Source organism: Littorina saxatilis, linkage group LG1, assembly GCF_037325665.1.
Source record: "Littorina saxatilis isolate snail1 linkage group LG1, US_GU_Lsax_2.0, whole genome shotgun sequence".
Classification (NCBI taxonomy): Eukaryota; Metazoa; Mollusca; class Gastropoda; order Littorinimorpha; family Littorinidae; genus Littorina; species Littorina saxatilis.
The window spans coordinates 40,248,356-40,468,355 of record NC_090245.1 but is presented as its reverse complement, the minus strand read 5'-3'; the positions used below and the strand labels follow the sequence as shown (position 1 = coordinate 40,468,355).

Here is a 220,000-nt window from a genome sequence, read left to right as displayed (position 1 = left end):
ATGGAATAAAACTAGATAATCAAACACACAACAATCAGCTATGGTTTTTCTCAAGGAAAGGGTATGTCAGCAAATCAATGATCCAGTTCATTGTCTTCACATAAATTCATTCAGCAAGTGCAAAAAGGGCATTTCATAAGAACAAACAGAGTTCAAATAGGATTCCTTCTTATTGCCAATTAACAGAAAACCTTCCTCTCCGTGTAACTGACATGCATGTACACAACCACAGACCTATACAAATGTTGCATGGTACCTTACATACATGTACCCCCAAGATCAACAACCTGACTGCTTCCCGCGGTGCTAGGGAAATTTCGGACTGAATTAATTCAGCCGATTGACAATTACGTGTCAATTATCAAATTTCATTCAGAAAAAAATTCCACTCTGCACAGAAAGCACTCAGGCTGTATAATTATATTGTTGGCGTGTATCTAAGTGGAGAGATGCTCATATCCCGTGTAAAAGCCTGGACACATTTCAGGTGCACTATAAGATGGTCCATGAAGAAAGGATGGTACATTTAAGACCTGGTTTGACTACAAAGCCACTCATTCATATCTAGAGGCACATGCGGATTTGTCATATCTTTTGATGTTTGGTTGACAGTACACTGGCAATAACTTTCACATTTTAATGCAGAACAACAAAGTGAAGGGAAGATACAATAAAACATAAAATGAAATAAAAAGAAATAAAACTGCGCTATTTAGAAAAACTGAGAATTGACCCATAAAAAGCAAACACGTTGCCGGTTCGGTGACATGTGCAGGACATTAGTCATGGATAGATTCTCAACTTCACACAAACGAAAACGCGCATGTGTGTTCAACGGCGTTAAAAGGCTTTATAACAAATTTGATAGCGAATCTGGATTTCCCATTTGTGAACAAGACATTTTTAAAACTTTGTTGACAGCTGAAACATCCCAGATTTTCCTCCTCCTTGGCTGGCGATAGTAAACCTGGCGTCACGTTCTATTTGGAGTTCGTGCATTCTTGCTCACGAAAAAACACCGTTGTCAAAAATCATGGAGCCATTAATATCTTCATTCAAGCGAGGACATATAATAATATCACCGTCGCATTCAAGATTACATTAAACATAAGGGAATGCACCAAGTTGACTTTTTTGTGTATAGCTGTTTATGCAGGTTATGCTAGAATGCACTGGTTGCGTCTTAGTACCTGACACCGATGTTATTGTGTGAAGGGTTGTTGACGATTTATATTGCTGTATATATAAATATATATATAAATAAGAGTGTTTTCACGGTTTGTTGAGTGACTGTATATACAAGAAGTCAATAAAAAATAAGTAGAAAATGACAAAGAAAACCTGCATGGCAAGATACGCACACTCGCAGGGAGAGACACACATGTAAAATTCACACACACACACATACATGAATTCACACACACACACACACACACACACACACACACACATACACACACACACACACACACACACACAAACACAAAAAAACACACACACACACACACACACACACACACACACAAGCGCGAGCGCGCAAAGTAGAGGCAGACAGGCATACAGACCGAAAATTGACAGTCTTAGACAGACTGCACACAAGAGAGAGAGACAAAGAGAGAGAGAGAGAGAGAGAGAGAGAGACAATGACAATGACAATGACAATGACAATGACAATTCTTTATTTGATAGAGAGAAAGAGAGAGAGAGAGAGAGAGAGAGAGAGAGAGAGAGACAGACAGACAGACAGACAGACAGACAGACAGACAGACAGACAGACAGACAGATAGACAGACGTAGAGAGACACAGAGAGAAACAGACACACAGAGACGCAATGACTAACAAACAGAGAGAGACTTGTAAACAGAGACTGAGACAGACTGAGATCAAGAGACAGAGACGGATAGAAAGAGGAGAAACGAAGAATCTGTTAATGAGGTAATCAGTCAGCAAGTAAATCATAGCATAAAGAGTAATAACCATCATAATTAAGGGATATTCTGGGAAACCCGATAAACTGTGACCTACCAGTTACAAGTGCTATGGCGAAGGTCAAAATAATACAGACTTTCGGCTCGGCTCATATTCTGAAGTTACAATTTGGCTGCATCAATTACGTATTGGAAACAGTTGGCGGTTTGCAAAAATATGTACTCTGCCTGTCTGTCTTTTTGTTTTCCCTCTCTGTGTCTGTGTGTGTGTGTGTGTGTGTGTGTGTATGTGTGTGTGTGTGTGTGTGTCTCTCTCTCTCTCTCTCTCTCTCTCTCTCTCTCTCTCTCTCTCTCTCTCTCTCTCTCACTCTTTCAAATTATATTCGTCGTCATATGCTGTGGATAATATTCATTTGCCTTCCTTTGTTGAATAATGATTTTCACAAACAGGTTCCAGTTGTCTTCTTTTTATAGTGAATGATTTTCATTTGTTCGTCAGTAAATCGCTCAAACGTTGACTGAATTCAAATCCAGAAAGATGTCAAGAGAGTTTGAAAAGTCTGCTAAGTCTTACAGCTCTTGAATTGCACAGTCAGAATGTCTCAGCACGCCGTCTACCGTCTCCTGTCTACAGTTGTAGTTGTTTGATCATCCCAGGTCGAAGAGTGTTCGTGTTATAGATTGAAACAGTTGGAGAGGGGGGAGTTTTCCAATCGCCCAAAACACCATCTCTCAAGAAGCCTCAGAGAAAAGAGATAGCTTTTTACATTCTTGACAACTCAACGCAGGCAGTAAAATTTCGCGGAGAGTCAGGCGAAAGTTAGATTAACTTTCTCTTTCTGTTTTTTTACGTAATTAGATTTTGAACCCTTCGAAGGAATTGCATATTGAACGCATTAGCAAGCTCCCTAACTTTTAAGGGGTTATTGTCAGCACTCGGAGAAGTGTTTTTGTTTTAAATGATTTTTTTTAATTATCACCCAAAGCAAACTCTTTCGCGGTTATGAGGTGTTAGACTGATTAGGCACATTTTCCGCAGCAAGATGTTCCTCTGGGAGGAGGGTGGGGGTATGGAGGGTGAGGATGGTGCTGGAGGGAGGAGGGGGGGTGGGGGTGGGAGAGGGACAGGTATGCAAGCTGGCGGGAGTATGTCTGTTTGTTTCCTTCTTTGCACGAAGGTTACGTGAAAGACAATCATTCAGCAGCAACACGCGCTGAGGATAATCCGACTCGTTGTCATCGCGGCTCACGTATAGACATTTGTAACAGGCCACACAGGAAAAAAGATAAATGAACGACTGTTCGCTTTTCCTTGTTCTCCTCTGTCCTCCCGTCCCAATTACCATTACTCCTCGCAGATCACTTCAACTAAATAGAAAGAAGTTCGGAGCTTTATCCTGTCTCTCCTGCTCCGCCACTTCCTTCATTTACCCCGCGCGTGTGCAATTTGACACGTTAGTATTCGTATACACTAAATGCCGCACTAAGAGTAATAGACGATGTTTGAAAAAAAACACCTCTGTTGGATTTGTATGGGTTGTTAAAGAGTGAATACTCTTGCTTTTGTTGAGGCAAACTTTCCACGTATCACTATAGCCGGCCAGTCATTAGCGGAGGGTGTGTCTGAAACACGTGGACAAGAAGGACGTGTGAAAAGTTTGCCTCAATAAAAGCAAGAGTATTCACTCTTTAACAACCCATTCAAACCCGACAGAGATTTATTTCCGAACATCGTCCATTGATTCTTCGTAATTTCCGTTGCCCTCACTGCCTGCAATCATATGTCCATACGTTTCTATAAGCGGAAGGTTTGGTGTTTGATATATAAGAAAATTAAAGGATAGAGGTTTAAGGCAATGCCTTTTCTTACAACCTGTCCTTAAACTGAGACTGAGAGAGAGACTGAGAGAGAGACTGAGAGAGAGAGAGAGAGAGAGAGAGAGAGAGTAAAGGAGAGAGAGAGAGAGAGAGAGAGTGAGAGAGAGAGAGGCAAAGAGAGAGAGGGAGAGAGACAGAGAGAGAGAGAGGGTGGGAGAGAGAGACAGAGAGACAGAGAGACAGAGAGAGAGACAGAGAAGGAGAGAGAGAAAGAGAGCGGAGAGAGAGAGAGAGAGAGAGAGAGAGAGAGAGAGAGAGAGAGAGAGAGAGAGAGAGAGAGAGAGAGAGAGAGAGAGACGATACGATACGATACGAAAGTTTAATTGCTTATAGGCCGTCGGCCCCTTGCAATGGGGAGGTTACAGAATTCGAGTCATGCGCGGCAAAAGTACGGTACAAAAAAGGGTGGAAAGCAATCCCTTCAATTATTTTCCACTTGGTCACATCCAAGTCGAAAGTGTCTTTAGTCTGTGACCAATGTCAATGTGTTCGATCGCGTTGCCGGATAACGACGCTGCTATTTAGTCGACACAAAGGCAGCCAGTCTCGAGGAATGTTCGTATGATACGCACATAGTCATGTAAATCCGTGGTTAGGTGCTCAGTTTCTTCTTTGAAGCGGACCCAGTTCACCTGCTTTCCTCTCCGTAGGGAGAGCATGTCCCGTCGCATGTCCTCCGAAGCTGTTTCTGCTGCATCTGGTATCACGGCATACGTTCTGGTAACACCCATTTCACAATCATACACCAGCAAACAATCGTCACTTTCAGCCAGCAGCGTTTTCTTGCCACCTTTGGACTGACACACCATTTTCTTCAACCTTATGTTCCTGAATGTAGATTTCAGCTGCGTTTTCTTATTCTCGGGCAGCTCTGAAAGTATGTCGAACAACGGAGCTTCTGTCACGGCATCTTGAGGAGACTGGTTGTCTGTTTCTATGTTTTCATTTACACAAGACATGCTTGCTTGTTTGTTGGTACACAGCGTGCTATCTGGGTCAGGTGCGTCTTCATTCATGCGTGAATCTCGCTCTGCATCCAAAGGGGTGGTGAGCATTGGCACATTAGAATGTGGTTGGGTGGACAAGCCACGATCACTGGCACGTGCTTCACGGTGACAGAGAGAGAGAGGGAGAGAGAGAGAGAGAGAGAGAGAGAGAGAGATGATGATGTTGGAACTTTATTGTACAAGGATATCAGGATATAGGTTTAAAGGCCAACATCCAAAAGAATTTTTCTCCTGGAGCGACCTAAACTTGAACCCGTCGCTCTTCTTGCATGTCTGTTTACTTCGTGTTGCACGCAAAAATTGCGCGACTTCCTTGCCGCGTGGATTGACGAAGCTGTTTTATTCTCGTGACTGAAAACACTGCAGTGCGTGCAGTTTTATTCTGTGGGTTCGACAGATCGGTCCAGTAGTTTGGTCTCAATTGCTCTACACACACGCGCACACACACACACACACACACACACACACACATACACATACTGGCACACACACACAGGCACACACTAGCACACACACACACACACACACACACAGGCACACACTAGCACACACACACGCACACACATACACACACACCCGCTCGGCTTTTTGTCCCCTCTGCCTCACTGATTTGGTTTTGTGTTTATTTCGTAATTATTTTGTTAGTAAATAGTGAACATTGCTTCAATGCCGAAGCAAAAAACATCATTATTGGTTGTAATTTGCTACCAATTTTAAAACCCGAATATCGTATTACATAGTAATTTTGACAGCAGTTCAAATGTGTACATTTACCAGTTCCATTCAGCAGACTTTCAGGTCTTTGTGACTGATTTCTGGCCAGGAATTCATCACGCTTTCTGTTGTTCATTCGTTTCCTGTGACATTGATCAGCAAACCAGCAAAGTGTGTGTGTGTGTGTGTGTGTGTGTGTGTGTGTGTGTGTGTGTGCCTTTGGTTATATCGGTTTTTGTTGTTGTTGATGAGTACGTAACAAAATGTAGTCAGTATAATTATATACGTTTGCACCATACCTCATCTCCCGTGAAATATCAACAGAGTTCGAAGTTTCAGTTTGTCAATCTGTATAGTATGATTTGTTTTCAAATACGTTTTGTCTTTCTTTCCTTGTCCTGGTTTGTTTACATTGAGATCGTCATTTTTTAATCTCGGAATATCTAACTAGTGTTCTGAGCATCGCCTAAGTAGACATCAACAAGCATGTACATACTTGAATGATCTTGCCGTTGTCTATCTTTTGCGATATCATGTCCGTTGTGAAAAAAACATGAAAAAGTATCCAAATAATTATTTGACAAACGGAATGCCATACATTTCCACATCGCAACATTATTGAATATTTGTACCAGTTTCAATTTGTCTGATAGATGTTGAATGACACAGAAATAAAACGATTTCTTCGTGAACTTCAATTTAATACATCTACACAGTTGTGTGTGTGTGTGTGTGTGTGTGTGTGTGTGTGTGTGTGTGTGTGTGTGTGTGTGTGTGTATGTGTGTGTGTGTGTGTGTATGTGTGTGTGTGTGAGTGTGTGTGTGTGTGTGTGTGTTCTTGAACATAACTACACCCATGTGTTTATGAGTTACATAATTATATATATGCGTTCAGTCAGTCTGCATGTTTCCTTTCACAAAATAAGACACAACATCAAAAATGAATACAGATTTGATCTGCAAGGAGGAAATATCAAACCAACCCACACCCCAAACCTAAAGCAGCTCATGACAAACTTTTGGTACACACTTTGCAAAATAATACTCTAATTTTTAACCAGCTGCATTACACGCTTACAACATTTAGTTAATCTGTCGAACCCACAGAATACAAGAAACTAAGTCCATCTCACGATGAACACGAGCCGAAATCATATGCACTCGACTTGTGAAATAGAAAGAAATCAAATACGACGAAGAGAAGAAAAAGTTTGAAAGTACCATTGAACTTCCATGTCGGCGTGTGGCTGAGCTTAAAATAGGAATGTTGTTGCAATCTGTTAGGCACTTTCCCTTTTGACAGGTAGTTTTTGCATGTACAGCAAAACACGGCCTTTTTTACAAATCCTAAAGACTGTCGGAAACTTCGCATGCTCTCTTGTGAACGCCATGTGAAACATTGATTCTGAAACAAAAATCTATGGCATGAATGACAATGGAAAGACGGTCTCTCTCTGATTCCAAGTTCATAATGACAGTTATAAAGTGCTGAATTTAAAAAATCTGTAGATGAAGTAAAATCATTTGAATGTTGGCTTGTTGAAACTTCATAACAAACAGCCACCTCCTTTGAAACACCAACATTTGTATGGAAAACTTCTGTTTCTGTCATCTTTGATTTCATTTGACAACTTGGACTGATGGCATCTTCCAGAGATATATCCATTACTTTCAACTTGCGCCTCTTTGTATTCCTGTAAGCCTGCCACTTATTTATAAAAAGAAACGTTTGATACTTTTACCAAACAGTTAGTATAATGCACGATTTACCTGTATTCGTCTTTAAATTCTGCAAGACTGAAGCGAAAGAGGTCTGTCTCAGTTTTGTCGTCAGTTTGTTGTGTACATTTACACACGCACAACGAACAACACATGCACAGGCCCGGGGGAAGCTCTCCTTTCTTATGTCCGACGATAGACGTATACATGTAGTTTACATGTTTATTAGTCATCTATTTGATAGATTACGTGTATGATATGACGGAGAGTCGCATCGGTTTGATGCCGTGAACCCAACCGTGGCTGTGGCTGTCGTTTGAAGTAGCCTACTTCTTTATAAAGATTCATTTACATTCTACTTCTGACCAAGGCATGTTTGGTACCTACTGAATCCTTGTTGCGTGTAGTTTTAGGTGGCACGTTGCCCAAAGTTGTATTCTTGAGGAGCATAAAATAAAACGTGTTGCAAAGTTATCTCAAAACTCTGCAGTGACTGCTCGCGCAGCAGGTCAGCTAATTATAGCACGCAGCCTCCACAGACAGCTTTCGAGCCGAGACCATATGAGTCGCCGCTCCTGCTCACTCGTCAAAAACTGCACGCACTGCAGTGTTTTCAGTCACGAGAATAAAATAGCTTCGTCAATCCACGCGGCAAGGAAGTCGCTCGATTTTTGCGTGCAGCACGAAGTAAGCAGACATGCAAGAATAGCGACGGGTTCAAGTTTAGGTCGCTCCAGGAGAAAAATTCTTTTGGATGTTGGCCTTTAAGGCTACTTCTTTTCTCACAACCTGTCCTTGCATCCAAGACAAAGATATACTAAATAAATAGCGCCCTAGAATAAGACCGTCCCTTCACTTGGTCACATTCCAAACTTCCACTGCCTGGGTGATCTTTGTGCACACTGAGACTGTATTCATCAATTAATTTCGTAAAAGCAACTATAGTGACTTTTGACAAATTAATTCATTTAAAAAAATCCACCTCACCACAGCAAGTAGTCAGAGTGTTGATTTTGGGTATGTGTCCAAATAGAGGCACGATCTTATCTCATGAAAAAGGCTGGCCAGGTCTGATATGGTGTACTGAACGGTTTACACGGGAAGGAGTGTGCCTTTAAATTATTTTGAACAGATTTGTTTTGTGCCGAAGTGTCCCGTCAGGCAACTGGCTGCAAAAAGCCCACGTACAGTTCAAAAAGCTATCGTCTACAGCTATGAGCATGAGCTATAATGCCACATGTATGTGTCATACTCTCTGAGCTGAACACTTCGTTGCCAGGCCCTCTAGACCTCTGCCAACGCTCGGTGATAAAGAACAAATACTGAAAGCAAAATGAATATTGGCAGAGGAAGAATGGCGCAGCACCAAAAGTTTTAAAGAAAATGGATGAACAGATGATGAAAGCCGGAAATGAACCGCCACGATGAGTAACAGACTGGTTTTCTTTTCACACTCACGCCCCCTCCCCCTCCCCTCCCCAGGTACGTCCTTCCTTCTTATTTTCCTTTCTTTCCTTTCTATCTTTCATATTTTTAAGAAAAGGCAACAACAACAAAAAAGTCTGTTTACGGTAACATAGGCACACAAAAAAATAGGGTCGGTAGGTCGGGATTTTTTGTTTCTCCAAAAAAACCATATTTTTAAGTTATTTTGCCAAAAGACTTTAAAAAAATAAAAAAATAAATCCCAAATGCCCAAAAAAAGTCTGGGGTCGCGCGAAAAAATAGGGTCGGTCGGGATACCGTAAACAGACTATTTTTTGTTGTTGGCCTAAGCTAAACATATAAGCATGCTGATAATCGTGACGAATGATTGATGGACTGCACGAAGAAAGAAAACGATGAGTAACCGGCTGTTTTTCATTTCACCTCACCCCCCCCCCCCCCCCCCCGCAACATACAAACAAGGGTGAAAAAGCGATGAGACACGAAAGTGAGCTGCCATGATGAGTAAAACTTTTTCTTTTCATTCTTAATTATCTCTTTCCTGTTTTTTTCTTCTTTTTTGATAGTTTTTTCGTTTGCTTTGTCTTTTTTTTCCTTATTCTTTCTTTTTCGTGGATACCTTTTCTTTTGTGATCGTTGTAATTGTTTTGGTTTGAAATATGACATGAACATATACACATGCATTCTTGACGAATGACTTGTAGACTGCATAAAGTGAGAGAGAGAGAGAGAGAGAGAGAGAGAGAGAGAGAGAGAAAGAGAGAGAGAGAGAGAGAGAGAGAGAGAAAGAGATAAAGACAGACAGACAGACAGACAGAGATAGAGACAGAGACAGAGAGACAGAGGGAGAGACAGAGAGAGAAGGGGGGATATTGAGAGAGCGAGATAGAAAGAGGTAGAAAAAGAAATTAATCAAGAGAGAGAGGGAGGGAGAGAGATAGATCAGAGAGAGAGGCGGGACTGAGGGAGGGAGAGAGATATATCAGAGAGAGAGGCGGGACTGAGGGAGGGAGAGAGATATATCAGAGAGAGAGGCGGGACTGAGGGAGGGAGAGAGATAGATCAGAGAGAGAGGCGGGACTGAGGGAGGGAGAGAGATATATCAGAGAGAGAGGCGGGACTGAGGGAGGGAGAGAGATATATCAGAGAGAGAGGCGGGACTGAGGGAGGGAGAGAGATATATCAGAGAGAGAGGCGGGACTGAGGGAGGGAGAGAGATATATCAGAGAGAGGCCGGACTGAGGGAGGGAGAGAGATTTATATCAGAGAGAGAGGCGGGACTGAGGGAGGGAGAGAAATATATCAGAGAGAGAGGCGGGACTGAGGGAGGGAGAGAGATATATCAGAGAGAGAGGCGGGACTGAGGGAGGGAGAGAGATATATCAGAGAGAGAGGCGGGACTGGGGGAGGGAGAGAGATATATCAGAGAGAGAGGCGGGACTGAGGGAGGGAGAGAGATATATCAGAGAGAGAGGCGGGACTGAGGGAGGGAGAGAGATATATCAGAGAGAGAGGCGGGACTGAGGGAGGGAGAGAGATATATCAGAGAGAGAGGCGGGACTGAGGGAGGGAGAGAGATATATCAGAGAGAGAGGCGGGACTGAGGGAGGGAGAGAGATAGATCAGAGAGAGAGGCGGGACTGAGGGAGGAAGAGAGATAGATCAGAGAGAGAGGCGGGAATGAGGGAGGGAGAGAGATAGATCAGAGAGAGAGGCGGGACTGAGGGAGGGAGAGAGAGAGAGATCAGAGAGAGAGGCGGGACTGAGGGACTGAGGTAGGGAGAGATAGATCAGAGAGAGAGGCGGGACTGAGGGAGGGAGAGAGATAGATCAGAGAGAGAGGCAGGACTGAGGGAGGGAGAGAGATAGATCAGAGAGAGAGGCGGGACTGAGGGAGGGAGAGAGCGAGAGAAAAAGATAGAGAGAAAGAGAGTGAAAGAAAGAGAGAGAAAAATAGAGCAAGTGACGAGAAAGAGTGAGAGAGATAGAGAGAGTGACGAGAAAGAATGAGAGAGAAAGAGAGATTGGGTGTGAAAGGGCTGGGAGAAAGCATCAGAAAACGACCTTACTTTTCCCATTTTCCCTTCGCTGTTTTTTTCTTTTTTACATTTCAAGTCTTTCTTTTTCAGTTTGTCTTGCTTTTTGTTTGTTTGGCGAAATGTGATAAACATATACACATGCTGATAATGATGATGACGAATAACAAGTATGCTGCCCTGCAGAAGACCCAAAATAAACTTGAACATGCAGAGAAGAAACAAAGAACAGACAGAACAGAAGGTAACGTGGAAGCTTCAGCCTGGTCTAGAAATTCCTGATATTCTTCGTTCAAAATTTTACCAAAGCAACAACATTTGCACACGTGGTTTTTTTTGGTTTTTTGTTTTACATCTATATTACTTAAAAAAAAAAAAAAGGAGAAGTTTTATCGAATACGAAGATGACAAATTGACGCGATTGACGCGATCATTGAACATTCTGGCCGTTAAATCTATACTCTTCACACACACACACACACACACACACACACACACACACACACACACACACGCACACACACACACACACACACACACACAAACACACACACACACACACACACAGAGACACACACACACACACACACACACACACACACACACACACACACACACACACACACACACACACACACACACACACACATTCTGGCCGTTAAAATCTATACTCTTCACATACACACACACACACACACACACACACACACACACACACACACACACACACACACACACACACATTCACACACACAACACATCATGCTTTTGGCTTGCTAAAATCCGTCGTTTAGGTCGTTATGAAAGAACTACTCTCATTTCAAATCTATAATTCTAACGATTGATTCTTTTAACATTTCAGTCAAACGATTTGAGAAAATTGCAGTTTGGTCACGAAGTGAACAAAACTGACATTTTCCTGCCACGACGCCCCAGAGATGCCGGTGAAGACAAGACGAACCCAGGCCAAGGTAAATCATAGCAGGACGTGACGTGTAAACGCAGCCGTTCCGAGAGTCTGGCACCGAGATGGAGATTCCAGAGCGAGGTTAGTGAGAAGCGTGGGAAAATCCTGACAGTTTTAACGAGAACAAAGGGTTTCAAAGACTTCTCTGTCAGGTATTTTGGGAGCCGCGGTGCGCGGTTTCGTGAAAGATGTCGGTTTTTTGGGATTCTGTGTCAAGGTGCTCTCGTTCCTCTTAGTTTCTACTCCTCCTCATCACTCCCCCCCCCCCCCCGCCCCTCCAAACCTTAGCACCTGTGCACTGTTGCCTAACAGTTCCTCATGCAGTTCAATTTAACAGTATAGCACCACATGGAAGATATTTTAACAGTACCTCATGCAGTTTATTTTAAGTTTGTAAAGCAGACGCTCTCCAATGTCACGTACCCCCTTCGCCCTTTTTCGTGAATTTCAGTAAGAAAAAAATACAGAGTGTCAGTTTTCGCATGAGGTACTGTTATTTTGATGTGTGTGTGTGTGTGTGTGTGTGTGTGTGTGTGTGTTGTAAATGAGGTCTGCTTGTTTTTTCTCTCACGTGTCGACACGGTAACGGATGCCCCTTAAAGGAGACCTGGCACGAACTATATTGTATTTTGTTTCACACGTATCAAGTTAAGGGGGTCCTTCGCGTCCATTTAATGACCTAAACTATGGACACAATCTTTAACAAAATCGTAGCTTATGTGCTCCAGTCAAATTTTCTGTTAAATCCTACTCGCAATATGCCGCACAGAAAGACAGATCAGAAGCCAGAAAAGAAAGACGGGCGCAGTGGCGTGGTGGTAAGACGTCGGCCTCCTAATCCGGCGGGAGGTCGTGAGTTCGAATCCCGGTCGCTGCCGCCTGGTGGATTAAGAGTGGAGATTTTTCTGATCTCCCAGGTCAACTTATGTGCAGACCTGCTAGTAACTTAAACCCCTTCGTGTGTACACGCAAGCACAAGACCAAGTGCGCACGGAAAAGATCCTGTAATCCATGTCAGAGTTCGGTGGGTTATAGTAACACGAAAATACCCAGCATGACTCCCCCGAACTAGGCGTATGCTGCCTAAATGGCGGTGTAAAAACGGTTATACACGTTTAAAATCCCCTCGTGCTAAAAACATGAGTGAACGTGAAAGTCAAGCCCATGAACGAAGAAGAAGAAGAAGAAGCCAGAAAGACGTCATGATGTTTTAGGTCACTCCCTTACTTCTGCTAGAGTTTTAATTTTGTGACTGATTTGCTCGTAACACAGCGAGACATTCCGCATGTTGTATCAAAGTTTCTAAGCTAAAACCCGTTCAAGAAGCAGACAGAATTCATGATTTTTCACTCCCATACCGTGCTCTGCTCAATACTCGAAAACACCGAGTGTTAGCAACTGAATGGCACTATATAGAGTCAATCGTGCAAGACGATGTATCAAAGTTTAAAAGTCAACGATGCTGACACCCGCCCTCTTCCCAGGGGCTCTTTTCTGATCACACCTGGAGTTCACCTGAGAATAGCTCCAGCCTCGCTCTTTCACCTGGTCTGACCTTTTGCCGACCTCAAAGCAGACACCGGAACACGTGCGGCACGTGCAGACATGCGCAGAACTCCTGCCGCCAGATGGTGCTGTTTTCTTGTCAAAACATGGCGCACGCGGCGTGTACACGTTGGGACGTGGGGAGAATCGTGTCTCCCAGGGTTTGGGGCGTCTGTCCGCGTATAGGTTCCAAAGTATCTCTGTTAGCTGGCGTTGGAATGTTGGCATGGAGTCGTTGATACCGTTGGTTGGTCGGTGATGTTAGAGTTTACGTTTTCTGCAAAAAAAGAACACTTCCTTTCCAAGGCTTTTCGATGGCCCCTACGCAGTACAGCTGGTCATGCAATTACCAGCATGTTGCCTAGACTCGAAAGTGCAAAAAAAATATAAAAAAAATAATAATAATAATGGACATTTGATATAGCGCATAATCATATATATGCTCAATGCGCTTTACATATTAATTTCTGCCGTGTGAGATGGAATTTTTTTTACACAATATATCACGCATTCACATCCGAGGCTCGTAATCACCGGAGGTTTGAACCACAAGTTCCAAGGATCGCGACTTTTCACGCGGCTTTTGTATATTTGGAATGACAAAAATTGGGAAATAACTCCGTCGGGGGTTTCAGTCAATGAACGTGGAAGAGTGACACCACAAGCTAGGCGATCACCGCATCATTCACAATGAAGAATGAGCTCAGATGTGCATGTATCCGCTTCGTTTTCTTTCGAAAAAAATGCTCGCGGTAGCTCACTTTTCTCTGCCACCATGACAATCTTAAAAAAGCGTTGTCATTTTAAAGTTATGAGGATGAAAGTCGCTTGTTCATTTCATTGCTTGTTACTGACTCTCCCAGTGCCAGGAGATTGGTTCCCAATAACTCTCACTCACTCTTGTTGAACATGTCGTATGCATTTAGAGCGATTACTTCCCTTTGTATCTCAGATCTGCCGCCATGATCGCTTTCCGATCTTTAAATCAGTTGTCACGTCAGTCACCGTGCGTTTGCCTCACCTATTGTTTCGAAGGGGTGCTATAGCCAATAAAAACATTGACAGAGTTATTTCCGGGACTCGTCTATTGCCAATGTTTGGCTTGTAACTGAGTGTAAGCACCCCTAGTCTTCTGAAGACAAGGAAGTGCAGACGGGTTGCAACTGAAAAGAACGTTGGTTGAAAAAACCATACTACCACAAGAATTCGTTTGATTGAGTAGTGTTCAGTCAAATGTAATGACCAGTTCATATAACAGACCAATTCCGGAAATAAATTTGTCGGGTTTTTATGGGTTCTCGACGGAAGAGTTCATTTCCCATGCTTTTCATTAGAAACACTGAGGCAAACTACACATGACTTTGTAGGCTTACTAAGTGTTTCTATAGCAAGAAAGGAAAGAAACAGAGTTATTTCCGAACATCTATTTTTGAAAACAGTCTGAATTCAGTATAAGGTGTTACTTGCGTGGCCACGGTAAGGGAAAGAGAGGGGGTGAGGGGTGGGGTGAGAGATGAAGAGGTGAATGTCAAGGTTGCCCGACCAGGCTGAACCAACACTTATACTACAGGAAGTATATTTCCTGGTACTTAACTGCTGTGAATATGACAATAATATCACCCTAAAAAAAAAAAAGAAGGAGAGAGCACTCTACCGACAGCTATCACTACCGGTCGCTTTGTCGGATCTCGGAACAAACTTCTCCTGGGGGAATGAAAATATGTTTCCTGGCACCTGACAGCTTTGAGCAAGGTCTAAAACTGGCATCACCTGAATATTAAAACATACCAAGAAAACAAAATACACCGCTGCCTACCACTTTCTTACAGGAAACGCGGGGGGGGGGGGGGGGGGAGGGCGGGGGGGCGAGGGTAGCAGAAGGGGGAGGGGAGGGGAGGGGAGGGGAGGGGAGAGGACAGATGACGAAGGACGTGACGGGGGAGGTGGGGTGACGAGGAACAAGGTCTCGCAAGCTGGCATAACCTGAGAGAAAGAGAGAGGGGGTGGGAGGGGGGGGGGGGGAGAGGAAGATGGGGTGTGCACGGTATAAAGGATGTGTGGGGGTACTCCCGGTAGGTTTTGCCTTGAGATCAGTAATCTAAGCCATACAAAACACTTCTGCCGAAAGAAATGGAAATATGTTTCTTGGACCTAAAGCAACATGTGCAGAGAGGGTAAAGGACCGCGAACAAGATGGGAAAGTATTGTACAGGAAGCAAGAACATGCGGGAACGTCGTGTGTAGGTAAATTCTCCATGCACCGTGTAGGTGTTCCCGCTACCCGCTCAAAGCTTACAACACAGTCCTGAGACTAAACATAGGATTGGTGGTGGTGAAAGGGACGAAGGGAGGGGGACATGTTTAGTGTACCGGGGTTAGTGTACCGTGCGTGTGCATGTCTTTTCACGGCATCCATCAGTGTTTACAATACAATACAATACAATACAATACAATACAATACAAATACAATACAATGCAATACAATACAACTCAAAGCAATACAATACAATACAATACAATAGGCTACAACACAACACAAAGCAAAACAATACAATACAATACAATACAATATATTCAATACAATATAATACAACTTTATTGGCAGGTCGTTCCCCCAGGAACCGTCAGGGCCCATGCGTCTTAATTCTAAACTGAAGATTGCATCCTCGTTCTTAAAGCAAAATGGTCATCAAAGTGCAAAGAGGAGGTATCAGTAACACAAATGATACAAACCCTACATATTCAGGACGTGTAAACGGTATTCCTTGGTTGATACCGTTCAAGACATTTCGTAGAGTCGGATCGTCAGCCGGTCTGGCAATGGTTGTGATTTTTGCTGAACATGTTATACGGGCAAACGCACAGTGAGTAAGGTCGAGTCTCTCAGTCGTCGACGGCCCATGCTCCACTGAACCCCGGAAGGCTGATGGGCCAAAGTAAGTAAGCAAGTCAGTAATTTGTGCGGGATTTTAAAGTGAGTGTGTGTACATGAACATTCCACTCCGTAACATACAAGTAACGGCATATGCCACTGACTTGGTAAATAACAAACAAAAAGCAAGGATATAACAGCCTCGCCTCTATTTCCGCTCACATAGGCGAACTGAAATGATATAACAAACACCAGATTCCAAAGATGGACGATGTTGCCGTGAAAACTGTTATGAAAACACTACATGATACACAGACACAGAACCTGGAAAAAAACAACCCCGACTGAACCAAAGGTATACTCGCATGCACCCGAACTGCCATCGGCATCGGCTGAGAAAATACCCGGAAAATTGCTTAGCCACTGAACTATGATTGGGCGATCGGGGTAACAGAGGCATATAGCCAAACTTCTCGTGGTCTTTCGCGCTCTGCAAACTACTACCATGATCTTATGTCCCTCCCCTTCCTCCAAAACAACAACAGCAACAACAACAAACAACAACGACGACGAAGATGACAACGACAGTAAGAAGAAGAACAACAATAACAACAAAAACAAAACGTATGACATCGAAGACACTTACAAGAAATAAGACTGTTCAGTCAGCCCTGCTGAAAGGGGTGTTTTTAAATCCTTGTCATTTCGACAGATACAGATCGTAGAAAAAGCCGCTGGCTGCCCTTGTCTAAGAAATTCTTCAGCGCACAAAAACAAAACATTTTTTTTTTTATAAAAAGAACATCCCTGAATGAACTATGAACACAGATTATACAGAGAGAAAGATTTGTCTTCAATCTTTGCTACGAAGCCATCGAACCGCCGCCACCAGCATTAGTCGCGGCCTGAGAAAATACCCTGAACTTGACATTGCGCAGCCATTGAACCATCGAGCGATCGGGGTAACAGAGTACTGCACAGCTGAGGGAAATAAATTTAGCGCAAAGTGCAGCTGAGCACTGCATGATAAGGCCTTGGGGGCGTGGAAGGATGGGGTATAGACCACAGCACAAGGGTATCCAGAATATTGGGGTCGCCAAGTGCCGTTATGGCGTCACTGTTTATTTTAGTAGTGCACGTGCAGACCGTGGTATTACAGCATCGTTTAGTTACTGACTTGTGCGGCTGGTGTGGTCCATAATTAGCGTAAAGGGCACCCGGGCTGTTAGAAGACTAATAAACAGGTGATTGGAGTAGGGGTAGTGGAGAGAATTAGCAAAAATTACCCGGGCTGTTAGAAGACTAATAAACAGGTGATTGGAGTAAGGGTAGTGGAGAGAATTAGCAACAATTACCCGGGCTGTTAGAAGACTAATAAACAGGTGATTGGAGTAGGGGTAGTGGAGAGAATTAGCAAAAATTATCTGCAAGTGCATGCACTATAATGACTGGGATTGTGTCTTTGATCGAGAAGAAAAAGTGAAACTAGTGCAATGAACCATACTGAGTCATGTACACAACTTCCTAGCCTACTTTCACTCCGGCTGTTACTGCTCCTCTTGTGAATAGACGATGCCGGTGTAACACGAAATTTTTACTCTCCGAAAAATTTACTCCGGAGTAAATATTTCGTACGAAATTCTTACTCCGAGTACACTTTTCGTACGAGAAAAGAACTCCCCAAGGCACGAACAAATTACTCCCTCCACGAAATGTTTACTCCCCTTTTTTATATTTAGTCAAGTTTTGACTAAATATTTTAACATCGAGGGGGAATCGAAACGAGGGTCGTGGTGTATGTGCGTGTGTGCGTGTGTGTGTGCGTGTGTGCGTGTGTGTGTGTGTGTAGAGCGATTCAGACTAAACTACTGGACCGATCTTTATGAAATTTGACATGAGAGTTCCTGGGTATGAAATCCCCGAACGTTTTTTTCATTTTTTTGATAAATGTCTTTGATGACGTCATATCCGGCTTTTCGTGAAAGTTGAGGCGGCACTGTCACGCCCTCATTTTTCAACCAAATTGGTTGAAATTTTGGTCAAGTACTCTTCGACGAAGCCTGGGGTTCGGTATTGCATTTCAGCTTGGTGGCTTAAAAATTAATTAATGACTTTGGTCATTAAAAATCTGAAAATTGTAAAAAAAAATAAAAATTTATAAAACGATCCAAATTTACGTTTATCTTATTCTCCATCATTTGCTGATTCCAAAAACATATAAATATGTTATATTCGGATTAAAAACAAGCTCTCAAAATTAAATATATAAAAATTATTATCAAAATTTTTTTTCGAAATCAATTTAAAACCACTTTCATCTTATTCCTTGTCGGTTCCTGATTCCAAAAATATATAGATATGATATGTTTGGATTAAAAACACGCTCAGAAAGTTAAAACGAAGAGAGGTACAGAAAAGCGTGCTATGCAGCATAGCGTAACCACTACCCCGCTCTTCTTGTCAATTTCACTGCCTATGCCGTGAGCGGTGGACCACGAGTATACGGTCTTGCTGCGTTGCATTGCGTTCAGTTTCATTCTGTGAGTTCGACAGCTACTTGACTAAATATTGTATTTTCGCCTTACGCGACTTGTTTTTACTTCCAGTAAAAATCTCGTACGCAAAAATGGGATGCGGGCGAAGGGATAATGCCAATAAGTGATCTCGCGCACACGATTGTCGCGCTACCCTCCTTCCACGCCTTCCACCACCAAGACTAACAGGGGACAAGGGAGTAAAAATTTCGTACACCTGGCATGGGAAGTTAAATTGCTCGTGTTGGGGTGAAGTAATTTACTCGTTATTTATTCGTCAGGGGAGTAACATTTTTGTACGAAATGTTTACTCGGAACTCACCTGTCTTGGGGAGTAATTTTCTCGTGCAATGGGGGAGTGCTTTTTTTGTAAAGGGAGTAAGTTTTTCGTACGAAATGTTTACTCCGGAGTAAAAATCTCGTGGGAGTAATTTTCTCGTGTTACAGGTGTGGTTTGTACGGATTGTGCGGCAAGAGTGACTACTCTTGCTTTTACTGAGGGAGACAAATATTCCCCACGTAGGCCTACTCCTTGTCCACGTGTTTCAGACACACCCCTCGCTAGTGATTGGTCCGCGGAATTTTTGTATCCCTAAACTGAAGCACTAATGATAGGCTATTCAGTCACTCTTTCACAACGCATACAAACCCCACAGATTTATTTTCGGTATTCGTCTATTCACCTCACACTGAGGGGGTAAACACTGCAGTATAGGCTAGACTAACAGTTACCATGCCACAATATGACATTTTGACTTCTGAATTCGCTGTACAAAGGTCAACCTACTAATAGATGTTTTCCAGAAGTAACTCGGTCAGGGTTTTCTGCAGTCTGGATGAGTAGGAACCCCAGTACCGCAGTCTGATTTCTCACAATATCCGGAACGATGGCTTGCTGATCAATGGAAGTCTTCGCTAAGCACGTTTGTTTTCCTAAACTCACGTGACCTCAAGCCACACCGGCCCACGTGACCTCGATCAAAATTGACACGTTGTGATACGTGCCAGTGATCCTTTCCGCAACAAATTCGGAACTCCGATGAACTCGTGAACGCTTCAAGTTTCAAGTTTTTTATTAGTCCATAACCCCTGGGGGCATTTTGAACAATAAATACAATCAATACAATCATGATATATGCTAATATAATAAATAAATAAAAATTAAAAAGATTATGAAAAACTGTTACAGATTCTATTAATAAAGTCCAAAATATTCTTTAGCAATTTCTTTTTGTTAGTAGCAAACAACTTTTTAAATTTAAGTGCATTAGGTTTTTTCCAATAGTAAGGTGGTAACAACTCAGCTCTTTCTTCTTTGAAAAAATCACAGACAAATAAATAATGGAATTCATCACCTATGTCTTGTGATACACATTTGGTGCAAGTTCTTTCTGACCTCGGGATGTTAAGGTAACGTTCTTTCTGTACAGGCAAATTGTTGTTTAATGTTCTGAACTTCATCATTGCAACACATTGCTGATATGGCAGGTGTGTGACATAGTCTTCACATGCAAAAATATCTTTAAACATTCGATAATTCCAAAACATATTTTTTGTTCCAATTTCTTTAAACCATTTATGGATATACTGGTCATACAAGCTTCTTTTTACTTTCTGTTTAAACCATGCGCTTGAATATTGAACATTTTCTTGAGAAGTCCAAAGGCCAGGGAGACCAATTTCATTTAAGGTTTTTTCAATAAAACATAAATAATCAGATTCAATCATCTTGTTGATATACAATTTATAAGTAAAGCAGTACACAATACTAGAAAATTTATTTTTATGAATAGGACTAATCAGTTTATACCAATAGCAAAGCATTCTACATTTCATATTAACATCTAGTGGATATCTTCCAAGTTCACCAAATATCATAGCATTTGGAGTTGATTTTTTTAGTTTGAAAACAATTTTATAAAAACGTAATTGAAGTTTAGTAGCAAGTTCGCAGGAACCAAAACCCCAAACCTCACATCCATATAGTAAGATTGGAGCAATCATTTTATCGAACAGGTCAACTTGTATGTCCACAGGCAGTGACAATTGTCTACACGTACGCAGAAGAACAAACATTGCCCTTGAGGCACGATCATATAGATTCTTCTGTGCGACTGAAAATTTATTATTATAATTAATTTTAAGGCCCAAGTACATTACATCAAACACTACTTCGATTGAATTGCCATTATACGTAAACAATGGTTTATTTCTAATTTTACCTCTGGAAAAAACTATAACTTTCGTTTTGTTTACATTAATATTTAGACGCCATTTTAAACAGTATTCGTGCATTTTGTTTAGACATTCTTGCAGGTTTTTTTCAGACTCTGAGCAGATCACAGTATCATCCGCATACAGTAATAAAAACATTTGAAACAAAGCATTTACATCAGTATCTTCCATTCCAACCACAATAGCCTCCCTTGACATAGTTTGTAAACCATTACTGTTTTCCAACAAAAAAGGCTTTAGATCATTTAGAAATAGAGCAAAAAACAGCGGTGACAAGTTTTCCCCTTGTCTAACTCCACACAAACTGGGAAAATATCCAGAGCACTCACTATTAACTTTAACGCAAGACTTGGCATTTTCGTACATATTTCTTACAGTTTTTAAAAACTTCCCATTAACATCAGAACTAACTAATTTCTCCCATAAAAATGCACGGTGAACTTTATCAAACGCTTTTTCATAGTCTACAAATGCACAAAACAGTCGCTTCTTTTTGTTGAGAAAAAAATTTAATATACAATGCAAAGTAAAAACATGGTCTAGTGTTGAAAAACCTGTGCGGAAACCTGTTTGTTCTTGACCTAATTTATTATTACTCTCCAAAAAGTTTGATAACCTAGCATTTAAAATTGCACTGAAAAGTTTTCCGAAACAACTGAGTATAGTAATTCCTCTATAATTTGTGGGGTCAGCTTGGGAGCCTTTATTTTTGTACAATGGAATAATTTCGCCTACAGCCCATTGTGTTGGAACCTTTCCTGACTGCAAAACAACATTAAACAACAATACATAAATATCAATCATTCTATCATGTGACGCTTTTAAATACTCATTAATTATTTTATCTTGACCGCATGCCTTATTGTTTTTCAGCTTGTCTATACATTTGATAACTTCCTCCTTTGTAAAAGGCGCATTAAGAAATTCATTACTTGCTTTATTTAAAGGTTCATTACTATCATCCATTTCATTTTCATCACACTCTTGTAGTTTATTGAAATGTTCGAAAAACTCCGAACAAGTTGGATAGTTAGTTTTGGAATTATTTTTTTTATTTTTATTTTTATTTAGAAGATTCCAGTATGCTTTCGGGTCATTACTTCTTAACTTTCTCAAAGTTTTAACGAACTCATTATGATACAACTTGCATTCCTTTTTTATTGTCTTTTTGTATTCATTAAAAGCACTCTTTTTTTCATGTTCATTGAACGCATTTTTAAAGCGTCTTGCTTTATTTTTCGCATGTAAAAATATTTTTCTTTTCTCTTTGCATATTGCACTAAACCATGGTTGTTGGAGTTTGAATTTCTTTGAACGTGGCTTTTTCGTAACTTTTTGTTCTTTAATTACACCGATTTTCTCAGCAGAACAATTTAGAATATCACAAATCTTATTAGTAACACTATCAACGTCATCTGTTGTCGTACTCTCACTTGTAGCTAGCATATCTTGTAATTTAGTTTCAACAGTATAAACGCAACAAATTCGGAACTCCGATGAACTCGTGAACGCTGATTTTGAGAAAGAAGAGGATTTCATATTGTGCGCGCGCTGCATGGCATAGGCCTACACATCGGAGTTGGTTGTTCGTCCCAAATGCGTCGCCGTGATACAGCCTGCCGTAGGCGTGGAGCGTGCTCCGGATGTTGTGAAAAACCGACTGCGGTACAGGGGCCGCTCCCACTCCTCCAGACCCGGCGCTGATAATCCTGACAGTTCTTTTCCAAAACCGTCTATTATGAGGTGTCACCATTCGCTTTTCTCTTATACTACGAGTCAACTGGCAAGTTTGTAAGTTTGTTTGATTTTTGCTTATGAAAGATGTGTTTATCCTAAACCTACCCCATTGTAAATACTTTAGATTTATGCACAACTGTCAGAATCCCAAATTTCAGAATTTAAAAAATCAAACCTTCCACTATGAAAAATAAAATATCTAAAATTCCCGTCAAAAAAATTCCACATTCACAAATTTCCAAATTTCAGAAATTCTAAACCCAAATTTGATTAGTATGTGTGACACACACAGTGAACCGGAGGCCGAACCACTGACAAGGACATAACTTGACTCAGTGACACAGCAAAACACACACACACAGACATACTACACACACACAAACCAAACTTGGAATTGTTTGTATACATTCCCACTTCTTCCTGTATTTATTGCGAAAAGCGGCATGTTTCCGCGCAGTCATAAATCACACACATGGGGATGATTAACTGTTGTGTTATTCCGCAATTAGCCCGTGTTTTACTTTCAGGTAAACGTACACTGAAAGAACTCAGCCACCATGTGTGAGTCATTTGTCTAAAGCTGATGGTAGATCTACGACCTCAGTGACCTGGCCGGGAACAATCTGACCACCACATTTGTTTGTGATCAACGTTATAACCATATTTAAAATATTAACGGACCATTGTTGGACTAAAAACTGAAGGGAGTAGTGTTGCTGTAGAGTCTATGGAACGGTTGTGTGTGTGTGTGTGTGTGTGTGTGTGTGTGTGTGTGTGTGTGTGTGTGTGTGTGTGTGTGTGCCAACCTTCATGATAATAACTGAATAACGGGAAAATAAGACGCTGGTCGAATCAACACAACTAAGAAACGATCGATCAGATATTTGATTGATCGATTTGAGGGGGGGGGGGGGGGGAAGGGGGGTATGTTTCGAATATAATCTGTGACGTTTCTGTTAATTTTGTATTTTGTTTGTTGTTAAAAACATTTACTACTACATTGACCTTCTGGTCTTAAAGTGATACAAACATAGAATAATGAGGTTATATCTTGGGTGTTCCTTGCTCTCACAGACTGATGTAAGTATGAAAGATCATTTGCCGCGTTCATCAGTTTAAGAGCAAGCTACGCCCATGAGTAATCTTAATTTTCTTATTCCTTGTTTTGTGGTCTCTTTTCTTCTCCTAATAAATTCGTCATCATTGTTTTGTTTTGTTTTGTTTTATTCTTGATTTTGGAACGATAGCAGTCAGTTTTGTTTCGGATTTCTTGTCGACTCAGATTGGTTGAGTAAGTGAGGTAATGAGTGAGAGATTGAGTAGTATTGTGTCCTTGACAGACTTTGCCTGTGTATGACAATGGTTTTGTGGTGTTTTTTTTAAATTTTTTATCCGTTTGTGTCTTCTCTGTGTAAGCGGCTGAACATTTTTTGAAGGGAAGATTTGTCTAATTAGTGTTTGTGTCTGCACTTAAAAGACTGCTGGGTCGATATATTTGTGAACGTAACGTTTTGTTTTGTCAATAATTAAACGTTCCAACAACATACCTTTCTTGTTTTTTTGATTATGGCTTTATGTGACATTTGTTACACTGCACTACGTTTTCCCTACACGACGTTAGGTTTTTTTTTCGCTTCCTCTCGGGGCCAATTTTTTTCACCCAAAGATGAACACCAGCCTGGGTGCTCTCTGTGTTAAAATTAATATTAAAAGTCCTACGGTTTTGAGCCATTAAGGACTTGAGTGTTTGTCCGCTTTCAAAAAGAGGAAAGAAAGAAACAAAAAATAAGGAGAGGAGGGCAGGGGGTGGGGTTGAGTTGCTCTCTGTGTGCGGTGGTAGATTTTTTTTTTAAAGAATTGATTTAGTAAAAGGCACTGGTGGCTTTTCGGAAATTGATTCATACAATAAAATTCAATTCACCACAGCAAGCATTTAGGCCACAAAAAAAAATGTCTGTTTACGGTAACCCGACCGACCCTAGTTTTTAGGCCCGACCCTAATCTTTTTTTTGGATCGTCTGAAAAAAACACCCAAAAAACACCCAAAAAAACGCATCCAAAATAGAGCTGTTTGCGCTCAAACAGCAGACGACAGAAGGGAGGTAAGCTCAAAGTACTGTTAGGAGTAAAGGGTCGTCACTCGTGTTACTTCCTTTCAAAATGGATGCACGCAGTGGTGTTCGCCACCCGCTAGCTGTAAAGCTTGATAAATGTTGTCATGAAAAGGATGGGGTGAAAATTATCAGTACCTATCCAGCGAATTTTAGTATCATTAACGTTTTTCAACAGGCAAAAACAGGGATTGATGAGAAGAAATGAACTGTGAAACTGAGAGGGGAGAAAAAAAAAAAAAAAAAAAAAATTGAAAAAAAAATTGAAAAAAAAAAAAAAAAACCGACCTACCGACCCTATTTTTTCACCCTATGTTACCGTAAACAGACCTCTTTTTTTTTGGCCTTAGGGTGTTGATTTTGGTATGTGACCAAGTGGAGGTATTATCTTATCCAATGTGAAAGCCTGGCCAAACCTGAGACAGTGAGGCCAACTGTTTTCACGAGTCGGGTCGGGCCTTTTAAACTTTGCTAGCTTCACCGTTTTACTTCCTGCTTTCACATTTAATCCTTCTCAAAGCCTGGAATAACCATTAAATGTATCTTTTTCCAGCCACGGAGACTTATCAGTCGTAGCTGCAACAGAGGGTAAACTGTGTGTTGAAATCTCCTGCCTCTCACACTAACAGAAAGCACTTTTTGTTTGGTGATACTTAAAGCGGTACATTACTGATAAATTGCAGAAGATGGATACATGTGTCTGACTCTCAGTGCGATTTCGTTTTTAGACAGTGGCTTATATATATATTTTATAGACGATCACATGATTTTTTCGCAGTTTTAACTTATTATCGTGCGAATGTTAGCATCACATCAGTGATAAGCTGCAGAAACTAGATCATTATCTTGGTGCGCTGAATTTCGGGCTTTAGGTGTGTTAAAATAAACTGTAAGCGTGTGAATGACTTCTTTGCGACTGTGGTTTGTTTGTTTGATGAGCTCGAGGGCGTGGGTAGGAGACTGAGATTCTGTGTGTGTGTGTGTGTGTGTGTGTGTGTGTGTATGTGTGTGTGTGTTCGTGTGTGTGTTAGTGTGTAAGTGTGTGTGTGTGTCAGTTTTAGCCTGTGTATGTGTCAGTGTGCGTGTGTGTGTGTCAGTGTGTGCGTGTGTGAACATAAATGTGTTTGAAACTAACTCACAATGCTCAATGGACTAGATCTACAAAGTGTGTCCATCCTGACATGTCGCCTTTGTGCACGTGCATCGCCGCAAGGCAGGAGTGTATTCCGCTGTTTAGGTTTCACAGGCACCACCCCCCCTCCCCCCCAGCCCCCTCTTAAAAAAAGAACATATACTGGCACAACTTAGCAGGTACGAGAGGGAAAGGGGAAAGGCCGGAAGGGGCGGGAGGCGGGGTTGATGAAGGGGCAGGGGCGGGGAGTTGGCGAGAAGTAACTGGCAATTGCCAAGAAAATGCATGTCCATTTCTGAGTATTTGCGGGTAAAAAAGTCCTCCTAAAAACATCCTTGAATGTTTTATTTTACGTTCTTGCAGACGCCCGTCCAAAAGAATAAACCGATGTTCGCAAGTAAAACGAGAAAATAGTACGAGTATTACGAGCTGAGCCGTGATCGGAACCAAATCAGTTCTTGAATGTTACTCACAAACACACGAAGCTCTCTCACCCTATTTTTTACAAGGTTACCCCCGAGAAAAACGAAACGCATAAAAATGTCAATAACATATTATTTTATCTGTTGACTGAAATACTTTATATGTTGTGTACATTAAAATCCTCTCATTGTGGAGTCAATCCCCGAATTCGGAACATTTTTTCGAAAGAGCACAAACGTCAGACCATTAGACCTACAACGTTTGTAGGTTGCATTTTTTGGGTTCACCTATGACGGCTTACTAGTGCCAAAACCTCATAATTGTAATTATCAAGGGAAAATTAGTAATTTTCCCTTGATAATTACCATTTTCACGTGTTTATTACTAATTTTCCGGAATAATTACTAACTTTCACCTGTTAATTACTAATTTTTAGTTTTGGCTCACTTCCTGACGGATTGCTAGTGCCAAAACTAAAACTTAGTAATTTTCCCGTGAAAATGAGTAACTAACAGGTGAAAACAGTAACTGACAGCGTTAATTAGTAATTATCAAGTGATAATGGGTAACCCCAGGTTTTGGCACTAGTAAGCCGTCATAGGGCTTACTAGTGCCAAAACCTCATAATTGTAATTATCAAGGGAAAATTATTAATTTTCCCTTGATAATTACCATTTTCACGTGTTAATTACTAATTTTCCCGGAAAAATTACTAACTTTCACCTGTTAATTACTAATTTTTAGTTTTGGCTCACTTCCTGACGGATTGCTAGTGCCAAAACTAAAAATTAGTCATTTTCCCGTGAAAATTACTAATTATCCCGTAAAAATGAGTAACTAACGAGTGAAAACAGTAACTGACAGCGTTAATTAGTAATTATCACGTGATAATGGGTAACCCCAGGTTTTGGCACTAGTAAGCCGTCATACTCACCCTGTACTTCCTTGTCCCTCCAGTATATCCCACTTGACACAGCTGCCTCGGTCTGAGCAGTGCCGCTAGTGCTGTAATTGGCATTAACAATGATTTGCATGCCACAGCTAGTGCGTGCATGTCTGTCAGACATTTGCCAGATCTCGCACTCCAGAATCCAATCCACTTTTCTCAATTGCTGAGTCGTGTTTTCAGGGGTCATTACTGAAACATCAACCAGCTTCGTATGGTTCGTTTTGCGTCCACCTCAACTCAATAATAGTGAGTGGTTTAGAAGGTAAACGGTTGCTTTTATTGTTTTGTTGTTGCTCTTGTTTAAAGGCGCAGTACGCCTCCCGTAAACCATCACAGCTTGAGAACATCCTAGGTACCCTACGTAAAGAGCGAGCTATTTTCAAAGAATGAATTTTGAGGATTGTCTGATCAGACAATCGGACGGTGCGTTTTGGCGCTAGACCTAACTTTTAAAATCTAAATAATAAATTGACAGCTTGTTACACAAACATTCTTAAATCATAAAAGAATTCTTTTTTCATCAAGACAAGATCAGTACAATTCGAAGTTTTGAAAGTTTGAAAAAAGAAAAGCCCGGAAGCAGGGTCACGCAAGGTCGTGGTTCTCGTAGCAGACGACGGTTATGCCTATCGCCAGTTCCTCTGAACAGTCAAAAGCCATCGCTAGAGTTCGTGTGAATCGCAGCCGTTTGTTGCGTTTAGATTCAGAGGTATTGCAGATAAGCTTACAACGAGTCGCATTGAAATCACAAACTGACGACTACATTGTGAAAAAAAGGAAACTGGATCACACGGGTTCACGATGGCTCAGGGGTAAGATAAACCACGCAAAAATAAATTCTTTGAAAATTGCTCGCTCTTTACGGAGGGCACCCAGGATGTTCTCAAGCGGTGAGTGTTTAAATGAAAGGGTGTTTGTACTGTGTGTAAAAGCCTGTCAGTGTCTGTGATGGTTTACGGGAGGCTGACTGTGCCTTTAAAGATACCTTTGATCCTTCCCGTGTAAAAGAATTATTGACAACCACCGCAGACTTGTCCAGCTTTTACATTGGAAGAGAGTATTTTTTCACTTGACCACATAGCAAAAATCAAAAAATCATAACCTCCTCACATAAACACTCATGTATCATCAAAACAGTCTTTACTATTCCACTATACTTTTCTCATAATGTAGAGTTACTGACAACGACCAACTGATGTAATACACCACCACTACACCGACCCAGAAAACCCAAAATTCTATAAGAACCGTTGAAAAGAAACAAAAACAAAAATCGATGAGCGCAAGAGAACAGTAAGCTGTTTACGACTGTACCCCCCCCCCCCCCTATTCCCAGGCCCATCCGAATCCTCATTGGTGTCTGTATCTGGCACCAGTGTCCCATATGCACGCCGGAACCTCGGCTGTACCCGCGGATAACCGCGGGCTCTGCAGGCTGTTCACCGCGGACAGAAATTGTCAACACGAGTGGTGAGTGTCTGCACAAAATCGTCTCTGCTTTCTCTAAAATAACATATCATTACAAAACTATTGTTTGTACTTCAACCTAAGGTATTATAGCACCCTATCATCGATTTAATTTTTTCCTTTCGTTCGTATGTGAAGGCTGAGCTTCGAGTATTTGTGCATTTCCTGTAAAAAGTGCCAAAATTCTGACTTTACACATTTATTACGGAAATCCAAACTTATTAAACAAGTTGCAGTGAATTGGAATGTTGTTACTAATCATTTGTTGACATGTGGCTCAAGTGGTGTTATCTAAAGCCACACGGTTGAGTCGTATTTCTTGAATCTCTGCCGCCACTGAACGATTTTGCGGCTGTGGCCCGCGGGCAGTGCCGGCTGTGGCCCGCGGGCAGTGCCGGCTGTGGCCCGCGGACAGTGTTTTAAAGTAAAAAGTGGTATTTTCACCACTCTTTGAGCCTTTCAGGGACGATTGATGATGGAGAGAGAAACTCCTTCGCCCAGCTGACGTTTTCTGAGGCTGTGGAAGAAGAGATGCGAAAAAACGGCGATGAAACGGAGGCAGACTTCTGCAGATTGCTTCGAAACTGGTACCGAGCTGATGATGACGGTGGTTTGGACTCTGCTCTGAGACTTCAGTGGCGACTTTCACTACGAACGTGTCTGCTCCAGAGGTACAACCCACACCACTTTCCTCCGCCCGCAGGCTACGTTGGCGGAATACCGGTTGTAACCTTTGAGTCTCTCCTGACCAACATCGAACGAAAAGCTCAAATGTACTGCTTTGCAGAGGATGGAAGCTTCAATGCCAGGGCACTCTCCACATTAGACGCAGAAAATTTCTTCAGCATCCTGGGTGACTTGACACCCGGAGGAGTTGGTCTAGCCATACGTCCTGCAGACATCCCCCGTGCGCTGAAGACTGCCTGTGAGATGACAATCCTCCAAGCAGACTCGAACAAGTATGTTATATTATATATTCAGACAAATCGAGATACAGACAGACACACACATACAGTTTATAAAATAAAAGAATTTGGTTTGCCGAAAAACCCATTTCTGATCGAGCGCCTTTGGTTTACACAGCTAATTCATCAGGTCTTTCTTCGTGCACACAACGAGGGCTCCGGTGTACCCCAAACTGCAGGCATGTCCACCAGTCGACCAACTGCCGGAGGAGAGAGAGAGAGAGGAAGTTGGTGTGTCAAACATGTCTTCCATTCAAACAAGGTGCACTTCAATCAACACAAGCGTAATTAAGAAACGTACCCATGAATCGCAAAAGATTCTGTATTAATGCAATTGTGCTTACCTCTCAGGAATCATGATTTCGATATGCCGGCCCGCAGGCAGAGACGGGGGAAAAGAAAAGCTGCAACCGTGTCAAAACCAAACGAGCCCAGTAAAGGAGCGAGGGGAGTAAGACAGCACCACAAGTATGACGAAACGAAGATTCTGCCACATGTTCGTCTGGGTGTTATCGTGGATTGAGCGAAGAGAGCGAAGAGAGCGAAGAGAGAGAGAGAGAGAGAGAGAGAGAGAGAGAGAGAGAGAGAGAGAGAGAGAGAGAGAGAGAGAGAGAGAGAGAGAGAGAGAGAGAGAGAGAGAGAGAGAGAGAGAGAGAGAGAGAGAGAGAGAGGTTAACATAACACACTTGAAAAAGAAGCTGGTGTCAGAAAATGACATTACAATTAAAGCAACCACACGCTACCTTACTCTATTCAATATGTGGATATCTTTAATTACTTGTGTCTGTTTTAATACATAATGTCTGTTGTCGACATCAATGCGTTCAGTGTAAGTTTAAGTTTTCGCAAATCAATGTATCTGGGTTGATACGTGTGTGTGAAAGTGTAGTGTTTGAGATTATTTGTCTTCCCAAATGCGGAGGACGCTCTGTACTGATTTGGGCAAGTTCTTGTGACTCCAGTGCGATTATTAATTGCATAGTGATTGTTATTCCTAGTAATATGACATGTCTTTGATGTACATTGATATGCAGAATTGTGTGATTGTTTTTTATGTCTTTGGGACGTTTCTAATTTGTTTGCTTTGTGCATTTTATTGTATTCCATAATATGTTAATTACGAGTAAACAGAAATCAATTAATATAAGATAACACAGAGAATGTATAATCTCGTGTAAGAGTGGTGTGAGTGTTTCAGATATTTTGCATATAATTTAAGATACTATGTGCAAGATAAAATTCATGTGATACCACACACTTCATGTTCCATGTGATTACTACTTTGCGATGATGTCAATTGGGCATAACCATGTTGTGTGTGTGTTCTCTTTATACATGTATGTTCTATAAACATATATAAAAGGAATGTTTGTAAACAAAGTCTTTAATCGTTCTTACTAAACATAATTTGTCAATAACAGTTTGCTTCTTGCTTCATGACATTTTCAACAAAAACATGTAAGTTTTGAAATAAAGAAATTAAATCACAGTTTGCTTCTTGCTTCAGGACATATTAAACAACAAGAAATGACCCTCCTGACGGGCGTGGACCCCCGACATGTTTATCTCCCTCTTTGCGTTTCACCTGCGGCCTCTCTCTCTCTCTCTCTCTCTCTCTCTCTCTCTCTCTCTCTCTCTCTCTCTCTCTCTCTCTCTCTCTCTCTCTCTCTCTCTCTCTCTCTCTCCCCCCCCCTCACTTGGATTGGATTAAACCAAAAAACCGAGCTTGCGAGGGGTCGAACCTCAGTGGAATCTTCTGCTCCGAAGGCAGATGCTTTATCCATGAGGCTATCGCGATCGCCTTAGCGTGCCACCAAAAGTTACGCTAGCGGTGTAACAAAAGAAGAACGGTCACGGTTGAAAAGTAAAATGGTCACGGTTCAAAGAAAACCAGAAAAACTTAGTGAGATGTAGGACTGTCGCCTCACTCCGTTAGCCGTCAGTCAAAAACATGTAAGTTGTAAAATAAAGAAATTAAATCACAGTTTGCTTCTTGCTTCAGGACATTTTAAACAAAAACATGTAAGTTGTAAAAAATAAAGAAATGTGTAAGTTGTAAAATAAAGAAATTAAATCACTGTTGCTTCGTGCAGCAATAAAACACTAATTTGTCCCACACAGTGCGCGTTTGCATTTACTCCCTTGAAGCCATTGGGCACCTTTTCTTTTGATGACGCCTCAAAGACTGTTTCTGCTTGAAGTACATCCGACAAGCGGGACATTGGAACTGCGGCTTTTCGTCGTGGCTGTGCATGTGTTGTCGGAGCATTCGTGCCGATGGAAATGTGCCGCCACAAGTGCTGCAGACAAGAACAGGTATTGGTGCATTCTTGCACACATGGCGACCAAGACTCCTTTTGTTTTGGTACGATCGGCCACATTTTGGGCATCGATGTGGCTTAAGGCCACTGTGACCATTGACATGGCTGTTGTATTCTGCCACGTGTGCGTAAGTCTTCTCGCACACAGTGCAGCGGTATTTCGGCCCTGGTGCCAGTGCATGTTTTTCTTGCAGGTGCTCTTTCAGCGCCTTTTCTTGTTTATAACGATTGCCACATTCTTGGCACAGAACCAGGTGGCTTTGAGAACGACGGCCTGCCTTGCGTGGTGTTGATGTTTTCGGAAGTCGCACAGTCGAAGGTACGTCCGCTTCTTCAACTACCACCTCCTCAGTGACGTCCAGGAAGCTGTCCAAAGTGATTGCCGAGATCTCCATCTGCCATCAAAAATAGAAATATGAGCTATCGTTGTGTTTATAAAAGGTTTGAAAAATGTCCGATTACATTTCTCTTGAATCGGTCATAGTCCGCACGACCTCAATTTCAAAATGAGTCACTGAATCGTCCCTGAAAGGCTCAAAGAGTGGTGAAAATACCACTTTTTACTTTAAAACACTGTCCGCGGGCCACAGCCGGCACTGCCCGCGGGCCACAGCCGGCACTGCCCGCGGGCCACAGCCGCAAAATCGTTCAGTGGCGGCAGAGATTCAAGAAATACGACTCAACCGTGTGGCTTTAGATAACACCACTTGAGCCACATGTCAACAAATGATTAGTAACAACATTCCAATTCACTGCAACTTGTTTATTAAGCTTGGATTTCCGTAATAATTGTGTAAAGTCAGAATTTTGGCACCTTTTACAGGAAATGCACAAATACTCGAAGCTCAGCCTTCACATACGAACGAAAGGAAAAAATTAAATCGATGATAGGGTGCTATAATACCTTAGGTTGAAGTACAAACAATAGTTTTGTAATGATATGTTATTTTAGAGAAAGCAGAGACGATTTTGTGCAGACACTCACCACTCGTGTAGACAATTTCTGTCCGCGGTGAACAGCCTGCAGAGCCCGCGGTTATACGCGGGTACAGCCGAGGTTCCGGCGTGATATGTCACACATGATTTTGCCAAGCACGCTCTCCTCAGTGCTGCATCAGAATTGTGCCAGGGAGATTCCCAAACATCAAAAGCTTCAGGCGGCTCAGGCCTGACCTTTTCTTCTAGCGCTCGAGGGGTTCGCTTTCGTAAATCTAGTGAAGGCGCTGCGTGTTTGTCTGATTTTACTCTGTTTATGTCTCTGTCGGTCTGTCTGTTTTACTTGTATCTCTTTTTATATTTAGTCAAGTTTTGACTAAATATTTTAACATCGAGGGGGAATCGAAACGAGGGTCGTGGTGTATGTGCGTGCGTGCGTGCGTGTGTGTGTGTGTGTGTAGAGCGATTCAGACTAAACTACTGGACCGATCTTTATGAAATTTGACATGAGAGTTCCTGGGTATGAAATCCCCGAACGTTTTTTTCATTTTTTTGATAAATGTCTTTGATGACGTCATATCCGTCTTTTCGTGAAAGTTGAGGCGGCACTGTCACGCCCTCATTTTTCAACCAAATTGGTTGAAATTTTGGTCAAGTAATCTTCGACGAAGCCCGGACTTCGGTATTGCATTTCAGCTTGGTGGCTTAAAAATGAATTAATGACTTTGGTCATTAAAAATCTGAAAATTTAAAAAAAAATAAAAATTTATAAAACGATCCAAATTTACGTTTATCTTATTCTCCATCATTTGCTGATTCCAAAAACATATAAATATGTTATATTCGGATTAAAAACAAGCTCTGAAAATTAAATATATAAAAATTATTATCAAAATTAAATTGTCCAAATCAATTTAAAAACACTTTCATCTTATTCCTGGTCGGTTTCTGATTCCAAAAACATATAGATATGATATGTTTGGATTAAAAACACGCTCAGAAAGTTAAAACAAAGAGAGGTACAGAAAAGCGTGCTATCCTTCTTAGCGCAACTACTACCCCGCTCTTCTTGTCAATTTCACTGCCTTTGCCATGAGCGGTGGACTGACGATGCTACGAGTATACGGTCTTGCTGAAAAATGGCATTGCGTTCAGTTTCATTCTGTGAGTTCGACAGCTACTTGACTAAATATTGTATTTTCGCCTTACGCGACTTGTTTCTCTCTGGTTTTTCTCTCGAAGATGCCGGGGAGGGAGGGTGAGTGGAGTATTAAGATGGTTAGAGGGAAAGATGTATATGTGTTAATGTCCTGGTATCTCGTTAAAGCACGTGAGCAAACAGATATTGAGACGCCCCAAATATAAATGCGTAAAATATATTTGTTTCATTATCTCGCATGCGCAGCAATACTTGCAGGCTGTCACATGCACCGTCAATACACAGACAGCCACAACCACACCCACACACGGCACACACACATACACACACACACACGGCACGAACGCACGCATGTAGGCCTACACACGCACACACATACACTGACACACACACACATACACACACCAACACACACACGCATGCACACACACAACTTCACACACACACACTACTCACACACATGCACACGCACGCGCGCGCGCAGATTGCGATAGAGATCAGACGATACACACATGCGCTAGTATGCACGCATATACACACACAAACGCATTCACACACACACACACACACACACACCGGCACACACATACACTCACAGTCACACCGGCACTGACACACACACACACACACACACACACTTGAGAGAGATTCATGCCTTCTTCTTCGTAATCTAGCTTGTACCCCTCTCCTTGCAGCATAACGTCGCCGGGGAAGAAAGGGTCATTGTGAAGAGAGTAAAAATGAAAAATAGAGCACCACAATCCAAGTGCCTTTTCCCTCTGGGGTAATATGGCTATACATGACACTGGAGGCATGCATGATCTTTTTGGGGAGAAACCCACAGAGATGTTGCGTATAATGTTTCATCGATCTCGGTGAAGTTCTTGGCTGGGCATATTTGCAGAATCAAAAGGAATACGATAAAAATCATGTTGTTCAGATGCTCACACACAAACACCCCTGCACACGCACGCACTCACACAATCGCACACACGTGCACGCACGCACGCACACGCCGATGCACGCACGCATACATAGATAGACACACACGCGCGCGCGCAAGGGCATGACGCACGCAAGCACATTCACACAGACACAGATACAGACACACAGACACTCTCACACACACATCACACTACGGTCGACATTTTTGTTGCTCAGATTCTCACAGAAAATGTGACTTATTATTACATCTTCAGCCTACCGAGAGTAGCGGAAAATGCTGTCATTTTATTCATAAACGAAAACCCAGATTCTACACTGTGACTGGTTATATACATCGTCCACCGGGCCATATCTGATAAATACAAGCTAACAAAAAATTAAAAATAAATAAATATTTGAAAGGCATATTAATTATATCAGTGTCACCTCAAGTTGCACTGACACACATCACCGGCACTTTTGGGGTTACAACAGTTCACTGGCTATCCAGCTCTTCTAGAATTAAATCTGCTCCATGGAGAGAAGATGAGGCTAACTCGGTCTGGCAGATGAGGACTAAGGGCGAGCTACCCAATCAGTCAAATTGTCGCAATTATCACAGACTGACCAGTCTTCGTTCAAGCGAACGAGAAGAAGAAGACCAATCGACGTTGACCTTTTCAACCCCAACGTGACCACATGACCTTGGCTGACACTCAGTGACCTTCTGAGTGACAGGAGATGCAGTCGACATGCAGCTAGTTCCGGCGATAAATCGAACAACGGCGGCAGATAAATTGTTTCACTTTGGGGAGCACTCACGAATCTGCAGGCAGGGGCCGCTGAGGAGAAATTTAATAGTAATACATTGAGCTGTACGCTGGCCCGACGCCCGTTTCATACAGGCAAGAAATGTTAGGAAGCGGCTAGCAGCTTGTTTACCGTGGAGGCGAGGGTGTGTCATCCTGAACTCAGGTCAAAAATAAGTTACTTCCCTTCGGGTCTCACTGATTCTATCCCTGACAGGATGCCTTGGTTTTCCTTGTCTGGCGAGGAAATCGATTTTTTTTTTTACATATTTAGATCTTTTCGTAATGTGTTATGGATGTAAGCAGATTAGCGATCGTCGATAATGATTTTTTATGGTGTTGTGTAATTTTTAAATTACAAAGGAATTGATAAGTAAGACAGTTTCAAGCGAGCTATTTTTCGCGGCTGTATTTACTGTGCAAACAACTCTAAATATGGCAAAAGTGTCACGTGATAATCAACCGTTTGGTTTCGGCGCTCGCTGGAGCAGACTATTTTTTCTGTAACCAGTTGACAGTGATGCAACCATATATTACGGTCTCCTTCCGGCAGCAGTCGCAACATTTCGACTTGTTTTGACCTTAGAACGATGTCTTTATCATTTATCATAACTGTGAAGAACAGAACGGAGATCACTGTCGAAGTCGGCCAATCTGCAATCATTTTCGTCTCGCGAACACTGCTCGCGAACAACATATGGGAGATAACTCTGTATTCTTGTTTTGATAGATTCGCGTAGGACTTTAGCGTCCGGTCAGAGAGACAACTGGCGATAGCCGAGGAGCGATGATTATCAGAATGGAGGGTGTGTATGAATCGATTTTGTGTTAAAATTCAAAATGAACGTCCTCAGTTGCGGCAGTGGCCAATCAAGGACATATTTTTGTGTAAACGATTTTGTGCTTGCCATCTGTACGTACAAGAATTAAATACAAGTGGTTAACATCGAAAGAGTGTTCGCTGAAAAGCCAACGGGACTGCCAGCAGTGCAACCGGCGTGTTGTCTCGTGGAGGAGATCCTCCAGAGAGATGAACGCCTATCCTCGCCAAATCCTACCTTTCCTAGCAATCCTCAACAAGAGTCTTACCTACCTTACACAATTTTACTCGCAAAAGAAGTGCTATATCGCCTCTAACAAAACGGGGGACTGGTGAAGCTTGTTTGGCTAATTGGGTTGAACTTGACCACTTCTACCCGTACTAGGCGACCCCACAAAGAGCGAACCCGTGATAGGAGACGCTAAACTTGACGACTCTCATACAAAACGGCAGATACCTGTTTCGATAGTGACTTATTCGCGAATGCACCATACAAATACGGGATTTAACCTGTTTCGCGGGAAATAGTTTCATATCAGTACACATGAAACCCTGCTTTTCTATTTGGCGCCATTGCCAAAATAGTACTCGCTATAACGAGCGTAGCACCTTGTGCATGAGATTCGTGAAGCGACGCACACTGTGGAGTCGTCCTTTGCAGGGATGGAAGTGCAGGTTCAATCAGAGAAAGCTTCACCTGAGAGAGGCGTTTTAGACGCTGCACGCAGGGGTCGAGGAAGTCAGCCTGACATGTACGCTTGCCTGATGAAGCTAATAGACCCTATCGGTATTCCAAGCTCTCGTGATCTCTCGCAAACTTCAGAGCATAGCAAAGCATGCGGTACAGCGATCTCGTGCGAGCTGCACAAGCCAAAGTTCGAAGTTCTCGCGATGTTCAAAGCATAACAAAAAGCGTGTCTCGCGAGAGCTGCTCAGATACCGAAAAGGTCTATTGTTAAAGGCAAGGGGTATTGTCCGCCTATACAAATGTTTCTTTAAGCCAACACACTAGTACGATATTACGGAATACGTCAAATAATAACCAAAAGTCAAATAAGCATTTTGTAATGTTGACAGTGTTGGAATTTGAGGCATGCGAACTGCATCTTTATATTATCTTTCCTTCCTCGCATTGGGAGAGTTCTGTACCGGGCAAGCGTTAATTTTGAACATTTATTTCTTCTATTTTACAGACCCGTTTCCCTAACTAAACCTAAAACGGAGGTCTGTTTTTCTCTTCTAGCTACCACTCAAGCCTCCTCCTCCCCCCACTTCCAAGCATGGCCCTTTGCTGCGCTAAGGGATGTGTGGACTATATAAGGTGGTGCTTTATTCGATTGTTCCAAGATGAATGGCAGCAGGCTATTTCTGGTCAAGGTATTGGGTAATGTTTCTTCTCTGTCAGGCGGGGGCCCCTTGTTTGGCTTTCATTCATCGGGGTGAACATCTCGATTGGCAGAACTGGTTCGTGATAGGTCATCACGTTAATTAGCACACATACCCTTGGCGCACCGCCCCCCCCCTTCTCAAACACACAATACAATATATGTACTATGAAACTACAGTAGGTTAAACCACAACCTCTGCAGGTCAACCCCCCCCCCCCCCTCCCACCCCTCTCAGTCCCCCTATCTACGTGGACCTTGTATTCCCCAAATTAACGATAGACATAATGTCAAAAAATGGCACTGATTACACACAAAATTCTACGAGCCTTCGATCTTTTATACCAAGAACCAACCAGTGAATACGTCCAGACACTCAGACAAGAAGTCATTAGCTCCGATGCCATACAATCACGGTTCTTTGATTAAAAGCAGAATGTGAGACAGCCTTTGCTAATGAGCAGACTAATCGTCACGAAGACGACGCCATAGAAATCGACAGACAGAGTTACGTTTCCTGTTATACAATCTCTCCGGTAGCGCCATCTGGGAAGCCTTCTGGTTAGAGGAAGTGTCTCTCGTATCAACAGATCCTATGATGTAGAATATCTATTTCATGCTCTTGGCGCGTATTACTTATCATATACTCCGACTTTGATGTGTGCTTGTAAAGGCAGAAAGGGCAAAACGTAGTGATTTATTCTTCTCATATGGCATCACAAAAATAGCTGTTATACCGGAAGTGCTGCTTAAAAGGGGAGTTGTTGACTACTTCAGTACTTTTTAATTTTGCTGTTTGGCGGTTGACGACAATCTTTGGCCTTCCGAACATCAGTTTGTGTATGTATCAGTCTGAAACTTGTAAAGTGTTCTGTTTCTTGGCTAGTCAACAAACATTGTCCTTCTCCTTTTTTTCTGTGACTGACACGGTAAGCTCAGTTTTGCCATACAGGGTTTAGGAAACATGCTTTAAATCACACAAAAAGGAAATAGCGGTTCAGATCAACGCTTGGAACAGTCGATCTGTTTATTCATAATTTCAAATCGTTCTAATTAGGTTTTATATGAAGTTTTGTGATTAGGTTTTATATGAAATCGCCCGGTGTGTCTCATTATTATACATGTTTTGTTTGTTATTGTTGTTGTAATTTATCACCTGTTTCATAATTGTGGCCATTTGTGCGAAAACAGTCAATGTGGTCAAAATGTATTCATTTGCATCCCTAGACTTCTATTACTTTTCGTCTATTTTGCAATGTGCTATCACTGACATTTTATTGGACATTTAGAAATTCAGCTTGAAATTGGAGTCGGTGAGCACAGTAAAGTTTGTTTATATTTTGCTCCAGCTTTTATCTCACGTTTCTGCAATCAGACGCTTCATTCAACAATGCCCAACGTCGCAGAAATGGCCACAATTATAACCCCAATGGTTTTTGGGAATGAGTTTTGCCTTGCCCTGCCCTGCCTTAATTGCTTATCTGCAACAGAATTGTCTGAAGGTGGAGTTAGGGCACTTAGCAAAGATACACAAAAAAAACACCTACAACTTAATTAACGGGAATAATCAGCATAACAGCATTATTATGGGGGCGAGGACGCCCCCATTCTATACGGATAGTTTCGAGGTTGACCATGGGCAGCGCCATTTTGTTGTGAAATACGTCATCAGTTTGTGTACACAGGAAGTTGTGACATCCGTCACCCTATGGGAGGGGTGACGTCAAAATTGTTCATCTGTAGAAAGTTGTGAAATCCGTCACCCTATGGGAGGGGTGACGTCAAAATTGGTCATCACAGAGTTTGTGTAACACAGGAAGTTGTGAAATACGTCACCCTATGGGAGGGGTGACGTCAAAATTGTTCAACAAAAACATGATATGTCGCATTGTGCAGGGTCAACTGCAACAAACTCAAACCGAGCCATTCATACCTAGCTGTATTTGAGTGACTTATATACCCGACATTTTTATTTCTTATTTTTAGCACAGGTGTAGGAAAAATCATGAACCAAAATGTTATTTATTTTCTAATTTAACATTTTTTTTACAAATATGACCATGGTCTTTTAAACATACATTGACATTAAACATTGTTATGTTAAAAAAAAGAAAAAAGAAAAAAAGCTTTTGTGCACAAATCAGAAAATACATTGTACATTTTATCTACAGGCCAAACCGTGAGTGTCTGTGGCAAAGCCCGACCCAGGAAATTGCACTGATTTTATATTTAGATCAGAGAGAAATTGTCAAGAACAGGCGCTTGCATTTGGATGTGTCCAATGATAGTAGGTTTGGTTGTGATCAATCAGAATAATGTAGGAATAAAAATGTATGACAGTTTAGTATGATGACATGTAATTCACATATGCTGAAATATGATATTATACATCATGTAATATTATTATGGCTGTTGCCATGACCATGAAACCCAACAAAGGTTTAATGTAATGTAATTCAAAATACCAAAACCGAGCACCTATTAATCTCGTCTTTGCGCGTGAAGATTGAGGCCGTCTGCCAGTAGCGGTTAGGTCATACAGTGGAACCCCTCTCTAGCGACCTTTAAAATGTTGACAAAAATCGGTCCTTGTGGAGGGGGGTCCTTACAGAGGGAGGGGGGCGGAGTCAGGGGGCCACAAAGAAAGTCAGATTTAAAAAAAAAAAGAAAACAGAGAAGTTTGAGTTGCTGACGACCGTTCTCTCTGAAAGCAAACTGCTTCGATTTCATGTTTGTCCTTGGTGTCCACCAGTTCTGGTGCATGTACTACCCTGGCCAAGTTTCCTCTCAAGACATCAAAGAGACCGCCCCAGTATACTCTACAGCCTCTGGGCGAACCACCTCTCATAGCTAAAACTGGGTCAATGACCCCTGGGAAGAAGGTCAGTGTCTATAAAAATTTTACTCCTAGGCCTGCGGCCAGGGGGGGGGGGGGGAGTATACCGGTACCATTTGAGAATCAGACCAAATGAGAATTGAACCATTTGAGAACATCCTTTTTTTTCAATCACTACATCGAAGGCCTGCGGCCCGGGGTTCACATGGGTTGGTTTGTTTGTTTGTTTCAAACCCACACCCATATACACACATTTCCCATTTAAACCATTTGTCGGCCCCCTGTCGATATTTATCGACTAAGTTCCTTGTGATGTATCTCATTTGCATTCCGCACTGTGACAACAGCATTTTGGCAATATGAAGCACTTTCTTCAAATGCACAATATCCCTGTAACAAGGAACTTAGTCGATAAATATCGACAGGGGGCCGACAAATGGTTTAAATGGGAAATGTGTGTATATGGGTGTGGGTTTGAAACAAACAAACAAACCAACCCATGTGAACCCCGGGCCGCAGGCCTTCGATGTAGTGATTGAAAAAAAAGGATGTTCTCAAATGGTTCAATTCTCATTTGGTCTGATTCTCAAATGGTACCGGTATACTCCCCCCCCCCTGGCCGCAGGCCTAGGAGTAAAATTTTATAGACACTGACCTTCTTCCCAGGGGTCATTGACCCAGTTTTAGCTATGAGAGGTGGTTCGCCCAGAGGCTGTAGAGTATACTGGGGCGGTCTCTTTGATGTCTTGAGAGGAAACTTGGCCAGGGTAGTACATGCACCAGAACTGGTGGACACCAAGGACAAACATGAAATCGAAGCAGTTTGCTTTCAGAGGGAACGGTCGTCAGCAACTCAAACTTCTCTGTTTTCTTTTTTTTTTAAATCTGACTTTCTTTGTGGCCCCCTGACTCCGCCCCCCTCCCTCTGTAAGGACCCCCCTCCACAAGGACCGATTTTTGTCAACATTTTAAAGGTCGCTAGAGAGGGGTTCCACTGTATGACCTAACCGCTACTGGCAGACGGCCTCAATCTTCACGCGCAAAGACGAGATTAATAGGTGCTCGGTTTTGGTATTTTGAATTACATTACATTAAACCTTTGTTGGGTTTCATGGTCATGGCAACAGCCATAATAATATTACATGATGTATAATATCATATTTCAGCATATGTGAATTACATGTCATCATACTAAACTGTCATACATTTTTATTCCTACATTATTCTGATTGATCACAACCAAACCTACTATCATTGGACACATCCAAATGCAAGCGCCTGTTCTTGACAATTTAGATCAGTGCAATTTCCTGGGTCGGGCTTTGCCACAGACACTCACGGTTTGGCCTGTAGGTAAAATGTACAATGTATTTTCTGATTTGTGCACAAAAGCTTTTTTTCTTTTTTCTTTTTTTTAACATAACAATGTTTAATGTCACTGTATGTTTAAAAGACCATGGTCATATTTGTAAAAAAAAATGTTAAATTAGAAAATAAATAACATTTTGGTTCATGATTTTTCCTACACCTGTGCTAAAAATAAGAAATAAAAATGTCGGGTATATAAGTCACTCAAATACAGCTAGGTATGAATGGCTCGGTTTGAGTTTGTTGCAGTTGACCCTGCACAATGCGACATATCATGTTTTTGTTGAACTTCCTGTGTTACACAAACTCTGTGATGACCAATTTTGACGTCACCCCTCCCATAGGGTGACGGATTTCACAACTTTCTACAGATGAACAATTTTGACGTCACCCCTCCCATAGGGTGACGGATGTCACAACTTCCTGTGTACACAAACTGATGACGTATTTCACAACAAAATGGCGCTGCCCATGGTCAACCTCGAAACTATCCGTATAGAATGGGGGCGTCCTCGCCCCCATAATAACGACAGTTCCCCATTGTCCTTCCTCCCCCACCCAACCTCTCTCACCACCACAGCCACCATCCCAACCCTATTTCCCCCCTCCCCCGCCCCCACCGGCACCCCTCCACTTCTATACTCCTCTCATTTTGAGGACTTGTTGGAGGGGTCAAGTGAGAATTGACCCAATCTGCAACACCGGGAAGCGTGCGCATTCTGGACGAGAGGGGGCAATTTAGCGCTCAGTGAAGACGTTAAACGATGGCAAGGTTTTACAGCCTGGTGAAGCTGAGATCAATACACATCATCCAGTGCCACTGACTGTCACTTGACACAGTGTGTGTGTGTGTGTGTGTGTGTGTGTGTGTGTGTGTGTGTGTGTGTGTGTGTGTGTTCAAGTGTGTGTGTGTATTGTTGTGGTGTGTGTGTGTGTGTATGTGTGTGTGTGTGTGTGAGACTGTCTGTCTGTGTCTGTCGATCTGTGAGTTTGTATTCATTTTGCTCTCTCTGCCTTTCCCTGAGGCATTGCCGTCTTTCTCCCTCTTGTTCGCGCTTTTTCCGCATACAAATCAATGTGTGTTTGGTTATGGCACACGTGCGTGTATCACTGAGCAAGACAAGACAAGACAAGGTCTTTATAAAGAGGGAAATAGAATGAATTATGTGAACATGAGTAATTATGGTAACTGCAACTACAATAAAATAGATCAGTGAAGTGTAATCCACATCTGAGAATGAGAGAGAGAGAGAGAGAGAGAGAGAGAGAGAGAGAGAGAGGTGTCTGCCTGCCTGTCTGTATTTTGTTGCATTGCCGGATTGCTTGTGAACATCTTACTCCGGGCCAAAATAATAGAGCAGTGTATGTAAAGTTCCCGCAAGATCAGAACACACGTAGTTTGACTGAATGGACAAATCCAAACCGCGAGGTGGTCTGAATGCATAGATGTTAATAACAGGGCCAAATGCAATGATACCACACACTCCCCCGCACTATACAGTAAGCACGTGCAGGGCCCCCTGTCATTCAGTCCCTATTCAAAGACAAAATGAGCTGCATGATGCATTAGAATAGACGATGTTCAGAAATAAATCGGGTTTGTATGAGTGACGAAAGAGTGATTACTCTTGCTTTTATTGAGGCAAACTTTCTCACGTGACATTAGAGGCTTAGTCACTAGTGAGGGGTGTGTCTAAAACACGTGGACAAGGAGCACGTGTGGAAAGCTTGCCTCAGTAAAAGCAATAGTATTCATTCTCTCACAACCCATACAAACACGACAGAGTTATTTCGATCCGAACATCGTCTACTGGGACGGAAGAATGTGAAGAGTACACGACCAGCCTCTCAGTTCACGCGACAGGCACATAAGGCTATGTCGTTTACATGGGCGTCTCATCGATTGTTGACCGTCTCAGTACTCAATCAATCAATCAATATGAGGCTTATATCGCGCGTATTCCGTGGGTACAGTTCTAAGCGCAGGGATTTTTTTAAAAATTTTTTTTAATGCAATTTATATCGCGCACATATTCAAGGCGCAGGGATTTATTTATGCCGTGTGAGATGGAATTTTTTACACAATACATCACGCATTCACATCGGCCAGCAGATCGCAGCCATTCCGGCGCATATCCTACTTTTCACGGCCTATTATTCCAAGTCACACGGGTATTTTGGTGGACATTTTTATCTATGCCTATACAATTTTGCCAGGAAAGACCCTTTTGTCAATCGTGGGATCTTTAACGTGCACACCCCAATGTAGTGTACACGAAGGGACCTCGGTTTTTCGTCTCATCCGAAAGACTAGCACTTGAACCCACCACCTAGGTTAGGAAAGGGGGGAGAAAATTGCTAACGCCCTGACCCAGGGTCGAACTCGCAACCTCTCGCTTCCGAGCGCAAGTGCGTTACCACTCGGCCACCCAGTCCCAAGTACTGAACGATTTGTGTCTGTATAAAATCTATTTTTTAAAAATCGTCGTAAATTGCGTCATAGCTGAATGATTTTTCGACCTCGTTAAAATGTAAAGCTCGAGTTTCACCATAAAAGAAGAGAAAACAAACAAACAAACAACAAAGCACCACCACCAACACCAACCGCTAACAACAAAACAAAACAAAACAAAACAAAACAACAAGAACACCTCCATCACCACCTCCACCGTAACAACAACAACAACAACAACAACAACAACAACAACAACATTAAACAAATTCAAACAAAACAGAACAAAGGTCCCAAGACTGATGCTTCAAAGTCTGTTAGAAATCGGACAGCGCTCAACTAGGGTTTCATGTCGGCGAGAAGTCGGCCAAAGGTAAGAATAAAATTGGCCGGCCTGATCACGTACATGTAGCCAACTTCCTGACGATTTTGCTTCCTAAAACGCTGGCCGTCTTATCGCCGACAAAAACTGGAGAGAGAGAGAGAGAGAGAGAGAGAGAGAGAGAGAGAGAGAGAGAGAGAGAGAGAGAGAGAGGGAGAGAGGAGACAGAGACAGAGACAGAGACAGAGAGACAGAGGGAGAGAGGAGGAGAGAGAGAGAAAGTGAGAGAGAGAGTGTGTGTGTGAGAGAGAGAGAGAGAGGGAGAGAGGAGAGAGAGAGAGTAGAGAGAGAGAGAGGGAGAGAGAGAGAGGAGAGAGAGAGAGAGAGAGAGAGAGAGAGAGAGAGAGAGAGAGAGAGAGAGAGAGAGAGAGAGAAAAAAAATTGCAAAAACGATGCCCATCTTAACTGACAGCTCGGGCTCCTTGTCCCTTGGTGAAGCCGTTATGTGACCGCCTGTCGTAGGAGAAGAGGGGATGAAAGAGGTAAAAAATAAAATTAAAAAAAGATGAGGGAATGTTAATGGAGTGTTAGATGACATTGAAGGAGCCTCAACACGGGCTAGCTCGCAGCTGAAAATCGACGAGCTAAGCGTGTCTATTTACTGTTATGATTCGGCTGCTCGAAGTCGGAGACTGACACTGAACATAAAAGAGAAAAAAACAAAAAGGTAAGGGTTCCTGGTGTGTCCTTGACACGGAAAGGGGGGGGGGGGGGGGGGGGGAGCTCTAACCGATGCTGACAATCGACGAGTTCAGCTACGTATTTGCAGGCGTAATGCGATTGTCTTGTTTGATAGAAGAACAGCGGCAATCCCTGCGTAAACCGGAAATGTCCGGTAGTCTTTTCCGGTAAAAAGCGTCTGAATATACCGGAAATGAAATGGGCAACCATTCATGCCTACTATAGCTGGTTTATAACATTTCGTTTATAACATTTCGTTTTCCTCTTCTGCTTCTTTGTCTCTGTTATCCTGAGTAGGTGAATACGCTGCGTATTCCATGGTTACCGGAGCGTACTCCATGGTTTCCACAAGAACGGTTGCAAAAGTAATAGTCCTAAAACAACATTTTCTTATCTTTTTCAGGGAGGGGTTGGAGGTGAAGGTGGTTCTTCTTATTCTGCGTTCGATATTCATGGCCGTCATGTCCACAGGTCGGTGGCTGCCATGAAGTCCGCAGTCTTCTGAAGTTCGGCAGCGGGTCCCCAGCGCTTGGTGCCCAGGCTGGTGTCTTGGCCAGCAGTCTCCAGATGTGGGCATATCTGTAGAATGTGCTCAGGGGTTTTCTCCTCTGAGCCACACTCACCTTGGGCTGTGTCGCCGAGTCCCAGTCTCTTGAGACCGGCACGGTTGGCCTAGTGGTAAGGCGTCCGCCCCGTGATCGGGAGGTCGTGGGTTCGAACCCCGGCCGGGTCATACCAAAGACTTTAAAATTGGCAATCTAGTGGCTGCTCCGCCTGGCGTCTGGCATTATGGGGTTAGTGCTAGGATTGGTTGGTCCGGTGTCAGAATAATGTGACTGGGTGAGACATGAAGCCTGTGCTGCGACTTCTGTCTTGTGTGTGGCGCACGTTATTATGTCAAAGCAGCACCGCCCTGATATGGCCCTTCGTGGTCGGCTGGGCGTTAAGCAAACAAACAACAAACAAGTCTCTTGAGGCGTTTCTTCAGCCCACAGTGAGCAGTGGGCAGACGAAGGATGGTGGTCTGGCTCCTCCTGTCCAGCGTGTTGATTTGGTCTGCCTGTGGGCTGTAAATGTTGTTTTCTAGTCTTCCAGTTAGTTTTCATCTTACGTTTGGTGAAGGTGATTGGGTGACGTGTTCCGGCTTGACGTGATAATTTGCGAACACATTATTATCCCGGCTATTATTTGAGATTGTCAAGTTCCTTGATAGGTTATCAGTTGATTTCATTCCAACAAAAGAAGATATTGTTGAAATTGCCCTGGTTCACTTTTTAAAATATTGTAAGTTTGTAATAAGGAGCAGTAGTGATAACTGATTTCCGATTTGTTTTTTTTTCTCTTCCGGTTATTCAATCTTTACTTTTTAAGTCAGTGTTGCTTGTTCGTGAGTTAGATTGTTGTGCATTCAGTCTCATTATTTGTGAAGATTTATTTTTATTTGATGAGTTGTAAATGTTTTCCTTTACTTGCCTCAAAAGGGTCCGATTTTTCACTGAACTTCTTACTAACAAGGACACAATAAGAACGTCAGTATGCTCACCTTGAGAGAGCGGAAAAACGCAATCTTCATCTGATGATAAAAAGCTCTGGAATCCGCGTTTAATGAAGATGAAAACGCGAAAGGAAAGTGAAGTTACAGCTAAATGGGTTCCTTTCACTTGCTTCGGAAACTCATCATTACTAGCTTTGTGCCTGCTTGTATTGCCGTTCTGTGTTCTGCGTTTCTGATGACTAAATCCTCATTGCACACCTAGTGATCTCATCTTCCGTCTGTAGAGGAAGCATTAAGGGCTTGTATAAAATTATGGATAAAATGATATTGAGCTGATGATGTTTCTGTTAGGTGTGTGTGTGTGTGTGTGTGTCTGTGTCTGTGTGTGTGTGTGTGTCTGTGTCTGTGTCTGTGTGTCTGTGTGTGTGTGTCCGAGTGTCTGTGCCTCTGTGTGTGTGCATCTGTGTGTATGCATCTGTCTGTATGCGCATCTGTCTGTCTGTACGCATCTAATACGTTGAAGAAAAGACTAGGTTGAGCTGCAAGAAGCGTGCCATATACATTTCGACGTAACGCGATACTAAATCCTGCTGTCACATTATCACGCCGTATATTCGGCTATACCGAGAACGCACCCCCGATCCGGCGCTGAAGCCGCAAAGCGTTCCCGCCAACATCACGGTTAGTGTCTTCCATTCAAAGCAAACTGTGTCTCTTTGAAACTACCTACAGCCTTTATTTATGGTTGTGTGGATGAATAAGGTATGTATCTGGTACATGTGTGGGTTTCAGCGAGAAATATACACGTAAACGAACATTCGAACCGATTTACTGTTGATCCGTCCATATTTTAACATGTTCGTCCTCTTTCATCTCATTCTACGCGCCTCCTTGTCGATAAAAGGACTGCTAAGCTGAACTATTATGTTCCTTGATGTGTCCCGCGTAGACATGTGAAATTTCACCATTCAAAACGGTCTGGATTTTGCTCAAATTCAAAAAGAAATAAAGTTGTCAAAACAGTGTGGTATCGCACCCCCGCAACGCCTGGATCGGACTAATTATCATAAAATTGCCTCCGTGTTGGAGACTATGCACAGCATCACGAGCTAAAGAGACCGGATGCGGAGGCGCACGCTCGATATATAGCCTTGAATATACGGGGTGAGTATTTCTCTCTCTCTCTCTCTCTCTCTCTCTCTCTCTCTCTCTCTCTCTCTCTCTCTCTCTCTCTCTCTCTCTCTCTCTCTCTCTCTCTCTCTCTCCAAAGCATCAGTGTTAATTATATCCACACAAAAACACTCTGAAAAGCTTTAATAACACATTTACTCATGCATGTGTATTCAGCATTGTTTTCACTACGTTACATAATATTTGTGTTTATTCCCCCCTCTTCTTCTTTACCTCTGTAAACTTGTAGGGGTAGTTATTTTTCGATAATGACCCAGCAACCAAACAAATAACGACCCAGCAACAGCCTGAATCCTCGATAGTGCAATGGGTTGAGAAGTTGTTCTGTTTCGGTACTACTTTTTGCGACTGAAAAGTTCCGAACGCTCTAATGTACGAAGTATACATCTCTGGAGCAAACAATACAAACATACCGCATTTAAATTAACAACTACAGGCCTGAACACATGAATCTCCATATAAAATCCATGAGTTCGGTTGTTTTCTGAATCTAGATCTGCCGTGCTCAAACCGTTCATCACAAGCAATTTCCCAAGGCAAGTAACTCATACGTTGTCTAGCGACAAGAGTAGTTCCCCTTCTTTTCACTCAGTTTCTTCGACAACAGACTGCAATCCGACGGTCAGTTTTCAACAATATTTCATTTAATAAACAGATCACACGCAACCAAATGCACACATCTCATCAATTTAAACAACATAAAGCGGTTTCATACACTATTTTCCCCAGAAAACTGAACTTCATACAGTTTTTAACGTTTGAACACGGGTGCAAAAGTTCGTCTGCTAGTCCCATTTGACGAAAGAACATTATCCTAAGCGATACCAAAACATATACAGAACACACAATATCTGCCTTTGCCGCCACAGCAGAATAACAGCATATCTGTGTACTTGATTTTAGTCCAAAATCGGAAAACTGACAAGAAGTGTTAACAGAATGGAATGATTTGCACGGAACTATACAACCGCGCATTAATCGATCGCCTGCGCAGGTTGACTGGTTGAGTGAATAGGATTCGATCAAACTTTCGCAAAAAAACTCCTCTTTTCTTTGAATAACTGAAGAAAGGAGGAATAAAGAGGTTACACACCTCGTCTCAGTGATTATAAAAAATAATGGTCTCAGTTCGCGGTCATGAAAAAGCTCGCTAAAGCTCGCATTTTTCATGATCCGCTAACTTCGACCATTATTTTTAATAATCACTGAGACTCGGCATGTAACCTCTACATAATGTGTGATATGTAAATATTCATATGTTGTTGTTTTTCTCTACCTTTTTTTCTACGTGAATATCCGTGTAAATATGTGATTAGATTAGTCCCCTCGCTGGGCGAGGGCTGGTTGAAAAAAAGCTCGTCGTATTGCTTATGCCACAACCCTCGAAAAATAAAATTTGATTTGATCTCTCTCTCTCTCTCTCTCTCTCTCTCTCTCTGTCTCTCTCTCTCTCTCTCTCTCTCTCTGTCTCTCTCTCTCTCTCTCTCTCTCTCTCTCTCTCTCTCTCTCCCTCTCTCTCTCTCTCTCCTCATGCCAACAACAAAGCCCTAAAGCGGCTCTATACGGTTGACTGAACGAAACACAACCAAATTACCAGTTAGCAATTGGTCATGTCACAATGCCCCACTATCACCACTTCGATCACTGCACAGTCCAAGTCATTCAGTGTAATCGAACACTGACCTCTGGGCCACCACTGACCCTAGGATCAATAATAGCGCTACAGTGGAACCCCCATTTTAGGCCTCTCGCTACAGTGGAACCCCCCCTTTTAGGCCTCTCGCTACGATTTAAGACCTCCCTCCCTTTTAAAACCCTGGGTTTTTTTTCTGTTTTTTTTTCTCCAGTTTTCCTGTTCGTAACCTCTGTAAATTGACAAAATCAGGTCTCAAAAAGGAGAGAGTCTTAAAAATGGGGGGGGGGGGGGTCAGATTTTATAAGGTCTTAAAAGGGGGGTCCACTGTATTGGCCTGTTAGCTGGACTGTCAGGGTGGAACCCCGCACAGTGAACTGACTTCACTGACATGACAGTGCTCACATCTGCTTGTCTTCTGAGCTGCACGTGCAGAATGTGAGATTGGTACAAATTGTGGTGATGATGGTTGATTGAAAAACAAGATAGTTTTGTACCCCAACAAAACATCCCGTGTCATTTTTTTCAACTTTCTATGCCATTTAAAGACATTTATTTCTTTGAAGACACTACACTTCGCTATCTGGAACATTTTTTTTTGTTATCAAGGATTCTTTTACTGGGGTCACGTGACTCTCAAATAAGGGTTCCCCCCAAATCGATGTGAGGTGCCTTAAATTGCATGGAAAGTGTTAATTAAATGAGACGGGAATTACTGTTCTAGTTGGGGTACGAAATTTGTGGCAATAATTTTTGTGTGTTGAGTTTCATGTATTTGTTCCTTACCCCAGAAAAACTTCCGCGTTTCGCATTTCGGCATTTTAGTTGAAATCAAAGTGTAGCATCTGCTGAATATTTGATACAATTCAGACAAAGCGACTTCGATAATTAAACTGATTTTTGAACTATGCCGAAATGGAAACAGCTTTTTCAATCTTCACAGCTGACGGAGCAACCTGTTACAGTACAAGGATAGTTTTAAGACCTAAACAAATCTGAGAGAATCGGGTCTTAAAAGGGAGTCTTAAATTGAGATAACTGTAAAAACCTTATAAAAAAAATAATGTGAACAACTAGGTCTCAAATAAAACGGGGGAGTACTTAAAACGGAGGGTATTAATAAGAGGTTACACATTATTGTAATACTAGGCCTTACCCTCCGAGTTTGGTGGGTGTTTATCCATCCATCAATCCATGCATACATCAATCAAATCAATCAGTTAATCGATCAATCAATCAATCAATCAATCATTTTTTCCAAAACAGCCTTACATTCAATGATACAAGTCTCTAACCACTGCGCCACATCTCGCGCAGTTACTATCGATTTGCTGTGGTTGGGGTTTGCGTGCGTGCGTGCGTACATGTGTGTCCGTGCGTGCATGCGTGCATTAGTGTGGGTGCGTGTGTTAGTGAATTTTCAAAAATTATATATAGTGCGTATAAAGGTGTGTTGATTTGCGTTTATGTTATCCGCTAGTCTCTGTGTTTGGGTGTGTGTACGTTTATAAAATGGACCAACGGAAATGGGCAAGCAACGGAATAATAGGGACCTAGTTCTGGAGACCGAGCACTCTTGAAACAAATTCCAAGGAGACACAATAGCCGAACATCAACGGTACACCAGACATTGGCAGTGCAAGGGGAGCAACTGTTGATAAACCCCCAACACACTTTGAAGTGTTCTTCTTCTTCTTCCATTAGACGCCCAGGGTCAACATTCTGACTATTAATGGCGCTTGAGTAGGCATGCTGGGTATTTTCGTGTTTCTATAACCCACCGAACTCTGAAATGGATTACAGGATCTTTTCCGTGCGCACTTGGTCTTGTGCTTGCGTGTACACACGAAGGGGGTTAAGTCACTAAGCAGGTCTGCACATAAGTTGACCTGGGAGATCGGAAAAATCTCCACTTTTAACCCACCAGGCGGCAGCGACAGGGATTCGAACTTACGACCTTCCAATTAGGAGGCCGACGTCTTACCACCATGCCACTGCATGCGCCCGTTTTTCGCTTGTGTACAGCTTTTCAAGGAATCAACAAGTCGCGTAAGGCGAAAATACAACATTTAGTCAAGTAGCTGTCGAACTCACAGAATGAAACTGAACGCAATGCAACGCAGCAAGACCGTATACTCGTAGCATCGTCAGTTCACCGCTCATGGCAAAGGCAGTGAAATTGACAAGAAGAGCGGGGTAGTAGTTGCGCTGAGAAGGATAGCACGTTTTTCTGTACCTCTCTTCGTTTTAACTTTCTGAGCGTGTTTTCAATCCAAACATATCATATCTATATGTTTTTGGAATCAAGAACCGACAAGGAATAAGATGAAAGTGTTTTTAAATTGATTTCGAAAATTTAATTTTGATCATAATTTTTATATTTTTAATTTTCAGAGCTTGTTTTTAATCCAAATATAACATATTTATATGTTTTTGGAATCAGAAAATGATGGAGAATAAGATGAACGTAAATTTGGATCGTTTTATAAAAAAAATATTTGTTTTACAATTTTCAGATTTTTAATGACCAAAGTCATTAATTAATTTTTAAGCCACCAAGCTGAAATGCAATACCGAAGTCCGGGCTTCGTCGGAGATTACTTGACCAAAATTTCAACCAATTTGGTTGAAAAATGAGAGCGTGACAGTGCCGCCTCAACTTTCACGAAAAGCCGGATATGACGTCATCAAAGACATTTATCAAAAAAATGAAAAAAACGTCTGAGGATATCATACCCAGGAACTCTCATGTCAAATTTCATAAAGATCGGTCCAGTAGTTTAGTCTGAATCGCTCTACACACACACACACACAGACAGACAGACATACACCACGACCCTCGTCTCGATTCCCCCCTCTTTGTTATAACATTTAGTCAAAACTTGACTAAATGTAACAAAATCCAGTTGCAAAGAGACCTGGAATGTTGATGGCGTCTCAGTTATTTACACACGCTGTCACACAAACAGACATGACGCATCCACACACACACATCATCTCAGCAGGGTGACTTTTATTTGTCAAAACACAGAAGGGTTCCATGACATGACATCAAAGTCCCACACTCATACTAGACCATCCACTCTGGACACATCTGCTCATGAATGAAGTTCATGGGGAATTTAATTTGTTATTCACGCTGGATAGATGAAAACTGTGGTTTATCTGTTTCAGCAAAACACATTCATAGGGCATGAGTATGGCTGGGGGGGGGGGGGGTGTGTGTGTGTGTGTGTGTGTGTGTATGGCCATAATATAAACAAAGCTTCTGCCAACAACAAATAATGAAGGTTTGAGAAACATGATGCAAAGTATAACAGATGTACTTCCTATCTGGGCTAAAATTACAACAGATGTGACAATAAATACAGAAACTGAAGGTTCATACAGTTATAGACTTTAAAAGAAAAAGTAGAGTCCTTCGTGAATAAAAGCTAAATTTTACAACTTCTTGAACAAAAATCATGTGCATGTTTGTTTTTTGGTATTAGTCATAATACAAGTGTATTATCAGAAAAGGAAATGTCTGCTGAGAAAATGACGTCATTTACTGGCCTAGTTAATTTGTTTTGACTACACAAAAATATAACTTTTCTTTGACACAGGAAAAATGCTTGTCAGGCAAAGTTAACAGAAAACTAACTAATATTACTTGAAATGTAGTTCTGGATACATGTATTCACTATTTTTTGTAATCACTGAAAAAAATAGACCACCAATAGACGATGTTCAAAAATTGTTCAAAAATAACTCGGTTGGGTTTGTATGAGTTCTGAAAGAGTGAATACTCTGGCTTTTATTGAGGCAAACTTTCCCACATGACATTATAGGCCAGTCAATAGCAAGAGGTGTGTCTCAAACATACGGACAAAGAGCACGTATAGAAAGCTTGCCTCACTCAAAGCAAGAGTATTCACTCTTTCACAACCCATACAAATGTGACAGTTATTTTCAGAGTTTGTCTCTCCACCTTTACTTTCTTTATTTGGTGTTTAACGTCGTTTTCAACCACGAAGGTTATATCGCGACGGGGAAAGGGGGGGAGATGGGATAGAGCCACTTGTTAATTGTTTCTTGTTCACAAAAGCACTAATCAAAAAATTGCTCCAGGGGCTTGCAACGTAGTACAATATATGACCTTACTGGGAGAATGCAAGTTTCCAGTACAAAGAACTTAACATTTCTTACATACTGCTTGACTAAAATCTTTACAAACATTGACTATATTCTATACAAGAAACACTTAACAAGGGTAAAAGGAGAAACAGAATCTGTTAGTCGCCTCTTACGACATGCTGGGGAGCATCGGGTAAATTCTTCCCCCTAACCCGCGGGGGGTGTCTCTCCACCTGCCCCGAGGAATATGTTCCACATTGTTTGTGGAGAGCATGCAGAAACTATCAACATTCATGTACAATGTTTTTAACAAGAAAGAATAGGAATGTGTGTAAACAAATGAACCTACTGAAAGTGAAGAACGATCAACCAAATATATGCTCATGATAGTAAGAAAGTAAGGGGATTAAATAGCTATACATGAACATGTACCATGGTATTTCATTCTACAATGTAAAATTTACTTTGAAAACACAGGTTCCAACATTCATGTTCATATCGATGTACAAAGACATTGAGTGCACAAGCCCAAACACACAAAAAAACATGTAGATGGTTGCACACACACACAAACAAACACACACAAGTACGCACACACACACACACACACTAATTATAAGCACAGTGGCAGCCCAACCTCTCATGCATACTGTTCGCCTCTGTCTGTTCTGTCCCAGCATCCTGCAGCTTCAAAGGCCATTTTACAAATTTAACAAATGTTTATCAAGTCATATGTACATCTTACAAATTTAAAAAGCCTGCCACACATACAAAATCAAGAAATAAAATTAAATGAAGTAGTAATAACAAAATCTGCTTTCTAACACTATTATTGATCTCAAAACAAAATAACCCCTGCCCAACAACTCACATTACTCCATAACATTAACTCCTAGAAATCGCCTTGATTTTTCATCTCAACTTGCTGTAAGAAATCTGCAATGCAACTCATAGTACATGAATGATATTTACAAAGGATGTTTTGTGGTAAATATCACAAAGAAACTTTTGCCTGAATCAAACGCTATTACATTTTATACTGGACACATAGAAACATCTGATCACATACACGCAGATGCTGGACACATTATGTGTGCATGAGGATTCAAATGCAGACGCATACACATACGATATAGTATGCACATGAGGATTTAGGCAAAGAATATTTTACAGACACACAAGCATGAGTGTACACGCAATCTCACAAAACTGTCAGTTTTCTTCTCAGTTTGATTGCATTTCTATTTAATACCATGGCTGCACCAGCAAAGTTGTTGACTATATCAGCAACTGAACACCATTATAACAACTGACAATTGGCCAGCAATCAGACAATCATGAACAAAAGAAAAGGAGGAATCTATGACACATGCACTTACAAGAGGTAATGGTTTTCAACAGTGCATGTTTTTGCCCACTCTTGTTGGTTGTAATAAATCGTAGTGAATGTTCTTGATATTCAAACACGTACCTTGGGCAACTTATCACAGCAGGTAACATACATATAGTATTGGGCACATAAAATGCTCCTCATACTGCAAACTAACAAAAGAGAAACAGGTGGAAACACTAAAATTATATTCACCCATTCATGATGAGCACCCGCAAGCACATACACACGCACACACAACCAAACACACACACATGCACACACACACATACCACAGGATATGCACACTCACATACACACTTCTTATTCTTCTCGTTCGCTCCTTGAGACGTACACTCCTGTGGATATGCACACTCACATACACACTTCTTATTCTTCTCGTTCGCTCCCTGAGATGTACACTCCTGTGGAATGCGTCTTCTTCAGGGCCACCAGGTTGCACTCACATACACACACATCCACCTAGACCCTTCAACAAGGTAAACAAAAACACTAGTCAGCAAATAAGTCAAACATACTTTCGTTTCCATGCAGACCGTTTTCTAAATCATCATAGATCAACCCAGACTTTTACAGTGGATGAGGGTATCCATCCACTTGCACAAAATTCAACAGCCTGGCTGCTTTTCGTGCGGTGTGGGCATACATTGCTGAATCGATTTTGTACCCGACACCTAAACAAATCTGCAAAATTACTTCAACCAAAAAATCCGGTTCTGCATGGAAAGCAGGCAGGCTGTATGTGTCCACGGGGAATTTGTTTGTTTGTTTATTTGTTGCTTAACGTCCAGCCGACTACGCAGAGCCATATCAGGACGAGGAAGGGGGGGATGAAGGGGGCCACTTGTCAAGCGATTCCTGTTTACAAATGCACTAACCCATTACTTGTGTCCCAGCAGGCTTTAGTAAAACTAAATTAATACCTACTGGAAGATTACCAGTTTCCAGTATGTTAAAATAGGCTTAACCTATCTACTGCTGGACTTACATCAGAACACTAACAGATTAAACTATACATGAATCGCGAGACAAGCGGCAAGAGAAGAGATTTTTGGAAAAAATACAGGTGAATGAGCAAGAAGGCAGAAAAAAGAAAAGAATTCACGAAGAAAAAGAGAGCATGACAGGAAAGAGGAACCAAAAATCTACCTAACAGCAAACTAGAAAGCTCCTGCGGTTCCAAAAACAGGAGGGGCCTTTAATTTCATAACCGCAGTGCCCCACTGCGGGAGTCCACGGGGAAGGATGCTTTTGTCCTATGTAACTATCTGGGCAGATCTGTGGTGGTGTACAGTACATGATCATATCAATGAGAAGGAGGGTATATTTCACATTCATCATTGTCGGTCATGGAGCATCAAGATTACATATGGTCTTCAAATTATTGCACATGGCTTCAAAGTAACTCTGCAAAGTATAGCCACCTTTCCCTCAAAACACTTCAGCATGCAATTAAAAAGTAACAAATAAATATGAGATACATGTAAATGCAAATACATTTCTATCCCACAAAATGAACTTGCTAAATATTGTGAGAATCAGACAAGATATGTCACAGAATTGGCAACAAAACAAACAAAACACAGGGACAAGACTCACATTTAAAAAAAAAAAAAAAAAAAAAAAAGGACTGTTCAGCTCCTGTGACAGTCTATAATTGCAAAGCCATCATGCCGACACTTTCGATGAAGATAAAACCTACCAAAGCAGCAGGCCTATTTTGTTTGTTTATTTGTTGCTTAACGTCCAGCCGACTACGCAGAGCCATATCAGGACGAGGAAGGGGGGGATGAAGGGGGCCACTTGTCAAGCGATTCCTGTTTACAAATGCACTAACCCATTACTTGTGTCCCAGCAGGCTTTAGTAAAACTAAATTAATACCTACTGGAAGATTACCAGTTTCCAGTATGTTAAAATAGGCTTAACCTATCTACTGCTGGACTTACATCAGAACACTAACAGATTAAACTATACATGAATCGCGAGACAAGCGGCAAGAGAAGAGATTTTTGGAAAAAATACAGGTGAATGAGCAAGAAGGCAGAAAAAAGAAAAGAATTCATGAAGAAAAAGAGAGCATGACAGGAAAGAGGAACCAAAAATCTACCTAACAGCAAACTAGAAAGCTCCTGCGGTTCCAAAAACAGGAGGGGCCTTTAATTTCATAACCGCAGAGCCCCACTGCGGGAAGCAGGCCTATACATCGACAACAATATCAAGGATAAAGAAAACTTCACATAATTCAACAACAAACCATAGCCTCTTCAAAGCTGAGGCTCTTCTGCTACAAACATACTTACAGCTCGCACATGCTCTCTTTGAAATGGTCCCATTATGGAACATATTTGCAAACACAAGAAAACACTTCTAAGACTAAGTTTTCATAGCCGCTCTAAACCTGGACTCGCTACACAAATCTTGCATGTTGCAAACATCATCTGAACACACAATCAGCAAAGTGTTTTAGCCCTCATATTCTTTTGCAAGAGCAGACCTCTCAGCAGAAAAAATAAACAAACAAACAAACAATACCCTTGAAAACTTTACTACACAGAAAAAAAAGCTATATGCCTGGTAACAAATGTACAATGACACCAATACAAATTCATCTTCAGGCATCTGTCAAAATTTACCATAAAAAATAAACTGAGAAAATGTTCATGTATATACACCCGAAAAGACACGTCCATATCATAAATACAAATGACGCTTTTCTTACGCATGATATATTTCATTTTGATTGGAACAGAGTTTACACACCGGAAAACATTTTATTTTTATTTATTTATTAAGGAGGTTTCTATAGCGCATAACTAAAAGCACTATATATGCGCTTAAACATTACCTTGGTTTCTATTGTTTACACAAAATGCATGTATCGCTGTACTTATATTTGGGTTCTCAACAACAGCCAAACATAACAAGAAGGGCAAAGCCCATACGACTCACATGCTTTACACATTTTTCCTACCAAAATACATGTGACCTTGACCCAAGGTCAAGGTCATCCAAGGTCATGCAACACAAAGCTGTTAATTCAAGACATAGGAAGTACAATGGTGCTTATTGGCTCTTTCTACCATGAGATATGGTCACTTTTAGTGGTTCACTACCTTATTTTGGTCACATTTCATAAGGGTCAAAGTGACCTTGACCTTGATCATATGTGACGAAATGTGTCTCATGATGAAAGCATAACATGTGCCCCACGTAAATTTTAAGTTTGAAACAGTTATCTTCCATAGTTCAGGGTCAAGGTCACTTCAAAATATGTATACAATCCAACTTTGAAGAGCTCCTGTGACCTTGACCTTGAAGCAAGGTAAACCAAACTGGTATCAAAAGATGGGGCTTACTTTGCCCTATATATCATATATAGGTGAGGTATTGAATCTCAAAAACTTCAGAGAAAATGTGAAAAATGTGAAAAATAGCTGTTTTTTAGGCAACATTTATGGCCCCTGCGACCTTGACCTTGAAGCAAGGTCAAGATGCTATGTATGTTTTTTGGGGCCTTGTCATCATACACCATCTTGCCAAATTTGGTACTGATAGACTGAATAGTGTCCAAGAAATATCCAACGTTAAAGTTTTCCGGACGTCCGGACGTCCGGACGGACGTCCGGACGGACGGACGGACGACTCGGGTGAGTACATAGACTCACTTTTGCTTCGCATGTGAGTCAAAAACTAGGAATACAAACTAATTTTAAAGGTTGTATAGTCTTTCAAGTTCATGGCAATGGACTCATTTCATAGCAAACTAAGACAAACACCTTTGGAAATTCATGGACCCAAAACAAAGCTGAACATGAAATTTATTACATTCTCAAGTGCTGCGACAGGCTGTAAGCTAGGTTTTTGTGCTTGGCATCTCGATGTTCAGCTTGCACAGACAGGAAAAGTTCTAGCAACTGGTTGAAGTCAATTTTTGCCACCAGGGGGCGATCTTCTTTCCTCTTCTTGGAGTTCCTGAAACAAGAATGCAATGTAAAAGATGATTTTCTTGTGATAAAAACAACAAAGCAAGCATACATTGACACACACACCTCTCTTTCTCTCTCTCTCACCTGTGTGTGTGTGTTTTGTGCACACGCGCGCGCCTGCACACTCACACACACACACACCTGCACGCACACACACACTAGCAAGCACACGTGCAAGCGCACACCTAGACCCACACTGAGATATGTGGTATGTAGGAACGTGGGACAAATTACTTCAATCTGCAATTAATACCTGTCCACACTCACTGCACTTTTTAAAATCTTTCATTTTTATCTAGATTTCAAAGCCATGGTCAAACCACCAGATTTATGACTTGGTAAAATACTTTACAAAGGTTTTTACTTCACTCCTAAACTGAAAAAGTTCCCTAAAACTTTTCGGATGCATGTACTCCATGACAATGAATCAAGAAGCTGGCCCACACTCCAGATGAAAGAAGAGAAGCCAAGCCTGACCATTTCATAACACACAAGTCAAAGGAAAGCATGCAACTCCCGTATTCGCTTAGCGATTTGCTGGAAAATGTCCTCACAAATATGCCATAACAGTGGTACATGTCTTGCCAAATTTCAGGCAAACTGGCTCATATAAACACTAGAGTTTTAAGCGTTGAAAAGTCTGACGGACAGACAGACAGAGCCCTTTTAATACTATAGATAACATGCAATGGAACTCAAGTTCTCAAACTTTCGTGGTATGAGGGTCACACTCACCCAACATTAAGCGCAGAGCTGAAGTGAAACTGTGGAATACACTCCAGGCGATAACGCAGGAGTTTGAAGGCTTCTGACTGTGGGAGCAGCATCAACAGGCCGTATAAACTCTTGATCAGATCTGCGTTGTTCTCTCCGTCCAGCAGCTGCAGTCGCAAATCTGGAATAGGGGAAAACACAAGAAAACTGTTAAACACACATACCTGTCAAATGCACTGTTTTCTTGACTTCAAAAGAAGTGTGCTTGGCTAACATTTTGCAAGGGATATGACTGAGCACAGATTATGACAAGCTTCAGTGATTTAAAAAATGATCTAATGAAAAACAAGCTGAAAGAAAGACAGAAGAGAAAGAAAGTGACGCAGAGTGGTAAATACATTGTAGCAATGATTTACACAAGTGTTTAGTTCGACTGATTGACTTGAAATTTAAAATCATTTCGAAAGAAAGAATCATTCATGTAATTATCTCAAACACCTACAGTCTGAATAATAATTGATTATGCACAAAAACTCACAGGCAAAGATTGGGGATTCAATAAGTTGAACCAGTTTGTCAATCTCCTTGAGAAAATCGACCGTCACTTCAAGGTCAGCACTGGCCAAAGGTTAAGGTCAACAAACAAAATAATAACTGCTTTCATATAAATCTGAATATTCTGCTAATACCCTGAACTGATAAAGATCCAATCTGGAAAGCAATCTCTCATAAAGACAATAATTTGTTCCTATTGTTTATCCACCTCTCCCAGCTGTGTTTAGTAGCTGCTTTGTTTTATGTCAGCTGCCGTAAGCTTTTACATCCCATTGCGGAACATTCAGAATTATACAACAAATATCAATAAAACAACTCTTGTTTGTTTTGAACAGACAACCCCCATAATGCTCAAACACATTGGTACAACTGTGGTAGCCCCTTTTAAGACCCCATTTTTCTCATTTTCTCTTCATGTTGTGCACAAATTTGCCTTGCTTTCAATTTGTTTGTTTGTTCGTTCATGGGCTGAAACTCCCCACGACTTTTACGTGTATGACCGTTTTTACCCCGCCATTTAGGCAGCCATACGCCGCTTTCGGAGGAAGCATGCTGGGTATTTTCGTGTTTCTATAACCCACCCGAACTCTGACATGGATTACAGGATCTTTTTCGTGCGCACTTGGTCTTGTGCTTGCGTGTACACACGGGGGTGTTCGGACACCGAGGAGAGTCTGCACACAAAGTTGACTCTGAAAAATAAATCTCTCGTCGAACGTGGGGACGAACTCACGCTGACAGCGGCCAACTGGATACAAATCCAGCGCGCTACCGACTGAGCTACATCCCCGCCCGCCTTGCTTTTAATACTCCCTCCCTTTTGAGACCACATGAATATTTTTGGTAGATAGCTAGGTCCTAACAGGGTGTTCTATTGTAATCACAAAAGTGTTAATTATATACAATATCGATATGTGCACAGCCTGGCGGAAACCTCACAAGTAATTTTCAACTGCTGGTATCACTGAGACAAACCATTTTTTTTTTAACTTTGTGATTTCCTCAGGTGACATACATCAGAAGTGAGAGAACTTTTACATGATGCCATTATTCACCTCGTGACGTCTTCTCAAACTTTCTCGCTTTTTAAGTCAGAACTTTCACTATATGGAAGAGAGGGTCAAGAAGAGATATCTTGGTTTTTTTTAGTCGTTGTCAAATCTAATTATACAATAGAACCCCCTCTTTCAATAATCTGAGAAAACGAAGTCTTAAAAAGGAGGGAGTCTTAAAATCGTGGTAAATCAAGGTTCAATGAACAGAAAATCTGAGAAAACATGGTCTAACAAGAAAAGGAGTTATTAATTGGTGGGTCTGAAAATGGGGGTTCCACTGTACAAAAGCAGCATCACACAGTTTGTTTGCAGTTTGAGTCAAGGATACAATGACTGCAGCAGCAAGCAAGCATGGGAGTAGTTTTGCGTCAGGTAACACAGAGACATGGTGGCCACTGGACTGTGACACCAGCAGCGATACAGCGTGCAGAACAGTGAACAGCTCTCCTGAAACACACAGGTGTACACAGGTAAAACACTTTGTCAGCCATAGTACTGTACAGTGATCAAAGAAGTTTTTACGTTTTACAGTGTTCTAGAGCCTTCAAATTGAGTGTCAGGGAGTGTATGCAAGCAAACACACACACAGACAAACACACACACACACACACACCCACACATAAACTCACACACAGACACACACACACACACACTCACAAAGACGAACAAAGACACACACGGACACTCACACAGACAGACACCCACACACACACAGACACACACACACACACACGGACACACACACAGACACAGACAAACACACACACACACACACACACACACACACACACACACACACACACACACCCCACCCCTACCCACAAACTACCAACCTCTGTCTTGAGGTCCTTGAGTTGTGTGCGCAGGTCGTAGAGCTCGGTGGAGGTGAGGAGGATGGTGTTGAGCGTCTGCACCATGGTGGTGGTAAAGCCAAGGTCACTCTCCTGCTTCAGTATCTGGGAAAGACTGCTGAAGATGGCCTCTGCACTCAGGTACACCGACAGCTGTCTGCAACCAGGAATGAGTACATACTGCAGTGAAGTGCCAAGCCTGCAGTGCGCACTGTTGCGTGTTGCTCAAGTACTTTTAGTTCTACATTAAGAGTTTGCCTGCCTAAAGGCTGTCCTGAATACAATTATTGGAAATAACTCCTTCGCATTTGTAGGTGTTGTGGGAGAGTGACCTTTTCTTGCTAAACATCCGACAAACAAAGGATGGACCAATCACTAGCAAGGGGTCTGTCGGAAACACATGCTCTGGAATTCGTCTATTGCCTGTGCAAAACAATTAGTCCTTTCATGTGTAACACAATCTGCAAATGAATTTTGTTGACATTAACATTAATATCTGTCTGCATGCACACAAATCCTTTGTACATATGATCAATACATACATTCAAAAGAACTTGTTAACCTTCACCGTGCTTCCTGGGTCGTGGACGACCCATAGCTGTGGTAAAGAGAGTACACAACCCACACCATCCGGACAGTGTAGTCCAAAGGTGATCCGGTGAAGGTTAAGAAGACTGCAACCGATCAAAGCAACAGATGTGACCAAAGAAAAGAAAAGAAAAAGAAACTCCAACAAAAAGTTTACCTGATAATGAAAGATCCCCTATCCTCCAAAAGCTGCCGCTCTTTTTTAAAGAGGGCCATGAGCTCCATCATGAAGTGAGTGAAATACTGGTTGAGCCCTTGGCGTGACTCCACGATTTGTTGCACCGAGCTGGGCAGCGATAACCGCATTCCCCCCTCCTCCCCCGTCTGCTCCATTTCGGCTCCCAGACCTGCTGGGTTGGACGAAATTTCTGACAGAACTTCTAGGTCTAGCAGCACCACCTGAAACAATAATAATAATAATAATAACAATAACAATACTAATATGATTTTTATGACCTTTGCAACAAAAATCTCAAGAAAACAGAGCCAAGTAAAATATGAAAACCAACAACAACATTTTTCAAAAGAATGTAGAGTCTTTTCTGCCCTGCTAAAAGCATCTTAGTTAGTCATTAGTTAGTCAGTAACGGCACAGGGGTCATAGGATTTGAAAGAAAACCTGAAATACTGTATGTTACCATGAAATGTATTTTCTAGACTTGTAATATATGTGTTTGTATACTCACATCGTCTGAAGGGTCTGACATTGTATCCATAAGCAGCTGGAAGAACACATGGATGTATCGGAATGTCTGAAAAGAAACAAATAATGTCATGATTCAAAGTGCATGCACATGTACAGCTAATCTAAGATACAAGATACAAGATACAAGATATTTATTCACCAATTTTGCAAAAGGATTTCATCTTGGCACGGCACGGTAAAAATAAAATAAAAACCAACCAGACACATATGCAGACACACATCACCATGCATGCATACATACGTACATTACACTGTCATGCACACACAGACACAACTCACACACACACACACACACACACACACACAATTATTTACATACTCACACATAACCAGCCACATATCTACATCACAAATTCACATCGTCGCCTTATGAAGGTAAAAACCATATCAGTTTAAAAGGGGTGCCAGTAATATCAATGCAACATTAGTGAATACTAGAACAATACCTAACAAAAGTTTTGAGTAACATTCATGACAAACATTGATCATGCAACACACCCACATACACACTCAAACACACCATCACACTTTGGGAATTTCATTCTCTACAGAACAGCGTTTAATATGTGTACATAATGGTCGGGCTGTACACCTAGTATCACTTTCACAAACAAACTAAGTCACAAGTTACTGACTTCTAAGCCTCTGGGATTGTCAAAACAGTCTTATACTAACGATCCCATTCTTTTCTATTTTTCTCCCTGTTGTTCCAGTTCTTATATTATCGCTTATTCGTGTAATCATGTACAGTGGAAGCCTCCTTTTAAGCCCCCCATTTTTAGACTTTTAGAAAAAGGTGATTTAGACTTCCTCCTTCTTAAAACATTACTTTTTTCAGATTTTTAGTTCATATTAGTGCTGTTAATTTACCTCCATTGTAAGACTCCCCCACCACCCCCTCCCCTTTTAAACCTGATTTTTGTAGTATGTTGAAGGTCTTAAAATCGGGTCCCACTGTTCCTCTGGAATGAGCGATCATGTACCTTGTTTGGTGTTTTGACCAGAAGCAGGTTGAACCACTTGAGGACGGCCACTCTGGTATGGATACTGTCATGACCAAGGTGCTGTTGCAGAACTCGTATCACCGACAGGATTTCAAGCTGTACTATGCTGCAATCACAAAGTGTTGCCACTATTGTCAAACAGTTTGGCGAACTACAAGAAGAAGAAACCGTTTGGTAACTCCAATCCTCATCATATAGCGAACCCCTCCTTTTAAGATCCCGTTCTTCTCTTCTTCTTCTGCGTTCGTGGGCTGAAACTCCCACGTACACTCGTGTTTTTTGCACGAGTGGAAGTTTACGTGTATGACCGTTTTTTACCCCGCCATTTAGGCAGCCATACGCCGTTTTCGGAGGAAGCATGCTGGGTATTTTCGTGTTTCTATAACCCACCGAACTCTGACATGGATTACAGGATTTTTTTGTGCGCACTTGGTCTTGTGCTTGCGTGTACACACGGGGGTGTTCGGACACCGAGGAGAGTCTGCACACAAAGTTGACTCTGAGAAATAAATCTCTCGCCGAACATGGGGACGAACTCACGCTGACAGCGGCCAACTGGATACAAATCCAGCGCGCTACCGACTGAGCTACATCCCCGCCCTGACTGAGCTACATCCCCGCCCTGACTGAGCTACATCCCCGCCCTGACTGAGCTACATCCCCGCCCTGACTGAGCTACATCCCCGCCCTGACTGAGCTACATCCCCGCCCTGACTGAGCTACATCCCCGCCCTGACTGAGCTACATCCCCGCCCTGACTGAGCTACATCCCCGCCCTGACTGAGCTACATCCCCGCCCTAAGATCCCCAATTTAGGACTCCCTCTCTTTTTAGACTCTGTTTTCTCAGATTTTCTGTTCATACCTTCTGTACATTTTCCTCCATTTTAAGGCTCCCTCCTTTTTAAGAGCTGATTTTCTCAGATGTTTTTGAGATCTTAAAAGGGGGGTTTCACTGTATAACGAAACAGTTTGGTGACTTCTGTTCTCATGACATTCAACATCTTTGTCATGGGATAAAACAAAGCAGCCTAGAGCGAAATCATTATAATAATAATAATAATAAATGAGCATTTATATAGCGCAACATCATAACTTTACAATTATGCTCTTTGCGCTTGAAACATTTAAAATTAAAACACAGTTATACAAGCATTTACATCTACATTCATAGTCAACAACGCTTAATTAAAAGCATACACCATCAAACATACATTACAAAAGATTATCAACTTTCTTTTCATGCCACTATGCAAAACTTCTTCTGAACAGAGCCAATGGTGCCTCGTTCAATGTGAAAACCCAATTGTAATAAAGCCAATGCTGCTTGACATAAAAACTGACTAACAAATCCTGGGAGGTAGCTGCTGGTAAAAGTTTTGAAAAATATATTAGGTCAGCGCATAGACAGGCCAACATTGGACACTCTGATATGCGCATTTATTGCTGAGTTCTCTGTTTTTTAACTTACTTAAGAACTTGTCTGGAGAACAAACACATGAGACTTCTTACACTACCGACAGCAAGCTGTACACACTTAGACCCAAACACACACATACACGTTACCCCCAAATCTGTCTCATTCCAAAGTGCACATAGCATTTTGGATGAATTCGATTTAGTATAGTATATGCTGTCCTTGTATTGGTGAGTACAAAATTCTTTTGTTTTTTAATTTTGCATCAGATTTTGTGACTTACGCTGAAGTGCCGTTGTGTGTGTCCCCAGAGGGTTTGTTGTGTGCAGACTCCAGCGAGTGTTCGTGGGCGTTGTCCACGGTGGGCGTAGGCTGGTCATCCTGGGCTTCCACCAGTTTACGCAAACACGTGTTGAGAGCTTCGGCTGCGTCCTTAACCCTGCACGTAAGTGTACACATTTTTATAAATCAATGAGTTTGTATTGCATACTTGAAGTTTAGAGACTTGTATTTCAAACTTGTGTTTTTTGTGTGCAAAGAACCATCTTGTGTGACCGGCACGGTTGGCCTAGTGGTAAGGCGTCCGCCCCGTGATCGGGAGGTCGTGGGTTCGAACCCCGGCCGGGTCATACCTAAGACTTTAAAATTGGCAATCTAGTGGCTGCTCCGCCTGGCGTCTGGCATTATGGGGTTAGTGCTAGGACTGGTTGGTCCGGTGTCAGAATAATGTGACTGGGTGAGTCATGAAGCCTGTGCTACGACTTCTGTCTTGTGTGTGGCACACGTTATATGTCAAAGCAGCACCGCCCTGATATGGCCCTTCGTGGTCGGCTGGGCGTTAAGCAAACAAACAAACAAACCATCTTGCTTCGTTTCTTCTATTTTTAATCCCAAACTGTGTCCAGGCTCCCTTGGTAGCAGGAAAAGAAATTGTTACTCGTGTGCAAAATATTACCCACATTCAACAGTTGTAAAGATCAAAATGTCTTACAGGAGTATTGAAATAGTCAGCTGCAAAATATCCTGTTGATGAATTTATTATTTAAGTCAACAAGTTAGGTCAAAGACTCTAAGCAGTCAACTATTAATTTTGAACCACCAGCCTAATATTAATCGGGCAAGGTCAATTTTGTGAAGTCTACTTCATAAAGCTCACTGCATGAAGCTTCAGCACTGAATTTTCAGTGAAAGACATTGCGAAGTCTTTGTGAAGTCCACTGCGAAGTCCACTTTGGGCTCAATTAAGGACATCCTTTAGCATTTCTCACAAATCATTACAAATGAGTGAACATGCAAAACATGCAGCAGCACAAAACATCATCCAGTTCAGCGCTACAACTACTTGACTCACTTTCTATGTGACTCATCACTGTAGGACAGACAGGGCAGAATGGCTGACAGAATGCCAGCCATGTGCGGCAGCATGGTGCGACCAGAAAGCGTGACGAACTCTCTCAACCACGTGATAGCTGTGTACTGCGTCAGGTCATCTGCGTTCTGGCTGTGTACGATCAGGATGTTGGCCATGGCTGTGTAGTTGACGCCTTGTTTGATTCGCTTGATGCCTTCCAGGAACTCTGCCAATACACTCTGGCACCTGACGAAGAAAAGAAAGTTACTACCTCCTCCTCCAAATAAGCCTTATGATTGAGCGTTCCAGAATTTTCTGGTTACGTGTGAGCTCGTTTGCCCATTTGGGTTCCCCAAACTATACTCTGAGAGCATAGTCAGCTTCACTCCGCTTTCATTGAGTAGGCATGCTGGGTATTTTCGTGTTTCCATAACCCACCGAACTCTGACATGGATTACAGGATCTTTTCCGTGCGCACTTGGTCTTGTGCTTGCGTGTACACACGAAGGGGGTTAAGTCACTAGCAGGTCTGCACATAAGTTGACCTGGGAGATCAGAAAAATCTCCACTCTTAACCCACCAGGCGGCAGCGACCAGGATTCGAACTCACGACCTCCCGAATATGAGGCCGACGTCTTACCACCACGCCACTGCGCCCATCAGCTCTTAATGCCAAATAGAGTACATATGTCACAATATTAAAATTGAATAAATCTCAAAACATTGAAAAGTTAACTGGCTGATTTTTCTTCACAGTATGCTAACCACAACAATTAATGCACCTCGAGGCAATATGAATTAATGGCTTTTGCAATTGTCTAGTTCTAGCAAAATTCCTAAACATGATCCGTTTCATTACGAAATTTGGTCAAAGGGCTACTCATCATGGTGAACTCTTACATTTTGCGTATCTCTCTGCTGTCTTCTCCAAGAATAAGGAACAGGCCATCCAGGATTTCTGGCAGCAAGACAATCATGTTGATGTCTGGTACCGCATCCAACACCTGTATCTGAAAGCAAGAGTAAGGCGCATATATAATCTTGTTCTTCCTGTTGATAGCAGCTGCTATTTTGTTCACAGAAGTGTGTGGTACAGTGGAAACCCCCCTCTTAAGACCTTCAAAAATCTAAGAGAATCGGGTCTTAAAAAGGAGGGAATCTTAAAATAGGGGTAAATTTACAGTGGTTATGAACAGAATATCAGAAAACAAAGTCTTAAAAGGGAGGGAGTCTTAAATTGGGGGTCATAAATGGGGGTTCCACTGTACAATGAAGCTTAAAAGAAAGAAAGGTAGATGATGTGGTGACGAACAGTCTTTCTCTCTGCTAACCATATCAACCTCTCCCTCCTCTCTCCGGCCATCTAAACCCACTCATCCAAACACCTTTCCATCTCTCTCCATCTGCTTCTCTCTCTTTTTCTCCTCACCCTCCCTCATTATGTATTCCATTTTCATCTGCCCTCTTTCTCTGTATCTTTAGTATTCACCACATCTCCAGCTTCCTGTTTGATTTTCTCCCCAGGGAAAATAATGATTGAAGCTCACCCATGACACAATAAACTGTCGAGCGAATGTGTTCTTGGTGTAGATGCGTTCCCTCAACAGCGGTATGAATGCCACAAGATCAAAGGATGAGCTCTCTGTTACAATGTCCTGAAAAGCAAAGACAGACAAATCAGATCTATGACCACACCACACTCTTAATTTTCAAATTTTCCACACAGGAATGAGGAACGTTACTAGGACTGATTTTCTCCCTTTTTTTTTTAAAACAATGCTGATCCTTAATCAAGACAGTCATGGCTGGCCCTTTCCTGCTAAAGCCTTGCTAATGCATGAAACTGAAAGCATCCTTTTCAGTGTTGAAAATGTTGGAGCTTTAATGTACAACGTCACTGTGATGTAGGTTTCACATTCTTCAGAGCACCGTTTTCAGAAAACACAGCCAGAAATTGACATCAAAGTTTTTGTTCACCTCAAGAACCCTGAATATGTCGTGTTCACTTACAATGGCATTGAACCCACCCCCTCCCCCCACCCTCCCTTATGAGACCAGCCAAAATGTGAGAACATCATGTCTTAAAAAGAAGGTTAATCTTTGGTGGTTATGAACAGAAAATCTGAAAAAGCAAGATCTCAAAAGAAGGGAAGTCTTAGATCGGAGGTCTTTAAACACTGTACTAATACTGGCATGCACTTTTGATTTTAACTTTCACATTTACCTTGATAAGACGATCCAAGAGCTCAGCCCCGTTCTTCACATTCTGATCAGGATGAGCTGCAAGCTGAGAAAGTTAATTCCTTTATTTTGAATTTGATGCAATGTACAACGGCTGGTAAGATCGATCTTGCACCATTTCAAGAGAGAATAGTGTGACCTGTATGTAAAGAGCAAAATGAACCAACGGTTTGAAGCATTTAACTGAGTTATAACTCGAAAGAGTAACAAATCCAATTAAAAACACAAACATCAAACAGTATACAATGTAAAAGTGAAAAAGATGCAAACATTTGAACTTTTCATACAATGTCCAGAGAGCAGCAAGTCAACCTCATCAGGCTGCGTACTGGCCACAACAGGCTCAATGCTCACATGAACCGAAAGTTCAAGCTGGCGCCATCACCAACCTGTGCCTGCGGTCAAGAGGACCAAACAGCGGAACACATCTTACAGCGATGTCCCTTACTAGATGAGGAACGAAAAGAAGTGTGGCCGTCACCAACTCCCTTGCAGACCAAACTATACGGCAGTCGACAGGAGTTGGAGAAAACGACAACATTTATCACCAGTGCTGGACTGATTGTGTAACCTCTGCGAACGCCAAGAAGAAGAAGAAGAACTTTTCATTTATGTGCTTTTTATTTTTTATCAATTCAATCTAGCTACATGTATCTGAAATTGAAGAAGATATAATTTTCCAAGCAAAGAATTTTCAAGACCAATGCTTAATAATCTCTGAAGAAACATAAGCATGCGTGCATGTATCTGGCCGTCTGTGTTTGTGCGGTTGGTGCAGAAGTAACAAAGTATGTGGTACCTGTGATGAAAGGACACCTTTGGGACTAGCTAAAAGTGCCCTTACATTGCAGGTGGCCTTAACATGACAGGTATGTTGGTCAAGATGAGGTATAGGGACAAAAGAAGGTGTTCTTTATTGGGAGATGTACTTAATCAAAGGGCCTCACATCATGCATGGGTACCGTTGTAATTTGTATCATATTACACTGGCAACCGATTCTATTTCACATCCCACACTGACCTTGCTAAGGCCATCAAAGACTTCATTGAAGAAGGGAAGAACAGCCCCTCTGGCGACCTTGACAATGTTGTAGAGGGCTTCACATGCATAGTACTGCACTCGACTGTCCACATCATGGAAACATGCAATCACAGGCAACACCAACTCGCTGATGTATGTGCAGGATTCCTCGAAAAAAAGAAACAGTGTCATTTACACTTTTGGGAATTGTTTTTAAAAGAAATGTGGCTGTTTGGCAACGGTTCTTTTTTGTGACTGTGAGATTCTCAAGGTACTTGTATGTAATAACCTGACATATATATATATATCTATCTATATCTATATATATATACGACTAGTGTCTGTCTGTCTGTCTGTCTGTCTGTGTGTCTGTGCGCGATGCGCGGCCAAGGTTCTCGATGGATCTGCTTCAAATTTGGTGGGCTTATTCAGAGAGACCCCGGACACAACCTCATCGATGAGATATTTCAACAAGTGCTCTCAGCGCGCAGCGCGGAACCGATTTTGGTTCCACCTCAGCTATTTTGGTTCCACCTCAGCTTACCCGGGCCCCCATACCGACACACCATAGCCGCTACACCACATCACAACGCCAAAGTTCTCGGTGGATCTTTTTCAAATTTGGACACCGTATTCAGCTACACCCCGGACACAATATCATCGATGAGATATTTCAACACGGGCTCTCAGCGCGCAGCGCTGAACTCATTTTCGTTTTTGCGTTCATTTCACCATTATAAGTAACTCTTCCTTATCTTCTCCAGTGTTTGGCGTTTATCTCCCTTCCTTCGTGTGGCTTTCCCGTTCAGTTCTAAGTTACTATTACTATTTTTAGAATGTCACTGCGCTGTCCACTGCGCTGTCCACAACGCTTCCCTTGCACCCGTAAGTTGTTCTTACTGTCAAAGTGAAAAGGTCGAATCAATTTATAGCCACGCGAAAAATACACTCTCACCTATCTCTATATATTTATAGATACAGATATGCATATATATATACGGCTTCTCTGTGTGTGTGTGTGTTTGTGTGTGTGTGTAGGCAAAAACCTATGTATTATAGAGTTCTGTTTGTGATGGGGTCTAGCGGCTTTTGTCTGTCTGTATGTTCTGGCATGTGAGAAGCCACAGCAGATAATATAGGGCTAAGAAATAAGCTCTAAAATTCTCAATCCCGTTTGACAGGACTTCGCCTTTCAAAGGTGATTGTGGTGAACCGCCACGCTGTCTGTCTCTGTCGCACCGTTCACCCCAAATTCCCGTTTCTGAGGTACTATTTTTAGAATGTCACTGCGCTGTCCAGAACGCTTCCCTTGCACCCGTAAGTTGTTCGTACTGTCAAAGTGAAAAGGTCGAATCAATTTATAGCCACGCAAAAAATACACTCACCTATCTCTATATATTTATAGATATAGATATACATATTATATATATACGGCTTCTCTGTGTGTGTGTTTGTGTGTGTGTGTGGGAAAAAACCTGTTGATTGTAGAGTTCTGTTTGTGATGGGGTCTAGCGGCTTTTGTCTGTCTGTATGTTCTGGCATTTGAGAAGCCACAACAGAAAATATAGGGCTAAGAAATAAGCTCTAAAATTCTCAATCCCGTGTGACAGGACTTCGCTTGCAGAGGTGATTGTGATGAACCGCCACGCTGTCTGTCTCTGTCTCGCGATTCACCCCGGCGAAGCCGGGTATTCCTCTAGTATATATATATACGACGTGTGTGTGTGTGTGTGTGTGTGTGTGTGTGTGTGTGTGTGTGTGTGTGTGTGTGTGTGTGTGTGTGTGTGTGTGTGTGTGTGTGTGTGTGTCTGTGTGTATGTGTTCGCGATGCACGGCCAAAGTTCTCGATGAATCTGCTTCAAATTTGGTGCGCATTTACAGGTAGACCCCGGACACAACCTGGTCGATGAGAATTTTCAACACGTGCTCTCAGCGCGCAGCGCTGAACTGATTTTGGTTTTTCTGTAGATCCACTACATCCATTCCCAGTAACTCTTCCTTATCTTCTCCAGTGTTTTGCGAGTTTATCTCCCTTCCTTCGTGTGGCGTCAATCCATATTCCCATTACTATTTTTAGAAGGTCACTGTCCACAATGCTTTCATCCCGGCAAAGCCGGATATTCCCGTTACTATTTTTAGAAGGTCACTGTCCACAATGCTTTCATCCCGGCGAAGCCGGGTATTCCTCTACTTCTTCCTGGCAAAGCCAGATACCCGGCTTCGCGGCTCTACTTCTTCTCGACTTTGTACCCGGCGAAGCTGGTATTCATTCTAGTATATATATATATATACTAGAATGAATACCCGCTTCGCCGGGTAGCCGGCTTCGCCGGGAAGAAGTACTTAGAGCCGTACGCCGGGTCCGAACAATGGACCCGCCAAGCTTAGGTCCCTCCCAGATTCGTGGAATGGGAACAGCACGAAAATGATTCAGTGGCCATAATGCCATTCCTGACCATATCGAGTAACATCCTTGTCGACGAATGTAACCGTGTTAATCACCTTTGGAGGCGAACTCCACTCAAACAGGACTGAGCAAGTTATGGCTTTTCAAAGGAAGGCCAGTACATAAAATTACACAAAAGCCGCCAGACCACATCACAAACAGAACTGAACAATGCACAGGTGTTGCTCACATAGAGACACACACACTAACACACACACACACACACAAAAACACAGAGAAGCCGTATCTATAGAGAGATAGATGACAGTGTATTTTTCGCGTGGCTATAAATTGATTCGACCTTTGCACTTTTACAGTGAGGATAATTTACGGGTCCAATTTACGTTCTGTACACTGCGTTGACCTTCTAAAAATAGTAACAGTAACAGAACGCCGGGAATATCCGAAGACGCTCAACGCAGTGGACAGCGCAGTGACATTCTAAAAATAGTAGTAACTTACAACTGAACGGGAAAGCCACACGAAGGAAGGGAGATAAACGCCAAACACTGGAGAAGATAAGGAAGAGTTACTTATAATGGTGAAATGAACACAAAAACCCAAATCAGTTCAGCGCTGCGCGCTGAGAGCACGTGTTGAAATATCTCATCGATGATATTGTGTCCGGGGTGTAGCTGAATACGGTGTCCAAATTTGAAAAAGATCCACCGAGAACTTTGGCGTTGTGATGTGGTGTAGCGGCTATGGTGTGTCGGTATGGGGGCCCGGGTAGCTGAGGTGGAACCAAAATAGCTGAGGTGGAACCAAAATCGGTTCAGCGCTGCGCGCTGAGAGCACGTGTTGAAATATCTCATCGATGAGGTTGTGTCCGGGGTCTCTCTGAATAAGCCCACCAAATTTGAAGCAGATCCATCGAGAACTTTGGCCGTGCATCGCGCACAGACAGACACACACACAGACACACAGACACTAGTCGTATATATATATAGATGTTGATAAAATAGTACCAGCTTGAGCTTTGTAAACTGTAATGACTACATTACCCAATACTCCCTTGACTTTAAGATGTTTTCAACCTGTCACAATCTCACTCATGACATAACATAAGCATTTTATAAAAAAGAAGACCAAAATTATATTATATACATCAATCAATCAATATGAGGCTTATATTGCGCGTATTCCGTGGGTACAGTTCTAAGCGCAGGGATTTATTTTTATTTTTTATTTTTATTTTATGCAATTTATATCGCGCACATATTCAAGGCGCAGGGATTTATTTATGCCGTGTGAGATGGAATTTTTTTACACAATACATCACGCATATACATGTACGGCACTCTAAATTTTATTGCAGTTCTTTACCTTCCCCAGTCCAATGGCAACTGCAGCCAAACCAATCAGTCCACCTTTCCGCGTGTTGGGGTTTTGAGAGTATGCAAAGTCTGCACCTAGCACCTTTAGTGTTCGCTTGATCTGTTCTGCCTGGTTGGTTGCCACAAAGTCTTTCACCAATCTGGAATCAGTGTGATAAGGGCAATAACAATAGTGAAAATACATCATAAGACATTATCTTCCAGAGAGTCTAGAGAGAGATCAAAAAGAGAGAGAGAGGACCTGACAGGGACACATGAAGAGAAGAGGAAAAGAGAGCGAAAAACAGGGACAGACACAGAGTGACGTAAATGTTAAAATGCACATTTCATCACGAGTAATATAGTAAATTAGTATACAATGTAGTTGGGGGAGGGGAAGAAAACTGTTGAATAGCATGCATGCAGGCAGTGTGTGAGTGTGTCCCACTGTTCAAGTTTGCTGCTTGGAACTACCTGTATGCAGCATATATCATAATTATATAAACTGTGCTCAGCAACAGGACTGATCATCATAATATAAATGAAGTAAATGAACAAGCGTGTCACAATGTAATGAACTCAGCTGGACTAAGCTTATATAGCTGTGTGCAACTGCAATGCTGCATAACCCCGTAACCATGAATTAGCAGACTTAAAATGGCTGCACTCAACTATTTTGTGTTAGCAGAACTAATTGCATGCAGCAAAGTCACATGCAAACCACTGTGAAGCCCCAAGAGAAGCGATTTAGAATTATTTGGAATTTTTAGTGTAGCAAATGGTATTTAACTTTAAGTGTAGGATTTTCTTATATTCCCACATCTGCATGCATTTATCATTTTATGCAATATCTTCATACTCTTGCACAAGATTAGAGTAGACGCTTTTAAGTAAGTTATATTAAAATGCCGGAACATAAAATGCCCATTAGGGAGTATCTGCAGTGTCACTTTTCAGTGTAGACAATGTTTTATGACCAATTTTGTGACCACTACACAGAGTGGGAAGCAGAAATGAGTATCACTATAGCAGCTATAGCTGCTATCACTATCATGCAGGACTCACAAAAAAGAGGGAACTTGTGATAGTTTTTTTAAGCATAGCGATCTTAAGCTTGGCGTAACAGCGTAGCATTTGCTATTAAAACATAGCATGCTACACTGAAAGCGTAGCAGTTGGCTGCAGCTCCGCACATGGTGCAACTTTCACGTTGTCCGCAAAGTAAGAATCTCAGTTTACATAGATCTATGTTTTCATGCATGGCTATCAGTGTATCACTTGTCCCTTCAAATGTTAGCTTCGGTTCAAGTGCAGAACACTTTTACTTTGCCTTGTTCTTACGTTTAAGATTATCTTGCAAGTGCGACTAAGACTTCCTTGGTAGGCGTACTTAATTAATGCTGCTCTTACTCCCACATTACTCAAGTTACTGTACAGTTTCTCTTTCGGCTACTACCGAAACATGCAACAACCAAGCTACAAACCTTTCAATCTCGAGAGCTGCGCCTTTTCTTTTCTCATAGAGCTTGTCATTCAGAGCCCGTACGCATGCAGCTGTCAACGGAGCAAAGTCTTTATCAGACATTGTGAAAAGTGTTTGGAAGCAATCTAAACAGTATCATACGGCGGGTGACGTCTGCTTCACCCGGCCATCTTGACTTGTCACATGATTTTAGCGGCAACAATAGAAAAAATCATTTTATGTGTAGAACAAATAAGACAACTAAAATGAAACAAAAAAAATAATTACTGTACTCAAAGAAACTACGATATTTATAGTGTTATAAATATTTAATATTTTAAAACGATTTTTAAATTGTTTATTAGATTTATAGCGTGGTAAGAGACAATATCACCAAATAAAAATTGGTTTGGTTATTGGATTTATAAAGACGCTTTGACAAATAAACTGGCACTTGTCACGAACAAATAAAGTATCATCATAAAAATATTGCAATAAAGCCGTTCTCTTTTTAACTTGGTGAAAGTGAGGTACACTGGTGTGGGAATAAAACTAACTTGTTGCGGTGATCTCTCTCTCTGCAAAACTCTATTTTTCTAGAACTTTGTTTATTGTTGCAGTATGCCCTTTTAATGGTGGTATTTTTTAAGGGGTAAATGGGGTGGGGGTATAAGATAGAGCTTCAGGGCTTAATAGAACTTGATCAAATTACTGTTAACGAATTTACCTAACCCACTTTCTATCCTAAATGCATGTTGACATTATTAGTTTTATTGTGGAATAAAGAAAATGCATTGGCCCGGAAAATCTTCTTTTTTTCTCTCCGTGGAATAACGAACTTTTGTCATCACCCGCGGCAACATTTGGTTATTCCTCAGTAAAAACGTGGCCGAATAATATGTCATCATCTGCTAATTTCTTCATTTTGTCCTGAAATGATCGGCCCAAGTTGTTGACTGGGCCCAAAAGAACTGGTGACAGAACTTGCTTCTACTGAGCTTACAGATTTGGTCAGTCATGTGAATAAGTGCCCACAAACAGCAAATAAAAGATCAATGAAAAAACAAACAATAAAATTTTTTTTTTTTAAAACATAAAACCATGTTTCATTGAAAATCGCAAGTATGTTTCGCAATTTAAAATATGTGTATTTTGCTATTCAGCTGATGTTTTACACTCCAAGGCCACGCTGTCCTCAGTCTCCTTCTTCTTCTTCTTCTGTAGAGGACTGGGTTCTTGCGAACGTCTCAGAGTCCTGCGGTTGAGTCACTGTTACCATAGACCTATATTAGGTCCCTGCTGTTACCGAGAGTGGCTAGCTCCGGCAAACAGGGAGATTAAAAAGGTGGGGAGGTTAAAACTATGTACAGGGGAGAGTGCGTTCAAGGAGCTCTCGTAAAAAACAATACTATTAATACTATTATCCAATGGCAAGTTGAGCAGACCACCCTCCTTATGCCCTGCTACTACCAGGCACAGCAGAGTGATACAATATTATAAATATTATTATAAATATAGTTGTAAAGACAGTCGAGATAATAAAGTTGTCCAATTCTAATAAGTCTATGATGAAAGGGGCGATGCTTTACCACGTGCACCGGGAATGGGCTTTTTGGACGTAACGTGCATGGGAATGGGGACATTCTCGCAGCGTGCACCGTGCACAGAGGTCCGGCGTGCACCGTGCATGGAGCTTTTTCGTAACGTGCACCGTGGATCACCGTGCATGGCACTTTTGGCCTCAACGTGCACGTGCACAGACCCCCCCATGGTGACCCTCTATGGTGTATTTTCTTTCCCTGACGCAGTCTACGAATAATTTGTATCTAAGTCCAAATGTAGATCCACGTTCTGTAAACCCCAAAGCTGTCTGCACAACTTCCGGTTCTTGATGTTTTGTGTCTGTCCCTCATCTTGAAGTGAAAACAATGACTGAAATAGACAAATCAAGCGCTCGAAATTGAAACAGGATGGATGATTCAGATGACCAGAATTCAAGCCAGAATGTAGAAGAGGAAATACAGCGTGAACTGTCTGAATCGGACTCTGCATCATGCAACAGTATCAGCAATCCTTATTATGACGGACCAAAGCGAGAAGTATCGGATTTGATGGAGGGGGAGCGTGATGGTGATCAGCTGAACAGATGCTGTCCAGGGACTTCCCGAGGAGGGTTTTATCAGTCACCTATCAAGAACAACGAAATGATAATAGTGTCGTTTTACCCTGGATATTTCAAAACGTGCATTGGCTTTCTGCGAACAGTTCAACTTGTTAGTGTGTTGTCACGCATTGTGCGTGTGCCTGTGGTGTGCGCATCTTATCCTAGGACAATGTATATATATGTTTAAGCAGCGTGTGTGTGTGTGTGTGTGTGAACGAAAGAGAGAGAGAGAGAGAGAGAGAGAGAGAGAGAGAGAGAGAGAGAGAGAGAGAGAGATCAAATCAAATTTTATTTTGCGAGGGTTCTGGCATATCATTTTTATATATATAATAATTAATATATATATATGTATACTAGATGATTACCCGCTTCGCCGGGTACCGGCTTCGCCGGGAAGAAGTAGAGCCGAATACCAGGCTGCGCCTGGGACCCGGCTTTGCCGGGTGTACGCCGGCGAAGGAAAGGAGATAAACGCGCAAAACACTGGAGACCTTCTAAAAATAGTAACGTGCAGTGACCTTCTAAAAATAGTAACGGGAAAATGGATTGACGCCACACGGAGGAAGGGAGATAATCGCGGCTGAAAACACTGGAGAAGATAAGGAAGAGTTACTGGTAGTGGATCCTGACAACAACAAAAAATTTTTTTTAAAAATCGGTTCAGCGCGCACAGCGCTGCGCGCTGAGAGCACGTGTTGAAATATCTCATCGATGAGGTTGTGTCCGGGGTGTAGCTGAATACGGTGTCCAAATTTGAAAAAGATCCACCGAGAACTTTGGCCGTGCATCGCGAACAGACAGACAGACAGAGAGACAGACAGACAGACACTAGTCGTATATATATATATAGATTTTTGTCAACCAGCCCTACCTTGAGTGCTGATTGAGAAGAGAGAGCATATAGTTATATGTGCTGTACATGTACCTGAATGAATGCTTGGGTATACCTCCAGGCCTAACCCTGTGGAAATCGAGTTTCACAGTGAAAATTTGTTTTGAGATGAATTAAGTTCATATATATATATATGTAGATGAATACGCCGGGAAGAAGTAGAGCCGAATACCCGGCTTCGCCGGGTACCTGGCTTTGCCAGGTGTACGCCGGCTTTGCCGGCGCACGAAGGAAGGGAGATAAACGCGCAAAACACTGGAGAAGATAAGGAAGAGTTACTGGGAATGGATGTACAGAAAAACCAAAATCGGTTCAGCGCTGCGCGCTGAGAGCACGTGTTGAAAATTTTCATCGACCAGATTGTGTCCAGGGTCTACCTGAATATGCCCACCAAATTTGAAGCAGATCCATCGAGAACTTTGGCCGTGCATGGGGAACACACAGAAAGACAGAAAGACAGACAGACACACACACACAAGCCGTATATAGATATAAATGTATGCTTATATCCATATTTTCCAAAACTAGTTTGCTTGGAAAAATTATAATGCAATTTCCTTAATTCAGATTGTTTTTCATTCATGTGGAACTGCATACAAATGCATTATTTGTTTTTAACTTGCCCATCTTGATTTTTCTTTTCGTTTCTTTTCAGATTCTCACCTCAATCACTCTGCTGTGCCTGGTAGTAGCAGGGCATAAGGAGGGTGGTCTGCTCAACTTGCCATTGGAGTGGCATTTTCGTATCATGCTGTTCGTCCTTGTCTTGACATTCTTGACCTCCCTCGTCATTGTCTGCGCTAACGTCACTTCTGTTATTAATGTCTTGGTGGTTGAGTGGAACTTGGTGGTAAGTATTTGATTTTACGTCCTCGAGAAACAAATTCAGGGGACCCTTTAACCCAAAATAAATAATGTTTTGTAGCAAGAGGTTTGTTTTACAATTGGGAAATGAATTTTGACTTTAAAGGAAGGGACCCCAATTTTTAATGTTTGTTTGGTTGTTCTTTTTTAAAATTGTATTTGACGGGTTGAATATTGGGTGCACCAGGGTGTTTCATAAGATATTTGTTTGTGGAACTAAAAACGTTTGTCAGGCGGTTGTAAATTTGTAAGCTATGGCAACAGATGACTTGTGTTTGTTGACAGTATTTAAGAAAGTTAACAGACAATTCAGTGTGAGCATAGTCAGTGCTGAAAAGCATAATCTTGTTTGAGATGTGTTAACATTAAATGTAATTGTTTTTGCTGCTCCTAGAGGTGCCTGAACTGTAGCTGCATCAGGTGGTGACTCCTTTTATAGAGGCATAGGATATTAATGAACAGAAAATCAAAAAAAAAAAAGCAAGGTCTGAAGAGGGGGGGGGGGGGGGAGTCTTAAATTAGTAAATCTTAAAAGAGAGATTCCACTGCACACATTTTTTGGTGACAGGGTGACACAGTGGTCTCCCTTTCACAGCAGCTTCTCTGCACTGACAGAGTTTTCTGCCGGTGTCACGAACTGAAAACTCTGCCTGAACAATCCTTCTCATTGCGGTCAATGCGCATGCACTAACATGGGGAGATTAATCAGGTCGTGAACAACCTAACCCTAACCCTACTCCTAACCCTTATCCTAATCCTAACCCTAACCCTAACACTAACCCTAACCCTAACCCATGGTTCGTTCGGTCAAAGGGTCGCATTTTGTAAGTCCCAGATTGGCGCATGTGCATTGACCGCAATGAGAAGGATTGTTCAGCAGAGGTTTCAGTTCGTGACACCGGCCTTGAGTGTGGACTATTTATAGTACGTAGCTCGAGATCTACGTTTCTTGTACGTTGCCAGTTAGACACCTGTCAATTGTAGAGAACTGTTTGTGATGGGGTCGGGGTGATGTTGTCATCTTGTTTGCTCATGCGAACCTCTGCGTTCACACAGCAGATTTTGTTGGGGCCCGATCTCACTCCTATTTTACTGGCTTTACCTCCAAAGGTGATTCTTGTGCTCCGGGCACTCAGTTACACATTGATTGACTCATTGCAGGATATGGTGCTTTACTCTGTGTTTGCTTTCCTGTACCTGGTGGGAACATCGCTTGTGGCCAGTGCTTTTGATTTCTACCAGAAAATGAAGACCAATGTCTCCAGTGACACAGTGCAACAGCTTATTACAGTGGTGGTAAGTAAATTGTTCTGTGGGTGTTTTTTTACCAGTTTCTATTTATACCCAACATGAAGCACGCACAAATAGGGTTGGGCTTCAACAGTTGTACAAGACTAAACTGTAAAGCGCTTTTTATAAACATGTTTTCATGACAGCTAGCCGGCCTTGAATACAGTGGAACCCCCTTTTCAAGACCTCCAAAAGTCTGAGAAAATCAGGTCTTAAAAAAGAGTGAGTCTAAGAATTGGGGTAAATTTACAACGTTATGAACAGAAAGTCTAAAAACATAGGGTCTTTAAAGGGAGTGAGTCTTAGATTTGGGATCCTAAAAGGGGGTTCCACTGTACGCATAAATAGGGAAGGGCACCAACAATTGTACCAGAGTAAACTGTAAAGTGCTTGTTATTAACATGTTTTCATGACGACCGGCCTTGAAAAGCTCTTCAAGGCTCTAATAGGCATCATAAGAAGCCCAAAATCAACTACCGTATTTGACGGACTACAAGCCGCGACTTTTTTTTTTTACATCGCATTGCGGCTTATAAAAAGATGCGGCTAAAATGTTACCTAAACTTGAATAGCATTCACCTAATGGAAGTCGCCGCGGATTTTCATTTCGCTCGATTAGGGATTACCGGTACTTTATTAGCTCTCTACTCAAGACTCAGCGCTTTTCTCTTTCTTTCTCGCATCTTCGTTTGTTAACAAGTCGTCGTGACAAAATAGCGTACAGAGAAACACCGGATGTATCAGGATCTCGCGCGCGCGAGATTTAGTTTTTTTGTGTCTCGCGATAGTTGGAGGAGCAAGAGCCGCCATGTTGTGTTTTCGTCTGCTCGAAATGTTCGCAAAAGTCGTAAATCATCCCAAAAAAGCTTATTCCGGGCGGGACTACTTGTGTGTGTTGGTTACAAATTGTGTGTGTGTGATATTTTTCTTCAAACTTTTTTACTTTGTTTCATTTGTTTATTCTCGGAGCCGATTTCGCCAAATACCGTACTTTCGTTTTCCTGGTTGTTTTGATTGATTGACACGATCTGATTATATTTTTTTCGACGGCGGCTAATATAGTGACGCGGCCTATACGTGGCTCGTCCCAATTTTTTTTTTAAAGTCGGGGGTGCGGCTTATAAAACGGTGCGTCTTGTAATCCATCAAATACGGTAATCCCTGGATCAATACTCCAGTAAGAGGTTCATAGCTTTCAAAATCATACAACTCAGTCACAAACTTGACTCACCCTTTTGCAAAAACATGCAGCATTGCAACAAATGTCCACCCTACACATTAGAATCCGTGCATTGTGAAATTGGAGGAGCGAGTTAAAAATTATTTGTAAGCAGAACATCCTAATTAATGAGTGGGGAATTATAAATATAAGATTGTTTAGGAATTTTACAAATGTGTTAACTATACCTGACAGGGCTGGACCTAGGGTGTGAGAGGGGTAGGTGGCTTCCAAAATGAGGGAGGGGTACCGGGGCTGGAAGGTGAGGCCCCTTTGATGGGAGAACGCTTCCACATCAAGGACACTCACTGGCCCACAGTTTGTAAATCTCACTACAGTGGAACCTGTCTATAACGACCCCTAAAGGGACTGACCAAAAATGGTCAGTATAGAAAGGTGAATTATATATATAGATGAAAAACTTGTCTGAGATTATTCATAGTGGTCGTTGTGGGCAGGCGATAGCATTCAAGAGGTGGTTGCAAGGACAGGTTCAACTGTAGAAAGTAATTATTGTCATGAGAGGACACCTGCAAAGTAGGGGCACTTTTGTCCTGTCCGAAAGGTGCCCTCACCACAGGTACTACTGTATAATCACGTTCACAATAAGGGGATTCCACCACCCACCTCCACGTCTGCAGAATACCTTAAAGTGTTTGAAACGGTGAAGCACTTTGTTTCTGGATATTTAATTGGTATTTGCACAAGGCAATTTCAGTCAGTCTTCTGTTTTCTTTCAGGTGCTTGGCTACATTTGCATGGTGGCGTACGGCCTCACAGCGCTCGTCAGCTACCGGCACTGGCGCATTCAGTATCGCTTGTACCAAAGACGCAAACTCCTGGAAGAAGATGAAATTGACCTTTGAAAAAAGAAGGACATCTTTTTTGCTCATCCAGTAAATTTACAGTGTATAAAATTACAAACCTTCCAGAAGAAACCTTGCATTTAAGCCCTTTATACTGTCATGGTAATGCTATATCGCTGATATTTTTCGTCACAATATTCTGATATTTGCTTGTGTGTTCAAGCAGCTGTGTTTGCTAAGTCTTGCCTTAATGTTTGTGTGTGTGTTTGTGCATGCACATCCATGATGGTGTGTGTATGTTCATGGGCCTGTTTATGTGTGTTCATGGGTATGTTAATGTTCATGGGTATATAATATGTTAATGTTCATAGGTATGTTAATGATCATGGGTATGTTAGTGTTCATGTTCAAGTGCAACCCTGAATCTCACCACACCAGCTGTAAATGTGCAGTCAGAGACAGAGGTCCCATTGCTGTTCTGCTGACTTCATAACTCTGACTCTGCTTCCGTGGTAATTTGTTTTTAATCCCTGTCTTGATGGTTCTTTTGGACCCAGTTTGATTCATGTAGTTGCAGTTGTTCATCTAAATATTGCAGATACTGTAGTAAAAAAAAAAGCTATGGGGGAAAAAGTAAGTGGGCCAGGTTTTGAATTTTAAAAACACAGGCAAGGAGACTGTCCAGAAAAGAATGTACACCCCTCCACTCTGTCCGCCTCCTCAGAAAAATGCACAGCATGCAGCCCCTTAAAACGGAGTATGACTGCCTAATTGGAGGGGGGAAAACAGTAGTACTGTAGATTATTTACTTCATTCATTAGTAAATTATGTAATTGGTCAAAATTAGTGAAGAATAGCAAACCAGCTTTATGTATCGCTTTGGCTTTTATTGTGCAGACTTAACTGTATATGTTTTCAGCATTGTTGATAACATGTTCTGTTTGATTAAGGGTATTCAGCTGGTATTTCCTTGTTTTTTACTACCTATTTTATTCATGTTTTTATTACTTAGTTAGTGGAAGAATCTTTTGTAATGTATGTTTGATGGTGTATGCTTTTAATTAAGCGTTGTTGACTATGAATGTAGATGTAAATGCTTGTATAACTGTGTTTTAATTTTAAATGTGTCAAGCGCAAAGAGCAAAATTGTAAAGTTATGATGTTGCGCTATATAAATGCTCATTTATTATTATTATTATTATTATTATTATATAATACAGATCTCTGTCACATATTTTGCCAAGACAGTGTTTAAGGGTGGATAATACATGTATGACAAAATGAATATTCTTTGGTCGGTCCCAGATTGAATGGTGAATCTGCTGCTTCCTATTAAATGTACTATATTCAGCTCAAGAACAAACACCTCACACATTAATCCAAAGTTGTTGTTGTTTTTTTACTTTCTAGCAGAGTTAGAGTTAATTTGTATTGGATACATTGTATGTATATGGATGCACTTGAGCTCCTGCGTGCCCACTCTTCACATGTGTTGTTAATGGATTTATCTGGTTCTCGGAGATAACATTTTCAGACATGTGAATACTGTTTGTATGCCGGTGATTATGTTTATTTTTCTGTTTATTTGTGCTAGTGTTTTATTACTAACGGGTTTTTGTTTTAAATATTTTTTTAATTTACTTTTTATATTTTTACAGTAATGAATTGAGATTTTTTTTTCCATTACTGATTTAGCATTTGATATTCTTTTACATCATCTGAAAAGGGTGTGATTTTTTATGTAAAAAAAAGAAAAAAAGAAAAAAAAACCAGCACACACTGTCTTGTGCATCAACAAAAATATATACTTTCATGAATGCATGGACCTATACACGAAGGTGCATGTACCCATTTTCTCCTGTTTTTTCTTATACACTTTTGATTTTCTGTTTGTCCCGAAATACTGTTGTGAAGGTGTATTTATCTTTCTGGTTTTACATAGTGATCGAGTACATGTATTTTGTATGGTGATATTGAAAGTATTCTGTAATTTTGTTGTGAATCTCATGTGAATTTAGTCAAGGTTGACACAGTCGTCCCCCTTGTCACAGCAGCTGCTCTGCAGAGTTGTCTACCAGCCTTGGGCACTGGGCTATGTTTAGGTCAAATGTTCAACAGCTGTCAGTGAGACACCTGTGGGTTTTAGAGAGCTGTTTGTGAGAAGGTCTGACTGCTGTCTCCTGGGATGCTAGTTTAAAAGTGAAAAATGTGATAAAGGTAAAAAGTGCAATAATTTCATTTGAAAACTGAGTATTGAGTGTAAAATTATGTTATCAGTATCACTTGTGTCAAACAGGGCAATCTAAACGAACAAGTGCATCGTGGCAATCCAATATTATGGTTTTAACAGTATGTGAGGTAAAAGTGCAATATTTCCTTTGAAAAATAAGTATTGGGTGTAAAGTTATGTTATCAGTAATACTTGTGTCAAACAGGGCAATCAAAACGAACAAGTGCATTGTGGCAATACAGTATTTTCGGTTTAACAGTGTGTTGATACTTTTTTCTTATTAAGAGTGAGTTTAATTTTGTGTTATCAAGGGTGAATTTTCTGCGATATACTGTTGCATGTACACTGTATGCCTCTGTTAAATAGGACTTATATATGAATCATTACTTTTTGTTTTAAACACAGCTCATCCTATTTTTGTGAGCTGCTGTCTTTTTACATCAAAGTGAAACTGTGTCACATTTCCTAAAATTGTACGCAAAGTCATGTTTGTGAATAAGAATGCAAACAAGACACACATCCCAGCATCATGTATATGAACCGGCCTGTATTGAAAATGTGTCAGTCTTTTTGAAACGTTATCTTTTCAAATGGGTTATTCTCCAGAGCTGTGTACCATTTAGTGACATGCATTTTTAGTCCTTTAAATGATTATAACACAATGATTATAACCTATATTAAATGGCATCCAGCATGTATCCTCTATACATTTTTCAGTACATTTAATACTCCAGTTAAATAATGATACAGACATGCAATGAAAAACAGTGTATATATTTTGGACTTTTAACAAAAAGAATTTAGTATTCAAATCCATGTCACAACCTTTGATTTCCATGTCATAAAGGTGATGTACTTTGTAATTTACTGAACGTAGACAAACAAAATGTGCAAGTATTTATAATTCTTTCTCTGCAGGCCAAGAATATATATATGAAGAACCAGTAATTATTAATGAAATCAATTTGTATGGTTAAAATGTCTTAGTTACGTAAAGAAATATCACCTTCGTAACACGGTTTCTGCTGGTACACATCTCTGGAGAATAACCCCTATACTGCATAACGTGAACTTGGAAGTTTTTTGTAGTACAAGTGTTTTTCAAATTTATTTTTCAGAGTCCGTTCTTCTTTAGATTTTCTGAGAAATTCAAATCATTAAGCCAAATCTCATCACTCCATTCCCAAACGAAAAGATTTTGTATCATATACCGTACTTTCCGGGTCATAAGGCGCGACTTTTTTCCTGGAGTTTGACCCCTGCGTCTTGTATAACGAAGCGCCTAATCCGTGTATGAAATACGAAAAAAATCAAAGAGACCGCCTGAGTACCAGTCAAACAACTTGTGATAATGCATGTTTCAGCTACTAGGTACTACTACCCTGGCCAAGTTTCCTCTCAAGACATCAAAGAGACCGCCCCATAGCTTAAACTCGGTCACTGACCCCCGTGCAGGAAGTCCAATGGGTGACTGGATTACAATTTTGTTTAAAAAGAGGGGGGTGCGCCTTATGCGCTGTAGCGCCTTGTAACCCGGAAAGTACGGTATGTACTTGTTGACATCTTGGAGAGATGAGATGGAGACTATATGATTAGTTCCATCTTTAATACAAACTATGTAACATTCTTGTAAATCACATTGCTGTTTTGTGCATAATAATACGTTTGTTGTGTATGGCTTTTTTTCATTGCAAACAAAATGAACACAAAATACTGCTCAAATTTCTCCCTTTATATCAAGAAAAGCGTAAAGGAGTAGTGCTCATTAAGCTCTGGCTCAGACATATCATACACGTCCAATGCTTGCATAAATACTGTAGTACAATATAGCATTACTGTCCGAAAGAGTACATTCCACATACAATTTAACTTTTTTTCCATTTCAGTTGTCTCTGGTTGTATGTATTCTGTATTGTATAAGCTGAAACAGAAACAAAAACATACAGTGACCAAGACTACTGTCAGCAGACTGTCAGTAAGCATAAACAAGTCGCGTAAGGCGAAATTACTACATTTAGTCAAGCTGTGGAACTCACAGAATGAAACTGAACGCACTGCATTTTTTCACAATGACCGTAGTCCGCCGCTTGTGCAATAGGCAGTGAAATTAACGAGCCTGTTTAGCGCGGTAGTGGTTGCGCTGTGCTGCATAGCACGCTTTTCTGTACCTCTCTTCGTTTCTGAGCGTGTTTTAATCCAAACATATCATATCTATATGTTTTTGGAATCAGGAACCGACAAGGAAGAAGATGAAATTGTCCCCGAGTACGCTCGTACAAGGGTCCAGCAGACTTTAATTGTGTGTCTGTGTGTGTGTCTCGACTTAACAGCTTATTGCTGGGAAACTACTGGGCGCAGTTCGTTCAAAAGTTGATACACTAACTTGATAATAGGTCTGATTGATCGTATTAAAACTTCATAATGTTACCTGGGACCTAAATGCGAAATAAACCACAAAAAAACGACTTGGCGGTGGGAGGAATTCGCGGTGCAACAGCCAGCCAGGCAGTCTGATAGAACGGTGCAAGGTCTCGGCAAACCAAGACTATGCCATACTCGTAGCAAAGCCGCCGAATGGTACCGTAAACCAAGAATAGTGACGTAAGAAAATAGAATGTCGTCTTTTGATTTGGAACGTGACGTGTTTTAGAATGGAGATGTGGTAGTGTGTGTGTGTGTGTGTGTGTGTGTGTGTGTGTGTGTGTGAGTGTGTGTGTGTGTGTGTGTGTGTGTGTGTGAGTGTGTGTGAGAGAGAGAGAGAGGGAGAGAGAGAAGGAGTAAGGGAGAGAGAGTGTGTGTGTGTGTGTGTGTGTGTGTGTGTGTGTGTGTGTGTGTGTGTGTGAATGTCTGAAGAGTACTCGGGTCCAGCGCGAGCGTTTTTTATTCTTAATCGATTTCAGAAATTTAATTTTAATCATAATTTTTATATTTTTAATTTTCAGAGCTTGTTTTATTTTTTATTCGAATATAACATATTTATATATTTTTGGAATCAGAAAATGATGAAGAATAAGATGAACGTAATTTTGGATCATTTTATAAAAAAAAAATTTAATTACAATTTTCAGATTTTTAATGACCAAAGTCATTAATTAATTTTTAAGCCTTCAAGCTGAAATGCAATACCAAAGTCCGGCCTTCGTCGAAGATTGCTTGGCCAAAACTTCAATCAATTTTATTGAAAAATGAGGGTGTGGTTGAAAACGACGTTAAACACCAAATAAAGAAAGAAAGAAAGAAAGTGCCGCCTCAACTTTTACAAAAAGCCGGATATGACGTCATCAAAGACATTTATCCAAAAAATGAAAAAAACGTCTGGGGATATCATACCCAGGAACTCTCATGTAAAATTTCATAAAGATCGGTGCAGTAGTTTACTCTGAATCGTTCTACACACACACACGCACAGACACACACACACCAAGACTCTCGTCTCGATTCCCCCTCTATGTTAAAACATTTAGTCAAAACTTGACTAAATGTAAAAACTAAACTCTCCCAAGGGAGAAGAAATAGCCATTGCAAAAGATGGTTCTTGTTTGTGTTGTTTCCACTTTCACAAATATTTGGGCAAGCTTTGTTTTGTGTGTGCTTAATAATAAAGTACAGTGAAACCTGTCAATACTGACCACCAAAAGTACCAACCATAATGATACCCTGCTTTACAAGTTTATTTAGGGACTTAGGGCAAGAATTAGCAGATCACAGTTAACTTACAAAACACAAAGAAGTATTCTTTGTGTTGTGCTGTATGAATGAAACAAAAAATAAACAGCTATAGTGCTTTGAAATGTAACACAGTGTTTGACTTAATAAGAGAAGGTTGCAAGGATGCATGCGTGTGTGATGTGTGCACATCAATGAGACACCCCGAACAACTGACAAACATACAATGGCACATGTCTCAAACACTGATAAAGGTTTATGGTAATACCGATGACTAACAAACATCTTTCCTTCTGCCAAACTAAACTAAACATGTCAAATTAAAACCATGCTTTCACAAAACCTGTAGTGTATACTTGCCTTTTAAATCTACTGCTTTTTCTTTTGAAGATTTAAACAACCTTGTTTGCATTGATGCAATAACAAAGGTTAAAAGCACAAGTAAGGATTTGGATCTCTTATTTCCTTCAGGTTGAAAAGTTGTTTACACATACTTTATTTTAACTCTGAAAACTGAGTTTCAAATCATCTGACACTGCGTATAACATATCTTCATAGAAATCATCCCTTTGCCTAGTATGACATAACTTTGCCTTTAATTTTTAAATCTATTCTCCACATTTATCTTTGATGAACAAATGTCTTTTGCAATAGGCATACCGAAAGTCAACCTTACAACAGCAACAAGAATAAGCATCAAAACAACAAAAAACAATAGCTTAGGCTTTACAAGATACAACAGATTATGCAAACTCTGACAAATTATCAGTCACAATAACAAATGGCACTTTTAAAGTTTTGCAGACATAACTCTTAAAACTTAGTACGGGGTTGTATTTTGCACAATTACAAATACTTCTGAAAAAGCATTCCTCGCTTTCTCTTTTTCTATCTCTCTCCACCTCTTACTTTCTTTCTTTCTTTATTTGGTGTTTAACGTCGTTTTCAACCACGAAGGTTATATCGCGATGGGGAAAGGGGGGAGATGGGATAGAGCCACTTGTCAATTGTTTCTTGTTCACAAAAGCACTAATCAAAAATTTGCTCCAGGGGCTTGCAACGTAGTACAATTATATATTACCTTACTGGGAGAATGCAAGTTTCCAGTACAAAGGACTTAACATTTCTTACATACTGCTTGACTAAAATCTTTACAAAAATTGACTATATTCTATACAAGAAACACTTAACAAGGGTAAAAGGAGAAACAGAATCCGTTAGTCGCCTCTTACGACATGCTGGGGAGCACCGGGTAAATTCTTCCCCCTAACCCGTGGGGGGTTCTCCACCTCTTACCTCTCCCTCACACATGAATAGACGCATATAAACATATTCTCTCTCCTTTAATCTGCACAAAAGTAGATAGGTATTCAGCCACAGATAACAGAAAAAAACCCATTTAGTACAGCTTTGTATTAACACATGTGTGTTCAAAAGCACTCGACGCGTATAAAACATCTTTTGCACAACCAATTGCAGGTATTTTTACTCATATACACGTACCAAGGTATCCTTGTGCTACCCTTAGTCTTATGACTAATAGTAATAATCTACAGCTAGCACCCATCTATTTTTGTCTACATGCCAAGTTTTTAAGCCTAAAGTTTTGCCAAATACTATCTGGTAGATATAATGTAAAACTATGCATGCATTAAGGCCTGTCCAGACACTCCCGGCCGACCCTGTCCACATTTGACTTATGCTCAAAACGGCCCCGTTGGGCGCGCCGCAGCGTGCTATGATCGCGAAGTGTTATTTGCAGAAGAATAGCGCGTGTTCTAATTTCTATGACACAGACATAGAACGACGGAAATTTGACCAATCAGAGCAAACCAGAGCGATGACGTCAGCCGCTCGCGGCGCGGCAGTCGAATGCAACTGAACCTTCTTGTCAGGTGACCCGCTCCACTGATACCGCGTTGTGAAAAAAATCGTCGATGTGTGGCCACTCGGCAAATCCCGCGCGACACACAAAACGGCCTGCGGCGCATATACCGTAAAACAGCGTCCAAGTCTGGTCGGCCCTTTAGCCTTCACCGGTTTTGTGTGTAGAATTAGCACACAGGCCTGAAACTGTATGGCAATACTATTGAATTACATGTATAATTTGATATTGATTTGAATACTTCAGGCATCATTACCCTTGCTTCCCCTTTCATCTCCACTGATCTGTTCATCCCCCCATCACTCATAAAGCCTCTTCCTTTTAACAGCAAAAAAAACCAAGTCACATGAAGCAATATAAAAACATTTCACCAATCTGTCGAGTTGAAACTAAAATATCAATCACCTTTGAATCTATTGCTAACATTTTAATTTCAATTAGAATTTTCATGAATAAACTCGTTAAGAAATGTTAAAGCTTCCAAGCTGAAATGCAATCCCAAAATCCAGACTTGGACAAAGATTGCTTGAACAAAATGTCTATTAATTTGGTTGAAAAATAAGGTTGTCGCAGCGCAAAAAGCCTGATATCACGTCATCAAAAACAGATATGGAAAAAATCAAAACACCATCTGGGGATACCATCTGGAAGAACTTGCAGTCTCAGTTTCATAAAGATCTGTCTGGTAGTTTTCTTTGAATCGCTCTACACACACAACCACCACCACCCTCGTCTTGATTCCTGGTGTATCCAAAAAGATTTAGTCAAAACTTGACTAAGTGTAAAAAACAAAAAGTACCATAATAACAACCACAGCCACAGCAAAAACCAACAACCACAACATCAGCTTAAGTCAGTGAGACGGCTTAATGATGACCACAACCTTAAAGCAAGTCCTTCCGCTCTCTGGTGCCGCCACGCTCTCCGTCAGGTATTTCGACCGGATACGATTCAGCTCCGCAAAGGACACAATGTCATCGATATTATGCATAGTGTGGTCAGCATCAAAGATGCAGCTTTTGTGGGCCAAAGCCTCCATGTATTCCAAACCATCTTCCATCCCTGAGGCCACGGCAAGCACACTGACGTCAACTCTGCAGGGCTGGGCGTGGTGCGTCTTGGAACTCACCGAAAGCCGAACCACATCTCTGCAGTTCTCATCAATGTCGTAGTTGCTGGGGATTCCGATCATCTTGGCTGGTGGGAAGCGGACGCCTTTGGGGTATAGTTCTGCCTGCCACTCAAGCATGGCACTGTCGTCAGTCTCTTCAAGTTTGGCGCAGCTTGATTGACACCTGACAGCAAAAGAGGAGGAGGAGAGGAGGACGGAAGCGGGAGTGGAGAAGAAGTAGGTATGGGATGCATAGCGGGGGAACGCTGCAACCTCCTCGATGGTCAGACAGGTGCTCCAGTCATCACAGGTGTAGTTTCTGGGCGTGTAGTACTTGGTGTCACCTCTGCTACTGCCGGGTATGAGACTGGCTGCCGAACTGTCCACAAAGCACCCAAATCCATGCTGCGAATTTCCACCTATGTTGTTTTCACTAGTTGCGGGTGCATCCAGAAACCTAGAAAACCCAGAAAGACAGTTCTTTGAGCACCGAACCAAGGACAGCTTCTCCAAGAAGTCTATTTTGCTGTCAGGGGGAGAGAACACAATACTAGAGTCACTGTTGCGTCGGAGAACACTTCTGCTTCCCAGAAAGTTTGCTCTGGTGAAACTTCTGCTGCCTTTTAAACACTGGCTTTTGACCTGTTCACCAATGTTTGAAGTTTGGTTGGTGAAATTTTCACAGTACACAGAACTTTGGTCAGTGACATTTTTACAGTCCACTGAAATTTGCTTTGAAAGATGCCTACTGCCTTTGCAAGAGTGACTTTTACTATCACCAGCATCACCAAGGCACCATGTTCCTCTTCCATGCTGGCATGTGTGAACCGTCCAGGCAGCCTGAAGTTTGGGGAAGAAGAAGTCGGCATGGCGCTGAACAAATGGGTCTGACTGCAGGAGCAAGAGCTGAGCCTGTTTGACCAAGGGGAGACGAATGTAAGACATGATGCGCAGAGTTGTCTTCTTCTCAGTTGCAGTTTGGGCTTTACTTTGCTTGACTTTGGAGGAGCTTCCTGGAAAAACAACGACAATCTTTATCAAATAGGGCAGAGCACTATTTAAGACCTGAAAAACAACGACAATCTTTATCAAATGGGGCAGAGCACTATTTAAGACCTGAAAAACAACGACAATCTTTATCAAATGGGGCAGAGCACTATTTAAGACCTGAAAAACAAATGCACTCTCACTTATTCTTGTTGTGCATGTCGTCTGCATTTAAAGCACTTGCGTCCCTTTGTTTCTCAGAAAAAGAAAAAAAAATTGTTGTAATAATTTTCATAACAAGGAGCTTGCACAAAACTTGCCCACCTTAACGTCAAACTTTGACCTGACAGACACACTAGAGTGAGAAATGGGTGTTTACATAGTTCTTACTAATCAGTAAATGTTACACAGCTGGGACATTAAAGGATACTTTGTATTTCCAGTGCAATTTTATTTCTCCGTTTGTCTCTTTATATTTCAGTTTTAACGACATGTAAAACAAAACAAAAACATCCACAAAAACAAACAAAAAACAACACCAGAGACAGAGAAGGAGGAACAGATAGACAGTGAAAAAGAGGCAGACACATCACTAACATAGACTGAAACGTCAACACCACAAACAGAAAAAGAATACAGATAAAAATTGCATTAACCCACACCCACCCACCTGTGTTGTGCAGCAGCCAGTGCTTCAGCCCAACATACAGGGAGTATTCACTGTGAATCACCAGATGTTCAGACTGCAGCACTTCTTCGAGCGTATCCACACGCATCGTTAAAAAGTCCTCGCTCTGCATCACATGGTTGAAGTTCAGCTCCACATAACACCTCAAGGTCGATTCAAGGTCATGGTCGTTACACAGGATGGCGTACTGCAGCCATGATATAACCTGCAAAATAATGGCAGAGTCTGAAAAATGTGGGGTAAGACACAAACCGCATTTAAAATTGCCTAACACCAAGCAAAAATGAAACTTTCTTTGCACAGTAGCTCAATTTATACAACCTGTGACTACACATTAATAGAACTACATATGTATGTCCTAATTCCATTCAATCTCAATATGGAATAGGGTCTATTCTGTTTTCGCACAACTGTTGAAAGAAGTCAAAAATCAGACTGGAATGCTGGTTAGCTTTGTTCAGTGTTGAACCCAAGCACTCAAATCTGCAGCAACAGAGCAAAGACTGTCACAGGCATGCCAGTATATATACATGTTTGTTGTTGTTTGCAAACAGTAACATACATACCTTGAGATTCTCCAGGGAAGCATGGCAGTGGGAGAGCATGTACTGTCTGCACACGTTGCCCAGGTCGTGAATGTTGTACTTGTCGGCTAGCGTCAGCACCGGCAACATGCTCGAGTTGTTCAGGTGAATGCTGCCTGTGTACATGTACTGCAGAAATTCTCCAAACACCTGTGAACAATAATGTGAATGTTTTACCTGGAAGAATAAACTACAACAACAAATCGTGAAGATATCTGCCCTTTCCTAGTTTCACATCAAGAAATCAAAGATAAGTTTTCACATGAAGGTATAAGGAGATTTGTGTGGTTGGATGAGCCGAATATTTGCGAATCCAGCATACAGCTTTTTTTTAAGTGGAGAGTATAAAGCACCAACCAGGATCGAGCTCACATGCACACTGCTCAGTTACTTTTCGACAAAAATGTCTTTGTGATCACAGAGATGACAAGAATAGGTTTGTATAACTCTGACCACAGAACTCTGACAAAGAATGAACAAGTTCCCCAAAATAAGCAGAATAAATTACATACCTTGACGCACTCGGGTTCCTCATTCAGCACAATTCGAGCTTTGCGTGCATCTGGCCATTTTGCATCCGTCAGCATGGTTTTGAACACATCACTGCACATGCTCAGAATCAGCTTGTGTGCGTGGAAGAGGCGAACACCAACCTGTAGCTGAACATCACACAGGTCAGCCTGTCTATAAAGCTGGAATAGCTTTTGCAGTGTTGACCCTGAGTTGTCTACCTTTTGCCCACTGGACGCTATGACTTCATTGGCCAGACACTTCCGCTTGGGGTGACTTGGTTCTGATCCAGTCATAATGCTGGTTTTGGTTTATTCAGTGATCTTCATCATTATCTGAAACAAAAAAGTTAAAGGCACAGTAAGCCTCCCGTAAACCATCACAGAGCTCCCCGAGGGTCTACATATAGTACAAGCATACTTCCATTTGAACGCTCACCGAACGGGAACATCCTGGCTGCTTTCTGTCGAGCGTGAGAAATTTTCAAAGAATTTATTTTCGTGGACTTGGTCCTCAACAACAATGGCGCCTCGTTTTGGTGCTGGACGGCTGTTATGAATACCGGAATTCACGCCCGGACAGTAAGCCTCTCGTAAACCATCACAGATACTGTCAGGCTTTTACACACAGTACTTCTTCTTCTTCTTCTGCGTTCGTGGGCTGAAACTCCCACGTACACTCGTGTTTTTTGCACGAGTGGAATTTTACGTGTATGACCGTTTTTTACCCCACCATTTAGGCAGCCATACGCCGTTTTCGGAGGAAGCATGCTGGGTATTTTCGTGTTTCTATAACCCACCGAACTCTGACATGGATTACAGGATCTTTTTCGTGCGCACTTGGTCTTGTGCTTGCGTGTACACACGGGGGTGTTCGGACACCGAGGAGAGTCTGCACACAAAGTTGACTCTGAGAAATAAATCTCTCGCCGAACGTGGGGACGAACTCACGCTGACAGCGGCCAACTGGATACAAATCCAGCGCGCTACCGACTGAGCTACATCCCCGCCCACACACAGTACAAACACCCTTCCATTTGAACGCTCACCAAACGGGAACATCCTAGGTGCCCTACGTAAAGAGCGAGCAATTTTTAAAGAATTAATTTTGCAGATTGTCTCTTTTTGGACCCATCCTGAACTCAGGTCAAACATGAGTTACTTCCCTTCGGGTCTCATTCTATCGATGTAAACTGGCGATAGCCGTGAATCGATGATTATCAAAATGTTTTTGGACCGTGGTGCGTTTTTGCGCTAGACCTAACTTTTAAAATCTAAATAATAAATTGACAGCTTGTTACACAAACATTCTTTAATCATAAAAGAATTCTTTTTTCATCAAGACAAGATCAGTACAATTCGAAGATGTGAAAGTTTGAAAAAAGAAAAGCCCGGAAGCAGGGTCACGCACGGGTCGTAGCAGACGACGGTTTATCAGTGCATATCGCCGTTCCTCTCAACAGTCAAAAGCCATCGCTAGAGTTCTTGTGAACCACAGCCGTTTGTTTCGTGCATAAAAACGTGCTATTGTAGATAAGCTCACATCGAGTCGCATTCAAATGACTAACTGACGACTTCATTGTGAAAAAGGGAAACTGGATCACACGGGTTCACGATGGCTCAGGGGTAAGATAAACCACGCAAAAATAAATTCTTTGAAAATTGTTCGCTCTTTACAGAGCACCTAGGATGTTCTCAATCGGTGAGTGTTTAAATGAAAGGGTGTTTGTACTGTGTGTAAAAGCCTGACCGTATCTGTGATGGTTTACGGGAGGCTTACTGTGCCACCTGTTTTCCCATAACTGCAAATAGGCTTGATTACCCTTGAACTTTAGCGTGTTAAATTCATAGCTCAGAATCCAGTGACATTCTTTACTTATTTTTGATACAAGTCCATGTAAGCAAGCCTAAGAACATTTGTCGTGAAATTAATTGACGGATTGAGCTTCAAACTTAAGCATAATTAATTAATTTGGTTGTTCAATCGACGAAAATGGCGTACGTTGTCAACCATGGGACGTCATTTACATGAAAGAGTTGTCTCCCTTGTCCGATCATACGGATAATTCCTTCTTTGACCCATGTAAACGAAATGCATTCGTACAGTTCATTCCGTAACATCAAAGGGATCTAAAATGACTTGTTATGATTACAGGTGCAGGTTCTACAAATTTGGAGACTTAAATGCCTCTGAATTCTGAGCTATGAATTTAACACGCTAAAGTTCAAGATTACCCAAACAAGCATAAACAATGTCAAATAAGATGTGCTTGCGTCTGTGAAATACACAACCTTGATTCAAAACAAAGCAGACGAATTCCAGGCAGCGAAGCAGACGCAAATGCCAGTCAAGTAACTTTCACTTCAAATGCGCTGCAACCAGTAATTGGGCTGGATACTTTAGCGTTACAAAAGCAAAACCAATTGCGGGTCTTCCTCGAGAAACCCTCCGTTTGACAAATCCAACGGACATCAACTTACCAAAAAGCATCTTGATGGGTTTGTTCTGCGTCTCTAGGACGTCGCCATGATGTGACCCAGAAATTCTCGTGACCTCACGCTTGGAAAGAGAGAAAACGAGAAAACAGTACCCACAATGCAACCTGTGTCGGCTACATACTTCAAACACAGGACGCCGATCATGCAGAGCCTGGAAATAGTTCGAGTTGGCAAAGGCTTACCCGATCATAATTTTCAAGATCATGCCCCTAGTCGACACGAGAAGAGCCTGGGATTACTGACCACAAAGTTTGTAACGCTCTTGCAGGAAGCGAAAGATGGCGTTTTGGACCTGAAAGTGGTGAGTGCCCGTGTGTCGTCTGTCGATCATGCCTTCTCTCCCATTGCAGCAATCGAGAGTGATTTTTGTGCCGCCGTTGTAGCATTCAGAATTCCAACAAACACGGCCATTAATGATTTCATATTTTTCATGTTTTAATAACAGACGGTTTCTGTGGTGTGAGTGCCCTACGATTTATCATATTACTGCCTGACGCACCTGTGTAAACTTCTGCAAGTTTTGTCAAGGGCAGTTAACTCCACTCCGCTTTTGCATCTCGGCGAGCACTTCACACCGGATGAAAGCTGTGTGGAAGTCATAATGTGCAGAAACAATAATGTAGCTTGATAATCTGTTTGGGTTGCATATTATATTTTGAGTTTAAATACTTTATTTCTCTTCAAAAATGTAGATTAGTGTTAGATCTACTATCAGTCCCAACTTCCATAGTATGACTAAATATAGATCACCCTATGCAGAACTTTGACTTTGGTTTGAGAGCACAGGATTTTGAATCCTTTTGTCAGTTTGGAAAATAGAAGCTCAAATTAATCATGCACTTATATAAAAGCTTTAAATCAGAGCCAGACTTTAGCAAGAAACAACTTTGTGGGCAGCCCGGAATGCTGTTGTTTACTTTCAGTTTAGAAAACCTGCCCCACCCCCTTCTCTCAGTAGAGCTGTTTCAGGACAAATAATTTCCATAACGGTTTTATTTCGGTTTTAAATTTCCTGCGTCATATCAGTATTTTGAACCAGTGTACCAACATTTTAGCATTTGATTGTGTCAGGTTCGTTTTCTGTTAATGCTATGAAACCAGACTGTTCCAGTGTTCGTCTTGAGAAAAATGTGGGGGTCTACATGTTTTGCCCCCATGGGCTCCATTGATGCTCTCTGATGTGTCAAAATATCCCCAGCAGTAGAGAAAATATAACAGGATGTCACACTTGTTGCTATGGTTGTATTCCGGTGATTCTGTTGATCGCTAATACATGTACAGTAATAGTAATATATATGTATGGAAATTTACGAAGAATAGCAGGAGGTAGAATGTTAGGAAACGCTACCGTTGCTGATCTTTGGTTCAGTTTTGTGTGTTGCATGTAGTTGACTTATTTGTACTTTGTGGGAAAGTACCGATATTATATTTTGTAAACACAATATTTATGCTTGGGCAAGAATGCAGGTGAACTTTCTAGTCCTGTCAAAACAAGTTGTTTACCAGCTGTTTTTAGTCGTGAGTTCGTGGCGTTCGTTCGGATTAAGTGCGTCGGCGCTTTTGATGTACGTCATAGAGAATGTCGCTAGTTTAGTCCATGCACGGCTCGTATAATGTAGTTGTATCATGTTCGGTCTGGAATATTCTCGAGATTGAGTATTTACTATACAGCAGTCCCTGCAATGTACGGCCCCCGGCGTGAGCGGACACCTGACATGTACGGACACATTTGCTCGGCACGGAGTGTTTTCCTTCTATATTTGCCCCCCCTTAAACGGACACCTGCAAAACGTGGACGCGGACACTCATTTTCGGTCCCAACAGCAGGTCATACCTCCAATGTACGGACAGACCATCGTCAAATTTTCACCACAACAAAATCGATAACAGAGCAGTCCGGCTCTTGGTACAAAGATCACAGCCGCAATGGCGTGACGACAGTCACTGGTAACTTGAGTGCACCTGTACCCATCAGGAGGGGGGAGTAGTTTTGGTCAGGAGTGGAGTACATGCGAAGATGCCAACATGAAACTGCACTGTGCTCATTATTCTTGTCTGTTGGACGTAAACAACAGAAACCACAGTCGATGAAGGTCCTGAGCGAAAGAGAGTGAAAAACCGGCCACAGTTCTCAGCATCGTGTGTCTGTGTGTAACCTCTTTCATTGACAAGATACTCTTGTTTCCCCTCAGCCTTGACCAGTGAGTCGGTTGCCTAATCTGTGAACCCTTCAGTTGTCTTGCTTTGTCAAAAGTTACTGACACAGTCAACTGGTTTTGCTCTGAGTGAACAGTTGGAGCTGACCTCTCTGGCCACAGCCCCAAACAGTACATGGCTGGAGGGAGTGAGAGAGAGAGAGAGGGAGGGAGGGGGGGGGGGGGGTGGAGGGGTAACTGGCTAAACTGGGTGGGGTGTCCGGTGTCACTGCATGTCAGCAGGAAGAGCATTGGAGAGAAATAGAGAGGTGTACTCTTCCACACAATTTCCAAGCATCAGTTGTCACGGCTTGGGGTAGGCATTAGTGAGGGAGAGTGGGAGCTGTGTTATGTACAGTGTATTTCCGACTGAAGAGTGAAAAGTCACTGCCATGCCACATGATCGGCATGCAGTCAATAAAGCCAGACAAGATGAAAATAAATTACATGATTATGACATGCAGCTCTATCTGCTGCTATTTATTCAAACTGGTCTTCAAGCTTATTCTTGCAAGGCATCTGCACACGCTCCTCTGTGCTGTGTTTGTGTGGCTGCTTTCGTATGTCAGTGCATGGTGAGTGTGTTCACTGCCTTGAGGATTTATTTTATCTCTTCTTTTCAACACTTTTCATACAAATCATTTTTACAGAACGTTTAAAGAAGTATTAGGAGTTTATTGTTTAGCAGCCACAAGAAGTGATTAGCATAGACTCAATGCTGTTGTTTGTGTGTCTCTGTGTGTGTATGGGGGGTGGTGTGGTCACCCCTCCCGTGACCGGACACCTGCAATGTACGGACAGTTTTGCTATGGCCCAAGGGTGTCCGTTCATGAGAGGGACTGCTGTATATGCCAGCGCGATTTGAATGTTAAAAAAGCTTCTATTTGAGTTCTGCTAGATGTGCAGTTGTATACACGTGTATGTAATGCTAAATAAATCCTCGAACTCAATTTGACGAGTTGTTTTCTGCTGCTGCGAAGACGGGCGACGTAGAATAAAAGAACACAACTATACGACATTTGAGAACTTGTGGCAATCTCAAGTGTCGTGTAACATACAGAAATTTCAGCTGAAACAGGCAGCAGCAGGCTTCCGTCATTCATGCATCCCAAGTAGATGTCAGTTCATGGCAATAAAATATGGTTTCATGTTTGTATCCATCATGTGCATGGGAACCAAACATGGACAGCAAGCCATTTCTTTCTATTTTATTACTAGTAAAGTACTAGTATTTATCTTGCAGTGTCCCAGTTTTGGGTATTGGTATCATATTGTCCTGTGAGTGTGAGGTTACCCCCATTGAAATTTAGCATGCTTTCTCACTGGGGACATTGAGCTGCAATTGAGGTCTAACGAATGACGTATCACAACGTGCTCGGTCGTCCTTGGCGGTCAAGAAAGCCGCGGGCGCGGCCGCGATCATTGCACAGACGACACTTCTAGACGACCAATATTTTTTGTGCGCATCACGTGCTCCACATAAATTGGCCTGATACGAAGCAATTGGGAAACCTGGATGCACATGATACGAGTTTGAGTACCTTACAGTACTACCACCAACAACAAAAAATGCATGCGTACATACATGTGTCAACTGCATTTATGTTTCCAAACCCTGAGACTTTCGCCGTGAACTTTTGTGATCTTTATATCAATTTTCTTGATTTTTGACTCACATGCAAAGCAAAAGTGAGTCTATGTACTCACCCGAGTCGTCCGTCCGTCCGTCCGGAAAACTTTAACGTTGGATATTTCTTGGACACTATTCAGTCTATCAGAACCAAATTTGGCAAGATGGTGTATGATGACAAGGCCCCAAAAAACATACATAGCATCTTGACCTTGCTTCGAGGTCAAGGTCGCAGGGGCCATAAATGTTGTTTTCACATTTTTCACATTTTCTCTGAAGTTTTTGAGATTGAATACCTCACCTTTATATGATATATAGGGCAAAGTAAGCCCCATCTTTTGATACCAGTTTGGTTTACCTTGCTTCAAGGTCAAGGTCACAGGAGCTCTTCAAAGTTGGATTGTATACATATTTTGAAGTGACCTTGACCCTGAACTATGGAAGATAACTGTTTCAAACTTAAAAATTATGTGGGGCACATGTTATGCTTTCATCATGAGACACATTTGGTCACATATGGTCAAGGTCACTTTGACCCTTATGAAATGTGACCAAAATAAGGTAGTGAACCACTAAAAGTGACCATATCTCATGGTAGAAAGAGCCAATAAGCACCATTGTACTTCCTATGTCTTGAATTAACAGCTTTGTGTTGCATGACCTTGGTTTAAACTGTTTTATTTAACGTTTGTGCATTATTTACAAAAAACGCATATTGAGTAAACAACAACAAGCATAATGCTTATAGTGGTGTTCACTATTTCTAGAAAATTACATATAATATAAATGGCGGCTATTGTACAGTTTAAATGAAAAGCTTGCAAACATGAAAAGAAAATTGAATGAAAATTGTACATCAAAACAAAAATCCGTTTGGGAATACATATATAATATTTATGGTGTTTGCGAGTAAGAGATAGGGAGGGAGAGAGGGAGGGAGGGAGGGGGAGAGAGGGGGAGAGAGAGAGAGAAAGAGGGAGAGAGAGAGAGAGAGAGAGAGAGAGAGAGAGAGAGAGAGAGAGAAAGAGAGAGAGAGAGAGACGAGTAGACGTGTCGATTTTGCTTTCACTTTACATGTTTATCTGTTCGAAACGGCCGGACTGTCCAATAAATTCCTGCACTGTTAAAAAGATTTTTTTGTTAATTTTTGTTTGCAAGGAGGGGTTTCCATGAAGTAGAATATCTGTGTGTATGAGGTTGTTGGTTAGTTTGTTGATTGTGTTGTTTCTTGCAGCTAAGTGTAAACGGCATTCTAGTAAGAAGTGTGTTGCAGTTTCTGTTCCATCACCACAGTCGCATACGCTGTTTTCCGCAAGGTGTCGCTCAACTAAGTCTTTCTTTAGATCACTAATATTAAGTCTCATTTTTGTGTGGATTATTTGTGTTTGTCGACTGCCACTGTAGAAGTAAACGGGAATTTGTGTGTCGTCTTTTGTTAAGTAATGTTTAAATTCCCCGAGGGAGTCAGTTAACTGTATTTGTTCAGGTAGTTGGTTCCAGAGTACTGTTGTCGAAGGAAAAAAGGATGTTTTGTACGTTTCTGTTCGATGTGGGGGTATACTTCGTTCTAAGGGGCGGCGTCTGTGGTAGGGGTTGTTGGCTGCTACGAGAGGTGGGAGTGCTGCTTGTAGGTATGGGGGGGTCTTGTTGTGAATAATTTTATGGAACATTGTTAGTTTATGACGGTTACGCCTTTCAGATAATGATTGGAGTCCAGATTCTCCGTAAAGCTTAAAGTGACTGGTTCCGCGGACAGCTCCGATGATTGTTCGTATTGCATCTAGGTTTAACTTTTCGAGTTCATCTGTTAGGGTTTTGCTACAATTGTCCCATATTATGTCGCAATAATCAAAGTGTGGTAGAATGAAGGATTTAAACATAATTTCCAATGATTTTCGACTCAGTCTATATTTGTATGTACGCAAGCAAGCTACGAGAGTTCTGCACTTTGCAACAAGAGATTTTATATGTTCATCCCATTTACAGTTGTTTTGTATTATTATTCCTAAGTGTTTGTGATTTTGGGAACTTTCAAGGATGGTATTGCCAAAGTTTAGATCTGCGATATCAGGGGTTCTTTGTGTACAAAAGTTCACCAATTCAGTTTTTGCATGGTTAAATGCTACCTTCCATGTTTCTGCCCAATTTACAATTTTTTCAAGATCTGAGTTTAAAATTTCGGCACGGATGTTGTGATTGGCTAAAGACAAGTACATGCTAGTGTCGTCAGCAAAAAGCTTAATCGTAGATTCTATGTCACGTACAATGTCGTTTACATAAATTAGGAAAAGCAAAGGTCCAAGCACTGATCCTTGAGGAACTCCCGCTACTACTGGAAGATAAGTTGATTTACTGCCTTTTAATACAACTGCTTGCTTTCGATCTGTTAGGTAGTCTGTAAACCAGTTTAATAATGGCCCATTAATTCCAACGGCTTCGAGTTTATGCAATAAGCCCCGGTGCCAAACTCTATCGAATGCTTTTGATATATCAAAGAAGATTGCTTGGGTAGTTATTCTATTATCGAGTGATTTGCATATGTCATTGTATATTGTAAGAAGCTGGTAAACAGTTGAGTCTCCAGGGATGAAACCGGACTGCGACTCTGTAATGATATTGTTTTGTGTTAAGTAGTCAAAGACATGAATTTGTATGCATTTCTCTAGTGTTTTGCCAACACAGCTTAGGAGGGAGATTGGACGATAATTACTACATGTATCTTTGTTTCCCTTTTTATGAACTGGTGAAACGTGGGCTATTTTCCAAACTGACGGAAAAAGTCCTTCACGTAAAGACCGATTAAACAGTGCAGTTAGGCTGTCACAAATCACTTCGCAGCTCTCAATTAAAATTCTATTGTGGATTTCGTCTGGACCGACTGCTTTTGTTTTGTCTAGTTTGTTAATCGTATTTATAACTTCTTCGACTGAAAGTGTGAGAGTGTTTATTCTGCAAGGAAGCCTTGGTACTTCAGGAATGTCTGACATATCGTCTTCGACAATGGACTGTTGGATAAAGAAGTCGTTGAACAAGTTTGCTTTTTCTAGGTTAGTATAGTAGGTTGTTCCGTTTGACGTCAAAGGAGGAATTTCATTGGGGTTTGATCCTTTCTTTGATAAGAATGATTTAACTAGTTTCCACCAATTTTTAGTACCAAAGTTATCTCCACTGGATACTTTTTTGTCTAATTCTTTTATATATTCTAATTTCCGATTTCGAATTGTGTCAGTATAATTATTGCGAGTCATACGAAAGTGTTCCCAGGCCTCAGGTGTGTTTAGTCGCACTGCTGTATCGTGAACTGATCTTTTTTTGTCGCGTAGTTTTATAATTTCCTCTGTCATCCATGGTGCGTCTTGATCGCGAACAGTTATTGTCTTTACTGGCATGCATAGTCTTGCGACACTTAACAGCTTTTCGGAAAATGACCTGGCTGCTTCGTTGACAGTGTGTAGCGTTGCAATGCTCATCCAGTCGATTTTCCTCAGTTCGGTAAGGAATTTTTCTTTGTTTAATTTGGAATAGTTAAATATTGTTCTTTTAGATGCAGGAGTTTTATGTATGTGTTTCTTAATTGTCGCACATGGCACAGAATGGTCGCTGCAAATAGGGGGTAGAACGTTAATGCTTTGCACGATGTCTACACTCGAGGTAAGAATAAGGTCAATGCATGACGATGTTGTTTCTGTAACGCGGGTCGGAAGTGTAACTAGTTGTTGTAGACTGTTTAGAGTGATAATATCAAGAAGATGCTGCGACGGGTTGTTTGTAAAATCTGAATTGAAATCACCAAGAATAATAAACATATGCTCTGAAGCGGCGACATTTTTAATTGACTGATCGATGAGTTTCCAGTATTCTACATTAGAGTTAGGCGGCCTATAAAATGTACCTATTAACAACGTATCCTGGTTTAATCTAGTTTCAACCCATACGGCCTCAAGCTGGGGGATCAGAAGGTCATGCCTTGGTTTGCACACAAGAGTGTTTTTCACGTATACTGCTACCCCGCCGTGGGGGTCGTTAGGTCTGTCTTTACGAATTGGGGGGTGATAACCTTCAAGATGAATGTCGTCGTTAGACGTGGTCTCCGAAAGCCATGTCTCTGAGATCGTTATAATATCGTGGGTACTAGTCTCTGTTTCTATTATATCTAATTTGTTTCTGATACTTCTAGCATTTATGTGTATAACAGATAGCTCGCTAGGTTTCTTAGTTCGTGACGGTCCAGGGTTCGGGTGAATGTCGCCAGCAAGGCAGATCAGATAGCTGGCAAGGTTAATAAGTATTATATAGAAGAAGGATACGCTAACTGGTGCAATGTGGGTAAGTTGATTACGTGGTTTAATAGATTCGGCTTGTTGTGTCACATTCTTGGATGGGGCTGTCTTTCGACCGAGTAGATGCGATTTAAAGAATGTTTGGTTAGATAAACAATGGAGTAACAACGCAAGATGATCGCCTTCTTTGCCCATAAAAAGCAATGCGAGAAAAGAGTAAATATTTGAAATATTCAGAAAGTTTAATTTTTTATTGGACAGGCCGACCGCTATTGAGTGATAACCCCCGATTCTGGCCCTGTAACAAGCTAGTGATACAAACATTATGTCACAGTTTCGCTAAGGAACACAAAAGGAGACGGGGCCAGAAGCGGTGGCGATCGTTCACACTGGTCTCTCGGAGGAAGCACACTCTTGGACGGAGAAAAAAATGTCTCTATCAGGAAAGGAGAAAGAGGACAGTTGGGTGAACAGAGCAGAAATATCGAAGTTCTAAGTAGGAATGACATTTTTAGGATTACGTTCAGTGTATAAATTGGAACAGAGCGATATGTCTAAGTGAAAAAGCAACTTTAAAAGAAAAACTAGAAAAGAAAGTAAATATAAACAATATGGAAAACTCGCAAAGAACCAACAGAAAGGAGAACAGCAACAATGAAGTACGATCACAAACAAAGGTGTTCATGAAAGTCAAGGGTAGAGTTGAATTTGAGCAGCAATGCGAATACAATCAAATCAGACGAACTAGGTATCTTGGTGGGCATTTACAGTGGTGTTTGTACATATATATATATATAAGATATATTGTATCACATAGACGCGTTAGATAGGTGTACTCATGGATACAAAAAGATACAAATAAGAATACAACCATAACAACAACTATGCCTATGCACTCACCCACACAGTAAGTCAATCGAAGGAAAATAGTCCAAGTCAATCGTAGGATAAATGTACTTGTGGGTACAGAAAGTATACATACAATAATGTCAACCACGACAACAGCCATGCGCGTACACTCACGCACGCACACGCACGCACACAGACACACACGCACACACACACACACACACACACACGCACACACGCACACACGCACACACGGTTGCATGACCTTGACCTTGGGTCAAGGTCACATGTAGTTTGGTAGGAAAAATGTGTAAAGCAGTTCTTAGTGTATGATGTCATTGCTAGGTTTAGTTATTTGACCTTGACACTGAATGTCAAGGTCATGTAAAGGTCAAGCATGTGAGTCGTATGGGCTTTGCCCTTCTTGTTTTTCAGGACATAAAAATAGGAATGAGAGTGTCACTGTCAGTTAGGCCTAAAAAAAAAATAGGAGTGGTTACGGTAACCCGACATACCTTATTTTTAGGGGCCGATCCTATAACTTTTTATTACATTTGTCAACCAAAAAAAAAAAAAACCGAGTGCAAAAAACGCAATGAAAGCGAAAGCGCCCGAGTCGCACACTTATTTCCCTGTCAAGTAGGTTTAATTTGTACACATTAGAAAAAAAAGTTAAAAAAAAAAAGTGATTGCCTACCTACCTACCCTATTTTTTTTGGTTATGTTACCGTAACCACACCTATTTTTTTTGTTGGCCTTATGGCATGTATATTTCATTATCACTATCAGACATCATAGTTTAGCTTGTTTCTCTGTGTGTTGATGACTAAAGGCTCCGAAACGGCTGCACCGACTGAGACGGGAATTTCAGGTTATGTTCTTTGCCACTCGAGTCGTGTCATAGGGTACTTTTGGAAAACCAAACCTGAAAGGAGTCGTTAAAAACGGCGAATAACAGTAGATATCAAGGATCCTTCCATTCTGGGCTGGCCAAACTTGGCTTACATCTCCTTACTATGTGGTCAATTTATTACGTCACTGTCTTTCTCTGTTTGTGGCGTCATTGTCGAGTGCTAAGCTTCAGCTTGACATTGACAAGTCTCGGTCACTCAAGGCTAGCCAAGAATATGTCCTTCTTTTAGTGTTTTATGTCTGTGTTTGACAGTGTGGGTATTTGTGTGCGTGCATGTCAATGCGTATGATTTTATGTATATATATAAGGACTGGGTGGCCGAGTGGTAACGCAATTGCGCTCGGAAGCGAGAGGTTGCGAGTTCGACCCTGGGTCAGGGCGTTAGCAATTTTCTCCCCCCTTTCCCAATCAGGTGGTGGGTTCAAGTGCTAGTCTTTCGGATGAGACGAAAAACCGAGGTCCCTTCGAGGACACTACATTGGGGTGTGCACGTTAAAGATCCCACGATTGACAAAAGGGTCTTTCCTGGCAAAATTGTCATAGATAAAAATGTCCACCAAAATACCCGCGTGACTTGGAATAATAGGCCGTGAAAAGTAGGATATGTGCCGAAATGGCTGCGATCTGCTGGCCGATGTGAATGCGTGATGTATTGTGTAAACAAATTCCATCTCACACGGCATAAATAAATCCCTGCGCCTTGAATATGTGCGCGATATAAATTGCATAAAAAACAAGAAGAGCAAACGCTCGATCGAGTCACTTTCGCAGTTCTGAATATTATATGAGGCATCAGATGGACAGGAAGAAATTGCTATTCACAACACAATGAGTCACGTTCACATAAAATTTGAGCCCGGTCACTTTTATAGTTTCCGAGAAAAGCCCAACGTTAAGTTGTGTGTTGCCGAACAGAAAAGGCTAGTTATCTCCCTTGTTTTTCTGATAACGTTCGTAAAAGGCTACAGATGTAAATACTTTGATGTAAAGAATAATCCTACAAAGTTTCAATCACATCCGATGAACTTTGTCAAAGATATAAAATGTCTAATTTTTCCTTTGACGCTGACCTGTGACCTTGAAAAAGGTCAAAGGTCAACGAAACCATCGTTAAAGTGTAGAGGTCATTGGAGGTCACGACTAAACAAAATATGAGCCCGATCGCTTTGATAGTTTCCGAGAAAAGTCCAACGTTAAGGTGGTGTCTACGGACGGCCGGCCGGACGGCCGGCCGGACAGACTAACACTGACCGATTACATAGAGTCACTTTTTCTCAAGTGACTCAAAAATTAAAAGAATAAAAAAATCCCTGCGCTTAGAACTGTACCCACGGAATACGCGCGGTATAAGCCTCATATTGATTGATTGATTGAATGAGCACGGGAGAAAGAGTATTTGCATGGTTCTTAATGTGTGTCTGCTGCTTCTTTTTATATTTAGTCAAGTTTTGACTAAATATTTTAACATCGAGGGGGAATCGAAACGAGGGTCGTGGTGTATGTGCGTCTGTCTGTCTGTCTGTGTGTGTGTGTGTGTAGAGCGATTCAGACTAAACTACTGGACCGATCTTTATGAAATTTGACATGAGAGTTCCTGGGTATGAAATCCCCGAACGTTTTTTTCATTTTTTTGATAAATGTCTTTGATGACGTCATATCCGGCTTTTCGTGAAAGTTGAGGCGGCACTGTCACGCCCTCATTTTTCAACCAAATTGGTTGAAATTTTGGTCAAGTAATCTTCGACGAAGCCCGGACTTCGGTATTGCATTTCAGCTTGGTGGCTTAAAAATTAATTAATGACTTTGGTCATTAAAAATCTGAAAATTGTAAAAAAAAATAAAAATTTATAAAACGATCCAAATTTACGTTTATCTTATTCTCCATTATTTGCTGATTCCAAAAACATATAAATATGTTATATTCGGATTAAAAACAAGCTCTGAAAATTAAATATATAAAAATTATTATCAAATTTTTTTTTCGAAATCAATTCAAAAACACTTTCATCTTATTCCTTGTCGGTTCCTGATTCCAAAAATATATAGATATGATATGTTTGGATTAAAAACACGCTCAGAAAGTTAAAACGAAGAGAGGTACAGAAAAGCGTGCTATCCTTCTTAGCGCAACGAATACCCCGCTCTTCTTGTCAATTCCACGGGCACTGCCTTTGCCACGGGCGGTGGAGTGACGATGCTACGAGTATACGGTCTTGCTGCGTTGCGTTGCGTTCAGTTTCATTCTGTGAGTTCGACAGCTACTTGACTAAATATTGTATTTTCGCCTTACGCGACTTGTTCTATTTATGTCTGTCTGTCTAGAATGCTAAAGCGCGAGCGCGCACAAGTATATTTGTGTTCGTGTTTACATGTGTGCAGGCGAGTGTGTGTCAGTGGGGTGGGGGGGGGGGGGGGGGTTTGCAGGCGTGCATACATGTGTTTGTCAGTATATCTGCAGGGATGGCCAAATCTCAAAATTGTAACTCGCCAACTGGGCGAATAATTTCAAGAAAGTTACTAGCCTGCCAGAAATGTCGCTTGCCTGGTACATACCACAGTTGCTGCATCTTCAGTGTTTATATGGCTTTGAAACTCGATATTACAACCAAAAGTGTTGCATTGGACTAGAATTGTTACTGGCTATCCGGGCAAGTTGCCAGGCGGTTTCTAGTAGCCCGGCAGATTTTTTACTCGCGGTGGTGAGTAAAAATACTAAATTTTGCTCTCTGGCTAGTACATTATGAGAAGTACTAGCCAAAGGCCAGTGCCCCATTTTGTAGACTTTCAGCGTTGCAGTTGAGTTACCACATGCCTGAATGGTTGTTTCAATACTTCCACGTGTATGTTTTGAGGCCTATAGGTTCACATAACATCAACAAAGAGTATACGTTTTCCGGAAATAACTGTTAAGATGTTACTGGTAGAGTAAGAGTCCCTTTTACTGAGACAAGCTTTTCAAAACGAGCCGGAGCATGTACCAGGATTTTGGTCAGCTTTATCCTGCGATTGGAACGAACAACTAACTGTCTGATGTGTATGTTAATTGTTATGCAGCGTGCGTGATTACTGATACCTTTTTCTTTTAGAAATATGCACATCGGAGCTTCGCCGCAGATGGTTTGCTGATCACTGGAAGGAAGTGTTCGCTAAGCACGTGTGGTTTCCTAAACTCACGTGTCCTCAAGCCAAACCCACGTGACCTTGCTCAAACAAAACATGTTGTGAGCGATCACTACGGGTCAACGATAATTTACGCAACAAATCGTGAACTCCGATCAACTCTTGAATGGTGATTTTCAAAAGAAAGGGGTACATGTATCATATTATTGTGCGCGCACTGCATAACATTTACATCAGACTTAGTTTTACATCCCGATCGCAGGATAAAGTCGATGAAACGTGGTACATGTCCCGCCTCGTTCCAGGGGCTCTTACTCTTAGTCTTACTCTACCAGACCGCTGAAAATCCTGATAGAATTATTTCGAAACATTGTCTATTCTGAAGAAGAAGAAGAAGCACCCAACCACTTTGCAGTTGAAACAAAACATACACACGCACAACAACATCAAACAAACGTCACATACAAACAGAAAGTATGTGTTAACAAATCAAAATCACTTGAGAAACAGAAAATATCCCAGACTAGTTTGAAGTGCAGATAAGTTCAAAGGGATGGTAAGGTGAGCAAAGGTGGGGTTGTAGAAATAACATATCTATCTCAGGGGCGGATCAGTTCATTTTATGGGGGGGGGTTTCCAAAAGTATATTGTGAAGATACGGGTGTGAAGGCGCAAAGCGCCTAGCTTGCTAGGGGGGTCCGGGGGCATGCACCCCCGGAAAATTTTGAAAAAAAGGATGCAAAATGGTGCAATCTGGTGCATTCTGAGGATGATCATTACCAGTTTCAGGCAGCAGATTTTGTCACTGATTAATACCCCAGAAACCCCCCCCCCCTCGTCCGCCCCTGTATCTAGCAGTGTGCATGCAAACAATCAAGGTCTTTGTTTCAAAACTGATGCCATGTAGTGGAAACTGGAATTTTTCCCCAAAAGGTGTCACTGAATCAAAACACCTGCTGTGCACAGGTATTGTTGAGTGGAGGAGGTTGAACTTAAAAGTCTCTTCAGCCTTGTCAGTTGAAGTAGGCTACTGGCTTCTCTGTTAGCAGGTGAATGAGCAGAGGCAGGTGTTCTTCTCCTTTCACATTTTGGCATAAAAGGATCTATTTTTAACCTGCTGCGGAGGATAGGGAAAGAGGTGGAGGTTGATCAAAACACGACAGGTGGTTTTTGCCTTGTGTACATTTGGGGGGGGGGGGGGGGGGGGGGGGGATGTGTCAAGGACAGTTTTTAGTTTTATCTCTTCTTTTTTGTTTTATTTATTTTGGGTGTGATGAAATGTGTTCGTTACCAAGGCTGTATCTTTAGCTCTGTACTGTGTGTGTTAAATTTCCTTCATCTTTGGTACATTTTGTTAACTGGTGTTTCACACAAAGTTCACAGCCCTGGTCAGGTTTAACCTCCACCCTGTTGTGTGGATGTGTATCTCCAGGTTTCTGTGCTTGCATTGTCTACTTCTTTCCAAAAAGTAATAAAGTATGGACGACCAGGAGCTGTTGCTAGGAGACGGTTTCACAATAAACTCTTGTCCATCTTGTGAGCAGTCCGTGCCTTTGTCGGTCTCTTGTCGCCTGTTGAAGCATGACTGATGGTCGACAGGTCTGGCTCTCTTTAGTCTCGGTCGCCAGTCAGGGTCGGATGCATAACAACTCATTTGTAAGTGTAATTTGTATCAGCACCCACTCCATTCAAACCCAGACCACATCAACTGAAAGACTGTAGAGTACACAGGAAGCGGTCTTGTGTTGGTGGATAGAGAGCATTCCTCACTGACAACTCCTGTGCCAGGGTAGCCTAGGCCGGATGTTGAGAGAAAATGTACTCCAAGGGAAGGATTGAAAGAGCTATTTCATTGTGATGATCAGATGCCCAACTTACAGCGCCATCAGCAGACCATCCTCTTCCGCCTACGGACTGGACACTGTTGACTGCGTGCCCACATGCACCGCCTTGGTCTGTCGCACACACCGAACTGCCCGTGCGAAACAGGCCCACAGACCCCGGAGCACATCCTGCAGACCTGCCCGCTCCACCAGGAAGCCAGAACAGATCACTGGCCACAAGGTGCCACACTGCAGGAGCAACTCTGGGGCACCAAAGACTCCCTGATCCTGACCACTAGCTTTATTCAAGCTACAAAACTTGAAGTCTGACCTGAGGCCAAAAATCCTGGAACGCCGAAGAAGAAGAAGAAGAAGATTTATTTACGGCTGGCCATTCAAATCGACAAGATGCTCGCAGTTGATCTCGTTCAGTTGCGTCACCGGCACACTTGCCCCTCATTAAAATAGCTTCCCTGTCTTCTCCCCCGGGGTAACAGCGTACAAACAATTATGTCTAATAGGTCCCAGCTACCTCAGAGGACGCTAAACGCCAAAGTCAGTCAGACTCCCCCGGGGATAAGGGCGTCACCCCACCCCCCTCCTCCTGAGAAGATGTTTAGCTGTTTATTGAGGGACAGTGTCCCATTGGCCTGTCGCTGTTCAGAGAAACTGAACCTTGAAATCGACAAGGTACTTTTGTTCAGTTGCATCATCGGCACCCTTCCCCCCATTTCACATTTCGTGAGAAATTTCCCTGGGGCGGGGGGACCTCGCCAGAAGGTGGTAAGTGCCCCATTATCTTCCTGAGAAAAAAAAGGGGGGGGGGGGGCTTACCCAGAAGATGGTTGACTGTTGATTCATGATGAGCGATTATCAAGAGGACTGAGAGAGAGACCAGGGGGGGTTAGGCCAGGGGCCAGGGATGTCTTGTGTAACACTAACAGTCCATTGATTGCTGCAGCAGGTGTTTTCATTTGTCTCTTACTTTTAGGGGAGTTTGGGGCTCTGATGGATGAAACTGAAAGTGTGGTCATGTTGGTTCAAAAGTTAAATCAGAGATACATGGTGTTTTTTTTTATACATTATTTTCTCATGGGATTTTTTTTAAAGTTTGAGTACTTTAGTTTTTTTTTAAAGGAAAAAACCAAATTGACCAAATTGAGTGACATGTAGGGAGCAGCTATGTCATGTCATCCTGGCAAATGTATGAGGGCTTACTAGCGCCAAAACTAAAAATTAGAAATTAACCCGTGAAAGTTACTAATTTTCACAAGAAAATTACAATTATGACGTGAAAATTACTAATTTTCACATGTTAATTACTCATTTTCACGTGTTAATAACTAATTTTCAAGTGTTAATGTCTAATTTTCAGGTTTGGCTTGATTAGTGCTTTTGTGAACAAGAAACAATTGACAAGTGGCTCTATCCCATCTCCCCCTTTCCCCGTCGCGATATAACCTTCGTGGTTGAAAACGACGTTAAACACCAAATAAAGAAGAAAAAGGGCGCTGCCCCTGCACCCCACCAGAGCCTTAGCGGCTCCTGGACCCCGGCCTTCCAAAATATTCAGTCCTGGGCGGCAACATTTTGGGCTCCCACCCATGCATAAGCTTTCTTTGAAATTCATTGTTCAAGAGGCAATAGTATTTAGGTCAGCTCAAATAAGTGAAAAGAGAAGCAACAATTAAGCATAGATTTGAAATGGAAAAGGTGATAGAGATATGTTATGGAATAATTAACTTACAGCTTTCTTTTGAAGTAGAGCACAAAGATATTCTGGAGTGGAAGTGGCAAAGTCTTCAGTAGTTATGATGAAACTAAAGACTAAAGCTCAGTTTCAGCTGATTGGTCTCACATCTGTGGATTTTTGTAATCTGATAGTTTAAATTATAACTTCAATATATTTCAACATCATGAACAGGTAGATTCTTTAAGTTATGAATGGAAAAAAACTCACCAGGATCTGCAGAAAAATAAGTTGCATACATCTGAAAGTCGGGAAGGTTAAGCGAAAACATCACTGCTGTTTTAAATGAAACTTACCTGAGATTGTGCTTATTATAATATTGATAATATCATAATTATTTTTTCCAGGCAGCAGACCAGCTTGCAGTGCGACAGAAGAGGAGGATCTATGACATCACAAATGTACTGGAAGGAATCGGCCTGATAGAAAAGAAGTCCAAGAACAGCATACAGTGGAAGTTAGTATTAATCTGTTATTTTGTTATGTGCAGATTTATATGATACAATGTACAGTGTGCTGTTAATTTATTTAACTTTTAAGATACTTTAACTTTGCAGGTGCTATACAATGTTTGTGTTAGATTATACTTTGTTTTAAATCACACACAAACATTAAAGAGGTTAATGATTTTGTGACAGAAGAAGATGGGGAATGAAATGGAAAGGAGAGCATTTTAGTTTAGACCTGCTAAGTTTAGATGACTGTTTGTCACCTATGAAAAAAAAGCAAGAACGCTTTATTTATCTAATTATTTCTTCTGTTTTTTCAGAGGGGCAGGGCCAGGTTGCAACTCTCGTGAAATCTCCGATCGCTTGGTTTCACTGAAAGATGAACTGGAGGAATTGGCGCGGCGAGAACGAGAACTTGACCAGCACAAATTGTGGGTGCAGCAGTCCATCAGAAATGTCACAGATGAAGTCTCAAACACACGGTGAGTTGATGTGTTTAAATCAGGAAAGATTTGTTTGCATGTCATCTTAAAAGGAGCATGTAGTATTAAAGTTAAAACTACTCTGTGGAAATTGGTCCAGTTACAGGTCTTTGTGTATCTTTGGGTCCAATCAACATAGGGTGAATGATATTGAAGAAAAACTTGTCTGGGGTCCAATGGGTGGTCGTATTGATCAGGTGGTTGTTTTCGAGAGGTGGTCGCAAGGGCAGGTATGACTGTACATGGTTATTTGCTTTATGTAATGTGATTATGTCTGTAATTCGTATTTCCATGTCAGATCACTCAGAAGTTATTATCAATATACATATATAATATATATATATATATATCGGAAATCTAAATGAAACATAGCAACTAGATTGACAATTAAGTATAACAGTTGGAATGTGACTGGCTGAACATTGTATGAAAAGTTGCTTGATGGAGTTTATTAATTTTTGAGTGACTTTAGCCAGAAGCAAAAGAGTAAGTTCTTAACTCTGTTCTGTTTTTTAATTGTCTTATTGAATTTATAGATGGTGACTGATTTTGCTCATGTGAAAATGATTTCAGATTGGCGTATGTGTCCCACGAAGATGTGTGTAAATGTTTTGAAGGAGAGACATTGCTGGCGATTCAAGCACCTTCGGGCACACAAATGGAAGTTCCTATTCCAGAAGTTGTAAGTTTGTTTTAAACACTTCTTGAATTTTTTTTTTTTTTTACTACATTCTTGATTCATACTCCAAATACTCTTGCTTTTTTGGTTCCCATTTCCATTATTATTTGTTTCTGGACTTTTTATTACCCTCTTTTTCTTTTACTGTCTCTGATTTGATCACTCTATTTTCAAAGCTCTCACTTTCTGCAGCACCAGGGCGTGAAGTATGTTAAATTACCATTAAATTACATATCTTATCCCAATTCACATATAGCAATTTACTTCAATTTAGTCCTAGGACGCTGAAAACTACGCTCACCCTGGTAGGGGGGAAAGTAACCCTAAAAATAGAACAGCCTTGACGGTCACATGACAACGTCAGGACAAGGTTACCTCCCAGCATGCTCTGCGCACGCGTGCTCTCGCCGCCATATTGTATTCATTCTACTCTTCAGCGACGTTGGTTGAGGATGTGTTTTGGTTTATGCTCGGGCTATTCTTTAGCCCACTGCTTCTTGGCAGTACCAACCCTGGTCACACGTCTGTATCTTAGCTTTTTGGCTGAGATTGGGTGAGATTTTTCCAGTTTTTCTTGTTTTGTTACTTTCGTTTGCCACAAATTAGTCTTTGTTTACGTTTTGACGTTCAAGACTTTCGCCAGTATGGCAGACAGTGGAAAGAAGAAATCTAGCGCTAAACAGGTAGGGACAGCAGAGTCCCCGTCTAAGAAGGCAGCGAAGAAAGCAAAGGTTTCGAAAACCACAGTTAGTGTGTTTGAACCAGTTTCTAAGAGTTTCGTTTTCAGTAGAAATTGATGACCCTAAGAGTCCTGTAATGCCGGCGTTGAAGCAAGAGTGCAAGACAGCTCCGGTTAAGCCTAGCTCAGTGACGGAGAAGGACGATTTGTCCGCCATGTTTGCTTCCTTTAGCGATCAAATGCGTTGCATGTTTTCAGCGGAGTTAAAGTCGGCGAGTGCGCAGTTGCTCTCTCTCCATTCGGGAGCGCAAGAAGCAAGCGCGCGAGCGAGGGTTAAGGCAACCCCGTCAGCCACGGTTACGATCGCCGATGTTCACGCTGAACAAGATGGAAGTGCGTCTTCTCACCGTGCATCTTATGCCGGGATCGACAGCTTCACTAAAGGTACCGTAACTGTCCCACAGGGAATTACGCGAGTGCATGCCTGGCCCATTAAGGTTCCAGCGACAGCACAACGTAGTTCCCAACTTCCGCCCGGCGTCGGGCAGGAAGCCGTCAATAGACAGGCATCCGGTTGGGGAGTCACCCTTCCGGTGCTTGCTCTTAGTACGGGAGATACGAAGTGCATGCCTGGCCCGTATGGAGTATCAGCGACGGCACAACGGTCTCAACTTCCGCCACGGGAGCAGGAAGTTGTCAATAGACAGGTAGCTGGTCGGGGAGTCTCCCTTCCGATGCCTGCGCTTAGAACAGAAGACACGCAATCGTCGGTCTGGCCTGTTCAGGATCCAGTATCGGCACAGCGTTCCACACTTCCGCCTGGGGGGCAGGAAGTAGTCTCAAGGGCGGATGCTAGTGGTGATTATACCTCACAAGCACCCTCACTTCCGGGGGATACCGCCTATGACGATGCAAGTCAATGTGGTGGCGAACTTCCGGAAGAAGAATCGGAATATGGGGATTCCGCTGTGGATGATGATACCAGTTTCCGGTTACCAGCCAAGCTACACCAAGTGGTAGCAATGGCAGCTCAGGTAGCCTCAAGGTATTTTGAGGAAGGAGTGGTGTCAGCAGCAAATGCTACGGCACCACCACCTTCAGCTGTTGGAGATTTCCACTCACCACAGGAAGAGACACCAACTTTTAAGTTTCGTGAATCTCCTTCAGTGGCTTATGAGATGTCTTTGATCCTGGCTAAGCGTTCGGTGCACGGGTATGCGTCGTCTGATTCAGTGCCTCTTTTAGCAGAGCATGGTCAGGCACCAGACTCGGCCAAGCCTTGGCTGTCTGACGCACATTGAGCCTCTCACGTCTCACAGCAGGCGGGACGAAGGTTGACGTTGAACGCTACCCCACGCAATCTCATAGACTCCTACTCTTTACCACGCGCGACGCTCCCGGTAACACCGGAGTTGGCGACGCTCAGAGAAGACGGCTATAGCAGAGACAGATCTGTTCCTTATACAGAAGCCTCTCTCTTGGGTTTGGAGGAAACAGGGAGATTCAACTTGGAGTTAGCGTCTCTGTTGGAGACGCTGCACAGGTCTCTCTCCCGTTCCATTGCCACGTCACCAGATCTGTTTGAATTTTGGAGTGACGCGAGTGTAAAGGACGTGACTACTCTGCTCGCTACTTTGGCTAAAGTCTCAGCAGAGCAAATGCGTCTTTCTGCTCAGCTTTACGCACATGCAGTGCATACGCGCAGGTCCGCGTTTCTGGCTGGTTCTAGAATTCAAGATAAAGCCACGCTGGAGGTTCTTAAGTGTTCGCCTTTCACTGAGGGTTCCTTGCTAGGACAGCCGTCTCTCGACGCCCTCCAGAAGGAAACACAGGACAATCGGGACTTAGCGATTGCTAAGTTAGCTCAACACGGTTTCCCTAAGCCGCAGAGCAAGTGCTATGGACCGCCTAAACCTTCCGCCTCTTCGGCGAATAGGGGCAGGTCAACACAAGCCAGCTCTTCTTCAAGGGGACGGGGAAGAGGCGCGCCTTACCCTAAGAAGAAGCCGTCTTTCGGCAATTCAAGGGGGTCTGGACGGAAAGCACACCCCCAATGATGCGTCCCCGAACCACTAACTCACGCACCCACCACGCCTTTGGTGACAGGCGGCCTGTCTCGGGCCCTTACACATTGGTTGCTAAAGGTAAACAGTCAGTGGATAGTGGGTATAGTGCGTTCGAGGTTCAGGCTACTCTGGAAGGAGGGAAAGGCTCCCTTAACCAGAGTTCCTCCGGAGTTCAAGTTTCCTGTCAAACTGGAGGCAAAGATGGCGATACAAGCAGAAATCTTGTCTCTACTTCAGAGGGAAGTGATAGACGAAGTAACGGATCACAACTCCCCAGGATTCTAAGGGAGAATTTTCGTGGTACCGAAGGCTTCAGGGGGCTGGCGCCCTGTTTTAGACTTGTCTCCTCTGAACAGATTTCCGAGACAAATCAAGTTCACAATGGAGACGCCAGCGCCAGTCAGAGACGCACTCAGGCCGGGAGACTCGGTGACGTCGATCGATCTGACAGACGCATACTTTCACATCCTCATGCATCCATCAGACCGGAAATGGCTGAGATTTCGGTGGGGAGAGAGAGTATTCCAATTCAAGGCCCTTCCCTTCGGCCTATCTTTGGCTCCTTGGATTTTCACGATGGTGGTACGCCAGCTGTGCGCCCTAGTCTCAGGGCTTATCTCGACGACTGGCTTATCCTGAATCAGGATCGGGAAGCATGCAGTGCCCATACGCGGCTCATCCTGTGTCAGGCTCACGAGTTGGGTTTCTCGGTAAACCAAGCCAAGTCGGAACTTACGCCATCCCAGTCCTTCACGTACCTGGGAATGAGGTTCAATACGGTAGATTGGTCAGTCCGCCCATCACAGAGGAGTATAGACAAACTGCAAAATCTAGTGAAATCGTTAGCGTCACAGAAGCAAGCTCCGGTCAAGGAGCTGGCATCAGTGCTTGGTCAAATGGAATCCATGGCCACACTTGTCCCTCTGGGGAGAGTGCACAAGAGGCCATTTCAGGCAGCTTTGAGTTCGGTTTGGAACCCCTCCTCCCAGGGATGGCAGGTCTCGGTTCAGCTAGAAAGCTGGTTTCAGCAGACCACAGCTCAGTGGCTAAAACCATGGGTCTCACAGGGAGTCCTCATCACTCTCCCTCCACCAGAGGAGGATTTGTTCACAGACGCTTCCCTGTCAGGCTGGGGTGCTCATCTCTCTCACCACACAGCTTCAGGCACGTGGACAACAGGCCAAGCCCTCTCACACATCAATGTTCTCGAGTTAGAGGCTGTAGCCCACGGTCTTCAGAGCTTTCTATCACTGGTGGCAGGCAAGCATGTTCGTCTTCATACAGACAATACTACAGTTGCAGCCTACATCAACAGGCAGGGCGGTTCTTGCTCTCACACTTGTCTCTCAAGGCATGCCAAATTCTGAAGTGGTGTCACCAGCATCAGATAAGGTTGTCAGCAAAACATCTGCCGGGGAAACTGAATGTTTTGGCAGACTCTCTCAGTCGATCCTCGAAAGTACTTCATACGGAGTGGACGATCACCCACCACGCTCTCCAGCGGCTATGGGTTCAGGTGGACAAACCAATGGTCGATCTTTTCGCAACACGGTTTTCAAGGAGATTACCAGTGTTCATATCCCCGTTTCCGGACCCGGAAGCCTGGAAAGTGAATGCACTGGAAGTCGACTGGACAGGACTCACGGCTTACGCTTTCTCACCATTCCAACTTATTGGAGAAGTGCTGAGGAAAGCAGAATTGGAGCAACCATCCCTGGTTCTGGTCGCGCCGATGTGGACGAGTCAGCACTGGTTTCCGGATCTCCTCCGCTTAGCAGAAGGTCCTCCCATTCCTCTAAACCTGGAAAAGGGAGAATTACTGCAACCACGCACCGGAATTCAGCACGAGAACCCACAGTCCCTGCTCCTTCACGCATGTAGACTGTGAGAAGATCCCTGCTCCAGTCGGGTGCCTCGGAAAGGACACTTGATTTGGTTCGTACAGCGCACAGGAATTCTACGAGCTCAGTGTACGCTTCACATTGGACGGCTTGGGTTAAATGGTGTGCAGAGAATCAGGTCAATTCTGTATCCCCACGTTCTATGCAGGTAGCTAACCACTTGTCATGGTTAGCAGCTCAGGGCAGCTCCCCCTCGTCTCTTTGAGTCAGGCGTTCTGCTATTTCGGCTACGTTGAGGCAGTTAGGTCACAACATTAACCTCAGCGGCGTTATTGCTAGTGTCCTAAAAGGTGCGTCAATAGGTTTTGCTAGAACCAGAGCCCCAGTTCCTGCATGGCATCTCTTCCTTGTTCTGGAATTCTTAAGATCGCAAGATTTTGAACCATTGCATTCAGCTAGTCTAACTAATCTTACTCGTAAGACACTTTTGCTCATTCTTTTGGCCACCGCAAGGAGAGGTAGCGAAATTCACGCTCTCTCAGGCTCATCTAGAGACATAGCTTTTGAAAAAGATGGTTCTATCACTTTACGTTTTAGGTCAGAATTTCTAGCCAAAAACCAGAAGCCTGATCAAATTTCCCCCATAATCAGAATTCTTCCTCTTAACAAAATTCTGGCTCCAGGGGACCCCGATATGTCTAACTGCCTGGTTCAGGCTCTTACCAGTTATCTGTCTCGCACGGAGCCTATCAGAGCTAATCAGCAGAAGCTGCTTTTCTTATCTCTGAACAGGGCTAGGCATAAAGACATATCTAAGGTAACTCTTTCTAAATGGATCTCAATAAGGATCAGACAGACGAATGAGTGGTGGCACAGAAAGAAAGGGGGGGGGGGGGGGGAGTCAGTTCTCCCTCTAACGTCGGCAAGGACGCACGAGGCAAGTGCCTGGGCATCCTCTTTCGCTGTGCTGAGATCAGGAAGATTGTCTGAAGTCCTTGATTCTGCCTACTGGAGATCTGAGGATGTTTTTATCAACTTTTACCTGCGCGACATTTCCAGTACGCGGCAGGACGGTACCAAGGCTCTACCAGCGATGGTAGCAGCAGGGCAATTGTTGCCTAGCTCATAGGTGAGCATCCCACCACCTTAATTAGCAATCTGCTATATGTGAATTGCAGACCTGTTTACCAGTACGATTTGGGCGTATTTTGTACGCCAAATTATTATCAGTACGCAAATACGCGACACACGCACAAAATACGCATAAGAAAAAGTCTAGAATACGTTTTCCGGTGTTGGTGTGCTGATTACGGGATGGTACAACTGATACCAGTTTCGGTCGAAGGGAGATAACCATGACAGCGAGTCTTCAGCTGTGGAAACCTTGTTCAGTTGTTGGAACGTGCAATCGTCTGGACAATCGTGGCAAAATGAAGCAGTAAAATGTGCCAGTTTCGGATGACTGTACCAAGTCTAAACAGCAGAAGCAGCAGATTTTCTTGGAGAAATATAAGAAAGAGCCAGGAATTGTGGAGTCTACTATGGGAAAAGTCATGCACACTGCAAGTATTGTAAATCAGATTTCTCCGTTGCCCATGCTGGGAAATATGACATCGAACGACACTGCAGTTCCAAAACTCACATGGACAAGGTTGCTGCAAAGAAATTCGCTGAAAGCTGCCAAGGAATTATGAAGTTCATTCCCGCAAAGCAAATCCTGCCAGAAGAAAAGGCTGTAGTCCGTGCTGAAGCAATGTTTTCTGAGATGATTGTAAAAATGAACTTGCCACTGTCAACCGCAGATGTTATTTCACGAACTTCATCTTTTCATTATCAATCTGCTTGGAAGACACTGGTTATAATGTTATAAACTGACAGGTAAATAAAATTGTTTTATACCTGTTGAATCGGAAGGAGTTAAATTCTGAAGATGTTCACAAGACATGCTATTCTTACACAAACACGTTTGCACCCACGCATACGTTTTCCCTCGCCCATATGGCTTTGCTTGCAAAGTACACCAACTTTTTGAAAAATACACTCAACTTTTTGAAAAAGTACTCTTGCCTCAGGTTTAGGGTAAACAGGTCTGGAATTGGGATAAGATATGTAATTTTATTGAAAATTTTAATAATAAATTTTCATTTGATAATAGGGCGCTTCGAGCGAATGAATACAATATGGCGGGGAGAGCACGCGTGCGCAGAGCATGCTGGGAGGTAACCTTGTCCTGACGTTGTCATGTGACCGTCAAGGCTGTTCTATTTTTAGGGTTACTTTCCCCCTTACCAGGGTGAGCGTAGTTTTCAGCGTCCTAGCACTAAACTGAAGTAAATTGCTGTATGTGAATTGGATAAGTATATTAATCAAATGAAAATTTATTATTAAAATTTTCGATTAAAGCAGATGTTTTAAATTGTACACTCTTAAAACTAAAGACAAAAATAACTGAAAACTCTGACAATGTCTTATTTGGAAGTGGAACTACCATTCATGCTCCCATAGGACTACCATTCAAAGAAAGGAACGTAGCTTTTCATGCGGGAGATGCTCTCAGAAGAGACGATAACCTACTTAATTACTTGTGCTGTTTGCCCCCAGTGGAGCATAAGCCATTGACGACGTTTCTCCATCACTCTCTGCTTTTGGCTGTTCTTTCCACCTGTGTCCACAGTCCAGCTGTTTCCCTTCCTCTTAAGCTCCGCCTCCGTGTCACATTTTGAGCTATTTCTGGGCCTTCCCTTCCTTTTTTTTCCCCTTATTTCTTTTGCTCGGCGGGTCGATGTAAAAGCCAACAGGTGATGCTGGATGTTGGTTTCCCGAGGGTGTGACAATGACTGATTTCACACATGTAGATGTTTGCTCACCAGGGTCCAGGGTTCAAGAAGAACTACCAGATCCACCTGAAGAGCCAGTCGGGGCCTATCAACGTTCTCCTCGTCAACAAAGACTCTGACTCCGACAAACCAGTGGTGGTGCAAGTACCCCCACCGCCACCCCCAGGCACCGACAGCCAGAATCAGAACCCTGCTGCTGGTGCTACTGCTATGGATACGAGAGGAGCCAGGGGAAAGGTAACGCTCTTGTTAAATTGAGTTAGTCGTGTCTTGTTCGTCCACTTAAAAGGTCAACAGATCAAGGCTCTAATGAATGTTTCATTTTGTTGATTAAACATTCTTTTGATTCTTGATTTTTTTCAGGAGTAGGTGGATTAGGAGGGGGGGGGGGGAGGGGGGGTTGGACATCTAAGAGGGTCTGTACATGTAAGTAAGAAAGTGGGGAAAGGTTTGCTATTTCTCAGCACAGCATATGGTGAGATGCCCACATTCAATTGCTGACAATAGTTGTCAGTGACAACAAATTATCAGTAAAGTTAAATCAATTAAACAATTCCCAGTAAACATTTTGGGTGCGCCGCGCATGCGCCGCGCATGCACCATACACCTGCGCCGTGCATGCGCCTCAGGGAACTTTGGTGCATGCGCCTCAGTCAATACTATGATCGTCCACTAGTCGACGCGGCGCATGCATATATGGTGCGCCTGTCCATCGCGTGACCATGCCTGGAGCAGGTGACATGCATGCTAGAAGTCGATGAGGCGCATCCCAAGTAATTCGAAGTAAAACAAAATTCGAGTTACTATGACTATGCACGCAATCTAAATGGAAACACTGTTGAAAGACATTATAAGATGTTTGATGGGTTGTTGACAGACCAGCTTTTTTGTCGGTCCGAGGGGGAGCATATCGTCTTTTGTTTCATATTTATTGACCAAGGCCGAAGGCCGCGGTCAATAAATATGAAACAAAAGTCGATATGCCCCCCGAGGACCGACAAAAAAGCTGGTCTGGCAATAAACCATCAAACATCGTTTTTGTCATCATTTTGGTGGTTCAACATTAAGTGAAAAATCAACACAGGGAGCCATGGTTTGAAACGCGAGTTCTGTTATTATAATGCATGTTCGGGGCCCCAGCACGTTGTTCAAAGCTGGCGTGCGAAAGCAACTTACTGTGTGTGATTTGAGTTTATAATGTTGAGACAAGTATGTCAGGTTTGAGGATGCGAAGTTCTGTAGGTTCCGACTACAGAGTGGTGTGTGAAAGCAACAGCAAGCGCCTTTGAGACGATAGTGCCCACATGTTGCATTCGAGCGATGGGATTGTCGTATTTCAAACGAGGTGATTTGCTTGCACAGTCAGCGTTGACCATCTCACAACAGATCTGTTATGTGGATTATCGTGCGACGTTCGAGTCGGGGGCAAGGAATCGCAGGAAGCAAAGATGAGTCTTTTTCCATTGTCACCTTTCTTTCCGGTTGTTGGTGCATATAATATTGTGCGGACAAAATGATGCGACGGCGAGTGTTTTTTGCCTCCAAGATTTTGTGGTGTGGGTATTGTTTTGCTCGTTTCATACCCACACCAAAGCCTGAAACACCCCCCACCCCACCCTCCCCCTCCCTCACAATCAGTCCATGAACACAAACACTGACACACACAAATTAATGATCAAGTTACCCCCCCCCCCCCCAACCCTTCACTTGCACACCTGCAACGCAGACGATCATATTATTGATTAAATATTCATATAGGTCAGTGTTGGGTTTTTTGTTCTTGTTTGTGTTATTGCAGAATCGGTTTTCTCTTATTGCTGCACGTGTCTCTTCATTACATTTCACCATCGCCCTACCACCCTGCCCCTCTCGGTATTCCACCCCTCGGTTTTCAGTGGTAAATATTAGTAATCGAATATTGAAGCTACGTTGAGTCAAAGGTCACAGAAGATTTGCATCGTGCAGCACTGCACGAATTGGGTCAAAGGACACAAACGATTTGCGTCGTGCCGCGAAGGAAAGATAATCGCGATCTTGTTTCTCATTGCCTCTCTGTTTTTCATTAGACTTGTCATTCTGCTTGCTCGGCTTTGTCAGATGTCTTCATTTCTTGTTGCTATGTTCTTTGCTTTTTGAGTCACTTGAGAAAAAGTGACTCTATGTAATCGGTCAGTGTTAGTCTGTCCGGCCGGCCGGCCGTCCGGCCGGCCGTCCGTAGACACCACCTTAACGTTGGACTTTTCTCGGAAACTATCAAAGCGATCGGGCTCATATTTTGTTTAGTCGTGACCTCCAATGACCTCTACACTTTAACGATGGTTTCGTTGACCTTTGACCTTTTTCAAGGTCACAGGTCAGCGTCAAAGGAAAAATTAGACATTTTATATCTTTGACAAACTTTTCTCGGAAACTATCAAAGCGATCGGGCTCATATTTTGTTTAGTCGTGACCTCCAATGACCTCTACACTTTAACGATGGTTTCGTTGACCTTTTTCAAGGTCACAGGTCAGCGTCAAAGGAAAAATTAGACATTTTATATCTTTGACAAAGTTCATCGGATGTGATTGAAACTTTGTAGGATTATTCTTTACATCAAAGTATTTACATCTGTAGCCTTTTACGAACGTTATCAGAAAAACAAGGGAGATAACTAGCCTTTTCTGTTCGGCAACACACAACTTAACGTTGGGCTTTTCTCGGAAACTATAAAAGTGACCGGGCTCAAATTTTATGTGAACGTGACTCATTGTGTTGTGAATAGCAATTTCTTCCTGTCCATCTGATGCCTCATATAATATTCAGAACTGCGAAAGTGACTCGATCGAGCGTTTGCTCTTCTTGTTTATTATTATTTTTTTATTTGCGCGTAGTTTATCGATACAACGTCTTGTGCACGGGTCAAAATGTGTGTGTCAGGGGTCAATTGGTTTGACTTAAACTTACGTTCGTGTTTCTCCAAACAGAGATACACGCACTCCATGACTTTGTGAGAAGATAAAACATATCGATAGGTTTCATTTGTTTGCGATAAAGCATAAATGTATGACCTTTGATGAGGTAGTTTTGTTTTTTGTTTACATTTGCCAGTTTGCCAGTTCGTATTTGGAACTTGGCGAAGCAGTGTCGTCTGTTTAGGTCTGGGGAAACGCCAATGAAAAGAGCCGAAGAATCCTCGAGCGTTTCTATTGGGTTTGCTTTTGATTATCCATGTAATAGGGCTTCCTGCAACTATGGTAACCGGGGATTTATTCCCCGGGGAACATGAGATTTATTTCCCAGGTGCTTGTGAATGAAAACTCGTGAAAATGATGACAAATTGTAATATCATACACGGCATCAACCAATTAAGGACACAATTGGAAAACGTGTAAAGAACATGGCAAGTAAATAACACCGTTACCTCTTAAACAATTGATGATATATATATACCACTCACTTGTTATTCGCCTAAATGCTTGCGGTGTGCTGTGTCACATGTAAGAAACCAAAAGAAAAAAGGACTTTACTTTGGCGAAAAGAGCATTTGCTGCTTGTTTTTGTACATAACTGCTATAACTGTATTTTTTCCGAACACTTACATGTAAAAAAACATAGAGATATAACTTACCATTTCAAATTATTGACGATGAATAACGCATAATAAGGGGAGATCATGATGACGTACATGTCTATGGTTGCACAGTTGCCGCCCTTGGTTCGAAAACCCGGGGAACAGCCTGATCAGGAATATTTAGTCGCTGGAACCTATAAGGTTATACGGCGACTTATCAGATGATAATGTTTCGAACTTATCTTTTAAAAATTAAGTAAACTAATCTATGGAATATTTTGGAGTTCCATTGTGATTGGTTAAACAGATCTATCTATCTTCTCAAGTTATTATTTTATCTACTGTGTTTACATTTGAAAACAGATCTTTTCCGACGCCCCCCACTAAATTCTTAAAAAAAAAAAAACCAAGACCTATAGGCTCTCGAAAACTTGATTTTCATAAGCACATCCCCCCCCCTCTTCGTTCACAAAAAATCCGCAGGCGCTAGCTCTTACGGTTAGGACTGACGCCGCTCTCGTGAAACGTTTTGGGGAAATCAAGCTGTTTGCCGTCAGGGGCCAGATATTGTTTTGCCAATTGTTTTTTAGTGTACCCCTTCAATAGCATGATACTGTCTTCAAAGGATTTTGAAATCGCTTGAGCCGTTTAGCCGCCGAATTAAATTAAAGAAATAGCTATTTGGACTTTTTCACATTTTAAAGCTGGGTTTTTTTTCTACCGTCTGCACGACCAACCCACAATCCGATGTACCTTTCGGCTCTACGTAAAAACAAAATTAACAAACAAACAAACCAACAACAACAAAAACCAAGCAAAACAAATACACCCGCATTTCGGAACTGCGCGGCGTCGGTATGGCGCATTGACAGTGGCGATGGTGTAACCTAGAATTTAAATGCACCGGCGCGTAGTCTCCGCGGCGTATGTCCGCGCAGGTGGGATCGCCCAAGCGACGGTGAATGCATGCGCGGCGCACCATAAATGTTTACTGGGTTCGTCCTTTCTGACTGTGCAAAGTAAGGAATGTCTTAGCAGAATTATTCAAGTGATGTGTGGGTGTTGGGATATTTTTCACTTCTTTGTCAGTGTATGTGTTGAAGTCTGATCAATAATAATAATAATAATAATAATAATAATAATAATAATGCATAATATTTATATAGCGCATGCTGGATACAGTCAAACCTGTCTATAACCACGAAACATCACTGAAGAAGGTTATTCATGCTACTCATAAAGGTACTTTGCTTTTCAGCGATCTCCAACGAAATCTCCACTACGGCCTACACAGACCACAGCCGGTGCTACAGTGGACCCTTCACCCATGATGACTCGCATGGCCACGCGGTCCTCGCCCCGCAAGTCTCAGCCTGACAACTTTTTGCAGCGTAAGTTTAGCTGATTGATATGGGTCATTCTCAGAAATGGTGGTCCAAAGTGTTACATACAAAGTAAAAAATAAAGTGTCAAGAAATACAAAATAATTGTTTTTACTATGAAGTCTATTGTTTGCTATACATAATAATGCAAAAATTAGACAAAAAGAGTAATTGGTTGCTGAATAAGAGACGTTTTAAAGTGTTGTATTTACGTGATGAATGTTGTAACATGGAAACCAAATTCCAACTTTAAACCACCTAAGCCTTCAATCCTTTGTGCATTTTTTATCAGTTCTGCAGTATTTTTGTGTTCAACCCAACACAGTCTAGTTATGAAAGGTAAGGACTTCAACTAATATTGGTAAAAAAATGACATTTGGAACTGACTAAGGTGAATGTCGCAACACAGAAACGAAATGCTTGAACCACTTTCGGTTCCTGTGCGACAGACATGAATCTGCACTGTTTGGCCTTTCCTGCCGGCAAAACCCGTCTGACCCAAAATAACTACACAAAACACAATTCGTCAGAGTTTGCTGTATTTGTTGAAAGTTCCTGTTGCGTTCAGATTACCCATTTTAAGTACTTGATGAATGTCGAACATCGACAATCAGAGGATACGAAAACTTCTTGGCTGCTTTGTTCCGCTAAACTTCGCGCTTTGAGAGACTGTTTGCACTCGATATCCTTCCAACACTACATTGTCGCCATCCGTGGTGTGTAAGTTTGTGACAAAGCTTTGCAGGCTCGACAATTAAGTAAAAACTATCTTCAGTCGTAACGTAGGTCGGGAAACGACGCCATGAGTTTCAGCAAATGATATGATTCTGGTGTTTTCTGTGAATATTTGGCTGTGATTCAAAGGACTATTTTCTTGTTCGAACTTCCTGTGCGCCAAAGAGCTAAAAATAGCCGTGATGTGGCAAAGTCATGGAGCACATTGCTGTCCGATGTTCGCGCGTCGAGTTTGGATACGATGCATTACGACATTCAGAATTTTTTGTTCGAAGCCCGTAACTTCAAATTCAGCGTGAGTTTTTGCAAAGATGTGTTGCTACGTCCAAGACTGAACTCCTGACTGTCGATTGCAGTAATTTGTTGGTGTTTGCATGTTTGCATTTAGCCATGAGACTGAACATATTGTTGATCACGAAAGTCGTGTAACGCTTCGGCGATCCGGAAACGGCCGAACTTCGCAATTGAAAAGCACACAAAAACAACGCCAACGTATAGAAACCATTTTTATTGACATACAACAATGCTTTAATGTCTCAGGAATAGATTCAGATGAAAAAAAGTCGTGGTAGAAATAATTTTAATTTACTTTTTCATGATTTCAAATGTGTCACCCCTACTCACTCTCACTGGACCACCATTTCTGAGAATGACCCATATACTTCATGCATTTCAGTGGGACCCCCTTTAAGACCGTCAAAAGTCTGAGAAAATCAGGTCTTAACCTTTTAACTACCAATTTTTTTTTTACTGTAGAATCCCTCAGCTCCCAAGTTATTTTGAGCAAAGACAGTCAAAAACGAGTGTGCTTGTTTAAATTATTATTACTCAGCTTCTAGTAGTCAGATTGATATAAAATTTTGGTATGTTATTGGATAGTGATCAAAATGTATGTATTCTTCGTGGTATGAATGTCGGAGTGTTGTAATGGTTTATTTACCTGTCTACCTGTCAATAAATTTGAAACAGTACGTCTGTGTTTGTTTTCATGTATATTCATCCATGTCGGAGACACGCACAAAAAAATCCCGTGAAAAAAGATCGATTGAAACTCGCACTGAAGTCGAAAGCACTTGCAAACACAACTTGGCGGAAGTGAGACAATCCCACAATGCATTTGCAACCGTCTTATTACTACTGCTCGCGCACAACAACTGCAAACAACCGAAACAGACGCTACACCGGCGAGGGGCGGTATCGGGCGGTATGGGAATAGCGGCAATGGCGGAAGACGGGCGGTATGGTAGTTAAAAGGTTAAAAGGGAGGAACTTTTAAAATGGAGGTAAATTTGCAGAGCTTATCAACAGAGAATCTGAAAAAGCAACGTCTTAAAAGGGAGGAACTTTTAAAATGGGGGTAAATTTTCAGAGCTTATCAACAGAGAATGTGAAAAAGCAACGTCTTAAAAGGGGGGAAGTTTTGAAAAGAGGGGTTCTATTGTACACTTCATGCATTACTCATTAAGGTTGTCCTAAATGCCTGAAGTTGACTTTACGGAGACTTTGCAAAGTCTTTTTACAAAAAATTCAGTGCCAAAGCTTTGTGCAGCGAGCTTTGTAAACTAGACTTCGTAAAGTCAACTTTGCCCAATTGATATCAGGCTTTACTGTCATGGAGATTCACCTTCATGCTTGTGTACACACGGACACTCGTACACACTGACTGGATCACTCTCACACACACACATGCGCTCTCATGAGCACAGACAATCTCACTCACTCACTTACAAACGCACGCACTTTAGTAGCGAAACCGTTAGATTTTCTTGAATTTTGTTCACGAGTAATCACTATTGCTTTATATATTGAATTATTCACTTATTTAATTTGAAAAAAAATCTCTTTCTTTTTTTTAGCATCAACTTCTGCAGGCGCTAGCATCAACCCACCCATGTTGGGCCAACCGTCAACATCTGATGACAACCCTGCAGACCTTTTGTTCGACCCCTCAGACCTGCCTGGTCAGTATAATGAATCATGCATGTTCCTTTTGACAGCACAGTAGAACCACTCTTTTAAGACCCCCCAATTTAAGACTCCCTCCCTTTTATGGGTGGCCGAGTGGTAACGCACTTGCGCTCGGAAGCGAGAGGTTGCGAGTTCGACCCTGGGTCAGGGTGTTAGCAATTTTCTCCCCCCTTTCCTAACCTAAGTGGTGGGTTCAAGTGCTAGTCTTTCGGATGAGACGAAAAACCGAGGTCCCTTTGTGTACACTACATTGGGGTGTGCATGTTAAAGATCCCATGATTGACAAAAGGGTCTTTCCTGGCAAAATTGTACAGGCATTGATAAAAATGTCCACCAAAATACCCGTGTGACTTGGAATAATAGGCCGTGAAAAGTAGGATATGCGCCGAAATGGCTGCGACCTGCTGGCCGATGTGAATGCGTGATGTATTGTGTAAAAAAATTCCATCTCACACGGCATAAATAAATTGCATAAAAATAAAAATTAAAAAAATAAATAAATCCCTGCGCTTAGAACTGTACCCACGGAATATGCACGATATAAGCCTCATATTGATTGATTGATTGATTTAAGACCTTGTTTTCTTAGACTTGTTCATGACCTCTGTAAAATTACCCCCATATTAAGACTCCCTCCTTTTTAAGACCAGATTTTCTCAGTGTTTTCGAGGTCTTAAAAGGGGAGTTGCACTGTAGTGGTGCCAATATAAAGCTCTTTTGATCTGACATATTGAAATTAGTGCCAAGATGGTTCTTGTGTGTGTGTGTGTGTGTGTGTGTGTGTGTTTGTGTGTGTTTGTGTGTGTGTGCACTACTGAGTAGGCACTGGTTTAGGTCCAAGTTCAGGATAAAGATTCAGTATGCTGGATATATATGTTTTGTTTTGTCTGTGATTAAACGGTCAATAGACTTACCAATGTGGTGTTTTAGCTTCAGTGTTGTTTTGATTTATAACTTGCTTTTTCCCGACCTGGGAACCCATACGATTTCGCCGTATTTTGTACGCATGATTGTCGAGAATACGCTCAGTACGGTCAGTGGGAAAAAAATACGACGAGAAAAATTCCTAGACCTTTTCTTCACAAGCCCATCCTGAAGCCGATCCAGTATTTTGGCACATGATTATGTCACTATATTAGCCGCTGTCGAAAAAAATATAATCGGATCGTGTCAATCAATCAAAACAACCAGGCAAACGAAAGTACGGTATTTGGCGAAATCGGCTCCGAGAATAAACAAGTGAAACAAAGAAGAAAAGCGAAAAAGTTTGAAGAAAAATATCACACACACAATTTGTAACCAACACACACATGTAGTCCCGCCCGGAATAAGCTTTTTTGGGATGATTTACGACTTTTGCGCACATTTCGAGCAGACGAAAACACAACATGGTGGCTCTCGCTCCTCCAACTATCGCGAGACACAAAAAAACGAAATCTCGCGCGCGCGAGATCCTGATACATCCGGTGTTTCTGTACGCTTGTCACGACGACTTGTTGACAAACGAAGATTTGTGAATAAATGAGAAAAGCGCCGAGTCTTGAGTAGAGAGCTAATAAAGTACTGGTAATCGCTAATTGAGCGAAATGAAAATCCGCGGCGACTTCCATTGGGTGAATGCTATTCAAGTTTAGGTAACGTTTTAGCCGCATCTTTTTATAAGCCGCAATGTGATTTTTTTTTTTTTTTAAAGTCGCGGCTTGTAGTCCGTCAAATACGGTACAGTTTTTGTCAGTAAAAATTGAAAAAAGCATTTGTTTTAAATGTATAGGTAAACTTAATTAACGGTGTGACGGACGCGCATGAGGCATGTTTTAATCATGGATGTGCAAACGCTGTGTGGAGTACGCTCATTTTTTTGAAAATACACCAAGTTTGTTTGAGAATACTCCAAGTGCAAAACAGGGGTTCCCAGGTCTGTTTTTCAAGTCATTTCTCAACTGACAATTGCACTTCACTGATGTGTTTTCTTTTCTTACTTTGCAGACCTGGAAAGCTTTTTTGATCAAGATGGTAAGTTGAAAACTTTGCCTTAGTTGTCATTCGGTTACAGAGTACTCCTTTAAGTTGTACTGCAGTGTACCCCCCCCCCCCCCCCCCCCCCAAACAAAAAGTGTACGACTGTCTGCTTCAGCCTCTCAGGAGATTAAGAATTAAGTAGATGTTGGGCCAGCCTGCATATTGTTTTTTGTTTGTTTGTATGTGTGTGTGTGTGTGTGCTTGCTTGCTTGCTTGCTTGCTTGCTTTACATTGCACAATTTCTTTTTGTTCATATGTTTGACTGTTGATACATGTAATTTATTTACTGTACCTATTGTTACTTTTTAGTTGTCATGAGATAAGGATACGGGAAGAGTGAAAGAATTAAAGTAATATATATCTGAGAGTTATCAGTTTTAGAAGCTAGTAGGCAACACAAAGTCCACAACACAATTAATACAGAAGGTTTGGAACAGGCCAATCATTTCAGGTAATAGGGGAGTGGCAAGTATACAGTGAACGGCAGAGTATAAAGAATTCTGTCGGCATAAAAACGCAAACTGAATTTCCCCATTGGAAGAAGGAGTTCAGAGTCAAGTCATCAGAAAAATGGAAATAGAAATCTTTATATTTAAAGGTGAACAAAATTTCTTTATTTGAGTTAAAACTTACTCTCTGTTCCTTCTTCACATGTTATTGATAGTCAGTGCCACCATGGTGGTGGGAAATGTTACAAATTATCTTGGAATCAAAAAGGGAGTTTGTTATCAAATTTGGTTATGAAACATGGTCAAATACCCCCACCCAGCAGGCAGTGTGTTAAGCTTTTTCGTTGTGTTTTTGTGTTCTCATTCCTCAGACAAGAAATGTAAGCTTCTCTTGCGTTGTCTCAGTTTGCTTGGATACCAGCAAAGGAGAATTGTAGAAACAGCAGTAAAAGAAATAAACACACCAGAAACAAAATCGGTTTAGCCCTTAAAAGATGGAAATGGGACACAACCTTTAAACAGGAGTTCAGTACAAGTAAAACATTTGATAAGATTATAGTCCTTGCTCGCATTTCTTGATCTCTGTTTTTCAGCACTACAACAGCCGCTGATGAGGCTGAGTCCTCCACCCACAGAACACGATTACTTCTACAACTTGGACGAATCTGAAGGAGTGTGCGATATGTTCGACGTCTTTCCCATGACCATGTGATCCACCAGAGCATTGTGACAATCTGCGAACGGGGTAACGCCTGCTAGAGGTAGATGTTGATATTGGAAAACAAAAGACTGACTCTGACGCACAGGCTAACACAAAAATTGTCAATAGACAAAATCAGAGGGTTGGTCTTTGTTTAGGCGACCGCAGGGATGACAGTTTGTGTGTGGAAATAAGGAATTCCTGTACTAAGCAATGGTTTTGCAGATGGATTTGCTGTTTTTTCAAACCATTAGTTGACAAGCAAAACTTAAAATTGGTCACATGGTTTCAAAGCAAGTTTTCCTGATTTTGAAAGTCTCAGCTTTCACGCCTTCAAAAGGGAGTTGTTCTGGGGGGGATTGTTCTGTGTGTCAGAAAGTGGTGCTGACTGCAAAAGCATTTCGGTGAAAATGGCAAAAACCTTGCGAACTTGTGTGACTTAGACGGGGCAGCAGCAGCCAAGAAACTTGTCCACACAGGGAAGCTGAAGAAAAGATTTATGCTGCATGTGGTACCTGAATTTTGTTGGGAAATGTTATTTTGAAGAGACATGCAAAATGGATATGATCTGGAAATGTTGAGAACGGCCATGCATAAAGCAGCGGTTCATGAGTGAATGAAACTGAAAGCTGAAAATCTGTTGAAACTTGAATGGATAACATCCCATTATGATCACCTGTGAGATTGTGTTTTTCATGGAACAGTTTGGAAAAAGTTGGATCTGTGCTTTCTGATATTGTGTGCTTCACTTGTTTCTTTTATCCCCCACCTAAAAAATAGATGTGGCACAGACATTGTAATATTGCAGGAATGAGGTGAAAAAGGGTTCTGATTTAAACATGAAATACATTTGTAGCTGTCTTTTTAAGATTTATAGGTAGTGACAGTGGTATTTCAAATAACTTTGCCTTTGGCACAGGGATTTATACACAATAAAAATGAAGGGGGGGGGGGGGGGGGGGATGGGTGTTCAATTACAAAACATGTACATTTTGTACAGAATATTGCTGGAGAGCAGACACACTAGTTGCTGCACCTGTACATGTGTATATTTGATACTGTATAGTTTTCTTGCATGGGTTATTGTTGTGAAATGATGAAATCTTATGCTCTTGTGATTTTGTACAAAAACAGTTCAGAGAAATCACATATCGCTGTCTCTTACCTAGAGAAAATGTAGAGAAAATGTATATTGAACATGAATATGCAGCTTCTAGGTACATGTACACATTCCTTCTCGTGTAAGCGATCACGTTCACCACCACCTACCTGTTGAGACCTTGACACAGGATAACATCTTTCAACTTAGACATGTGCCCAAACTCACTGTTGAGACCTTGACACAGGATAACAACATCTTTCAACTTAGACACGTGCCCAAGCTCAACAGCCTGGCTGCTTCCTATGCAAAGTTAGAAATTCTGGAATTTCAATTTTTGTAAGTGAATCTACTTAAGTAATTCAGCAAAGCTTTCCCGCTCTGAGCACAAAGCAGCCAGGCTGTTAAATGTTGGTGTATGTCCCAGTAAGATGGTGTTTTTATTGTATAATTATGAAAGCCCTGTGGTGGTAAACATGATTGTGTAAGCAGGAAGGACGTATCTTTAACCCTGTCCATTTGCATTGTATGTGAAGAGGAGAGCATGTGTGATTGCTTATAAAGATTTCATGCCGTGCGGCTTCATGGTTCATTCTAAATGTATCAAAGAATGGCGTGGTTGGTTTATAAATTACCATAGAAACGTTAGAGAAGCAAATATTCATGTTGTTGAAATGAGGTAGTCTGTGTGTGCATTTCACACACTTGAAACATTTTCTTGTATTAGATACTGATAGACAATATGATAATGAAGAAAAGAGAAAGCTGTGTGACAGTGTCTGTGTGTGTGTGTGACAGTGTGTGTGTTTGCAGTCTTGATATTTGGCTGCTAAATCTAACCTCATATTTTGTGTTCATGTCAAAGTAAACTTTGTGCTACATTAGTATTTGTTCTTATAAATGGAGCTGTTAGATTAAGTTAAAATGTCAAAGTTGTCTGCAAGAAGCATTCAGTAATTCGCAGAATGTGACGCAGAAAGCAGATTTGGTCCCAGCCCTAGCTGTTGACTGCATTTTGACTCAGAGAAGTGAATTCACAGCATCACAACACCCCCCCCCCCCCCTCATTTGCTTGACTATTTTTTATGTTTGTTTGTTTTGTTCTCACTGCCTGGTATTTTATTTTCCTTGGTATTTGAACAACTATAAAATCTTGGCAGAAATGGGTTTTTTTTGGTGGCAAAAACATTAAAGCGGTTGAAAAGTCGGGCAGAATGACAGAAATAGCAATGAAAATTAAAGGCGGAAAGTTAACTTGCTCAATAAAACGCCTTGTGTAGTAGAAATAGGGTGATGAGACAAAATAAAAATGAAAATGGGAGAAAAACCAATAAGCTGGCACTTAGAATTTTTATTGTGTCATCTCCTTGCTTTCTGCATGTTTACACTGCACTGGAAACAGAAAAGATAGGAGAGAAAAATCTGTGTATGATACATTTGTGATACCCTGGGACCAAATTCTTCTTTGAAAGAATCTCACCGACACCTGTAATTTGAAGATTTAGATATATATTCCTGTGATTTCTCGATTTCTCAGATTTGTTTTCAAAGTGCATACAATTGAAAAAAGCATGCCTCTTGGTAAAGAGCAAGGGAATGTGGAAATGTAGCTTGCACATGTTTTGGTTACACTGTTGTATTTGATGGTGCTTTTGCTCACAGTGTGTTGGTTTGAATGCATATACTTGTTTAAAGGAGAGTTGAATGTAAACAGTGTTTTGAAAAGGAAAGCAGTGCGCGGAAGATTTGACAGAAAAGGAAAGGATTTGGTTTGCAGTGTGTTTGTGTGTGTGTGTGTGTGTGTGCTGTTGGTTGTTCAGTGGTTATTCTGGTGTTCACACAGTTTGAACTCATAACTTTTTAATTTTGTTGTTAACCTTTTTGTTTCATGTATGTAGTTCATGCTCACAGATTTAATTGCTTGTAAAGGTTAATTCTATCATTTATTCTCAATGTTTAGAATGGTTTTTTTCTTCTCTTATTTGTTTAACTTTAAGTTATATTTCTGATATTTCTAAGTAAAATTCAGTCAAATGACGTTCATGGTAATAAAAAGTCTTCATTGCCCATGCTAAGGTATAGAGGCTATCTGTAGATCCATTATATGATGCTTGCTGAATTTAAATGTACATCAAACTGTACATAAGCCACAGCTTCTTGTATGAATTGTGTTTTTATAGAACCACTGCCTTTGAATTGGTATGTATATATATATATATATATATATATATATATCAGTGGAATCCCTTTTTCAGACCGTGAAAAATTGTGCCTTCAAACAGAGGAAGTAATACAATGGAGGTCAATTGATAAACATTAAATTTACAGAAGCTATGAACTAAAATTAGGGTCGGGGGGGGGGGGGGGGGGGGGGCTTGGCTTAGGTTGGAGGGGTCTTGAAAGGGGGTTCCACTTGACTGCAATGACAAATTACAGGACAGGTGTCTTCTATATCTATCACTGTACTGTCTTGATTTGATGCGTTATTCTTACTTTGTAATCATTTTGGTGCTGACTCTTCAGTGCTTCCAAATGCAGGTGATAAAGACAATTGTAGGCTGTAGAGTATTTCTTTCATTATTTTTTTCATTCTACTTGCTGCTGCTGCTTGGTGAGGAAGCTGAATGTACACAATAATTGCTAACAGCGTTTAAAGTCGAACATCGCACTTGTTAGTTACTGGCTAGTGATGTTTACATTTTGGGCTGTTGGTCCAGACTATGTGGGTACTGAGCAGATTATTTCGCTTATGTACAGCCCTGTATCCCTGTACAGTGTCTGTACATTCAGTACTTTTTGAGCTGGGTTACCACAAACCTGGGTCCAGGGCTGAGATGCACAAAGCGAAACTTGATGCCACACGAATAGGTGGTACGCAGCCGTGAGGTCGGATTGGTTGAAATTGAGATTTGTTTTGATTTCAACCAATCAGCTTGTTCCCACCGAGTTAAATAACACCCAGTTTAGCTTTGTGCACCTCAGCCCTCGACCACTTTGCATTCAGAAGCTCAGAATTTACAAACTAAGACAGATCAAATGAATGGGTTTTTTGTATGTTGTTCAGCATTCGATGCTCTAGTGCATGATGTAAAAAATATTATTCTAATATTCCTGATTTCGTTGTACGCTTTTACATTTCCTACAACTTGATCAGTATCCTTTTTTTAATCTCTACATTTTCACAGACAGGCCTTTGTTTCTTTTTTTTTTTACTTGGAAAGGATTTCAAGAACAGCCATTTCAGAGTGACTTTGTTCTATACAAACTACAATGGTTAAGAATTACTTGGAAACGTGCATACCACATTGTAAATGAGTTGAAGTGAAATTTTTAGTTGGGTGTAGATATGATCTCCAATGAGAATCTATTAATATATAAATAATGATGATGTACATGACTGGCACTTAGAGAAGTGATCTGTTTGAAGGATGTAAAATTCTCTTCAATCACAAAAATGTCTTTGTTCAGAAGTTGGCATCCACCCTTCACAACAGAATTCTAAAATCAAACAAAAAATGTTCTCTTTTTTTCTGCTGTTCATGGTTATACATGTCAGAATGCAACCTTGTGAAACTTGTACACTTTGCATGTTGTGCAGTGAGTAGGATGAATCATGTGAAATGAATTGTTCTGTAGTTGAACGGCAACATGTTAACACTTGAATAAACCAAATAATTGTTTGTATGCCTCGTGTTTTGTGTAGATAGCATGCCGTCATGCTCATAAGAACAAGAGGCGAAGCCATCAAGGCTCACGTAAGAAATCGACAAACAGTAACACAAACTCAATCACTCCGTCACACATACACACACACACACACACACACACAGAAAGAGCATAGGTGAAACTGTGCAAGAAAGCGAGACACTAGATCTAGATCTGTCTGTCTGCATGTAGCCTACTTACAGGGACACGACTGCCAACAGAGTCTCGGCCCGCTCAAAATAATAATGACCGAGACTTTCAGTACTTCCTTCGCGTGACGTCTAACTCTCTTACGTCATAATGTGACGTCAATGTAATGTGACGTCTTCAAATGTTAGAGTTTCTACCACAGACATACACACGCACAAACACACACGCACACACACACGCACGCACAGACAGACAAAGTTACGATCGCATAGGCTACACTTACGTGAGCCAAAAATTCCTAACTCGATCAGTGTTGGGCATTTCTGCTGTGAGACTACAGGGGAAGCTACTGGAAGGGTACCTATCATGTGTTAAAGTACAAACTCTCAGACCATCAGAAATTGTTGTCACGGTTACGTTAGCAAAACTGCCGTTCTTGTTTCTGAGTTAGGCACTTTTCAGCAGAGGCTGCTGCTTTCATACAAGAAGACTTGTTTGGTGTGCAAAAGCTTATTTGGGTTGTTCAGCAGTTGTGCAGATTGAACACGTTGCTGCCAGCTCTTATTCGATTCCGCAATCAACCGCTTGTGATAGGCAGTTTGCAACTTACATGTATTACTAAAATAAGATGGGCAGATTGTTCAGAAATTGTAAAAGGTTTTCTCAAAACACTAAAAAAATGACATAGGCAATTATCTTACGAGCGTGACGATGCAGTGTCTGTGTGGGTGTGTGTCTGTGACTGTGCAACAGGGGAATGGGCCAGGTTCAGTGTAGTTCCCATGTTGAACACCATAAGACCATTCACTCTGTTTTCTTTAAGATAAACTGATTTTATTCTTCACAGCAGTTAGTACATCTTGCAACAGATGTCTGGACATTGAACTTTTGTGACTAAAGGAGGATACAACATAAACTCGGTTTTTGCTACATATCCACATTGTGCCACAAAAAGTATGTAAACATACAAGAGTGTTCAAGAGCCCATTTTTAACATCCAGCAGTTTTATACCATACATTTTAATCTCTTGGTGGTCTCTTGCTTGGCAAGGATACACAGCAGTGTCTCTGACATTCAAAATCTGTTACATCACTATGCGTTTTCCTGCTGCGTATATTTTTGTTGTTAAAGAATTGTTCCCTGCACAGACTGCTGCTGTCATTTTGAACTTTTTATGCAACAAAATCTCAAGTCTCGGAATTTCACAAAAAACACTGACCCATAAACATTTTCAGTTTTATAAACAAGAAATAAACATGATGTATTGCGCCGTCGACTTTGCTATTACTTAAATATGTTCAGCCTTTTTTCAATTCCCATGCCTGTACATTACATTCACTGTTTTTAAGATATCAACACATAACAATGTCCATTACATTATTTAAAAGCTCCACTCTGCTTTCCAATTCCAGTGGAAAAAAAATTGTCATTGAATAATTAAATTTGACTTTACTGGTGCCCAGCTACCTTTGCAAAATCATCACTTCATGTCCAGCATGAAGTTCTTGGCTTTTTGTTCTGGCCACATAATTTGCACAAATTATTTAGAACAAATTATAAAATTGTCCTCTTTTAATCAGTGATTTGTGTGTTCATCAGCAAAAACTTACCATTAAGAAAGACGTTAGCATATCCTGTACATTTTGGATTAAACAGATGTAATTTTGAAATTTATTTCATAAGCAAGCTGTGCCCACCAGCTTTAAAACAGGAACAAGTAGAATCAGTTATATCAGATCTAGAACATACATAAACACAACAATTATATGCAACTTTTTTTTTTTTTAAATGATACAGAGGTGCAATATACAAAATTATTGAGTAAATATTGCACAGTTAGAACAAATCATGAAAATATTGTCACAAGAAAAAAGAAAACCATGCAGAAAAAAGCCTGAATTGAGGACGGATACCAATCTTTTCACTATAAAACAAAGATCACAATAAAATGAGGTCAAACACTTTTGATTATTTCATCAATACCTGATTATCAGGTTTTTGAGTAATAGACACAACACAAACAATCTTTGAGATACGAAATAAAGAAATTCATTAAGTGCTTCCCACAACACTAAATGATTATAAAATCAGCAGTTATTTTATTTTAAAGTTGAGTTTTTGTGCAGTAGCATAGATTGTCACAAACAAAACATCATTGTGACATTTTATTTCTATGAGAACTTTTAAAATTACAATTCTTCTGAAAAAAGTTTCCTTCTGGCAAAATGTAATACAATGTACATTCTTTGTTTTACATTTTAGATCACAATTAACAGTGGACTTAGTGTTTTAATACAAATAGATGTTATGCATTAGTTTTGGACAATGCCAAGTTCAAAAGACTAGACCATTATTTCTCTTAGATTCAAATTTCAACCACAACAAATTATATGTTAGTCTAAGTTTTCAACATATCAGATCATTACATTGTATTCAAATCTGAAAACAGTGTTAAAATAACTGAAGGAGCTTTATGTACACAACACATATTGTGACAGTGGTAAGATTTCCGGAGTAACACAACCATTGCAATAAAAATATAGTATGAGGCACAATGTTTCAAAAACCATTGAAATGTTCTCAGCCAGCAGAATCACAGTACAAGTCATGAAAAACATTGTGTAAAAGTATCAGCAGAATAGACACAGCTCTGGACGGAACAAGGATACACTATAGCTTGGGTTTCAGAATCAACCTTTTCATGGACGGATGGTTCAATGAAATAATTAACAGATATCAACGAATGAAGGACACATTGTTTTGTTGACAGGAGAGCAGGAAAACTTGGATGGAGTGCAATTTCTTTAACATTGGCAAAGCAAGCGTTTGTTAACATTTTGACGCAGTGCAATTTCTTCAAATTTGGTAAAGCAAATGTTTGTCAAAACTTGGACAGAGTGCAATTTCTTAAAAATTGGCAAAGCAAGCATTTGCCATACATAAGTATTAAGTATCTCTTTTTCTCCATTTTTGCCCCTAAAGTGTGCAGTTTGGATATACATGTAATACAATTCAACTACTTCAGGTAATAAATGCAGCAAATGCTTAATCTCTATTTAAAGCTCCTTTGCTATTAACTACTCATTGCTTTTAAGTGTTGATTAATCTGCTTTTATTGCACATTCAAACTGGCCATGTTCTTCACACAAAAAGAAGATATATATACCTACAACTACTTCAAGTTATAATGGGACTAGTAATATAATTCTGTTACCAGTTGAAAAATATAAGACATTTGATTATCAGTTTTTATGTTCTCCTTCAAAGGATAAATGCACTGAATTTTACAGAGAAATGTTAGAATTTATTCTCAGACAGACTTTTTCTATATTCAAGGTGATGATGATATCGAACAATCTCATTAGAATATTACTTAACTACAGAGATACTGATTTTCTGCATCTATCTTCGCACACACAAAAAGATGTACAAAAAGTCACAAACTGAGCTTTTTGTGGTACAGTTTTGTCATGTTCATGTTATACTTCAGCAGCTTTGAAACAGGTTTGTTTCCTAACTTTGTTTCAGAGTGGATACATGAGAAATATCACCAAGGAATGAGCAAGTTTAACCCTTTGGTAATTAACTGACTTTATTGCAAACATGAAATTACCAACATAACATAGTTCCAACATCTCTTTGAGAACTTAGTTAAACAATTACATGTATGAAATAAGTACAAGTAGTTTGCATCAATTCGTGAATACAACAAATCTTAGTTTTTGCAAAAATGACAAATGTTTATATGTTCATATAATAAAGCAATAAAACCACACAGTGTTCTTTTTAAAACTGAGGCAAAATTAATTCTTGGTTTCAAGAATGTTTGTGCGTGAACTAATTACAAATATACATATTTTATATCAAACTAATACATAACAAATCCTAAATAAAAACTTGCTAATTTGTATAAATAATTTTACATGTTTCCTTTACTTTTTTGTACACATCATTGCTCCTTCCCACATTACATATTAAAATAGTTACAAAGAAAATCAGCAGAACATACTTAAATGTACATTTATTTCTTGCATAAGTCTTCAAAAATTTTACTTTTCAACAGCATGATTCAGCAAATGTATATATTTCAAAATGAAACTAGCAACAGCTTTGTTGCAATAAGAATTTGCAATTTAATCCCCAAAAAATAAAAAAATAACATGTGCACTCCTCATTATAGCTTATCCAATTATCACAGTATGCCATTTTTACATCCACAGGAATGACGCTTACGACTGGTTATCCGCCTGTCCGCTTGTCGGTCGATCAGTATGTCCTGGGATTGCTTGCAACAAAACTTGGGCGTGTTATCATTGTGTTTGTCAGCCTGTCCGCTTGCTGGTCAGTGTGTCCGTAGATCACATGATAGTGCAGGTACTGCTACCCTCCTTCGGCTTCCCCCCTCCATTGGTGACCGTGCCATGGTTGTGGTGACCTTGCGCCTGCTGTGTAGTCGAGTCATGGAAACAAAAAGAAAGATAAGTAAACATAATAATAAGGGTATTTATATGGCGCAAATCCTAACATAGTTTTAAACGCCATACAATAAGAAGAAAAACAAACAAGTTTTAACACATTTTTTTTTAAAGTTTACGATTGCAGTCAAATTTCTTTGCTTTTAATCAGCACAATCCTTACTAAAAATGAAAATATTTAACTGCTGTAAAGAACGCATATTACTCATGCATGCAACTGCTAAATAAAACTTTCATTTTAAACAAACAAAACAAATGTGTCTTTATAATTATCTGTTATATTTATCATCACTAAAAACAGTATATATCTCTAAAGCTTAATGTTTTTAATTGCATTCATTTGTAAAATAAATAATACAAGTACATAATACTTCAAAACAAAATTCCATGAGGAGAATAATTAATCTTCATTTGGATCAATTACCTATATATTTTTCTTTGATTTTAATCCCACAACTGAATATTTTCAAAGCTCATTCATTTAACACTCTTCAGAACATTGACTTTATCAAGTATGTTGCACTCATCTATAAAAAAAAAAAATTACAGTAAGAGTAATAATTACCAATTAATACATTATGTACCTTTATAAAATAACAGAACAAGTAGCTTAACTGGTAAAACACATAAAAACATTCTTTTTTAAATTTGTATTTTAAGGGAAAGCAGTGGGCTGAAATAAACACCTGAGTGTTACAGATGTGTGTGTTAGAATAAGTGACAATATTAATGTGACAATAATGTTAAAAACATAGAAATGCAAACTTCCACAAAGAGAAACATTTAAATTGTATGTACTTCAAAGAATCAGAATTAACAAGACACATTTCAAGTTGCAAACAAACAACATCCCAGCTAAAGCTTTTGAAGCAATTTTTAAAGCTGCAATATAGCACGAACAAAACGGAAAAGAAGAAGGAATTCATAGAATAAATCGGCCATACAAAATTTTAAGCAGAAAACACTCGCAGTTCTTCAATATAAGCTAAGGAGACCTGTACGGTACTTGAACTTTACCTTCATCCACACTGAACAAAAACAAAAACAGAAGTGTACAAATTATAACCCAGGCTGAATAAGAGAATTTCAAACTTCACCGAGCACCTCAAACACTAATTGTCCCAGGTTACAGAGGCCAGAAAAAAACTTGGTTGATTATGAAATGTATGCTGTAGAATAGACCATGTTTGGAAATAACTCTCGTCGGGTTTGTATGGGCTGTGAAAGAATGAATGCTCTTGCTTTTATTAAGGCAAACTTTCCCATGTGACATTGTAGGCCAGTCACTAGAGAGGGGTATGTCTGAAACAAGTGAACAGGGAGCACATGTGGAAAGTTTGCCTCAATGAAAGCAAGGGTATTCACTCTTTCACAACCAAACCCGACAGTTATTTCCGGAGTTCGTCTATTGATTCCCTTTGCTGGGATAAGAAATCAAGGATTACTATCACTGGACTATCACATACTAAGATAGGAATTAAAATGAGGGTGTTTTTTTTCCCTGAGAATTGTAATTGATATTTTTGTACACCATCAACAAACTGTCATTACATTTGGTTTCACAGTTAAGTGAAACAGTTACGAAAAACATAGTGTAACATTTTAAATCACATCTTCTCTTCTTTTATATGATAGTGGATGAAGCAAATGTTAAATGAATTTGATGTATCCTCTAATTCGCAAGATGTCAACAAGAAGAAAGTTTGACAAATTTGACAGAAAGAAGCTGATTTCTTTTCAAAGCTTCCTGCAAGGCTCCCAGGCATACACAATGAGCTGGCTTAGCTTGTACTTACACCACAGCTAAGAAAATCTCAAATGATTATGATTTGCCCTTTGCCAAACATATGTTTTTTGCGATCAATGAAGTGGAGGAGAAATTTTGTGTAAAGAGAGAATGCTAGCAATTAGAACAGAGAGAACAATAGAGAAAGTTCAGTTCTCTTAGTCATGAACCAAGAACACTGAGGTAAGCCGAAAAGCTAATAACAGACAAGCAGAAAGTTTGCATTTGATGAAAACAGATGACAGCTAAATGATTTATTGAACTGCATAGCCATGCACTGTTTTAGTGTGGTAGTACTTTTCATGATTTGTAAGTAGACATTATTATCATGCACATGCTTTCTGTTAACATAAACATGGAATCTGAAACTTCATGCAAAATGTCATGCAAATCTCATGCAAGGCATCATTCAATAAAGATTAAAAAGTCATGCATTTTCCTTTTTGTTTAAAAAGCATGCAAAGTGACTCAACATGCAAACTAAACCATGCACTGTGAAACATCCAAGAAACACAACAAAAACATTAAAACTCAAATACACAAAACCGGTGATCTGAAACCCAAACCAAACAAAAATAAAACTCATGTTCAATGTAAAACTTCAAAGAAAGGGGAAAAAAATCAAAATCAGTTAAAAGTGACGATAGATGGACAGCACATGCGTTGCATTGCACAAATCACCAAAAGGTGGAGAGGGTGGGAGGGTATAGCAAACTCACAACATCAAAGCTAATGCTCGCAACGACGCTGCTTACTGCTTCAGCTTGCTTTTTCTGCGAGACCAGAGTCTCGATGGGGAAATGATGATTGGCCACACGTTCCCGTGGCACGATACCATTATGTTTTTCAGCCTCCGCGGCTAGCGAACCCTCCTCTTCCCCAAAGACAAACAAGGACACGGTGTCCCCGTCCCCTGTCTTTCCGTTGCTCATAGGCTGCTCCTGTTCGAGAGACAAAGGGACACTGGGGAATCAGAACAGAAGGGAAAAAACAGAACTGAGAAAAAGACACTGGGCCTCATCAATCTATTGCCGACGACTTGACATCCAGAAGTCAGGACAGATCGATGCTGTGTACGCTGAAAACCCTCAGGAAAACCCAGAAACCATACAATTTCCCTTACTTATCTGGCTGAAGGTTCACCTGTGCTTCACCTCAGCTTCCTCTTGGCTCTGAGTGACCATGTATACCCATGCACAAAAGAAATGCAACCTTTTTTGATTGTTTAAGTTCAATCATGCTGGAACAGATTTAATTAAATCCAGACCAAACACAAAACAGTATTTTTAGACATTCTAAAGAAGAATTTTCAGGGATATCTTTGCAATCAAGTTGATGCCAGTGCCAATGAGGCCATGGCAAAGCATTGCCAACTGAAAACGTTTTTTTTTCTTTCATTTTTCAAATTAATGTTTGCATTTCTTTTGAGAGTAAGTTGGTATATGATTGTTAATAATGGTGAGATTACAGTGGTACTTACCTTCACTGCTACCTGTCTTTGCTATAAATGATTCATGAACACTCGTACATGCAATCTCTGTGTAAGTATATACATAATAAATGAGTAGTAAAAAAAAAATACAACAGCAAATAAACAGATAAACAAACAATTATTTGAACACACAAGCAAACACAAAAACAAACAATTCAGGAAACACACTATTTAACAAACACCAATGTAAAAACAACAACAAATGAATGAATAAATTCATAAACAAATAGGTAATTAAGGAACACTTGTTATGTTACAGCTAAAAAAAATCAAAATGATGTCACATATAAAACCAAGTTTATTTTGTTTAAAAAAAAAATTCACCCGTTGTGTGAATATTCAATGGGAAGAAGAATGGAAAAGAGAGATAAATCAATCTGATTTTTTACCGAAATTTAAAAACCAGTTCCAGAAATCCTAGTTATCATACACATTATTTACATCTTTCTACAATAAGGACCCAAAGTATGACACCTCAGAACTAAATATGCAAGAAAAACAAAGAAGGAAGATGGAAAAACCCACTGCCATGATGTTGAAGTGCTACTTAATTATGCTTTCTTCCTGTCGTTCAAAAAGCACACACTACCATACAAGCACAACTGTCCTCAAGGTATATCATACACAATACAAAATATTCTAACAGAGAAGAACTCAGTCAGCATCCCCACAAAGCACTGCAACACTGCACACTTTTCTCCTGCAAAATTTGCGCAATTCTCCCCACTACAAGAAAATCTTCACAAAAAAGCTATGATTGTTAGTTCCCGGCCCTGTTTGGGAAAGCAAGTGACGGAATGTGTGCATGTAAATATTCAATGCAGCTGTAAACTATACACCTCTAGTACCACACAGGCCAGAGCCAATTGATATGTTCGGATTTCTATACTACCTAAAGCTACTCAATAAGAGGCAAGACATTTTTTTACAGCTGGGCGGAAGCGGAAAGAACAGCCCAGAACAGGGTGCGATGGAGAAATGTCGTCAATGGCCTATGCCCCGCTGGGGGCAAAGGGCCTAAGTAAGTAAGTAATGCTACTCAATAAACTAATTGTTGATATGAAATGTGTCATGGTTACATCATCATTTCAGTTACCAGAGCTGGTGTACAGGTACAAAAGAAAGGGAGCGACAAGTTCTGGAGATGCACATGCATCAACAGATTCTAAGAGGAACTTTACACTCAGGTATATGTGACGTGGGTTGAATATATACTTTCTGTGGGAGACATGCATTATACAGTCCATGCAACATATCTAGAATACAAAATTACAGGGATTTCATACATAACATGCATGGAAAGAAAATAGAAAAACAGCATACACTCTCTCACAAAAAAACCCAGACTATCACTCACAAGAATTACCAACAACCATGAAAATATGCAAAAACACCCATGCCAAGACCACCTGCCAATTACTCCCACAGTTGGAAAGGAACACTGTCCATGCAAACCTTAAAGAGATAAGGCGCCATGCTCTGTTTTTCTTCTTCTAAATTTGGAATTTAACATTTGAAGGAAACATGCAACAACAATAAACTCCCAGGAAGCTGATTTCGACAACAGAAATACATCCTCAAAGAACAAAACAAATAAAAAAAGCTGCAGGAAACACCTCAACAAGAAGGGCAAAGCCCATACGACTCACATGCTTGACCTTGACCTTTAACTAAACCTAGCAATGACATCATACACTAAGAACTGCTTTACACATTTTTCCTACCAAAATACATGTGCCCAAGGTCAAGGTCATCCAAGGTCATGCAACACAAAGCTGTTAATTCAAGACATAGGAAGTACAATGGTGCTTATTGGCTCTTTCTACCATGAGATATGGTCACTTTTAGTGGTTCACTACCTTATTTTGGTCACATTTCATAAGGGTCAAAGTGACCTTGACCTTGATCATATGTGACCAAATGTGTCTCATGATGAAAGCATAACATGTGCCCCACATAATTTTTAAGTTTGAAACAGTTATCTTCCATAGTTCAGGGTCAAGGTCACTTCAAAATATGTATACAATCCAACTTTGAAGAGCTGTGACCTTGACCTTGAAGCAAGGTAAACCAAACTGGTATCAAAAGATGGGGCTTACTTTGCCCTATATATCATATATAGGTGAGGTATTCAATCTCAAAAACTTCAGAGAAAATGGGAAAAATGTGAAAAATAGCTGTTTTTTAGACAACATTTATGGCCCCTGCGACCTTGACCTTGAAGCAAGGTCAAGATGCTATGTATGTTTTTTGGGGCCTTGTCATCATACACCATCTTGCCAAATTTGGTACTGATAGACTGAATAGTGTCCAAGAAATATCCAACGTTAAAGTTTTCCGGACGGACGGACGGACGGACGACTCGGGTGAGTACATAGACTCACTTTTGCTTCGCATGTGAGTCAAAAATCAGTCTGACTATTCAAAATCACTTAAAGTCCCCTCAAAGCATACAGCGCTTGATTCCAAAGATTTTGAAACTTCAATTTTTTTCACAACTCAAAAATCTATCACCAGATCTTTAAAAAAAAAAAAAAGATTACATTTTTGTTAGCTATAACTTGTTTCAGTAATTGACACAACTTTACACCATTACATTGGGACACACCACCAGCAAAGGTAAAAGAAAAAGACAAATAAAAAAGAAATACAGCTGAGCTGTAAGACCTCGTCAAGTTGAATTATAACCAAAGTAGTCCAAAGTACATTCTCCCCCAAACGACCACACAAAACTGCTGAAATAAAACTGCACAGATCAAACCCAAAAAACACTAACACACACACACACACACAAACAAGGAACAAAACAATTAGTAGAAGCACATTAAAAAGGTAGAATGGTGCAAAGTTTAACTGCTGCACCATTACAAGTTGGTTTTTTTCTGAAGAGAGCAAAGAGCAAAAAGAAGCCCACTGTACAATTCAAAAGGTGAATGAGTGGTTTGAGTCTTACGCTCGTGTTTGAGTTTGAGTTAGTGACTTGCGGGGTCACTCGCTTTTCACGCACAGCTTTTTGTGCCTTTAACACCTGAAAACAATTAGAAGCCATGGAAAGATTAGTCCTCTTTAGTTCTCAACTCAAAGGGTGTTTCAATTCAGCAAAAAATGGCTTTCATGCGCAAGCACAATTCGACTTTGATGAAACATTCTGAAGACTGCTTCATTTCTCATGTCCTAGAATAAAGTGGATGGTAATTGTAAATCAAAACAAACAAAGGAAACACGCACACATAAGCCAATTACGCATTGCAAACAATATATTTAGGGGGAGGGGTCAAACAAAAAATGCCAAGAAAACAGAACAAATAGGGCAAAATGGAGAGCTATGTTACACAAATAAAATAACACAACATAAAGACTGAACAAAAACACAACTTCGTAAACTTAAATAGACATACAATCATTTTCTTTGAATTCTCTCTCCCTTGCAACTGAATCTACTTCAACACTCTCGGTCTTCCTTCTCGTTTGTTCAAAAATAAGTAGGAAATATTAATATAGGAATGACAATTTTTTAATTCAGAGTTAGAGAGGCCTACCCATTTTGTGTGTGTGTGTGTGTGTGTGTGTGTGTGTGTGTGTGTGTGTGTGTGTGTGTGTGTGTGTGTGTGTCAGTGTTTGCGTGCCTGTGCATGCATGCTTGTGTAATTGCCAGTGGTTATGTATAGAGAAACTCAGGTCCTGATAGTTTTTTCTAAGAAGAAGAGGATGAAATGTTAATGATATATTTATGTGGAAAAGACATGGTTTTGGAACGTACTTTTTCAAGCTCAGTTTATTTTATGATTTATTATTCACTGTTGGTCTTTTTTATCTTGACTTTTTTCTCATCTTCTTTTTTCCGTATATGCACACTGCACTGCATGTCCACAACTGACTATTTTTCTACACAGAAAATTAATATAAAAGGAAGGAGAATCGAGAACCACTAATGTTTGGAACATTATTGGCAAAACAAAGGATCTTCAACCAAGGGCATAAAGTGTTAGTCCACACAAAGTCAAAACTAGGCAAAAAGGTAAGAAAAATCCTACAGATTCTGTTTTAGGATCTGCCTGCTTGAACAGAGTTCAGACATGAAGGGAATTAAACAAGTCAGCTAACGACAGATTAAAAGTTCAAGGTAAAATTACAGGGCAAGAACAGACCCCTATAGATTTCCCAAAATGGCCTGTATGATACTCGAAAGAGAGGTACAGAAATAATGAAATCTCACAAATACTCTATGGTCAGCAGCACTTAAAATTCAATTTATCTCCGACAGTCAGAATACCCCCACCCCCCCAACCGAACATCTGCCACCAAGACTTCAGGAGAATAGACAAGTGACAATTTTCAAATCAAACCAAGCAATTTTCCTGCAGACAGAAACAAATACCAGCGGGAAAAAGTGGTTAATGTAGCTGCTTGAGTTTCAGTCAAGCAGGCTGAAGTAGTGGAAATGATTAACGTTACTCAACACAGTGTGAAGGTTATCTGACAAAAGAAGGATGACATAAGTCATAAGCTTTGTTTCCTTCTTACGTCCGCTTGTCGAGTTCTTTGCAATTGCATAACCTGGAACCATCATAAAACTCATGTGAACTACTGCTAGAATACTGGTCTGCTCAAGTTTATTTCAAGTTCTGAGATTTGCAAGGACAAGATTATAATTTTTATAAAAAAAAATCCCCTCCTCACATTTCATATTTTTTTAATTCTTTTGTTTCATTTAAGTAGAAATTTCATTTTATTCATTAATTTATCTTGTGTGTGTGTGTGTGTGTGTGTTGTTGCTATTGCTCAACCTACACAACTATGCAAAAGACAGAAAGCACAGTGTCTGTTCCCAATTAAAAAAAAATCAAAACACTAGCAAAGTCATCTGTTCCAATCCTTTCCCCCTTGTGAATGGTGAATGTGGTGTTTTTTTGTCTAATAATTAAATGTTCTATAAAGTAACCTATCTCGGTTTGTTTATTCTTTCATCCCTGAATTTTTTTCTGCAACAAACATGTTGTGTTCCTGCATAATTATGTCTTTCATTTAACTTTTTTTTTTTTCCAACAAAAATGTAGCATGTCAATCAAACAAAACAAACTGTAAAAATGGCATGCATCTATTTTGTTGTTGTAGGATTTTGTGGACAGATATGCAGTATGTCCTGCATCCAAGTAAAAGACATTTGTACACCACATTAAAACATACAACCCGAATTTCTACATTGTCTATATCACAACTGACACAGTTCTATATATATATGTATTCAGATTCTACCCTGCACAACACAGCTATACATGACACTTGTATACCCACTGAAGTTCTATCTAAAAGATACCGTCCTACCTGTGTAAACCATCTTGTAAACCACCATGGTTCTGTCAAGGCTTTTTGCATTTCATTTCAATTCATTTATTTTATTTTATTATACCATTGCTTGGAAATCCGGGTCGCTTCCTCCCAGCGGAAAGCTGACAGCAACAACAGTCGCGCTATGTGTAATCAGCCACCTGCACTTACGTCAGAATGACCGAGATCGTTTAGGTGCCACTGAGGTGACACGGGGGTGGGACATGGATACCATCTTTAAGTCTGCACACAAAGTTGATCCTTGCCTGTCCCGGCCTGGATTTGAACCTGTGATCCTAGAATCACAAGTCCAGTGCTCTACCAACGATCGATGTTGAATCGGTCTTGAATGACCCCCTGGGTTCTCAAGACAAGAAATAACAATAAACATCAAAAGATAAAAATGTGTTTGAGTGGAAGCATGCTCGTAGTGCCTGTAAAAGCCTGGAAGGATCTATGATGGCTTTAATGTTGGTTTACATAAGAAGGATTCGGCATCTTCAACACTGATTCAAGGTCCATTATCTGCTAACACTGTGACGCTATACGGCCCATTCAGTCATACCAGAGGAGGAGACAAACGATTCCTTCCTGTCACTTCATCCTGAAACGTGCAGTTCACTTCACGTATCATGCACGTATCAGTCACAAGTACACGTCTTATTCAGGTATCACTGTTTCACTGCTTGTGTCAAATGTCAACGTTAATAATACAAGCAATGTATGTGCATTGAATAACTAGTTTTCTTCAGGTTTCCCTTTCTTTCTGCTTGTGCAAAATGTAAAAAATAAAAGTAAAGGCACTACTTGTACAATACAACACCAGTTTCCTTTTGATTCTAAATTTGTTATCTAATTGTCCCATCGCTTTATCAGAGGTAATGCAAACAAAGGGGGGAATGTAAAAAATAACTTACTAAGAAAGAAAAAAAGGCTTTTCACTTTTACTTTCTCATTGAAATGGTGTTTTTTCTCTCTCCCAAAAATGTCAGTTCAGGTCACACATCAAACAAAACCAGGATAGAAACAGAACAATGCCTCAAAGTTTTCAACTAACAAAAGAAACTTGTGTGTCAGAGACAGAAAGGAGCCATCATTACCTGGTTCAGCAGCTGAACACGAGTTTTCAGACGTGTGCCTGTGCTGTTGGCCACTGCCGAGACGGAGCGGAAGAAGGGAGCAAACTCTTGCTCTTCAGTTGGTTTCTTGGACCACTCGTCGCACAGTTGCTGCAGAAAGACATCGCATTATGTTCACATTTGTTTGCTTCGGTTTCGTTATAAACATTCTAAAGCAGAGTATATGTCTTTTTTTAATGTGGGACTATCATTTCTGTAGCTGTATTGGCAGATACTTTTTTTCCTTTTCCTGCATGCTTGGGTCCATGTTTTCCAAGCCCTGACTTTTGATGTGAACTTGGGATCTTCATTGTACGTATGCAAAACAGAGGTGCTCAGACACTGTATAAGAGTCTGTGCAGAAAGGTGACTCTGAAGAATAAATCCCCATGCAGATAGCAATGTAGAAGTTTTGACACCAATGCGCTACACAGTGAGCTACAATGACGCCCCCCTTCCCAGAACCACACACCTGCTCCATGAAACAACTCTTCCTCACTGTTACGGATGACAAAAACAGCGCTTACTATCATTCTCCTCTCCTTCTGTAGCAGGCGTTCATACTTGCGCTGCATGAGAACAATCTCTGTCTTCAGGTGGGCCTGATCAGCCAGCAAAGGTTCCTGTGAAAAAATGGTGCCCCTGCGACCGTTCTCTGCCACTGTGCTAATCTGCTCCATCTTACGCAGTTCCTGTGATACAATACAATTTAATATCATTATACAATACAATACAATACAATAATACTTTATTATCTCAAAATCTCAAAATAAGAAATTGCTTTGTGGCTGATACTAAACACACTCGAATACAAACAACTATTACACACACACATCAGGGTGCATATACCGATCCCTTCCCAGTAAGAGTTGTGCAAAAACACTTGTATGGCTAAAGAGCTGGCAAGAGGATCCGCTGCTAATTGATACGGCTATTTAGCAAATCAGTTCTGCAGGTTTCTGTTAGAAACCCCTGATACACATACTACTAATCTGAATTGCATGTTTCTAAAAAAGGCCCCATTCTCCCTATATTCTCTTCACAAAAATGGCTCCACTAAAATGTCTGCTTCCTTGTTACTGTTAATTTAACTTAAAACATAAGACGCAAACACTCACCCACACATATGTGCTCCAGCAAGCTTTAACACACACACACACACACACATACACATACACGCGCATGGACACATTTTACTTTCTTTCACATTTAGTATGAACACCAACCTTCGTCGTAAGCTTAGCCAGTTTAGGGTCCCCTTCGATATCCTCCTGTTTTCCGTACACACAGAAAGTGATGCATCCCACGTCGAAGAAGTCAAGGTGTTCCTGTTTGATCTTGTCGATGCCTATGACCCGGGAGTGGTTGAACTCTGGTGACAGACTCCCGGTCACCCATTTGGTTTCTGTATACTCCTTGTCATGCACTATTGGGACTTTGTACTTCACCAGGACGCCTTTGGAGAACCGTGACTTGTGGATTTCTGCTGAGCGTACTGACACCTGGTTTAATCCAAAGAAATTAGAAGCATGGTTCAAAGTCCAATGATGGATTATACAGGAGGTGGTAGATCTTACACAAATAAGTCACATAAGACAGGACAAGACAAGACAAAACAAAACACGACACGACACGACAAGACAAGATACCATACCATAGGATTAGAAAAGACAAGCAAATTTTAACTTTTTGTCCATTTTGATTGTGCATAAACATGGACATTTTTCTTTTTGCACCACATCCCATTAAATGGATCATCTAAAAAATTGATTGACTAAACGACCTCCTGAATTTACTGAGATTTTGTTTGTTTTAATAGAACATTGACAGCGCTTAAAAAATTACAATCCCCCTCCTTCCCCCGAAAGCTAGTATGGTGGCCTGTATGGCGGGGTAAGAATGGTCACACACGTGAAAATAACACTCGTGCAAAAACATGAGTAAACGTGGGAGTTACAGCCCATGGACGAAGAAGAATTTTAAAGACTTTCAAAATCTTTAAAAGGAGGTAGTCTTAAAATGGAGGTAAATTTACAGAGGCTATGAAGAGAAAATCTCAAAAAGCAGGGTCTTAAAAGGGAGGGAGTCTTAAATTGGGGGTCTTAAAACGGGGGTTCCACTGTAATCCCCTTCAGATGGCAATCATTCTCTAACCTTGAAGTGATAAGGACGTCCAAGGAGTTCGCTGGGTTCGTCCACAAAGCTGTCCTCGTCCAGAGACTTGCCAGCCTGGTTGCAGGGCGTGATGTTGACGATGAGATGACCCTCCTCCAGCCCTTTGTAGTCCGTGATGGACAGGCGGTCATCAAAGTCCAGGGCATAGGACAGCGACTGGAGAAACACGCTGGCTGTGCCCACCAGGACGTCTTCTGTGGGCTCCCAGAAAGGGTCTTCTTCTCGCGAGCGGTTGAAGACCTCTTCGCCATCGAGGTACTGCTGGTACATTTCCTGTGAGGAAAGAAATTGTGTGGATGTTAGAGATGAGTTAGGCCTTCCCTGTGAGGAAAGGGATTGTTTAGACAACAAACTACTTTTGGGTATTGAATTTTAACTCATCAAGCGTATTTTTGATCCAACTCATGTGACTGAATCACACACACACACATACACACAAATAAATACACACCAACACACACCATCACACACGCACATACACACACACTATTAATCAACAAAACCAGAACAAACAAGCAAACTAATCAAAAATACAAGTCAAACGAAATTACCTGGATAATGTAGCGCCTGTCGATGAACTTGCCTCGCTCCCACAACCAGGTGTTTCCGTTCAGCAAGTTCTTCATTTTCACCATCACCCTGAAACATGTTCCTCATTGTCAGTATCATCAGAACAACCATCCTCAAAACTTTTATACCAAAAACTGGCTGACATATAACACCCCTGATCTAAAACCATCACACTTCAACCCCCCCCCCCCCCTCCCCCCACACACAAAAAGACAACCAAAAAGCAATTTTACTATGATCCATTTTCCGATGATCTGATCTAAATATCATCAGATTTTGGGGCATTGGTGCATGGCAGGTAAAATAGTTAGTTGTTACATTAACTACTCACTACATTACAACCTAGACACTGAAACACCAACAGTGTAATTGATGGTTACAAACAAATAATGGAAAGAGTTATACTTCGGGGAGGCCGCCATCCCTTTTCTTCACCAAATCTCAAATACACGTATCTAAAACAGAGAACTTGTGTTAGAAACGTCAAGAGAAATAAATGTGCACATTTTACACAGCTATTAGCACTCTGCATACTCACTTAAAGCTCACTTATAGGATTCATACTTTTAGCATATAGAATAATTTTAGCATATCAAAAAAAGTCAGTCACTATGAAAAGGGATACGATAAAATCAAAATCATTAGAAAGGTTTGTACAACTTTGTGGGAGTAACTCGTTCCAGATCAGCAAGAAACAACAAATACCTATGAAGTATGATAAAAAGGATAGATAGTACACTACTGATAATACAGAAGTTAATTACTGCACATTAAACAAAAATCCACTCCAACCACAAACAGTTACTAAAAGTACAGTCATGTCAAACACAAAACAATCGCATATAAACGATAAACAGCAAAACCAGTCCAAGATGTACAAGTTAAAGAACAAAGTTTGTTCAAGATCAAGGAATTAAGAGAGAGAGATAGCATGCATAGGCATTCACAATAACAAAGTGCAGGGGTCATAGGTGTGTCTATATAACACAACGGAAGCAGGTTTAACCAATTCACCACCAGATTCTCTGTAGTTCAAACCTTTCTTCCCCAAACCCTTCCTAAAGTTGAGTTGTTTTTGTTGCTTTGATTTAAACTTCATTGCCCCTTGGACACCTCTGGTTCTTCCTTGATGCTTCTGTAGCCTTACCGGACTCCATCTGACTCAGAGTCAGAGGCTTGGGAACAAAATTTGAGCAGACAGTTGCACTTGTCATGATAGAAAACCTTCGGAACCAGCCCCAAAAAGTATCCCTTCACTATAGGATTTCACTGACCCAAGACAAGATAAGGTGTCCTTTACCATTCTGTCCTCTCATTTTTAGACACGAGGCTGACAAGGAGGTTGCTGAATCTGGAAGCTTTCAGGACTGAAAGGGTTAATAACTTGTACAATGGAACCTCTCTTTTAAGACTCCCCCCCCCCCCCCCCCCCCATTTAAGACTTCCTCCCACTTAAGACCTTGTTTTCTTAGATTTTGTTTTTATAACCACTGTAAATGTACCCCCTTTTGAAGACCTGATTTTCTCAAGGTCTCAAGGAGGGTTCCACTGTATTGTGCTTGGGTGTTAAAGGATTTCATACATGTGTGCTCTACAGTGTGCTGGGGCCAGAGTGGTGAACTAGCCCATAAATTTAATGTTCATCAACCCTAGTGGACTCATTCATCTCTGGCACTCATGCCTAGACTGCTGCCCAGTCCTACTTCTTTCCCCCACTATTTTTCTTCTCTGAATCAATGGCATTCCTGGGCCTAATTTGCAGATAATGCACTGGTAGTGAAAGGGTTAAAGAGAATTCTTAAGCTTTTAACTTAAAAGAGGAAACAGATCAAAAAATGTTTTTGTAAAAGATTGAGTAACAAAGTCTTCTATCCATTTATGGCATGGAACTGACAAAAGGAAAGGGTAGAATAGATAAATGAATAAATAAACAAATAAATAAATAAATAAACGAATATATAAATAAATAAACACATAGATGATAGATAGATAAATAAATAAATAAATAAATAAATAAATAAGACCTTCAGTAGAAAAACAATTCACTAAAATTGGAAAATGTGTTTTTTTCATTGAAAGAGACAGAATGCTACTGGATTATATACATCTGTCGGAGAATGTAAAGTTTCATTTCATGCTTTACTACCTGACGGACAGAGACTCCTGTGCTTTACTGAAAGACAGAGCATGCAACCGTGAAAATCATCTACGTCTATCTAGTATGGAGCATGCAGTCACGGCAATCATACAGTCTCATCAGCCATTGTTCATGCAACCACCACAACTGTATTATTTAGTTTTACATTGTACGTTATATGTTCATGGCATTCGTCTATTTGCCTATTAAAGGCCATGCATTCTGGAGCAGACGATCATGCTAATATCTTCCTCAGTCCAAAAGCATAGAACATGTCTAACGCAGCCCATAGTTTGTATTTAGGGACAAGATATTATACCTTCCTTCCTGTTTAAAAAAATATATTGTCAGCCAACACCGATCTTTCCAAGCTTTTACATAGGGTAAGAGCATCATTCTACATTGCCACATGTAAAAATGGACAGACTAGCCGCTTTCTGTTCTTTAATGATTAATTTTGAATCTAACACCTCTGCAATAAATTCTTCAAAAACTTCACATACACATAACTCATGCTGCTGATTTTTAGTGTGTGATTAACTGGAATGATACTCTGAGCCCATGTAAAATCCTAGCCAAATCTAGTGTGGTGGCTGACAAGATGATACATAAGAGGGAAGGTATTTTTCAAATAACTCTGACACATTATGAACTGGAGATTGTGTTGAAGTGATAAAAAGTTCGATGGAATTGCCAGTAAAATACAGACATATACAATCCGCATGCGTTTGAGTATCAACACTTTGTTTTAGTTTAGTGCACAAATCAAATGACTTTGCAGCTGATAAGAACACGCAGGCTGTGCAACACAATATTAATAAAACGTCTCCCCATTTCCATTTCACAAATAAGCTGGAATCTTTGACATCAAGGTACTTTTTCAGCACGTCAATTCTCAGACAAACTGAGAGATTAAAAACAAAAAACACACTCAACAAAAACTTGCTTCCGGTTAGTTCACAATCTGTACACAAAATTCACTCCTTAGTTAAAGACACTTTGAAAATCAATTCGCAACAGTGTAAACAAAGACACAGAAGGAACCCGGCCCTGTTACAGTGTCTACCTCTTCCTGTCCTTTTCATCATTTCCCAAGCTAAAGAATCGTCCAGTTGCAGCAAATCAAAGTTAATGTTCTAGAATGCTTCAAAACAGATCAACAAATAAAAATGAAAGGATGCTTCAATGCAGACTTTAACCAAAACAATGACTATTCTAAGGCTCAGAGTACTAGAGGGGCTGATGGGGTCTATGTCAACCTAAAGAGTGGGATTCCCTGTAGGTGGAGTTCCTGTAGGTGGATTCAGGGAATACCACAGGGTGTAGTTCCTGTAGCGTTTCGCTGATATCGCTGAAAGTCACGTGATGCTTAGCAACATCGGTAGAATTTGATGTTTTTCGATCTTTTTTGATATTTCTTAGAAATTCGAGTATAGTTTATGTTTTATTGAAAAACTCCACCCTAGGGAATCCACCTACAGGAACTCCACCTACAGGGAATCCCACTTTTTTGGTCGACATAGACCCCATCAGCAGTACTAGGGGTGGGAAGGGGTGGTCCAAATCTGCACATCAAATGGATGACGATGACTCAAATTAACAATTTGACTGAACCATTGATCGTGGTCATAAACCTTATCATTATGTTGTATGAAAAAAACAGCTTAAAGTGTATGTGTTGTATGAAAAAAAACCAGTCCATTATTACTGTCATTTCCACAAGCCTGGATGAATAATCTTACATGCCTTTGCAAGGGGGGAATAATTATTAGCAATAGCTGCAAAAGGTCCGATAGTAATTAACTCACTCAACTCAAACATCAGTGGCAGTACATAGAATCACAATGCATCACTCTGAGAGTGCTACTTAGTAGTGGTAATGTTGCTGGAAAACACTAAATAAATGTCATGCCATGTCAACCTTGATTACCTCATGCTGACATCTTCAGGTCTGAAAATGATTTGAATGAGGAGATGACAACTAACATTAACACCTAAACCCACTGTCTAAGCTAAAGAAATAGCAGATCCATCTGCGCAATTGCTGCCATTGATTAATTCTAATTTAGTTTCTGCTGCTAGTGACTTAGTTTTTAAAACTAATTAACTATTTTCTACTGCTAAGTAATTCATTTATGTTGCATTTGTTTTACATCAGTTCTCTGGAGTGGATATGGTACTGTCCATGAGAAAGTGAGTGCTACTGTATAAATCTTTATAATAGGGGAAAAGACATTTTCCAAAGTCTTAAACGCAAAGGGGCCTGTAAGGTTCCAGCATCAAAAATTGTGTTGGTACTACACAGTGGTACCTGCGATGAAAGGACACCCTTGGGACCAGCTAAGTGTCCCTACTTTGCAGGTGGCCTGTCATGACAGGTATATTTTGGTAGAGATAATAGACAAAGGGACCCCAGAATATGTCCTTTTAAGGGAGGTGTCCTCTCATCAGAGGGGTTGCACATCGCGGGTACCACTGTACATGTAGCTGATAAAAACTTGCCTGCATGTATAAGAGACAAACTCTTTCAAAACATTTACACTTGTTAAACTAGACAGGATCAAGCATCAGAGAAAAATAATGCTTCCTATTTTATCTTTCCTGCATACTGTACTGTGATGAAAAACTTTTATAGTATAAATGATATGATGATTAATGTGGAAAAAGCTTTGTCTCTTTACTGACATAATAACTGTCTAAATGATGTGAAAATGATTTTAGGTTGTCAACAAAGCCGTTGTCTTACCACTGAGAGAATGAATGTGTAAATTGAAGATGATTTCAGATTGTCGACAAAGCCTCTGTCTCACCCCCCAAGAGAACAATTGTGTAAATGATATGACAATGATTTGTTGACGTCTTATGCTCCAGTCGTAGCAAAGAGCAACAAATGAATAAATAGATAAATAAATATGACAATGAATTTAGTCTGTAGACAGAGCCTGTCTTACCACTGATAGAACAACTGTATAAATGACATGACGATAAATATAATTTGCAGACAGACTCTGGCTCACTGATACAGTGATAGAACACTTATGTAAATGATATGACAATGATATTACTACGGATCGAGACAAAGCCTCTGTCTCACCACCGACAAAGCTATTATGTGAATGATAATATGACAATGATTTTAGTTTGTGACAAAGCGTGACAGTGATTGTAGCGGTAGCGTCACAGAAAGCGTATCTATAGCTTTGAGCGGTCAGGGGACATGTTGCATGCCATTGCCAATATGCCAAACCACACAGAGTCTTACTGTAATCACGGTACCTACTGTGGTACAATTGTTTCATGTCTGAAAACAACCACAACACATTCAGGTAATATTTTTTCTTTCAGTGCATGTCCTAATACCACTTGCTGCATAAGAATGTATATTATAAAAATCTCATGTTATTGTTGTGTTTTTCTCCTGGAGTTATCAGCCTTACACAGTAGTGACTATTCAAAAGACGTACTTTGAAAGCTACCACAACTTATCAAGATGATCCATGTGCTAGTTTCACAGATATTTGTTAGGAAAGATGCATCCAAATTTAACAAAACAGTTATACCTTTTTACTGAACTTATTAGTCTGCACAATGAATTCCAATTGACACTTATTTGCCAACAAGTGGGGGAAAAACTCATTCCTGTCAAGCATTTTTTGGTGTCCTGGATTGCGTGAACAGTTATACCTTTTTACTGAACTTATTAGTCTGCACAATGAATTCCAATTGACACTTATTTGCCAACAAGTGGGGGAAAAACTCATTCCTGTCAAGCATTTTTTGGTGTCCTGGATTGCGTGTCTCTTAAATATAGTTCTTTGTTTACCTGTATTGTGCACATGACTCTTTCAAGCAGAAGAAGACTTACACAATAGTCCTAGAATCAAGGTTCATATGAAAGTAAAAACTTCAAAATCTAGAAAGTACCCTCTTTCTAAACTGTAAACTACAAGTTCTCAAGGTGCTCTCTTTCCGAAATATTGGCACATTTCTAGAAAAACATCTACAACGTTACATAACAGTAATAATAAAGAATAACGCACTGTGTGCCTTGTCCCTTGCCGCTGCCCTCCTGAGCTGCCGCTGATATGAGCACCACCTCAAACGACTTCTGTTTGTTCAGTTCTTCAGAGATGGCGTTCACTTCTGACACCATGGGCAGGATCTCCAGAATCTGTTCCTGGGCAACTTGTTGCTCTGTGAACAGTGAACGCTTCCAGTAAATTTTCTGCTCATTTCTATTGCGACATTTGCTACTCTAAAGGAAAAAAGCTTTTACTATGCAGTCAAAATTAGTTCACAACTACAAAAGCTGATATCCACAGATCTTCCCAAAAGAAAAAAAACTGGAGTATTATTGAAACTGATCACAAGATTTTGTTAAGAACGTGATGGCAATGTGAAAGCTTTAACCATTTAGGACAAATTCTGAAATAACTTGTGACGCATTCATCTGACTAAACAACAAGTTTTGACTTCAATCAGCTATACACCAACATCTCCAAAATTATCTTGCTGCAATGCTAGATTTCAAATGCCACTCATGTCTGTGTCACTACCATTTTCCTTGTACATCTTTTAGTCAGCCTTAGGCCAAAGGTGCTGCAAGTTTACAGCTGCTGCCATACCAAATGGGTTAATAAGCCAACCAATACATATTCCTCATCTGTTAATATATTCAACCATCACACACAAAACTAACACCAGAAAGTTGTTTGTGTACCTTTGGTCAATCCAGCTCCTGTACCAGTGGTGAAACCCTTGGCCTGGGCGATTTCCTTCTGTGCAAACTCGTAGGTGATCTCCTTGGGTGTGTCCTTAGGGGCCTGAGGCTTGGCAGGGTTGATGAAGACGTACAAGTGGTTCGAACCTGTGGTGTGTTTGTTTTTTTTTTAATTAGACATACATTGCATTTTATATTTAACATAAAGCCTACAGTTTCAGACTACGTTTTGGGTCTGTTGACATACAGTTTTCACTTATATCACATTATTTTCGTACAGAACCTGGTTATCCAATTCAAACTTGGTAAGCTGCTCACAATCCAAGAGGCCAGTATATGTGCGGCAAATGTTTTGCATGTGTACAGGGATGCCGTTAAGCCTCAGCAGTCACTGCAACTTCTTTCAACTTTGCAGTCATGTTGGTAGAACTGATGATGTTTTTCACAGTGGGGGAAAGATGACATCGAGGACTGCCTAAAACTTCCGAAAACTTGTCAAAAGTGTTATGGCCATTTCAGCAAATAGGCAGAAGAAAATAAATCCAAGCCAACATTCCTGCGTGCAAGTACCAGCAACAGTTTAGTGCTGGCTAGCCACCGGAAGATTTTGACTGGTTCTGCACATTGCATGGACAATGGCTTATGATGCTGTTGGCTGTGGTGGTGGTTCTGTTTCAATGTCAGCTGTTGTCACTGAATTACTCCTTTTATTATTGCTTATCCTTTTGACCCACTGTATCCTATCATCACTGTATGTTGTACAACTGAACTCAGATAACAGTACTGACAAGGAACACCATGCCATATACCTACCTACCTCAGTGTTTATAGTCCTCCAAAACAGGGTTTTCTTCCTTGAAAAGCCACTGGAAGAACCGCTTTTGATACACCATTTCAACAAACAAACTAATACAAGCAATCTTACCAAAGAGAACTCTGTCCTGATGGTTGAGGGTGACCTTTCCTGTTAAGGGCATTCCATTGACCTTGATCTTAGCTCCTTGAGAGGCAGGCTCTATCTCAATCTCTCCCTTTCGATTGATGATAACGGCATGCTGCTTCTGGATGCTGGGAACAGAAACAAACCAAATTTACACGAGGGCCCACAAAAATAAAATGGTTATTTCCGATGACAAGGTCAAACAAATTAGGGTCAGTAGGTTGGTTACTTTTAGTTTATGATTAAAGTCCTCTAATTATTTTTTACCCATGCGCATGTGGCTTTTTATTGGTCGGAACTCATGCAAGCTGTGTCCCCTAAATGTCGGAGAAGAGAAGCTTGCCTTGTAAAGTCTGAATAATCAAGTTATGTCTTCTTTTTTTTTTAATTGGGGGGGAGGAGGGGTGTTGTTTTAAAAAAAATGTTCCCAAGGTTTTGTGCAAGCAAAGGCAGCAAAGGCACTGACAAGTCAGTACATTTGTCTCAAATCAACATTCATAAATCGCCCCTCTGCCCCAACCTGACTTAGAGACATTTCACACATTAACCAAAATAAGCCGTCAACCCCAGTCAATCCAGCATATTCAATACAATTCCATGTCTATAAGCTTGCAAGTAAATTGTAAAGACCTCCTCACCTCAAGCCAGTCAGACAGATGTTTGGGGGAGGGCTGGCATCCTTGCGACCAAAAGTTGTTTTCTCTCCTTGGAGAAAATGGAACAGGACGCCTGACAGCATTGGATCCTCGTTCAAGTTCACCAGGTGAGCATCCTTGTTTCTTCGTGAGTGTTCACGATTCTCCTCCTGTGCCATGGCGTCCGTCTCAGTTCTTGCCGCCGACAGCTACAAAACATGAGAGTGTTTACACATGAAAGCAATTCACAGCCAGGATTTAGAAATATCTTTAGTACTTAAAACAATAGAGAAAACACAATAGGAAATGGACAAGCCCACACACACAACATCAACAGCAAAACACTGCAGCAATGCACTGACGGAATTGAGGACAATGATCATCATTTCTGGGCAAAGACTGAAAGGTATGTGCATTTTCTCATTTCAGTTGTAAGCAGAGACACACACAACAAAAAGCAACAGCGAAACACACCTGCAAAACACCAATGGATTGAGTCGAGGACAACAATGATCATGATTTGTGGGGAACAAACATAAGGCCTGCTTACACACCTTCTCGTCCCAGTTCTGAGCGTTGTCATTGAGCATCTCCTGATTGGCCATGAGCTGTGCTCTGATCTCCTCCTCCATCTTTTGTCGCATCTTGGCCAGCTCTTCCGGTGTCATCTGTGGGTTGGCTGTCATATCAATGCCTCCTGAAAGCTGGTTCTTCAGGCGGTCATTCTCCTCCTGTTACACACAAAAGTCACAGTGTTCAAAATAATCTTTAATAATTTTCTACGTATTATTTTTATGTTAAATACCCATACCATTTATAAATAGAATTCAAAAACATAATGATAGATGAAAGAGAAAAAAATCAGAAGTGAATTCTCAGGTTAAATTATTATCGGATTATCAGAAAAAAGGGCACAGAATCATCCACAAAGACTTAAAATAAGTTGATGCCTATTATATTATACACCATGTTCTATTTGCATACTCTGGGCATAACTCCCTGTGTCTTAAAAAAAAAAGAGAAGAAAACAAAAGAAAAAAGAATAAGAACCAACGAACAGATATTTTTTCACTTTATAATTCACAAGTTCACTGCTTACAAATGCAGGGTTCATCCTTCTTCCTTGAAGCTGATCTGTAAAATAAGCAAAGGAAGTTGCCAGCATTTATTTTCTTCCGCAAATATGCTGAAAACGCCATGAAAGTTCAGGAAATTTAAGGCAGTCCATGGCATCACCTTTCCCCCAACAGTGAACAAGTTTGGCAGCTTTGCAGAAAATGACGGCAAAGCTTTTGACGATGTGAAATAAGTTCTGGGTGCCAATTTCAAATGTAATTCCTGTTACCTTGAGTTCTCTGATGAGTTTGTCCATGGGGTTTTCGTTGATGACAGCCTGGTTTTTTATTTTCTTGGCACGGTCTGCATAACGCAGCGTGCCAAGCGTCTCATCAAAGTTGATATCAGCTGGAGACAGGGCAGCGATCATGATGGTTTTGCTGAAACATAGGAGCATGGTTTTAAGAACAGTGGAACCCCCCTTTTAAAAAAAACAATTTAAGACTTTCTCCCTTTTAAGACCTGTTTGTTTAATATTTTCTGTTCATAACCCCCATAAATTTACCTCCTTTTTAAAGGTGGTCGTCTACATTTTTGCTTTTTTTCAATAATCTTATGGTTAGATTTCGATACAAAATTATGTCAAATGATGAATGAACCATGGGGAAAAAAGTTATAGAAAAAAAAATATGTAAAATTTATTTTTATTTTTGGGTAGCGTGACTCACGCTTCCAATATTTTGTTTTCTGTTTGCTGAGAACATGTGCTTTGCCTAAAAATACTGACCAATCAAATTCATGTCACTGTGCTTATAGCCACGCCCAAACAAGTGCAGCAACAGTTTGACACTGGAGCGCTGTCTACGCTTTTTTTTAAACGCACGAAATGCACGGGATTTGAGAGGAGTTTTGCGCTTGGCATTTTCCAAATAAGGATATCCTACTATGAGTACTACGCTGGAATCCTACAATGAATTTTCAAACGGCTACACTGGCTTCGTCTTTCCTGATCGAAAGGGGGTGTATTGTTGATATTTGTAGATAATAGACTCTGCATTTTAATGGTCAAATGGCGATTTCGGAATAAAAATGTAGACAAGGACCTTTAAGACTCCCTACTTTTTAAGACTCCCTCCTTTTTAAGACTCTCTCCTTTTTAAGACTCCCTCCTTTTTAAGACCATTTGGTCAGATTTGTGGAGGTCTTAAAAGGAAGGTTCCACTGTAATAGTCTCTAAATAAACAGGTTTTCACTGCAGGAAGTGGCAGCATGGAGATCAATCCATAAAACCTCAGCTGTATAATAACTGGACTATACATACAATAAAATACTACCCCTGGCAGTATACGCATGTCAACAGAAACTTAATGCCAAAGCATCCCCAACTTCCCTTACGGGTGCCTCATGCACAGATTCACACCTGAAATTACATTCCATTAGTTGGAAGGAAATACATGTATCACACTTTGCAAAGATGTCAGGTATGTTCCATACCTGTTTCCCCCGAGAGCGTTCTGTAGAAGCTTTGTCAGCACAGAGTCTCTGTAAGGCACCATCACTTTCTTTTTCCCCATAGACAGGTCAGCCAAAGCCTATGAACGGAAAACAGATGAAGTACATTTTAACTTTTTCAACAAATCCATATACTTTACCTTCTTTGCACCTGGCCTTCCTTACGTCTCTCAGAAGCACACACACTCATACGAACACACACATATGCACCCACACACTGTCAGACACAGAAACAGAAAGACAGGCAGCCAGCCAGCCAGACTGATTATGATTCTCACAAACTTACAGAGATAACATTTCCAAGGGCTGACAGGGACTTGTTGATGTTGGCACCTTCCTTCAGACGATCTCCAGTAGCCCCTGTTGAGTCTGCCCTCTCAGAACCTGTGACAAAATTGAAGAACAGTGAAACCCCTATTTTAATACCTAAAAAAATCTGAGAAAATCTGACATTAAAAATGAGGGTGTGAAATGAAGGTAAATTTACAGAGGTCATGAACAGAAAATCTAAAACGGCAACTGAGTAAGGTCTTAAAATGCAGGAGTCTTGAAGGGGGTGGGGGGTTGCGGGGTTGGGGTCTTAAAAGGAGGGTTCCACTGTACAAAGCAAGTGAAACAGAAGAAATGTAGTACATGTACCTGTTAGTGTATCTTCTGATCATCAAAATATTGTTCAACCGAAGGACAGTGGCGAGGAATTATTGCAGTAAGTTTGTATCATGATGGTTTGTCTCATGCACTCATGAGGTACAAACTCAGAGCATGACTGACATATACACATCATTCCCCTTTTGACAAGGTGTCAAGGACTATCAAAGTCATACCAAAAAAAGTGTTCTACCAGACGAACTAGGAAACTGGGAACATGTGAAAATATACAAGACACCTTTTTACGTTAAAGTACAGATCAAAACATCAGCTGAGACTACAAGCATATACAGTGGTACCTGCCATGAAAGGACTCCCTTTGGACCAGCCAAAGTGTCCCTACATAGAAGATGGTCTGTCATGACAGATACTCTGGTTAAAAACAAAAGACAAAGGGACTACAGGGCTGATGAGCACAAAAAATTACCACGGCTGGGTGGGAATCAGCCGCAGGATCGGATAGGTTGAAATCACAAACACATCTCACTTTCAACCAATCTGACCCTGCGGCCGACTCCAACACAGCTTGGCGTGGCAGGTACCACTGAACCAAACAAACACAACCTTGTCTCTCTCTCAGCCATACCTGCCAAGTCAACAAGATTCATGACACTGCTCTTCTTGGTTTCTGATCCCATCTGGTTCTTGATGATCTGGTCAAAGGTGATGGTGACCACTGTGTGAGCTCGACTGCTGGTGGCGTTCATGTTGGTCGATGCCACCGTACGGCTTGACGTACCTGAGTAAAGAATACACACAGTTTCCAAACACACAAACAAATTGGAGTGATGCCCAATGAATAAAAATAATGGAAGCACAGACTTCAGTCTCAAACTTATCGACAAAATTGAAAGTGAAACCAAAGTTTCTCTAAATTACTTTATTCTGCATGTGAAGTTATATATATACAGAATAGAAGGATAGAGACAGACAGACAGACAGACAAACGTACACACAGACCGACCAGCCAACCGACCGACATACCAGTAGAGACAGAGGCAGAGGCAGATTAGGAGGGATTTAACTGAAAGGCAGACATTCGGATCCACAGGTAAAAGCAGACAGGAAAATAGAGACAGAGGAATGAAAACAAGGAAAGAAAAACTGAGAAAGAGGAACAGACAGAGAGAAGACATGGCCACCCACCTTGCTCCATTCGTTTCTCTATCTCAGTGTAGCTGCCCACAGGGACCTTCTTCAGGTTCTCCACGTAGAACATGCCCAGCTTGGGGTTCTGTCGCACCTGCAGCCCACCTTTAGGGTTGTCCTTGGACAGCAGGTCTCTCACCTGTTCATTGTAGATCTCCAGCATGGAGAACGTCACCTCGTAACGCTGGAAAACATGAAGGTATTGCTGGTTAACTTCTTCAGAACATTGCTTTTTTTTCAAGTTTGTATGTGTGGGTTTTCCTTTTCTTTTTTTGGGGGGGGGGGGGGTGGCAGGGGGAGGCTTAACATCTGTGGTTTTGTGATGAAGGTACACATGTTTGTGCAGGTACATATGTTTAGCTCTCCAGACCTTGTGTGTGTGCGTGCATGTGTACGTGTGTGCCTGCCTGTGTGCGTGTGTGTGTGTGTGCTCTGATCTACAATTAAAAAATAAAAAAATTCCGTCTTTACACCTGTTCCTTATCCCGTTGTGCTCTCACACCGCCCTGTCCTTGCACTCACTGCTCTACCCATATGTGACCCTCCACCACGGAATGAGTCGCATGTCACCTTTGCATGATTTTCATATTTTTAAATTTTTCTAAAGAGTTGTTTATGCTCTATCCAGTTGTCAAAACCGTTTTAGAAAAGAGCGAAAACTGTTTGAGTTATAAGCCTGTGACTAAGGTGACCCTCACACTGTTACCAGACACTCCCCGGACTTATATTAAGCCTAGCGCAGAACCGCGCGAGGTGACATGCGACTCATTTCGTGGTGGAGGGTCACATATTTGAATTTTGTCCTGATCTACAATATTAGAACACCATGGTGGGACATGGATTTTTTTTTTTAAGTGTACTAAATATTTAAAAGGCCTCATACTGAACTACTGTTGCACACAGTTTAGCAGGTGGCTGTGCAATTGGTTTGCCAGAGAGAGGTTTGGTTACAAGGAAAATCAATCAGTGTGCATCCGCTCTTGGTGCAGAATAAGGATGACTTACCACACTGCCATCATTGTTGGTCTGCATCGTTTTGAACAGCTCATCACATGTGATTGGAACAATTCCTCTGAAAACAAAACAGGCAAATCAATCAATTCCTCTGAAAACAAAACAGGCAAATCAATCAATTCCTCTAAAAACAAAACAGGCAAATCAATCAATTTCTAACTGTAGAATGATGTGCTGCAATAAAAGGTAGAACAAGTCGCGTAAGGCGAAAATACAATATTTAGTCAAGTAGCTGTCGAACTCACAGAATGAAACTGAACGCAGCAAGACCGTATACTCGTAGCATCGTCACTCCACCGCCCGTGGCAAAGGCAGTGCACGTGGAATTGACAAGAAGAGCGGGGTATTCGTTGCACTGAGAAGGATAGCACGCTTTTCTGTACCTCTCTTCGCTTTAACTTTCTGAGCGTGTTTTTAATCCAAACATATCATATCTATATATTTTTGGAATCAGGAACCGACAAGGAATAAGATGAAAGTGTTTTTAAATTGATTTCGAAAAAAAAATTTTGATAATAATTTTTATATATTTAATTTTCAGAGCTTGTTTTTAATCGGAATATAACATATTTATATGTTTTTGGAATCAGCAAATAATGGAGAATAAGATAAACGTAAATTTGGATCGTTTTATAAATTTTTATTTTTTTTTACAATTTTCAGATTTTTAATGACCAAAGTCATTAATTAATTTTTAAGCCACCAAGCTGAAATGCAATACCGAACCCCGGGCTTCGTCGAAGAGTACTTGACCAAAATTTCAACCAATTTGGTTGAAAAATGAGGGCGTGACAGTGCCGCCTCAACTTTCACGAAAAGCCGGATATGACGTCATCAAAGACATTTATCAAAAAAATGAAAAAAACGTTCGGGGATTTCATACCCAGGAACTCTCATGTCAAATTTCATAAAGATCGGTCCAGTAGTTTAGTCTGAATCGCTCTACACACACACACACACGCACGCACACACACACACACACACACACGCACGCACATACACCACGACCCTCGTTTCGATTCCCCCTCGATGTTAAAATATTTAGTCAAAACTTGACTAAATATAAAAATGACAACATTACACATGGTCCTTTTTAAGAGATACTAATTTAAACAAGAAAGTGTAAAGTTTTCAAAGAAATGATCTTGCTTCTCTTGCTCAAGCTTGTGCATGTGTACACATAAGCACATCAGACACCTGCACATACAAGTAACAGTGTATGTTTGCACAAAAGCACTCCCATAGACGCATCGAGTTTCGTCATTCTATTGCAGTGTTCAGTCAAATCAGTCTAACGGACCCAATCTTTTGAAATGCAAGAAAAACAACCAAGTGTTTATTTGTCGTACTATATGTTTATGAATAGTGCTGATAGTATCTTACCTGTTAACTGTATTTCAGTGTGTGTTTGTGTATGTCACAGTGTGGGTGTGTGTGTGCATTCACATGCCCGCATGCGTGTGTAATTGTTCTTTATCACCGTGAACTCTTACCAGAAGGGGCAACTAATAAGTCTTCTTAATTATTATGGTTAATACTAACATATCAAAGCTATGTAACGCCTCACCTGTTTGGCCCGTAGCCCACCATGGAGTAAGATTTACCGGATCCTGTTTGACCATAGGCGAACAGGGAGCAGTTGTAACCTGACGACAAAATCACATTATTTTTCCATGAAGAATGTTTAGTTTTCCTAAAACAGTGAAAGTTCACATCCTTTGAGATGTAAAGTAATCTGAGAAAATCAGGCCTAAAAAGGGAGGATGTTTTAAAACAGAGGTTAATTTACAGACACAATGAAAAAAGAAAAATATCTGACAGACTAGGGTTTTGAAATTTGGGGGAATGGGTGGGTGCATGAGTGTGCTAATGTGATTGGAGTCTTTTTTTTCCCTTATCTTTTTTCTCACTTACTTCCAGTCAGCCAGCCACAGGTATGCACACACGCACACGCACACACATTCTCCCTAATTCTTCACGTCTCCCTCCTTGCTGTTATTTTTTCACGCATGCACGCACACACACACACATTCTCCCTGATTCTTCACGTCCCCCTCCTAGCTGTTAATTTTTATTGGCCCACTAATGCCATAATGGTAAAGTACTGTTTATTTCTTTCCATTTGTCTCCGTTTCAAGTCGGTTTAAGGTCAAGGCATTGTGTAAAATAGAAATAGCAACACTATTACAGGTGTGCAACATGTAATTCCTGTGATCAAAATTCTTCCAAAACATGCATTATGTCAGGCAATGTCAAGCCTGTCCCTTTAACACTTTACCAGCGGAATAAAAGAAGGTGAAAAAACAAAACAAAACAAGTCGCGTAAGGCGAAATTACTACATTTAGTCAAGCTGTGGAACTCACAGAATGAAATTGAACGTAGTCCGCCGCTAGTGCAAAAGGCAGTGAAAGTGACGAGCCTGTTTTGGCGCGGTAGCGGTTGTGCTGTGCTTCATAGCACCCTTTACTGTACCTCTCTTCGTTTTAACTTTCTGAGCGTGTTTTTAATCCAAACATATCATATCTATATGTTTTTGGAATCACGAACTGACAAGGAATAAGATGAAAGTGTTTTCAAATTGATTTCAAAAATTTAATTTTGATCATAATTTTAATTTTTTTTAATTTTCAGAGCTTGTTTTTAATCCAAATATAACATATTTATATGTTTTTGGAATCAGAAAATGATGAAGAATAAGATGAACGTAAATTTGGATCGTTTTATAAAAATTTTTTTTTTTTTACTATTTTCAGATTTTTAATGACCAAAGTCATTAATTAATTTTTAAGCCACCAAGCTGAAATGCAATACCGAAGTCCAGCCTTCGTCGAACATTGCTTGGCCAAAATTTCAATCAATCTGATTAAAAAATGAGGGTGTGACAGTGCCGCCTCAACTTTTACAAAAAGCCGGATATGACGTCATCAAAGACATTTATCGAAAAAATGAAAAAAACGTCCGGGGATATCATACCCAGGAACTCTCATGTCAAATTTCATAAAGATCGGTCCAGTAGTTTACTCTGAATCGCTCTACACACACACATGCACACACACACACACATACACCATGACCCTCGTCTCGATTCCCCCTCTAAACTTGACTAAATGTAAAAAGAGCAGTAGCAGAGATTCTAACAGTCATGTAACCTTGAAAATATTGGTGTCACCCAACTACTGTTCAGCAGGAAACAACAAAGAAAAACAATGATGTACTTCCTCAAACACTCTGGTGTTTTACATTGATTATTCCCTCACAGTATAAACTCCCCCCAGAATATTCTTGCGCTAAAATAAAGCTGAGCATACTGCTGAACTGCTGAATGATGACTATACATGTACTAGAAAAGGACAGTTTAAGCAGTGTTCGCCCCAAAGTTTCAGTTTTTTCATCACTTTTATGTGGAAAAAGACAAGAAAAAAAGAAACAACATCATGATTTCGTCAATCCTACCATTTTTCATTTCTTTTGACAGATTTATATATTAGATTAAAACTGTAGCTAAGTAATACTACATGTTATCCATAGTTTGACCGGTTGCTATGACCAGTTTTTATGGGATCAGTGCATTCTTCTTGTCTTTTACATAATACATGTACGCGTTTACAAAACACCTCGCGCAATCCCTCAGATAATACAATTACTATCTCCAATATTTCAGGTGAGAAAACAGTTGAGCTTATTTTGATTACTCTTGTGTTATTGTGGTTAGCAGCTGAAGTCTGAATAGCAGTTCATAGCTTATACATGAATTCCTTGTTCCTTCAATCGGTTACCACTCCAAACAGGTGCAAACATGTATCTCAAAAGAGGCCAGATCCAAGTAATCAAGTAGTGCTATTTATTCCAGACGATCAAACATTCATGAAGAGAAATAGACCATGTGAAAAGCATTGGGCACAATGCACAGCCGTTGTTCCATTTCTTGACCCAAGTGTCCTCAATGATACTGATACTGATAGTGATACTGATACTGATAGTGATACTGATACTGATACTGATATGTACAGGGTAAAACCTCTCTTTTAAGACCCTCCATTTTAGGGACGTGGTGGCGGTCTGCTCTCTGGAGGGGACGCTCACTCAGTCTGGCTCCGCGACTTAAAGTCTATGTCGTTTGTAGGGGGCATAGTAGGTAGTGGGCTGCGTCCGTTAGCTCGGGACAGACCCACTACTGAACACCTTCGAAGTGACTCAGCAGAAGTGCAGTGTCATCTTCCGAGGGTAGCCTACCGCAGCGACCCGACATCCCCCCCTAGAGCGTCTGTAAAATTGACAAGTCTGGCAGCGGAACGAAATTCAGAGGTGGTTGGAGCTGCGAGTGCAGGGACGGGGCGGTGTGAGAGCACAACGGGACAAGGGAACAAGACAGTGTAAAGACGAAAAAAAAAAAGAAAAAAAAAAAGACCCTCCATTTTAAGACTCTGTTTACTTTTAAGACCTCACCTACATCTTTTCTCCAAAATGGCACTAATTAAATTAACCCCTATTATAAGACTCTTCTTTTAATACCTTTTCTTTCTGATTTTTCAAGGTCTTAACACAGAGGTATCACTTTGTTTCCAACACTGATCAGATGAAAACCAGACAAAATTATCTCCAAAGATTGTTAAAGTGCCAGAAATGTCCACCTGCAACATTATGAATCCAACCACTTGACATGCCCCCCTCCCCTTGCTCTCTTCAGCATTACAGAAAGACTCTATTCGAACATCAGCATAGTCTTTATGAATGCATGTTTTTCATATCAAAACTATTTTATCAACAGCATTTAGTTTAATGTGTATTGATCACTTAGTGTCCACTTGCCGATTTATTTCACAATAATGATTAAACTATATACGTTGCTAATGTCTATCTTCTTCTTCTTCTTCGTACGACGGTTGTGTCAGACTCGGAATCTGGAGGATGCCATGAACATGGACGTTGCTAATGTCTATCAATAAAGATCAATATGTCACTGGTATGACTAAAACACAAGGGGGACAAATCTGCAATTAAACAAAAAATTTAAAATAAATATCAAAATTGAAAGAAAATGAATGGATGATTTAATTTTGGTAACTGTTTCTATGCCTGTGCTCTCTTCATCCTTGCTCTGTTTTTGATTTCAGCCTCTTGTCTCTATTTGCCTGTCTGCTTTTTTTTAAATCAAGTACTTTTCAGCACAGGATGACGTAGTCATGCATCAACACATCCAGGTAAGGACAAGCCAAAAGACTTATTAGGCAATCTATATGTTTGTGTTCACATCAGCCCACCCGGCCACATTGATTTTTCAGCCTTTGTTCCTGCTAGTGTTGTGTGCCTGTCACCCTGGTGGCGGATCGCCATTGACTAACGACAAACCTAAAACTGTCAGCCAAGCCGTTATACACAAACCAGCTTCATGAATAAAACAAAGGCCTTAATTATTCCTGACCACAATTTTTATGAGAGAGAGAAAGGGGGAAAAAAATAAGAAAAAAAATGTAAGAATAAAAGAGAAAAGAAAAAAGGAGCCTGTCAAAGTGCCTGGGAGAGAAACAAGACTATTGATTAAAATGTTATGTCAGTGCACATGTCTAAGTAGTGTAAACATTAGTTAAGTTTCTCCATGGTGTGATGTGTAGATTATTCAGGGCCTATTGCTGGTATGAGAGGGAAGTCAATTTCTGTGCCAGTGCATAGTGCAGCAAGCTTGTACAATTGTAAAACTGCTGACCCATTTCATTAGCAACGCACAACGGGCAGTGGCATAGTGGATAAGACATCGGCCTCCTAATCAGAAGGTCATGATTTCAAATCCCGGCAGCGGCCGCCTCGTGGTTAAGGGTACAAGACCAAGTGCGCACGGAAAAGATCCTGTAATCCATGTCAGAGTTTCGGTGGGTTATGGAAACACGAAATCGGCTTATGCTGCTTGCATGGCCGGATAAAAAACGGTCATACACGTAAACACCCACTAGTGCAAAAAAACATGAGTGAACGTGGGAGTTTCAGCCCATGAACAAAGAAGAAGAGAAGAATATTAGCAGGGCACCAGTATAAAACTGTGGATGAGTCAGGAAAGCACTGGTGCAGAGTTCTCTCTTACACAGAACACTTCTTTTTCCAGGTTATTAATTTTTCTGAATTCATCCCATTCATTTAGAAATGACTTATCCCTCAATATAATTTCCATAAACAAATATTTCTTTTGAACATGCTGATTCTAACCATCAACTGCACTATACATGTATTACAAGCATTTGTCAAGTCAACAACAACAGTGCTATGATGTGCAATCCATATTAACAACCTTTTCACTTGAAGTTGGATATTCTGAAGGAAAATATATAGAGGTCACCATTGAGAAACTTGAAAGGGTACAGTCACCGGGTACATGTTTCATGTCAGGTGTCATAACGAATGCTGATTTGATGGAGTTTGGGCAGTTTGCTATAAACAAAAACAACAACACACACACACACACACACACACACACACACACACACACACACGGCACACACCTACACACACACACACACACACACACACACACACACACACACACACACACACTCTCTTTTTCTCTCTCAGGCTGATGGATGGACAGAACACAGGCGTGAAAATAGAAAGTCACTGTCATTGGCGTGGGGACTTAGAGCAGCCTTCAAGAGTTGATGACTGCCAGCCTGTCACTATACCACACCAGACAGTTCACACAGAAAATAAGGACTGAGACGAAAAGTTCCTGGTACCTTCAAAAGCATTGTTGAGCACACCCTGACCCAAATCATCAAAGACCATTCGCTGGCTGGCGTATGGAGACCCTCCCGTGGGTTCCATGACACCATCGCTGTTTGTGACGAAGCCATCATGTGACCTGGAGGAATCATGCATAATTCAATGAGTACGTACTCATGTAGTCAGTTCTTAAGTTAAAGTAACATTTATTATAAAAGGCTGAAAGCTAGAAACTGAGAGTGGAAGTGCCCCGTATTTTAGAGCACCCTAATTTACTTTGTTGTTTTTTCAGTTTTTATTTATAACATCTGTAAATCTACCTCAATTTCAAGACCTCATTTTCTCAAATGTTGGGGAGTCATATAGTGAGGGTGGGGGATAGGGGGGAGGGGGAATGATCTACTGTACTACTAGCAGGAGACCTTGAGATGCAATTTCAAACCCTGACACTTAATCGGTTCTCATTATTTCTCATAACACATCTTTATTATTCAAAATCTGTTATCAACATGCAATGGATTTCTGAGTATAAATGCAATGTCTTTATATTTTGTATTGAAGCATACAACTGCTCGCTGTCTCTCACTGAAAACAGTACTGGACATATAATAAAGTTGTTAAAAATAAAATCTGCTTAATGTAAGAGCAGAGAAAGAAAAACTTGTACTCACCAGTATGAGTAGTCGAATGAAAACTGAAAATAAAAAATTAAAAAAAATTATGCTGATTTATTAATTTATGACAAAAATTCTACAAACAAATAAATTTAGCTTTACTTCAGAAACAGCCGACACAATTAATAACAACCTGTGAAATAGACAGCAGTTTCATGTTAAGATTTGCTACTAGAGTATATGGTCCTCTTAAAAAGAAGCTTTCATTCACATCAAAGAAAAAACATTCAACCCACTTAATAGCCTATTTCCAATTAAAACCAAGAAACATCTTCAAGTTCAAGTCCATTAATATATAATGATGATTCCTAATACAAAACAAGTCAAAAGCAAATAATGATAAGAATTAAGATACTCACCTTTTTGGGTTCTTCTTCTGCAAAAGACAATAAAAACAACAATATTAACTCCAGGTTCATTCAGTTTAAAAATTAAATGAATACAGCAAAACCAACCCTACTTTTGGCTTAGGAGGAGGGGGATGGGGGTTATTCTTTTTGGCTCAAACAGCCTACTGTTATCCAGACTCAACAGAAACATATAAATCAGGCTCACCTCATTTACATGAACAGTACCACTTACACTAGACCTAAATAACCCAACATGCACTGGACCCCAACAGACCCACATCACCATGCAAAACCCAAATAGACCAAGGCGAAGTAGACCCATATGAGCTGGACTCACAACAGGAACCGCATAATGTCTTATTTCAGCTGATCACTCCAATGGCCATCAAAATTTATCCCTGTCCAGTGGCGGGTCTCAGCGGGCAAAATAATAACCGTGCAGGAATCCCTCCTGTCACGGACCTCCAATAAACCCAGCAACAACAGGGCAACAATGGCTTTTGGGGAAATGGGCATGAAAAATACATGGAGCGTTTTATTGCTTGTGTTTTTGTTTTTTGTGTTTTTGGGTGTGTGTGTTTTGTTTTCTCTGATGGTGCTCTGAGACTTGTGAATCGACTGTTCTTTCTGTGCTGTGCGACTGTTCTTTCTGTGCTGTGCGATGAGCTGAAACTGTGTGTGTGTGTGTATGTGTATGTGTGTGTGTGTGTTTATGTGTGCGTATGTATGTGTGTGTGACACTGTGTGTCTAATACTATGTGTGTAACACTGTGTTTTGCTTGTTTGTGTGTATGCATAACCTGGAGAGAGAGAGAGAGAGAGAGAGAGAGAGAGAGAGAGAGAGATAGAGAGAGAGAGAGAGACAGAGACAATGACAATGACAATGACAAATCTTTATTTTTCGAGGGTGACAAGAATAAGCATAGATATGCTTTTTTGCATCTGGCCCTCGCCCTAAAGAGGGACTAAACTATTTTACTATAACTATGACTTGGGAAAAAAAAAAGAAAAAAAAAAAAGTTACATAAAAACATTAATGGTAGAACATATAAGTTTATGTACATGAAGCGCATTATGTAGAAGCATTGTAGATCATAAGGTAGTGTTCAAAATTGGGTGTAAAGCAATGAAGATAAACGGAAAGTAACCCAACAATACATTAGCTCAGCAAAACAATGTATTACAGAGCCAAATCTTTGTGATTTTGTCACAATAAACCATAATTCCAATAATGAACAACTGTATACAAAGAAAACATACCAATCAAGTTTATTTGTTCATAGAGTTCATTAAATGGAAAGAATATTTGGTTCTAAAAGAATCCGTGTTGGTGGATTGCCGCAGGGCGTCCGGAAGAGCGTTCCAGAGGCTGCTTCCTGAATAAACAAGACTTGATTTAAATAGGTCTATCCTAGGAAGAGGAGTGTTTAGTTTTATAAAGTGGTGCGAATTCTTCAAAGAGAACTTTGAGCAAATGGTTTCGGGTGCATTTTCTGTCATAATTTTATGCATCATTATTCCTTTGTTGTAATTCATTCTTGACTTTAGAGGTAGGACCCCTATGTTGATGTAGTCTGAGTCGGTGAGAGTAGTCTGTTTGAGTAATACTACTTTTAGCGCTCTTTTGTGTAATCTGCTGAGTAGCTTTAGGGAATTATCACTTGCAGAGTCCCATAGAGTGGATGCGTAATCAATAAGAGACTGAATATGAGCAGTGAAAAATAACTTCCTGGCTTGACAATTAAGGAAGTGTTTAATTCTAGATAAGAGGTACACTTTCTTTGACACTAATTTACTAAGTTGTTCAATGTGAGTTGACCAAGACAGGTTGTTATTGATGTGGACACCTAGAACTTTGTGATGGTCGACTTTTTCCACTATATTGCCGTCAATCATTAAATCGGGACCAGTTGAGGTAAAATTCTGTCGTTTTTGTCTAGTTGTAATTATCATATATTTGGTTTTCTTTGGGTTAAGAGACATGTGATTTAGGTCAGTCCATTCTGTCAGCTGGTTTAGACTTCCTTGGAGGGATTCTGATAAGCGAGTTAAATTTTTGTTACTGGAGTGAATTGTGGTATCATCTGCAAAAAGTTCACATAAATGTTGAATATAAAGGGGGAGGTCATTAACATATATTGAGAAGAGCAGAGGTCCTAATACCGATCCTTGTGGTACACCGTAATCTACAGCTTGCATGCTCGATGCTCTAGTGTTTGTAAGAACTGTCTGTTGTCTGTCAGAGAGGAATGAACTAACAAGATTGATAGTATCATATCCGACGCCATATACAAACCGAATTTTCTAAGCAATAATGTGTGATCAATTACGTCAAAGGCTTTTGCAAAGTCTACGAAAATGGCACCACAGAATTCATTATCGTTTATTTTGTCCAACCACTGATCAACAAGAGAGATTAAGGCAGTGTGGCAGGAATGCTTAGCTCTAAATCCTGATTGTTTAGGATGGAATAAGTTGTTTTGGTTGAAATGTGTTAGGATGTGTTTGTTGATGTGCTTTTCCAGTGGTTTTGATAACACAGACAAAATGGAAATTGGCCTATAATTTGAGGGGTCTCTTTTGTCACCTGATTTAAACAGAGGAATGACTTTAGCCTGTTTCAGGGCGACTGGAAAATATTTTTTGTCTAAACAGAGATTGTAAATGTAGGTAAGTGTTTCAGAAATTACGGGGGCTGACAATTTAAGAATCCTACCATCAAGCCCATCGAGCCCCCGGGTGCCTGTTTGCTTGAGGTGTGTAAGTGCGTGAAAAACTTCAGGTACTGTAAGAAGGGGAATTTTTGCTTGACATGAAATTTGTTTTGATTTGCAAAATTCTTCTAAAACTTTCAAATCATTTAATTTGGACTTGTCATTTTTAATCACATTTTCAGCAATTTTGGAAAAATGTGTGTTTAAATCATTGGGAGATATGTCCTTGATACAACTCGGATGACTGGCAGCCTTTTTATTCGTAAGTTCATTTATTGCCTTCCATATATTCTTTGAGTTTTGCTTTGAACTTGATGCTAGGTCACGAAAATATTTTATCTTTTTTGTTCGTTTAAGTGAATTTACCTTATTTCTCTGTTCTCTGTATTCCTCTTCCTTGCCAACCGACTTTAAAAAATCGCGATGGTCAATGGCATGTTGTAAATCATTATCAAACCATTTAGGTTTTACAATGTGCCTAACTCTCTTTATTCTCCACGGAGCATGTTTATCGTATATGTCATTGAAGGCACTAAGCCAATGTGTTAGGGCTTCGTCCGGATCCGTAAAATTGTAAGTATCAGATAGTGGGGAATTCCAAAGTTCATGTAGAAAGGTGTCTTCGTTAAATTGAGAAAAAGAGCGGTATTTTATTGTCTTGTGACCAACTTTAGGAATTTTGAGAGAGAGAGAGAGAGAGAGAGAGAGAGAGAGAGAGAGAGAGAGAGAGAGAGAGAGAACTTTATTTATTTATCGAGGGTAACAGAATTTTACAAAATAAAATAAAAATAAAAAAACAGAATAAAAAACAAAAAGAGAGAGAGAGAGGAGAGAGAGAGAGAGAGAGAGAGAGAGAGAGAGAGAGAGAGAGAGAGAGAGAGAGAGAGAGAGAGAGAGAGAGAGAGAGAGAGAGAGAACTTGTGAACTTTATTTATTTATCGAGGGTAACAGAATTTTACAAAATAAAATAAAAATAAAATAAAAAAACAGAATAAAAAACAAAGAGAGAGAGAGAGAGAGAGAGAGAGAGAGAGAGAGAGAGAGAGAGAGAGAGAGAGAGAGAGAGAGAGAGAGAGAGAGAGAGAGAGAGAGAGAGAGAGAGAGAGAGAGAGAGAGAGAGAGAGAGAGAGAGTACAGGAACGGCCTACACCCATGAAAACCATACAGTAAACCTTCTCTCGTTTTCTTCGACCATATTATTTATAAGACACACTTCCAACAATCGAATCATTGGCTGCCAGGTAATTGCTCCGTCATTCCTAATGTACAAGCATGAAAAACATCATTGACGTTGTTTGCGAAGTAGCTCAGATGACATGTTGCGGACGACACTGTAAAAGATAAGCAATGCACGCAAAACAATCCAATCAAAATGTCGGCGAAGAAGACCAACCTACCAGAAGCTAAGAGTGGTTGAAGTGTTGAATCAGACCACATAATCTTTTACGTCCGGCAACAAGACAACTAACCACTACTATACTTTAATGGATCTTGTCACAAGATGAAAAGAGATAGTTGTTACCGAAACCCCACGACAACCCTCCCAAACACGTTATATGATATCGTTGTGTTCAGGCAAATCCGGAGCTTTCAGTTTGAGGTGTTTTCCATTTGTAGTTCTAACGTCGTATAAAGTACCGAAGTACGTCGCCATTACACAACGTGTTCGATGGCAAATGTATGCTTTCAAGCGGACTAGACTTTGTTCTGAATGCAAATTTCTCTTATTATCGTTATGGTGTACCAACTGTAAACCATTTAAAAAAAAAATAAAAAAAAAAAATAAAAATAAAAACACGCAACTAATCTAGCTGGACAAAGAGTTAAAGTCTCATAAATATTTCAATTCATTTGTTTGTTTGTTTTACGCCCAGTCCACCACCGAAGGGTGACATCAGGGCGGTTTTAATTCATTTATCAAGCTGATAAGAGAGTTAAGTAACAACAAAAAGAAACAAACAAACAGAAGACTACAACAACAAAAAACTTCAACTAAGGAGGTCCAGCAGTCTAAGGATTAATCTCGTACATAATGAAATCACACTGAATGGTAGGGGCGGTGTTTATTCAGCAAACCTTAAAATAAGACATTCACAAACAATGCTGCGATCGTGTCGTATTTATGACCGTGTTCTTATTACACAATACAATGCGCCATTCCAACCAATTAGGTAAAACTGTGAAAACAACTAGTGGGTATGTCATGAATTCATCCGCCCCAAAAAAGTTTCGGACGACAAAGATCAAAAAGTGGCTAGGACTCAACGTTTATCGCGTGATTTACGGAGCTTTTTTCAGCGCAAAAAAGAGTAATCAGTGAATGAATATTTGATAAAATTCATTCTATATTTGAGATCATGCTTTTTTTGTAGGGTCTTTGGGGGATTATCTTTGAGACCAGGCTTTTCTGAGATATTTCAAGGTGTTCTTGTTGAGCTTAAAAAAAGCTACCGCGGCATGCATGCGTCAAATGAGAAGTGTCAATACAATACTTATGTGTACCTAGAAAGAGTTATATTCTTTACACTTTGAAACCCTGCTGCACTTTCACGGCACAACAGAAACGCCAGAAACAAATCATTAGGAAGCCAATTTAGTTACAAAGATTATCTCTCTCTCTCCCTCACTCCCTCTCTCACACCACTACCACCACCACCGGAAAACAGCAGCTAAATATAACCTAAAGAAGCAACAAGAATCAATCTCGATGGCTCTATGCCTCGCTGCCAATACCAATACCGCAACCATGCAGCGATCATCAAAAGGACTCCGGGATCTTTTGTCCCATCTTCTCCCTGTCAATACTCGCGGTGGGGAAAAGACAGTGGGGCCACCCTGTAACCAAGTACAAGAGACAGTGTTTGGGATCCATGGAGCAAAACAACGGCGGGGTATTGTGAAAGAGGAGTTCAGTCAGTCAATATAAGTGGCGTCGCTCAAGGTCTAAAAGCAGGAGGATTAACACCCGCCACCAAAGAGTTAAGCCGCTAACAGACCATAGCGGTACAGAAACTGAACTTGAAACGCTCCATTGGTCGTATTCTCTTACCTGTATCACGAATGGTTTAATAAAAGCTAAGCGAACAGGGAGCAAATAAAACAGCGAAGCATAAAATGGGGACAAATGGTTTTCGTGCGGTCTTACTTCTTGTGAAATGACAGAAACCAAAAAAGATCACGCCATTCTTCTTAGAACGTAGACGTTGGATGATAATAGGAAGAAGGATGGTTTACGCAAACATTGACATTTTAAGTATTTTCTGAAGGAACTGAACCCAGAATCACACAAACTGTACAATTCTAGAATACAAATACAAGAATAGTGGAACAATTAATCATTGGGGGAAGGAAATATAACCCTGGGATATCGATCGGTCAATCCTGGAAGCGGTAGGGGGGAGGGGGGCGAGAGAGAGTTATAAACCTGACCACAAAATATGTCTTTTGAATAAAATAAACACTGCAACAGCTGAATCAAGGATCACTTCAAATATGCCCGCCGTGCTAAGTTCAGTGAAGATTAGGTGCTTTCCTGTAAGCGGGATGGATAAACATCAGCCTGACTCAGAGCTTGCGTCTTTCGAAAGAGCATAACCCGGTTATGCAAAAGTTATACCATAACGGGGTAACGTACGATGAATGTGAGACAGCCACACAACACTTGCAAAGAAATAATTCTCCGGGAACAAGAGACCCCAACGACTGGCACACTGATCACGCCGTAATAACTCCCTTCCTTGGTGAAGCCAGATTACCTAGGAATAGTGTGAACTCGACACCGCCCTTTGTCTGTGACACAATTGTTACATTATAGGCGTGGAAAGCATTCAGAAAATTATGATCACGTCATGGACTGCTGACTGCAGAAAGACAGGGGGTAAACGAAGTGTTGGTAAACTTACTTTGTCACACGAATTTGTATCACGAACAATATAAGCCAGGGACGCACAACGTATGAAAGACACACACACACACACACACACACACAGTACTGTCTGATGTCCGATCTTGTTCTATCTTGACGTGTGCGCGTGTGTGAGTGAGTCAGTGTGTGTGTGTGTGTGTGTGTGTGTGTGTGTGTGTGTGTGTGTGTGTGTGTGTGTGTGTGTGTATGTGTCTGTGCGCACGTGCATCCGTGCGTGATAAAGGAATGTTTCTATTAGTATTACGGGAATAATAAATCACAATACAGACAACATCAGTACGAATAAGAACCCACTGATCCGTTTTGAATAGGTTTAAATCTGACACCGTGTCTGGAGGAACTGAGTCATAGAAACCGATAATCACACAACCTCTGTTTACTCCAAACACAAGTAAACAAGCACGTCGGGGTAGGGGCGGTGCAGAAATGTACCAAAACCTGATAGAATTGCGTCTTTTAGAACAGATGAAGTTGGTAGAACATTAACAGTTATGGCATAACATTAACACAGAGTGGTTCTGTCAGACCATAGATATCCCTCAGACTGACAATATGAAATATAAGTAACGGTTAAAAATTCCTTCTTCGCAGAATAAAACTCGCCAATTTCCGCTTTCTATGCATACAAAATAAAATAGCTAACACAAAAAAGATCGTCATAACCTTAAATGGTCTTGAACAAGCAACAGTTCTAAAGCTTTTGGAACACTGCAAATGTCACTCAATAAGTGATCACCTCGTGCATTTTCGAGACCGGTATTACTTTTTGAATTCAGACTCCTGGAAACACAACCCAACGTATGCATTGATAACGTCACATCTGTCCAAAAAAACAACCCTGCCACAAACATACACACACAAATCTGACCGGTTGCTGACTGGGTATTTGACATACTAGTTCCCTTTTGTGTCGATCACATATATCGCAAATAACGACTTACTGCGTCCTCAGTAATGGTCAACGACTCGACTCCACTCTCTCCATGCAGACACACATCTCCTTCATCATCAAGACCTGCTTTTTCCACCTACGACGCATCGCCTCCATCCGTCGCTACCTCACCCACGACGCCAGTGTCAAGCCGGTTGTCTCCCTCATCTTCAGTCGTCTGGACTACTGCAACTCCCTTCTGGCTGGCCTCCCCGCCTCATCCATTCATGGCCTACAACGAGTCCAGAACGCTGCTGCCAGGCTGACGTTGAGGAAGACGAAGCTAGACCACATCACCCCCCTACTTCGCTCCTTGCACTGGCTCCCTGTCAACACCCGAATCTCATACAAACTGTCCACTCTGGTCTACAAGTGTCTCAACGACTCTGCTCCCGAGTACCTTCAATCCTCCCTGGACCTGTACACCCAGCCCTCCGACCGTCCCCTTCGTTCTGCTGCTGACCCACTCCGCCTTCACATCCCTCGCTCGAAACTCGCATCTGCTGGTCAGCGTGCATTTCCCTCCGCGGGCCCCTCCGTCTGTAACTCCCTATCGCTTGAGCTTCGCCAGAGCCCCTCTCTTGACGCGTTCAAGAGTAGGTTGAAGACTCAGTTCTTCCCGTAGCTGGCTGCGACTTTCATGTTCGACGTGATGTGTTGTGTCCCAAAAGACATTCTTGTGCTGTGCTCTGTGAGAGGTGTTTTCTTTGTGCTTAATATTATTTTGTTTGGACCTAGCTATTGATGTGTACATTGTTGTTAAACAGTTGTTTGTTGTATGTGTATCAGGGTTTGCTAGTGTGTGATAGGGTTCGTGTCCGTCTGTAGATGTTAGTTTCTTTGTTAGTCCTATGTTGACAACTCTTTGACAAGCGCTTAGAACTGTACCCACAGAATACGCGCTATATAAGCTTCCTATTGATTGATTGATTGATAAATATAATACTCTGAAACTGACGTATTCTGCCTAGAGGACGATAGAACACTTGGTCCTTAGTTCAAAGTATGCTTTGGACCACATGTCCAGGCTAAAATAAAAGGGTGTTAAAAAGGGGGGGGGGGGGGGGGGGCAGAATAAAGAATGGTTCGTCCAGAAGACATCAAACATGGTCCGGATCAGAACAATGCGTCAGATAAAACAAATTTAAGAAGAAGTATGCGTCAAAGACAGAGCCCTTAAAACAACACTGGTTCTGACAGTAATTCTAAAGATAACTCTGTTGGTGCTTTTTATATTTAGTCAAGTTTTGACTAAATATTTTAACGTAGAGGGGGGAATCGAGACGAGGGTCGTGGTGTATGTGCGTGTGTGTGTCTGTGTGTGTGTGTGTGTGTGTGTGTGTGTGTGTGTGTGTGTAGAGCGATTCAGACTAAACTACTGGACCGATCTTTATGAAATTTGACATAAGAGTTCCTGGGTATGAAATCCCCGAACGTTTTTTTCATTTTTTTGATAAATGTCTTTGATGACGTCATATCCGGCTTTTCGTGAAAGTTGAGGCGGCACTGTCACGCCCTCATTTTTCAACCAAATTGGTTGAAATTTTGGTCAAGTAATCTTCGACGAAGCCCGGACTTCGGTATTGCATTTCAGCTTGGTGGTTTAAAAATTAATTAATGACTTTGGTCATTAAAAATCTGAAAATTGTAAAAAAAAATAAAAATTTATAAAACGATCCAAATTTACGTTCATCTTATTCTCCATCATTTTCTGATTCCAAAAACATATAAATATGTTATATTTGGATTAAAAACAAGCTCTGAAAATTAAATATATAAAAATTATTATCAAAATTAAATTGTCGAAATCAATTTAAAAACACTATCATCTTATTCCTTGTCGGTTCCTGATTCCAAAAACATATAGATATGATATGTTTGGATTAAAAACACGCTCAGAAAGTTAAAACAAAGAGAGGTACAGAAAAGCGTGCTATCCTTCTCAGCGCAACTACTACCCCGCTCTTCTTGTCAATTTCACTGCCTTTGCCTTGAGCGGTGGACTGACGATGCTACGAGTATACGGTCTTGCTGAAAAATGGCATTGCGTTCAGTTTCATTCTGTGAGTTCGACAGCTACTTGACTAAATGTTGTATTTTCGCCTTACGCGACTTGTTTTTCTCTCGGCGGGGCTAGGTACACCATAGACATGCAAGAGTTCGGAACAATATGCTAGCACTGCTAAACTGTATGGGGTCATCACCTCCCTCAAAGCGCAAAGAACACATTGTAATCCAAACTGAAGAGCTAAGCAATAAATCCAAGACACAGTGAAGTGAAAACTGCAATTAAACACCCAGTACTCTCGCTCACCCCTCCCCCTTTCCCTCTAACTGCACCAGACACCCATTTCTCACCACCCTCCCCTCCCCAACCGGAATGCTGATAAACTGTAAAAGACACCCCTTCCTCACCACCCCCACTCATTCCCATCTCGTCTGGATGCAAAGTATTCTTGGTGAACCGCCGTACTGCAATGTTCACAAACACTCTCAATTTATTATAATTAGATGCAAAACGCATCGTAAAGTTTAACTAAGTCAAAAAAAATACCACCTTAGTCTAGCACATGTATTCAAGCGGGTGCGACATGCACACCAGGCTGGTTGTTAAGACAATGTAATATACACCTGCCTTTCAAAAGCCGTGTGCTCAATGGTGCTTGTTCAATCGAAGCTTGCTTAACATATTGTAAAGATCTGCCTACAAGTATCCTGTGCAATGGATCATAATAGCAAATGATATTCAATGCCGCATAACTATGCATAATTTACCACGATCCTTTTATTGACATGTCCTCAGAGAAAAGAGAACACTGTGTCGGGGATGTCGTAAGCCGTCAGCAAAACGTCCAAACTTCTTTCAAATCGCCGAAAACAGTGCCGTCATTTCGGCAGATTTGCCGAACTTCTTCACGTTAGGGGTAAAGAATTGCCTTAAAGTTCAGAAAATTGACGGCACATGAATGTGAAAAAAATCCAAATCCTAACATCTCTGGTCTGACTGTGCATTTTAGCACGATGAGAAAGTACAGACGGAGACAAAAAAACTCGCCCGCTTGCATAAGAAACAAGAGGCGAAGCCATCAAGGCTCACGTAAGAAATCGACAAACAGTAACACAAACTCAATCACTCCGTCACACATACACACACACACACAAACCCTGCACACACACACACACACACACACACACACACACACACACACACACACACACACACACACACACACACACACACACACACAGAGAAAGAGCATAGGTGAAACTGTGCAAGAAAGCGAGACACTAGATCTAGATCTGTCTGTCTGCATGTAGCCTACTTACAGGGACACGACTGCCAACTAGTCTCGGCCCGCTCAAAATAATAATGACCGAGACTTTCAGTACTTCCTTCGCGTGACGTCTAACCCTCTTACGTCATAATGTGACGTCAATGTAATGTGACGTCTTCAAATGTTAGAGTTTCTACCACAGACATACACACGCACGCACATACGCACGCACGCACAGACAGACAAAGTTACGATCGCATAGGCTACACTTACGTGAGCCAAAAACTACATATTAAATCAGTTTTGTTTGTAATACTTGCCGCTGACCACAGCAAGCTATTTTGAGGTCAGTGCAGGCCTGAGTGCATGATCAATGAGAACAATGAACACACAAAGAAGGTCGAGGACCCAAATCGATTCTGTGCGTGAAAACAATTGCTCCAAAAACATAGTGGGCACAGGAAAATGGAAGGAAGTATATTCACAATATGTGCTGTTAGCAGTACGCTGACAACGCTACCGTATCTCATAACGATCCTGTAAAACGGAGAACATAAATTATCCAGACAATAAAGTTGTACCTGGACCATAAAGCTCTTCTGCAAGATATGCCGGTACGTCGGTCGGAAATACTAAACTGCATGCCGTTATCATTCTGTTCTCATACCACAGACTCGTGAAGAAACAGCAAAATAATTAGCATTCACTGCAGACGGCGCAGATACATGTTCTTCCCATGCTCACAGTCTTGTAAATGACCGTAGAAACGTCCTGGCAGTTGGTTTTTAACGTCTCCTCAATCTATTTGTTTTATAAGGGATAAGACCATCCAATGATCCATCCAACTGGAAACACACACACACCAAAATTGGCTAAAAAAAATCGTCAGTCTTGATACTTATTGTGAAGAATTGATTTTTTGTTGTTTTTTCTTCCGACTGAAGTAGTTTTGTTACTGAAAGAAGAGTTGAAATGCGAAATTAACTCAGCAAAAAGTACCCACTCTGCACAGGAAACAGCCATGCTGTTGACATTTGGTAAATGTCCAAGTGGAAGAATGCTCTTATCCCACGTAAAAGCCTGGACACATCTGTCGTTGTTTACATGATCTTTTGCACGGGGATGGGGTATCTTGTAATGCGTACTTATAAAATATCGTATGAAACAGGATCCGCTTTAAAACTGTAGATCATAGACTCAGGGGTATCTGGGACACTGGAATTTAAGGATTGTTCTAAGGAAATTCCGATGACATGATCAGGATCTGACAAGAACAAAAAATGCCCATAAAAACTGTAAGTTGAATTACTGTGTTTTGTTCCATCTTTTAAAACACGGATGTTTTACCAAAAGATAGATAAGCAAGCAATTAAACTGTCAGATGGCGAACCTGAGCAATATCAACAGTTATACAAAAAATTCAAAAAATTAAATGCGCGTGACTAGTCTATAGTGTGGCTGGCCGAATGACAACATAGAAAAACAGTATAACACTCAACATTTTACATTGAAAAAGTTCCAAAAAAGAAATGGGTGATCAGTGCCTGTTCTGTTGTTTGACAATAGCAACTGAACGAGTCCTTTTCAAGTCACAATAAATAAACAGTGTTTCCGGGGCAGCGTCATTTCCGAAATAGATAAAATGTCCCCCTTTGGCTTTTGCCACTTCTACTAAACCTCGGTTTCTCTGGTACACCTTTGTCTTGTTATGTGACTCAACTTGAACTGCGTCGGAGCTTTCGGCAGTAACGGTGCTGGAAACTTAAGTTTTGCCAAGAGACCGCGATTCTGAGCTTAGTAATTTATCAACTTTTGCGGCCCCGATCTCCAAAACTGTTAGGTTTTGACGGAAAAAAGGGTGAAAATCACGACAATGACGGTGAGTCACTGACTAGGTAACAAGACTGACAAAATACTGCGTAACCCCCCTTTTAAGACCTCCTCACCTTTAAAGACCTTGTTTCCTTTGATGTTCTGTTTATAACCTCTTGAACATGACCCCGATCGTACCCCCCGCGGGTTAGGGGGAAGAATTTACCCGATGCTCCCCAGCATGTCGTAAGAGGCGACTAACGGATTCTGTTTCTCCTTTTACCCTTGTTAAGTGTTTCTTGTATAGAATATAGTCAATTTTTGTAAAGATTTTAATCAAGCAGTATGTAAGAAATGTTAAGTCCTTTGTACTGGAAACTTGCATTCTCCCAGTAAGGAAATACATTGTACTACGTTGCAAGCCCCTGGAGCAAATTTTTGATTAGTGCTTTTGTCAGTGCACAAGAAACAATTGACAAGTGGCTCTATCCCATCTCCCCCCTTTCCACGTCGCGATATAACCTTCGTGGTTGAAAACGACGTTAAACACCAAATAAAGAAAGAAAAGAATGACCCCCATCGTAAGACTCTCGTCTCTTTAAGACATGATGTTCTCCGATTTTTGGAGGTCTAATAAGTGGTACCACTGAGGTTGCAACAACATCAGATCTTTGGTGAAACCAACACTTGACACAGACGTGCTAACCCCACGAACTCACAACGCACCAGAAGTTTAAAAGTGTGACTAACGAGCAACCACACGTCCCACTCAAGGGGGAAAATATCTCTCAGAGATCGCTGGGTAAAAAAAGAGAAAGGGGACGTGGTGATCCCCAAGAGAACAATCGGTATAAAAGAGGAAGGGGACGTGATAATCCCCCAGAGAGCGATTGATATAAAAAAAGACACACAAAGGGGGACGTGCTAATCCCTCAGAGAACAATGGGTAAAGAAGGTAAAAAGGAGAAAGGGGACGTGATAATCCCTCAGACAACAATGGGTAAAAAGGAGAAAGGGGACGTGATAACCCCCCAGAGAACAAAGGGTAAAAAGGAGAAAGGGGACGTGATAACCCCCCAGAGAACAAAAGGTAAAAAGGAGAAAGAGGACGTGATAACCCCCCAGAGAACAAAAGGTAAAAAGGAGAAAGGGGACGTGATAACCCCCCAGAGAACAAAAGGTAAAAAGGAGAAAGAGGACGTGATAACCCCCCAGAGAACAAAAGGTAAAAAGGAGAAAGAGGACGTGATAACCCCTCAGAGAACAAAAGGTAAAAAGGAGAAAGAGGACGTGATAACCCCCCAGAGAACAAAAGGTAAAAAGGAGAAAGAGGACGTGATAACCTCCCAGAGAACAAAAGGTAAAAAGGAGAAAGGGGACGTGATAACCCCCCAGAGAACAAAAGGTAAAAAGGAGAAAGAGGACGTGATAACCCCCCAGAGAACAAAAGGTAAAAAGGAGAAAGGGGACGTGATAACCCCCCAGAGAACAAAGGGTAAAAAGGAGAAAGAGGACGTGATAACCCCCCCAGAGAACAAAAGGTAAAAAGGAGAAAGAGGACGTGATAACCCCCCAGAGAACAAAAGGTAACAAGAAGAGCAAACGCTCGATCGAGTCACTTTCGCAGTTCTGAATATTATATGAGGCATCAGATGGACAGGAAGAAATTGCTATTCACAACACAATGAGTCACGTTCACATAAAATTTGAGCCCGGTCACTTTTATAGTTTCCGAGAAAAGCCCAACGTTAAGTTGTGTGTTGCCGAACAGAAAAGGCTAGTTATCTCCCTTGTTTTTCTGATAACGTTCGTAAAAGGCTACAGATGTAAATACTTTGATGTAAAGAATAATCCTACAAAGTTTCAATCACATCCGATGAACTTTGTCAAAGATATAAAATGTCTAATTTTTCCTTTGACGCTGACCTGTGACCTTGAAAAAGGTCAAAGGTCAACGAAACCATCGTTAAAGTGTAGAGGTCATTGGAGGTCACGACTAAACAAAATATGAGCCCGATCGCTTTGATAGTTTCCGAGAAAAGTCCAACGTTAAGGTGGTGTCTACGGACGGCCGGCCGGACGGCCGGCCGGATGGCCGGCCGGACAGACTAACACTGACCGATTACATAGAGTCACTTTTTCTCAAGTGACTCAAAAAGGAGAAAGGGGACGTGATAACCCCCCAGAGAACAAAAGGTAACAAGAAGGGCAAAGCCCATACGACTCACATGCTTGACCTTGACCTTTACATGACCTTGACCTTCAGGGTCAAGGTCAAATAACTAAACCTAGCAATGACATACACTAAGAACTGCTTTACACCTTTTTCCTACCAAAATACATGTGACCTTGATCCAAGGTCATCCAAGGTCATGCAACACAAAGCTGTTAATTCAAGACCTAGGAAGTACAATGGTGCTTATTGGCTCTTTCTACCATGAGATATGGTCACTTTTAGTGGTTCACTACCTTATTTTGGTCACATTTCATAAGGGTCAAAGTGACCTTGACCTTGATCATATGTGACCAAATGTGTCTCATGATGAAAGCATAACATGTGCCCCACATAATTTTTAACTTTGAAACAGTTATCTTCCATAGTTCAGGGTCAAGGTCACTTCAAAATATGTATACAATCCAACTTTGAAGAGCTCCTGTGACCTTGACCTTGAAGCAAGGTAAACCAAACTGGTATCAAAAGATGGGGCTTACTTTGCCCTATATATCATATATAGGTGAGGTATTGAATCTCAAAAACTTCAGAGAAAATGGGAAAAATGTGAAAAATAGCTGTTTTTTAGGCAACATTTATGGCCCCTGCGACCTTGACTTTGAAGCAAGGTCAAGATGCTATGTATGTTTTTGGGGGCCTTGTCATCATACACCATCTTGCCAAATTTGGTACTGATAGACTGAATAGTGTCCAAGAAATATCCAACGTTAAAGTTTTCCGGACGTCCGGACGGACGGACGACTCGGGTGAGTACATAGACTCACTTTTGCTTCGCATGTGAGTCAAAAAGGAGAAAGGGGACGTGATAACCCCCCAGAGAACAAAAGGTAAAAAGGAGAAAGGGGACGTGATAACCCCCCAGAGATCAAAAGGTAAAAAGGAGAAAGGGGACGTGATAACCCCCCAGAGAACAAAAGGTAACAAGAGGCGAAGCCTTCAAGGCTCACGTAAGAAATCGACAAACAGTAACACAAACTCAATCACTCCGTCACACATACACACACACACACACACACACACACACACACACACACACACACACACACACACACACACACACACAGTAAGCATAGGTGAAACTGTGCAAGAAAGCGAGACCCTCGATCTGCCAAGTAGTCTCGGCCCGCTCACAATAACAATGACCGAGACTTTCAGTAACTCCTTTCTCCTTTGCGTGACGTCTAACCCTCTTACGTCATAATGTGACGTCTTCAAATAGTTTCTATCACACACGTCAAACACTTTTGACCGAGACGTAATCTTTATGCGAGCTTTATCCATAGACTCGGAAATGTTAAAGTTTCTATCACACACACACGCACGCACGCACAGACAGACAAAGTTTATCATCGCATAGGCTACACTTACGTGAGCCAAAAAGGAGAAAGGGGAGTGAAAATCCCTCAGAGAACAATGGGTAAAAAGGAGAAAGGGGACGTGATAATACCTCAGACAACAATGGGTAAAAAGGAGAAAGGGGAAGTGAAAATCTCGCAGAGAACCCTGGGTATAAAGGAGAAAGGGGAAGTAAAAATCTCTCAGAGCTAGAATACTGAGTAGATAGAATGGGAAAATGAAAACATTTCAGAGAACATTTTGTAAAAAGAAAAGGGAATTGATAATCTTTCAAAGAACATTGGTTGTGGAGAACGGGGATGTGAAAATCTCTGAGAGAACATTGGGTAAAGAGAAAGTGAACATCTCTGAGAAAACATTAGGCCAAAAAAAAAAATAGGTCTGTTTACGGTAACATAGGCCAAAAAAATAGGGTCGGTAGGTCGGGATTTTTTTTTTTTTTTTTTCCAAAAAACCATATTTTTACGTTATTTTGCCCAAAAAACAAGATTTTTTTTCTTTTTTTTTCCCCCCCAAATGCCAAAAAAAAAGTCTAGGGTCGCGCGAAAAAACTAGGGTCGGTCGGGTTACCGTAAACAGACTTTTTTTTTGGCCTTAGGTAAGAAAAATGGGGAAAACACAAGTTAGAAATAGAATGCAATTGTTACATAATTTTAGTCTTGATCGGTTTATGCACGTTTTACACTCCTACAAAGTAAGAGTGATTATAGAGTGAATGATGTTGATACATGTATCATTGTATGTTAAAGAACGCAAGACATGTGTTGACAAGTACTTATGATCTTGCAGTCAATGTAAAGAGTATTTTTTGTTATCTCAAGCACACATCAGTAACACTTGGATGATATCCAAAACATATCTTTAATATTCCACATTAAAATCTAACAAAAAACAATTACATCCAATAATTACACCAAACAAAGCTTACTTGGTGTTTCAGGGTTGTGGATCATCGTCATACTTCCTTGCATTTTGATAATCGATGTTGCCTTTCGATCCATTTCCCTGAAAAAAGACACTGGTAAAGTAACCAAGGAACAGGTTGTATTGTGTACAAGTTTACAACACCATCTGCTTAGAATAGATTGGGGGGGGGGGGGGGGGGGGGGAGTTGGAGACATTCTATGCTCAGGGCTTGACTAGAATGTTGCAGCTTTCTGTTACCTCTGGACTTAATGGACAACTCAGCGTATTATAAGCCATCTAATTTTTAACCAATGGCAATGCTCATCTCACTAACCCCACACCACATTTGCTCATTTTTGCTATACAACTCATATTTTAATAATTAGGAGCTGTTCTGCCTCTCTTCTTCAGCTATTCTCCTTCTTCCTCTTCCTTTCCAGACCCCCACACCTCCCCCATCTTTCCCGCTAGAACAGACTTGATATGAGTCTTCCAATCTTCCAATGAAATCATGCATTAATATAGCTTGCAGATATTGTGCCAAGCTACATTCCTTCCTTTCTTTCAAGAAATATATTCTGCTTTGTGAAGAAAATGTTGTCATTAATTCCCAGCCTACCTTTGCTTCACTGCCCCCAAGTCAACAATAGTGTAAAGAATGTATGTGCATGAATTAAAAGAACAGAGGGATTGAGTTTAAATTTAAAATCTGAACATTAACTTTAGTATGTATTAAGTGGGGTAGTTTCAAACATGACCTAAGCTCCTGTCACAAGCATAAAGTCTCTTAATCTGCATAATATTATTTTTTGATACAGACACAGCCTACTGAAACAAGAGAAACAAGATCGTTCCATTATGACCAACACATAGGATTTAGAAACCATTCAATGATACTGATAAGCTACAGGAATAAAATAAACTGTAATCTAAAGGGACAGAGGTTTTAACTGCTTGTGAGTCGGGACTGTAAGATCAAACTAATCCTAAAAATGTATTGGCTAGAAGCTTGTATTTTTAATAACGTTTCTGAGTGAAAAGAAATACAAAAACATACCTTTGGTTGAAAGGGCGGACCCGCACGGCCACTTTCACCCTGGACACACAAAAAAGACAAATTAAAGCGGAGCATGCTAAGGCACATGGCTAAGGCACATGTATAAAAAGCAAACATTGTAAATAACCAGAAATTTCACATTGATATTAAAGCCATATATGTACTCGATGACTATACACGCTAATTGCTTTACCAACAGCTGGAGACAGACTAAATTAAGTTCCCTGCAAAATATTGTGGTCTAGGACCCCTTAAATGTTGAGATATTTGAATTTTCATTTTGATCTGGATCGTCCTATTTATAGATTTGGCAACACATGTAACGTTGATGCAAGGGAGAGAACACCGCGGCTTTGTTGACATCCTCACTTTTTCAGAGGCTAGAACAAGCTGTAATGCATGTATTATGGTCCGCGCATGGTGACGTATCGTCATTATATGGTCTTATGGTGCGTTTGACATCAATTGTGGGCAAACTACACTTTGTAAACACGGGAGCGCGTACATATGCCTTTAACTAATTAAGATTAATAGGAGTTTATACTGTAGTTCCATTGAATATGAAAGCAACACTTACACACACACACACACACACCATTCCACACAATACATGTGCTATGCCCCCCCCCTCCCCCTTACCAACCCAAACAGTCACTTTATGATAATTTTAGTTCTAATTTCTGTTACTAGATTCCTCACATTTTACCTGGTAATTATCTATTCTAATTTGAAGGACATAGAGAAACCAACAGGATTTATTCATTTTCTCTACATCAGACAGAGCCTACAGGTTTTTTTCCGAGCATACATATGCCATGTGCCCCAAGAAAGCAATTTGGATGTCATTAAATCTTCATTGATCGACGTTTCCGATCCTAAACTGGCCCAAGAGTTAATAAAACACAGATTCTTGAATTATTGATAGGGCCAATTACTTTTGTGCCATGCACTGATGCAAGTGCCAGAGCTTACATTTTTCAAATAAATTATTCATTTTCTCTTTAAATGTGGGAAAGATTGGCACTGTGAAGAAAAAATAAAGATAGTTACAATTAATACCCCATTATTCACCCCCCCCCCCCCCCCCCCAACGTGTTTTCTGTGAAATCTGAGAAATCCTGCCAAATATTATTGGCAAACGAAGATACAAATATATCGACTATCATTTCCTAACGCACAAAAACATCATGAAACATGACAGCTATTTTAATTGTATACAACTATCAGAATCAGTCAGTGTGACAAGGGCTGCCACTGTCCGTTTCTGTGTATGTTTTTTCTCTCTTCTTCTTCATAAGAGTGGCATTACTTCCAGACTGACCAATGCAACATCGCTTGCTTGTGAAATTGTCAGGGAACAATCGGTAAGTTTCCTTGCTCATCTTTCCATCCCACAGCTATAAATGCATCATCAAAGATACTTACGATTCGCCTGACATGTTGACTGGTCTTCTCGATCACTTCCTCATACAAAATCCAACCCCTTTGGCCCCGAACACTTTCACAGTTAACCTCCCCGTCCGAGGCACGGAATGTCGTCTGCGACAAAACCTTGATGGCAGCAAGCCGAGCGCACTTCGCCGCGAGAATACAACACGAGGCAGAGCCTATGGTCCGTTTCGGAACTGAACGCGTCCTTGGGTACACATTACCTGAGCCCCCCTCCACGACGAAATTTACAGTAGGCCTACTCTTACACCTCTTTACAAGCCAGCATAAATCGGGTGGCTTCCCCTCTTCAAGTGTTCTCTTCCCGAGACAATAAACGTTACTTCTGAAGAATGTGAGGGCTGTCCTTTTGCTGTAAATGGGGAGGCAGAATTAAGTGGGGATCTAAACTTCACTGTTTATTTTCTTGTGATCCCGTTCCACCAGTAGTAACTTGACTTTTAACGCGTCTTTGGTCAATGTCAAAGACAAGAACAAGCCCCGGCTACAATTACAGGTGCTGAAAGCTATGCAATCTATCTGTTCTCCCCCGCTGATTTCGCGAAGATTGTGCGATTGTCGCCTTTCTGTGAAACTGATTTTGCATTGGTTGCTATTGCGATGACGCGCAGTCAACAACATGGAAGCGTTAGCAACCGGGGCTCTCGTGTCAGCATCGGCAGATTTTCAGTCAATAGCCTTTTTGCACCTTGTTTGTGTTCGTGTGACGTTCGAGAAATTTGAGATTGCTGTGTAAACACACTGGTTTGCACGTTTTTAGATGTGTCAGTAGGACTTACGAATCGAATGTAAGCGATAAGAACTGTCGGCCCTTATTAGCCAACCATCTGAAAGCGCACTCAGTGACAACTTCATCGGGGCATCGATAACCACAGGCACATTGCTGTTCAAATAAAATTTTCCAGGGAAAGAAATGAGCAACATTCATTTTATCTCTTCCAAAAACGGCGCAAGAATCATGCAGATTTTCCTTGCCGAGCTTTATATTGCGAACGGCTGGGCGGCGGCATTATGACAATTACAAGTTTTATCAACAAGCCGCGAAAAACAGATTTTGCGCTTTTATTGGAAAGCCAGCATTATCTGCGGAAGGAAGTTACCCTGCCCGAATGCAAATCATGTCCACAGCAAAGTTACGAAGCATTTTTACTGCGGCCATAAATGCATATTATGTCAGTTTTGCGGCTTTTTGGGCGGGTTTGTTTTTTCTTTCACTTTTTATTTTTAATTTTTTTAAATTTTAGAAATGATCATTATCATGCCTCAAGCAAGTGCTCTCTCTCTCTCTCTCTCTCTCTCTCTCTCTCTCTCTCTCTCTCTCAAATGATTCTCTCTCTCTCTCTCTCTCTCTCTCAAATGATTTGTCAGATTGACCAAGACAGGATTTGTTTTCGTTGAGAGCTGAGGATATCATTGTCAAACTAATCTAACCGGTATGCAGCTCCTTACGATACTAATAATCCCCGTATACACACACACACACACAAACACACCCACACACTGCCACACTCACCCCCCATATACACACACATACAGACTGTGATGCACAGCATGCGACCAAGAAACACATTGGTCGCACACATTTTCTTATGCGCGCACATGACCTGCGTTTGAGTTTGCAACTTACTCAGTTACTGCATGTATTGGCGACGTTTTTACACCCCCGGTATAGGGGTGTGTATAGGATTCACTCGATACATGTGTTTATTTGTTTGTTTGGGTGTGTGTTTGTGTTCGCATATAGATCTCAAGAATGAACGGACCGATCGTCACCAAACTTGGTGAACAGGTTCTATACATTCCTGAGACGGTCCTTACAAAAATTGGGACCAGTCAAACACACGGTTAGGGAGTTATTGGTGGATTAAGATTCTACAAGGACTTATAGAGGCACATATTAATGGTCAAAGGGAAATAACCTTCTCAGTTGGTGGCAGTGAGAATGGTTATTTCCCTTTGACCAACGGGGGTGTTTTTCTTACCTCGGAGGAATTTCTTGTTTTTTAATGGCATACCTTTTAGTTTCGTTTCGACGAACCAGGGGCGCTTCAGTCCTAAAAATAGGAACAGCAAACACGTTGGGGTCACATGACACAAAATCATGTTGCGTTCTACACAAAGCCAACGTAGGCCTACACGTACAAATGCGCGAAAGCACATATAGGACCAAAGAGCCTTAAACTCACCAGGAATCTTTGCTACTAAGACTACAAACTTTTCAATTTCGCGATGGCTAGGTACGCGACTCCGTCATCTTCAAAGCAATCAAATCCTGACATTTCACCGGACGACCTTGGGAGTGACTGCGGTCAACCTAACAAACTGACTTGCGCTCTGTGTCTCGAAAGATTCCGTGTTCCCAAAATCCTGCCATGTTTCCACACATTCTGCCAACATTGCCTGGAAGACTTGGTGATTGAGGATGCGAAGACTTTCCTGTGTCCTAACTGTCGGAGGAACACTGTCGTACCTGCCAAGGGCGCTAAAGATTTCCAGGTATGGTTTAAAACTTTTGAACACACAGAGAGAGAGAGAGAGAGAGAGAGAGAGAGAGAGAGAGAGAGAGAGAGAGAGAGAGAGAGAGAGAGACAGACAGACAGACAGACAGACAGACAAACAGACAGACTGTTTGAGACTGAGTGACTGAGAGAGAGAGAGAGAGAGACGGAGAGAGAGAGAGACAGACAGACAGACAGACAGACAGCGGCAGACTGACTGTCTGAGACTGATCGAGTGACAGAGAGAGAGAGAGAGAGAGAGAGAGAGAGAGAGAGAGAGAGAGACAGACAGACAGACAGACAGACTGACTGACTGACTGTCTGAGACTGATCGAGTGACTGAGAGAGAGAGAGAGAGAGAGGGGTATGATCATTCCGGCTTCTTTCTCTGCACCCCCCAAAACGTTCACCAGATGAGAAAGTTGACTGATAAATGACCTTGCTAACTCGTTATCTTTTCGAAAAGATAATTTTGAAAGTATTTCGAACTTAAGGGCAGCTCACATAATTATGTAACTTCAGCAGGACCGACGACGCACTGCAGATTATCCCAGCCCGCTACACGTTGCATGAAAGGAAAACAGGCCAAGTACTCGTCATAATCCCTATCGCGGCATAAATAATATGCAGTGCGTCGTCTGTGCCGCTGAAACTGCGCAGGAGTATATTCTGCCCATAACGTATAGGCTACGCGAGTTCTTTGGAAAACCTAGTTTTGATTTCGATCGCTGACTCATCTCGGTGGTGAAAAGTCAAGACTATGTTTAAAGTCTTTTCACAAGCCAGTAAGCTGTACAGTTTATCTCAGAACGTACAACAGATATATATATAAAAAACGAAATAAAATAAATAAAAATCAGGACTGTCCACTGATAAATAGCCAATCAATACTTACTGTCTGAAGCACATAGCACGCGAATTGGCCTCTTCACTGACAGCGCAAATGAGTCGTTCAAAGCAACATGAAAACACCCAGTCAATCTGTCGGCCATAAACACTCTCTCATTCCTCTTTCAGTTCCCAGTCCAGCATACTCTTTCAGTCAAATATTGAGAGAGAGAAAGAGAGAGAGAGAGAGAGAGAGAGAGAGAGAGAGAGAGAGAGAGAGAGAGAGAGAGAGAGAGAGAGAGAGAGAGAGAGAGAGAGAGAGAGAGAGAAAATAACCCTAACCCGTTTTTATCGTTTCATCCATTGCACAATGTTCAACACCAGTGCTCAGACTATAATCTCCTTTCACCAGAAAGCCTTGCCGTTATGAACACAGTATAATTTTTGGGAGAAAAAAAGACTGAAGAGTCAATGGAAGAAAACATTGTTTAGCCAAACAACTTCTACGATTCTGTCTCTGTTACTATAAAGCTCCCTGTTTGACTTGGGTCATTCATGATAAATCAGCGCAGTTTACTCATTAATTATTTTTATTTTTTTTATTTTTTTATTTTATTTGTTTCATTACATATTTACTCACTGGAAAATGTGTATATTTCAACATTTAATTATTTCAAAACATGTTTTTCTTGTTTTGGATATTTCATATTGCATGCACGTATATTTATTTATTCATTTATTCATTCATCTCGCAGACCAACTTCTACATCGAAGATGACTTGGCGCAGGAAACCCCATTTGGCCAAAGGTGCGAAGCTGGCTGCGCCCAAGGGAATGCTCCGCAGCTCGCAGTGTCTCGTTGTCACTCGTGCGAAAAGTTCTACTGTCAAAAATGCATCACCGTGCACAACAGCATCCCTGATGTCAAAGCCAAACACCACTGGTGCTATCTCCGAAATGGCGGGCCTCTGAACGAGGAAGAAAGGAAAGTTTACTGCAAGAAACATCCGGACCAGACCCTGTGCTTCTGGTGTGTTCCATGCAAAACCAGCATCTGTGTCCACTGCAAGTTAACCTTACACGAATCCCACGCCAGTGAAGATCGAAAAGATGCAGAGAGACGAGCTAAAGTAGAACTAGGAGAAATTCGGGATTCTCTAACCCACTATGTGGATACTGCCAAGGCTGCATTGGCTACTGTGGAAAAGAACATCACTGAGATAGATAACGAGGCAGAGTCGAAGATGGATGAAATTGAGACAAGAGCTGAAAGGTTGGTGGAAATGGTGAAGGACTCTAGGCGCGACGAGTTGTCGAACATAGAATTTTTGAGGGATGACCTTACGGCCAACATGAAGGACAGAAAGAAAGCACTGAAGGGCAACCTTAAAGCAGCTCAGACTACGCTGGATCACACAGCCCGTGTCCTGGCTGGCAACAACAGCATCAAACGGGTAGCACAAATCAAGAGAAGGGCTCGTCGTTACTTAGAAGAAGACAGAGAAGACATTGAAGAGACCTGGATGCAAACACCCAGAGAATGGTTCCCAGTCAGGTTCAGCAGGAGTGCGGTCCCTCGCAGAACTGTGGTCAGCTACATCGGGTCGTGTCAGCCAGAGAGTCTACTGGTGGCTCGGTCTCGGAGCTCTTCAAGATCGCGGTCTCGTAGGTCTTCAAGATCGCGGTCTCGTAGGTCTTCAAGATCGCGGTCTCGTAGGTCTTCAAGATCGCGGTCTCGTAGGTCTTCAAGATCGCGGTCTCGTAGCTCTTCAAGATCGCGGTCTCGTAGGTCTTCAAGATAGCGGTCCAGTTCGATAGAATGAAAGTCTCGGTCTTCTTCGATCCCCTTCTTCGATTCTCTATATCCATAGCGTCTGTCCCGTAATTGCCACAAGATGTCCAATGGAACTTTTTTTTGGCAGCCTTTTTGCAACTCGCTGTTCGCGAAAGTATTATCAATCCTTGCCTTGAGAGAGAGAAGAAAGGAGAGAAAAACACAACAGAGGCAAATCCCTCCCCACGTGGGTCACGGTAATCACTGACTTGGTAAAGACTTCGTGTGAAATTAACCGATGAAAGGAACAAAAAGTACTTGATCCACACTGAATAAGTGGCGAATAACGATTTTAACAATCGATACGAAATTCGAAGTGTTCCGTATAAGCGACAACTCGGGCCTCCCCACAGACGTTTCGCCTGGAGAGTCCCAGGACCCCACACTTTTAAAGTGGAACTTCGGAGGGTACGAAGACCCAGGCCGAGGTTACTTTATATTCTTGCTTTCGGTATTCTTGCTTTCGGAAGGCACATTCCTTCGTCGAAACAAGATCCCTGGTGCGCTCATGTCAATATAATGGCGACTTTATATAGGAACTCCTCTGGACCCTTCACAAAAAGATACAGTACAGTGCAGATCTGGCAGAACTTGAATTAACAATTTCTGAAAACAGTACCGACCATACGGATGATAACGGATGTATAGTGTGTCCCGGGACCTCTTTTTTTCAGGGGTTTTAATTTTAGTGCGTCGCCGATACACCTCGGTGAATTTCGGCTTCTTGTGCGTACAGAACGAAGGGACGCACAGTTTGCCGAGCGACAATAGAAGTCCTTCTCTCCAGTGACGCTGACATTGCACAAACGCCAGCAAGTTTTTGACTTTAAATTTTGTTGTTGTTAGAAGTTTTTGAATTTCATTGTTTTATTATTATTTTTTTTATTATTACTACTTACAGCAGCTCCAGAAAAAAATGCTATCAATGATCAAAACACTTTTTTTTTACCAGCTGATCATGAGTTACAGTATATCATAATATACACTAAAATAAATCTGAAAGGATTCTAATTCTATTTCGGTAAGTCTAGTTTATGTGCATTTTGTCCACAGTGGATCGAATAAACTCGTATATATATATGCAAATATTATTTTAAAATATGTGTGTGTGTGTGTGTGTGTGTGTGTGTGTGTGTGTGTGTGTGTGTGTGTGTGTGTACCCCCGTTTCCACAGGTTTGGTTGCCTAAATCACCATAAGGCAACCATCCACACGTGGATGGGAACCTAAACTCTGGATGGCAACCTAATTGTGTGGATGGTCGCTTCATTTAACACCGTTAAATTGACTTTTTTGACGGAAAGAATGTCATAACAATGTTCAAAATGACATTCTTTCCGTCCTCTATAGGCGACGAAATAGGTCAAATTTTGTGCATTTTTTAGTGCAAAATTATTCGATGCCGGAGCGAGTACTGCACCCAGTGCTGTTGTAGTGCAAGTGCACTAGAAAGGCACTGCACCCAGTGCCGCCTCTTAGGTAACCATCCACACTTTAGGTGCGTGTGTGTGTGTGTGTGTGTGTGTGTGTGTGTGTGTGATCATCGTTTCGATAATAAGAAACGTGAGCAGATTAAGAATCGGCTTTTACTTTATGCATAGGAGTCCTGAAGCGCGTTGTTGGAAGCTGAGCATGTACTGTACAAAGAAACTTGATATACCAGCGGTAGAGGAAGGGAAGCAACTCTTCAAAATACTGTCCGGGTTAAGTATTACATGCGAGTTTCACTGTAGTTCAAGTCTTCTTTGAACCATGCAAGAACCTGGAGTTAAATTCGTCAGTTTACAACAAAGAAAAAAAATACAGATTGACATCTGGGACAAGTTTTAAATCGAAAGCCAACCTTCTCCCACACGGCCCTCTCTCCCCCAACATTGAGCATCAGAGCCGCCGCTATATTCAGTCGCGGAACAACAGTGACGACAACATTAACAACACCTTTTTTTAGTGACTCTCAAGTGATGGTGACCAGAATGTACATAATTATTCACGCCCTTTTGAGTGGTTTTGCGTGGCAGTGCAATCTGCACATGGCTCTTCACATGATGAACAATCTGAATGTTAAAATTACACAGTCAATGACGGATACATACAGACACTTAAATAAATCATCACTGCGGCCTTATCATATATAGAAATGCAGAACGAAGACAGATATAACGCTTCTTTCGAGGACTCATTGGTTACGAAGAAACCTCAGTAACATTCTATGTCTCTGTTGTGCCGCCTTAATTTGCAGCAGATAATTAAAAGCTCCATAGCCTACCTCCCGAGCACAAATCTTGCCGACCTGTTCATAATTACTTCCAGTACGACTATCAAGAATTTTTGTCCACAGTTTTAGAAACTATAACGGACATGAGTGGTGATACGCTAAAATTAACTCCGGTATGCCCTTATTCTAACGTTTCTATACTTCTCGACTTAGCTGTTTTCGCGCGATAGTGTTGATATCAGGAGATATTAATTAAGCCTCCTATTTTGCGTCATGTTGAACACTGGACGATGCATGCGTATGTTTGTGGTGTGCGCGCCTTGTACAGTGGTACCTGCGATGTGAGGCCCCTCCAAGGCGAAGGCCAGGACACCTTCCAAGAACGGACATTCTCTGTTGTCAGTCCTGCTGTCTAGCAGTATCTTGAACAAAATAGACCTGTGGTGAAGGTCTACCTGCCATGTATGGACACTTTTGGCTGGTCTCAAGGGTGTACTGTCATCGCATGTATTACTCTACGTGCATGCGTGTGTGTGGTGCATGATAGCATCATCAATCTGCGGACTGTTTTCTCATTGCACTTTTCTGATTAATCATTTGTTGTGTCACAAATCATCCATTTACTTTTCTTTCCCATAATAAAACCAAAGAGAGAGAGAGAGAGAGAGAGAGAGAGAGAGAGAGAGAGAGAGAGAGAGAGAGAGAGAGAGAGAGAGAGAGAGAGAGAGAGAGAGAGAGAGAGAGAGAGAGAGCTGAACTGAATTTAACAAGGATATAAAGATTTAAGGCTAGGCCTTTTCTTACAATCTGTCCTTTGAACACACACACACACATTCTCTCACACACGCATACACAATCAAATTATAATAAGAGAGAGAGAGAGAGAGAGAGAGAGAGAGAGAGAGAGAGAGAGAGAGAGAGAGAGAGAGAGAGAGAGAGAGAGAGAGAGAGAGAGAGAGAGAGAGAGAGAGAGAGAGAGAGATCAACCTTAATTATCTTATGTGTTCTGTAAAATCAAAAGGCATGCAACAGGGACAAAAGGATTATGTTTTATTCGGTAGGATTATGCACCTCCAACGCATATAGTATTTTGTTTAAACAATCCTCTCAACATTGATTTTCTCTTTCACAAAACATTATTATACACGTACTGTCCAGTCAAGGAAAATAAGACAAAATGTAAACTGGTGTTTATACACAACAACCATGTCTATCATTTAATGTTCTCTTTCATAAACCATTCATATACTTACAGTCAAGGAAAACGAAACAAATGTAAACTGGTGTTTAAACAAAAAAATTCTATTATAATCTTTCTTTCTTTATTTGGTGTTTAACGTCGTTTTCAACCACGAAGGTTATAATTCTATTATAAAGTTTATGCATAAAAGTCAAGAATGGCAGACTAAGTAAATAACAAGTATGAATTTATTATATGGAATATTGTAACGGAGTCTGATGTAATGATGGACGAACAAGATAACCTCTCCAGCACAGATAAAACAGCTGTGATGGAGGAATGTGAAGTTGACATCTTCTGTTACAATTCTTAGAATTATGAACACACAAGAAGAAATAAGCAAGTCACACAAATAAATACACATGTGAAACACACATGCATACACACACCCACCCTTGCACACACACACACACACACACACACACGCACACACACACACACACACACACACACACACACACACACACACACACACACACACAGACACACACACTGACATGCACTCCTTCACTTTATATGACTTTTTGAAACGTTCACAGATTTACTTTCAAATCTTACTGCATATAAACGTTCAGTTGCAAAAATGAGCAAATAGTTTGCCAAAATATATTTATTTGTTACTTTTTCAAAGTAAAACAATAATATCATAATTGATGCACACAAAAACGTTCTCCTCTGCACAATATCTTTGTGGAACAGCTGAATTACCCTTACGAGGTACAAACAGCCAAGTCAAAGCAGCAAAACAGAAAATTAATGTGCATCACTCACTCACTCAGTACATCGTCATATGGCACTACCAGCATGCCAATAAAGTCATCTGTCATAATTATGCATATAGCTAACTGCAGTTTTGATGAAATATTTTCTTCTGCAATTTCTGCTGTGCTTAATTCTTTGCCATGCTATGAACACAATATTTTCTCAAACCTAATGATACAGGTATTTTGATTTGAAATATGATTGATGATAAACAGGTCAATCAGAAACGAAAGCTGAGGAAGGGAAAAACATGCTCCCACCCCATCCCCAAACTCACAGGCATGTGCAATTTTTTTTCTCAATTACCAAAGCCAGTCTACTGCATTTCTGTATAATAGGGTCTTCTAGCACCTTCCACTTCCGAAATGAAATTTTGAAGACCTACCTTTTGACAAAATGAATCACAGAAGTAAAATGTACCGGTATCCTGTACATCAAAATGATTTTTAATGTTAAATCTTGCATGAGCTTCATAAAACATTTTGTTATCAATGTTCTTACACAATTTCAACAAAGGTGTAGTTGTAGTATTCTCTCAATATCTTCAGGCATGGCATTCTGACATTTTCATTTTTACTTACATCACAAATAGTGAGGACAGCTGTGATTTATACCGACTTTTTAGCGCTGATAAGAACACAAAACTTCTACAGCAGGGGCTTTAATAAGGATACGGGTATTTGTAAATTTACTGACAAATTTCATGTCTGTATATTCAGCCATGTAAAAAAAAAAAGTAAAAAAAAAAAGTGTGGTCATTTACTGTCTGGGTGTGGTTTTTCGATTTTTAATCTTTTCCTGGATCACACTGAGGTTATAACATTAAAAGAACATCTGTCATTATATTAATTCTCTTCTCAAGTGTCTGCCAGAAATTCCTCCCTGCTTGGATAAAACATTGATTTGACATTTGATGTTACAGAGATCTTCATGAGCATTTGCACTTGAACAACCCCAGAAGACTTTCTTTCTTTATTTGGTGTTTAACGTCGTTTTCAACCACGAAGGTTATATCGCGACGGGGAAAGGGGGGAGATGGGATAGAGCCACTTGTCAACTGTTTCTTGTTCACAAAAGCACTAATCAAAAATTTGCTCATGGGGCTTGCAACGTAGTGCAATATATTACCTTACTGGGAGAAACCCCAGAAGACAATTACATTCAAAGTTCTACAGATCTGAGTCAGGTTTCAAGAACAATGGTTTAAATTGGAGGAAAACAAGGAAATAACAAAAGAAAGAGAACAAAAAGGAGAAAAAAAAGAAGACAATCAGCTGTTCAACATTTTGAAGCTTTTTTGTGCATAACAACAGCTGATGACAACAACGAGAAATCAACATATATATTCTTATCCTTGTTGACTTGAGTTAACCATCATACTCAGCTAATAAAAGGCACAACATTCAGAAAATGATTCACAATATTGATCAACCAGGACCAGTCACTATGGCTAAGGTTAACAGTTTTAGATTATTGAGTCACCCAGAATACACACCAGAGTATAACCCAGGCAATACACCGACATTATTGGCTGTGAATTGTCTTTTGATTTTAGAGGAAATGGTAAAATGAGTCCATCAGTAAGTTTACATTACTGTTAATTAATCCGTAATTTTTCCTAAGTTCTAGCTGGAGTCTACATAATTAAAATGTGCATACTTGTGACCTTTAACAAAACAGAAAAAAAATATATAGAAAGTAGAAGAGAAAGTAAGGAGCACACACACACACAAAGGGACACACACACACACACACACAAAGGGACACACACACACAAACACACAGACTGCACACACACACACACACACAACTTGTCAGTATGTCAGTACATGTATTTAAAATTACACTTCACCAGGAAGGTCAACAATAGTCCTCAATGTAAAAGGAAGGCACATATTGTTCATTCAATATGCTTCATAACATTTATCAGTGACATCAGAGGTAATTACAGTGATTATTTTGACGTCACATAACTATTGAAAGTGTTGCCTCAGGCACAGAAAAGGAATCTGCTTAAAAAACAAAAACACAAAAAACACAAAGAAAAGCAAAAGGCTAGGAAGAAGGTGTTAGTAGCTCACAGCAATCAGACTCAAATCAAATGTGTAATTACGAGGGTTGTGGCATTACTGAGAGAGAGAAAGAGAGAAAGAGAGAGAGAGAGAGAGAGAGAGAGAGAGAGAGAGAGAGAGAGAGAGAGAGAGAGAGAGAGAGAGAGAGAGAGAGAGAGAGAGAGAGAACATCAATGTACGTTGCCTAGATACACACACTCTTCTAGACTGGGCAAGTCAAAACTTATCTTCACCCAGTAAATAAATCAACATGTGTGATGAACGGTAATCTGGTATCAATGTCTGTGACTATTTTACTGTTCAGGTGCTTGAAAAAATACAATTTGCCAGTAACAGTGCAACCATGCATTATGGATTTTGTTCTACTTACAAACACAATATGTACTGTGCCTTATAGACAGAACCATTGTAACTCTATACAGTCATACAAAGAGACAGTACGTGTTGTTGCTATTTGTGGCTTCCTTCCTGCTTTAAGACGTCACAGGGAAATTCAATATCTTTTCTAGCCACATAAATTCTAAGCTATGTCTCGCGTCTCCAACTGTAATTCCTGTATTAAAACGTCAAGGTCTAAATCTGAGAAGCACAAAGATATTTTTTCAGCCCTAGAGATAGGTCTTAAATGGAATACTTGATGTTGCAATGCATAGCAAACAATATATATATCAAAACTTGACTAAATGTAAAAAAGAGAGAGGGTTAAAAAGCACTGTTTTTCTGATTCTAAAAGAAGACATCCCCTGGAAACTTGTCAGTTCTGCATATATATAACTTTGCGTTGTACTTCTTATTCAATGTCTGTTTTCCATTTCAAATCAGATCTCAGGGGCCTTTATTGTCATCAAGATTGTACTGTTCTGAAAGCATACATTCAGATTTCTTGTTGCCCATAAAAGTGTCAAGACAAGAGGTATTATGCAGACCATAAAAGTGTTAATCCACTTGCAAAAAAGGCTACAAATTCATTCACATAGAGACAGTTGTAGACAGCAGCTCAGGCGTTTTACAACATTCAGCTAACAATAGGCTGCAGGGTAAAACAAATTCTTTTCTCTAGTCTGTAAGGCCTTAAGTTGTTCATACTCATGCAGTGCAAATCATGGAAACTGCAGTGTCACCTGTGATCAAAGGACACCCTTGAGAACAACCAAAAGTGTTGCTATATCATAGGTGTCCCATATCAACAGGTCTACTTTGGCAAAGTACACAGACAATGGGACAACAGAATATACCAACCTTACCAGCGTAATACCAACCAAATCTATCACAATACAGTGGAACCACTTTCAAGACCCTCCAATTAAAGATTCCCTCCTTTTTAAGACCTTGCTTTTTCAGATTTTCTGTTCATAACCTCTGTAAATTTACCCCCAATTTAAGACTCCCTTCTTTTTAAGACCTGATTTTTTCAGACTTTCGGAGGTCTTAAAAGGGGGGTTCCACTGTATTACACTACAGCAGTATCTGCGATGTGTGGACCCTCCCATGAGAGGACACCTCCCTTAAAAGGACACCTTCTCTTGTCCCTTTTTATATTATCTCTACCAAAGTATACCTGCCATGAAAGGCCACCTGCAATGTAGGGACACTTTTGGCTGGTCCCAAGGGTGTCCTTTCATCGCAGGAACCACTGTACTAGTTAGAGTAGCTTTTTGTTTCTGGAGTGCTGCAAAACAAAACAGCTTCTGACACAGTAATAAACCTTTACGCTTGTGGTACAAATCGGGGGCAGTGGCGTGGTGGTAAGACGTCGGCCTCCTAATTGGGAGGTCGTGAGTTTGAATCCCGGTCGCTGCCGCCTGGTGGGTTAAGAGTGGTGATTTTTCCGATCTCCCAGGTCAACTTATGTGCAGACCTGCTAGTGACTTAACCCCCTTCGTGTGTACACGCAAGCACAAGACCAAGTGCGCACGGAAAAGATCCTGTAACCCATGTCAGAGTTCGGTGGGTTATGGAAACACGAAAATACCCAGCATGCCTACTCAACAAAAGCGGAGTGAAGCCGACTATGCTCTCAGAGTATAGTTTGGGGAACCCAAATGGGCAAACGAGCTCACACGTAACCAGAACAAATTTCTGGAATGCTGAAGAAAAAGAAGGTACAAATCATTTTGAACAGCAACATGCCATCCATTAAAAAACACTGCAGTCGCGGACTCCCCCCCCCCCTTCAATAGATGTGCATGAAAATATTCAACCTCTCTTTGATAACCCCCTCCCCTCCCCTACATGCACCCCACTGCCATTGTACTCCCTTTTCCAGATCATCCATCACATTTTGCCTTTTCTACCTCACACAACTGTGTAATTTCAAGCAGTCAAAACCAGCCTAAAAAACATAGATGCGATCTCGGCTTTATCATGATTATGTCACACTTTTCACCAACAACGGTGATAATATAGAACCTGGCTTTATTATTATGTGATCAACAACAATGAAAAACAATGGAAAATTAATCTGTGAGTGTGATGTTTTATATATTTTTATCCCTTGGAATGAGAGTAAATAAGGCAGACCATAGAACATTTGTACCTACAACATTTAACAGCCATTTATAAGAGACTAGCATAAGACAGGGAACACACTCTTCATTCATTTATATATTGTGCATATATATACATATAATATGACCTTTATGTCAGACATAAACATACCATTGTGATCTGATAAATTTCATGGCCATGCACAGGCAGTGAAAGAAATTTCATAGGAAATGAAACTCCATCTTTTCAGTTTTTATTCATATATAATATGCAAACAGAATGGGGCACATAAACAATTAATAAGTATTATGTCATCATGTACACTAATCACAAATATATATTATCCAAATAAAAGACTGGTCCCTGTATATGACACTTCAGGTCATGTTTTCAGTTACACTTCCTGATCAGGGAAGTCTAAAACTATCACCTTCTGAGAAGTGCAACCAGCTCGGCAAGCACTCAATCATCACATAGCTTACACACACAAATCCAGCTTTGCTTTTTCTACCACATGAAGTCTGTGTTCTCATCCTCAAAATCAAGAAAGCCACTGCCAGCAATAGCTTCTTCATACGTCGGAGGGGGTTCGTTTTCGTACGGTGGGGGCTCAATCATGCCCACATTGTTGTCAATATAGGGGTACCGGTGGAGGTTAATCACAAGGCTGTTTGCGTTCAGAGAGTGACCTGTCTCACTGCCACTTGTACCCGGTGCATCGCCGCTCTGACTGTCCGCAGAATTCACAGAAAAATCCTCATAGCTTTCATTCAAGTCTGCTGAGCTGCTGGAGGCTTCCAGGTCCGTCCTGCCATGGAATTCATAGCTGCCAGGATTATTTTGTCCCAGTGAAATGTTGGCGGGTTCCCCGAAGCGGTGAAGATGGTTCTCCAACCAGCACGTGGAGGAGAAGTTCTCATACTCCACACTTCCTCCCAGGAGAAGGTTCGAGCAGTCGACTTCCAGTAAAACTTTTGGACGCTGCGTGATCCCAGCTGCCATGGTGCTGATAAAAGAAAAATGGCGCCTTCCCAGCATGTATCGAGCAGGTGGTATGGAATCTCGAGGCTCAGGGGCTGAATGGGTGCGAGTCGCCAAGGCGTATTGTCTGCGACTGTGGTTTTTGCGATGGAAGCGAAACCACACCCTTCGCCACAGTTGCCACCTGTCCATTCTGGACTTGTAAGATGTCAATATGACCAGCTAGTTTTGATACTGAAATTTAACTCCATCAAAGCAGTCGTGACGCACTTTACAGTTTTCTTGTGGAGGTGGAAGGATCACAATTCTAGCTAGCTGTCACCAAATCTGAAGTGCTGGTTTCTGAAAACAAAATAAAAGAATGGCTCAGTAACAAAGTTTTATAATATACGACTTGTGTCTGTGTGTCTGTTCGCGATGCACGGCCAAAGTTCTCGGTTGATCTTTTTCAAATTTGGAGACCGTATTCAGCTACACCCCGGACACAACCTCATCGATGAGATATTTCAACACGTGCTCTCAGCGCGCAGCATTGAACCGATTTTGGTTTTTCTCTGGATCCATTCTCAGTAACTCTTCCTTATCTTCTCCAGTGTTTTCAGCCGCGGTTATCTCCCTTCCTCCGTGCGGTGCACCGGCAAAGCCGGCGTACACCCGGCATAGCCGGGTCCCCGGCGCAGCCAGGTATTCAGCTCGACTTCTTCCCGGCGCAGCCGTACCTGGCGAAGCGGGTATTCATCTAGTCACATATATATGTCAAGCGCCATTTGCCGATCAGCGCGATCTTAAGATGGCGCAGAACCATATGACGATCCGCAGAAAGCGTGCCCATCTCGAGATGGGCGCGCCATCTATGGATTATTTCCGAAAATGAATAGAGCTGCGCGATCTTAAGATTGTGCAAACCAAGCAAGAATTGCGCCATCTGCCGATCACTTGGAAACACACATATGTACTTATTACTAAAAGGGTCCAGACGGCAAAGACGAAAGCTCAACTGCAGATGACTTATTTTGCATGAACAGAATAGCGATATAGCGATATTTTAGAGTTCACATTGGGTTATTTTTTCATTTCTTCATTGAGACAAACTTATAACAATCAATGCATTTAATTCAGTAACAACCGTTGCCACGAACAATCGGCGTGAATTATTCTGAGCGCAGTTCAGCGTAACTAGTGCGTCGCACCTTCAAAAATACGTACGTAAGCAAGTACAATGAGAAGAAGTCAACATCGTAAAACACGAAAAACTTTTATCGGATAAAAATTCTGAACTCATTTCTGCGAAAGCATGATGTCAATATTGAATGAGAAGTAAGTCAACATATTATTCTCGCTATTTTGAACAACTTCCGCAGGTCGCAAATAACCTGAAGCCGCATCTGATTGGTTGGTTCTGGTTGGTTCTATTTAAACCCGACGAGTCATTGTTTTGCTTATCTAAAGATTGCGCAGAACCATGTGACGATCGATTGCCGTCCAAAACGGCTTGGCCCATCTCGAGATGGGCGCGCTTTATGCGGATCGTCATATGGTTCTGCGCCATCTTAAGATCGCGCTGATCGGCAAATGGCGCTTGACATATATATCTATACTGTATACACTCGGAATGAAAGAAAAATAAATTGCACTCACACACATACACAGCGGCACACACTAAAGGTTGGCGCAAGTAGAGCCAGAGAGCCCAATGGTACATATATAATCCAGGGTCTTATAGGCCAGTGAATGCATGGTGAACAAATTATAAAATATGAAATTGAAAAGCAGGCGAAGTATCAAATATCCATGCTTGAGCACGCCTGTCACTCAAGTGAATGCTTCTGAGGAGACCACATTCTACAAACTGTGAGAATTTGGGTCAAGTGCAAGACACAAACAACACTTCAGTCAGAGAGCTGAGAGAGACAAGAGAGAAACCTCAGCCCAGCACAGTCGACAACTGTCAACATAAAACACGCTTGCAAAAACGATCACTCTGCTGTCAAAATGTTATCGGAAATACCTGTGGGCATTTCAAGAAACAGCAAGAACGGACATTTTTTCAGTTGCGCTGAGAAATCAGGCTACACACAAAACACGGAAGAGGTTTGTTGTTTTCATCTGTCTCACGACACCTGTGGCTGCCTCGCGACAGGTAGCTTCCGCGATCAGCGAAAAAAACAGTCACAAGGTAGATACAACAAAAAGCAATGACTTCAATTTTTTTTTATACAAACAAAGGAAGATAAGTTTTGTCACCTCTCATCGCTGCCATCCGCAAGAATAGAAATCCACTAAGCTTTTCAGACGACACCCTCCTTCCTTTACTTGCTGACCTGCCGCGCCGCTGCGCCCTGTCTGTGGCGAAGTTGATTTTGCATTGCTTTGGTTGTCTCCCTTGCCAGCTGAAGTTTGTTTACGACATATTAAAAACAGTTACACCAAGCAAAAAAAGACATGCAGTAAACATGAACATGTAAGGAATTATTTATATATCAGAAGATGTTTTGCCTTAACAATTACTTAATTTCTTGGAATAGCGACATCGTGTTCCTTTCTCGCGGCAAGTACGAACTTGCAACATGGCGAGCTCTCTGTAAAGTTGGCTCGTCTTTCAGTTTGGCTGTGGTCGTCTATTATTCACAGTAATTTCGGGTTTTGTGGAAGTTCAAACTGTACACCTCTTACAGGGTGTGAAGGTATGTGTTGTGTGTTGTTAGAGCGTAATGATGTGACCGTAGCAGGCGCTGTCATTGACATTGCGTAATAGATAGAGAATGTTCGTGTGTGAAGTGAAAGTAGCAGACGACACAAATGGTTCCTGAACAGAATCAACTGCCGTGTTGGCCCTGCGACGAGCTAACTAAGTTTAACACAAAGAATGTGGTGTGATTAAGAGTATGTGTGTGTGTGTGTGTGTGTGTGTGTGTGTGTGTGTGTGTGTGTGTGTGTGTGTGATATGTCCTGGCGTTGAGATCGGCTGTCTGCTACTCTGGAAATCTTTTAATTTTTTTTACCTGCTTGTAATGTTTTAGTGCTGAGTTTGTTGAGTGACATGCAACAACCATTGCAGTTTCTCATGTTTAAAATGATTTCCTTGACTTGATATCCTGTTGTGACTTTTTCTCCTTCCGTTCGGTTCTTAATCTCAATGTTTATTTAGAAGTGCACATCTGGGACTTCGTTTGATAAATGCAGGGGTGAGACTCATTGTACCGACTGTGATTAAAAGCCATTTAGTTTTCCCCCACTTTCTTTTCATCTTCTTCATTTCCACTGCGTCAAATTCAATCCCATAAATAGTACTGGGACTACTGTAATATTTGTTTTGGAGTAATGTAAGTCAGTGAATGACATGCATGCATGGATATTGTTTCACGCTTCTAGAACTCTATGAAGAGTTCACATTTCATTTATGATTTGGATGAAGTTTTGGTAACTTTTCCTACTTCAGGGTTCAGCCTGGAACAGTGGAAGGAAAAGACCCTTAATTCACTCAAATTCAGATAGGAAGTAGTCAAAAGTGTGGACGCTAAGATTAATGGTGCTATTTGGAGCCAAATGAGCTTAGGATTTGCTTATATATTATGTAACCAAAGTGTGTGTGTGTGTGTGTGTGCTCTGTTTGATGTGCGCCTTTGCTTTTCTCAGATCAAGTTCAAACGCTGTAAGCTGCGCATAGGCTTGTGCGGTAGTAAGTAATCTGGATGGGCGCTTTGACCTGCTGAATTGAATTCATATGTGTAATTGATTTTCAGACTTTATTTGCCAATGGCGCATTATTAAACCAAACTCTGCTACTGTTTCCACTTTGCAGGTACGTCTGGAGACTGTCACTCTGCTAACAAATCATGGCGACCGGCAGAGGTGACAACAAAATCAACTTGGATTCTCCAGAACTGAGTCTGATTGACTCTGGTATCCACAGCATGCGAGACGTCCCTCTGGCGTCGCATCTGCAATCCATTAATCTGCACAGCAACTACATCCAACGCATCCAGGGACTCGAACTTGTCCGTAACCTGCGGCACCTAGATCTTTCGGCCAATCAGATCACAGAGATCAGCGGCCTGGATGGACTTGCTTCTCTGAAGACGCTGAATCTCTCCTGTAATTTGATCAGCGTGGTTGAAGGACTGTCATTTTTGAGGTATGTGTGTGTCCCTCATATTTTGAATTGGGATGTAAAATTGTTTTTACTGTTCTTCAGGATTTTATTTCAACTGCTGCAAGTTGCATGACAAATGTAATAGAAAATTGAGTTACTATGTTTTCCTTATTATGATGTAATTGTATCCTGTGTTTAATGCATTTCGATATATGTTTACAAAAAATAATGCTCTGGCTGTATATCCAGAAAATGTTTTTTCCTGTGTATGTTTGAGAAGGATGCTTTTAAAAAATAATTTCCTATCTTATTGAACCAGGTACATTTTCTTGTAACTGGCTCCGTTACTGTTCATTGTGTCAGAGTGTTCTAACTGGAAGTTTCTGTACTGTTCATATTTTGCATGAGAAAATATCTTTTCTCTTGTATGTTTTTATGTGTTGTTATTTTGCAGGTCTTTGGTGAAGCTGAACCTGAGTTACAACCAGATTGAAGATTTGTCAGGGCTGCGATCGCTTGGTGTCTCTGAGTGTAAGCTCTTGCAGCTGGAGCTTCATGGCAACAAGCTGCGCAGCGTCCAGCACGTTCAACGCAGTGCAGCACTGTGCAGCAGCTTGCAGCACCTGGTGCTGAGCCAGGATGGATCATCCAATCCTTTGTGTTACCAAGAAGGTATGGCTGTCACTGTGATGTGTGAAAAGAATGAATGTTGTCACCTTGAGATGGGTCAGGTGTACACACAAGAGGTGGAGGAGGGTATCGACTAGCATTCAGCTCTTTCTCTTTACCTTCCAGTTAACGCGTATTTGCCATTGGAGAGCCAAAACAGAGGCATGTAAGGGGAGTAAGCACTCTAAATGCATACAACATGTGCAACAAGAGTAAGGTAGAGTAATGCAGAACCAATCTCCTGGCACCTGAGAGAATAACAAGCATTGAAATGAACAAGCAAAAAACAAACACACAAAAAACTACCCTGTATGACCTGCATGAATGCATTGAGAAATGTTCCTATGATTGATAATGGGAATGAATTCCGCCCAGGTGAACATAGCCTCATAGTCGATAAAGTGATGCAACACATGATCATGATGACACTATACAGGTCCATGTAGAACTCGGAATTGCCAAGGTCATCAATGGCAGTTTGAGAATTGATTTTTTATGAAGAGTGAAAGCTAGCATGGTGGTTTTCAGAATTACTTTATTTTAACTCTGCATTTGATAGATTTAGTTGTTTTTGTGCGAACACTTTCTTTTAAAATAATTGCGGTAATTGTTGTACATTTTTGCTCATTTGTGGAATTATGTGAGCAAATGGCTTCAGAAAATGTCAGTAGATAAACAGTGTGTTTCTGTGTGTCATTTTCAGGCTATGAGAGCGAACTGCTGAATTCACTTCCTCAGCTGCAGACCCTGAACGGTGTTGATCGGCAGGGGCGACGGGCGCTGCCATCCGACATGGTTGCTGATGTACCCGGTAGGTCATTTGTCATCTATTCCTTGATGTGCCCTTAAATGTTTAGGTAAGCTTTGTTGTTGCTGTATCAAGTGAGGTTTTTGTGGTTTTTGTTGTTGTATACTTACTGTCCATTCCTCAAGCAAACTGTGGCTGATTGGGATAGCGTATAGGGACAGAGTTGTTATTATTGTATGAAGTCTTATATCGCGCGCGTATCTCCAGACTCGGACTCAAGGCGCAGGGATCTATTTATGCCGTGTGAGATGGAATTTTTTACACAATACATCACGCATTCACATCGACCAGCAGATCGCAGCCATTTCGGCGCATATCCTACTTTTCACGGCCTATTATTCCAAGTCACACGGGTATTTTGGTGGACATTTTTTATCTATGCCTATACAATTTTGCCAGGAAAGACCCTTTTGTCAATCGTGGGATCTTTAACGTGCACACCCCAATGTAGTGTACACGAAGGGACCTCGGTTTTTCGTCTCATCCGAAAGACTAGCACTTGAACCCACCACCTAGGTTAGGAAAGGGGGGAGAAAATTGCTAAAGCCCTGACCCAGGGTCGAACTCGCAACCTCTCGCTTCCGAGCGCAAGTGCGTTACCACTCGGCCACCCAGTTGTACTACACAGTACATTATTTTTTATTTTTTGTTTCCCTGCTTACATTATATATTTGTGTTTTCCAAGCCCTGAGACTTCCGCGCTATGAGCTTGGGATCTTTGTCATGCTGATAGATGCGCACAGGGGTGACCTGACATCTTGACACCCAACCTGGAGATCGATTTGATGGCGATCAGAGCAACTGGCTTTTTGAGCCAGATGTGCTATACTGACTGAGCTATGCAACATTAGGTTTCATGTATTACAGTATGTAGGATGAAAGATCAGAAAAAAGTGTGATTTTCTTCAACATTGGGTGATCTTGAATACATCACAGGGGTGGGACTTTTCCGCGGATTTCCGCGGACACAACTTACAAATTCCGCTGGAGTAATCTATTTTTCCGCGTCCCATTTCATCACAGTATCTATAACTTGTTGACTGAATGATATGGAGAGAAGTGAAGATGGAACAGAACACTGGAGGCTTGAGAGTTAAATTGTGCTGACTGAAAACTCCTGATAAGTAATAGTCATTTTGAGCTTCAATGCATTGAATCATACTATTGCCAGTATTGGATTATGGATACATGGTTCATTACGTAAGTATGCACCATTACAATGTTACCATTGTTGTGTGAATTTTTGTTTTGTTTGTTTGTATGAGGAGGGAGGGGGGGGAGGAGAATGTCTTTTTTTACCTAATCCAAACGAGTTGAATTTTAGTCTCAGAATGCACCAGATTGTACAGATTTTAATGTACCATTTAAAAAAAATTCGGGGGAGCATGCCCACGAACCCCCCTAGAAAAAAGGGATTTCCTCTTTTTTCATCACAAGAGAGTCCCACCCCTGACATCAGGACCCCCTCACGATTTGCCATGATACCCTCTTTGCACTGTTTCCTCTAAGATTATCTCTTGGTTCTGTATGTGTTTGGGAAATTCCATGACGTCATCTAATTAATATTAATATTGGTCACGTGTGTAAAAAAACAACGCGAAGCCTAGCACGTACACTGATGTAACTGAGTGGTTCCAGAAAGATAATAAACCTCACGCCTAACTAAACTAAAGACTTGTTGTGTTAGTAGTATGAAGTGAAACTACAGCATCCAACACAGTATGATTGCTTACATTTTAATTGTTGTAACTCTGTTACCTGATGTGGAATTTCATTTTTGATAAATCTAAGTATAAATGGCTTTATTGCAGTGCGGAGAATGTTAAATTATCTCTTCTTGTGTGACTTATTCTTTAAACCAGTGAATATGTTTTTGTCTGTATCAGAATTAGAGGCTTACTTGGACTTTCTATTGTCAGGGGCAAGCACTAATGCTAGCAGCAGCTCTGTAAGTACAGTTTGAGATGCGTGCTTATCTCCCTTATACCAAAACTGAATCGTGATGTCTGTGTGTATTTGTGAGTGTATGTGTGTTGGTGTGTGTGCTGTGATCTCTCACTTTGTGAATATGTAATTGTAAATTGAGCTGATGCACCCATACTTTTTTGAAATTTATTTTTACGGTGTTTTTGACTCACATGCGAAGCAAAAGTGAGTCTATGTACTCACCCGAGTCGTCCGTCCGTCCGGACGTCCGTCCGGACGTCCGTCCGGACGTCCGTCCGTCCGGAAAACTTTAACGTTGGATATTTCTTGGACACTATTCAGTCTATCAGTACCAAATCTGGCAAGATGGTGTATGATGACACGGCCCAAAAAAACATACATAGCATCTTGACCTTGCT

At 41.1% G+C, this 220,000-nt stretch overlaps 7 protein-coding genes and 1 long non-coding RNA gene across 15 annotated transcripts; 4 read left to right on the top strand and 4 right to left on the bottom strand.

Moving 5' to 3' along the window:
- The first annotated feature begins 28,623 nt into the window (after window positions 1-28,623).
- LOC138969277 (uncharacterized) lies at window positions 28,624-30,131 on the top strand. The gene is made up of 3 exons (XR_011456411.1): window positions 28,624-29,660; window positions 29,797-29,928; window positions 30,018-30,131. It is a non-coding gene; the product is annotated as an uncharacterized lncRNA (long non-coding RNA).
- A 22,920-nt stretch (window positions 30,132-53,051) lies between these two features.
- On the bottom strand, window positions 53,052-76,468 carry LOC138969530 (protein VAC14 homolog). 3 transcript variants are annotated; one of them, XR_011456491.1, is made up of 18 exons: window positions 76,300-76,468; window positions 74,826-74,976; window positions 71,054-71,221; window positions 70,016-70,078; window positions 69,339-69,446; window positions 68,692-68,801; window positions 67,792-68,037; window positions 66,724-66,879; window positions 65,004-65,130; window positions 64,001-64,066; window positions 63,472-63,713; window positions 62,709-62,883; window positions 62,204-62,322; window positions 60,804-60,883; window positions 60,287-60,446; window positions 57,762-59,537; window positions 54,408-57,279; window positions 53,052-54,028 (listed from the first exon to the last, which is right to left on the bottom strand). XR_011456491.1 is itself a non-coding variant. In XM_070342360.1 (16 exons), the coding sequence occupies exons 1-16, from the start codon at window positions 76,398-76,400 to the stop codon at window positions 59,387-59,389; spliced, it is 2,223 nt and encodes a 740-aa protein (XP_070198461.1). In that variant the 5' UTR covers window positions 76,401-76,468; the 3' UTR covers window positions 53,052-59,386. The 3 variants fall into 3 exon arrangements, 1 of the variants encoding a protein (XP_070198461.1); XR_011456489.1 differs by having other exon boundaries at window positions 53,052-57,279; XM_070342360.1 differs by having other exon boundaries at window positions 53,052-59,537.
- Window positions 76,469-78,157: 1,689 nt separating this feature from the next.
- LOC138969584 (CKLF-like MARVEL transmembrane domain-containing protein 4) lies at window positions 78,158-88,132 on the top strand. Its single transcript, XM_070342440.1, has 4 exons — window positions 78,158-78,550; window positions 79,989-80,183; window positions 81,359-81,493; window positions 83,447-88,132. Exons 1-4 carry the CDS (start codon window positions 78,248-78,250, stop codon window positions 83,570-83,572), a joined length of 759 nt encoding a protein of 252 aa, XP_070198541.1. The 5' UTR covers window positions 78,158-78,247; the 3' UTR covers window positions 83,573-88,132.
- A 1,388-nt stretch (window positions 88,133-89,520) lies between these two features.
- On the bottom strand, window positions 89,521-97,722 carry LOC138969543 (uncharacterized). The gene is made up of 5 exons (XM_070342373.1): window positions 97,654-97,722; window positions 95,176-95,508; window positions 94,646-94,813; window positions 94,062-94,284; window positions 89,521-93,417 (listed from the first exon to the last, which is right to left on the bottom strand). Exons 2-5 carry the CDS (start codon window positions 95,467-95,469, stop codon window positions 92,147-92,149), a joined length of 1,956 nt encoding a protein of 651 aa, XP_070198474.1. The 5' UTR covers window positions 95,470-95,508; window positions 97,654-97,722; the 3' UTR covers window positions 89,521-92,146.
- Window positions 97,723-97,753: 31 nt separating this feature from the next.
- On the top strand, window positions 97,754-138,847 carry LOC138969566 (transcription factor E2F5-like). The gene is made up of 9 exons (XM_070342409.1): window positions 97,754-97,972; window positions 114,579-114,688; window positions 115,001-115,162; window positions 115,736-115,844; window positions 123,298-123,501; window positions 128,074-128,206; window positions 130,789-130,893; window positions 132,887-132,913; window positions 133,962-138,847. Exons 1-9 carry the CDS (start codon window positions 97,769-97,771, stop codon window positions 134,078-134,080), a joined length of 1,173 nt encoding a protein of 390 aa, XP_070198510.1. The 5' UTR covers window positions 97,754-97,768; the 3' UTR covers window positions 134,081-138,847.
- A 987-nt stretch (window positions 138,848-139,834) lies between these two features.
- LOC138969484 (kinesin-like protein KIF28) lies at window positions 139,835-197,669 on the bottom strand. 6 transcript variants are annotated; one of them, XM_070342292.1, is made up of 27 exons: window positions 197,146-197,669; window positions 195,721-195,759; window positions 194,686-194,762; window positions 177,521-177,537; window positions 177,159-177,181; window positions 176,502-176,626; window positions 171,346-171,424; window positions 169,770-169,836; window positions 168,762-168,948; window positions 168,202-168,354; window positions 167,254-167,351; window positions 166,950-167,047; window positions 165,745-165,895; window positions 164,954-165,130; window positions 164,403-164,608; window positions 163,750-163,892; window positions 162,825-162,971; window positions 162,145-162,298; window positions 161,385-161,405; window positions 155,949-156,036; window positions 155,377-155,670; window positions 154,449-154,724; window positions 153,750-153,914; window positions 153,205-153,333; window positions 149,730-149,804; window positions 146,004-146,225; window positions 139,835-143,468 (listed from the first exon to the last, which is right to left on the bottom strand). In XM_070342292.1, exons 1-27 carry the CDS (start codon window positions 197,157-197,159, stop codon window positions 143,382-143,384), a joined length of 3,312 nt encoding a protein of 1,103 aa, XP_070198393.1. In that variant the 5' UTR covers window positions 197,160-197,669; the 3' UTR covers window positions 139,835-143,381. The 6 variants fall into 6 exon arrangements, with proteins under 6 accessions (XP_070198393.1, XP_070198385.1, XP_070198408.1 ...); XM_070342284.1 differs by lacking the exon at window positions 161,385-161,405 and adding an exon at window positions 158,114-158,140; XM_070342307.1 differs by lacking the exon at window positions 161,385-161,405 and adding an exon at window positions 158,114-158,140 and having other exon boundaries at window positions 146,040-146,225; window positions 197,146-197,668.
- A 1,457-nt stretch (window positions 197,670-199,126) lies between these two features.
- On the top strand, window positions 199,127-203,420 carry LOC138969270 (E3 ubiquitin-protein ligase TRIM56-like). Its single transcript, XM_070342022.1, has 2 exons — window positions 199,127-199,665; window positions 201,251-203,420. Exons 1-2 carry the CDS (start codon window positions 199,399-199,401, stop codon window positions 202,295-202,297), a joined length of 1,314 nt encoding a protein of 437 aa, XP_070198123.1. The 5' UTR covers window positions 199,127-199,398; the 3' UTR covers window positions 202,298-203,420.
- Window positions 203,421-211,341: 7,921 nt separating this feature from the next.
- LOC138969261 (uncharacterized) lies at window positions 211,342-214,459 on the bottom strand. Its single transcript, XM_070342009.1, has 2 exons — window positions 214,330-214,459; window positions 211,342-212,427 (listed from the first exon to the last, which is right to left on the bottom strand). Exon 2 carries the CDS (start codon window positions 212,275-212,277, stop codon window positions 211,612-211,614), a length of 666 nt encoding a protein of 221 aa, XP_070198110.1. The 5' UTR covers window positions 212,278-212,427; window positions 214,330-214,459; the 3' UTR covers window positions 211,342-211,611.
- Window positions 214,460-220,000: the final 5,541 nt, after the last annotated feature.

Coding starts and splice junctions, on each gene's coding strand:
- LOC138969530 (XM_070342360.1), bottom strand. CDS start 76,400: ATGTCTGATAAAGACTTTGCTCCGTTGACAGCTGCATGCGTACGGGCT. Junction 65,131..66,723: donor ACACACAACGGCACTTCAGC/GTAAGTCACAAA, acceptor TTGTGATTGCAG/CATAGTACAGCTTGAAATCC. Junction 64,067..65,003: donor TGGTCAAAACACCAAACAAG/GTACATGATCGC, acceptor GTTTCTTTTCAG/ACATTCCGATACATCCATGT.
- LOC138969584 (XM_070342440.1), top strand. CDS start 78,248: ATGGATGATTCAGATGACCAGAATTCAAGCCAGAATGTAGAAGAGGAA. Junction 78,551..79,988: donor TTCTGCGAACAGTTCAACTT/GTTAGTGTGTTG, acceptor GTTTCTTTTCAG/ATTCTCACCTCAATCACTCT. Junction 81,494..83,446: donor AACAGCTTATTACAGTGGTG/GTAAGTAAATTG, acceptor GTTTTCTTTCAG/GTGCTTGGCTACATTTGCAT.
- LOC138969543 (XM_070342373.1), bottom strand. CDS start 95,469: ATGACTGGATCAGAACCAAGTCACCCCAAGCGGAAGTGTCTGGCCAAT. Junction 94,814..95,175: donor AGGAACCCGAGTGCGTCAAG/GTATGTAATTTA, acceptor TATTGTTCACAG/GTGTTTGGAGAATTTCTGCA. Junction 94,285..94,645: donor CTTCCCTGGAGAATCTCAAG/GTATGTATGTTA, acceptor ATTATTTTGCAG/GTTATATCATGGCTGCAGTA.
- LOC138969566 (XM_070342409.1), top strand. CDS start 97,769: ATGCAACCTGTGTCGGCTACATACTTCAAACACAGGACGCCGATCATG. Junction 128,207..130,788: donor GCCTGACAACTTTTTGCAGC/GTAAGTTTAGCT, acceptor TCTTTTTTTTAG/CATCAACTTCTGCAGGCGCT. Junction 130,894..132,886: donor CGACCCCTCAGACCTGCCTG/GTCAGTATAATG, acceptor CTTACTTTGCAG/ACCTGGAAAGCTTTTTTGAT.
- LOC138969484 (XM_070342284.1), bottom strand. Junction 158,141..162,144: donor GGCAAGGGACAAGGCACACA/GTGCGTTATTCT, acceptor TCTGTCTTTCAG/TAAAGCACAGGAGTCTCTGT. Junction 153,915..154,448: donor TGGCTAAGCTTACGACGAAG/GTTGGTGTTCAT, acceptor ATTGTATCACAG/GAACTGCGTAAGATGGAGCA.
- LOC138969270 (XM_070342022.1), top strand. CDS start 199,399: ATGGCTAGGTACGCGACTCCGTCATCTTCAAAGCAATCAAATCCTGAC. Junction 199,666..201,250: donor AGGGCGCTAAAGATTTCCAG/GTATGGTTTAAA, acceptor TTCATCTCGCAG/ACCAACTTCTACATCGAAGA.
- LOC138969261 (XM_070342009.1), bottom strand. CDS start 212,277: ATGGACAGGTGGCAACTGTGGCGAAGGGTGTGGTTTCGCTTCCATCGC.